The following is a 288,358-nucleotide window of genomic DNA, read 5'->3' as shown; positions in this document are numbered from 1 at the left end:
GTTGTGTGCTTTCTTGTGTTTTGTGGTGGTCTGTCAACGTGGTGCACGATGCAGGATGCAGGCAGGGCTCTGGCACACACCATCAAAGCAGAAGTCAGATGCTTGTGTGCGTTGGTAGTGTCACCCTTCAGCCTATCACATGAGCATTTTCAAGAGCCGTGTAGCTGGCTGATTTTTGAGGTGCGTTCAATGCTCAAAGACCTCCAGCAGATCTCCACCTGCACACGTAGGAGGAAGGATCTGTTTTCCTTCATGTGGGGAGTGTCACTTAGGATAATCGGGAGATTCTTTTTTTTTTTAATACCTCCCATGCCGTTTGCACACATTGTTACATTCCTTCATCTCCTGCTGTTCAGTTTAGTACCAAGTGAATCTGTCCCAGATTTGGAAGTGCACGATGAAATAATGACAGTGGCAAGCTGTTGCTTCTGAAGGCCCTCATGCGAAGAAGCAAAACAAATATCGAAGCAAGAATGGCTTTATGACCTCTTTATACTATTACGTGACTTGAGGCGAGCCATGAGATGCAAATATATTCATCGCAAGCTAATTCAGAAGCGCAGAAAGACTTTCATGTTGATTTATGATGTAAAGTGATGCAGAAATGTTATATATGTATCTCAGACTAAATAACATGTTGTATTAAACAACACATATACCATATCCATACACCTACATGCATATACAATAATGTACACATGCATATTTATTAGTTTACTGGGAACTAATATAAAACCTGATTTTTCCACCATGTCAACGTCTATGTATTTAGAGTATGTTTCCTCTGTGATACATGCTATATTATTAGTGACAATATACACGATAAATATAGTCAATGGGTTTCAATTTCTTTTCCTTATATTTCCTATTTGCTACATCACAAATCAATACCGAAGACACTTAAGTTATTAAGTAACACATTTAGATTTATGTGGCAATCAAAGTAAGTGGTTTTAAGTGTAATTAAAGAAAACTGTGTCCTACATCTTTTGCTTTGACAAGAATCTTCACACACTGCGACCGACGTTTCCTCAGCCAGCCACAGAAGATTGTTTCCTAGAATCTAAGGTTTCCGCCTATGCTGAGCACTTCGCCCTAAACCATCTCAGTAGGGTTTAGGCAAAGTGAACGGTAAGTGGTGCAAACCAGATGGGATGACAATTTGCTGCAGGATGTTACAGGCCATTATGGTTAAGTGTTGCCGTAAAATTTACGATGAAAGTCCTGAATAAATAGACATGAGGACTGTTTTGACTTTGGGTTACCGAAGAGCATATTCTCCTTTCCACCTCTGGACAAGCGGCCTTGGAAAGTGAACCAGCGTAAGGAAAACAAAAAATGGAGCAGAGTTGAAAAGACTTAAACTGAAACGTTCTTGACACGGACCGAGCTATACACAACAAAATAAGGAACACATTTACCAGTAAGTGACCAGGTCAAAAACACCAGCAAAAACACGTACATTACACCTGCAGTTATGTATCCAATGTTCATGGTCCATTTCACTGGTCTGTGTAGATGTGTTTATTTCTGCTCTGTTTGCTTTATGGACCCCTGTGAATGAACACTGTAATCTAAAAGTTTGTGTAGAGCATAGAGCACCCTTCACCCTAGCACCGTAGCTTGACATGCACTTCCCCAGAAGTGGGTGGCAGTAGCTCGGGAGTGGTCGTCCAATAACCGTAAGGTGGGTATCTGTTCCGCCTTATCCTTAATCTGTCCGTTGTGTCCTTGGACAAATTATTACTATTATTATTATCATTAATATTGATTGGTCTGCTTGATAGAAGCATATTTCCACTTCTCCACCCCAATTTTCAAATTTAGCTGCCATTGCTGAAAGTGAAGCAGGAAGTAGAAACGAGAATTAACCTGACCAAAAAAAAGAAGAAGAAGAAAAAAAAAGACAGACACATCTCAGTACCGTTTTTACAGAGCAAGCCAGACTGACGAGCGCACAAGTATAAATAGGTATAGGTGTTGGTGAAGGTTCCACAGTACTTTTAATGAACCCCAGGAAACATGGAGGAAGCTTCGGTCATGTATTTCATACTGTGTTAAACCACACTAACATGTGAATATGTATCTAATGTGTGACACACACATTTCTATATGAAGTATATATTTCTTGTTGCAACCATTCATCAGTGCTTATTTATAATTTCACATGTAACGTAATTCCTGTGTTTATTACGGTGCCTGTGACTAATCTGGTGCCTGTGATTCACAGCATGTTTGCCTAATGTTCACATTATGTGTCGGTGCCAATTGAAAGGGGAAAAAAAAAGAAACGTAAAGGTAAAGTGGCTTCCATTATTCATCATTGCGTCGCTCACCGGTAGATAAAGCCGCTGTTATTGAGTTTATCGCTCTCATAGTTACAGATTTTTACCTGCCGCTCAAGCTGCAGCTGGGATAAGGGGGACAGGAAGAGAGGAGGGGGTTCAGGTCAATTGGCCTTGAAATAGAGGCAGATTTCACCTCGGGTTAAAAGGGGCTCCTTTTCTCCTCAAAATATTCATGAAGCAATTATAATTCATATGCTTAGCGGGGAGGAACACAGAGGAACTGTGATGAGCATTGTAATTATGGGATTTGTGCAATACTTGAGAGATAAGGATGTTTATTTTTAATTTTATTATTATTATATTTTTTGGTTTTTGCTTGTGTGTGCGCGTGCGTGTGCGCTTTGACGGGAATGCAAAGTGCCGCTGACTTGATAGGCTGAGCCAAACCTGAATATATCCTTGAGTTCTTGCTCCCGGAGAACCTGTGTATCAATATTAATGAAGAGGATCGGTGGCAGGCCTGCGTTCGACCACAAAGGTGTGTTTCTATCATAACAATCTGCGCTCCCCGTTTAGGGATCATTACTGAGGATTCTTTGGTGTCCTTGTCAGTGGTAGGATTAATATCAGAGAGCGGAAGTGCAAACACACGTTCCACAGATGCAGATGGCGTTGTTTGTTTCTGCCCAAATCTCAGCCATTGGCTCATGTTATGCTGTTTTATCATGAGATGTCTATCTCGGTCTCCCACGGGCGCTGTTGCGGGACGTACACCGCATCTCTCTGTCTCTGTCTGTGTCATGTTGCCATTTCAAGAGGAATGCTCTGGTGACTGGTCAGCCTGGTCTTCCTGCTGAGCCTGGAGTCTGCGTCAACGGTGCGTATGCGGATTATGCGTATGTGAAGAAACTAAAAGGAAAAATAAGTGTGTTTGTGTGAGTTGGCACACAGGGGTTTTTGCAATCCATCACAGTGCTAAGTGTCGCTAGGAACACTTTCCCTCAGCCGCACAACTTCTGACACCAGGTTACATTTAATCTATCTATTTTCATCTTCCTACATTCGGATGCTAAATTGAGATGTTTGATGGCTCAGCGAGCTGTTCTGACTTATTCCGATGGCGAAATCAAACACTCCTCTGTGCTTGCTGCAATTTCCTATCATTTACCTATTCAGGGATGTAAACGGAGGCGGTTCACTGGAAATTAAAAACAGAGGCAGATGTGTGCGCGCAGCTTAGGCCAAATGCGGACGTTCCCTTTTCTCTGCAAATGTTTCTTTTTCTTCATTCAAAGCTGAAAGAAAATCATTTCTGCGACGCGCCACAAGCGGAGAGCACATCACACAAACATAAAACCTCAAGCTGTAGGCAGATGTTCTTTTTTTTTTTGTCTCTCTTGCACACCGTGCAGTAAAGCAGGAACGCTCTCCAGATAACTTTCAATGGGAATGACTCAAATTGCATGTTATTAAAAAATTCTCTCCACACAAACTTGCCCGTCTTGATAAATGAGGCAGTCTCTAAGCAACGTGAGCCAATGCTCCAGCTACGTTCAATACCTCAGACTTCATCTGTTGTCTCACCGGCTCCATGGGAACAGGTAATCAAGTTTGGTGAGCTATTGTCTTGGAACGACAGCTACCTGCCTGGTAATTGGAAATGAGTGAGTGTGATGCGGAAAGACTGTGGCAAGATTTTGCCTGGGCGAGGGAGACGGAAGGAGCGATGGGAGGGAGAGGGTGAGACAGGTTTATGAAGTGTGTGTGTTCATGTGTCTCCAGCCAGATTGTCAGCGAGAGAGAAGCTGGAATGGACAGCGTCGCTGAAAGCTGACTGTCCCTCAGGATTCCTCTGCGGTGATGGCTATTGGTGTCTGTCTTCCCTGGGGGACCGGTGCTCTGTCATCTCGCACACCTATACACACACATGCTCATGCTCACACACATACACACACACAATGCTAAGACTCAGCATCCTGCCTCCAAGGTATTACTGTGTTTTTTGGAAGGTACAGTACATGTCACAATCTTTCATGGTTGCAAACTTGTTCCTGTGTATATAGGCCCTTAGTGATAAATGAACACCATACGTACCCACACAGGCATTCACAGTGGCTTTTAAGGTTCAGTCACGGCTGCACTGTGGAATCCATTATTGCCCAGCACTATGACAACAAGACCGTGCCTCGAGGAGATCTGCATTTTGTCAAAAGTGACACGGTAATGCTGCCGCCGCCGCCGCTGCCCAGGATTTATGCATCACTCTCCGCTTGTTCATTCTTGACATTTTCAGCTCAGTAGGTGGCTGGAAATCTTTTCAGCATAACAATGTTGTTTGGAAAGCGCGACATCAACTCACGTTTTTCATGCGTTGCCGTGTATTAGTTACCTGCGTACGAAGAAGACCAGAAGACACATTTAAGAGCCCGGGGTCAGACTGCAGGAGTTGACGGGGCGAATTACCTCTGAAGTCACGCCTCCTGATAATCAGAGGGGAAACCCGGACTGGGCTTGGCTCTGTGCCGAGAGTATTGTTACCACACCTACTTTTGAACCCCCCCAAGCCCCATGCGAAATAAATGGGACCATCCCAAACAGTTAGGATTTAGAATCTGAATGATTAAATGAAAGAAACTTGTCTACAAGGAGCAGCTGACCGTGTTGTCGAGTCATGGTGAAAATACTAACCTTTGAATTTAACATTAACTAGCAAAGAAATACTGACCAACGACAGATATTAGAACTGTCAGTAATAATAACACCTTCATTTCCGAAGAGTACACGTCCAGTGCTGACTGCATCTCCTCATTTTCTCTTTTATCATTTTCTCATCCTGACTCGTTTAAGCCTCCTGCTGTTGTCAGTAGTAGCATCAGTAGTGTGTGTGGACAATATCATTTATTGCTGTTCATGTACCACTGTTCTCAATATGAACTAGTTCGATGACTATCACCACCACCACATCAGTTTGTAACTCTACAAATTCTTTTAAATAGCAAATGTAACCAAACTGGAAGAGAAATAGTCCTGGTTTCGGAACAATGACCTAGGTTTGATAGCACAACCACAGATCTGAAGCACTGCCACTGGGTTAGAAAATGGATTACATTTTCATAAACAAGAATAAATATTTAATGATGTTTCATGAAGTACTAAGAATTCATTAGTAACATACGCATGATCAGGAAATTAAAGGTCTAGGCCATAGGATTTAGTGGCGCCTAGTGGTGAGTTTGTAGATTGCAACCAACTGAAAATTCCTTTCCATCACTTCAAAGCATGAGATGCCTTCTCTTTAGGGGCCTTCACCTTTAAAAGTGCCCTTTTTTGTGGGGTTAGGGATTCTCAGTGGTCATATGGACTGAGATATTCCTCACTGCCCATTAACTATTATTAATACTAATTACTTTCTTCTGACTCACCATTGCATCTTTTTCCACTTTCTTCTTCTTTCATTTTTCACTGCCAGAGAGATAACTCCATTTTGAATTGGTCTCCGTTGTAATACTTATAACAAATTGTGCATACATGTAAAAGGATTACGTATGCAGAGATGTATCAGATCAGGGCCCCTTATGTAGAGAGGTCTCCTACTCTCACTGAAAATGCTCATTGTCACTGTTGTAGTTTAGTTTGTCAGCCCTTGGGGTTGCCCATAGTAGCCCAGGACCTAAAGCAGTTGCCTGCTTAAGAAATGCTTAAATAGGTATTGAAGTAAATTGTAGTAACAGTAACATTGGTAAAAGTTAACAGTTAAACCTGTAGATTACTAATTAATATGTGATGCTCATTCTAAACTTAGAAAGTGATGTGTATTTAATGACAATTCAACCACTGTATTATTCTTTTAATGACCTGCCACTAATCTACCCTGACATGTATGCCCCTGTCTAATAAGCTAACCAGAATTTGTTCTTTTAATATTGTAATGCTAATCCATAAAACATAGCACAATCGATTTTTATAGGAATGAAAAGCCTTTACTTATAACTAATTGAAACTGCATGCCTGACTGACTCTTTAATAATGACTTGCTTTGTTGTTTAAGCCCCATAGATTCACTGCGATTCACTGGTTCCCTTCATTTTGTTGCTACATCCTTTCTGGTTGTTAGTGGACCTAGGTAACCTGCTATACCCCAGTCTGCCATTAAATGCAAATAACATTGTCCATCTTGTGATAATACATTGTTCTGTTGGAAACTTTTGGAACTGACATGTACCACCCACCTATCCCAGACCAGACATCCCCTCCTCATGGCAATGGACAGTCCTTGATGGCAGCAGCCATCCCCAGCAGGATGCAACCTGACACAAGCACACACACAAAAATGGTTTAGGAAAAACTAAAAAAAAATAATTAATGTAAAAACCGGAACAAGGTGTTGACCTGACTTTCAATTCACTAGATCCCAAACTGATCAAGTATCTGTGGGATGATCCACAGAGTCCCCTCCCCTCAACACATAGGGAAACATATAGTTAGGAACTTTTTTTGCATTTTTGAAAAGAATGTACATCTTGAGGCTTTGGTGGTAGGAACCAAAGTCATACTCTATGTTTGTGTCAAATGTCAATTTACTGTTACAGCTTGACCTCGGTACCGACTAGTCGACTTGACTGCTGTGCTGTGACTAGTCACTGAAATACAACAAAAATACAACTGCAATTCACACTGATCTAAAAAGAGATCCACTAACACTAGCAGAGGAACGGTCCAGAGCCTCTCAGCAGCAGTCACTTCACAACCACACAGAGAGGAGGAGGCTGCAAATCAACCATTTTGATGATGAATTTCATTGTTTAAAGTTATTAGACCTTTTGCTGTTGACAAAGGAGATATGCCTTATCATCCTACCTATCTTGCAGCACCCTATGAAGTACTATTAAACATCACAGGCGATGCTGATTTATATAGGTTAAATATACTGTATGTGAGGTGAACAGATTTGAGAAGGTCATGTGTTTATGTTCAGTTCTGGCTCACTGTTCAGTGGAGTGCTAAGTGGATTAACTCTTTACTTGTAACACAGACCTGATAGCTTACCAAACTACAAGGCCCTTACTCATGGTTATTAGTATTACTCAGTATTTCTGTTACAAAACAACCAGAAAAGGTTTTCTCTCTATACAGACTCTCTATGACACTAACTTTTTAACAATCCCATCCCAGAATTGGTGGTTTATTTAAAGTAAAACAGGAAATGAGACACTTTAATGGCACTTTTTATCACCACAGAGTTGGCCTTATTAATTGCTAGTTAAAGCTAAAGTCTGAGCTATGGTTAGTGGTAAAATCCGTCATGTAAGGCCTAACAAAGGAAGCACTTGAGATGAGCAGAGAATAAAACCTACTTTAACCCTTTACAGGGCAAGAAACCGTATTTGATAACTTCAGCACACCTTTTAAATTGTCTCCTGGTGCCTCTCTGTGAGGTTTAGAAGCATGTGGTTTTCACCCAGCCAATCAGAGAAGATCAAGGAAACATCCTCAGGTCTAATCTGGGTCTAATGTGGTCTACAAGGTCCACCTCTGTGTGAATGCTGAGCGTAACTGCTTTATCGTCCTGAGACCTGGCGTCCTCATACGGGGACATTATATTTTAGGTTTGTGCCAGCTTATTCTTCTTCATTTAGTCCTAATGTTGTTGTCCTCATATGGAGACACTTGTGTCTGCCATGTACTGGTAGCAAAGGGTCAGTACACTTGTTTATTTATGATTATTAACTTTTCCAGTTTGATATGACATGCAAATTTAACAAATTCACAGGTACTCGTTTGAGGACATTAAGGTTTCAACGTTTCCAGTTCTACTTTTGCATTATAACAAACAGTTTTATATTTTGGTACACCTCAATTGTAATGTACAGTAAAATAATCCCTGTGTCCACCTAATTCATTTCAAAAACTACTTCCAGTTCAAAGATGATGCTTATTTATTTATTTATTTTTTAATCTTTTTTAGGTCGTACTAATCCCAGATACCTATAGATTTTAATCTTGTCTTAAATAAATTAAGATTGTCAGACGGTCAAAATACATGTTTCCATTTGTTTACCACTTAAGGACAGGGAACCATATATGGTAAATTCATTAATCTTGGTTTACACAATGAAAATGAAAAAAGGTAAAAACATTTCCTGCCCAGTCAATAATAAAAAATTGCTGAACTTTAGAATTTCTAAAAATTTCAATGAGTGCCCTATAAAGGTTAAAAAAAAAAAACTTTAAAAAGGCACAAAGAAAAAATACAATGGTGAAAATGAAGCAATTAATCCTGTGCTCTAAAAGGATGACAAAACATCAAGAAGGACTCCCGTTACCAGGCTGCAGCGCTGCCATGTCAGGAAGCAAGCGGGAGGAAGGGAAACATCCACTCTGGGCTAAAGCAACTCCTAGCAGTAACACAAGCACACACGAGCTCACATGACACAATTAATAAGGAGTGCAGTGTGAGACACAGCAAAGGGACTCAAGCGTGCACTGGAGAGAGCGCTCTGTTTGAGCAGCCACCCAAGCTTCCTCCCGCCGAGACTCTGCATTAAGACACCAGAAAGGGGTTGTGTGTTAGGGCTGCAGATGGGACTGAAACCACTCAGAAATACCCCTCAGAAGTTAATTAAATCAAATGTGTAATGAGAATAAGAGAAATATCCAAAGACCCACAAGTGCCTGCCACATAAGCCTTTTGTGAAGTGTATTTTATTAGAGAATGGTGCAACATAATACATCTCATACCCGGCAGTTCCCCCATTATGAAAAACTCAATGCTGAAAACCTTGTGTGCGGAAAGAAATGGCTCCTAATCAATGCCAAAATATTCAATCATTAAGCGTCACGTTGTGAGTTATGTACGTGAGGAGAGGGAAGATGACAGCTGGTGAGACTGCTCAGCAGAGGGATTTGGCGACTCGGCAGCGTCTTCCTCCTTCCCAGAGTGATTCGTCCAGCTGAGTCCCACAAACACAAAGAGCTGTGTTTTGGATCAGGGCGCCGCTTATTGCTGAGGCACAGAGAGAGGGAGGCGGATGGGGGGGGGCTTAAAAGGAGAGGAGGAGGAGGAGGAGGTGGAGGCAGAGATTGGGGGCAAAGAGAAGGCCAGGAAAGGATGAGTGCCAGCGCTGCCTCCAGAGTCCAGATCCCTCCATCCTTCTCTTCATCCTCTCCCTCCATCCTGTCCCTCCTCCTCCTCCTCCTCCTCCTCCTCCTCCTCCTCCTTCCCAGCAGCTGGCCAGTTTTCCGCCCCGGCAGAGAAAGGCCTCTTTGACGGCGCAAACTGAGACATCAGTGTGTTTGAGTCTCTCCTTCTATCACGTCATCGTCTCCGTCCTCACTTCCTCTCCTCCTCGCTCCGCGGTGTCCTCTCATCCTCCAATTTCCCTCCTCATCCCTCATAGCTTCCCTCGCTCCTTATCGCTCCTCCATATTTCTGACTCTTGCACCCCTTCCGCACAACTCTGACTCCAGCTGTCACCCCTGTCTGCGCCCTCCGCGGACCGGCTTCCCGGTCCCGTTTTAATTGACTCAGAGTGGCGTGCAGCTGAGACGGCAGGAGCGGCCCTCCTGGGGAGGTTGATACGTACAGATATGGAGCAACATCACCACACCACAGAGTCAACAGGGGCCGTCTGCAGGGTACTGGAAGCAGGGGATGTTTGTAAGTCCAGAAATGAGGCCACATACACCGTGTTTGATCTATATGAATTATCCTCCAGATTTAGTGGGGTTTAAATGAATCGCTGCTCCCTTTGAATGCAAAAACATCAATGAATTTTATTAATGGATCTTCATGGCGAAAGCTTTATTCATGCAGTTCAGTCGTTCAAATGAACCACCAAAAAATCTATTAAAACTGGATTCAATCTAAAAAGGGTAGAATACTTCAACAAATTAGATGATGAATTTCCTTAAATATCAGCGCAAAAACAGATTTATGATTAATAAACAAATAAATAAATAAAAGGAAAGCCTGTCAGTTTCACAAGGTCGAAAGTAGATTTTATTTGTTAAAAAATAATGTGAATATAAATGTGATCTTTTTTTCCGGTGCTTCTCTTTTCATTATTTTTTTCTGCACCTGCCCTAGCCATGATTTTGATCACCCTTCATGAGAGAAGACTGGAATCGTGGAAATGATTAAGGTCAAGCAGCCATTCCACGCTCTTTAATGCCTTCCCTCTGCCATTGACAGCGTTCACCGTGGGATCAAGCTGAAGAGGTCGTTCTATATGCGAAGTCAGACAGCAAGCAGACGCCGGATTTCAACGTTGTGCTGTTCTAATTTTTTGTTTTGGGTTAATAAGGTTTGATTAACTGTGTCTACTAGGTCCGCAGGATTTTCAAAGGGGTAAACCTTGTTGTTGCTTGTTTTTACTTGCGATACATTTTTAATTACGGAGCTTTCAATCAGAGGCCCACGGTGACCTCGGTGCACCAAGTGGATAAATAATGCACTGGAAGGTACTCACTGACATTTTAGCAGAAGAGTAAATCTCACTCAAGCCTCGCAATTAAAACTGAATTTAGCAATACTTAAAGTAATAGGCACCGATCCGCCAAAACATTAAAACCACTGGCGGGGTGAATGACGTTGACCATCTTGTTACAATGCAACCCTCTGCTGGGGAATCTTTGGTCCTGGTGTTCACCATGTGGATGTTACTCAGACACATAACTAAATGTAGCAGCAATGATATTCCTGAGGTGCAGACCAAATGTCTGTTTTTCTTTTCAGATGTAGCAACTCTAATTCTGCTGTGCTCCTACAATGACCAAACCTCTTTGTTGTAACAGGCATTATATGTATGTTCCCTCTATATACAGTTAGGAAAACTCTGCTACAAAGGGTTAAATAAAGGGATTACTTCCTTCTACAAACATGATTGTTTTCAGTGAAAACTTAACTGGTCATTTTCCTGCATTGAAAAATACATGTAAATGGTTTAATACTCCGGTGCTGCACCTAAAATTAAATTCAGAATCAGATGATTGTGAAGAGTACGTATATTTCTTATTAATACTGAAGTAGTGTTAGCGCCTGTGGATCGGTAGGTATAGCGGGTTGTCCACGAACCTGAGGGTTGCTCCCTACATAGAAATACACTATATAAAAACAAGACCCATAGTTGCAAAATGGCACCTGATGTGTTGATCACTAGATAGGTGTAGCAGTACACGCATACTGTAGTTGTGGGTGCTGGTAGCTGAACAATTAGCATTTTTACAGCCGTAGTCTGCACTTTGGGGCACATCTTTTGCTTCGATTTTGTTGACGTCAACCAAATTGTAATGGCCTTTTGTTTTACTAAACCACCTAACACGCATGCTCTACTTGCCAGTAGTCTTTTATTGTACTGGAATAATGTAAGTTAACATTGCTGTCTAACCAGCTGAATCAGAGCTGCCCTAGGGGGAAAATTATAGTTTGATATATTTGAGTATAATTCCTGTGACAAATATATTTGTGTTTTTTCAGCAGTTGTCATTGGTGTCCGATGTCTTTTACTCCTCACATTACGCTAAATTGTTGACAGGTTTGAAATGGTATTCAAACGTTGTTTGTTTTGTTTTTTTCCCAGCATGCAGAGGTGAGCGGGGAAGCCCAACAATTTTCCAACCATCTGCCCTGAGCCGTTGCGGAACATCGGCCCTAATAGCGCTCAGCATGGTGAAGGCCCGCACGGGCGACCCAGCAAAATGGTGGAAGACTATAAAAATAAATAAATAAATGGGAGGCTATGAGGAGGTTGAAGACCATATGACTTATACTTTACAGGTCAAGAAAGGCCTCTTTCAGATTAGCTGATGTTTGGAGACAGCAATGGATCTGTAGTGGATAAAAAACATCAGGGGGTTATGAGCAGCCACAGCTGAATTAAAAAAAATCGGTGGAAGTAGCAGCTGAGGAATGTGTATTCAGCAAAATATAGTGATTCAGAGGGCTAACGTGTTAATAAACACAGAACATCATTACATTAGTTGGTCCCTAAATATCTAGCTTGCAACCTGTTCATTGCTGCTTAGCTTGTTTTGAAACTTATTACACTGACTGAGGAGGTCTTAGAAAAAAGCGCATGCTGCAACACAGCTATTAAGATACCATGTCTGCTTTGGTTTTGGATTTTTTTTTAATTCTAACACAGTAGAGAGAGGCTCAGCAGCGGGGATTTGCAAGTTAAATTTATTATGAAAGTTTTGCATGATCAGAGGATTTAATTGACCCCTGAGAGTAAATCTGCCTGTTGTAGTGATTCAGTGGAGATGACGCACTGTTTTTGGTTTATGTACCCAGGGCAGCTCCTGGACCAGCACCCTGGACAGCGGTCATGATAATGATTTAGTGGCTGCGAGGAAACGTTTATTCATTCGGCATTGTTTGCAAACATCGAAGTCATTTTTCCCCCAGCCTGTGGGGCTAATTCCTTCACTCTCAAAGTGAATTAAAAGAAACACTCTGTATGAGACGCCATCAAACGTAAACATTTAAAGAGAGTCCACTTCCGACCAGAGGCAATAATGTCTAATGCTGATGGGAAATAATGTGGCACTCAGCTGCTTCCTAGTGGGGCATCAAGCTGAGTCAGTTTAATCATAAAGTACATTTAAAAACAACAAAAAAACATGAGTCATCAGATAAAACACGGGCATACGACAATCAGACATAACATTATGACCACCTACCTAATAATGTTGGGCCTCCAAAACAGTTGTGACTCATCAGAGAATGGACATGGGTCTTCTGAGTGCGTCCTGTGGTGTCTGGTAACAGGATGTTGTTAGTGGGGTCTTTGGGTTCCATGGGTTGAGGGAAGGGGCCTCTGTGGATCATCCCACAGATATTTGATTGGTTTGGGATCTAGTGAATTTTTGTGTGTGTGTCTGTCAGGCTGCATCCTGCTGAGGATGACTGCTGCCATCAAGGAGTGTCATTACGAAGGGATGGTGGGGAGGCCTGGTCTGGTCTAGGTGAGCGGTACATGTCTAAGTAACATTCAACAAAGGTTTAGTCTGCGTTAGTCCTGCGATAGACCTGTCCAGGGCGTACCCCGTCTCTTGCCCAGTGACAGTAGGGATAGGCTTCAGCCTCCCTGGGACCCACTAGCAGACAGGCAGTTACAGGAAATCCTTCATTCATTCATTTTCTGTTGCCAGGTTACCAGTGTAATGCAGGGTTAGCACAGAGAGACAGACAACTCACACTCACACCTACGACCACTTAAGATTCACCAATTAACCTAACGAGCATGTCTTTGGACGGTGGGAGAAAGCCCAGAGTACCCAGAGAGAACCCACGCAGACACAGGTAGATCATTCACACAGAAACGGCCAGTGGATTTGAACCCAAAACCTTCTTGCTGTGAGGGATTTGTTACAGGAAATGAATGAATATATTAATACAATAAATCAAGTGTGGTTTTAGAATCCGTTTATATGGCATGAACCAGGCCAGGTATGAGCAGTAAGGCGTGGTGATTTCATCTAATGATGAAAAGTGAGAAAAAATCAAATAAAATAAAACAAACTGATTTTTGTGTTAAAATACTTTCAAACGAAGGTCTTCTTTGACTGAAGTATCTCTTTTTAACAGGTGCTGCCTGGTGAGTACGCAGGATGGATCCCTAGTGATTTGATGAAATATGAATCAGTATGAATGCTAAGAAGCAGCAGCACTAGAGCAGGTTGGGAATATAGTGTGCTGCTATAACATTTCTAGTAATTGTACTGGCATAGGCATATACACACACGCTATAAGTCAGAAGTTTGAACGCAATTTCTCATTCAGTTCAATGAGAAAGTGAAAGTGTGTCCAAACTTTTTTCTCTTCACACACACACACACACACACACACACACACACACACACGTACGCACATACTGTATGTAGATGATATATACATATATATGCATACATACATATATATGGAGCTTGCACCATAACATTCATACTCTATAGGCGTATGTGCAAATGGGTGATACGGAAAGAAAAAGCGTAATGACTGTTTGAAGCTCAGTTTAATCAAAACATAAAAAGCATCTGCCTTTAGAGTGTAATTGTTTCCCACAGTCAACTGTTTGTGAAAATAATCTCATGCAGCAGAAGACGCAATGCTGCCTGCGGAAGACGCGGAGCTTAAAACGTCCGCCACCCTTCTGTTCATCTCTTTCTTCCTCTGCGCGCCCTTCTGTTTATTTATGCACGTCGAGAGCATCGCGATCTTCCACTCTGAATTAAAAGATGGCCACCTTTGCGAGACCCGTTGACGCCGGTAAAAAATATTGACGAATAAAACTAAAAAACATATATACGTGTGCGATGCTTCCTCAGAGAGACTCACTGATACGGCTCATCTCATTAGCCTCTGAATGGCTTTCCCTTATCAGAAGAGCTGCGCTCGTGAGCTGTCCCATAAATCGCATCCACGTGCAGTGATCTGTATGGAGCAACTCGACGAAAAGAATATCTAATTAAACAATCAGGTGGAGTTTCTTCCTGTACTTCATGCCTGGTGGTGCGTACGCGTGGTGCTGGAGGAGATGATTTTGAGTGCAGTATTAAGGAAAACGCATGTCTGTTTTTTTCTTAATTTGCTCCCATCTCTTTCTCTTTCTATCATTTTGATGATGCTGTTTAAATGGAAATTCCTTGTAGAGCGGAACAATGCCTGCTCAGCTGCTCGGCCATTGTAAGAAATATGGATACTTGACAGAATATCCACGAAGGCACATGTTCTGTCCCTATCACCTCTGATTATGGCAGAAAGAATTCACATGTCTGCTTTGCTGTTGGTGGTGGTTTGTGTCACACTACACGGAGAGCAAGAGCTGCTCTTTGATTTGACTGTAGAGAATTTTTTGTTTTGAATCACCCAAGCTGTAAAAAAAACAAAACGATGTCCGCTGTTGAAACTATTAAACAAAGGTTTCAGGGTGTAATGTTTTGTATTTTCTGTGAAATACATTCCCTGCCAGAGAAAGAGAGCGTGTGGGAGTATCTTTTTGCACAGCGGCAGGCCTGCGGTTTGCAACGTAATACAGCTTCAGCGTTGTGATGCTGGAAATCGTTTTGCTTATGCTATGAAGTGGCTCGGCCAACATATGGGTCAAGGGTTAATGGTTTGGTGTGTTTTTTTTTCTCAGGAAGTGATCGGTCATTTAAAAGAGGCGCATGTCAACGCCAGAACTCAAATGCAGTGTTATTTCATTTCCTAAAAATAACACTTTCTCCCCATGTGAGGGTGTAATGTGCACACTATGCTAAGAGGTGACAGGATCTGGGTTAGCAGACTAAAACCCAAATGAAAATGCATTACATTCGGATCATTTACTTCTTTCAGTTCGAGCTGTTAACATTAACAGTAGAATAAATTGCCCCCTCGGCCTTTATCCAAAGTGCTATGCAAACACTGCATGTAATCATGGCAAACTTTTATGAAGCAACAGAAGGAAAAATAGTTTATGTGACGGGCTTTGCCGGTTTTGTTCGAGATTTAAATATTATGAGAAGCAGAAGGAGAGGATTTTACCCATTCTGAAGGAAAAGAGCAATCTGATTATAGTCGGGATCCCAGAGAGGGATATTAATGTCAGGCCCAGAGGTAATCCAGATAAATCGCATCCAGACACAATCAAGATAAGAGGTGTATGTAAATACCAGGTATGTAGGGTGACGCGCCGGTCTCCCTGACAACCACACAGGACGGTCCATGGGGATGAACCGCCTCAGTCGCTGAACAACTGTAACAGCTTGATGAGTAAGCCGTGCTGAGCATTGGAAAATCTGTCTAGCATTCAGTAACCTTCGGTGGATATAACCCGTATACGGTAATGTGTCAACCTGACATTCAGGCACACCCTGTTGCTGCTGCTATGTCATTATCACTGTTGGATTATGTTGCCCTCTACATATTATCGAATGTGAGAGTGCAGTGTTTTCTCATGTAGTCTCTGAATCCTGCAATCTCATCGCAAAACCTGAAGGCTGCATTCAGGCCAACAGAAGAATTAGATTGGGTTAATTAAAAGAACTGGTTCATCAGTCCTGTCCTTGGATAGTCCATCTAGGTTAAGGTTTAGAGTAACAGTGATATTCTACAAACAAAAAATGTTCAAATCTTTGGCCAGATTTTTATAGCCAAAGCTCAGTGATTCTAGTTTTAGCAAAGTTGAGAACATCACAACATATCTAAAAGTGAACCCAGAGGGGGAAAACTGTAGGTCTCAGTAGATGAATGTCAACAAAAAACAAACAAAACAAAACAAATTTATCAAGAACTCTGTGAACAAGCTTTGAATGGTTTGAATGTGCTGGTGTATGTGGAGTACTTGTGGTTTCTGTGAACAAACGACATGACAGTCCATCTCCACCAACCACGTTGGTTTGTTCTTTGTTTATTGTGTAATTTTATTGCTTTTATAGGTGTTGTTTTTGCCACTGACCCTTCCTGAACATTTCTCTGTTTTGCTAGTCTGGCACAATGATTGGCATGAATACACATGACTATATGCCCTACCCACACTTTTAGATGTCTCCTGGTATATACACTTGCTATACCCACCTGCTAATTCTTGAATTGAGGTATTTCAATCAGACCCGTGGTCACAGGTGTATAAAATCAAGCTCCTAGCCATGCTGTCTCTGTTTGCAACCATTGGTGATACAAAATAGCTTGTTCTTAAGAGCTCAGTGACATCAGGCCTGATACTGTGATAGGATGTCGCCTTTGCAATAGGACGGTTTGTGAAATTTCATCTCTGCTGGATATTCCATGATCAATTGCACCATTTAGGAACAACAGCGGCTCAGCCATGAAGTGAAAGACCACGTAAAATCATAAAAAAATACTGGGATTAAGCATTAGAACTGGGGCTGTGCTTTTTGCATTATCTGAATCATCCCATCTGTAAAGTTTGGTGGAGGAGTGATAACGTTATAATGTTTGGGAGAGGCCCTTTATCTCTAATGAAGAGAAATCTCAATGCTTCGGTATACCAGGACATGTTGTACAATGCTATGCTTTAGGGGAAGGCCCTTTTCTATTCCAACATAACTGTGCCCTAGTGCTCTTAAAGCAAGGATTATAAAGACATGCTATGATGAGTTTAGTAAGGGAAAACTTGACTGGCCCCCACAGAGCCATGACCTGAACACCATCAACTGAAACGGACGTTGCGAGCCAGGCTTTCTCATCCCTCAGTGCCTGAGTTCATAAATGTTCTACAGAATGGATGAACACAAATACCCACAGACACACTCTTAAAACCTGTGGAAAGCCTTCCTAGATGAGTGGAAGTTGTTAAAAGGTGGACCAAGTTCATATTAAAGTGTTTTTATAATTGCAGTCCCCGTTGGTGCAATGATCAGGTGTTATCAAATACTGTTGTCCATTTAGTGCATGTATGTGTATGTACTGTATGTGACAAGCTGACCTGATGCCAAATGACCAAGGCCCCTGTGCAGGTGCCCCATACTGTGGCTCATTCTGTATGTATCCAATTAACTACTTTGTACCATTTTCCAAACGGTTTCTAAGGACAACTCCCAGAAGGCTCCTAATAACAAGCCATCAGACTTGTGGGGCGAATTGTTATTTAAACTTGTGCAAACGTCAGTTTGAGGCATTTCCTAGAAGAAGTGAAGATGTCACATTTATTGAAGTGACACCAAGACAGAAAATATGATTAATTAAGATGAACCAAGCCTCCCAGACATGATCTGAATATTATTGAGCGGTTAATTTGAGAAAACCTGGTTAATTACAAGGGCATATTATCAACTTCTGATGATGAAACATCTAGAAAGTTTTATTGCATCTCTAAGTATTTTCATTTTTAATTACTTTGGCCCACTGCTTGTAACATTTCAGTCTTTGATGGGCCCTTTCATGTAGATGTTACAATATATTATGTTACAGTCAGTCCATGCTGTATCTAAGGAATAATGTCTATATGAACCTTCTGTGGCTTCTAAAGTCTTGTTGGTGCGATTTCTCCAAGACTGTCTTGATCCCATCCGCCCTGGAGAAAGGGCTTGATGACCACAAACCACAGCTCCATTCATAAGGAACAAGCAATGTAACACTGGCCAGTGTCGAGGCCAATCAGCTATTCAAGTCCTCATGGGTGAGCGGTATGTATGCAATGCTGGATGAGTAGGAAAATCTCATGTAATACTCCATTAAACATAAATAAAAGTGCCTTGGGCAGAAATGGTAACAACATTGCAGGTTTGAGGACGGCCTGCTTTCACCGCTTGTCTCATCTGCATAAGAATCAGCGCTCTCCTCTCATCATCTTGTGTGGAAAACATGTTGTTGCCTCCAGCCATGCCCACAGATGAGGTGTAACATTAACGCACAGGGAGGCCAATCTCAGTCCCGTGTTCTCCTTCGCTCACACTGTGAAAGAAGGCGCAGAGGTGATTTGATTGCTACGTAAGGAGCGCAAAACACACAGTGGAGGTGAATTTTATCAATGTATATGAACCCGACCTGGAAATGAGACAAAAGAAGTAATTATTTTTATTCCAATATTCCGGAATATGTGAGGCTTGCGTTTTTTCTACCACATCTGCCAATTTATTTTTCTCTAGCACTTTCAAGGAGCTTGTTATGAGTCAGAAAATCTAATGTTCTTGCGTATGCCACAGATGCAGCTGTAGTGTTTCAGATGAGACCAGACGGTCCGTGATTGCAGGAATGAGTGAGTCAGGCTTTGGTGTATGTATCTTGCTTGACTTCATAATTAGAAAATATATACATGTTTTTTAATCACTCTTAAATTGTTTTAACTTCATTTTTTGGAGCTGCTCTACCTTAGACCCAATGTCAATGTATAAACATGAGTAATTCAATGCGGTTGTCTCCAAAGTATTAGAATTACCAAGTAATAATAATAATAATAATGAATGCCACTCACAATTCAGATCTGTGAACACATACATTGTTTGTCAGGCAAACCTGGAGGCACACGTTCTTCTCAGCATGGTTTAAAGTGGTGAGCGCAGATGATGACAGTTGGGTGCATTACACCGTGGCAAGAAGTGACAAGGCAACAGCCGACTGTAACATTTGTCCTCTGCAAATGTTACCGTCTTTTCTCTAAAGTAATCAACCGTCACTTTGCGCTGACCTGTAACTGCAGCACCGCTTGTTGGTCGAGAAGCGTCATTTTGAAACTGCCAAAAAAAAATCCACAAAGTTTCATCAAACTGCCTTCAGTGAGGTCTGACATACTGAGCCGGATTGAGGAAGAAAGGAGGTAGTGAGAAGGACTTGAGAACAAATACTGGATAGGACTGGATAATTTTCAGGAGATCAGTTGGAATGAATACTAAATGGTGCTGTGTTTGGACATGCAAAGAGCATTAGTGAAATGCAAACATAGCTGTTTGCAAATGACGAACGTGAGCCTCCTTAAGGCGCAGGGTGAATGTGAGTGGCTTCAATTTCTGGGATAACGGTCAACAATATGGCAAACGCAAAATATAATGGCTAATATAACGCTAGTGAGGACAGAATACATTGAACATATGCATGCACATGAGATAAGAAATACAGATGATTGACTTCTGTTTCTTTGGACTAAAACCATTCAACTTGTGAAACACAAGTGGAGTTATGTTGTGAAGTAGTTGCTGGAAAGGCAATATTTGTCACCACCAGTGAGTGTTACTTTTATGGTCATGATAGTTTAATGAATGAGCATTTTTAATTTTTACAAGGTAGTAATGCAGCAAGAAGTAGCAGCCTTAGTGAGCCCCCACCTTTCAGTAAACTTAGCAGCTCATCCAGCATCTTTGCATTTGAGGCTGCCAGAGGGCACTGAGGGGAGGATATAAGGTTTTAGAAGTTTTCCTGTCAAAAGTTAATAGTGATTAATGTGAAGTAGTTAATAAATAATGAACCTTGTCCCCAATGAAATGTCCACATTTGATTAACGCAGTTCACTCTATAGACACTTTTTGTAGTGTACTTGTGTGATGGCGAGATGACCCTGGCCTGCATGCATGAGTACAGTGCGCACTTCAGTTTAGGCGGTGGGGCCTGAAGTTCAGGGCCCCAGAATCCTTCTCATACGCTGAATTGAACAAAAGGATGGGGACTGTTCCACTGCACAGGTCTCGCTAGCTTCACTTTTCATCCAGTCATTGTTGATGACTTGATGATGAATTGAGTTGACTATCTGGCTAGTGTGAGATTTAGGACTTTACCACTTGAGTAGAAGTTGGAGATAAAAAGTTTGGGAGCACATCAACCAGAGGATTTAATCGTTTCTCAAGAGTGAAAAGACAAAACTGGTGGTTGGTTTACCGCAAGCTTGTCAAAAAGGCGCTCGTGAGACTAAGAATAATTTATTTTTAATCTAAATGGAACTGATAATGTAGGTTACATACTGTATTTTTTAAAATTATAATAGAATTAGTACCATGTGCAACTGGCAATACGTGTGAGGGTGGGTGTGGGGGAGGCAACTTCATGTAGGCTCCCTACCTAGTTGTTTACCTTTGTATATTGGTTGCTGTGTATTGGGTGTGCACCGTTTACGCCATAAGCCATGCATTGTATTTTTTATTGTCGTCATGTTATTGTTTCGATCTTGATTATTTGATATAGTCAGATCTTGACCACTGTCGTTGGTGCTATTGATATGACAATATATGTTGTCGGATTGGCATTGTTTATGTGATGGTATTATCCAGATGCAATTTTGCATTTGTTGTCACCTGTTTATTGTTAGGTGCTGTGGTCCCCTCTCTCACTTGCTGCTGTGTTTTTGTTGTAAGGGTATTGATCATGGTATTTCTGGATTGCATTGTAAGATTTCCTGCATGGCTCCACCAGAATTTCTAAGTAAAAATCGCCACTGAGCTCATGTAAGCAGTACTGATCTCTGCTTTTGTGCAGTAAATTATTTGAATCATTAAATCTTTCATGCAATTACACCAACTGACTTTTTGTGAAAACAATAGGTCTAAGTTTTTTCTTTAGTCTTTTTACACTGTAAACTGAGACGTCTGACACTCCTCTGCTACTCTTCTGACAAATATGTTCAGCACATTTGCTGTTACCAGTGGAGAATTATTATATTCTTCACAAACACAACGAAGTCCACCTCCATCTATTTAATGTGAGCTAAATAGATTGGAGGGATGAGAGGTCTGAAGGGGATGGATGAAAGGGGCCAAAGGAAAGGGATGAGAGGGGTGGAATGCGTAAATGGATGATCCTGTTTAGACATAGAGGAACCCGGGAGTTATACCCAGTGTGGGGGCACATCTCAGGAAGCTTTGGCTCTTGGTCTCCTGGTTCTTGAGATGAAAGATGGAAGGGGAAAAAAAGACAGGAATAAGAGGAGACTGAGGGTTGAGAACTGATACGCACAGACAGTTAGGACATGATTTTATAATAAGCTTTTATAGTAAGCAACGGAAATAGAAGGACATGGGCGTGGTGTTTTTTCTGAACGTTACAATAACCTTGTCCCAACTTTCAAGCACCTATTTGAAGAATTCTAATGGTAAGTTGAGGTTGAAGAAAACGTTTCCTGTGCATTCCAGTGCAGTGTGATATTGTGTCACTTTTGGTACTAACACCAGAAGTCCCTAAAACCAAACCAGACACCCTTTTGAAGAGCATGTGTGAAGGCTGCGAAGGAAAGCAGCTTTGACACTGTGCGAAGCGCCATTTAAAATTAACGGGTGGACCAGTTAAAGTAAGGTACAATGTGAGAAGTTGTTCATAAGCTGAGTCACATGTCTTCCTAGAAAAATGGGGGAAAAAAATTGCACAGATAGGATGCCTAGATAAACGGCGGTGTCATCCCTGCAAGGTCAGGTTTTGGTGTTGGTTTGTAATCCCCCGAACTGACTGACACCGCCCTTTGCCACAGAGTGCACAAATAATGCATTAGGAGAATGAGACGGGTTCCGTGTCTCCACGGGGACGGTGGACACGAGTGAGATTAATGGAAACCATTAATGAAATCTTACACAGAAACACGACCCTTGGATGGGCAGCTGCGACTGGCACCGAGCGGGGCCGGGTGTCACATTTCTGTTCTGGCACAAGCAGTTTTGTCTGTTGAGCACGACAAATACTTGTGCCACATTAAATGTCGCCTCTCGGCTTTGCCCGGATGACCTCTGTGGCCAATTATAGGAGAGGCTAATGCTTTGGCTGACATAACTATTTGAATGGATGAGATGTTTTTCTCATTCGCTGACACAGGAGATCACACGCCTATTATCATCACAATGGGCGTATACACAAGCTTATGTAAATGCCTCCTCACGCGGTAGTGACTGTCAGGCCCGCCGCATATTAGCTTTGTGTTTGGAAGAATGGCGAGTGTGGAGAGAATAGTGAGGATAAATTCAGGGTTGCTGGGATATCGCTCTATGAGCTGTGAGGCTCCGCCGCACCAACATAACAAAGCCTTTTTTTCTCCCACTGATGTGTAATAATATTTAATTAGTTTGTCTGAACTGATTTGGAGGCTGCATTAAGACTGCTGAGGGCATTACAGCTCTGTCAACTAAGACGTCAGCGAGAGCGAGAGCATCAAGCGATACAGAGGCTCCGAACTGATAATGAAGCGCCGCTAATGCATTGAATTTTACCTCCAATTCCCAAAGTCCAAAATGCTAAATTCGAACACACTCCCAATGTCATGCAAGACGAGAGACCCCTCCTCCCCATCGGTCCCTCGCGTCCTCCAGGTTTGCCCATCCACTTTCACCACAAACGAGAGCACCTTGTGGACTGAAGTGGGGCAAACGCATAGGCCCGAGGCACAGATAGAAATGGGAAAACAGCCGCCCGGCCGTCCCTACTTTTTGAGCAGTAGCAAATAATACAGCTGCTCTAACCGACTCCCCCCCCAACTCCTCCCTCCCGGGAAATGACCCTTAATTAGGCCCCTTCATGTTCATCTGTGCCAGCACCTGAAGAAAAGGCTCCTGTGGGGTTTTGGAGCGCTCTGGCAGAGATTTTATCTGTAGAGCCATTCTGCAACCCCGCTTGTGCTGGCTGCCGATATCCTGCCTGCTTCATTGTTTCTCTGGATGAAGTGGACTTCCTCATCAGGCTCCAATTAGCTGCATGCACGGTGAAGGACCAGACAGCGAGGAACTCATGCAAGCGCGCGAGTGTTTGTGAGCGGTGCTCGGAAAACATGCATTTGACCGTGTGCATGTGGCTCTTGTACAGCTATCTTTCTGAGGGCCAGTTTGAGTTTTTCATTGAGTGCGGACATTTGTATGTCCAGAAGTCCTCACTTCTTTACAAGGTTGTTTGAGGATTAAGACTTGGTTTGAGGGTAAATGGTACAATTGGGTTATGGTTATGATTGGGGTTAGGAACTTAGTTGAGATGCTTAGAGTTAGAGTAAGGGGCTAGTAAATGCATTATATCAATGATTGTCCTCACAAAGATGAACATACAAACATGTGTGTGTGTTCTTGTACAGATGTCTTTCTGAGGACCAGTTTGACTTTGACGCCATTGGAATGGGGACATTTGTGCAACGTGAGGACGTATTGGTTGGTCTTTGCTTCTTTACAAGGCTGCAAGGCCGTTTGAGGGTTAAGATTGCGTGTGTGTGGGTGCGTGTGGGTGCGTGTGTGTGGGTGGGTGGGTGGATGCGTGTGTGTGTTTGCAGCCAGGCTGGAAGCTGCTGTCAGTACTCATACCATCTGGGGGAAAAGTCAACTTATTTGCCTCTCGCTCTCCTCTGTTTGATCCCGTTACTTGCTCAGCCGTGAGCTTGTTTAGTAACATTTGACACGGTGATGATAGGACCATATTGATGAGAGCGTGCCCGTGACAGGTGTTTACTGAGCCTGAATGTAAACATAACACCCACACACCACCAAAGAGAAAGAAAGAAAGAAAGAAAAACTCATGTATATCACTTGTGATAAGCTTACTTGTGTCTTATTTTTGCCTCATTTATAGTGAAAGCTCAAGCTGTTCCTGAGTCTGTAAAGAGCTGAACACAGTGTCTTTGTGTTTAAATCATGCACGTGATCCTCTCCGGGCCGCCACCTTTATTAAAGAGCAGTCCAAAGCCTGGAGAGAGACAGAGGGAGAGTGGACATAGGGCAGCAGGGGGATGTCAAAAGAATGACTATGCTTGCATACTGAGAGTCTGTCTATCTGTCTGTCTGTCTCGTCCCGCGTGCCCCTAAAGAGCCCTACGTGTCCAAAGTGAACAAGCCCGGTCCTATTTGCCACCTTTCATTCCGTCAAGTGGCAGCCCCAGTTTTTAATGACCCTCACACTGTGCCTCCACTCCTTTGAAAAGTTCAATCTGGCTCCTCTTACACTGTCAGCCGCTCTCTGACTGTGATAATTGAAGCCCCTCATCTTTGGAGATGGGCTAATTTGCTGTCTTTGTACTGCTTTTGTTCTTGTCCCTTTTCATTGTATTATTCGCTCCACCTGCCATGCTTCAGGGTTCCTTGATGTTCCACAGCCCTCGCTGCCCCTTCATCTGGACACCGCTGATGGCTGATTGCACTACTGTCACCTACTGCCCTCCGCTGGCCTCGGAAGGCGTTGCATTGATTTGCAGCACATCCAATATGCAGTCTTGCAGTGAAAAGGAGATTAAATGTAATGGTTGGTTTAGTGGTAATGGTTTGGTTTTGGCTTGGTTGTAATCTTTAGTGCTGTCATCAGAGGTCCGTCAGCGCTAACTACGCTGTGAGCAACAAAAAAGAAATAATTTGATTCTCAAGGGGGCCAGTAGCCTTGTGATGTGCAGGTGTTCTCACACACTGTGGTGTGACTCAGTATCCTGGATTGCCACAGTCTTTCTTAAATGTAGTGATGAAGAGTCGTGACAGAACTCTCTGTGAGAACTGAGACTCTTTCAAATGTTAAGCCTTGACTCTATAACTAACATGCTTTAATATCAAAACAAAACCCTGTAATTAGCTTTCGCAGATTGTCCACTTTGTGTGTGGACGTCCACTGCCATGACGTCTGTGTTGCGTGTCACCATTTTGAAAACGAGTGGCTTAAAAATAGCTCCGTCCATTCTGGATGTGCTGCAGTTCGCAAAAAGGTTTCCGACTGTGACTATTGAGCCTCCCCGGATGCGTGTGTGCACACATACGCAGCTGCACACAAAGACAACACACAGACACACTCATCCCCGCAACTTGGCAGGCCTGCCCACAGAGCTGGCCAGGGAACGAGCACGGGCCAGAGGATGACTTTGCTTCTCTGTGTCAGCAGCGTCCCCTCAGCACAGAGGTGGGGGGATGAAGGAGGGACTGCTGCTATCCCTTGCCTGAGTGCTACTAATAAGAACAGGAAACCCAGATAAAGGGCTCTCTTTCATGCTGTACCCACAACCATAATGAGGCCTGGCATCTGATGGATTACCCTGACTTATTTCGCAAAGGCTGCCTCATTTTTCCAGTCGCCCTCCGCTACCCTCAGCTCTCCCAGTCTGTTGAACAAAGGCCGGTCTTTTTAGTGCCTTAATGCTTTCATCATGCAGCCATCACATGTGTCTGGACTTTGTATCTCCCGCTCATTAATCGTCCAGCGATAAGTCCGACATAATTTACTTGGAGCTACGGCAGAAGCTATGGGAGCACTCGGCGATGATACCCGACGGAACAGCCCCCTTCAGTCAAACTCATAATGGCCGCTATACATTTTCTGCGGACTCCATGTAAAGCAAAGGCTTTCAATTGCAAAACGCTTTAAATGACTGTCGGCCATAGCTGGGCTGACAGATCTTGTTGGCTTGGGGCCTTCACTTAACAGGGACGACTGTCAGACTCCACAGAGAGCAAAGAAGATGTTCCTTTAACTTATGTGACCTCAAATAATCTCTCATTGAGCATTGCTTTGATAAATCTTTCTAGGACAATGGAACTACACTCACCGGCCAATTCATTAGGCACACTAGTGAAAACCAGTGCATTGTAATATAATAGCCCGGCACTAAATCTTCACAAAGGTTATGGTATTCTGCATCTGTTTAAAATAACCGAGAGGCCGTGTGGTTCAGCTATGTTTACATTTTGGGGCTATTGAAATGTGCTGTACATATTCATATTTATATTCATTGTTAGCCTAATAGCATAATTGCCTAAGCCATATTTAAGCCATAAATAAGCCATATTAAAACTCAATTTTTAGCAAGCACATTGGTATTTCTATTGATATTGTAACAGTAAGTCAGCAGTTATACTATAAGGCTAACAACATGTAACGTCTGCTCCCATAATGATTTAAGGTCATCTTAAGTTTCTTAGGTTCAACACTTCTCTATTATGATCTCTCCAAGTTTGAAGGTGCTGCCTCTGATCTCTAACATTAGACTGCAATCGTGCACCCTGTCTGTCTTTCTGTTATTACAGCGAGACAGAGTGATATTATCATCACATACAGACATGTGATAACAGCATTTACGGTAGCAGAGCTGAGGTGGTCGAGGTGACAATATGAGAACCAATCATCAGTATTTGTCCGGTTTATCCGGTTCTGCCTTTAGATGATGAGATTTATAAACTGCACTGAGGCTAATTCATCAGGAGCTTCGTGTACAGCTTCCTTTGCGGATCTGTTCATCACAACCCTCCTCCTTAGTTCATTGTCCATTAACTGCTTCCAACACACAACTTCAAGATAATATCTCCCACGTTTTGGCCAAGCACCATTGCAACAGAATCATAAGTGTTTTTCACTTCATTCATTTATTGACCACCTGGCAAATCTTCCAATTTTCTTATAGTTCATACCAATCCCTGAGAGAAACAACTGGATCCTTTTTTTTGTACAACACTACCTAGTTAGGTGGACGGGTGTAGGACGGGTACACTATACAGCTTTTTTGTCACTTGAAAACAGTTGCTTGCTGTGGCCGCAAATGATGCTATGAGAGCAGTGAGAGTAAAACTAAGTACAGCTGTTGTCTGGATACCTGAACAATGGTGAAACTGGCTACAATGCCCAGTAAAGCCGAGGGGGAACCTAGCTTCTGTAAAAGGTCTGTCCCCTCACGACCTGTTTCCCTTTGTCTATGGTGAAGATTATTCCTGCTGAGAATGGTATCTTCTGCTTTCCCACACCGTCAAAACCACTTCCTAATCAATATCTGTGTTGCTACTTTTGTCCAATGATCTTTTTGCTCACATTCTCTAAACCATTTTATTCCTAGTCCCTCTAGGTCTCTAAATCTATTGTATGTCTGTGGCGTAACCATTGGCGTGTCATGGGGATTTTTTTTGAGGAAGCCAAGTGAGACAAAAACTCTGCTTTTTAGGAGACGGGGGACAGAAAAGAATATGTTGCAGCTTGTATGCTGCTATTTCATCTAACTTCAGCAGTCATTGGTCAGCAAAATACCTGCTGAAGTATAGCGCTACAGGCAACCGCTCAGTGCACATGTAATTCTGCACATAAAAAGTTGGAAAACCTTCTTTCCTCTCTGTACCAAGTTCAAGTCTGGGCGCTGGCCTACTGTCAGTTTTTATCTTAAGTCGTTGCTGTAGAGGTAGTTTTGAAATATTGTTTTTTACTAAATACTCCCTATGCCAATGCTAGTGGCTAATTTTTTTTATGTCAACATAAACTGGCTAATCTCACGTTATTTCATTTAGCGGTTTGATGATGACAACACTATGTTTTAATTGGCAAAGGCCATCTCCACCGCTTCCAGGTTGTCTCAGGAATCTTCATCACTGGTCTCCATCAGCTCTATCTTCTGCTCCACCACCTCTAGCTCGTCCTGTCCCTGTCTTCTTTCACAGTCTGGAACTTGGCTCCATTACACTGTTCCACTTTGGATACTTTACATGCTCATGCTACTTCAACAAATGTTCCTTCTGCGGTCCCACTTGATCTCTCCTTGATTGACTGATGTTAACATGCTAACCAGCCTTTCACCACACTACCACTTAGTACCACATATTTATGTCGAGTATAAGAGACCTGATCTCCACAGGAAGCCAAGATCACTCAGTTTGTTGATTGTTGGCTGTTGATTTCTACTGTATGTTACAGCAGTGCATGGACGATGACAGACCCAAACACCACTTAATTCCATTTGTCTTACATATCAAATGAAGTTGTCAGTATTTAAATGCATCCTGAACTTGAACAGAAACAAACAAAGCAGATACTGCATCTTTGACTTCACTCTCAAATCTTCTACCTAGAGAACAGCTTCGGCCCAACTGACCAATCTGAAGGTAAATGTCTTCCCGGTCCCTGATAAGGTTTAAACAAAAGTACGGTTAGTACGGCAGTGCTAAGGCAGTACTCGTGAGACACAATTTAACAGGACAAAGGTTTTGGAGCTGATAAAAATAAAGTGAGTATGAATCACCGCCATTACTTATTCACTTGAAAAGAGGCATTCAAAAAGAAACAGTCGTTTGAGATCCATTCGGTTGCATCCACAAAGAGACTACTTGATAGACAAAACCCTGTGAAGCACTGCTCACCTCTGAAAGCCTTATTTGATTAGCAGGAAGTAAAACACCAAGGACGGACCAGTTTTAGCATCCATGTGTATTCTCTGCGTTGGTAGATGAGCTTTTCTTTATGCATTTGTGCGTGTGGGCTATTGAAGACGCGTCTGTGTTCTCTCCCCGGTGCTTCCTGGGCCGCAGCCAAAGCCAGAGCTCTGTAACAGGAGATAAAGCTCGTCTGTTAGCGAGACAGGAGGAAATGGAGCTTGGCTCTTTGAAGGCCGCTCACAACTGTATTTACATCGTTTTGGAGCACGGCCACACTGAATTCGCATGTGCTCTCATCAGTGAAGTGTCGTGCATGCACGGAGAGCACTGGGGCTTTCTTCGGAGAGCTCTCGCAGTGGGTACAAACAGACAAAGAGAGGGGCTGCTTGTTAATTGCGGGCGTAATTTATCGCCTGACTTGCTAATTAAATTGTGTCTGTGACTGGACAATCTAACTCCATAACTGCACGCAGCCGGCTTCCGGGCCAGACTCAGAGGGGAAGACTTTGCCGCAGGCAAGAAGAGGCGGGGGTAGAGACAGGAGAGAGGACGAAGGGAAGAAGGGCTGAGGAGAGCAAGTCAGGTAGTGAGGTCAAAGGGATGGAAAGAGATGAAAGAGGGAACGAAACACCAAAAACAGGGAATGTCGCTGTTGTCGTGCCACAGGCTGAGGGTGTTCACATGTACGTGCAAGCTCCAATTAGTTGAGGAAGGCTAAAGAAAAGGCCACAGCAACGAGTCTGAAGTCCTTTAAAAAAAAAAAAAAAAAAAAAGGAGAAGCGTAATGAATCTCATTTTAGGTTGTTTTCCCTGTGTGTATATATTTTTAAAACATACTGATTGTTCAAGTGTGCAGTAATTACATTTGTTCTGGGGTTTCTAATAGCTAAAGCTGTTATTATCAGTGGTCTTACATTAAAAGTGGACTATAGTCATATCGTGTTGGAAGAACTGGAGATGTTGTTGTTGTGTGCAAACCTGAGTCCATGTTCCTTGCATTGAATGTACATCAAGCGGTGTCACGTGCCTCTCAGCGGGTTTGTTGTGTGACTACTTTCTGCCCCATGTCCATCATGTACATTAAAGGACCTGACAGGCACGTACAACTATTCCCCGAAGCCACAAATGTGTGTGCGTCTTTGCCAGAGTGGAGCAAATGCCTGTAATGCAGCAAAGTGCAGATACATGTATGACAAAAGTACACAGGCTGCTGGCCCCGCTGCCATCCCAGCCTGTCCATCACTGTCTGTCACCCAAGGGAGAGGAGTGAGTGACGACATCCACAAGCTACAACCTGCCTATTTGCTGCAGATTGCCACTGCGACAATTCCCCCGATGTGACTGTGCGCCTTCATGCACGAAAACCGCAACCGTACCGGCCACGTCATGGAAGGAGCATGTTAAACATACAAAATGCATTATAGGCGTAATCACGTCTCTGATTCAACATGACACCCGTGACTGGAAAGCGTCACAGTCACAACAAGCAGGTCGCTGTTTAATGCAATCTTTAAAAAAAAAAAGACTTCCTCCAGGAATGTCATGGAATGATTTCACGAAATCTGTTTCACGCTAGTCCATTTCCAAGAAATGCATAATTAAGATGAAATACAACTAACAAAGGCAGCACGCAGAGTAAATTTTAATCGTATCATGTCTCGCATTTGACCAGCTCTTTGTCCCTTTTATATTTTACAGTGACTCAAAAACAAAGTATAGTGGCACGATTTGTTCAGCTCTTTATTTTGTGCATACTCTCTTATAGAATAAAAAGGAGACCCACCACTGAGCTTTTCTCTCCTCTGTTGTCGTTATTGTCATCATTACAAATGAATGTGTTCTGCTGCCTCGTGCCCCATCAGATCTGAGTGCACTCCAGTGTTATAATTATCACTGGTGCAACTCTGTTTTTGTTGTAATCAATACTTTTGATTCACTTTGATACTTTTATTGCGCTGCCTGTGAAGATGACCTTGGATTTACTTGTCAAGCACATCTTCTATTATAAGTAAATGCTGCGTACTCTGTCTGCTCACACAGGGCCTGTTATTTGATATATACAAATACGTGTGTCTGTTTATTTCCATCTTCAACTTTCTGCACCTTGCGTGTGAAGACTCAGGACGCACAAGTAAAGAGTGTCGTTTTCTTTTGAACATCAGACATATTTTCTCTTTCCAACCCAATCCATACTGCTGAATGAAATGCTGTGAATAGCGCTCATGACCGTCTTCTATATAGTCCGTATACAGTATGCATGAGAAAGGAGTGCATTCGTGGCGCTCGTTGCTATCACCCCGTGGTTCATTCAGTAAGATTTTCTTACGTATTGATTTTCTTTTGTCCATTATCTGCCAGGCGGTGCAACAAAAATGATAAACGTGACATGGTTGGGGAGAAGCGCTGTCACTGTGCATGAATTTAGATAAGACTTTTAAAGCTCACGGCTGAAGCTTCATACATCAAGTTATTATCCGCTGTCACCTCCTCTCACCCCTTTTTAGCTCCTCACAAAGGGCAGTCTGGCTGCCTTTCGAGGCGTCGTTTGAATTCTGGGTTGCTTCACAGCGAAGGTCCTATGTGGTTTATCTAACCTGCCTCTGTGCCTTTCTGTAAACACATCCATCCATTAGCCGCAGCCGCTTTATCCTTGGTGAGCGCGTCTAAAATGTACACGGCTAAACACCCCGTAATTGTTTTCACATAAATAAAGGGCAGAAATCCTCTGTGTTCATTTTCATTTTCTATCTGTACAGTCATTCAACACGTGTAGGCTTCACATTTACATTTTTCTCCTCAGATGGCTTCTCTTCACATCTCCTTTGTTTCGACAAAATACCAATTAGGTTTTCTTTATTCGTGGCATTTCCTGTGGATTCTGAGAAGACTCTCCCTCTGTTCCTATGACCTGCTGCACGAGTATTGTAGCTCTCCCTGTGCTGCATCTGTGTGGAAGTTGTGCACCTGTTTCAAATGCTAATTTTATTCCTGCAGGGCGTCAGTCTTTAGCGAAGATTCACATTCAAAATGTATGAAGCATTGTTCATCGGGAAAAAAATCGGAAACAAAACACGGTTCAGAGGAGTGCATCATATTCAAATGTATGCACCAATCCGTCACATTATCATGGCGTTATAGCTCAGAGATCAGCCGATAGGGGCAGACTCACAGAAAACAAAAGGGCTGGCTTGCACTTGTGTAAAGCTTTTATTTAAGGTGAAGGGTTTTTCTGTGCAGGATTTGTTTTGTCAGCCTCATGTAGGGTCTTTAAGGAGCAGCTGAAAGGTGTCGATGTGAATGAGAAGCGTGAGATCCAGGGAAGAAGCAAAAAGAGCTGAAAATACCAGCGGACTGACCTGCTATACAAAATCCTACTTTTAAAGAAATGGCCCATCGCTCCAGGGAACACGTAGTCACATAGCAGTCATGAAGCAATTAGCATAATTTAAAATTTTTTTTTTTTTGGACAGATTTGTGGGGTGGTGTGGAAGGAATCACCTGCTGCTTAATGTGGACAAGACCAAAAAGATGGTGATTGACTTTAGGAGGAAGGGAGCACCTCCTCTGCCCCTCAGCGTCCTTGGTAGGTAGGGATGTGGAGGCAGTGGAGGAGCTCAAATACCTGGGAGTGAACCACAGACTGAACTGGAGGACCAACGGTACAGCTGTGTACAAGAAGGTCTGCGGCAAACTCTACTTCCTGAGGAAGCTGAGGTCCTTAAACGGAACCAAAGACTCTAAAGCTTGTCACTGGTGTTTGTGATTTTTCTGTGATGTGAACAAGCATGAAGAAAAAAGCTAAATTGTGGTTTGCAAGTCCCCTTTAATGGTTTGGCTAGCTATGTTGTGTTGTTGTGATGCTAGTGTTGTTGTAACACTTGCTAACCTCAAGATAAGAGTGCCCCCAAGCACAGGATGAGTTGTCAAATTCTTTAGTCAGTGTTGGCCCAGATGCTACCATACAGGTGACATTGAATTTGACTTTAAAACCCGTCCATGCTCATGTTAATGACCGTGAAATGTTTTCAGAAGTTATGAACGCTGTTCCACGAGGAGGAAGTAAACTTAATTTGCCATATCTTCATGAAGGCCAGAGTGCATGCGCTGAAAGAGGGACAAAAATGCTCTGATGAAAAAGGACTGGGGGATGATGATAATGACAGTTTTGAGATAATTTAGCTTTACCTTAGCCATCGCGATTGCTGGTCATGATTGCATATGATACAGTCTTGAACAGATCTGAGCCTTTTTCCAGGTTGTTTCACTGATTAGCTTCAACTAGAAAGAGAGGCGGTGCTAATCACTGAAATCACATGGTGTTTGATTGGTATTTAATCTTACATCTTGCTTGCTCACTCCTGCTCCAGGAGAGAGAGAGAGAGAGAGAGAGAGAGAGAGAGAGAGAAAACTCTGTGCTGTTTTCCCACAGTGAGGACAACGTGTGCTCACACCTGTCCATCTAAACCATACTTAAGCATCATGCTTTGTGTCTTAAAGTTAGCTGCCTACAGCTAATTACATGGTTGCATAGCAACCAGATGATGCAACAGTCCTCTTGTCCTATAAGCCCTTGTTTCCTGTTACAATAGCAAAGCTCACAGCTGTGCATTGTGTTTGTGTATGAGAAGCAAGAGGCACTTGAGCTGCCTAGTATCTTGCCATATCTGCCATCATACTCTGAACCATAACCAGTTATGCTAATGAGGTCATTAACTGAGCTAATTAATGCATTACTTAGCATTTGTCGACACACTTGTTTTCAAACAGCACGCAGTGGTGTCAATATTAACTGCCTGCCTGAAAGTGTGAAGCCATGAAGGAGCTGAGGAAAATTTAGTTTCACTTATGTCCTATTGTATGCAGCGAGCTGCTGAAAAATCAATTACTATTATCTGTCCTATGGGGGTGACTATCGCCTTTATGCCATGTAACGTTTGCGTTCACACAAATGGGCACTTCACACCATGATGGCACTGAAAATTAGGGCTCTTAACCTTGTTGTAGCTACTTATATTAATAATTACTAACAAATACAAATATAGAAACAAATAAAATACTACATCTCGTACATCAACGTTGTGTCTCTTTATAACTTTGCCTAAATTAATTAAAGGCTGTGTCGGGTAGCGTTGCCATAGAGTCTTAAATGAGGGGGGAGACTTGAAAGGCTAAGCTAAAGGTCCCATTGGTGGACATTTTATTTACAGTGCAACCAGGAATGTGCAAAAACAAGAAAAACGAAACAGGATAAATCAACTCATGATAAATCAGCTTAAAATAACAGCACAAGCCCTGGGAGCTGCTCTGCTCGCCCGTCTCTCCCTGACTACCTCCTCTGACTATATCCCTGACAAATGCACTATTCCACACTTTGTCACAGGCTGGTGGATAGCACACACACACACACACACACACACACACACACACACACATTTTTGTAAGCATACAAACAGATGTTTTCAATAATATGAGGTCCCAGGTTCCTACATTATTATAGGTGTTAATATCATCTACACTGGCATCAATGTCATCTAACTGGTATCAGTATCATCTAACTGGTATCAATGCGATCTACACTGGTAATGATGCCATCTACACTAGTATCAATGACATCTACGCTGGTATCAATGCCATCTATACTGGTGTCAGTGTCATCTACACTGGTATCAAGGCCACCTACATTGGTATCAACGCCATCTAACTGGTATCAGTGCCATCCACCCTGGTACCAATGTGATCTACGCAGATATCAAAGAGATTCACACAATGTGATATACATTGATTCAGAAAAGTTCCGTTTGCATTAGCAGCAATCTCTGAGCACGTCAGCTACCGTTTAATGATAATTTAGCATTCTGTATTAATAGTTTCCAGTTTACATTAGCAGTTACTTAATAGTTCTTCAAAACTGAGAAAACTAAAATAAAAATAAATAAATAAATAGAAATAGTTAGTCAGTCTTGAAGAATTTCACTAAAATAAATGTTACATCTCTATCTACTGCAGCATAACACAACGCAGTGGTGACTGATATCAGGATATGAAGCAGAATGCAGAATGATTGGAAAGTTTCTAAGAAGTAATTATCATCACTTTTTTTTATTCAAATGACAGTACTTTCCTTTGCTGCCCCCAGAATTCAGTGACCTGTAGTGTTAAACCCGATTTGCTGTAACTACCAAGGGGTTGGTAAATCAAACAGGACTAAAATGTTTGAGATTGATACTTTGAAGTAAAACCGCAGCAAAAAAACGCAAATGTGGAGATAATGGAATAAAAATGCTACATGTTAAGATTAAATGTCGTTACAATTCAGTAACGACTTCTAAGTTGCCTTACATTTAATAATGACAATAAAAACACAGTAAAACAAAGAAGTGGAATAGATATTTCCTTGCATTGTTTCTATAGCCACATCTTAATGGCTTAACATGAGTTATAAATAAAGGCTATGAAGGAGTTTGTCTTTTGCTGGTTAGGAACACTGCATACATTCAGAACTGCTTAAACAGGGCTTTTTAAAATGATGGTTATTTATAGTGCTTAATTCATACAGTGTTACATTTGTTCCATAGCAACCTTTTCAGAACCGCTTGTTCTCTAACTAACCCTGTTTTCACACTACTGACACATCATGTGTCACTACTGCTCTTGATAACCTGAGGCATAACGAGGGCTTGATGTATACAGTATGGGTGTCACCCTGTTGCCACTTCTCAGCCCACAAATGGACCGGTGCCTGCCAGCCTTTCCTCTTCACGCAACTTCTCAAGCTGAGACCAGATGATCTGGCGTGGTGCGACATGGCAGGTGGATAACAGTACAGAGGACAGCTGTGACGCTGTATCCCGAGGGCCCGCTGGCATCTGAGGAGTCTGCAGCTGAGAGCTGATTGAACCCGGCTCAGTGTCTTGCAGGCGATGTTTGTGCCGCTGCCTACAATGCAGCCACCACTCGTGCTTCAATGCAAAAAAAAAAAGAGAAGAAAACAAAAACATGATAAAAAAACAAAAAACAAAACTGAGACAGACATGCTACTGCTGGGAGCCGAGCAGTTGGCCTGCATCACTGCTGTGTTCCAAGTCATCCAATTAGTGACAAACATGATTCCACATCGCAATGCTGCTTGTTATTAATTCATGACTGCTGCAGAGCTAGAATGTGATTAGCATATTATCAACAGATGCCTTCTCCTGCTCACCTTAACCAAAGATGATCATCATCCAGTTTATTTAATTGCTGCTGCAGTTGTAATTGGTTTAAATCGTCTGCCTCGCATGCAACTTCTGGCGACTTTCATTTCTTCGAAAGCTTTGGTTTTGGGCGGACTTTGTGGACTTCTGCTTTTGCAGTGATGCTAAGCAATTTCACAGGGGTGAATATGACCGCAAGAAAGCCAAGGATGTCTGTTTTTCCACTCGCAACCGCATCTGAGTACACTTGAATGAGGTTAGTTTTCTTTTTAAAAGGCTGGAATTGCTGTGACCGGACTATTACCTCCAGCCCCTACAGGTGCAGTATGAAAAGACAACTTGAGGTGAGTTCTCAGGGACTTGCCTAAAAGACTTTCTTTGAAATTAGATCCGAGAGTTAGGACAAAAAAACAGATTCAAACCTCTTAAACGCTTTTGACCAGTAGCCGAGTCATAACAAATGAATACTGTAAAGAATGTTCTAGTGGAGTTCAAAGGACCAAGGATGCCAGATGTATGAGGCTACCAGTTAGATTATTGTCTATAAAACAAGTTAAAATACATTTTTAATATATTAGCAAGGCTGCAAAGTAACGCCATCACATCATAACAAAAAATGTATAAGATTTTATGCAGCTGTAAATTATACTGAGAATCGGTTGGAAAACATTCCCCATATCCACAGCAAATTATGGGATTACCTACAAGATATGAAAAACACAAAGAAACTAAAAAAAACTGAGAATCATTTCAAGCAAACCGTATTTATTTTGTGTGTGAATTTATTGTCTAAACTCCAAGAGGTGGCCTGATATAACCGACCTGCATGTAATGAGCCTGGGAACTGGGTTGGATTAACTCTGGATAATTGGAATGAGACTGCAATCAAAGTTTCAATTAGAATGCCTCCACTGTTCGGTTACTCCCGCCTGAGTGTTGATCTGCAATCTGGTAATTTGGAATCAGAGTTCTCTCTCTCACACACATGCACATGCAACACACATTTCATATTTCACATTTCATTTTGAGTATAGTTTTGGTTTTAATACTGTATTTTTAGAGTTTGTGTATTTTTCCATGTGCTTTTTCTTGGGTTCATTGTATGCTGGGTTTGATACCACTGTGATTTTGCTGGTCGCAGAGTATGTATTGTGCATGTACATGTGTGATACAGTGCTAAAACACACCTGAGTAATGGAATGAAGAGACAACGCTGCAATTAGGTATTTGTCAGTGACTGATTAAATATGAATCACACAAAGCTTGAGAGCTTGACGACACTGCTCATAGAATGGCCTTGCCTGAGCCCAAATCATAAGAAAGATTTCCTCATCTCATCTGGTTAATCCCCCTTACAAGCCCTGATATGTAGCCTACTTCCATGTTTGATTAATCAGGCTCGAAATTTCTCCTGGGAGTAATTTTCAGTAATGTAATACACAACAGTAACAATGGGTGGCACCAGCGTCCTAAAAGGCGCCGTGTAATGTGTGCACGAAGAAGACAGAGGCTAAGGAGGAACCATAGAATTAGACATAATAGAGTGGTGATTCTGATTCTGAAGCCAACTAATTTGACTTTCTTCCATTTCATCTCGTTTACTGTGGAAAGTATCCTGTTAAATTTTCCCTTGTAAAAATTGGGGTTCCGGTATGTGTCTCTTATGAGGTAAATCACATATCACCAGTAACAGTCATTTATTAGACTACAATTTGCTCTGTACCCCATAAACAAGAAATGTTGTGATACGATGAAATTGCTTGATTTATCTTGTTTCAGAAACCACGCGTGCAAATACATAATGGCATATTTAATCGTAGACGCGGAAAGGATGGCGTAGCAGTCGAGGTATAACATTAGCCGATGTCCTTTCTACGTGGTCTATTTCTATTAAGCGGTCTCGTATTGTTTTGATTAGGAAAATTATTTGGGAAGGCACAGCTACGGGTTGTGTTATATAAGGTTGGTTCTCACCGAGTGTATCCCATTGTGTGAATTTAAAATATGTAATTTGCTAGTCTTTCAAATGCCCGAGTCCGTCGTGAATTAGCGCAAACCAAAACCAAATGGTTTCTCCCATTCTGCTAGTCTACAGCTAAATGCTAACTAGCGACACGGCTAGCTATCAGCTAAACAGTTAAATATTTCAGTGTTTGGACAATTGTTCGTGCTAGTGGTTACTTCAGTGTGTGTGCTGTTAACAGTAGACGTCCATAATATTTGACATTGGGCGGACACGGAGACCGCGGTCCATCTGTCTGTGTGTTAGCTGGTGAAGTTGGCAGTGAACTGGTGTCTGACCGTTAGCTGAAGCTCTACGTGACGCTAGCCAATAACGACGTGCCTCGGTATCTGGTCTGTCGACACTTCAGCGTTTGGCACAAGCGTCTGAGGGAGTTTAAAAACGAAAGTTAAATATGTTTCGGACCATTAACCGACCAGCGTAGCTGCAGCCTTATTGACAGTCTTGCCTACATGAGCTAGCATAACGTTAACATTGTTATCTGATGTGTTGTTGTTGTTGTGCGTACGTGCCATACGTTTAAAAATATGACAACCAACAGAGAACATTTCATCCCACTCTGACATTTGATGCCGTTAGGTATTTGGTGTGGTAAAATGGTTCTCAGATTGTCTTGGTTCTGGGTTAGCTGTGTAGCTTAATCAGAATGTGTGGATTGTAATAATGCTGTTTTAAATTGGTGATAGTTCGGTTGAGTATGTTGCTTTAATGTGTAAAAAACAAATGTGTTGTAGAAGCCTGCAGTGTAAACTGAACCTTTGAAATATTAAATAATTGTGTTCACGTAAAATCCATGCAATGCACCTTTGAATCGTGCATTGTGTGCCGTTGTCCAGCAGGGGGTACTGCAACACAGCCGTAATGTTATGTCTGGAAGTAAATCATTTAGTGCCCTGTGAATATTTGTGTCGTCTTTGTTCTCTTGACAGAGTTTTGTTCATAGCTCATGCTCGGCGTCAAACAGCCATATGCGGAAGCCTTCAAACAAAGTTAGTTACTGTTAGGTTTGCTCTATCAAGCTTCAAACGCTTTTACTTAGGATCAGCGGTGAAGGCATTCGTTGGTGCTACTATCAGTATTTGTCTCTTATCCTTATTACTTCATCTGTTGTTGAAGGGCTGTAGGGATAAATTTTCCCTGCATGCCGTCTTCCTGTAAAGGCTTATTGTGGTAGACTGACTTATTCCTCTATGACTTTTCCCACAGCATTTAGTGGTAGTGGGGCAGAAACCACATCCAGGATGCAGAGGCTCACTTCCCACATTGTGATTTAGAAAGGTCAGAGATTAAAAAACACGATATTGCTCTTATTTTCAGCGTGCAACCTGGACTACAAGTACTCTTAAGTCTGCACGCTTTAGTTCAGTGCTCCCTCGATTTATTTGGTCCTTTGTACTTAAAGGTCTGAATGTTTTTTTTTAAGCGATATCAAGAGCCGATATCAGGCTATTCAGCGGTTTTTAACAGCTATGTTGTGACTACAGCATCAAGCGAGAAGTGAGACAATACATTTTTTTTCCTCCCGAGAATGTTTTAGCATGACTGCGTTCCCTTATCTCCAGGTTTGTGTCACGCTGCTCCTGCTGAAACTAGGCCACGCTCGTGTCAGAAAGGGGAAGGTGATGTGTTTTTTCATTCACTTGCTCAGTAGTGATTGATAGCAGTAAGACATTTCTATTAGAGGAAATGTGGCGGGCTAGGAGGAGGTTTCGAGCCAAGACTGGGAGGGGATTGAACTAAAAGCAGAAAGGACGATAGCGCTGCAGAAGGAACCGTCTGCTGTCCATTTCCTGGCTGGACAGCATCCCTGGTGACAATGGCTTCGTGCCTCAGACTGGCTGTTTCTTAAAATGCTGAACCCACGTTTCCCTATTTATATAACTGTCTGTCTCAGTTACACCAACCATACCACAACTAATTACTTGACTTTTTTTAGTCCATATTAACAGGGATTTCATAAGTATCTGTTATCTTACTGATAAGAAATGGTTTTCTATTCTAACATCTGTTACTAATTTTTTTTCTTCCTCCCTGTTACTCATAGACATCATGGATGAGCAGACAGCCTCTCCTGGAGCCACTGCTGACAACAACAGCCAGAGAAATGGAGATGAGGTAAGTGGTTAACACTCACGTCAAATGACACATTTCTCACTGTTTTCTGTTCGTATTCCGAGAAAGTCTGTTTTTGTTGTCTTTGCAGAAACCCCGGCGAGGCAGCTGGACCAAGGGGAGGAAGAGGAAGAAGCCGATGAAGGACAGCAACGCGCCCAAGGCCCCCCTGACGGGCTACGTTCGCTTCATGAACGACAGACGGGAGCAGCTACGGGCGGAACGTCCAGACGTTCCCTTTCCAGAGATCACAAGGATGCTGGGTAACGAGTGGAGCAAGCTGCCGCCTGAGGAGAAGCAGGTCAGTGAAGAAGTTCCAGGCGGACTTAAACGCGGCGCAAACAAATGCAGGGAGAATGACGTCAAAGCATTTCTTCCTCTTTGCATGTGACTCAGCTAACCTAAAAAAATACTTAAAATCCACAAAGAACAGCTTCAGTATTAAAACCTCCAACCAGTGAATAACAGCATGTTCTCATTATGATGGAATATTTATCTGGGAAACTGGGCCCTGACATTTATGTGGATGTTACTTTGACATGTATCACCACCTGAACATTGTTTCAGACCAAGCACGCCGCCATGGCAACGACAAGGAGGTGTTTCTTGCATCCTGGTGCCTGTGTTTCCCTGATAAGAGTCGCACACACCCGACCATCCACGTGATATAAAAGAAAACAATATACATTAGACCAGGGCACCTTCTTCTATCGCTCCGTGTACCAGTTCTGATGGTCACTTGTCCACTGTAGACACTTCAAGCAAGAGACAGGGATCATCAAGGACACTGGTCCACAGCTATGCAGCCTTAAACAAAAAAAACCTGTGTTCTTAACTTTTTCTGTATTTTTAGCTTGACTGTTGGATGGGACCACACGAGTCAGCTCCCCATGTGCATCAGTATGCCATGGCTGCGTATTACTTAAATACTCACTGCATATCTAATATTTGCCACCCACTGGCAGGTCAAATAATAACCAGTTATTTGCTTAATAACCAGTGTTATTCATTTGACCATGGTCAGCTAGTCAGAAAGTGTATTCAGAATCGTTAGTACAGCAGAAGTAAATAATTAGAGCAATGCAGCTTTTGAGAAGAAAACAGCCAGCAGCAAAATCTACTTAGGTATCTGATTAAGAAGGTAGTGTTGCTATTGGCTTTCAGTTATTGCACGAACGGCGCCCCAAAGGACTAGAGTGAGATATTCTCCTGCAGCTACGCCAACACTTAAAAACTATCCCCAGCTAGATTTAACCGTGTCTGAAAGCAGCAGAGACTTCTTCTCATTTGTTCACTGAAACAGCGTTTTGGAGCTGGTTAAACGAGTGCGTTTACATGCACTGATTTACACGTGGCTGTGTTTATAGCACTGTGCCATCCTTCCAGACTGGATTGCAATAGTATGATGGCATCTTGGACTGTGTCCTAGTTACATCCTTTGACTGTATGTAAAAATGGTCAAAGCGTCTCTGAAGTAACTGGTAGTTTTACAGTTTTACGGAGGAGTTGTTTTGATCTGCCGTCATAGCATTTCCTGACTCCTGAGTAACTTGAGTGGAGCTGAGGCAGACAGGTACTGCCTAAGAAAGCTATCAACCTGCGAGGACACCCGCCTGTCTCTCCATTATGCTTAACTTTAAGCCTGGATAGAATTTAAATGCGTTTAACAGTTGTGTCGAGTATATAAATTATCGGTAGAGACCAGAGCTGTTTTTTGCTCCAGGCTGTAAACATGTTTATTTCTGCTGTAAAGTAGATATTTTAACGTGTGGGGGTTGAAATGCTTTTGGATTCAGCCTCAAGAGGTCCCAGAAGTTGCCCCTTGGCAATATCCTCGACTGTGATGCAGGAATAGCAGAAAGAGACTGATAAATTAGCCTCCGTTTAATGATAAGACCATTAATGCTGTTGTGCTCAAATAGTTTTCAAACAGAATCCACCCCTCCCTCGCGAACACGCATTGGGAAGAGTCCGTATTGTCCTCACGTTTATACGTTTGGAAATTGTAAGCGCAGCAGACAGAACATGGATCAGCAAAATCATAATCATTGCCTTTAAGGTGCCCATTTGATTTAAGGGCAGCCTTGATGCTTAATTCAACAGAAATCCTAAGCAGTGCCAGAGAGAAAATACCTCGTACTTACTGAAGTGTTTATATTTTTCAAAGTCGGAATGTGGGAGTTTTTCTTGGATGTCTTTCCAGAGAAGATTTAAAAAGTCTGGACATGTTTTGTTTTCGGGTCCAAATATGTGATGAAGCTTTGGTAACTTCACCGCTGTAATAGATGCACATTGTTGTCCCACACAGAGTTTGAAGTGTGTGTTTGAAATGTGTTTGAATTTGAGTGGTTTCTCTAATTATTTTACGAACATTTTTTTGTTGCTTAATAACATAGGTTATTAATACTGGAAATGATGAATTTCTGCCAAATGAAAGGAACTAATCCTGATTAGGAGTAATTAGTCGCGTGCATCGTTGCCATATCACCCACGGTCCTCCAGCATGCCGCTTCGCCAAATCTCCCTTTTGTCCTTTTTTTTTTAGCTGAGGTCTACCCAGATTTCCTCACCTTTCTTTCTGGTCTCTACAGCGGTACTTGGACGAGGCCGAGCGAGATAAGGAGCGCTACATGCGAGAGCTGGAGAAGTACCAGAAGACCGAGGCCTACAAGCATTTCACCAGGAAGGTGCAGGAGAAGCAGAAGGGCAAGAGGCACAGGGGAGGTGAGATCTGGTTAGAAAAACTACGCGGTGAGCAGCTGACGACACGGAAAGTCTGGCCTTGAGCCCAAAGTCATTCAGAGTGCCTGCTGTTTGAGAAGTAGTCCCTGTGTCTCATGATATTTGGATAAACCCGTCATTGTTTGGTGGACAAATCCTGTGCAGACAGAATGGCTCACATGAACTTGGACCTGTAATAAATGCCGTGCGGTGCAGTAAGCAGTCAGAATGTTGTTTTAGTTAATGACCTTCTGTGGACACCATTCCTTAATGTGGACAATGAAACTGAATTGGATGTGGAAGTTTAAAATCTATGCTCTGGCTGGTAAATTCTCCTTTCACCATGAATGTCTTTATACTTAATATTTGGTGATTATTATCTGAAAATGATGTGTTATACTGTATATTTTAACCTTTGGTTAAAATGAGTCATAACCTGATGTGCTTAGCTAATGGAAATTGAAAGGATACTTGGTTTACGTCATTTCATTTTTTTGTATTACTTTTGAGGTAAAGGCACATTACACTGAAGAAACTCACCCCCCTGAATAATTTGCTGTCTCATTTCTTTATTCATCAGATGTTGGACACCAGGCAGCCAACGAAGCTCTTCATGAGGTCAGTACCTAACTGCGCTGCTGTCTAACTTTTACGTTCTCCACAAATGTGTTTAAGGATGGGAGGGACAGCATTTTACAGAATGACTCAACTCCTTCACTTCTAAAGAAGCTAGGGCCGTTAACATTTGGACAGAATAGTTTTTGAGCTGTTTATCAAAACACGCCCAAGTTACAGTTATACCATGGAAACTAAAGTGATACTAACTAAAATGTAGGATTTCCAACCATTTTTCAACAGCCCCCAACTTTCAATTTTCAAGTGATTAGATATTTGACTGCGGGTGTTTTGACACTCGGCCGAGCTGAGACCAATAAGACTAGCTGATCGCTGACCGTAACACATGTCACCCATGTGCCAAGACACTTACAGATCACAGGCGGAAATGGTATCATATAATAATGAAGGTGTGTCACAGATTAGCCTTGATTGCTCGGTGAACACAAACGGAATCGAGGTTAACTGCAACATATTAACACATCAACTTCAGTTACTTCCTGAATCAGTACAACCTATAGGTGTGAAAACATCGTAAAAACTGTTTCATGGATTGGTGTGTGATAGTCCTTCATTATTGCTGTTGTATCAATGACTTATTTAGCCACACAATATCACCTTAAGCGTTAGGTTGTAGTGTTCCCTGGAACTACGTCCTTGTGTTCAGTGTCATAAAAAAGTCCTAATCTTAAGGAGTCATAACATGTCTCCTGTTTGAAAAATACAATGTGAGGAGGTGATCTGTTGTTCTGCCATAAGCAAATCACATTTTCCCTCCTGTTGAACACCGAAAAACAACTTAGGAACAGTTGGCTTCAATTATAGACCAAAAATCTACATTATTATTCATATTAGAAGAACAAAAGCTCTGAAAAAGGGAACAATTTTGTTTAACCAGTTTGTGTGATCATAGTTTTTGTTAATTTCCCACCTATGAGTCTAAATCCGCTTTCCCTCCTCTTGTGCTGCACATTAAGTGCTTATTGTTGCATCGCTAAAGCTGGGTTAATCCTTCGCTTCTTCGCTTGTGTGTACTTCTTTTTGTTTTATCGCGTTCTGCAATTAATTAAGAGCTTTTCTTCGTAGGTCTTCTTAGTGCACTTTGAAAGGTTACAGCCAAGGTGACTTCAATGAATTCAGCGTCCGTGTGGGAATACCAGTGCATCCTCTCTTGATTTCACAGGGCGCTAATGTCATTACGTTAAGATATGAGAAGGGATGATGCACTTTCAGAGGAGAGAGAATGAAACCGGAGTTGGATCTTATGCTTCTGTTATGAAACACATTTTTATTGCGAACCATTTCGGAGCCTTTGTTACTGTTCGAGCTCTGGTGATGAAATTACTTCTACCTTCTCATTTCTTACACTTGATCACTGTATTTCCCCTGTGGCCAGGTGTGAAATCAATTACCCACCCACAGCCAAGCTAGATAAATGGCCACCTCTCACTGTCAGTCTGTGGGGCCAAATGTTTTCACTCTTCATCTTATCGCTTCCTTTCCACTGTCTCTACCCATCAACAGAAGGATGCAGAGGGAAAGGACAGAACTGTGTTTGACATACCGATCTTCACAGAGGAGTTTCTTAACCACAGCAAAGGTAAAGTGCCTAAGCACAGCCAGCTGTCTTTTTGAGAAGTACTTAATACTTTGTGTGCTTTGACTTTCTAAATGCTCCATTTGTCTAAGTGTTTCCAAACACAGTCCTCAAGAGAACTTTAACTTTAATAGTGCTCCAGAATCCCAGAATAGTTCCTCAGTCCGCTAAACTCTCTGGCGCGCTAAGGTCTTGGAGCAAATTAAAAATTAAAATTGGCACCAACTGCTGTGTCTAGCTACGCCATCTCCCCAGTGCTCCCCTCTGATCTACCGTCGTGTCTCTTTCTCTGTGGGCGCCTGTGTTTTTCTCGACAGCCCGTGAAGCCGAGATGCGGCAGCTGCGAAAAACCAACATGGAGTACGAGGAGCGGAACGCGGCTCTCCAGAAGCACGTGGAGAGCATGCGCGGGGCCGTGGAGCGGCTGGAGGGCGACGTGATGCAAGAGAGGGGGCGCAACGGGCTCCTCCACCAACACCTGGAGACCCTCCGCCAGGCGCTCGCCTCCAGCTTCTCCACTGTGCCTCTGCCAGGTGAGAGCAGCCGTTTATCGCTTCAGCCAATCGTAGCCCAGTTACAAATGTGCAACAAAAAAAAAGTCATATAAAACATTCCTTACAACTATGTCCTCACAAGGTATAGAAAATAAAAATACAATAAATCCTTCCTGGATGGCTTTAGTATTTACATTGATCAGGCATAACATTATGACCATCTTCCTAATATTGTCTAGGTCTCCCTTGGGCCTCCAGAACAGTTGTGACTGATCAGAGAATGGACATGGGTCCTGTGGTGTCTGGCAACAGGATTTTGTTAGTGGGGGCCTTTAGGTCTTATGGGTTGAGGGGAGGGGCCTCTGTGGATCATCCCACAGATACTTGATCAGTTTGGGATCTACTGAATTTAGAGGCCAGGTCAAAAGGTGTTTTTGTGTGTGTGTGTGTCTGTATCAGACTACACCCTGATGGGGATCAAGGAGGGTCATTGCTTTGGTTGGGGGTGTCTGGTCTGGTCTAGGTCTAACATTCACATGAATGCTAGGTCCAATAGTTACCCAGGAGAACATTGTGTTGGCACAAATGGTCAGTGTTATTCACTTCTCCTGTCAGTGGTCATAATGTTACGATCAGTGTATGTCATTTCTGCAGCCTCCTGAGTGTGTCAAATGTTTGCTGATAAGGAATGTTTGTCTCATCCATTACACGCCTACAATTGGGAGATGTAGTTCTGTGAGTCATTTTGAGATAAGAAAAAAAATCAGCATTCTGTGTGTGAGCACTAGACATAATATGGCTTTACCTTTCTTCCTGAAGATGTTGTGTGTGTATATTGACTCGGTGTCGCTAACGCTAATTTGTCCCCAAATGCAAAGCACTTACTGCAGCGAAGCATTAATGGCAGAGTCACAGTTTAAGTTGGCGAAACGTGAATAATAATGTCGGCATAAACCCCGAGTGTGTTCACTGTGCTTTGATCCAGATATTTAAATGGGGCCACCTGCTGTTCTTTTATATTGGACGTGCACTGTATGCCAGCCTGTGGGTCCTTAATTTCACCCTGTTCATCATTTAAATGTGAGGAATGTGTTCCCTCTATGTTTGTACTTGTTTTATGCACGTACAGAACACACCATGAGTTCACACCCACAGTATTTCTCTTGAAATCGTCTTCCACACCTATTTGAATTTCTGCCACTGTCTGAAATAAGACATAACATCGCTGGAGCTGTTCCAGAAGAGCCTCACAACGAAAGTCAGTCGCTGAACCCGCTTAGGTCTGACCTCTGGGAAGCTTCTCAGAGTAGTTTCTCTTCAGGATAAAGTGTAAATTACTAACCAGTAACATCAAAGCTTAGATATACCCTTATAGTTCAGGGTATTTTTGTAGACAACAGCATGAACTGTCATTGCTGGCATTTATTTTTTAGACCAATCAATGTCAAATTAGTCATGTTTCTCACTAACAGTTACTGTAACTGAAAAGACAACCAGGTCAGCAATGCTCGGCTGTTAAGATTTGACTGGTAAGCACATAAATTAAATAAACTATGACACATTCCCTGTAAATTTAACTGAACCGTTAAGCCAACAGTGCAGTTTCAGTTCGAGAACAGTACATAGTAATGCTGCGTCTGTCAATTTCAAGCCATCTTGTGTGAATAAACTGGTTTTCATGTCTTGGTTCACTGTCAGCTCCACATGGTGGCCACTGGAGTGACAGAGAAAGCTAAGATTTTATGGCAACTGACCCACTTTAAAAAGCTATCTAACATGCTGAAAACTATTTCCTAAACTTCATGTTTAGTCATCACCCATTTGAGAACCACATTTGGTGACTAACGGTTTGTGCTTTGCTTTGAACTCATTTGACCCTAAAGACAAGTACTTAAGAAATCATGACGCCCTGACATCATTTATTTGTTGACCTGCAGGCAGTGGAGAGACACCAAGTCTTGAAACCATTGACTCCTACATGAAGAAGCTCCATAGCATCATTGTCAGTAACCCCCAAGAACATGAGAATCTCATCAGCACTGTGAGAGATGTGGTCAACCGTCTGGACAGGTAAGAGCTGCTTCATATCAATAGAGAAGGAGTTTGAATACTTCAGTAGATACTGATGAGTTTTAATTATTGCTTTAAGACTTTTTGATTAATTGTCATTAACATAATGTATTTCTCAGTCAGACTGACATTCCAAAACTTTATTGATTAGTATAATTGACACAACAATGGCATCTCATGGTTCATTTATTAGAAGTTCCTGTCTAAATGTTTCAGGTTTCTCAGATTTCCTGCTTTCCCTGCTGTATATGAACTTTGATCACATCTTTTTGCTGTTGTTTGATTTAGATAATTGGACCAAGTTCAACTGATGCGGTGGACTGCGTTCACACTTTCAGGTCGATGCCTTGACCCATGACGTGGCGTCTTCTTGTCAATCTCTCATCCCATTTGAGTTCAAGACATCTTTTATTACTCTGCTAAGGTGATATAGGTGAAGGTGATATAGCGTCTCATATTTATTTATTATTTTTTACATTTTTTAAAAAGTAACTCTGTTCACATTTTATTACTGTAGCTGTAGTTGGTTTTATAAAGCAATGAGACTATGGGACATGAAACATTTCTTTGTTATGATTGCTCTGTTCTGTCTTAACCATCTATTTATAGCAAATTCTTCCACAACAATATCTAATCCTTTATTAAACATGTTGTCGGTGGGTGTTCATTTACCATATCCAAGAAATATTGTTGAGCATTTTAGTTTTTTTTTAAGCTCTGTTGGAGAAAAAGGTGCCATTCATTATTTTTTTCTGTGTGAAAAAGTGTTTGTGTTGTCAATAAATGTATTTACATCAAGCAAGCTTTATGTTTTTTTGGACATGTTCATGACATGATATTTCTCACTTTCTCAAATCTTCTGAGGTCAACATGTTTGTAGTTTATATAGCAGATCCAGTCAGTATTCACACAGCAGCTATTATTTTAAATGGGTACTAGCGGTCACATCAGCAACCACACCCATCAGTTTGTTGACATACACAAGCATAGGTACTCTGAAACCATTCTGCCGTTGTTTAGACTGTATGCTTCGGGTCTTTGCCATGCTAATATCAGAGCCATTTCCACAACCTCAGGTGTCCGGAGAACAGGTTTGCCTTTCTCGGAGGCAGCTCTCTGTTTTGGCTGAATTTATCCTTCCATAAAATCTTCCATAGAATCTTTCCCAAATCTCATCCATGCTGCACAGAGCCACACAGCATGATGCTGCCACCACCATGCGTTGCCAGAGGGATGCTGTTGGCCAGATAATGAGCAGCTCTGGTGCCTGGAGTTCGGCCCAACCATTTCAGTTTTCACCTCAAACTAAAGAACCGTCGTCTGCATGTGCTCTGCCCTGGACACTTCCCTGACCAGTGCTCTTTTTATTTGGATACTTGGGTTGGTGGAGCAGCCAAGTCCAGGCTCCAAACTCCATCCATTTCAGAATTGGGTTACTGTTGCTCCTGGATATACTCCAAGCTCTAAAAACCAGTGCAGTCATTTATTTTCCACACCTGCTCAACTATCGGAAACACATTAAGAATAATTCAAGCAAAGGGCCTTGAATTCATTTGATAGGAGGCATTTTGAAATGTGAAAACAATGACATGAATGTACAGTGAAAACACAAAAAGAGCAGCTAGATTTATTTGAATTAAATCACTTTTCGGTTATCATTTAAGAAGCTCTCAGAAGTCCACCAGAATCTGTAGCAAGAGATAAAAAATTACATTTCATTTCGGTCACAGCCGCGTTGCATTTGAGAGTTCCACCACCAATTACCATATTAATCAAAAGGAGAAGAATGAGGAACAAAATGTCTATTGAAGTCTCGGCCATGGATTCGTTCAGTCAAAACACTTCAGTTGGACATTTACAATGAATGTTCCCATTTGTTTGACTGGGAGCAGGCCAGTTGGCTTGGATATCAGCTATCAAGTTGCTAAGATAGCCCCCTATTTGTTTTTTGTTTTTTTGACTGGACATTATAAGCCCTATTATAAGCCCTTCCTGTTTCCATTCGCTGATACCCATTTCCTTTTTTGCCAGCTGAGACTTCCTGTCCACAATGGCCACATGTGTCATAGCATTATATCCAGCATTGTTCCTAACACATGTTCTCTTCCCACAGGAGTCAGCTTGTGCAGTCAACTAATTGCTGCCTGCTGTGATACTGCGGTATGTGCAGACGTGAACTTAAGACTTAGACTTAAGACTTGACTTTAGACTTAAGTTGTCCCAGACGGGAAATTTGTTTCCACTTGACTGTGCACACATTCATCACAACAGAAGATTGGACAATACTGCTTAACTATATAATTAATATAATATTGCAAAGGTTCACAACGTTAGCCGTTCATATGCAATGTGTTGAGAATTTTTACCATTTCAAGGTATTTACAGAAGTTTGAAATATTGCAACCAATCAAATGCAACCTTGTTTTGGGACTAATACTATTCTATTTGTGCTGTTTGTTCTTTAACATACTTATGTACATATTTATGCACAGTGATGCTTCATGTGCACAGTGTTAGCGTGCAGGTTGCTAACTTATGTATAGTACTGTCCTAGCAACTTGACAGCTGATATGCAAATTAGAACCATACACAAAGTTCCAAGTACACCTGAAGATGATGAAATATCTCTGTTTTGTTTTTTGTTTTTGTTTTTTTAGTTATAAACCGAATTCATTAACTTTGCTGATGGCGTACATATGTCAAGTTGAACTATCTCTAAATTCATCCTAAGTAAAATATGAACCCATATTCATCAGCATTTTATTTAAAAACCTGCAGTCAGGGTGGTCTTTTAAATCAGTAGAATAAGGCTTCATCTACAACATTTTTATGCCAGTCAAGTTCATTTAGTAAATTCTCTGTTTCCAGGTAACAATTCTGACCTGCTGGTGGAGCTAGATAAAAAGTTTGAGGCGACCAAAGTTATTTTGAGTTGAGCCTGCGGACACCATCGATATCCATTCACTCACGCATCCATTTTCTGCCACTTACCCTCGGGTGGGTTCTTTTCCCCAACCAGGTCATCCTAGACATCCTGCATGATGCCAGATGAGATTTATAACCTCCAGGGTTTTTCCCTGTATTCCCTCAAGTCATACCAAATGGACGTGCCCAGAAAACCTCCAGGAGGCATCCTAAAGAGATTGCTGAATCACCTCCCCGGCTCCAGCTACCACCCTCTAAGCCCACTGCATGTATTGAGGGCCTAGCTCTGCCTGTAAGGACAGGCACTGCAATCAAGGAAAGCCACGCTACATGCCCTCTAGGGACCGTCCCAGATATTTTAGATAGTGAAAGTTTTGTACCAACTTACAAACAACGGTTGTAATCACTTTCATGGATTATCGGTTTGCTTTATTTAAAAAGGGACAGCTCAAACCAAATTATAGCTTTAAGATAATTCACATTTGCAGTCCCTTAGAGGTCACAAAATGCAATAACAAGACAATTAAAAACAATACAGGAAGATACAAAGACAAAATTTGCCACGGCAGCATACTGTAGCTACTCAGAACCACACACACACACACACACACACACACACACAGGTTGCCCAGTTACAGTACAGCAAAAATGGTATGGTACAATCTCTCGTAGATGATATTCTCAGGGATCTAATAGAATTAAAGAGCGAGCGCACACAAAATCAGACAAAAGGGGAGGGGCCAAGCCATTTAAAATTTTAGAAACAACACACGAATTAGAAATGAACCCATTTTTTTCAAAGCTCAGTAACTTGTATTTTTCCAGTATCCTACTGTGATGGCGATGCACTGGCTGTTTGTCCAGGGACTCGAGAGGTTCTAAAACAGCGTCACCAGCCTGCCCCCAGCAGGCGACACAAGAAGACATATGGGACGAGATCATGGCATGCATAAATGCCTTAGCTGCATCCAATGCGAGACGTTGTCTAATGTGTTTAAAGTTTGTGAGGTTTTATATTTAACCATATTTTTAAACATGGTTCTTAAAGGTCAAACTGGGATCCAGGGTCATGGCAAGATATTTAAATTTGGGAACTATCAATCTTTCACCTTTAACCTTTGTGAGACATCACTCTGAAAAGCAAAAAACACCAGTCTCATGTTGAGACATTTGAGAAACTGTCAAGAGAATCATCCAATTTCATCCCCTTAGAGACATAAGTATAAACATGTACCTTTCCAAAGTCTTCTGACAGTTGTTACTCTAGACAACTGTGGTTGACTTTCTGACACCTCCAGAGTCATCTAAAAGAAAAATAGAAAAAAAAAGAAAGATAATATATGAAGGAACCCAGTTTTTGTGTGTGCTGGATGCAGTACGGCGCATAAAGCGCATCCCGTGTAAACAAGTGAGACGGTACCTGCGTTATTAGAGTTGTTTACCTTTTACCTTCTGGGATCATCTTTTCACTTTCATGCGCTGCTCCGTGTGTGTGCAGGAGGACCCAAAGCTCATTTGTATAATGAGCTTAACCACAGTCATCTTTTGCTTTGATGTTGGTCCAGAGCTATAAAAATAACACAGAAGGAGGAGGGGGGACGGGGGGGAATAAATGTTGAGCAGTAATGATTCACACCTTGTTGCTGCCTCGACTTCAGATGCTGACCTGTCTCGCCCCATTCCAAGCGCCCACTCTTTCCTCTGCGATGGACCTCTTTCAGGACATGACAGATTTGTCGGAGCAGCGTGGCCGCGCTCCAGTCCGTCATGACGTCCCCCCCCTGTCTCGCCACAGCGCCACCACCACACCCGGTGTTGTCTTAACAGAAAAAACGCCCAACTTAATAGGAAACGCCTTCTTCCTCATGAGCAGGGGGTCATGTCAGCATCGTTGGCCTGCTTCCTGACCGGGGGGAGTGGCGGGTGGACGTTGGGAGAAAGGTGCCAGCTCCAGCAGAGAGCCACACATCCTGGAGGACGGAGGGGAGGGAGGGGAGGGAGGGAGGGAGTGACTCAGAGGAGAGAGGATGAGTCAGGCGTCATGTGCTGAATTGGCACTCCTGAATGGTCTCTGTTACCAGAATAGCACGGACTTTTATGGTGAAACTGGGCTACCTTTTGTCAGCCGGCTGTGGCGCGATCACATGGACACGTGAACATTTAGGAAAAATAATTGAAATCATCTACAGAGAGAGGAGACAGTGATGATGGATACTAGCAGTTGGCTTTTAAGTGTCTCTACTGATGATGACTTAAATTGGAATAAGAAGTGACTATTTACTATAATCGAATCATTCAAATCCTATTCAGATGACTTTAAGTACTTAAAATGGTGACATCTGGGGCTCTTCTGCAAGCTCATGGGAGAATCTGGTTCACTTTTTACAATGCACTGATGATTTTCCTAACGGGACATCAAGCCGCTTATTACAGTCAGAGGCAGAGAGAACAGCTTGTCTGCAGCTGGTGCCTTGGTCATCCGCTGGTCTGTTTCTCAGCTGCTGATGCTGCAGTTGCAGATTCTCATTATGTCTGGAGGAGATTGGCTCTTATGAAAGTAAAGAGATTTACCAGGAGACAGAAGCGACGGCAGCTCGGAAACAAACGCTAACAGAAACACAATTCGAGTCGGCGCTAGAGCTTCCCATTTAAGGAGTCTGAGATATTCTCAAGTGCGTTGCTGATGTGAGTCAAACTTTACTGCATCTGTTCCAGCCGACCCTTACTCATTCCTTCCTGCCTCTCCCTCACTCTCTCTTATCTTTGTGACTCGGCTCCAAGTGGTGATGAATGTCAGTATCTGTAGATGATATCGCAAAATACGTATTGAAAAACATTTAGAGTGGCGCATGGGACTCAACCTGTACAAGACCCTCAGCAACCAAGCTCGTAACAATAGACTTCCTGCTAATTTATTCAGCCGGAGGGGGAGAAATTTTCTCTAGGCAAGGCAAAAGAGGAAAATGAGAGTCATCCTTCCTCTTCCTTAATCCGTCATCGACTCCTTCTCCCCCAGCTCTGGAAAATCCTTGGCCTCAGTGCCCTCGACCTGGGCAACGAGTAGGAGGAAATAATGTCTGGAATGTGTAAAGAAAAAAAAAAAATCTTGAGTCATGTCAACCTCTGGCTCAGCTCCTTCTCCTCCTTCTCTTCTCAAAGTGTGTTGCCTTCACGTTCCCCTCAAAAAACAAACAATGTTTATACGTAGATGTACCTGTTGCGCCATCTGAAATGTTTCTACACATTTTGCAGCTCTCACCAGAGTGACCAGTGTTACAGCTTTCACAAACTGCTCTCACATTTACGTAGAAAAATACCAAACCAATTTGACAATAATTTATCCAGTCACAGGTTTATGCCCTAATAACACTTGGGTGCTATGTGGGCAAAGATGTTAATTCACGTTTACCACTTAAACTTGTTTCCATGTGCTCTTAACTTTTAATTCTGACTTGGATGTTTCCTAAAGGAACCCGAATGCAGCTGGAGGAGGGGATTTCCTCTTTTTTTCCATTGGTCATTATCCCTTATTGGAAGCATTATGTCAGTGAAGGACTCAATGACTGCTCTCAACGCTTTTTAATAACCGCCACACGAGCAGTCACCGTGGCTTTGTACTGCGTACTGTAGTACTACTACTACTCAGTTTGCTTTTTTAAATATCTCCTGATATTTGTAGTGTTGTCTTTTTCAGACAAATGCAATTTGAATTCTAATTAGAAGCACTTGAAATGAATTTGTGCTTTGAAGTGTGACACTGAAATGTGAAGGGAGATTTATAGCAGTTAGCGGAAGGAACACTGTAATATACTAATGCCACAGCAACATTACAAGATTATTATTGTTATTAACATTTTGCTGTCGATGTTTATGGCTTTTAATATACAAAATTGCAATAGCTGTCAAATAAATTAGCTAATAAGTAAAGGATTTCCCTCTGATATGTAAACAGGATGAACATTGTTCTCATTGACACCTCTTCCACAATATGTTAATAAAAACGTATAAAATGACACTGTGCTGCATTTATGAATCGCACAGACAATAACTACTTCTACTACTATTACAACTAGTACCACAGTACTTTTACTACTGGAACTACTTGTGCTACAATATATCGTGTCACTGAAAACACCGAAGTTATAACACCAAAATTCAAAATTATTATCCTTATATAATTAGAGACTTTCTTGCATTAGCATTATTATATAGTGCATATATTATTAAATAGTTATGCTGAAAGTTTTACTATTATTATTATTATTATTTTGTTGTTATTTAGCTCAATGTACTGACTTCAATGGGGTTGCCAAAACACAAACACAAGCCATTTTAATACTTTAAATTTAATAAAATGAAAACAGAACTATTTTAAACAAATGCTGACTATGATACGCCAGGATCTAGTGCAGGGCTGTTATATTAAAATGTACATGCTGTATATCACGCAACTAGCAACTTTTCCCAGTCAATCGCAGTTTGGCGTCCCTTGTAAATTGCGCGTTCACGCGGCGCTCTGGCCAGCCCAGGATCCCAGTGCGCTCGCTCCCGCACCAGCCTGGTGAAAAAAAAAAAAAACTGCAGCGGCTGTAGCCGGAGCCACGCAGAGAAGAGAAGAGAAGAAGAGGGGAGAAGAGAAGAGGAGCCGTGTGCGGAAAAAAAAAAATCACTGACACTCGCAAGAGTTGCGCTACGCACGCTCGGATATTTCGTTTTCCCTGCCGGGGACGACGTTGTCAAACTCGGGATTTATGGCTGCAGAGAAGCCGTAGAGTCGACGGGGAGACACTCGGCGCCTGAAAGGTACGGAAAAGTTAGCTAAAGGTTTTCCCAAATTGAAAGTGTCTCTCACTCAGCCACAGGTCTCGTCAGTTTCCCCCTCGGCCGCCGAGTTGTGCGGTTCGTGTAGCGGGGGAATGTCGCGCCTTTTGTGGAGGAGCTGGCGGCACCGTGTCGTTACGGCTTCATGTCAAAGTTAACGCAGCTCTTAACGGGGTCCGGGGATGTGGAGACAGTGGAGAAGTTTGCTGTCCGCTGTCAGGCTCCGCCGGGGGACGGGGAGGGAGGGGAGGGGGGTGGGCTGGCTGACTGACTGGGAGCTAGTCCCGGGCTGCGTGCTGACTCCGGAACGCTACAACGCCACCGCTGCCGCTGTCACAACTTGAAGGAGTGAGGTGTAATAAACACAGCGCCGAAGCTGCGGCGCAGTTTTGTGCGCTAAATTGATGCCGAAACTTAACTTTTCGCGCACACCTGGTCTGGAGGCGAGCCCGCAACGCGACGCGACGCGACGCAACGCGACTCGTCTGTGTTTACAAAACGGGTGAGGCGGCTCTGCTGGCTGAACGTGCGGCGGCTCGGGACCACCGGGGGTCTTCGAGGGGGAGGAGGTGGCTTCGTTTCAGAGACATTGATATCATGCGTTAATAAACGGGGCTGAGTGGAGAGAGGGTGTCGCGCCGTCCCCAGCATCGATCCTCCCGTGCCTGCAGACATTGATTTGAAATATATTGTGTGCACCCTATTGTCACCAAGGGACAGACGCTTTTAGGGTCCTGTAGCGTTTCACTAAAATGACTAGTTTCAGTATTTGTTTGGAGTTGTAATTGTCAGTGGGCTAGTTTAACTAACAGAAAGCACCACAAACACCACGCTCCAAAATGATCATCCAGCTGAATGACCACCTTTGTGATGCCGTTTCAACATGAACTGAACAATATAACAACAGTCATGAAGTCTTGACCGTTGCAGCTGTTTTCAGTCCCGTATCTAATGAACAATGGAAAAGTGAGTGTATTATCCCTATGGCAAGACATTAACACAGAACCCCTCTTCTGTTCTACTTACATTGGCTGCTGTTGTCTTTGTTGCACTAATTTCATTGTAATGTGAGCTGCAACGTGTGAATACGGCCTCTGTCTTCCCCTGTAAATCAAAAGCCCTAAATCACAGTCCCTGGCAGCGAATGTCACACAGAACGCACCAGAAGCACAATGTTTGATTTTCAAAGAAAAAAACAAAAAACAAAACAAAACAAAAAAAAAACAACCTTGCCAGGAATCGCCCCCATAACCAGAGATTGAGCATCAAGCCTGCAACTAACGCGTGCCTGCAAAAAATGAGCAAATATGAGGTTGCACGAGAGTCGTTATCATATTTTAACTGTGGTATTTGTGCCTGTAGACATCTGTCGTCTCAGGTGCCTTCTCAACTGCTGATCCTTTCCCCCCCCCCCACTACAAAACGCCCACGGATCAGATCCAAATCTGTCCGTGGACGTGAAGAATTCCAAAATAGTAATTGCAGTTTTTCTGCAAATGTAAATACGGAGCGTGTTGGTTTATTAGAACAATGTATTTGAGAAAGTGAAACATTCTTTGGCTTCGGTGTCGCAAGTTCAGGCCAGTGAAAGTTGAAGCACGTTACTGCTTCGGATGAACGAGCTCTTCTTTGTGCATTCGCGTGGGACTGTTGTTGTCGGTTCTTGTTTTTACTTGCTCCTTCCTCTTGTTTTCATTACAGCCGGTGAGTTGACAGTGTCAACAGAGGTGGGCGTCTGCCATAGTTATTTCTTCACCTGCTTTAAGTGGTCGAGGGGGCAGGCCGAGGCTTCAGATTTGCCTCCTGATAAGCGACCTGCGGATGCACGTCCTTGAAAATGTGTGACACAAATATTTTCGGATAGTTTCCTGCGTCCCTGAATTGTGAACATACCTGACATTCTTTGTGGTGAGCAACAGGAAGATAGTGTTTTGCGTTAAATTTGGTGTTTCTGCTTCACGGCGAGGTTTTGTGATGCAAATCCTCGTGCATTTCACTGATAAGGTCTGAGAGTTTGTGTTGTTGTATGGTGAAATAAACAGAATGTCTCGTGCCATTTCTTATATTATTTGCCTTACACTGTTCTATTTGACTGTTGCGTTGGTCTAAGCTACCGCAGTCAGTGCGTTTACATGCACAACTTAATCGAGCTATGCTCAAAATTTGACCTTCTGAATGTGCTCCTTGTCCCAGTTTACATGCAACGGAAAATAACAAAATCTGGGGACACGTCCTCCTCCTCTACACTAGGTGGCCATATGTGTCTTGCCAGCAGGTTTATGCTGCCTTCTTTCCGGTTGACCTACTACGTCATAAAACATACAAGAGTCATTCATGCGGCAGACCGGCATTTCAAACAACAAGATGGATAATAGTACAGCTTTTTTAATGACGTATGTAATGTCCACGCTACTTATGGTGCACGCTGTCCCTCAGGTGGTTCTTGGATGTTTTTTGTTCCGGAGTCATACGACAGCGCAGTGGTTGTGGCGCATGCGCACACACATTGTCTAGTTAAAGTCCAATTGTGTCTTAAAACACATTAATTCTAAAAAACACAAAGTCACTATTTTGAATAAATATGCCTGTATGATGGAAGGCATCACTGAGGGACTGTTGCTTTTTGGATGGAAGTCATATCTGCTCGGCTCTCCTGCCGAGTGCAGCAGTGTTAGAAGTATGTAGGTCACGTGTTTAAAACAATGCTTCCATATATGCATGGAATATATGACATATATACACTACCAGGCCAAAAAAATAAAAATAAATCACTACCTGGCAAATAGGTACGAGCACTCCGATTGGATAATTAGTGCATGGGTGATTATCTTTCAGCTGGCAACAAATTATTTAACCCCAACTGATGCAATGAGTGACTTCTTATTTCTTCAACAACCGTGTCTGAAGACACATCCCATGGTCGTGGAAAAGATGTTGGTCTGTTTGAGAAGGGTCAAATCATTGGCATGCATCAAGCAGAGAAAACAAATAAGGAGATTGAAGGAGAAACTACTAAAATTGGGTTAAGAACGGTCCAACACATTATTAAAAACTGGAAGGAGACTGGGGAACAATGTGGTTGGAAAAAAATTCTGATTGATCGTGATCGGTGATCACTTAAACATGTGGTGAAATCAAGAAAAACAACAGAAGAGCTCAGGGCTATGTTTAATAGTGAAAGTAAAAGCGTTTCCAAATGTATAATGTGAAGGTAACTCAATGGATTGGGACTGAACAGCTGTGTAGCCTTAAGAAAACCACCAATCAGTGAGGCTAACTGGGAAAAAGGCTTCAGTTTGCTGTGGAGCATAAAGATTAAAGCAATGGAAAAAGGTCATGTGGTCAGATGAGTCCAGATTTACCCTGTTCAGAGTGATGGGGCAACAGGGTAAGAAGAGAGGCAGATGAAGTGATGCACCCATCATGCCTAGTATCTACTGTACCAGCCTGAGGAGACAGTTCTATGATCTGGGTTTGCTGCAGTTGCTCAGGTCTAGATTCAACAACATTATGCCCAAAGAACGAGGTCAGCTGACTACCTGAATATACTGAATGACCAGGTTATTCCATCAATTTTCTGATTTTCTTCCCTGATGACATGGACATATTCCAAGATGACAGTGCCAGGATTCATCAGGCTCAATTAGTGAAAAAGTCGTTAATTTTCACACATGGATTGGTCACTACAGAGTCCAGACCTTAACCCTATTGAGAATCTTTGGGATGTGCTGGAGGAGACTTTGCTCAGTGGTCAGACTCTGCCATCATCAATACAAGATCTTGGTGAAAAATGAATGCAACACTGGATGGAAATAAATCTTGTGACATTGTAGAAGCTTATTGAAACTACGCCACAGTGAATGCTGCTGTAATCAAAGCTAAAGGCCGTCCAATGAAATATTAGAGTGCGCAGACATTTTTTGATGGCGACTTGTTTTCTGTTCCGTGAAGTGCCAAATACATTTTGTCACACACACACACGCTGTGAGGTTTTAGTGCACCGTACCTGTTAAAGATAAGACAAACGCGTTGAAAATCTCAGCTGTGTGAGAACCCTTTAAAATGCAGGGTCAAAGGCAGCGTGCCGAATATGCAGTTTGAAACTGGAACACCGTCCTGCAGCAGCACGCATGAAAAGGCCCCCGAATGCTGTAAATCATTCTCTCTCGCATTATTTGACAGTGTAGGAAACTGAGACCAACAGCAAGCACACTCGGCTAATGTCTGTTGTCCGGTCGTCATGGATTACATGCGTCTGTCGGTGACACGGTAATTATGCACACTGTACAAATGTGCACCTGCACATTAGTAGAATCCTTACGAGTAATTAATAAACCCCAAAGACATGTGTTGCAGTTCTGTGTTATCCATCTCAGCCAGAACTCGCAAAATTGTATTTGGCACGGCCCTCTTTAAATATTATTACTCTACATAGCGCCCTGAAAGCATTGAAGACGTTACAGTTGTAATTTTGGCAACAAAGTAGAACATGATAGATGTTTTAGATTTTTGTGTACACCAAGGCTTTTGGCTTTAACTCCTTTGTGTATCTTTGCATGGATTTTAAGTAACATTATCTTTGACTGAGGTGTCCTTTTGAATACATTTATTTCATTAAAGTGTGACTGCACGCTTTAATCCACTCCAGGGTTGTGAAATTTATGCTGCGTCCTTCTACATTTAATTCTGCAAATCCTTTTCTGAATTTAAAGTGGGAGGAAAAATAAACACATTTTTAGAGGTTTCCTCTCTCGACCTGAGACTGTCATTGCAGTGTACCGTATCTCACTGTATTATTTTTGTTTATGTTTTCATCCAGTAAAGCCAAATAAGATTTAGTCTGATTATTTGTGTGACTAAAAGCAGCGTGTGCTCGTTGGAATCCGCTCCTGTAGTTGGGATTAATCAAAGCAGAAGACTCAACATAAATAATGGGTAATTTCCCAGCTGACAGAATGTATGCGTATGTGCTTGGACTCCGAAAGAGATCTGAGAAGGAAGTGTTATGTGACACTGTGACCCATGGCCTCTCCCCCTTTGCCCTGAACTGAGGCTTGAGCTCGGTAACAGGTGTGACCTGGAGGTTAGGGGCGTAAGAAGGAGTTTCCAGTTGTTAGACAGTTGCATTTAAACCAGATTCAAATCCTATTACTGCACTTTTTAATATAGATTTATTTTTATCGTGCGCTAAATATTTTGGCCTTTTCTCTGACTGACAAATTTATGACCGAAACCATGAAATGCAGTTTGCAGATCACTGGAGTGTCCCGTTTATATTCCTTTTTCTGATATCTTAGTGAAGCTGGGGGCAGTGGGCTGTAGTGGGATGTATCAAATATTCTCACAGCGCTTTTCACCTTGGTCTCTCTGGCCTCTCTATAGCAAAATCGTCATTTCATGCACAGTGAATCTTACAAAAGTAACCACACACAGTAGTTAAAAATGAGCTTTATTTACAGGAAAGCATCGGTAATATTAAATAAATATTAGTAATTAATCTCGTAAGCTTATTTTACAAATGGTCATGTTTTTTGTCAACAAAAGACAAAAGCTACAGGTAGATTCAGTAAAACTAGTTTGTCAGTGGATAAAATGGCAGCAATGCTTCCATCTCCTTTTATCACATTTAACGAACAGCTCATACCTGTATGGAGTGAAGCAAAACTTTACGTATGTCAAGTTTTCTGTCATTTGATTCAAATTTCAGCCCTTCCTAAGCAACAGGTTTGTAAAAAAATGTCATTTTTTGTGTCCAAGTATTAGTTTTGTTTCTCCAAGTTCAGGACTTCAAGTGCACAAAGTTCAATCCCACTGCATTATTTCCAAATGTCACACTCTTTGTGCTCATGTTGTCGTCCCCAAAACACACACAGGTTTTAGAAGGTCAGCGGAGACCGATAAAGTGCAGTTTGGGCTGGGAGCCATCTCCAAAGCATCAGCTCCGCCTGTAATCATGGTAGAACAGGTGCCTAGTTGTGTTTTGTTTTAGGACCTGATATAATGTGTGTTGGCAGCTTCGGGTCGTGGCTTATACCAAGCACATTTTACAGCTATCAGGGAATAACATTGCACCTACAAAAAGTCACTGTAATGTCATCTGAGTCATGCAGGTGGGTAGATGTCAGAACACATTAAAGCAGTCCACTGGACTAGAAGGAGTCCAGTGGACTGCAAAAACATCCTGTGGATTCGTATGACTGACAAAACATATTTATGTATATTCCTTCATCAAGCACTTTTTCTTTAAGCAACACTTCGATCTTGTGTCAGGCCGTGAGGCAGCGTCTCCTGTCTAAGAATTTGATCTGTGCGATTGAATTTCTCGGTTTGTGAGTGGGCACGCTCATACCCTAGTTGTGCTTAATGACAAACATGGAATACAGGCTCTTATAAATCTGGCAAATATTTGCTCCTATACCATGCATGTTCCAAGGAACCAGCTAAATGTGATTTAGTCAGTAGTCAAACAATCATTTAGAAGCTTTTTGTGTGTCTAATCCTAACTGTGTTTGCTTGTTGTTTGTGTTGCCATTCCATTTATTCATTGTTAAATATTCCTGCTTAACCTTTAAAGGCATGTTGACTTTGTAAACATCAGTGATTATGGGAGAAACTGTAGGCTACAGCTTGGTGGATAAGTAGTAAGCTGGGTGCTCACCTTAAAAATGTAAGTCTAATGAGCTATTACCTGAGTTGAAGTTGTTATTTAGCAGCAGTGCATGAGAATCTATAAATAAATATATGGGCTACTTTATTCAGCTAACTAATGCATGACAGGTGCTTAAGTTTGTTCCAGTTTTTCTAGTTAGCCTCTGTGCCACGGTTGTTTTGCTATGCATACAAATGAGGAGCAGGGCCATGGGTTATGACTCTAATGACTTTACTGTGTCTAAGAGCAGACAAACTTTGTCCTTTCACCAAAGCGTGTAATTTAGAAGTATGTCTCCTACTCACAGGCCAGGCAGAGTTCAGCTATTCAGCGTGTCGCAAACTGACTTAATGGGCTAAAGCCGTTGAACGCTGTGAATTAATGATGTCAGATATTCTCCTTGCGAACTCGGCGGTGGGTGGAGGGACAGACTCCTAACAGCGTCGTCATCCTGTGGGGTCCATAAAACAAAAAGGCCAAACCAGGACCCTGACGTAAGGCCCTTTTTATTGTTGATGTCTTCCAGACCTCTCACCTGTCCCTGCGCTTGTAAAAAGAGCCGCCATGCCTTGTTAATGTCTGCTTAATAGCTGATTGATGTGAGTCAAGTCAGAGATTACATTAGCTGTTGCTTTTGGTCAGTGGAAAGCCTCGGGGAAGATAACACGGCAGCATGGAGCACGAGCGCTACACCAGTTTTCACATCGAATGACCAGAAGTTGAACTTCTGATTCAAGCTGCCCCCAGGATTTCACGCTGGCTTGGAGACCATCCTCGAGACTCACCCCGACGCTCATTCTGCCTGAATATTTCTGATGCGAATATAGTGCGTTTTTTAGCCAAAGACAAAGTCGGCGCGCTCATTTTACTGAGACGTCTCATGCAGTATTAAATACCAGAGCCTTGACAAATTTGCGTTGCTTGTGTTTGACTGTTCACGCACTGTGCGTGCACTCTGCCCCCAAGTAGACTCTCTGACCCTGAAACCAAAAGCTGCATCCGAAGGGTCTTTTCCAGCTGCATTGCATTCCGAGCTCGATACGTTCTGTTATTTCTCAGGCTCCCGCTAACTAACAGGGCAGCAGACTGAATAATAAGTGATGTTGTGGCTGTAGCCTTTAACAGGCTTTAGGTTTCCCAAGGGCATTTTGCTTTTAACGGCACTAAAGAGTGAGGCAATGGGGGGGCTCGACTGGCTTTTTATAAATATGTCTGCTACAGAGCGTAACATGCAGAGAGATTTGCTTTTGAGTTTAGGTGACATTAACAAGTTGTGTCAATCAGACATTTTCGTAGACATCGTAGACATCGTTAGTCTCATGATCCCTGAGAGATTACTGACCACTCTGATAAACACTAAACTGCATGTATCCATACAAAACATTCATTATGCTCAGTGGCTCTAAAGAGTTGTAGCAGGGCTAATTGTTACTAATAAGTTTGTAACAATTAGTCTGTCCAGGCAGTTTGTTTGCCTCTGTCTGATAATACAATTAGTCACTGGCGAGGTTGAACTAATGAAAGCTCCTTTGAATGCCCTTGTACACTTTGTTCAGGACATACTCTTTCAGCAAAAAGTACTTGCATCAACAACACGTATGCTAAGTGTCATGTTTCCCTTTAATAGGTCAGTTTGAAGTTACATCGTTGTGGGGCGGGGGCTGAAGCAGCTTTTCTGTAGACTGAAACTGGGAAGACGAATGGACTGGTGACAAAAATCCACCGGTCCAGTACATCAGTTCATTAATCTGATCACCAGAACACCCTATAATTACACAGTCACCTCACCCTGGGTTCTAAATCGTATTCTTCCACATTTAAACTAGTTGCCGGTTATTGTTACATGGAGTTTGCCCGCAGTCAAAAAGTGTGTCAAAGTGGTTGCCATCTTGTATTATGTTATGGTCATTGTATAAAGAGGAAACGGCGATAAATTCTCAAACTTGTAAAAATGTCAGTGGAAGAAGGCCAAAGAAAGTTTCACTTTACAGTTGTGGGACAGGAGTCATTATGTTGTTGTTTATTGGGTTCATTTGGCAGTGTGTGATAGATGGGTAGGATGTTGTTAGGATTAGGATTAGCCTGGTAGATAAGCTGGTCAAAAGTTGCTATAGTCATTTCCAGTAAATGAAACAACACTTCCATGTTGAGAACTATGTAGGTACTTACTCAGTGTACTACATGTTTGTATCTAAAATGAGAAACTCGGTCCCGTTATCCTAATATTTTCATGCACTGGCAGACAACAAGGCAATCACAATGTAGCTTTTTTCTTTTTTCCATTTCTGACATTTTAAAAAAACTGACTTTTCAAGATCATCTATTCTTCCTTTGTCACCGTGACATTGGGGAAAAGTGTCTAAATACATGTAAAATCTGAGTACAAAATCTCCTTTGGACTTTGGAAATCCTACCTCTTAAAACCTCATCACGAGAACAAACACAGCTCTCAGCCTGAGGCAGGAATAGAAGATGGCCAAAAAAGAGCTAACAATATGCGGTGTGAGATCAAAATCCCCCAGATGAATCCAGTCTCCGGTTTCATTTAGGAGCATGCTGCCTTCAGGCACCGTCCCACACTTCTGCATTTCTGGTGATTAAATCTGGGTGTGGGTGGACATTAGGGCCGGGAATTCTGGGCAATCTTAACGATTCGATTACGATTCTTGGAGTCACGATTCAATTCAGACATCATTTTGAATTCATAGTGGATCTTCCTTGACTAAATTGAAAGAAAGAGGGCCTCTAAATATTTTGGCTGCGTGCTCCATTCACTATGTGCCAAACCGACTCCTCTCCTTATCTTACTAAGCTGCAAATTAACCGTAACAGTTAAGGGGACTGCTTTTGATGTGTCATATTGCAATTTGTTCCTAATTTAGATTATTTTTGGAATTTAAATCATCTTCCTGTTTTAGAAGAGAGTAATTTAACTTCTAGCATTGTGCTGCAGTAAAAGTTGTTGCCTTGCAAAACCATCATCGGCTCATTGAAATTACAATTTACACAATTTGTTATGTTGTATATCCACATGAGATGAAAAAGTAAAGTATGCAGTTTGTGCTGCACTGTGCCCTCTCTGCAGAGCTCCACCTTTCTCCTTTGGTCAGCATAACATTAGTAAGTAATATATCATAAAAATCCATTCTTGGCCTTTTTGAATTGATTCAAAAGAAGATAAAGGCGGTAATTCTTAAACCTCTTTTTTTTTCTTCCACGCAAACATAATGGGGAAGAGCAAATAACCATTAATTAATTACACATACAGTACATAACATGTACTTTTGACATGACAAAGAGAGCGACATGCAGTCATGTGCTTGTGAGCGCACACCTGCACGAACATCTGCAAAATATCCCAGCGCATCGTCAGTGTTTCTCAGCTTTGCTTTTGATCTAGGAGAGCGTTGGCATCAGTCCGGCCTTGTGACTGCGGCTCTCGGGGATTTTCTCTGACAGATTCTGACTTTTACACGGGACAAATGTTCCCGGACGGAGAAGCAGAAACTCTCCTCACGAGGCCTGCCGAGAGACAACACGCATCTCTCTCCGTTTCTATCCTTGCGCCCCACATTTTTCTGTCTTTGAAAGTGTTACACGATCTCTAATTTTAACTGCCTTGATGCTGAACTCCATATAAGGAAGGCTAATCGCCTCTTGCAGGATCAATCTGTGGTGATGTATCTGCACAAGTATTTGTTTGTGTTAGGACAAAGCCTCCCTGAGTGGCTGTAGCTACAGTGATGCCAAAACAATTCTGGCCAACTGAAATGTGTTGAGAGCACTCTTGGCTAAGTTTTAACCTCGCTAACTCTCCTGGACTCACCCTGCATCTTAAAATAACTTGCTGCGTGTTGTGCTGAAATCTCTCAGACATACCTTGCTGCTGTTGGACTTGTTTACCATAGCGGTGAACATGAGCTGTGCCTGCTGTTGGACATTACAAGGCTGAATAAGGGCTACTTACTTACGTGCCTCAGGACTATTGTCCACATTAAATGGATGAACCAGTTCTCTGGATGAGGTAGGATTTTGGAGCGTGTAGGTTCGCTAGGTGTCAGAGAGGCTGTAGGTTACGTGACTTCCTGCAGAAATGTCTTTGATTTTGCAGAACTTTCTTAATGCATGAAGGTACTCTTTAAACTCTAGTCTCATAAATTACTAATGAGACGGGTGGATGCAGTGGGTGCGGTGCCTCGCTGCAAATCCGCACTTAATAATGACTCTTCCTGACATTGCACAAACAATTAAAAAAACAAGTTCTCCACTGTTCTGGATCCTTAACTAGGTCACCATGACTCACTTATTTCCATTCAAATGTGAGTTTTTTATTTTTTCTTACAGTAAGACCTCTTGTCTTTTTTCTAATCTAGTCCTAATTCAGTGATGAACAAGGACAATTGCAATACTTATGTAGCTTTAGTTACTTTGCTTTCAGCCAATTTGAACAATGAGGGACATTGTATTAGTTTAACTGTCTGTATAACAAGTTTATTGTGGCAGTTCAGTGTGGCCATCTAGTATCTAATCACAGTTTTTGTACCATGTGATGCAATTTAAGCCACAAACCTTAGGGCAACCAATGAACCAATTTGTTCATTATATACAGAATAATACATAGATCAAGCCTAACATCCAAATTAGTATTCCTAATATTGTGTGGGTCTCCTTTGTGCCTCCAAAACAGTCGTGACTCATCAGAGAGTGGACAGGGTCCTTTTGAGGGTGTCCTGAGGTGTCTGGTAACAGAATGTTGTTATTGGGGTTCGATGGGTTGAGGGGAGGGGCCTCTTTAAATCATCCCACTGATACTTCAGTTTGGAGGCCAGGTCAACAACTTGTGCTGTTTTTCATGTTTTTTGAGTTGTTCCTAAACCGTCTGTGTGTGTTTGTGCCTGTGTCAGGCTGCATCCTGCTGTCATGGCTGTGGGGTGGGGGTGCCTGGTCTGGTTTAGGTGGGTGATAAATGTCTTAGTAACCTCCACTCAAATTCCAGGTGCAAAAGTTTCCCAGCGGAACATTAAATTGACACAAGATGGTCAATGTTATTTACCTTTCCTGTCTCTGGTCATAATGTTGCGGCTGATCGGCATATACTGAAGTGTTGGAAACCCCTTGTTAAGGTTCTTATTGTCAGAAACTGTGTTGATGTTTTCAGTGTTATGAAAATTGTATTCACTGTTGCATTAATCTGAAGTTACTAGTTCTGGTGGTTCCTGTCTGTTGTTATGTCTCACTCCCGGCAGATGGATGTCTTGTACTTGATTAGGCTCTGTAAAGTTTTCCCACACTATTCACTTTGTGGTGTACAATAACACATTCTCTCTTCCCTAAATACTGTCTTCATTGTTGACAATCTCCATGAGAAGCATGAAGCACCAAAAAACGGAAACATTTTTCACCCATTTCACAGTGTCCATAGTCCCTTAATGTAAAGGCCTATTCAACAGGCCAAACAGTCTATGTTTCCAATGTTTGGCCCTCCATGGGCTTTTACTCACTACTTTTTAGCTCTAGTCAGACCCTCGCAGATTCAGCATGTTGAATCGGCGGTGTACCAAGTTGGTGAGTGACAACTCTCTGATTGGCTGTTAAGATCAGAGAACCACTGCATGAGAAGAAAACTGCAAGTAAACCAAACAAGTTAAAAGGGCACACGCAGATGTCTTTTCTGGGTTCACGTCTTTGATCTAAACTGAACGTTCAAAAACACAAATATTTTAACAATTACTTCATTTCGAACAAATAAACTGTTGACCTACTGCATGACGAACTCATACAATACTTTGTAGCCTCCCATTTGTTCCCAAGTGCAACTTTCTGGTGACCCTTAAAAGTGACCTGATTTCAGATCTTAAACATTAACTATGGTGTTAAATTCAGCTCTATAAGGACAATTTGTTGACAACAGAGTCACATAAAGCATCACAGTATACACAGTTGACATATTAATGGACACATTTAGTTGGAACTAATGCCGTCTAATACAACAATCCTGCGATATGGTATGTTCATGAAGGTCATAGTGCTGTTTTTTTGCGAGTGGTGTTAATTTTAGATGTGGGAGTTTGTGGTGCAGTTAAATTATATTGCATTGTACTCACTAGGCTATTATTTTGCCCAGCCCATTTGTATTAATGAGAGTAGGCTAAGCAGAATGACCTCTCTGTCTGTATAATAATTCCAATTGAATAACATTTAAAGCATCGCAGGACTCTGTGGGTTAAATATCATGCAATAATTAGAGAAACTTTGGGCATGAAAGCTAGAAATAAAACTAAGAAAACAGTTTCCAAAGTTGAGTTTGAAAGACTTGAAGGCCATTTCAGTCTTCCCTGTTCTCACGTGTGTCACTCTGCTTCTAACCTCTTAATTACTTCTAATAATTTTTATATATATAATATCGAATTTTCAAAACAACCCTTGAAACCCTTCACAACTTAGTTGCTGTCTTGCAAAACTATCAGTTTTAGACTTGAAGCTTTCAAACTGTGCTTTGAAACATCTTTCCCACTTTTGAGTTATAGAATGAACATTAATCCAAGAGGAATGCTGTATGTGACTGCATTAGATTTGGCCTAGTGTGCCGAATAAAATGGCAACAGACTAAAGCTGGGCTCAGACTGCAGGAGTTTTTAAACCCTGCCTGATTTTGGAATCAGGTTGCAACACAAGTCAGTTCAGGAAAGAATAATATATTCTCTCTCTCTCTCTCTCTCTCTCTCTCTCTCTCTATATATATATATGTATATATATATATATATATATATATATATATATATATATATATATGTATATATATATTATATATATATATATATATATATATATATATATATATCTCAAATGTGCACATGCTACAGGACTTAAAATAATGGTGAAACACACACTGTGTGCTTTTGTTGTGTTTTGTTGTGTTGTTGTTTAAATTGCTTCGCTATGTCTGGGAGCATTTAATGCACCACCCCATGTGATTTCACAGGAAGCGGATATAAACAAAACACTACGTGGTGCAAGAACTTTCTGCTTTGCTCTACTGATACACACTCCAGGCTGGTGGGCGGCAGTGCTGCACCTGCAAACTGAACCTGCAAGCTTCACTAGAGGAAGAAGCTTATTGTAGAGAAACTTAATGTAAACAACGGCTAAATGACTGTGCTGGAGAAAATGGGGAGTCAATTTTAATATCTAATGTGTCCAGTAGCAGGCTAGCTAAGGTTAGCTAAGGTTAGCTACACCATGGTGCATCATATCCTTAGAGACTCAGTTGTCTGACTTGTTATTGCAAGAGCAGGACAGTCCCGATTGTAAATCCATAAAATCAAACGACTTTAATTTTAATTAGGACAATGACCAAGGTTTTTTAGAGTGGATTTATAAACACCTCACGCTACCAATTAATCAGGCCAGAACGTTTGTACTGGTCGAGACCCACACTGGATTTCTTTGGGAGAGTTGAATTCGGGGATAAATCTGCCCAAACTCCTGTAGCCTCAGTCCGGTTTTAGTGTAATTCCAGTGGGAGGTCAATTGCAATAGTAAATAATTGCTCACTTACAAATCTGATATGTTTCCATTTTTAAATTAGTGTCAGTCTCAGTGATAGAGCTGTGCCTTCCCACAGAATACTAACCTGTCCTTGGGTTCTCTAACAGTGAGAAGATACAAAACATCTGGAGTGAATAGAATTTAAAGCAACTCACAAGCTGCAGCGGGGACAATCACATCTTATAGCACGTTGCCCTTGGCATTCCAAGGTGGTTAAGACATTATGTGTCGTTCCTATTGAAAATGCCCCCGAGCATTCAGCACCTCACCGCTTGTAAACAAACATCCTCAGATTGACCTTCCCTGACACAGCAGCACTCCTTTTCCACAAATAATCCTGTTGGCGCTGCTCAAATTAAATTTGCAGACTCACCCCATTTTCTTGTCACCCAGCTGAGCGAGACCACATCTCAAATTACCTGTTTAACACACAGGCCCTCCTTTCACTCCGTGCGACACACACGCTGTGATCTCATTAGCAATAATAGTGCCGTGCTTGTTGTTCGGTGCGGTGACACGATCTGGATCACATGAAGATCGAAATGGCAAGAAAACAAACACTCCCATTCCTCCAGACCCTGGCCCGCACCCTGGCCCATACCACAGCTATATCAGTGTTGGCAGGCTCACGGGGGCTCCGGGCTAAATGTCCGTCAGAGGTTAGACGAGTGTGACGTGTCCGTCTGAGAATGGTGTGAAAGCAGAGCACGTAGCATTTTCAGGAAAGAAGGAATGGTAGTCCTTGTGTAGATCTAAGGAGCACATTTGTGGAGTTTGTGCTTGACTACTTCCTTGTGTGACTTGAGCGTGTGACAGCAGGTGGGTGTCCTGCCCAGATATTGGCATTCAGCCACTAGATTTGAGCCATGGAAGGAAGAAGAAGAAGAGGAGGAGTTAGGAGGGGCTGTGATCCAGAGGACTGTTGACTGACAGGCACAGAGGCTGGTGCACAAGCTAGCCAATGAGCACGAGGCTGGCAAAGAAGACGCAGCACAACCGGCTCCATTATTTGGACTATTTAATATGTGGGACAGCTGGGGATGAGAGATATGTGCTAAAAAAAATTATCCTGATAAATTTTAACGTTGTGGCGATAATGCTAGAAATAAAAAAACGTGATAAAAAATATTATAATTCCAATCCCTGTTTTTATTTTTTGTGCTAAAATCAGGGACATTTTCTGGGACAACTTTAGCTGGGGGAGAGGTCGTCCAAGACGGGGACTGTGCCCAGAAATCGGGGACGTCTGGTCACCCTCATTTACTGGAGGACTAGCTGGATCTCGTCGTACTCCGGCTTGTACTTCAGGTGGTGAAATAAATTTGTGTTGCTGTCCTTAGCCATTGTCTTTTTTTGCAAACCTTGCACATGGGACAGGTTTGCTCTACATCCACCTTATGATATCCAACCAGTTCCATGTTATTGATGAGGAGCCTCTTTTAGGCACAGGTGAGCTACAGCTGTGAAGACGATCAGTACGTCGCAGGTGCCTGTGTCATCACCTTGCGTTTATCACATTGATCGCCATGTGGCAAATTGTTATCGTGGGGATAGTTTTTGGCAGTATATCATGTAGATAAGTTGTCGCCTATTCCAAGGGACAGCATATTATAAGATGTGTGTGAAGATAGGACCTTCAGACATAAGGGGTGGACTCTCCTCAGATCTCTCCTGTTTTAATCTACATTAATTCCAGATGAAATGTTCAAAGTGCTTGTTTTCTTTGCAGAAGTTGAAATAAGCTATTAATATAGAACATACACACACTCTGGCGTGCGTATTCCTCCCTTGTGCCAGCTCATCGTTTTCCCAGAGGTCGAGTATTAGAGTAACAGCTGCAATGGCGCGTGATGGGGACGCTGAAGACATCACAGGAAACCCTTTCTCTGTTTCATTGTTTTCTTTTCTTTTTTTCTTTTTTAGCAACAGGACAAGCTAAGTGTCTCCTTTGAGGTGAGGAGAGCGCTCAAGAGGACTATACACCCTCAGCCTATGTAATCATTTCAGCCTAATGTGCCATTGAAAATGGGAAATGGGCTCAGTTGTCGGGAAGAGAGTGATCTAAGAGGTTATAGAGTAAAGAGATGTCACTTCCTTGTTTCTTGTTCAGGCTCATTGTGAAACTTTCCTGCTTGTTTATACTTATCAAGACAAATGTTTGAGGTTCAGATTTGTCGCTCTCATCAGTTTCTGTTACCCCATGTTTTTTAGCCTACCGATTTTCTGAATCGATGACATTCTGATTTACAAGACCACTATGCGATTTGATTCAATTCAGCGTTGATTCATTGAGATATTTCAGTTTACAAGAAATTTGCTTAGTTATGAAAGATTGTTGTAATTGGTTTTTGAGATTTGTGATATTTCACCATCATTTTACCTCTAGTTGGCATGTCTTACATATCACGTGGTCATACTTCTTACATACAGTCTGTCACTGTGAGACTGCTTTTGTATGACATGTCTTGCTGCAGTGACAATTCTAATCATGGGCTAAAAAAGTCTAAGTATTTTATGAGTTGATTAATTTTTTTTTTCAAACCTTGTCTGTCAACCTGCCTGTCTTACACTAAGTGATAGATTGATAGATTTTGGTCTATAGAATTATTTGTTTAAATAATTATTATTTCTTCAAAACCTGCGTGTTAACTTACTGTATACTAGGGATGTCCCAATACACACCTTTTAATATTATCGCCCAAGCCAAGTCTTGATCTGAATAAACTAAATGTCCTCCCCTTGACTTTTGTAAAGGCTTTTCATATCTTTGTATTCTCCTATGCACTGTGCAACTGTATTAACTACAATAAACAGCACTGTCAAAGCTAATGTAGCAACGAGAGGGAAGCTCGCACCTTAGTTCTAGAAAACCTGTGCTCCATAAAGGGCCCGGTCTAAGGCTGCAACCATCTCTCATCAGCGTAAAGTGTTTTCTGTTGTTTCAGTGCAGCCTTTGCTTAAGTATACCGGGCGTATTCCATTTATTTAGGTTGCGAATCAAGTTGATGGTGCTGAATGACGATTTACAAATTTCTGTCTGCCTGACTTCATCTTTCAGTGTAAAGTACTTCTACACATCAGACATGTTTAGTTACGTGATCTGAGTTCTTCTTCTTCTTCCTATCGACAGATTTGACCTTAGGCAGCGAAGAGGAATAAGATGTTTTGGTGCTGCAGGGAAAGGGCTTTACTTGATGGCAGGCCTAAAATAAATAACTACAAAAGACTGGGATTGGCGGAAGCCCGATTCCTATCGTGTGAAGATCGGTATCGGTACCGGTCCGATACCAATCTCACGATAGTGATGGGGGCATCCCTACTTTGTATTGATGCGAGTACGCTCCAGTAAGGTCAATTGTGCATGAAGGGAAAAGATATCAGAAAGTATTTCCCTTCTACCCAATAGCCTTCATTCTCCAACATTCTCCTTTTAATAGAAACCCAACTCAGCTCGTTAAGTAAGACATGTTCATTTACTTTCACTGTATAAGCAGGAATTAGGCTGAGTGTGGAAGGAGCGTGACAGACAGGAGAACATGTGTATTCATCTAACCCTCATCGTGAAGAACTTTAATTAAACAGATTAGTCATAGTTCACAGCTTCAAGGGACATAAAGACTAATAACAGGCAGAGCAAAGCTATCAAGGATAGAATGAGGTCAGCACATGTACTGTAAGTCTCAGGCTGTGAATATGTAGTGTGTGTGTTGTATTACCAAAACCTTTTTAGTTGCACAGTCAGTGTTTATTGTCGCCCTACATGAGGAACCGCCGTACTGCATATACATACAAAGGGATCACACTCATCTGCAAAAACATAACTAATAGTAACAGAATCTAGTGGATTCAATTTAAAATCTAAATATTACTGGTAGGATGTTTTCATTGAATAAAACAAGGGATTTTAACCAGCGTGAGTGATACATGAAAGAGTAACATACTTGAGTGTTTAATCGCTCAGCAGTGGGCCGCTCTGTTTGGACTAGACATTCCTTTGCAGTGCACATTTCAAAGTGTCGCCGTATTCACCCGATGCTCTGTTTGATTTGCTCACTTTCACAAAGCGTTCTCGTAGTCGGCTCCAATCCCCAAGAAGCTGCTCCTTGCCACTTGGCACGATCCTTGGCATTTATAGTGATTCCATGCACTGTGCATCTGCATCTTTTTTTGTATGGAATACAAAATGCATCCACAGAGTTGTCAGGATGTTGTGAAATGGTGGCGTGTGAGTAGCTCATGTTTGAAATATGTTTTTGTAAATCCTTACGAAACTGGAGCACATTCTTTTATCAGCATGATTCCTCTCATCCCTCTGGACTGTGTTGCTTGGTCTGTTTTGCTGAAGGGAAACCAGCTGATAGGAGTTGTGTGATGCTGCGGTGCGGTTCCAACATGGCTGGAGTATTTGAAAAACCATTACTAACTCAAAATCACTTACACGGCCCTTTCACAGGCCTTTTATTTCACAAAAAATCTGATTCTGGGGTTTACTGCAAAGGTTATGAAGCTCGGTGCAACATTATGCTCTTTCGCTGCCATCGTAATGAGTGTAAAGTGAAACACGAAGCTTGCAACAAAAGAGATAATCTTCACAATTTGGTTTGCAGCCCCCTGTAGATTCAATTCAATTTCATACAAGTACACTCTGACTACAACACACTTCAGGGTAGAAATGAAGTAAAAAAAAAAAAAAAACTTGCATTTTTCCAGAAGTTAATTGGCTTCCCCACGGGTTTCCAGCTTGATCCTGAACGATGTCTTTAAGCCGCCCTACTGAGTTTAAATCTCTTTATGTTTTATCTGGCTCGCTGCAAGTGGAGACAGTTTTAATGGTCACTCTGTGTTTTTCTGTCAAAACCAGCTCTGTTTTCTTTGTACCAGCTGAAGTTTCTCGAGCTTGGTGAGTCTGCCGATCTGTAATTAGTGCCAACCATAAACAACTGGAATCCCGCTGAGCGCTGCCACGGGTGGCTGCCCTCACCACGACAATCTGGAGTTTCCCTTTTGTCCTCGGCGGTGTCAGATGTAGAGCCAGCTGCCCACCCTGGGAGCCGAACAGAGAGCCTCCAGTACGGAGCGAGGAGAAAAGAAAGTTAGTGAGTTAGAGGAACATAAATGGTGAAGATTATAAATACCACTGAAGGAAGAAATAGGAAACACATCTTGTAAAGACTTGATTTTAAAAAGGGCTCTTGTTAAGTAACATGCTTCCAGGAGATGTCAGACTCCTTTTCGGTTTGAAATATATTTAGATATAATGTCTGGTGCCATCTAAATGTGATGCAAGACTTTGGCTCTTGGATCAGATCTGATGCTTTTTCTGCCCTGGCTCCAACGTGCACAGTAGTGACATCATGGTTAATGTACTACTGGATAGCTCTTCATTCCAGTCCTTTGTTTAGTAGTTTGGATTTTATGCGTTGTCTTTCTCATATATCTACTCAGTCACTTGTCAGAATCTGAAAGATGCTTTGACTCGTGACATAGTCCTTTTATCACAGAAACCGAGTGGCCTGCTGTCGCCGGTTTAAGTGGGAGTATGAGGTGGTTCAGGTTTTGAACTTAAAACTACTTTAAATGCTCATGTATTAACAGAGTATTGGTAGACTCATGCTTGGATATTATAGAGAGTAGACTTTTCCCTCTTTGTCTGAAATAGCCAACTTTCCAGACTCTTACAAAGGTCATGGTGAACTTGTCATTGTCGTCTTGGGAACAGCGTCTTGGCCTGAAGACATGCTCCATGGACCATTGCAAACAGTCAGCAGCCCCTCCTGTGGCTTCCCAGTCTACTTAGCCTGGACACACAACCAATCTCGGCTCATGCCTGAGAGGGACAAACATCTGTGCGCTTTATGGAGACAGCCGAATGTTTTTGTGAACGTGAAGGACTGCGCTGGTTCTATTCTGATGTTAATGTGATTTGTAGTCTGCAAAGTTCATTTGTGTCATGTCCAAAAAGCACTTTTTAACCGTTATATGTTTAGAAGCAGGAATAGCTGTACAGTACGTTCCCTCAAATCAGGAATACTTTACCATGGCTCGTCTCGCCTGAACTGGACTGTAGGAAGCTAGCATGTCAGTGTCTTTGAAATGTAACATGTTTCTAGCCAAGTATGATAATGTCACATGTGGTTTGGGGGCTAGTATCATGCAAAGCCTTTGATTCAGGTTCTGTTGAGCTTGGCACGTTCCCTTCCCAGAGGGATCTGTGCTTCTCGGCTTGAGTTGAAGATCAAAGGCCCATTGCACATGCATGTAGTCCAACATTCACGTCAGAACCTTTCAAATCTGACACTCTCAGCTGCGGCGTCTCGACAGGTCGGCTTAGACTTTTGGTTTTGGTTTCAGGATGATTGCTTCCCTAACTTTATGCATGATAGACATCCATCACGGCGTCGTAATGGGAGCTTGTAAATCAGGAATGCCTGTGGAGCCACTATTATATAGGCACGGCCCAAGGAGTGGGTGCACACTGCAACGGTGCTGTTGGGATGCAATAAAACATGCTGCTTCACAGTAGCAGTAGCTCAGTGCTTAGTGTTCCGCTCTGTATCTGTCCTGATTATCATTGCTTAACTGCCATAAAGAGACACATGGAGCTGTTTAGCTATCTGCCTACATAAATATACTGCCCTGCACTGCCAATTAGAGCTAGAGGAAGGAAGTGGTCAAGGCTAAATCTGGAGGTACAGGGAAGCCCAGGGGAAAACTGTCTGGCCTGACTATGCTCATATTTATTAAACCTAAAAAAAATAAATAAATAAATAAAAAATTCACGATGTGTGGAGCATTTTAGACTTTCAGTTAAACTCACTTTGGTGTCTCAGTCTCTTGGTTTCTCTTGTAAATGATCTTAACTGCCTTCCTTAGCAAGAATAAACCACTACTCTTACACTAATAATTACAATTCTCTACAGAAAAGTTGGATGAGCTTATTAACCTTTGGACTAAAATATACAGGCACATAACATTAAGCTTGTTAGATTTTGGATTTCCAAAGATGGGATAATTTCCCGTTTTTCAGTTTGACATCTTTGTTACCGTACAAATGTTGTATAAATCTGAGAAAATACTCGCTAATTGAAATGATAGTCTACATCCTGCTATACATATTTACCAAATACATGTGGGTACACACTCAAATATTGACCTGTGCACAACAGTCACACCTGCATGTGTTCTCACAGCCGGACCCCGCTCACCTCCCCCCGTCCTCCCCCCCGCTGGGAGCCAATATTAGTGTTGGATTAAACATTAAAAGCCGAGTCATGTTTAGCAAGTGGACCCTCTTGAAACAAAAAATAAAAAAGCCTACAGTGTAAACAGACTCTCCGCCTCTAAGCCCTTGGCTCTAATAGTTTAGAGGCACTAGTTGTGCTCAACACTAACAATTCCATATATAGCTTGGTTTCTTGCCTGAGCGGACTACAGTATAAGAGGGTGAAGCCAGAATGCCATGCCTGCAGGGATGAATTTAGGGCAGGGGAGTGGTTCATGTCTGATTTCTGTTGACTCATGGCTTTTAAGGACATTGGGACGCGACAGTGTTGAGGAGAATGGGTTTGGAATGGCTCGCCAGGCTGTCGGTATTATCGATGCACACTGGATTTGAGGCTGGGCGATGCGAATGTCTGTGAAGATTATTTTCGTCCCATCAATAAGGAGCTCTGTTTTTGTCAGACTTGTATATGACAAAGAAATCCTTTTATTAATTAAGAAGGAGTTGTTTTCTTGGATCTTGGATTATGGGCTCATGCAGTTTATTGTATTGATCTGTGTGCTGGATTAAGTCTTACCTCCTCCTAAATGTCAGTTCCTGGTTTCCGTGTCATCGGCCCATGTGACGATGGATGTACTTTACGCACTCCCTTACATGAAACTCAAAGGGCGGTTTTAGTTCCTCACAGCAGAATATAGCAGCCAGTTACAGACTGGTCTGCAACACAGCTCCAATTGTTGAGCTCTGTGAAGTCACTTGTCCCCCTGTTTCGAGCACGGTGGGCATAGATGGCACAGGATTTCTGGACAATTTACGACAATTTTCCACTAAGAGATTAACGTTTATTATTATAAAGGCTCTTGTCTCTTCAAAAACAAGCTGTTTTCTAGCACATATCTAGTTGCTTCACTTAGAGTTTGTACATTGTGTTCAGTCACAAATGTTGGGATGTACTCAGACATCGTCACAAACGCTATTTTGAGGAAAGAATTTAGGACCTGGTGACTTTTAGTTTCATTTGTCAAGTTCCTGATCCCATAATTAAGTTGTTATTCCTACTTTTTCTTTCTAAAGCTGCACCCAACCCTTTAAACACAGCAAATCATGTCATCTGGAATTGGTTTCCAACAGTCTGGATAGAGTTCCCAGAGATGTTGAGCCCGTGTTGGCTGCTTTGCCTTCTTTCGGAAACTCACCCCAAACCATCCAAGTTTTTTGGTTTAGGTCAGGTGATCGCATAGGCCAGGTCATCTGACGCAGCACTTTACGACCTTCTCGGTCCACCAGCCCTTAGGTAGCCTTAAGGTGTGTTTGAATCAACCTATGATGTAAAAAATAATAAATCTGAAGACAAACCTTTTCATGAGGAGGCGTGTCCAAAACGTCTGACTGCTACCGCATGTGGACTGAAAATACTCTTTATGTTGACATTGTACGGGTTTATTTGTACAACCTCTGAAGTGGTAACTCATTGGAATATGTTTCAGTGGCATTAAGTTGACATAATCTCTCTTGTCTCCTGCTTTCTTTGTCTGAAGGAAAATTAGCTGCAGCCTTAGGATGCCCAGTGGCTTCGGATGAATCAACGAGTGGAGGTGCTCACAGCCTAAGAATACCTGAAGGCGACAGGGCACCACATAGCCTAGCAGGTAAGTCAAGATTTCTGTCTCCTGTTATTGCCTACCCGGGTTGCACAATTAATCATAATAAAACTGTTGTTTCAGTCTACTTTGTCTGCGTGACAATGGTTGTCAGTTAGCTGTTAAAGCCACTGCGCTTAAAGAAGTTTATATGCTGAGGTTTTCTTTATAGAGTTTTTCCTCATTTTCAGTTTAAGTGTTTGGGCAGGGTTTGGGAACTATTACTGTTGTGGGAATGTGAAGGCTATTGAGACACGTGTAATGTTGGGATGCACAAATTGCAGCACCACAGAGTAACATAATGGCAAGATACAAGTACCTGAAGCATCCCCACAACAAGGCTGTTAAAAAAGCAGTTCACACTTGACCAAAACAAGCATCATCTTCCGACTGACTCTCCAGAGAGGGACTAGTTTTCATATGTTTTCATTTGGATACCTCTGACTTGACATAATGTTTGGAGTAGCCTTAGTTGGTTACACAAAGGGTTAGTCATGCTTGCATAGGGAGAGTGAAGGCCATATTGTGTGTCTCAGTTTCTCCTCAGGCTGATGTTTGATAGCTCTTTGTGCCTGCCCATCCATAAACCACCCTGCCTGGAACCAGCATTCTCATGCTTTGGCAAAGAGGTGCAATTATAAAGAAACCAGATTTGTCAAACTAGAACCTCGCCCTGTTAAATCAGCTCTTGTGGGTGTGTGTATATCTCAGTGTAAGTCTGTACCAAACACAGATGTATTTGATGGAAGTCTGAAGAGGACCAACATTCATCACATAGTGACAGCACACATGACCGAGGGCAAGGTCAAGAACACATCAAAGTATGCGTTTGTAGGGTTGCAAACGTGTGCTCATTATTTCCAAAGATTCGTCTTTTTCACTCAGTAGACTAATCTCACAGTTATTGTTTTGTTTTTACTTTGTGGGCAGTGAGTTAACTCACCACCTAATAAGCATAACTAAGAAACATATTTTCCACCATCGGACATATTTTACCGTGAAATCTCTGAATGAAGAAACAGTTCAAACTAATAACCAGTGCTAATCATTACAGAAGCTTAGATTTATTCAGTGAAAACCTAATTAGGAAAAGTCTTGTTTGCTCCATTGTGCCATTAATTATCAGCATAGACTGTTGAACACGGTTTAACTTCAGTGGCTTGTGCTTATTTTAATTGGAATGCACTTACTTTTGTTTTCTGCAAAGTTTGTTTACACCATATTTGAGCTCAAGATTAGTGGAAATCTATGTTGTTTTTGGCCTAGAAATGCTTTGGAAAGCGGTGTCGGTACGCTAGCCATGCACATCTGCTCTGGGTCTAATGTTTGAGCGATTCTCAATATCTGTTTGTTTTCTATAGTTTTGTTTTTTGAGAACGACATCACTTGCTGCCAATTCCAAGTATGCACCTGGCCAGCTAAAATTCAAATACCCACATGTGTCCAAGTTGGTGAACTTGGTATTGATAAGTAATAAAGTTCTGTTTCAAATATAGCAGGAGAGGAAGCAATGGTAACTCCCAGGCGTTGGCAACCAACCCACAATCGGACAAAACCCATTACAATAGTCCAAATAGTTATACTGTTGTCATTCTGAGGCCAGAAAGTGTGAGAAAGTTCTCATTTGAGGTGCTTGTAGTGGCTTTGCTGATCTTAACAGGCTGTTTAATTTTTACTAACTAACAGGTCTGTTCAGAGGTAGAGGGTTGTACATGAATGGAGGGTTAGTGGTACGCGGACTGCATGCTGTAGTGTCCTTGAGCAAGACACTGAACCCCAAGTTACTCCCAGTGCTCGGTGCAGGCGTGTGAATGTGTGGGTGCTTGTGTGAATGAATGGGTAGAAGAAATGCACTGTAAATACAAGACCATTGATCATTTAAACATTGACGACTACTCACTCAGACTTTAATTCAAGTTCTGTTCAACAGATGCAATTGATACTGTTCCCTTTAGTATATTCATCTTCTCTTTCTGGGAAATGATTTCATCCTCACTGACTTCATGACTTCATACGTGTTGGTATTTCAAAGTTGCAACTTCATATCACCTTGGAAGCAGACCAACTATTACTGGACATGTTTTGTTTTTGTTCTGCTTTTACTTTGATGACCGGGGCTGCTGTGATGTGTTGTCTCAGTAAGTCATTTTGCATGTAATGACAAGATTATTGTCACCATTCTATAATTTCATGTTCACCACGCATTTCCATTCCCATTATCTTCTTCTGTCTGACACATTTGATCTGATTTGTCGGTTGTTGTGTCTTGTAAACATCCTGTCTGCAACAATCCAGTTTCAGAAATAGATTTTCTCTATTTCAATGCTGTAAATGTTCAGCCCTTGCAATCAAATATCATGCCTCTACAAATATATCATTTGACATCATAAATATTTAAACAGATCAAATTATATTTAACCGTCAAGATGCAAATATTCATGGTATGAGGTTAATCTTTCTCAATCATTATGTGGCATGTCATGCCATGATGACCAACTTTATGAAGCGCCACAGCAAAATCTCACATTTGTTTCTGCCTACTCTTTGAAGTGGCTTGAGTTTAATTGGATTTGCCAGCTTTTAGCTGAGCCCAGACCAGTCATGCGATGCATACAGTAGGTCTGTGCTCACAGGCTCTCACCAATAAACCCCACACCCAATATATGACAGCGTCTTTGGGGAGATGATTTGCGACGCTTTTTATTTGGTATAATTTTCTTCTGAATGCTGATTCACTGATAGTGAAGTCATTAACTGGGATGAAGTATGCAGCAACCTCATTTTCCTCTGTGGAACTTCATAAGTGACTTTGTGTAGATGGTTGGTGTCCTGTAGGAAAACAGCCAAAAAACGCAGAAGTATTTATTGAGCTCAGGTAAAACACCAATCAACTGATTTTTACTCCAGCCTGCTGCTCCACTCCTACACTATTGTTTCAATCCTTCATCCCTAACAGTTTTCTGTGTACATGCAGGTACAGTAAAAACAAAAAGCTTAGCAAACAACAAATGAAAAGTCGATGCCCAACAATTCCTCATTTTGAGCTAATCTTTTGATTATTATTGAGAGACAAATACAACACTTAACCGTAACCTTTTCTTACCTTTAACAGTTTTGTCATTTTAGGCTATTAGTTCTATTTAGCACAAACTTATATTTGATATTCAAGACCATCTTGTTGGTTCACCAGGCAGATTCAACCTTGGTAACTGTAGCTGCAACATGAATGGACTTATACAGATTCATTATTTTTACGATAATTTTTGGGTTTTTTTCCACGTGCACAAAGAGTCAATACTGATTAGGAGCTCCGTTTATTGTAAGGACCTAGCGTTATTAACTTGCTTATTAAATTGCATCTAAACTATCTTCCTTATCTGTATTTTCTCATGCAATATTAGAGAACACCTCTCTCTGTGTAGCAGAATGAACAGGTACAGGATGAGCAGAGCAACAGTTAAATGAATGCTGGTTGTCGAATTGGTTGCCAAATATACTCTGATGGTTTGTGTGGGAAACACTGCAGGTCTTTTTTAATGGGCTCTGGATGCTGGTTCCAAAAAATGTCAACTCCCAAGTTGTCTACGGTTTCACAAAGGAACAGACTCTGTAGGGGTAATGTCTTTTCTTCTGGCAGCAGTTTAAACAAGGATTGTTTCATTAAAAACATTTTAAGGCTTTAAGACCGATGTGTGTTTGATTAACTGCAGATCATATGTCCAACCTGTCCTGTTTTATTTCAGTTTTTTGACTATACCCAAAGAATTCAAACTGCCCTTTCAGATACCCCTGTGTTAATGTGAAAAGGTTGGACAACAAGGACTTTATTAAAACTCAAGTGTAACTTAACCTCAAATTACTTACAGCATTAACAGCACATCTACTTGTGTGTGTCCAATAATTTGTTACTGAAGATGTATGGTAGTCTGGAAGCCAGCCCACACTTTTCCTGGACATTATGTTTTGTGAGGAAATTTAATTCGAGACTCAACTTTATTGATCCCTTTGGGTCGACTCTCTCAGGGAAATTGTATTTCCAGCAGCTATATACAAATAAAAAGAAATAAGAGAAATAAACAATGTACAATAAATGATAAACTCTTGACAGGTTAAACTACAAACATTGCACAGTGGGTGGTTGACTACCACTCCTTCCCTTCTGTCTTCTGTGGCCTATTTCCTCCTCTCCCCGAGTGAGGAGTTGTAGAGCCTGATGGTTTGAGGGATGAAGGAGTTCCTGATGGGTCTGTTAGTCCTGCACTTGGAAAGGAGCAGTCTCACTGAACAGGTTCCTCTGGTTGCTGATGACACTGTACAGAGGTTGGCTGGTATTGTACATAATCCAGCAGTTCGTCCAGTCTCCTCATTTCTGCCACCGTCACTACAGAGTCCAGCTTCGTGCCGACTACCGAGCCAGCCCGTCTGATGAGTTTATCCAGTCTGGATGTGGATTCATGCGGCGTCACCCTGTAGAGACTTGATTTTGCCCTGCGAAGATCTGGTCAGTAAAATAATTTTGGTGGCATTTATGCTGTGGTGGACCGAAGAACAACAAAGTGTCATTTTGGTGCCATTGATTTGATTTAGTTCTCTACAATTGTGTGCAGATTGTTTTCTTCTTTTCTCCGTATCGGTTGAAACATGCCTCATGACGAAATCTAAATGGAGTATAGAGCCCTTTGCCGTACATATTTGAAGTGGAAAATAAATTAGTTGGAAAGTAAGTTCATTATTTAAGGTAGTCATTGAAGATCTCTTATAATAATCTCTCATGTAACTGTATCTGCAAGAAAACTGCAAAATTGCACAGCTTATCTCTATCAGATATATGGTAGATGGTATCTGTATCAGCTTTGACGTGAAATAAAAAAGAAAAGGAGGAAATTGGTTCAGCCTTAGGTTTTACTTCAGTATTTAATGTTCTAGTTAGGTGTTTATAGCACACAAAGGCCAAGTCTAATTTATGAGTCTCTATGGAGTTCCTGAGCACTCTGGAAATTGGTGTATATTGACTGGCGCTATATGTATGTATAGATCCATTAAGATTGCACACTGTTGACTCATGGAGGCTCTTTAAGTTGCTCTGCCTATTGATTGATGCATTTCCCCACTGTGTTTGTCCTTGATAAATGGATTAGAATGGGTCCTGTGCTTTTTGCCTCTAGAGTTTAAACTTCAACTGTGTACACAAGAAGTGCCCTTGCTATCTAGTAGTTTCCACAGTAAACAATGTAAAGTTTTCCTATTAGGGTCCCATTGATAAGGCTGGAATCAGTTAAGGCATAGAATGTGTCTAACTTGTAGGGGATGTAGTGTGAAAGTAGCAAAATGTCGACTGGGTCCGTCCTTGAATCCCATCGTGTCAATGGAGACAAGGTCAGTGGAGATCAATAAATTACTAGGCTTCTGGAACGTGAATTCCCATCACACCCGTGCTCACTCTCTCTCAATCCCTGACTTTACCCCACTTAGTGGACTGTGGAAACAAGCAGCTGTTGGAGTTCCCATCAGTGTGCATTAGAGAGCAGAAATGAATTTCACAAAGGGAGTCACAGACCCCTGAAACGTCAATATGAATTGATGTATGGGTCAGCTATCTACTCCATTTCTTTTAGTCTGAACTTAAGAAACAACGGATCACCCTGAAACATATCCAATCGAGCTGTGCAATTTATTATTGCCCTATTATTTGGAAATGATGTATCTAAAAGTTTTCCAAGTCTGACAAATGCAAAATCTGTCACAAATATACAATTCATATATTACTATACCAACATTGAGGGAACCTCTTGGAAAAGTGTTTAATGAATCTCTAGATTATTTGGCCATCAGTTGCTGGTGGAACAAAGGTCAAGTGGTGTAACGGTGTCAGTGTGAACCTTTAAGGTCCAATAACACTCTCAGTAGATTTAGGCCATTCTGAACAGTTGGAGAGGGATGGGTTGCAGTTTTCCCTATTCCACCAAGCTGTGACTCCATGCTGCCTGCTATAGTTATCCCAGGCCTGTTTCAACTTAGTTATGGCAGGAATGTGCCATTGCATGAGAAGAGGTCATCATTCCTCATGGCCTGCCATGGCTCTCCCTAGTCCTTAGTCAAGGCTGCCAAGATATAGACATGCTTTCCCACGCATGCAGACATGCTCCCTTTCATGAAGGAAGAATGCAGATATTTATTAGGCTTGGAGCTTAGTTTTGCTTTATCTTTGCTATTTTGCGCCTTCTCACGTCTTCTTTGAAGGTCTACTCACTCATTCAATATAGTTTCAGAATAAACCGATACTCCGGTTTAATAACTCATTTAAACCATTTGACCTTTACCATTAAATCTTTTTTAAATTATTATTTTTTCCTTCTTAATCTTTTGACTCACACAGCCTTCATAATACCACAGAGTTATCCCCGATATATTACACATCAGCCACAACAACGTCACTTCAGCGACTTTCCCACATACTAAATAACCCATAAATGGCCTGGCAAATTTCTGTGTCCCCATCCATGTGGGATTAGAAGCTGGAGTCAATTAACTGTGCTCTGACTAATTAGCCAGCTCGAGGCATTCACCGAAAGTGTTTCATTATGATCCCAGGTGGAACACGAGTAGGGAGATTCAAAGAGGAAACATGTCAGTGACATTTTTGTGTAAGTGATACACAAAGTGTTTGAGGGTGTTATATTGTAGACAGGAATAATAGTTGTAGTGTAATGAACCCAATAATTGCATTTGGCTTTGATGGCTGAGTAATTGAATCCATTCCATTACAAAGCAATTTGGTATACCCTCAAAAACCATGTTTTGTTGTGTTTAAGTTTTTTGTGTAATATTAATTGGCTAAAAGTGAATAAAATTAAACAATTGACGATCACAGTAATGCTAATAATGTGAAAAGTCAGAGCCAGCTATAGTTCAGGACTTCTAGAAGCTGGCCATTTGAAGGCTGGTCTTTCAAACCAATCTAGTCATTAGACTATGCTGTCGGGCTAGATTCATTGATAAGCTTTCATGTCTAGTGAAGTGTAGTCATAAAGTAACATATAAATTACACTGATAAACATTCACAGTGAAGATCAAGATCTACCAGACTCCAGTTAGGGCGTTGTACCATGGGGGAATTGTCCGACTTTTGAATGCAGATCTGGTTACTTCACTTGCTGCCACGTAATCTGTGTTGGAGATTTATTGGCCACCAGTCTGCCCGGAGACTTTCAACTTGATCTGTGCCAAGCCCTTTAGTCCAGCCACATATTGTTCCACTGTTTAATCAACCTTGTCTTTACGGGATCTTTAAACTGGCTGAAGTTTCAGCTGTTCAGCCTCTTCTCCTGTTGCTGTGGCTGGTCCTTTGAAGATGGAATGAGAAATGGCTCTTCATGCCGGGGAAGTTAAACTGAAGAAGAAAAAAAATGTGTAAGAAGTATCTATACATTCCAACTGAATAATCCATCTGGCTTTCTTATCAAATAGCAGCATTGAGCTCTTGTTTTATTTCAGTAGCGAATTCACAGCTCAAAACTCTATTCTAGAACTTATTTATTACACAACTTATTTTGGTAGATTTAAACAAGAGGCGACATCATTAATAGTGGTGAACTACAGTAGATTTGGGCTTTTCCTTGTTCGCAGCATCTCAGAGGTGAAGGTATATACTTATTTAGTATTAAGTCTTTTGGACTCAAGCTAATGTCTCATTCTCACTTTTGGGCTGTCATATTCATATTTCAATCCTTTGGCAGAAAAAAGTTTAGAGTTTAGAAAAAAAATACCAATAAAATTGTATAGAAACTTGAGACAAAACAAGTAATAAAAAATGGCTTGGAACATTTTGCCATCTCCATTTTGTGTTTCACACGTTTCATCCTGCTCTTACATAAAGAGAGGTTGACAGGGCTTACTTTTAGCACAGGACTGACGAGCACACACAAACTAATACATTATTGATGTCACTAAGTATTGGAGTTGATGTGCAAGGATAGATAATGTCTAGACTGATGATTGCCTGCAAGAGATTTATCATCCTGTCAGTTTGATGGGATTTACCTGCTGTTAGGATCAGATTAGCACTAAAAGTACGACCTTAACACACATTACATCACACCAAGTTTATTGACAATCTAGGAGCAATCCTGCTGAATGGAATTGCTGAAAGCATCGGGTTTCATTTTACAGGAAGGAGCTTTTGAATTGCTCGGGGCTTTGCAAAAATGAATGTGTGGTTGCATATAAACACGTCTTCCCAGAAGAAAACTTTGCCTGTAGCCTATGAAAATACAAGTTCAAGCCAGCGTGACTTCTGACCACTGTCATCAGGGCATCTGCTTGGTACTCTTGCCTTGTTGTGACTGCTCTCCACGCGGCCAGACCCTGGTCATCCCACCCTCTATTGCATGTTTTCTCAGCTGTGTTTGCAAGCCAGCTCTGTGAAACTTAAAAGGTGGGGTGAATGCCCTCCTCTGTACTACACTTCAGACATCTGTCAAGACTTAACATCGTTCATCTACCTTCTATATGGAGGCAGATCTATAGTGAGCTCGTATGCACATTAAAACATGTTTATGTTGAAGAAAGGCAACATTATTTTCTTTCATTTATTTGACGTTTCATAAATCCCTGTGTTGCCTAAAATAAAATATAATTATTTAGAATGATACATGTCTTCATAAAGAATCTGTTGATAAAAGCTTTTATGTAATAGTGCTTACAACAAGTTGTAAAGATTTCCTTTATGCAGAATTCATGACTGAACTGGTTTCTCAATAATCTGCTTCATCAGTCTAGCTCATTGTGAAAAGGTACTTTTGAAGTTTGTCGTATTAGTCGTGTTTCCCTAACGACATCTAAATTACACCTTATCATGCTCTGAACATAAAAGCTAAACATGTGGATGCCAGTACCCCCTCCCACCCGCCAAGTCCTGAAATGAACTTTCTAGAGGGGATATAAAATGTGAAATTGTGGGGTTCTTAATGCTGACCTTCCACTTTTCATGTATTAAATAACTCGTTCATGTTGTGGAAGTCCATTGTTCAGCCACCAGGGAAGGAAAGCAGCTATACTGCTTGCATTATTGATGAATATGGAAATGGATCCTCTGAGCTAATAAGTAATCTTTCATCTGTGGTACACACCATATGTGGCGTGCTCAGATTAGGAGAGCCCACTCCTTGGTACCCACCCCACTCTCCTGCTCTGTCATTGACCATTTGTAGCCTAATCTGGACCATTTAATGTGGAATAATGTGTGGTCTGTTTAAAGCAGTCCACCCAAAGCTTGGGAGGGAGAAATTTTACGAGAGAGCTCTGTGTTGTGATGGAATGCCTCAAAGTGTTAGTCTGCCCTCAAGGTGATTCCTGTATGATCACTATCTGTCTTTTGTTCATCAAACAATATCTATTCCCTTAAGAAAATTTAACAAGGACTGATCATCGGGAGCTTAAGAACTTGACAAACCACTTCTTTATGTGAGCCAGTACTTCTCTGTTTTACCCCCTGGTGTACTGGACGTCCTCACAAGCAGTTCATTTTCATTTGGAGGACTCATAATGGCATTTAAACTGCATTACTCAGGGAGGACAATGTGTTGCTCACCTCTTTCGGTTCTCGCTGGTTAATACACAAGACTCAATTGTAGGTTCTTATGAAAATGTAACATAGAATTGTTTTGGGTGAACAGGGAAAGCAGAAGAACGAGAACACCTCAGTAATGTTGGCCTGGCTTTGAAAAAGAGGTGGACGGTCTTTGTAAAAGACGTCCACTGGAAACACAGTTGGACCACATAAATAGCTGTGATCTAATGCAGAATATTGATGTGAGCTGCTCTTTTTGCCTTGAGGTCCCAGATAACCCTCTTGACTCGTCCTCGCATTGTGATCACGCTGAAGAAAATTGGAAGCCACTGAGTAGATTTATTATTGATAACCCTACTATTAATTATCCTCCCTCAGTGCCAGCACTTATTTTTATTCCTCTTAAAGCACTGCCATAAACAAAGTCTGATGTTTGCTGTTCCCCAGTGTCAGTCCTGGTAATTCAAGGGTTTGAATTTGACAGATTTCACAGGAGTTAACCTCAGCACATAAAGTTAAACGTAACATTGTTAAAATCAGTTTGAATTGTGTTGTTATTTGTGTTGTAAGCGTGAAGGGGTGTAGCTCACCAAAGGCTTACCAGGTTCCTCTGGTAATGCAGTAATGAGAGAATCGCATGGGTCTTTGCTGGATATGAAATGAGCCTTGACAAGGGTGTTTGTACGGATGGAAATGTGAAAATAAATAATCATTTAATAGAATTTATTCCCATCACAATATTTACAAGTTTCTGCAGTGTGTGAATTGTTTTGGGAGAAAGGTAATTGACTGTTACAGAGCAACAGTGACTAGTCAGTCAGTGTTTCATTTGACTTTCAATCTGAGCTCTGTGTGCGTTCACAGAACAGCCTTTGTGAATATTAACTGTACTCTGATCCATTGTTTGACAACTTGTTGTTGCAGTGTATAAAGTATCAACATTATTATTTGAAACAAATGCTGAACACCAAAACCTTTGTGAAAATGAGATTTAACGAAGGATTTTTATATTAGAATTCATTCATTGTCACTAGTTTGCCTAATGAGCTGGCAAGTGAGTGCGCAATTAGCCTATAAAAGAACATCACCTCAAGTAAAACCTGTTCATCAATCACAGTTTCATGCAGCCGTGTGGTTTATGCAATCATAACATGACTGCTTATTTCTATAATGAAGATGGACAGCTGTGGAAAACGAGTGTCTGTGACAAAGGCAGAAACCAGACGGGTATTGCTCTGTTAATGTCGTCAAGGTGTTAACAGTCGAGCCGTGTCACCGGGAAAGAATGAGCGATGATTAGACGTAATGATTACCCAGGGGATTTTCGGAGGAGACGTGAACTTTCAGTAGAGGAGTTTACACAGTGTCATTAGTTTGCAGCTCATTCATTCTACCTACAAAGGTGACTGTGTCTGCAGGCCACACCAGCAGGCTCACGTTAATTGTCATGTAAAAGTGCACGGCCAGAGGCAGACTGAAATATTAAAGCTCACGTGAAATGTATTTTTAACTCGCGTCAGGTTGAGACTACAAACAGCGCAGAGAAGCATCACACACTCTTTCAGATCTTTGAGGGGAAGCTGGATTCAAGAAATGCTTTTGATTTTTAGAAGGGATGAGGACTTATTCGTGAAAAAGTCACGCAAACTCCTTGGTTGCTCCTCATAAATGCTGATCTTATGATCGTTTCCTTCTACTGTCACAAAGTAATAACCTTCCATCGGGGGATTGATCGTCTTTGCCTTTTCTTTTGAAATGTTGTGTGTTCCCTCTTGCCAGAAGCGCCTCTGAGCCGTACCTTTCTCCCGATGCCAAATGGCCAAAATGAAATTAGATTTTAGAGAGCTTGGCAGAGAGACAGAGGCGTAAGTATTTCAGGGAAGAAAAGTGGGACAGGGTTAAAAAATTGACCAGAAATATGATATTTCATCCAGGGTTCCATCAAAGTGAAAAAGAAACTGAGAGCAGAATCGGGTGGACGGAAGATTGGTTGTTTATTCAGCGGAAGAGCTTTTTGGTTTTGCGGAAACACTTAAAAAAACTAGAATTTTTGGATCTGAACCATCAGATATATGACCTCATTAGCTATAATCTATACCCTAATACCTTTAGACACATAGCTGAACAAACCAAGAAGCTTCTTCTTGTGAAGGTACAGTTATATAACCCCTTCACCTCTGTGCCCCCCCTCCCCATAAGTCTTTGCAAACTCGCTGCAGTAAAAAGTCAAGAATGATTTCACGATGAAGAAGAACAGCAGATACCAAGAAGGTGTTTGTCCCCTAGAGCTATTAAACTTATACACACATAGTCAGATTGAAATGTTGCTGATATTTTAATCTGCTGAACATCCCTGCCTACATGTATGATTAAAAATGTGGGAAGCACTTTTGGCAGGCGTCGTGGGTATCTTGAGTTTCTCCCTCAGTATATTTTCTCTACTTTTGTCTGCCCCTCGCTGATGAATGTTGATATGTTGGATCACGTCACTTGGCTTCCAAAAGGCTCCGCCACCGTACTCACTCGTGACTGGAGCAGCACTCACCTCATCCTTAAACCTCTTCCCTGCATTAAAAGCAGTTTGTTAACATTCCAGTGGATGCTGGTCATGTGACAATGTGCGGCGCTTTTAGCTCTTCATGTCAGTTGAAAAGGTAAAATTCACAGGAGTCCGTCGCCACATTGTTATGAATCCCAAAAAGCCCGTCAGGTTGCAACGTGATATGGCTCTTAAAGCCTCCTTTGCCTGATCCGCGGTCGTGCCCGTGTCGTGGCGTCCTGTTGCTGCATGTCTCTCGCAAGCTCAGCTGTTAATGGAATGCAAGGCTGGTAGAGTTCAAATAATTCTTGGAAGGCTGGCATAGATTGGAGTTCAGAGAGCAACAAGCATGTCTACGGTGGCTTTTGCAGGTTTCACAAAGCGTAATGTGATGTGTGTGCAATGCTTGAGATCTACTACGATCAACCACAACATTAAAACCAGTGACAGGTGAAGTAAATAACATCGACCGTCTTGCAACAATTCTTCTGGGAAACCTTTGACCTGGTATTCGTGTGGATGTTACTTAGACTTGTGCCACCCACCTAGACCAGACCAGACACCCGCACCCCATAGCAATGACACTCCTTGATGGTAGCAGCAGGATGCAGCCTGACACAGACACAAGAACACTTTAGGAACAACTCAAAAAAACACAAAGAACAGCACAAGGTGTTGACCTGGCCTCCAAATTCACTAGATCCCAAACTGATTAAGTATCTGTGGGATGATCCACAGAGGCTCCTCCCCTCAACCCATAGGACCCAAAGGCCCCCACTAACAACATGACAAATTTTTTTTTTTTTTTGGTATTAATTTGTTGAAATGAATCAATAAAGGCCACTTGTAGCACTTTCATTTCCCCTCCTTTGTTAGACCATCTTCAAGAAGGAAAAATATCTTATAGCATCTGTTCTCCGTAAAAACTTTTAGCTTTATTCTCTGTACAGTGCAGCTCAGTTCACGATCCTGCTTTCCCATTCCCACAGCCCCCTCTCCATCATTATTTTGTACCTGGTGAATATTACGTATTGCACTTCAAAGGGCTAATTCAGACCTGGCATCCTAAAAATAGAACTGAAACACACAAGGCTGTAAAACACTGCAAGGATTGCCTTTGCTCACTGCCTCACTGCTCTAATGACTTCATTTCTATGCATCGGGAGCAGCGCTGAAGGATTTTGGCGTCTTGCCGCTTCAGTCATCTCATCCATAGCACATATAATAAGGATAGAGGTATTCTTGTTGAAGACAGCCATGTGACAACAAGTAACAAGTATTCTCAAAGTGCCATTTTTTCCCATCACTTGTCGTGATACTTTTCCCACTAATAGAATAACAGTCCGTTAATATTTGGATGTCAGAGGCAGACCAAGCTTCATGAGATTTGATTTGCACCGTAAAACATGTCAATACTTTGGCCTGTGAGATGACTCAAAAACTGGTGGTACATAGTTGACACATGCGGTGAAGCCTTGGTCAATGCTGGCGTCTCAAAATTGACAATGTTATAGACAAGCAGTGATTCTTCTGCTTTTGCTTCCCAGGCACTTTGTTTATAATTACTGAAGCACTGAACCATATCACTTCCTACAGAAAAAATGGGGTAAAAAGAAAATCTGATTAAAGGCAATATGAAGACAGATTTACTAATGGTCAATGGATATGCCATTATGCTGTTTTAAGGGATATAACCTTACTTAAATCTTAACCTAACCCACCTACGTTTCTGAGTAATTGGTATTAAAATTACAGACTGGCCATTATACCTAATCCTCAGAGGTAGAAGGGAGGGGCATCGGTTAGCAGACCTAGGAACGTCTGTCCTCTGTAAATTCATTTTTTGATGAGTTTTCAAATAACTTCAGTGTGAACATGTAACTGCCAGGGCCCATATACTGCAGCAGCCTCACTCTCTGTCTTCTTCTAGCCTCCTCAAAATGAACTATTTATATCCTACATGGAGTTACATACAGTGTTATGTTGAATAATACATAGGGCTATGCAAATGTCGTTCAGATGGGCTGCGTATGGGATTAATACCAACATCTGAAATGACGTTTTTTTTCTCCCCCAAAAGCTTGAAATGCACAAAAAGACTGAAAGGCTGAAAAATAACTTTTGCAGCCCTGCACAAAGTTTTAAAAGCCAAATATAATAAGTTCTGCAAATATTTTATGTATATTTTAATCGCTCTCTCTATCTGTGCCTGAACACTATTAAATATGCACTTGATTAATTGTGCTGGGTGTTACATAGAATGTAAGACTAACCAAAGTTTGCTCATTTTTAAGTGGGTCATGAAGCACACGAGGATTTGCACCGAAGCGTGCGCGCAGACAGTTATATAAATCTGATTAGAATCTGGCACACACCAGTTTTGTCTTGACAGTGCACAAGTAAACTTTAATTAGGGACCGTGAAAACAGTTTTATGATTTATGCCCAAGATCTGCCCATCGCTGGCATTGTAACTTTTAATGTTTATCTACAAAATATGGGGCAAAAGAACGAATCCTACGCAATACAACCTGACAAATAGTCACTGTGTTTATTCTCTTATTACTTTCTTTTCTTATTGGTGCCTGGCTGCCTCTGCCTGTTTGTTTTCGCCTTTTTCTGCCTCTCGCTGTGAGTGTATTCGTTTCTCTCGGAGGGTCATTCACTCGTTGTTATCACGTATTTGGTCTAACACAGGCCCTCAGAGACCTGCTGCAATCAGCCCAGAGCAGGAAGCCAACGTGAGCAGCCCAGGCAGAGGGCATTATTCTACACTAAACAATCGTGACCCTATTCTCTCTTTCCTGTCATCCCTCCCTCTCCTTCCTCTTGTGCACCTCTCCCACCTGTTGTTAAAAAGAACCCATTGTCTTTGCTTCTGGTATTCATTTCTCTCTGAAATATGCCCGCGTGCTGAAAGTTGATCCCGACAAAAGGATGCGTTTCCAGTGAACGCAACAGAAATTTCTCTGAAATGTTTACAGCTTAGAGAAGAACAGAAGGTTCTGCTGAACTGCAAAAATTACAAATTCTTAGGGAAGTGCAAAACCTGAGCAAATACGGACATACAGACAACTGATGATAGTTTTTCATTCTTTTTAACAGCACCCTGAGTACGTTCTATATATCTATATACCCTGCCTGACGTCTAACTAATGGCTTATAGTACTGACATTGGCATGTGCTGCTGTTCCCATAATCAATATTAGTTTAGATAAATTGAGAAATGTAGTGTGACCAAGAATCCAAGAGTATAGACCATTATTGTTAGTCATTTACTGGCAATTTAACCCCATTTACACACCCAAGACGGTTAACTGACACTAACTACCTCACAGAGCCTTTATGGGATGGATGGGTTAAAAAATAGAATCTGCACACTGAGAGGAGTTCCCTTAGTGTTTGTCGAGGATATGATTTCTCATTAGGAGGTTCGAAGCCACAAAAGGCATTAATCTAGTTCCAGCTCTTCAGGTTTCCCCTGTTTGGAAAAAAAAAAAAATACAGATGGATGTTCAATGTAGCGTAGAATGCACAGACCTACACGCTGGGGAAACAAAGCAGCTGTTTCACAAGCTCTTGGCTCAGCTCAGGAGTTCCAGCTCCTCAGGTCAGGACTGCGCAGTCCTCCTACATCGGAAAGGCAGGGGACATTCTTTTGAGGACAACACATACAGCACATATTTTGGCCGGAGAAGACCAATTGTCCAAATACGGGATGAAAGAAGCCATCTATGTCGAACTGAAACAATAATCTATCATACTGACTATCAGTTACCTACAGTACAGTGAATTATGGTAAACAAAGTCATGCACACTTAACTCAACAAGAAGTTTACAAGCCAGGATCATCCTGTTTAGAACTAAAGAAGTCAAATTTAGTTTTTTAACTGCTTACATGTCTTAGAATTCGACCCTGCTTCTGTCTTTAGTGATCATTCAAGTCAATGTCTTCACTTACTTGAAGCTCTATGGTGGTGCATGTGGAGGTGTAATGATCACACATTTGCAAGTGGTGCAATTGTTTTATAATAATTGCAAAACATGGAAGTGGTACACCATGCCTCAGACATTGGTTAGTCAAAGTAACGTTGCACTGCCCGGGAATCGAACCCGGATCGCAAGAATGGGAATCTTGCATGATACCACTACACCAACAGTGCTTGTGTGCTTATAGTGTGAGTGGTTGGATGGTTGTTGTGTGACTGAGTTGAGACAATGCAAAGTTACATACAAAGATGGTTACTAATGTAACTCCTGTTAAAGTCCCCTTCCACTCAAACATGAGTTTTTCTGTTGTTGTATTGTTCAGTGTGGGAGTTGTATGAAGATGTCAGACCAAATACCAATCTGCCTGTTGCGGATCCTTAAGTTTAAATAAGTTTTCTTATTTAAGTGCATAATGTACCTGAATGTATCTGAAGTTAGGTCATTTGATCAAATATGGGAGAGAGGAGACGGCCTTCGTAATGTCCCTCATCTGTTTTGATCTCTGTGAACTTGCGCTGGACGAATTTGGAGCGCTCTCATTTCTCATGAGGCAGCCATACGCATTTGCTGTATTAGATAATGGGTTTTTGAGCCCTTCTCCATGTGTGCATACTTCAACCGTGACTCTGTATTTTACGGTCACAGATTGATATTGCACCATTTCATCATGTTATGTTGAGAACTCGGGGTTAGGCCGTCAAATATGTCTCCTCTTGAATATTTTATGACCCGATGTCTTCATCTAACTCAGTGAGATGTGACGAATCTGCTCTGTAGTCGTTGCTTTCTTCTGTGGTCCTTTGCCCCTAAAGCACGGGGGACAATTTCTGTCGCTGTGACTATTTAATGGGATCAAATGACCATGTGAAATATTAATTTTAAATCATTGCCACACTCTGGAGAAGTGCAAGCACTGTGGTTCATGTAGAGTTAGATTAGCTTGTAGTTTAATGTAATGCAGTATAATATTTATCTCAAGATCAGGAAAGATTACCAGTAACCAGTCTTCATCATATCCTAAGAGGAAAAAAAAAAGAAAAACTTTAAGGAAGCCATTTTTGTCAAATTGGTAGGAGTTCAACCCCATTTACAGCATTTACAGATTAAAGCATACACGTTTGTTCTGCCTTTGTTTGGGTTACAACAAAATAAAGCTATTAGTTGGTACAGCAATATTCATAAGCACCTTCTTCAGTAATACAAGCGTGTCCAGGCCCGTCTCTGAAGCCCCTCACTGATGCCGTCTCCATCTGCTTGATTGAATCAAAGCCTGTCCGAATGTCACTCACGCGCTGGGCTCTTAAATCCTGCCACTCATTCCATCAACGTTCCCTCGGTTTCAAAAAACAAGCTACTGTAGGTGGGTAAGCGGTGGTGTTGCATGTCACCAACCTTTTAGCTTGATTGCAAGACCCTGAGCCCTCGGGAACAAAAAGAAAGGAAATGAGTGTGCGTTGCATTTATCTTGAAACACCCACTCATACACACACACAAGCTGTGCTAGCCCAACTTGGTGATGGAAGCTTCTTTTAAACTACGCCAGAAGGCAATTAAACATTACAAAGTGCACTTCCGCAGCGGCATACATTGTGTGCTACATTCACTGGCGAGGATTTGATAGGGAGAAGATGTATTCAGTGTGATGTGTAGTGAGCAGGTCTCAATAAAAAAAAAAAGAAGATGGGTGTGTTACTACAGTACGTAGTGCTGCTGATTACAAATTAACTGGCCACCAATATTTGACTGTATTCATTTGAATTATTAATTAATTGTTATGTTGCATCTCCAAAATGATATTTCAGGTTTCACATGTATCTGAAATGTCCTTGGTCTGAGACGTCAGCTGCTTATGCTTTAGAATCGTGGATAATCTGGAAAAATAACTTTTATTTTTCCATAAAATCATAAGCAGGAATTTATTCACCCAATTTAGACCGTTTCTCGGTTCCAGCAGCATTTATTGCCGAGCCCGTATTTTCCAGCGCTGCATATACAGTAGAGACATAAACAATTCAGTGCCGTGCCATTATCACTCTCAGTCACCCGGCTCCCCGAGCTCAACCTCACTGATGCAGAAGCCCTTTCATTTGCTTTGATCCTGTTAATAATTATTTGCCATGCAGCTGGAGAAGAAGGCCGGAATGAAAAAGCAGACGAATGCTGTGAACTGATAGGCACACTGAGACCGGGGGGGTGGGAGGGGGTTGGGGGGGGGGGGGGGGGGACTTGGAATGTTTTGTGGTGTGGGAGTCGCAACCCTGTCCTTCTCAAGCATTACTGAATTTGAAAAAGCAGAGGATGGCCTGAGTGCTTTGTTGGAAGTTATAATGCCAAGGACAACATTCCTACCGCGGATGAAGAGTAGATGAGATTGAAGCACTTTTTCTCCATTTTCATCTAAAACATGTCTAAATGAAAATAGAATACATCATCCACTAAGTGCACCCTACTACATATATTCTATTGCTGGTGTTTCCTTGATGAACTATAGGTGGCTTTGCCTTATCTAGCCTAAGCCGTCCTCTGCTGTTGGAAGACGTTTCCCTTCTGGACCGGCTCCTGGAGTGTCTCTGGATGGACACAGAACAGAAGTGGAATGAACATCCCTACTGGCCCTCTGGCAAATGAAGAAAAAAAATAAAAAAGAAAGACAGAAAGCCCTGGCTTGGGACAAGAGAAAGCCAAGAGTTTGCTCATCCTCCTCTCTCCGTTGGGGTTGGAGATGGATTACAGTTACATTCTCACATTTCCTCCTACTTACTGGAGCCCTACTGGTCTGCTGTTAAGTTATTTTTTACTGGAGTCCTGATTAAAAAGCTAAAAGTTTGACATGTTTTCACAGAGACTCGGGGACATAGTGCACGGATGCGGGTACAAGTAGGAGCTCAACTGTCAGCTGTGTCCTGATATTTGAAGCTTTTCACCCGGAGTGTCAGCCTCCCACAAATCCTCCTAACTGCCACTGCTGCCTTGATTGACACGACTGTAACGCATAAGGGCAAAGTAATCTGCAGCAGCATCTCCCACCTCATTGGTTTATAGAAATGCTCGGCAGCGCTGGGATTCATGACCGGCTCTAAAAACCCCATCAAATCAAATCGAATCATGACTCAGGAATGTCAGAAGTTATCCAGAATAAATAGGAGTGTTTGTGAGTGCCTTCTTCACTCTCTCAGCTGGGATTGCTGCACACGAGCACCGAAGCCAACCTCCACGGTGGGAAAGCTGTGAACTCCTTACATCACGGCACAGGCGCAGCTTAACTCCCTCTCTCTTTCGTGTCCTGAGTGACTGAGATCACAGATTTCACATCCTGCTCATCTTTCCACTATAATGCCATTAGAATAGACCTTTATGATCCCAGAGCTCAATAGGAGAATTGATTTGTTGAGGTGCGAGGTAAATGGCCGGCGAGAAAGAAGAATGGGTCGAGGCTCTCATCCCTCACTCACTTTATTGCGAGACACAACATGTAAAAGGAAGTCATTACAGTGATAAATCTGCTTTTGCCCGAGTCTTACCATCTGCAGCCAGGACAGCTGATAGTAAAGGACAAAGGGATGGATGATGCTGTTATGTTCCCTGTCACTCACCGTTGCGGAAATAAAGAATGGGAGTACGGCATCGTCCGTCTGATCATCGGGGGGAGAGACGAGGGCGACGGAGCAGAGGATGTGCAAACACGTGAGGGTGGTGATGAAAAACAGCTGTTAGCTGAGGATTCATCGGTGTTTGTGTGTGAACGCGCACATGACAGCAATATTTATGCAAGGAGTAGCTGCTCCACATACAGTCGCCAAGCCAACATTCACAGATTAGAAGGGGGTAAGCTTTAATAGCAGGTTGGCCACACATAATGGTGTCTAACCACAGGCGTGTTTGTCAAAGCCATCTCTCAATAAGTGTGGTAAGAGACTGTGTGTAACCGCTGACTCATGGGATTTAAAAGGCACTGAAGATTTAGAGCTCACAGGTAAACCTGAAGTAAAAAGAAAATCTTAATTATTTTTTATTTATTATTATTCATTTTCTTAATTTCTTTGTAATTTCTTCTTCTGTTATTGGTTTGGGGTCTATAAAATAAACCATGAACAGGTGGCACTCAGTGACATTTAACACCAAATCTCATTTAAAACCAGTTGTGCTCCCTACTGAATGAACGGTACCTTTAAAAAAAAATAAAAAAAACATGTTTTCTTTCCGCTATCCTTAAAGAGCCGCACTCTATTTACATAATGTTGACCTATTTCACACTGAGCAGCATGTTCCCTTAAAAGGAGCATCATTCAATATCTTTAAGTCGCCGTCCACAGTGTAGTGTAAGGGAAATACAATCTCATCACTCGCAGTCACGTGGAGCGATTAGATCAGTAATATTTTCATGGAGCTTTCCTTAATCTGATCAGTGAGATAGAGCAGTGTCAGTGACTACAAAGGCCCTCTGTGTTATTTTAGTCCATCTCCCAGGAGACCCCTGCTTGGATCAGGCTGTATCTCTTTTTTGGGAGGACGGTTAATTACCGACGACCTCCGAGCTTGTCTTCACTCCACCTTCCCTGTTTTGCTTTTATCCTACTAGCTTCCGATTCCTTACTCCATCCCGTTTCTCGTCCCCGCGTTTCCTACGCAGCCTTCCCCCCGGAGGTTATCATTAGAAGCCAAGAGTCAAATAAGAAATGTTGGATTTCCCTGGTTCCCAGTTTATTAATGGCGTAGTGTAATTGATGCCATAATGTGCATATATCATTGATAACTCGTGCACGTTTATTCAGTGAACTACCTCCCGCCCTCACCTCTCTTTATCAACAATGTCATTGTGACATCCTTGGACTTACCCCACCTCGAGTGCCCTTATTTTATTCCGAGTATGGATCCCGGCCCCTCAGCGCCTCAAACATATGGTCCAGATGTCAGCGCAGATGATGGGGCCACATATACTTCACCACATAATCTGCCAACTGCTCTGACATCTGCGCGGATAATACCTTTGTGGTCAATAGGAAATGGCCTCTTTAAGCTAATTTAGTACCAAAGTGCCATAGAGACTAAACACTGGAAAAAGCTGGTAGTCATCAACTGTCTCCGACTTCGAAATGCCATATAAGTGCTGAGGACCGTTAAGCTGGAATGCCTCAGATTTGTTTTGGTTGTAAAAAAGTCACTCGTAGCGCCCGCTTTATTTTAACAAATGTCCTGCGAAAGTGAGTCACCGCGGAGGCCTCCCTGGAAACTAGGCGTATCGGCCGTGGAAACACTGATGGGTTCTGCTTAGGTTGGGCTGTTTGGGACTGGCTCATGATTCGCACACATGTTGACGATCATTCTGAAGACACCCCATCCTCTGGAAGGTATTTGAGTTGGCAGGAGGTGCTGCAGTGAGGGCCGCTGATTGCCTTGACGTCGATGTCACTCACACGTACAAGAAGACATGCTAAGGCACAGTCAGACTTCAGAAACCTCAGACACAGCTTACGCACAACCTCCGATCATCAAGCTTTGATTTATGAATCATGTATACAGTCCCTTTTTTTTACAGCTCACTGAATATCAATATGAAACATTTTATTGGACTTACAGGCCCTGGAATGGTAAGACAGACCCAAACACTGTTGGCTACAAAGATCCTAGAAAAAACAAAATCATTGCTTCTGGATTAATGATTTCCATCGCTGCTCTGCCTTTCACATTTGATAATACTTGTTTGTAGGGGTCACTTTCTCCGTCTAGACTCGTTCGCTTTAGGATTCGGCTACTGAAAAATCTATTTAATTTGTTGGCAGCGCACCAGAAATTGCCTGTGCCTGAATTCTTACCGATAGGATGCTGACAGCTGCTCCCCTCCGCTCCTTCCTGCGCGACGTGGGGTTAAAAGGCGTCGTGAAACTGATAGGTCTCTGTGGGAGTTCAGTTGTACTGGGAGCACTGGGCTCAACCACATTCTCTCATGTCTGCTTTTTCTGCATTGTCTCTTAACAGCATGAGGAGTTCTTAATGGGTCTGGATGACGTGACTGTTGTAGGAGCAGACACACGGGGACTGAGCATGAATTACTACTACTAAAGAGACGGGTTGGGGGGTGGGGTGGGGGCTTTAGCCATCATCCTCTTCTTCCTTTCACCTTCGGGATTTTTTTGTTCCTTCCCTCTTTCTTCTTTAAATGCGAGAAGTCAAGTTCATTTGATTCTCATCAGCATGCACTATCCGTAGCTGTCCCCTTACTTCCCTCATCTGTCTTCTGTTATGTTTTGGTTCCCTCATCATAAACCACTCTCATCCTCGTTCCCTCCCTCCTCTCTCACGTAGCACTCAAGCGCTTCCTCCCCCCCCCCCTCCGTACCTATCATTCACCCGCCAGCCTCGTCTCGACTCCGTTTGTCATGTGGCTCCGCTCCTCGTTCGCCTGCCGCTGACTGGACGCGCACCGCTGCTCTGTGAGTAGTCGGCCACTTCTTTTCTCCTCGTCGCCTCCCTCTTCTGCCCGCTCCTCAGAGCTTCTTCAAACTGTTGCTGCTGTCTGCTCGGCACGGCAGAGGCTCACTGCTAGCATGCCGATGGGCTCGAAGACGTAGATGGACAGGATAATCACTCAGAACTTAGGAGATCCGCAGAGTAAAAGGTTTGCCGCGGCATAGATTAGATGAAGTGAAGTCAGAGGAGAGGGAGTCACAAGCCAGTGGATGCATCATTACCACGTCCTGCGTGTCAAGTGTTTTGAGAAGGGGACTTTCTGCTCTGACAGGACGCCCTCTAATTAAGCAGGATGTGTGGCTTTGGACAAGCTGGCTCACATTTTAATGAGAGCTCCTTATGCACTGCACCGGCTGCATCTAACTTAGTTGAACAGTTCGGTAATTTGGAAGAGCGGTTCATTACTCAAAAATACTTTTGCTTCTTGCCCATCTCTGGCACATTTACCACAGTGTTTATTAATGAGCGCTGTCCCTGCTAAAAATAAACTTATAAAAATAAACCCCCCCCCCCCCCCCCATTCCCCCCGAGTCAGAGATTGAAATTAATGTTTTGTCGTCCTGTTTAGTTCTTTCGTACAATAGTCTTGCGGCCGGTGCTTATTTTTTGTCATCGCTGTGAATATTGTTCACTATTGTTCAGTATTGTATGTTGGCTGATGCTGTGAGCTTTGGACACAGACAGGCTGTTTGACGATATGCGTTAAGTTCTTGTTTGTAATTCACTCCATGTCTCCCTGCAGGGTGTTAGCTGTGAGTCAGCAGGGTCTTCGTTTCTTTACATATATTTTTGTTGGCAGGTGGTTTGGCTTCATGAGTGATTGAGACTGAGATCATTCAGCTTGCAGATGACCTAAAAGCATGGCGTTCAACCAAGAAAGATTAGAGTTTTTTTTTTTTTTATTGAGATTATCTTCACATGCCTCGACTTTGTTTCGTAACATGATGACACCACTTCTCGCACCAGAGATGAGAAATCTCTGGGAAAATCCTTTTTGTCACAGTCAAAAAGACTAAAGAGAAAACAACACCTGAAGAAGTTGGAGTTTTCCTGGTTTTATCAATGACCTTTTACCTCACTGTGATTTTTTAATTTCTGCCATTCAATTGTTTTGATCTACTCAAATAATAATAATAATAATAATAATAATAATAGTAATAATGATAATCCATTCCAACCTTCAAGCGTGTCTGTTTAAAACACAGTACTGTGGCCCACTACAGTTTAACCATAGTGTTACCATAGTCATGTAGTACAATCAAAGCATGAACTGGGTAAAAAGATGATCAACCCCTACATGACATCAGCCAAAGGCTTCCTGTAGAAACTTCTTGAAGCTTAGTGTGGTAGCTCTGTCGTTTGTCTTTTTAACAGAACCTGACTCCACCTTAATTCCAAGATAAAACCGGAATCAAAGTGCCACAGGACTGGATCCAAACAGCTAGCGACCTGTGATGAATTTGAATTGAGTGAGTGGTCTATAAAGGGTTAACTCTGACACAGGGCCTTTTATTTTGGTGTGTGTTAAAATAACCTCCCTAACTTATCTGCACAGTGAATTGTAATGGTAAGGCTGCTGAATCGCCACAGGCTTGTTGTGATAAAAGGGTGTTGCCAAAATGTAGTTTTAAATATGGATAATGTGAGAAATCTTTCTCTATAGCCACAATTAATCTAGATGACTCCCAGGCGTGATTTGTGCCTAGCACAGCTTTGTATTGTTGGAACTGATTGTAAAAGTAAAGTGATGAAGAGTCACCAGAGGTTGTGGGTTGGATACATATATTATGTGTATTGTTTTCTGGTTTGAGGCTATTAATGTGTCTCTTTTTACTTTGGTTAAAATAATATGCTCAAATGTAGCCTAAATAAACTTAAGAAAACCAGACAGAACGGCCTTGGACTGAAGGCTGCCAGTCATTATAGTCACACTAAAAGTCCTATCTTGAGCATTTCAAGAGCTGTGTAAATGTTGCTCACACTGGGCTCAGACTACAGGAGTTTTAAAGTCACGCCTGATTTTCAAACCAAGTTGCATCACACTTCAGGGGAAACTTTACAAATATTCTGCTCTCTAATCTCTCACAGAGGGATTTTTTTAAAAAAATAGTTGTGCAGTAGTTCAGTCCAGTAGAGGATATTATTTAGACGATACTTTGAATGCACCACGCCTGGTGATGTCCAGGAAACACATGTGGGCTTTTCTGTTAACCACCAGTCAAACCAAAAGGAGAAGCAGCAGTAGGGTAAGAAGAGACACTTGCTGTAACTTTGGACGACTTCTCACTGAGAGAAAAAAATAACGCAAGAGGCTTAAGACAAAAGGCTTCATTCAGAACTGGAGGTCAGATTTAACATATGTCGAGAAAACTGACAAGCTAATGTTAGCGTTGAGAGCTAGTATGTTCAGTGTTGCTTGCCAACACCATCAGCTACTCTGACTTCATGTAGACGTAGATGTCAGTAGCCACTGATCTTTATTTGAGACACCCAATATCATCTCATATAATCCTTTGTGGGCGGCAGTAGGTCAGTCGGCCCAAAGGTCGTTGGTTCAAGCCCGACCTAGTCTGTGCGGAAACAAGCCGCCCTAACCACACACACACACACACGCATATATATACACACATGCCAAGTTAAAACGTTGTGGAAATACCAAATTAAACTGAACCATCGCTAACTGAACCTTGAATACTGGGGAATAGATTGATCAGTAGTGATACCCATCCCTATATCGACTGGTGTTCTACTGTATCAAATCCTATTGTACTTATGTGTGAAGACTTTTGACCACAAATGAGAGATTCATCCAAGTGTAACCTCCTGTATATGTTGCCTTTCCCTGAAATGTGGAGCAGCAGTGGCAGTCCTGCTCACCACCTCTAGCACCAAGTCTGTCCCTAAAAATCCAGAGTAGTTTGAAGATGGTTGTTATGGAGACAATGGAAAGATAGATCAGGATGACACGTTAAAGATGTCACAGGGGACGGTACAGACCTATCTGCTCATTGAGATGGACTGCCAGTAGGCCTGAGCTGTGTGCGCATGTTAGTCACAGTTACCTTGTCTGTGTGGAGTTGCCACTAAGCTCAGGATTTTAAGTGACGATTTGTCTGTGGTCTTCTGCTGAGCCGTGTTGTTGTGTAAACGCTTCCTGTGTGTTTTTTTCCTCTACCGCAGACTCATGCTATATTGAACACATCATATTTAAGAAAAATACAGGCTTCGCGTTTGAAGACGCTGCGATCCCGTCTGTTAGTGGAGGATAGCAGTCAAACCTGTCGAGATAAATAGCTGTTTAGTACTCTGACTTCAGTGTTGTTTTGCTGAAATGCTGTTGAGCAAGACAGGAAGGGTGACAGCCGTCATCCCATGTCCAGCATGGTGCATGTGGCTACTTGGTATGGTGACAAGTATTTGTGTAACTAATAAATTGTTGGATTTCAGAGTCATTAAACGTTGATCCCGATTTCAAGTAGGTGTCACTTTGTTGTTTGAACTTGAAGCTGTGGGCTCAGCCTCACTGCGGTGGTTGTTAACGAGATGGAGCATAGTATGCTTCAGGGTGTTGGTCATTGTGAAGGAAGGAAGGTGAAGGTGATCTGGGAGGACAGGTGACAATCTTTCAAAACAACGTCAAAGATCCAAAATCCGTGCTAATTATTCCAAGATTGAGACAAAGACCAAACTACACTCAGAAACATGTTAATATTTCCAAACATATTCCAGTCTAATTGACTGAGCATGTTTTGATCATCAATCTGAGTGAAATGACCAGCTTGAAACTTAAATCCCTCACATGCACACGAGATATTGAATATGTTTTTCAGACTAGGGCCATAGCAGTAATCACTGCATTTATTTTCAATATCCAGTCATGCTTTGGAAAAAAAAAAAAAACACTCAGGCAGCCAGTTTAAAACCTGTTTACTGCCGCGTGTGTCAGTCAAAAATTCAAACTGTTATTATGGCGTAAAAGCAGCAACACAAGCTCATGGTGTCACTGGAAGAGGAGACAAACCAATAGTATGTTTGAGCTGTGAGCGCCGTGGAAGGGAATTTACTGGTGGCAGATGGACTCCTGAAACCAGCTGTTGTTTACGAGGTGAGAGGGAGGAATTGTGGTCAACGGAGTTCACAAGGCGGGAACGTGCGTGCGACGGCACCTGCAAACAACTGTGGCTTTAATTTGCAGAGATATGAAAGACAGACACTGTACCACTGACATGTAGCAGCTTTTGAAGAGGAATGCCTCACCGTAGAGTGGTGGTAAAATAAAAAGTTATTCAGGAGTTGTAGTATGAGACGTTTAGCTAGTCATCTTTCTAGGTAAGCTGTAGGGCCTCACATGGGTCTGTTGAACAGTTGTGGGGATGATTTTATCTTTAATTGGCCGATTAAAAACTGTTGTCTGAGGTCTCACCAATATTTTCTAAAATGCTTGTTTTGTGTGGGGGTTGTAGTAAATGCAAGTAGCAATCACATAGTACCTCCGTAAACTCCAGTGGACCTGAGCAACAGTTTGGGTCGTTGCTTTTGCTTTTATTTTTGATTACAAGTTAAAAGTCGAAGGTAATTCACCATGCAAGAGACATTTGCCCTGCAGGACTCTGACGCTGCAGCAGAACCATATCCTTAGATCTCGGTCGAGAAAACTATAATCATATCCCCACCAAGACCGACGCGAAGCTTGCACACAAAGGTATGATTTTGAAAGCAAGACGTGTTTATTCAAATCCCAAAAAACAAAAACAAAGCTAAAACAAAGGCAACTGGACTTGATGGATTTTAGGGGTTTGTTGGGAACATCTGTGGGTGGTGCCCACACATTTATTCAGAATGTAAGCTCCTTATTGTGCCAACAGTTTTATCACAACACAATTTCCAAGGATTTTCTCTCCATATTCCCACTTTGACAGATAGTTTTTTTCATTCTTAAGTGAATAAATAGGCTCTTAAAAAAAACCCAAGGCTCCTGAAATGGCTTTGGTTATTTTTATCCGTCCTCGGTCTCATTAATGCGGAGCTGTTTTTAAGATGGGATCCTTGATGTAGGTAGATGGTTTTGCATCATTTTCTTCGGTTTTCCTCGGTCGCATAGCAACACTCAACGGATCCACCCTATTAATGTCCAACACAACACATTTAACAGATCCTTCAGCAAAAAGAGGATTGAATCCAGAAATGAGCCGAGCAATTTCATTTCACTGACAGAGAATATGTCTTCCTTTCACAGTTGGCATTAAATCCACCAAATGGATTAGCACAGCAGTTTGTGTCCAGTTTATTTTGGGCACATTGGACACCAGGACCAGATAGACCCTTACATCCTTCCCATTTCTGTACTGTGTACATATTTAACCATGTAAAATGTGACAGTGTGTTGCGCGTTCTAAAAAAAAAAAAAAAAAAAATGGGTTTCAGCTTAACAACAAAGTATTTTATAATGTGTTTCATTGTGTCTATGTTACATTTTGATGCAACAACAGCCGCTCTGAACGTATCATGAAGTGCTAACACTAACACTGAATCCCGTTGCTGTGTAATGATGCAACCTCGCTCACCCTGGAAACGGCCAAACTCACACAATGACAAACATCTGTCCACATTTGAACAGTGCTATATCCGAGCGCTGGCATGCATCCACTAAACAACATAAACCAGCTATATTTATTACCCACAGCAAAGATTCCGGATGTTCATCCTGTACTGTTTGCAAAGATGACTCATTTTGTTATTCAAAATAGTGCACGGGTGGATGAGAAAAAAAAGGTTGCTGCTAAGAAGAAGGCCTCGGGGCTACTTAAAACCAAAATAAGTTTAAATGCTTCAAGTCGTGTTTGTTTGTGTAATAAAGCGTCTGTGGCTTGTGGATGACTTTGCCTGGGTGATCAGTTTCCCAGCAAATGCGATATCTGTTCCGTAATGCCGTGTCACAACAATGGCTCGAATCTGAAAATGAGCGACGACGTTCCTGGATCTGCCTCAGGCGAAGTAACGAAATGCTCAATCCCTTTCTCCCCCTCCGTCTTTCTCTGCCTCCCTCTCTGTCGCTCCTTCCTCTTTCCTCGCTGCCTTCTCGTCCTCCTGTCTCCGTCATCTCTAGGGTCTGGCGGTAGGTGCTCCGTGCTTCCCCAGCTGGGACCCCATGGCTGCTGCTGCTCCTGCTTGATTCATTACACTGTGAGTTCACTTCTGTTTAGCGTGTTTGTGACCGTTTGTCCGTCTGTGTTTTTGTCGTGCCTTTTTCTTGGCTGTTAGGTTGTCAGGTTACCCGTTGCAGGATGCACACTCCAATAAGTAAACTAGCGGGTCCTCAGTTTGACGTCTGCAATATCTGTCTCCATTCTAGAGTTATGTTATTTATTTTTTTATTTTTTTGCCACTCTAAAAAGTTGTTACCAGCGAAGTCTGTTTACTCCCTGAGGCCCAAGTCATGGTGTTAGTCTCTCACATTGTCTTCATTACTTCGCTGTTGCAGCTCTCTACACCTTCCCACCTTATTCAGGCATTAGCATCACAATACTGTTTTTTAAAAAACAAAACCTTATGTTTTTCTTTAGTGTCTCCAACATATAACTCGATAATGATTCCTGCTGCATTCATTGCAGAGCTACCCACAGAGGCAGGTTAGTGCACGGTGACCCACTTTAGATTCACAATTTAAGATATGAATAACAGCTGCTGTAGTATTTGGAGAGTTTATTGAAAAATTGATTTTTAACTGCCTTTTGGCATAATGTCCAAAGGTGCTGAGGAGCTGCGCTGTAGCTAATGCATGCTGGGGTACATAATGTAAATAACAGTTGCAGTATCGTGTGTTGGTAAGTATCCCCTCCAGGCGTATAAATATCTAATCTCACCTTCTACTACTGCTTATCCTAAGGCTAATTACTCTGAGCTGTACATGTTCCAAGAGTGATTTCATTTACCCAGTTAGAAGGGACATCCCACCATCCAAAATGGATAACAAAGTGCACCACTACACCTCCGTCTTGGCTACCCACGACCCCGTTGGCAGTTTGACACTTTTCCTTCCCTGGACCACTTTAATACTGACAACTGCAGCCAGGGAACAACTTCATAAGAGCTGGACTCGTGGAGATGCTCTGACCCAGTTGTCCAGCCATTTCTATTTGGTCCCTTTCAGAGTCACTCAAGTCCATTCACTCGCCTGTTTTTCTGCTTCTAACACATCAAGTTTGAGAACAAAATGTTCACCTGCTGCCTTATATGTCCTACCTGCTGACAGGTGCCTGGTAACCAGATAAGTGTTATTTACTTAACTAGTGACTGTGACCAGTCAGTCACAATATTATGGCTGGTCGGTGTATGTGCACATTACTCTTTATGTAGATACAACTGAAAACAATTTCAATTGTGTCACTATCAGAATCAGAAAAACTTTATTTATCCCCAGGGGGCAATTAGGAGGGCAAAGGGCAGTACATAAAATTAAAGAGCAAGAAATACACGAAGGTGGGTGGGCAAAAGCAGCATATTGTGTGCGATGGCAGGCCTGCTGCCAGTAACTCTGTGAATGGTTGCTGTGGAGGTAATAAGGCAGAAGTATCAATAAAGAGTCGAGATGAATAGTAGTAAATATGAAATAAATATAAAAAAAAATGTGAAATAGCAGATTCAGTACAGCAGTAAATACCGTAAAGCATGGATTACATTTAAGAGTGACATTGTAATATTGCACATGAGACAATATTGCACAAAGTGTAAATCTTAAGTTATTGTAAACAAAGGTGTCCAAAGGTCTCAGACTCCAAACATTCATCATATCGTCATCTGTTTAGTTAAAACCATGTGTTCACTGAAAATCACACTGTTCCATCTCCACAATAACTTAAGATTTACACTTTGTGCAATATTGTCTCATGTGCAATATTACAATGTCACTCTTAAATGTAATCCATGCTTTACGGTATTTACTGCTGTACTGAATCTGCTATTCCACATTTTTTTTTTATATTTATTTCATAAATATATAGTATTCACCATCTGTATATATAAAAAATATACCAATATATTTATTTGATTATATAGTAATATAACCTTAACTTGTGCTCTGATAAGAGTTGAGTCAGGCTGCATCAGGCCGTGTTTCTGCCCACATGATGAATTTTAATTCAACATCCTCCTTTTGGTTCTGTTCTGGTCTCCACAGACGCTGGTCCTTGAGTAGCTAAATGCTCCATTATGTTTGCCATCTGGTTGCTGTGTGTTTCTGATGTTTGGCACTGGGCAGTTATAGTTGGTTAATTGGAGCTTTTTCAACAAAGCACCGATGAGAGCAGTGAGCCTGAGACTTTCAGTTCTATAAAATCAGAAATTAGCACTAAAACCCAGCCCAGAGGAGTTCAGCAAGTATCCTCTAGTTATTTGGTTACATTACAAATTACCTTTTGATCCAATGTCAGGACCCAACTTTGTCCCATCAGTTTGTTCAGTTCTTCAACATTTCTTTGTCAAGTTGACATCTCTTCTTCTTCTTCTTTTTCTTTTTTTTTTTTGAGTAATTATAAAGATTTGTTGATCACTTACCTTGGCTAACATTGTCATGCACTTATTATCCCACTAATGATCTCTGTTTCCTTATGTCTCAGTGCCAGCTGGGTAAAAAGCAGCCATCTGTGTTGTTGTGTCTCAGCAGGTTTGGGTCCTGCTCTATTTGCATGTGCTCAGTCTCCCTCCACAGATGTTACTGTGTGCGTATAACAACAACACTTCATGTGCTGTACTTGACCTTTTACAAAGAAATACCAGAAAGCAGTCTTCCCTTTAGTTTTGTCTGTAACATTTGCTGTCCTTTCGTGTTTCTGTTCGAGACCTAGAAGATACACGTACTCCGCGTTGGGGAAAATGACATGATAATGGGTTTGGCAATATGAATCTGTGGAGCGTTGGAAGGAGGTGAAGTCTAATCAATTTTTTGAGTTAAAAATTAGGTTTTGGATGTACATAGATTTCCAAATCTTGCAGATGGGATGAATTTATAACAAGGAACTGATGATTACGCATTTGGAAATTGCAATATTAAGGCAGAGGTGACTTTTTTGAACTACCTTTCATGCAGTGAGCAGCAAACACTGGTTAGAAGCAAAACTCCTCACAACCAGGAAGTGTGTAAAATCTTATTTTTGTTTCTTTCTCTTTTTAATGAGACCCGTCAGGCTGCATTTCACACACTTACAGTAACTCAGACCGTTTGGGTCTGATAGGAGGAGGCACAGGGAATGAAATGCTTGTTCAGGCAAAGGCAGAGGTGCTGTGCAAAGCATATATACGCTCCCTCTTTCTAAGCATTTGAGCCACAGGCTGCTATTCGCCCTCGTCCCCAGCGCATTTCACCTTCAAGCCGTAGTGGCGTAGGTTGGCATTAGCACTCCCTGGCTGCCTCTGCCTTCTCCAGTGTCCATTACTTTCTGCTGCTGCTGGTTTGTTTTGCACTTGGCAGTAAAGAGCAGGGATGGTGTTGTGTTCACTGTAATTGGATGATGCAGTATTAGCTTCCAAGCTCACGATGCCAGCAGTTGTTTCTGAGGGCCCACTTCCTCACATCACCTTCCTCAAAGCTGCAGACAGAAAGTTTAAATTACTTAATCATCGATTTTAAATGGAAACTCATTAAGGAGTACAGGGATTTTATCAACTCTTTTGCCTTCTCAAATTGAATTCTTTTCACCGTAGTCTGTCGCATTTTGGAATAAACCCCATGAAATCACATAACACAGCTGTGAATTCTTTCCAAACTGGAGCCAGATATTTGGATTAGCATAGCCGTTCTCCAGAGAGCACAGATAGTAGGAGAGAAACAGACAAAGCCATAGTTAAGTCATTAGTGGAATAAGCCTGTCCCCTATTACCATCAACCAAACACAGCCCAAAACCACCATGGGAAAGGGAAAAGAATTTCTTCACTCACAGAAACTGTTTCTTTTTATTGGTGGTAATTGGGAACTGTTATCAAATCTGTTCCCTCTTTCTCTTTTCTTCCAGAGTTGAGCGCTATAGCAGAAACAGACAATTGTTCTTTGAAGAAAGTAGGCCAGGTTCTTCTTTTTCCAGCAGCTTCGTTCATGTCTTGGGGCTGTTTCCTCGTTTTAGTCGCTTCCTATACACATACCCTATATGTTCCTATTCCTGTATCTCGGAAAGAAAAATGAATTAAAGTGTGGATAGGCTGGTGTTGAGTGCTGAGTATCCAGCTAAATCATTTTCAGACATATTTCATCCTACTATGTCAGGTTGTAGTATGCTACTGTATATTTGTATTCTGAAATATTACAAATTTTCAATTAAAATTTAAAATTTGGAGGTACTGTTTTAAAATGAACTACTTTGTTTCTTTTGAACGAGCAGTGCACCTGTTCAATGCATATAGCCAACGGCACTGTTTCTGGTTGGGCTTTTAAAAGCAGTTTAGTGTATTATCTATACAGCATTTTTTAAACATGTTACAAAGTGGAAAAAAACAGTGTTTTGAAAATGTTTTTGAAAATGAGAAGCAAATTATAAACAAAACATCCAATAGTAGACAGTTTAGAGGAAAGACAAAATAAAGAAATACAATACGGGCATGGTGGTCGAAGAAAAGCCTGGTTTAAGTAAACTAATTAAAAAGCTGCTTAAAACCTTCCAGAGAAACAGCTGTTCCAATGTTTTTAAGAAGTCAGTTCCACATGTTAGGGGCCGGCACGCCAAAGGTATAATCACGTTTGGTGAATTTCTTTACATTGTTTTCCTAAAGAAAGATGAGGAGTTAAAAGCTACATAGCAGAACTCGTGTCCCATTCTCTGGTAGTGAGAGTATTTTCCAATTATTGCCTTCAGATCTAAATATTTAAAGCCACATCAATGGTAATCTGTGCTTGCCCTCTCTTATGTGAATCTAATCCTTCTCTCATCATCAGAAACTTTTCTCGGACACTTCTTAGGTTCTGTCTCATTCTTCCTGACTGACAGAGACTGAATTCATAGAACCCTGGTTACAGTCATAACTGTAAATTCTCGCTGTATCTTACTCCTTCACTGTTGCTACAATACCAGCGTTCCAGCTTGTTAATGTGGCCTTAAAGCACCTGTTATTATCATCATCATTGTGCATTGTGTGAACTTGTTGACTGGACAATATGAAGTGTAAACATTATATCCAATATGGAAGTTACTAACGCACTACTATCAATGACAGGAAGTTAACCCGGTTCCTGTCTTGCCTTGAGAGACTACCTGCGCTAGTGCAAGTGTTTTACAAGTGGGACGTCAAAGCTTGCGGAACAGAATTTTCTTTGACCCCAACTGATTGGCGCTCACTGCACACCCCTGGAAAATCCAGCTCTCGCTACGATGCTACCCTCCATATTTCCTGGTGCCAAATGAGCCTTTGTCCTGCAGGGGAGAGGGAGAGGAGGCAGAACAGTGGTATGTTTTCCAGAGCTCTCCACAGTCATCACCAACCTGCCCCTGCCGAAACACGGTGTCAGTTTTACACCAGAGTGCGGAGAGTGTGAGTGAAGACGAGAGTGAATGAGAATGCGTATGCTGTTCGGCAGTGTGGGTGTGTTGTTGGAAGACGGAGAGAAGAGAAGACTGTGAGAGAGAGAGAAGAAAATGCACTGACATGCTTGTTATTTATAGCCCTACAATCAGATTGTGCATTGATATAAACCTTCTGCAATATTGTGCAAGTTATTTGGAATGTGGACTTTCCAGTTTTTGTGTGTATATTTGTAGATGTGCTATGTGCGTATTCCCTCTTTTTCCCATGATCTTACAATTATTTTCTGCCTTTTCAATTGCTTGTTGAAAGTTATCGTGTTTGACCCACGATTGAGAAACGTCCCGATACCAGTGTCCTTCCATCTGTTTTCTCTGTGGTTTAGGTTAAATGCTTCTTCTTCTTCTTTCTTTTTTTGTTCTCTATAATTCTGCTCCCGCTGAGAATTTCTAGAGCAGTGTTATATTTGCACAAGGCTTGGGACAGTTGAGTTTTTTTTTTCCTTTCCAAACGTGAAGACGTACATTGCAGAATCGCTCATGTGGGGGGAGATCGTGTTGCACATTTTTACCTGCTCCAGTGACAAGTACCTTGTGAAACCTGAGGCAGCACACACTCAGATTTTCCTGGCGTACAAGGAACATTTTACCCGTGTTCAGAATTCATGTGATCAGGTAGAAGTTACACAAATACAAATGTGTGTAAGCAGTCGCAGCGGTAGAGCCATAAGAGGAGCCTTGTATTTGTGTGGAACATGATCTTATAGGTCTTTTCAAATAACCAGACATATAGTGTAGATGGTATGTAGGAATACAGTGACAGTATATGCTCAGATTTGATTTATTCTTTTAATCTTAGCACCATTAAAAATAAGAGATCAACTTCAGGGCTGTTACGACCTCACTGATATTACATAATGAATCTCACTTTTAGCAGTTATCCCATTTTCCAAATGTCCAATATGGAATTTTGGAAAGAAACTGTATTTCTTTGCAGCGCTGCCGTTACACGTGTGTGTTCTTTTTGTGCACATTATGCACGTCCACACATCTGGCTATGTCTGCTCTGCCTTTTTTTTTTTTTTTTTTTTTTTTTTTTTGCTGGTGTTTGTCTGGAGGCCAGCGGGTCGGCCTCCCCGGGGACCTGCTTTGGCTCTTTCCCAGGCCCAGGCTTCAACAACTCTCCCAGAGTTGCACAACACCAAACACTGCACTGGAATGTTTTTGCTTTCCCTTTTCCCCTCCTCCTTTTTTTTTTTTTTTTTTTTTCTGGGGCTTTGCTCTCTCCCACTCTTTGTCATTGAGTTTCTTCTGCTGACTCTCTCCCTCTTGGTTTGTCTCACTTGAATACCTGAATGTGCTCCCTCTTACCACAACAGACCTCTGCTTCTTTAACCCTAACTTGTGCGTTTTCAGAATAAAATAATACAGCATTACAAGTCAGTAACTCGCATTTCACCCACAAGTATTATATAGTCAGCTTTTAAAGATTGTAATCAGTGTGTCTTCTGATAGTTGTTTAATATCTTTAACTTAGCTTAAAGGTTAAAAATGGGTAAAGAAAGTATGTTCCACACATGTTGCTGTGTGTTCGGATGTGCAGTCACTAAAGCTTAGGAATTGTAACCTGTCTTTTCACAGGTAACTTGTAAAACTGTTTTATTCCTAGTCCATTTTTGTCTTTACTGTTTTCGAAGGCGTTGTGTCAGACATCTCTTACTTAAAAATACAAAATTGCTGAAGCCAAATAACGTACAGCTTGAATCTCCACTCGTTGTTCTGCAGCTAAACTGCTGTAACAGAGACTGTGGCAGCTGGAACTTCCAGAGGATACTGACCGAGCCACATGACTGCAGTGAGGACATTTTTTTTTTTTAGCAACATCGGACATTTTTTTTTTACATTGGCTGTTCCAAGTCAGCTCTGTCGGTGCATCAGCTGTGGGAGGTGAGCTTATAACGAGGTGATTTGGTTGTCTCGTTACTCTGCGCTGTCTGTCAACACGTGTGCTAAAGTGGCTTGTGCAGCCTATGTTTTCCAGTTTGGTTACTGTGAGAAGACTCGAGATCGAGACTCAAAGATGAGTCCTGATTACCCTGCTCTGATTTTGTCTCGACTCATGAACCCATTTTACCGTTCTGCACACAGGCTGGCTGCTGCACACTCTCACACACGCACATAATGCCAGCCACAAAACGCACACGAGCGAGCGGACCCCGCTACCTTTCAGCCAGACAGAAAGCCAGCCGTCTAACCACTTAGTGCATCATAGTGGATTCAGTCCATTTCGCTCAGTCCGTCCAGTTTTTCATAAATATGAATGAACCTTTGATGCAGCATGAATGCTCTAAAGACAAATCCACAATGAACACCATGTCTCGAGCTTTTCAAGTCCATGTTATATGTCATGGCATGGTACTCATTTTTTTATATCATTCGATTCACAGATGTTTTTCTAAATTACATCTGCAAAAGTGTTTTTTTTTTATATATGTATATATTTAAAGCTATACTGCAGGACTCCCTTATATACAAATGAACATCCATCACATCAAAGCCCTTGGCACATGTGTCCATACATGGTCAACCTCATCTGTGCCAGGTTACCCAGTCTGTGTTTCATAGCACACTGGAGGGGTCACATTCTTGCACTGGCACAGCAGTAGCGATGGGTGTTACTTTGGTGAGTTAGCCAATTAAGAGAAGGAACTGTACAGCAACTAGGAGTGTGACAGAGAAACAAGAGTTACAGATGTAACGCTGGTTCTGTGAATTCACACTCTCTCACTCGCTGGAATAATGAAATAGACATGATCCGAATTGTTGCCGTTTCACACATTTAACACGCAACATTTAACACACAACGGGAGTGTTCTGTGCACACATGAGCAGAGTTGTACATAACACAGACTTTTTTTAGGGAGGTGGTAGGGTAACGTCTGTTTAATGTCCGCTAATGCCTGGATTGGTTCATTGCTGCGGTGCATATCTGACAATATGTAACATTCAAGAAAGGTTTCTAAAACTGTGAGGATAAATACGTATGGCTGCTGGTGTGTGTGTGTGTCTTTTCTCTGTTAAAGAGCACTGAAAGAATAGATGGATGGAGGGACTGTAGGGTTTGTTACTCTCGCTGCCAGGATGGGGAGACAAAAGAGCTACACAGTAGCTTTAATTTGAAAACAACACAATAACACCATTCTACCCCTTTGTGCACTGTATCTCTCCTGCCATGCAGGAGTTAGACCAATGGCTATGGCACGTAACTAACTAAACATTTATTTCTTGGAAAGTTATTTCTCCTGTTTCTAATATACAAGAATGTTCTCTTTTTATGGGATTTTATGTTAAGAGCTTCAAGATATGTTGTTCACTGTGGTAAGATAACAGTGTTACCTGTGTTTCTTTCTGGCACATTTATCAACTATCAGAGATAAATATTGTGCATCAGTAAGAAAGGTATTAAAATTCCTTTTAGTATTCCCAACTGACTATGAAAATGCAGCAGCCGAAGTGATGACGACAAACTGAGGCCCCTCCCACTGTCCTTCTTTCTTTTGTCTGGCTCTGCTGGTGGTCTGCACGTTGTCGTCTCAGTCTTGTTTGGATAGTAAAAGCAGTTCCTTGGGAATTCTGTAGATTACACACCATGCCACTCGCTACTAGCTCATTTATTGGTACATAACTCCAGAGACAAGTCTGTAGTCAGACTTTTTTATTATTTTTTTTGCTTTGTTGCGTATGAGTTGCGTGTGTTTTCTTCTTGATTGTTTTTCCATCTGCAGTCTTCCGTACAGGTCACATGAACTTCAATATGATGATTTACTGCTTTATCGGTATGTAACCAAATTAGTGTCGTCAAGACACATGAGTCTCTTAAGCTAATAAATCTTAAATGAAAACTGTCTGCTTGTAATGGTTCTCCATTTATCTGCTATACGAAACATATCGTTTTAATGGGATTCACCACACACTGTGAGAATCCATCTTTTTATTCTGCTGGCCCATCTTTAATCAATGCTGGTCACCATAGACATCTTTCTCATGAAGACTGAAAAGACCTGGTCTAATAATCAATGCCACTCTGTTAATCTTATGAATTTATTAGTTCATAACAAACAGAGTACGATTTATTGACACTTTCATTTCCAGAAGAAATCGACTTTATGGTAGACTGGAGCTGAATCAACAGTTTAAATTGTTAATACTTCAGTCTGGTTTCTATAATCTGTCTCACGAAGTTGGCTGAGGGGACCTTTTACTTTCAAAGCTAATGTTCAGTCCGTGAACTCAACATAAACACAAGAACACATTTTTGCTGAATATTTGGTTCTTCTCAAACACATGTTGAACTGAGCAGCGAGTGAGAGTCATGCTGGCAGAAAAGCTCCTTGAATGTGGAGTGACACACGGTGGAGTCGTCTTGACTGCGTCCCTCTGTAGACACTAGCTCAAATGTGGTAGAAATTGGGAATTATGTGGAACCAGTCAGCCATGACTCTGAGAGGGGTTTGCATCTGAAATTGAAAGCTGGTTTGCGTGTGTGCCAACACTTATGTGTGCATACGCCTGCAATTTCACACTCGCGCAAGTCTCTAGCCAAACTCGTCAGTGTCACATGCAGCGACGCAAGTCCACGTTACTGGACCTGCGCTGCTTTCTATTTGTTTTGAAAGCAGAGGCTGTCACAGCGAGACAGACTTGTCACGTTCCGGCAGCACCCATGACTAAGCGAACAGATTAGCCGCTGGCACCGCTAACTGTACTTTAGGGAGTCGGCGCTTGAATAGCCGGGGGAGATGCTTGAAGGTCATCACTCCAAATCCCCGGATGAGCTTACAAAAATTGAGGAATGACAGCGAGTGCGGCGTGCACATCATTTACTGCTGTCAGGGTGCCCTTCACTGAAGTGCTGAGATGTTACTCGGAGCCTTTACTTATACTAGTCGTACTCCCAGCTGCAGCCGCGTTAATATCTCCTGGGATGATGCGTCAAAATGATTTAAACAAAGGCAAAGAAAACAGATCAGTCTGTGGTCCCTAATTGCAGACATGGCTGTGTCTGTGTATACAGCAGTTGAACAGGAAGAAGAAATTGGAGTACATTGCACGGCTGCCTGGATAAACCATAACCTGGACGGCTGAGAACCTTCACAGGCTTTTTGTACCTTACATTATATAATCTACCGTGACATTTTCCGTCCAGGAGTTGTCATGGACCAAATTGCCAATGTTAGGTCTAATTAAGTGTTGATATTGAGTAATCTTTTGCGTTTTATTATGATGTTTCTCACTGTTATTTTCCTTTTATCTTTCATAGGACATTTGTGCACAAAGTAACTGAAAAGAAAAGCGGGTGTTTTCTTCTTTCAGATAAAATCTGCTTTTCTGAACTGTGTATCATTGCAGTTCAGCTGCTCGATGGAAGCTACATAGAGCCGAGGCAAAAAGTGATCCGGTGAAGTGTGGCATCACCAGCGTTAAACTGGGCCCATTTTGCTTCTACGCCAGACAACACTGGCCTCTTCTTTGCTGAATTTATGGTGGCAGACACTAGCTTACTGTTGCCTTAACAAACAAACTGCCTCCACGGTTTTTCTCCGACTTCCCAGCGTCTTGCTCCGCAGTCCCGTTACTATTTCAGATCTATTCTGTTCCTGCCACGGCTGTCTTGGCTGTCTTATCATTCAAACTCTGCGCTATAAAGCGGGAGAAAATCCCATATCCCATCTCCTCATAGCCTCGGCTTTCAGCCTCACTTATTCCACTATTATGTACCGGGCTCAGTGCGCTCCCACTCCTTCTCAATGAACGTGCTCTGCGTGGGAAATGAGCTCCAGTCCTCGACATACTGTCTTTTCTCGGGGGGGAAAACATTGCCTCTCTTTGAAGAGGTGAAAGTAGTAGAACCTGATTTGAAATATGAATTTTGCTTCGCTTCTTTACATCTCAATCTCTCCATGTCTCATTCGTTTCAGTGGTCACTATTGTCCCTTTTTGCTGTCTGTTCTCTCAGCGTTTCCTATAGTCTTCCCTCATTCATTGGTGCTGTAGGCCTCAGTATCCTCAGAGTAATTGTTTTGTCTACTGTACAAATGTTGTCCCTTTAAGGAATTTACATGCCTTGCATGTGGAATATATAAGTGTGTGAGACCCTTAGATTTGTGTTGATGACGACTTCTGTTCTCCTGTTGTTTCAGTCATTAGTGAACCCACTGATGCACAAGCAAGAGCATAAGTAAAGAGGGTAAAATCAGTGAGTGCGTCGTGTTTCCGAATGTTTGTACAGATTCTCCCCTCGTTTCTGGTGTCTTCATTGCCTCAGTGGCAGCAGGTGAGCCTTCAGATTTATTGTCGTTGCAGAGTAAAGCAGCTGTTTTTACACAAAGGTTTAATTTGGACAAATCATTACAGGAAGTTATAAAACGGATGATATCCCATCAGAAGCTAAAACCCCACTGCCCTTGCACCACCTGGAGAAAGGTGTAGGATCAGTTAGCGCAGATTGACTGGTTTTCCCAAACAATTAGATGAAATTACTTCAAATCCAATCCAATCCAAAATATGTATGATAAATGAAGATCTTCAAAGACATTTGGAAAGTAATGTGGCTACAGTACATGTCAGTCAATATTTGGTGGTTGGAGTTAATAAAACACTGAGTGTAACTGTCAACGTGCAGCTGCTTTGGATCTGTGCCAGATGTGGTTGCCACGAGTAACAGCATGTTAAATGGAGACTAGGCGCTGGTGGCAGAATGATAATCCTTTGGCGACGGGTGAGTTTGTCCTTCGCTTTAGTGCAAAGCTGTTGTACAAACAAATCCTCTGTTGTTTTCAAGGTGTGGTACTGAAATGTCAGTGTGTCGGCTTTGGAAAAGCTCTGACTAGTAACAGTGTCACAGACCAACAAACAACCGTAGTCTATGAATGTCCAAAAAGATTGTTTTGCAGAGCAGACTGCAGCATTATATCTCTAATTATGCACACTTGGATAAATAAATAAAGCGGAAAATATTTTTTTCTGCAGACGAAAGCAGTTTCATAATCTGACACTTCATTATAATATCAGTGGATTGTGGAAACGTGCATTGTCTGCTTCTGCACATCCTTAAATTCATTCCCAATTCTCATCTTGTCCAAAAAACTACAGGAGCCATGCGTGAGCAAAGTTTAGATTTCAGGATATTCCTTTTACAGCAGAACCACAGGTCCTACTGGCTGGACTGTGTTTCTGTGAACCATTTGGATTTTGAAGGGGACGTGTTGAACCTAAAATTGATCCAGAGAAGTAACTTTCCTCTTAGTGTCTCACATACTCACGCGGTCACATGGATACAGCACTCGCTTATATTCTCAGCTTGTCTCCCGCAGTCACATGTTTCCACCGCTCACACACTCTTGACATGCACATTATCGAATGCCCTTCTCTCCGCCGAGCCAGACACCAGTCTCCCACAGCCGGGGATCAATTTAACCAGGTGGAAGTGGGAGTAGGGAGGAGGTTGGGGGGGAGGGGGTGGTGGTGCTCCACTCTGTCTGAGACGTACAGGTTGCTAAACACACAGTGACATCTTTGCAATCTTTCGCAGACAGGTCCCAAATGCTTTATCTTTATCTCAAAAAGAGTTCTCCTCGGGCGTGTTGGTTCACTGAGCCTTGACTGATGGGGGTTGATGAGGGAGGCCTCAGGTGTACAGGGTGAATGGGAAAGATGAAAAGATGATGTTGTATCAAAGCTAAAAAAAAAAAAAAAAAAAATGATTTCAAGAACTTGCCTATGTGTTAAAGGATAGAAGTAGAAAAAACAACTCTTTATTGTAAGAGACATAGTCCCGTGGTTAGAATACAGCTAAAAGATCTTGTGAGTAATACTCAACCATTTTTTTTCTTTTCTTTTCTATGTTGGGGTTAAACATAAAAGAAGAAGTCACACTGACCTAATCTGTTCTGCTATTGCACAGTGGTTGCGTCCACCTTCTTGCTAAGAACAGGGCCGGTTCTCCGCATACTAAAACCGGTGAACTATTTCTTCATATTTTCATTCTTTTTTTAAACACTCGCACACTGAGGCCAATGTTTTATGCATTAGCCTCGCTAGTGTAGCGCTGAGTAAATAAAGTTCTGTCCCACCAGTGGCTGCTCTGAAGTTATTCTTATCCCGGTACAAATCTGGGGCTCACTCGGCCCGTCCCATGGGGCTTGTGTCTTGGTGGTAGTGGCACCAAGCAGCAGGTGTCGTGTGATATCTCGCCTGGCACGAAACCAGACAGTGTTTGCTGCTATCAGATCGGGAGCAGATGGTCACAAATCGCGGGCCAGCTCTGCGTCTCGCACGAACGGCTAACTCGCCACCAGCAGCTACTGTCGCAGGAAGAGAAGGAACTGAAACAGAAAGCTGCCCTCGAACCAACCCCCCCCCCCTCATTTCATTTCACTGTTTTTAATGAGGCAACACTTTGTTGGTTTGTGTGGTGTTTGTCATCTGTGTGAGTAGTTTGTTGTTTTCACATTTTTGTCATTGAGAGAATACCGCAAGTGGCACCACTGAAGTTTCGTCATTTTTGTGGGTACATGAGATTGAACCGTGCATGACTCCGTGTGCGTGTTTTCTAGCTGCCACGGTTGTCGTCGTATAGCTGTGAGATTTCTTTATATCTTTCTGTGGCCTCGCCCACAAATCATAATCGCTGACAGCACATATGGAAATAGTTGTTCCGCTGAAGACATAGATAAAAACAAGAAAAGAAAACGTTTTTGTGGAAAAAATAACTAAATGATGATTTTTATGTGTAGAAACAATTATTAGACTGAAAGAAAATTAATCATCAACTATTTTTGTGCACACAGAAGTGCTACTTATTCGTAATCCAGGACAGTTTAATTGCCTTGGGTTTTTAGATGGTCAATTTTCACCTTTTCTGACAGTTTTGAGAAAACTACTAACTTAAAAGAAAGAAAACTAGAAATGAATTAATAATGAAAACGTTTATTCTAGATTGCACTGCAATTCCTCCCCCCAACAAGAATTTATTGTTGGACTGCATATGTAATGTTATTTGAAACCACTGGCTGAATACCATAACCTTCATATATACCTTCCTATATACAGTCCAGTTGGTTCCTCACAGGAAGGCGTTTTAGAGTCTAATGTCCTGAGGGACAAACAACCTCCTCAACCTCCGGAGCAGGACAGAGACAGCAGCCTGTCACTGAACGAGCTCCTCTGTCTGACTGTGGTGTTTTGTAGAGGGTGGTGGATATTGTTCATGAAGGACCAGAGTTTCTTCTAGGTCCTTACATCTGCCGCTGATGTCAGGGACTCCAGCTCTGCCCATCCCCAGAGGCCGCCTTATGTTCCTCCCAGCACACCGCAGTGCAACGGAAGTCTGGTAGAACATGTCCAGCAGCTTCTGGCAGATATTTAACGATCTTAGTCTCCTAAGGAAATAGAGACGTCTCTATTTCTATTTCTATTTCTATTTACATCTCTATTATAGAGTCTATGTTAGTTGAGCGGTCCAGTTTGTGATCGGCCCAGGTACTTGTAAGTCTGAACCAACTGTACACACTCCCCGTTGATGGTTATCATCTAAGATAGATCAAATGAAAAAAAAATATTTGTGCAGTTTTTGTTTTTATCTACGTAAAATAATGTTAGGGAATCTTGAATGCGTTGAGCTTGTGTTAACACAGGAAAGGATATACATACCCTCACCGGCACAGCTCTGCTGAGACTTAGTGGCAGCTGCACTTGTTGACCGGAGACTGTCAAACACATGGCGCTCTCTGTATTTAATATGTGCGTCGTCGACAAATGCTTCAGTATTTCGGTGGTGTTGCAGCCTTTGCTTGAAATCAAAGTGTACGTTGCACCGTTACAGTCCTCTCTGGTGAAGTGAAGCCACACTTTCAACTGTTTCAGTCTCTCCGCCATCGCGTCTCACTTTTTGTCATTTGAGCATCACGTGATGTGAATGACGCGCTTCAATGTAAAGATTTGGCACAAAAAGGATCGATGGTTGGGAACGGGAGTCGATGGTTTGCGTAATGTAGGTCTGACAGTGTTTTCTTGTAGTAATGTTTGAAGTGAAGGGCGGCTGGAAAAAGACAGATTTACATACCTCAGAGGGGAAAGCAAAAATGATAAAACGCCTGCAGGAGAATGGCCTGAACAAAAAAGTGAGTGGTTAGGGACGAGGAGATACAAAGAGAGGAGAGTGAGAAATATTTGAGCCGGAGGGGCAAAAGATAAACAACAAAGCACAACTATGAAAGAAAGCGAGTGAGGGGGGAGGAACAATGACAAGGATGAGCTTTAGCAAATGGATGAATGGGAGAAGAGGAGAGGTAGGTGAGGAGGTTAACTGCAGAGATAATGAGTACATGCTCAGCACTGAGGCATCCCGGCCTGACCTTTCATCTTTCACAGCTACTTTCTCCAGATGGAAATGTGTGCATGTTTAGGAAGTGGAACACGGAGATCATTATCTGAGCATTACTTAAAACTGTTGGGCTCAAACTCACAGACACACAATATATACTTCAGATGTAGCAATGGTTCATTAAAATGCTTCTGAAGGGAAGCTCCTGCCATTAGAACGTCTACGCTCAGACGTAGATACCAGCAGTCCACTCCCTGTGTGGTTCTTACAGTTACAGCGTCACCGTGGGTGTGTTCCAAAACCTAAAACCCAATTATTGCTTGAGTGACTCATCCTGCAGTGACCTGTTGACCAAAGAGTGCTGCAATCTCTCTCAGAGTATAGAAAATGCACCTAAAATGCAATCATGTAATGACTACACATAGACACAAAGGCCGTCATTTGGTTCAAAAAAAGCCAGGACCTAAGTTCTGGATCCTCGTAAATGTAATGAAGTCTCTTTGGTACATCATTTTCTTTTCCCATTTGGCTCACATTCTAATCACATTTCATTCCCAAATCAGATCACAGTTATCACCACTAGCAGCAGACTATCACAGTTTCCCAGCTTATTAATTTCTCATCAATTTCTCTTCTTTGGTGGTGATTAAATTACCCTCTTCTATTCATTTGTTAAATTTTAGATTTAGTAAGACTTTAAATATTGGAGAAGAAGGCGACACACATGCTTCACTGCCTACTCCAACGTGCAGCGCACACCAAAGTTGTTTTTACAGTAACTGACAGAGATGAGGCGTGTGGCACATCAGTGATTGAAGCAGCTTCCCACTCATTTGTGGGATGTTGATATGTTAATAACCGCCGAGTGCTGTTCATGTCAAGACAAATATCTTTTCAACGTGTTTTCAGCCATTAGTAATGATAAGGAAAGCAGGTTTAACCAAGTCATGCTGTATAATACTTTTAATGTGTATTTTCAAGCTGTAAACTCCACAAAACTGTGTCATGATTATGTTTCTGATCTTCACTGGAACCAGCAGTCAGTAGATACATTACCATCATATGGATAGGAGCTGTAATATGGGGTTATCAGATGGTTTCAGCCGGGCCCTCTGCAAAGAAGAGAACAGTATGTAACTGACAATTTACAAAACAAAATGTGTGTAACACAGAGGTCAAAGCCTTAAATAGAGTGAACAAATCAACTAGGATTTCTTCTATGGCAGCCGCGATCTCTAGCTCCAGTCAAGATTCTTACTTCTAGTCAAATATATGGTTCTTTTTAACAGCTTTAGTGATGAAACTAACATTTTTATTACCGTGTGTTATTACTTTATTAAATTACATGTAAAGCCCAACCGTTTAAGGGTGCTTTCACACCTAGTTTGTTGTTAAGGAAACCAGCAAACTCTAGATCTAGGGCTTTGCATTTGTGCAGCTCTTCTCTGTCGACACTTTTTAAGTAAAATGAGACTTCAGGCTTGAAAAGGTTCTCAGGCTTATAACTTCTGTCAGGTTTTGGATCACCCTACATGAGACCACAGTGAGATTTCAAATGAGAGGATGCATGTAATGGCTTGAATTAAATGAATAGATCCACAGATGAGGTTAGAATCGAACTTAAGATCAGTTTGAATCAGAAAAAAATATTATAACCCACACATATTTATAAGGTTATAATTATTTAACCAATCTGTTTAACCGTTGTCAAATAGAATAAGAATCATTGTGTTCCTTCAAAGTGTGTCTTCTCCTTCTCAGCACATACACCAATCAGCCACAATGGCTGGCATTAATGTGGATGATACTTAGACATGTGCCACACATCCACCCCAGAGCAATGACACTCCTTGATGGCAACAGTCATCACCAGCAGGATCCAGCCTGACACAGACACACACACAAAAATGGTTAGGAACAACTCAAAAACAAACAAAAAAAAAACACTCGCCATCACTACATCCCAATCTGATCAAGTATCTGTGGGATGATCCACAGAAGCCCCTCCCCTCATTCAAAGTCCCCCAACATCCTGTTTCCAAACAGCTCAGGACCCTCAGAAGGCCCATGTCCATTCTCTGATGAGTCACGACTGTTTTGGAGGCACAAACCTACATGATATCAGGAGGTTGGTCATAATGTTATGCCTGATCAGTGTAGATGTTTTTTCAGACTAAACCTATAGTTCATGTACAGAACACTGGTTCATGAGTCACAAAATAGCTATTAATGGCAGTGGCCACGCTCACTGTTGCTGATCCATATTCAGTTTCATTATTCCTTGATTTCCTGAAATCCAAATTTTCTGCAAATAAAACACCATCATAATACAATTAGAGTGAACACAAAATAGCTAAAGCTAAAGGTACTGCGCCCTGTTCAACCCTTCAGACGTCTCTGCTGTGTGTCGATCATGTCCTTTTCATCTCTCTGAGCACAAATCCATCTTGCATGGAGATCAGCCATCGCTTTACCTCCCACAGTCATCAGTCTCCATTCGGTTTGTGGGTTCAGTTTATATTGTTGACGTTAATGCCTTAGCCCCATCAAATATGCATGGAAGGCACATAGGCGGGGGGAAAGAAAACATCACTGATTAGAGTAACTAAGCAGACAGCAAGAGTCATGTTTTTCATGTGTGCCTATGTGCTGTCAAAGTAAAATCAGTGTTTGTGTTTAGTGTCAAAGCTGGTTATCCTTTGTTTAATCGTTTACGCTGATTTTATGTCGGATAAAGCAGAGAGAAAGAACCAGACAGAAATAGAAGAGAGAAAATATGTATGGCTGCATCCGGTTTTCCAATAATCTGTGGCGGCTGCCGCCTTAGTGCTGCTTCATATCACTCTAATCACCGTCAGAGATGTGGCAGAGACGCACTGTGGACACATGCAGGGACTGGATCGATAAAACAATGTGTGCATTATAGAATCCCAGACACCTAGGGAAGAAAAACTAAGCTTTCCCACTGTAAAATGTCTTGTGTTCACAGGCGTCTTGTATTAAAACTGATTTGCTGTATCGTAATTCATCACATTTCAGTTGCGTTGCGTAATATCTGTTATATAATGAAAGTCACACAAAAATAGCCGACTATTATTTGGCTGATGGCCACGGGTAGGAACACTAGTATCGCATAAATCCTAACCACAGATAGAATATGCTGAAACAAAGACACTTACATAAGCAAGCCCCCCCCCCCCCCTCCCGTATGGCTTTAACATATTTTAATGATGTGTGGAAATGTGAGCTGCGTGAAAAATAGTGAACTGCATGATTAGGGAAAGGGTTGTTGGACACATTAAATTGCTGTCCCCAAGTCACACATGACTGTCATGTCATAATAGATGATGTAGAGACTTGTCAGTTACAACATGGCACTAATTTTGGCCCTCGGCTGAGTGAGAAACTAGAACAGAACTAAGATTTGCTCGCTGGCGGATCCAGAGTCGTATCAGTCGTTGAAGGGTAAGAAAATTAAATCAAACAACACGAGAATTTTAATGAGTGCGGAGAAAAAAGTAAAACGTGTTGTCACATCCACCACTGGGGATTTCGGCTGGTTGAATAATGGATGTGGCTCATGAACTTTGGATTGAGCTGGTACTCTGAAGTGAGATCACAAACACAAGCCCCAAAAAAATGAATTGTCCTATTAGGAGGCACCCTGGGGTGGGCTTTTTATAATTCCATCTAGCTGTTATGAAGAAAATAAAAACAAAGTTTTTCTTGATTTCCAAAGAAAACTGTTCCGTGTGCCACGCCGTCTGCTGTCTGTCGGGGCAGAAAAGAAATCATGTTCAAAAGAAAGTCCGTCTGGTGGTGAGCTCATGACAAAAATAAATATGCTTTTTCTCAATGTGCAAAAACTTACTGGTCCATGTTAATGCCCCTTGGTTTATGCTGTTCTCTGATGTCCGTGTTTACTTGTGCACAGCTGCATTACAGCAATTAGGTTTTGCTTTATTCAAAGAAGCGTGACGGTCAGGAGTTGACACAATGAATCTGGACGCTGGATTGGAAAAGAGACAAATACTATTACAGACATTTCACATATCAGACTTTTCTTGGGCTGTGCTTTTGCAGTTTTGAAATTGCACAGCGCTTACGTGTCACGGCGCTGACAGGTTCTGAAAAAATATTGTTTGAATTACAACCACCATTTCCTGTGAGGATGCGGCCAGTGCAGCGTAACAGGATAAATCTTTTCCCGCCCATTGCAACTTGGTAAGCAAAGTTTGATTCAGGAGTTCCTGCTTTATTGTGTTTGGGTCTGGGTAGGGTGTCGTCATGGAAACATCCTTCCTCACAGGATCTGACATTCATGACTCCAAGACAGATTCACCCGTCCCTGTTGATGTCAGCCCTACAATGAGTCATAGCTCCAGCTTTATTTGATCAAATTCAGGTTTGGTTCATCCATTAATAATCATCACATGTGTAGTTGCTTAAATACCCATGCTGAGCTTATGGTTGAGTCATTGCGAATTGTCTGCATGGTCATTAATTGGTTATTTTGATTTATAGTCATAGAAAGCAGTGCAAACAGTACGTCAGAGTTTGCTTTCTCATTCAGAGATATCTCACACTGTCTTAGGGATTTCTTCCTCAGACCTACACCATATCCAATGGCAAATGTAGGCCAAGTAGTTCATAATAATCCTTTGGTCTCCTTTACATGTTAAACGGAGCGGAATGAGCTATCCACCACCAGCCAATAGATCGAATATTGCTTTGGCAAAGAACGCTTAAATAGCTTTTGCTGGCTCAAGGAGAGAGCTTCAAACTATTGATCGGTCTCCATGGAAGAAAACCAGATTTCTGATTATCATCCAAGTGCATAGCCAAGAGCAGATGTAGACCTGGAAACGATTGCTGTTTTTTCAGTTATTTAGAAATGAGGGCTGGGTTGTTTGACTTGTTTTGGTTGAGACAATAGATGATGTCTTGAGGCTCCCTGTTCATTTGACTGTTTGATTCCAGTAATGCGGTCAAATGAGGATGGTAGCGAGAACTGGCAACCAATGAATACAAATCTGAAAAAAATTTATTCATTCATCTTTCATTTATTCAGCTGTACATTTCAGATGCATCAGCAAATGTTTTGCATGAATTTCATTTAATTCATTTCATGATGTGAACCAAAAAGAAAAGAAAGAAAAAGAAAAAGAAAATCAAACTAGTCTCCTGGTCTCTGTGCATTAGCAATTTCTGTGGTGAGTTCAGTCCCTTTTTGAATTTTCTGCCTTGATTATCAGAGTAAATAGTAAGACTTTATGCACTTAGAGTCAAGGGGGAGGCGAAAAGTGTTTGTTTTATTGTTTTGTTATTGGTATTTGATTTTCCTGTGTCACTGAAGGACCTGTTCAACAATGTAAAAATGGTACCGGGTTATGTAACATGCCAATTCCTGTGTGAGTCAAAAAAACAAGGTTTTGTGCAACAGCTCCATTTTAATTGGTTATTTGAGCAATTACTATTATTACTTATCCATGCATTTGAAGTTAATGTGGTCTATGAGAGCTGGTTATAATTAGTTGTTAAAAATTTAGACATGTCAATTGGGACAAAGCACATTTAAATATTAATGGGTTTCCCTTTGTGTCAGTCAGATTCATGTTGTACATTGAAGTGAGGCTTATACCAATTTAACAAAGGTTCCACATTTCCCCTTTTCAACATACCGTGTTTAGCAAATCATTTTTATATATTTGGCAAATTTGTATGGGTTGACGTGAGGGGTCTTTGTGGATCATCCGTGATCAGTTTGGGATCTAGTGATTTTGGCTGATGAGCTTGTGGTCTTACACTGACCTTCTATAGATGTAAGCACCTGCAAACACTTTGTTTGTTTTTTGTTTAATTTCAGTTATTGTCGAATGGAATAAAGAGCATCACTTTTCATGTACTTTCAGACTTACTTAACCTGTATAACCTTCAAAATCTGTATGCCATTTGTCAGATTTCGCTATATGTAAACTGCAGAACATGTAAACTCAGCTTTTTGATTCTGTTTTTCCATGTAACTGCTGTTGTTCACTGGATTTTGATGAAGTGACAATGTCAGTACTTTTATCTCACCTCACCACACGGCCAATAACACATAAGACAGTCATTCAGAATATAAGCTTGTTTAATCCTCTAAACTTGAGGTTTGAAGATCACTGCCCCATAGAATGGACTGGCTTCTGCATAGAGGAAGTTTGCCACCTAATGGAGACAATGTAGCACTGCCTTCTGAAGTCATTATTTCTTCCAAAGATTATTTTCCCACTCTCCTCTTTTTGACCTACTTCCACCTTTTAAATATAGCGGTGTGTTAGGTGTAAATGTATAATGCGGTTTGATCTGTGTGTCAAGGTGAAATATTTCTGGGAAATAAGTCAAGTTTGATTGAAATAAAATTGAAATTTGGTTTAATGTATGCCTTCCCCCCTTTTTGTCTTTTACAGGTCCAGTGCCCCCCACATTTGAGGTTTGAAAGGCGTTCTACAGTCACATCCTGAAGCCTGTAGTTTCATGGAGGGGTTTCCTGTCCACTGACCCAAGAGGCTGCCTCACCCACCAGCAGCCATGTCAGCCTGCAGCACCTTCACCGAACACGTGTGGAAACCAGGGGAGTGCAAGAACTGCTTTAAACCTAAGAGTCTGCACTGCCTGGCTCAGAGCAGTGGAGGGAAGCAACCCTCTGAGCAGAGGCGTCCAACAACTCAGCTACAGAATCCACCCCCTGCTGGGGCCAGAGCCAACCCTAACGTTACCAGCAACTCCCAGAAGGCTGGCAGTGGGTCCTCTCGCTCAGGAAACTTTCGGCCACCGGTGGCCAAGAAACCAACCATTGCTGTTAAGCCCACAATGATGCTACCCTGCTCCTCTTCAGGACTAGATTCAGATGGCAACATACAGCAACCACCAAATCTAATAGAACAAGGCAAAACATCAGCCTTCACAGTCTGGAATCGCAATGGACTGAACCGTAAGAGGCCCGGCGGGCCCAGCAACAACAACGAAGGAGAGGATGGTAGTGAGGAGATTGAAGGTTATGGGCAACTTAGCCCAAGAACGCATAGTGGAAATAACAACAACAGTGGTTTGACTGATGTCCTGAAGGAGATCGCTGGTTTGGGCCCTGCCTCCAGTCCCCCACCCCTTTCCGCCTCTAAAGACTTATTTTGGGGGCGAATCAGCAGTTCATATAGAAGGTCTTTAGAAAGAGGCCTCCCAGCCTCAAGCTGTCTCGCCATGGGAAGCTACAGTAGTAGCGGTGGTGGAGGCAGCACTGCACAAAAACGGGTATCACTTAGTGATAGCGCCAAGGTCATCAGCACAGAGGGTGGTCGCTTTTGCTACCCTGACTTCTCGAGTGAGGGTGAAGATGATGAGGAAGAGGACGATGAGGAGGAAGAGACAGAAAGGGATGAGGATGACGAACATGAGAGTTGGGATGAAAGTGATGAAGAGCTTCTAGCTATGGAGATCCGTATGCGAGGCCAACCTCGATTTGCAAATTTTCGTGCTGCCACATTGTCTCCAGTGCCCTTTGCTGCAGGGAAAAAGTGGAATACTGTCCCACTTCGAAACCGCTCACTACAGCGTATTTGTGCAGTTGACTATGATGATAGCTACGATGAAATTTTGAATGGTTACCCCTCAGTGGATTCCAATGGACATCTTCTTTCCTATGGGCCTTGTGACATGCAAGGCAGTGATTTCTTATCAAATTCAGAGGCTACTACTTCTCCAGAATCATCATCATCACTACCCGAAGACTCTCGTACAACTTCTAGTAGTGGGAGCAGTGCCCACTGTGCCCCTCGAAATGGCTTGCATTCTCCCACATCCCCTTGTAAGGCACCCATTTCCTGCACTTCTCCTCTGAAAAAGGAGCCTGTCAACAAAGCACTGAGTCCACTCAAGGTTACCGAAACACACAAGGCTGTCCTGGCCATTAGATTAGAAGATCAGGATGGCAGAGAAGGCATGCCAATGCCCCAGGCTCTTCCTGGTCAACCAGTCACTATAAGTTTTAGTCCCACAGAGGAGCAAGCTAAACCGTACCGTGTAGTAAATTTGGAAAAATCATTGATCTGTAAGCCTTACACTGTAGTGGATGTGTCAGCATCCATGGCCAATAAAGATGAACATTTTCCAGACTTATCGCCAAAACCCAAAAATCTGTCCATGCCCTCCAGCCCTACATCATACTGTAACCCACCTGTAGTCCAGCCCCTGTCTCCACTGTCCCCTATTTCCACATCTTCTTCTGCAATGCCAACATCACCTACGTCTGTTGCGCTGTCTGGTAACTCGCGAAAGAAATCAAGCAGCATACGTTACCAAGAAGTGTGGACATCAAGTACAAGTCCTCGGCAAAAAATACCTAAAGTGGATCTGGGGAATAATCCTGGTCCCTCCATCACTACACAGCACTGCAGTCACAAGTCAGCTCCCACTTCTCCCATTGCTGGGTTGTCGTCCTCTCGAACTGTACCTGTGAAATCCCCCAATTTATCAGAGATCAAGTTCAACAGTTTCAATAATGCAGGTATGCCTCCTTTTCCTATCATTATTCGAGATGAACCAGCCTATGCCCGAAGTTCCAAAAATGCTGTCAAGGTACCCATTGTTATCAATCCAAGTGCATATGACAACCTAGCTGTGTACAAGAGCTTCTTGGGACTCAGTGGAGAACTGCCACAGACAAAAGGGGTTAGTAATAGGGTAGCCAGCCACACTTATGAAGAGATTGGGTCGTCTGAGAGTGTCCAGTCCTCCTCAACAGAGAAAACACTCTCTGGTAGAGGCACATCAGAGCGAGCCTCCTCCGAAGAGACTAAATTTCCACTTGAAGCAGTGTCAAAAGCACCAAATTTACAACCAAGAACCACTACAGACCCTAGCACTGTTACAAGCACTGTGATTAGCTCCACAGGTGGGGCGTTCTCTCCCACTACATCAGCAAATTCTCCTGCCAATCTTGCCATTACTGCAAACCGACCTAAAAATAGCCCATCTGGGAGGGTTGTTTCACATACTTGTAAGACAAGTGGAGATGCTTCTAGCAGTAAAGATAATGATTCAGGCTCAGCTTTGGCTTCTGTCACAGTGGTAAGCCATAGAGAGGAGGCCAGTACCGTGCTTTCTCAGATTGTGGCCTCCATCCAACCTCCTCAGTCTCCTCCAGAGTCGCCCTCAGCACAAACCAAAACTTTAAGTACTGAGGAGCTCTATGCGCTCCCACCTGATGCCATGAAGGACACCCTTACTCGACCTAAGTCCCTGTTTTCCACAGCTGACGGCGGTCTTTCCAAACCAAAGAAGGACACGCCCTCAAAGGTTTTGTCAAAATCCCAGAGTGCCTCTGCTGCTGTCCCACTCTCTAGCCCCAGGTCAGAGCCCAATGCCCCCTTCCCCCCTCCGAGATCTACATCTTCCCCTTACCACGCTTCTAACATACTCCAGAGACATTTTGGCAACTGGACCAAGAGCTCTGCCTCCAGCTCTCCTATACGACCAAGTGAGGGTGAAACAAGTCCTGGTGGAGAAGGGAGACGTATTTCAGCAGAAAGCTCCAAACCTAAACGCTGGATCTCCTTCAAGAGCTTTTTCCGTCGACGAAAAGACGAGGATGAGCAGAGAGAGAAGGTGGAGAGAGAGAAAGAGAAGGGCAAGCTGGTTGGGCTTGATGGAACGGTCATTCACATTCTTCCACCGCCGCCTGCCCAAAATCAACACTGGTTCACTGAGGCTAAGCCAGAGGATCCCAACCAGAAGCCAACCATTATATTCACCTACAAACCAGACAACAGCAGTAGTCCTGGCGATGGCGAGGGAGAACTTCGAGTAGAGGAGTGCAGAGAAACTGTGCTGACCGATGAAAGCAAGGAAGCCGCACCTTTGAGTCCGGGGCAAACACCTTCCTCACTCATCACAGGAGGAGATCCCATCAGCAAGGACTCAAGGTATTTGTCCAACTTTTATTTACTCTTCTGACATCAGTACATTAAAAAATGCCCCAAAACAGGGTTATAATCAAGTGATGGAAAGGTGGTTTCAGAATTTTATAGAAAACAAACCTTAAACAGCTGAACTAAACCTACATTGCAGAGGACTTTGCAATAACATCTTTAAAACCGGAAAATGGGTTAATATGGTTTTGACATTGTGTTGTTAGTCAAGTTTAATGAGCATAAAACAAATCATAAATAATTAAAAATAATAATAATTTGCTAGATATGCAAGAGTAGATACAAGACCTACAGGACTGTGTAGACAGAATCCAATACTGGTAAAGTAAAGCTTAGGAAAGCTTTCATCCCACCAAAAACCTGATTTAAACCCATGAACAGAGATCAGAAGGTGTGAATGATACTGCTGCATGATAAATATTGTTTTACATAAGTAATCTGTCAAATCAATCCGCACAGCATATGCCTACATCAGCTCTCGTCATTGTAATGAATCATTTTGCACGCCATATCGCTTTTACCATGACCCACATGCATTCCCTTTAGGCCACTCACCACTACTTCATTTGTAGCCAGCTGCTGCTCCGCACTGTCAGGATTACTTCTCTCCCTGTCATACAAATAAGATACCTTATACCAGATTTGAGACGTGTTAGATCATAATTTTGCATGCCTGCTTGTCTACTTGTCTAAGGCACTGCAGGAACTGTACAGCCGATGTAGTCTCTTCTGTAATGTTGCCTGTTAACTAAACAGCAGGCCCTCCACTCCGTGATTTACATGAATTTGTTTGTTTCTTTTATTAAACTGTGCTTCAGTTTCGTGTTGCTACTCAATTTACATACATACATACATACACATGTGCTCGCTTATAAGACTGGGTTGAAACAATAAATTCAATAAATTTCTGATTCAAATCTATCTAAATTTGAAAGATCCAGTATTGATTCATAAGACCAATCAAGGAAACTTAATCTAATCCATTGGGGAAATCAGTAGATGGGCAGCCCTAGTCCCACTAATCAATGATGCCAAATGCTTTTGTGTAATAATTTCATCATTTGTCTTTGACCTGACGTTTTGTATTTCTTGGGGTAAGTTTCTTGAGGTCAGACTAACAGTGATAGATAAACATAACCCACATGGTGGCAAATAAATAGACAAACTTCAGTCGCACCAAATGCATGGATAAAACCATGGTCTGATCTAGATATTTTTAATCAACCTTGGCCCCTAAGGCCACCCAAGGCCTTGAAAGCCAGTATACATTTCATGTTCCCCGCCCACTTAAAATAATCCACTGTGTGATTTTCTCAATGTCATGTCTGGGCACAGAAAGTAAGTGTTTAGACTTTAGCTGTTTCTTTACTTGAGTTGAGTATTGTCTTACTGACCCTTTCTACCCTTTCCAACCTATTATCTAAGTGAAAAAATTCACATTCCCATTCATGTAGTTTTATGATTACGTTTATCGGTTTTGGAAAACTAACTGAAAGAAAATGCTGTGTAGCATCTGGTCCTAGGTATTTCTTTTATACAATTGATTATCATTTTGTGTTTTAGATATTGCATCACACGTTTGATATGTCTGATAATAGCCCCCTGGAATTATTTACTGACCGGACACAGCTGCAATCACAGCTCTTGTTCGTCTTGTCACCTGATCTCTCAGATTTTGACTTTTTATATAAATTCCACCCTCACCCTGTCACCTCAACTTCCAGGTTGTTTTCAAGTTGCTCGGTTTTCCATCATCTCTTTCTGTGTATCTTGTAATTTTGCACTCCTCTTCCGCGATTTCCTTACACATATTTCTCCTTTGAGCCCGGAGCACTGTGAACTCTTAAATATTTTACTCCTCCATCCTGTCAAGAGCTCGGCCCCATTCTGTCTCTTTGCTAAGTTCCGTGCTTTTTCTGTCATCCTCAAGCCTTTAGCTCCAGTGATCTTTCCTTTCTTCCAGAAGTTCCCGTGTCCTCTCTCACTTTAAAATTAGTGGCACAAGAATTGAATGACTGCTGGTTTCGCTATTAATATCGGACATCTGACAAATGCTGTACTAAAATAGCCGATATTAGGTTGGATCATGTGTACTGCCTTGTATATGTAACCCAAAAGTTTGTGTCAAAATCTAAAAACTTATTAGTCAGAGCAAAGTTTGCATAAAAAAATGATATATTGCTCAAATGAATGTTTTTTCCTCAGCAAACCCCCCAAACTAAGATTTTAATGGTAAGGGAGAAAAATGGATTTGCAATATAGGCCAGGTTACTAAGTTTAGTCTTCAGAGCTGCTGCCATGTTCTTCATACAGGATGTTTCTCTGCTTTACTGAGTATTGAACAGCTGTGTCATCATGAGAATATTCAACAGCTGCTGGCAATAAAATAATTTGTTCTCTTTGATTGTAAAAATAACTTTAAGTAATGCACATGCTGGCAAATAAAATCCACATGTTGAATCATGCTTGAAGCTAACAGAATATAGTCCTGCATACTAAACACTTTCAAAAGCATCTTACTTTTGGTTTGGCTGGACAGTTTTCTTTACACCAGTAGTTTACGAGCCTTCTTTTGGGCCTCTGCTCTTTGAATGCATTAGGTAATCTTTTTTTGGTCACCTTGGTACCAAGGGTTTATTTGATGTGTGCCTCTAATGTTGACACTTGGTTGTAAACTGAAAATAGCTTTCACTTGTCTGGATTTGTTTTGGTTAAAGTCCACTGACCAGTGATTTCCATATTATGAACTCGAGAGGTCACTCTACATAGCATTTGTTTTGGTTGGCAGATGAAGAGTTAACTCTTCTGGGTCATGGAAGCACTTTTATTGGCTAACAGTGGGCGTGCGCTTGTGCGCTGGCAAACACACAGTACCTTAGACAGGTAAGAACATTCAGAGAGGGATCAGGGGAGGAATACCTACAGGAGAGGACTTTTTCATTCTTCACAACAGGCCAGCTTTCCTTGCGTAGCCACTGCTCTATCTAGGATGTGATTTTTACCTTTGCCTCGTATTCAACTTTTCCAGATGGGAAACTGTGTGAGCCAATACAGTGGGTAAGAACTAAACCGCTACTCTTTGGTACATTTCCGAAAGATGTGAGCACCTGGGTCATTTGAAGTCATGTTGACTTAACAGGGAGGAGAGGTTTAAGATTAAGTGAGTTGTGTTTAAGACGAGATTGTTTCTTTCAGCAAAAGTGTGAGAATCAGTGAAATGCACTCAGGCAGCTTTGTGCTGTCTGAACAAGTCAGGTCCTGACACTGAAATGTGTAGCAGCCATAAAGGTATTTATTGTGACAAGAGCTTCTAAAGGTGTGTAAGGCACTGATTTGTTCTGGCTGGATTTTGCAGCAGAGGTTGTCTCTGTGATTCAGTGGTCTTTTGGGCAGTTTATGGCTAACTGTAAACCAAGCGCCAATGTTAGTTGTATCTTGTTGTAAAGTACAGAAGAAGGAAGGACATTGGGGGAACCTGAGTTAATAAGTACATGTCAGACAAACAGCAGGTTTCTGTGCCAAGGCTTATGCATCCCATTGTAACACAGTGAACCACATTCCATTTTGTTTTAATCATAAATAACTCAGTTGTATGCTTCTCTTTATCTACATTTGACTTACTCACTGTTTTCTAGTTGACTCACAACATTTTGATGGTCCTTTTAGTTTAACTGTCCACTGCTGGCAAGTGCTAAAGTAATGCACTATGGCAACAAGAAGCTATCGATTGCCTCCCTTTAAAAGAGACATAGAGAAGTTATGGTGGACAGAGACAGATCATAAACATGTCAGATCTGATGTCTTCCGTAGACTATTGCCCCAGGGTACAGACAAGGTCTTTCTTCGAGTGCTCACTTTTCAATCACATCACAGTCAAAATATTGCATTAATGTTCTTTATTGAGAACATCCTTGAGAACTACAGTGTCCTAAAATGTGTAATAGTAATTTCTGACAACCAGATTAAGTCCACAGTATTTGGATGAAGTGACGTTCCATGTGCAGTACGATACAACAGATGAAATATGCTGAAAAACCAAAACGGAGCTAAGCTTAATATAATATTTGTGTTGGACATGAGCCTAAAACAGTACTTTAATCTTTTATAACTTTGATTTGGTCACAGGGGAAGGCTTCTGAGCTTGATTTTTTGTGACTGGCTGTGACTGGCAGAAGCATTTCAGCTTGTTTTACTCCTGTTCTTTGATAGGAACAAAGTGTACTACAGTATATTAACTTTAAACTGGACGGTGTCCTCTGAGTTAAAATGAGGGGAAATGTTTCTTGAGCTGTACTTCGAGGGAATTTTGCTGACAATCACACGAACCATTAGTCACATTGAAAGCCTGTGTAATCAACATTACTGTACAGAGGAAGTGACACATCTGTGTCAGGAAAATACAAACATTTTAATGAGCCCCACCCAAGACGAAACCTGAGGCTACGCAACCAACTGTGAACTTTTAGTGACCTTTTTGTTTTGACCTGAAGTGTAACACATGATGACGTTTCTCTCAGAATGCCAGCACTGAAGCGCTATGTACACGTAGGTAGAAGGTATTTTGTGAATGAGGGTTCACATTTGCAGTAGATTAGAATGTCACCCGACCTGGGTGGCCACAACGTAGGTGGCCTGAGGCCGTCTAATATCTCAGGCAGGTCACAGTGGACGACTGAGGCCCAACTGTAATCAGATCAGGGGTCAGTCACCAGGAGTGTCTTATTTACTCTGAGACACGCTGATCCCTGTTGACTTGAGTTAGGTTCAGCGTGGAGTGAGAAACACAGATACCCACGTCACTGAAAACATCTTTTAATGTCCTTTTAACACATTTGAGTTAACTCTGCAGTTATATTCTGGATAGAAAGGTGTTGTTGTTTTCTTTTTTGTAACTGGGTTACATCTTTTGCAACATTTCACAGGTAGTCATGAATGTATGTTGCGTCACTGACCAGTTAACGAGGTCAGCCTCATCAAAAACTGATCCATAGATCCAGAACAGATCAAATAATCCAAACGGTACATTGAAGTTAGACAATTCAGTCAGAAAAAAAAGTTGCAACAATATTTTGATGTGCAGGCTCCCTGTGGGGGGAATAAGGTGTTCACATACAGTATGTGACATCTTGCATGTGTGACTTGCATCTCTGCAAGCAATTAGCTACAGTTTACAACAAGTCTCTCCATAGCATCCCCAGGGCTTTCACACTGTGAATGGAGTCACAATGTGAGTTCTCACAGTGATAACACACTATGACTATCTGTAAGATATGACCCACATTTCTGGCACACTCAACCCATCTGGGCCGGCGTCAGTACATTGTTGCGATGGGAGCATTATATATTCACCAGATGTAAGTCCTTCTGAAAAGCAGTGTTATAGCAGACATAAAAGACATTACAAGGACAGACACTGACAGCTTGTATCAGTGTCGCTGCCTTGTCAGTGTACAAGGACACATGATTTGTTGTTTGTTTTCTTTTTTTTTTAATCCTTATAATTTATTAGCTTATTGTTTGTGAGAACTGGGATGTTTTGACATGATAATAAATGAACAAAAATGAATTTTTGTTAAGTTGGAAAAGCTGAAAGTAGCAATCACATTTAAGTCTGCCACCTTGTCATCACACCCATCAGGTTTAGATTCAAAGCATCTCACCTCTTTAAACACCTCAAGTCACGGCCACCTACTGTCATAGAGCCCTTCAAAACATATCATCACACTCCATTGTGACCTGCTCTGCCTTGTTTTTCCCCTCATGCACCGTGTGTGCAGTTGTATATAAAACACATCAGGCTTCAAAAGCCTCCCACTTACCACTACACCGTCTCCAATTCATCATTTGCTCGGGCAGATGAAGTGCACTGATACGGTGGAGCAGAGACTGAGAAACTGAGCAGATAAAAACATTGTTGGATGCGTTTTCTTCATATCCTGAGTTAGATATAGCCGTCGTAGACGAAATGAATGATGGCAGATTAAAGCTCTCATCAAAAGCAGCTCTTTTATTATCACACAACACTGTTAGCTCTGCAGTAGCGCTCTCTAACATCATACCTCTTCTTTTCTGACTCGGTTTGCAGATAAGCCTTTGTACAATGAAACCTTCTCATGAAAAAAAAATATATTTACCCTCAGAAAGAAAGTTAAACCTCAAGTAAACACACCGCCGATGTATTTTTTTTTCCACATTTTCATAACTAAATGAGTCATTCCTCTGTCTGTCATGTGCAGCCAGGTACCAGCGAGTGCCAGCAGTGCCAGGGATCGGGAGCCGCCCCCTGCCACCTCCCTGCTTGCCAGAGTGAATCTGGGTCTGGTGCTTGGGGAGGGCGAGGAGGGCCACGCCAACCAGGTTTTCACCGCGGCTTCTGCCAGCGAGGGCAGCGCCAGCCTCGGAGAGCCTGAGGACGACGGGAGCCACTCTCATCACTCCCACTCTCCCGCCTCCAGCCAATGCAGTGCCACCTACAGCAACCTGGGTAAGAGCTGCACACGGCTCGTCGAATGCGTCTGTTTAGAGTCGTCGTGAGGGTTTTAAGTAGATGAATGTTCCCACAAATGTTCACTCGTGTTTTCGTGCAGTTCATTCACTCCCAGCCAGTTTGACTTTTCTCCTGCATCAGCACACTTCCTCATGTGACAAGACATAATTTATTCCCTGTTAAAATAGCTGGAGCTCGCATCTTGTCACCGACAGTCTCAACCTAGAATACCTTTGAGAAGATTTCAGCTTGAGGTGGGAAATGTTTTCCCCCTGTTTATGAAGCTAGTCCTTTCCGTGCTTGGAACGTGATCAAAACTCAAGGCCCTGCTTCTTCAGATCCCTCAAAATAGATCCTATTTTTATCTTTTTTTGTCTTCTTGAATTTCTGCAAACCGTATTTGAAATAATTGATGGGTTTGGAATGAGGTTACACTGTGAACCACAGTGCTTCCTTACCACAGTGTAAGACTCTTCTGTATGATTGACCACAGTTCTGCTATTAATGTCATAAAAGCTTTTATCCCCAGTATAATCTCAACATAATTATATGCTTTCTGTTTTTTTCTCTCTGAATGATCCTAATTGTCTGGTGTGAAATTAATAAAGTTCCGTGTGAGAAAGACGTGGAGTAGAAAAGACAACCTGAATTACTCACTTAAAGGTTTATGACTCACTTCTGTAGAAACTCCTAAGCTCCAAAGCTGATGCACGGCAGCATTTTGGATTTAAAAAGCATGACAACAGAAAAGAGCTGGACAAAAGCAAAGCCATATGACATTTGGTCAGGGTTGCATTTGTGCAAAATTTGCTACATTATTTTTGTGAAAATCTCTTTCATAAACAAGCACAATAGTTTCAAAAACCAAATGTCTCTCAATAAATCAATAATAAATTTAATCAAATATAATTCATAGGAATCAAATTTGAGTCTGTTCATGAATCTGTATCTGGACCCGCCCCTAGTACACAAGTTTATTTCTGCTGCTTTACATCAGAGTCTATCGTGACTGAACCAGCCTCATGGACCTCTTGCACTGCCACATTGGCTTCAGGGGTTTCCCCTTGAATAGAACACAGATCTTGTGTTTTCTTGAAAATAAAAACATCTTCCACTGGGGAGAACAGCACAGACAGTTTGTGTAACCTTACATATCCAGTGCAAAGGGACTCGGACACAAGGGAGTCAAAAGAGCAGAGGAATCAATAAAAAAAGAAAACTTGCTTCTGCTTTTGCTATCTCCTTCTCGAAGTCTGCGACATTATTAAAAGCCAAAGAATGAAATCTGAAATCTGTTTTATTTACTGTAAGGTGACCTATTTGCAGCAAAAGCAAGAAATCTGTTAAAAAAAAAAAAAAAAATAAATAGGACAACTATTTGCTGGGAGTTATTCCCAGTTCTTTAGTTATTTTTTTGCATGAACACAACACCATTATGAGGAGCAGTCAGCAAATACCATGATAATGATGTTCCTCTGTAACACTACATTTTGTAGAGCCTGTTTGTGAGTTGTTGACAGTGGACATTTCACCCGCAGACTTTATCAGCTGCTCAGTATTACAGGTGCATAACAAAGAGCATATAAGATCAGGCTGTAGCAGAGATGAGGGGAGGTAGGCACAGCTGCCGTGCGTTGCCGTCCACTTAAATATGAATCTGTGTGCATGTGCGTGCGTGTGTGTATGTGTGAACGCGAGTCTCTGTGATCAAGAGAAATAGAAACACAAAGTGATAGGGTGCAGAGTGTGGGTTTGTGGAGCAGAAGAGCTATCGAGATGCTTCACTGTCAGGTGTCTACACACGTGGACATGTGATAGTTGAAAGATGTGTTTTTTCTTACTGTCAGCGGCCAATATATTTGTGTTTTGTGTTGTGCTAATTGGCCTTTTTTCTCCTTTTATTTCACTGGGTTTGTATAAACTGATTATGCAGTTTTGTGCGTGTTTATTTGGCCCTGTGGATAGATGTGTTGCGATTGTGTTAAAAGGTCCCTGGATGACGCGCGGTGAGCTGCCTGCAGCCTAATTTTACTTTGCTTCACGCTGCTAATGAGGGACAAAAAAGGAGTGCGTGCTTCCGTCTTTATGTGCTGTGTTGCGCAGCACGTCATTTTTGTTTAGGAGGGCACGTGTGGCCCTTAATACACACGCCCCTGCTGCTTTAAGACACACAGACACCGGGCGAGGAGCTTATTTTAACTTTCCACATCTGTCTCGTCTCTCGTGCTCGTCAGGATTTTAGAAAAAGAATTGTTTTCCTCAATTCGGCCGCAGTATCATTTTCACTCATTTTCATGAAGAGCCGCGTTCATTTTCCAAACAAGTGTCTCTCTCTCTCTCTCTCACTCACTCACTCGCTCACTGTCATACAGTATACACTCGCTTTTTTAATCAGAGCATCAGGCAGTAGGAGGCAGAGCGCTCAGCCTCGCTCACAGAGAAATCGCCAGTATTGGTGGGAGCGTTGAGCCAGCCTGTTGGCACCTGAGGCTCCTCTCAGACTCTCAGGGATGGAAGCAGAGAAAAGCCTTTCATTCTGCCTCCGCTGTACCGCCTTCAAATAAAAACTTTGAGGCATTAGTGGAATTGAGGTAGGCTTGTTTTTCTTGTTTTTTTACTCTTTATCTCTCAGTATTCATCTGCGAGTGTCTCCTGCTCGCCCCCTCACCTCTTTGTGTTCTTGTTTCTCTCTCATTCCCCCCACTTTCTCCTCCATTAGCCACCCACTCCGCCGCTCTCTCTTCATTCCTCCCCTCTGCTCTTCTTTATTCTAACCACCTCCGTGGCTTCCTCTTGTTGCAGTGTCAGACTTAGTTTTGTTACAGCACAATGGCTAAGCGGTAATCATTCTGCTGCAGCAACAAGTATCTTCACCCACCTTTTAAAGAAATCTAATAGAAGAATAGCCGTCTCTGAATGTTGAAGTGAAGCGCTTTAATACACTAGAATTCATCTACAGTATGTTTATAGTATAGTGTCAAAACAATATCTTTTTCACTGTGTGGAACGTCATTCTTTAAATTAGTATTATTCCCTGTCTCTGAAATGATTTTCGACCATTGCTTTCAGTGCGATTCTGAATTTCTAAACAGAGGAAATCCTTCACTCAACCCAGCTGGAGAACAAATGTGCTTCACTACAACTGTAATTTCTGTGCCTGCATGCATTTGTCAGATTGTTTCTCCTCCAGTGTTTGTGATGGGATATGATAACGTGGAGGAGAGGTAATGTGATAGCTCTGAATTTGCATGTTTTGGTACCCGGTATTTGGATGAAAACAGTAACAAAACTGTTGTCTGAGACACATGAGGTTTTACAGTGACAGAAAATGCGATAAGTGTTTTAATCCTCAGCAGATTTTCAAGGGACTGCTGCTTTATCTCCTTCTGACAGACTCACATCAGAAGAAGTCACATTTAACAGCTGAGGGTTTGAAACATTAAACAAAACAATGCCATAGTCGGGGTTATCACTTTCAGCTATTTGCAGTAAAAAATATATAAACCACCATATAAACAGTGATACTTTCAGTAATTTCTTTAGCAAAGATTTCTAAAATTTAAATGTCTCAATTACTCAAATCAAATTAAAATAGTCAGTTCTTTTCTTTGTTTTATGTCTTTGTACATTGCTTATATTTGGATTTCAGACTGCTTTCTAGCAATATAAAAAGTCATAAATGGTTATTTTGGTTTCTGAGACCTTAGGAGTTTTTAACGACATTATTTAGACATTTTACAAATGATTGCAAAAAAAAAAGTATCTTATGTAATTCAGTTAAGTCGCAAAGACAGCGCTGCAATAAACCATCCTCACAACTGGTCAAGGGAGATGCCTGCTCTCTTGGATGGATTATTGCAGATTGGTGGAGGAACACACTAAATAATATATTCGTTCCAGGGAGGATTACCAAGACTCATTTACTTTATCCTGACTGCCCTGTCTTAAGACTTCTTCTGCATTCTTAAGAACAAGGGGGCGTGACTTACACGTGGCAAGTCACTCACATTTTTACCAATCAGTAGAAAGTAGAAAGAGAAATTGTATGTTCAAGCAGAAGTCTGTCGTCTTCGAACACTAAGTATTGTCTTCTAAGACATACGTGTGTTCCCTGGAGAGTAAAAGCTGCACAGTAGAGCTTTCTGAGACCTCGTCCTCCCACTTATTTAAAACTACCTGGCTGTTTCATTCCCATCATGCTTAGACACTTTTCATTTCGTCAGACACTTGTCCCTGACCCACCTGCCTCTCTGGTCCTCAACTCTGGAGACCGTAGACAGAGTCTCATCGACCCCTCAAACCTCCGGTTCCCTTCCACGAGCCTCACAGAAAAATAAGGTCATGTCAAGCCACTGATAAATTTGCTCTCCGCGCCGCCTCTTTAAGCCTCACTGCAGAACAGAACTGCAGATTGAGTCGGGCAGCTGGATGGTTGCAGCAGTGCCTGGTGCCCAGCTGTCCTGCTCCTTGGCTTGAATACTCCTACACCAGCTCCCTCACGTGCCGCAGCACACAACCTTATGTCAGCCTCTCATCTTCATCGGAGGCAACCAGCCAGTGGGCGACCCGAAACAGCGTGGCAGAGAACTAAGTAGATTCGAAAAAACTGTACAAGTGTGTGGAAGTGCAAAATTATCTTTGTGTCATGTGAAATTTTATCTCTCTATCTGAAAACTGGTATCACAGTTTTTTTATATAGATAGATCTTTACTAACTGTTGTAGAAAATACATAACCCAAAGGCTTAGACCATAAGTTGTCATGAGAGGTCACAAAAAAAAGCATCATTTATCATTTTCGGCGGCAGGCTGGCGCAGCCATTTGGATTTTCAACCAGTACAGAGATAAAATACCTGAATTGGATATTCCCACAAACAATCAGATCCATTGTAGGACTATATCTAAATGTAGACCAAATGTACAACAATTCCTTGTGAAATGTTATAGAGTGGTAAATTGTATGCTAGATTTCCTGCTCTTAAATTTAATTGAATCTTACTCCTACGTTATGTTTCTTTCTTGCTCCTCCAGGTCAGTCTCGAGCCAACATGATCCCACTGAAACAGCCACGGAACATGAAAGCGTCCAATGACACCTTGGCCTCCATTGACCTGGACGTCCTTGCCGACCAGCCAGCGCCTAAAGCTACACCACCACCACTACCCAAGAAGGCAGTTCCTCGCTCCAGTACTGAACCCAGCCTGGTTGGCAAAGAGCCAATCCCAATCCAGGGAGCTTTTAGACCTCGAGCTGAAGCTAAACCCGGGGGCACCAACCTAAGCGTGGCCAATCCTCTCTATGACTTGGACTCCACCTGGGAAACAGCAAGTCAGAGCTCCTCTCTCAGCTCTGAGCCTCATCGAGGTCACGACCACGAAAGCGGTGACTCCTTGGAGAGATCGTCGGCCTCCACAGCTACCAACAAGGCCCGCCTGGCTAACAACGCGTCCTCTCTTGCCCCCCAGTCTGCACCTGCTGCACCCAGTGCAGCCACCAGCAGAGAGAGGAGGGTCTACCCAAGCACAGAGTCACTGATTGGAAGGGGTCGGGCGACAGGTCGAGTTGCTTCCGGAGGAGGAGGAGGAGGAGGAGGTGGGTCCAAACCCCAGAGGCCGGCTCTTTACAGGGGTTTAGACAGCTGGGATGAGGTGGTGGGGAGGATCCGGGGGCTCCACACGGACACTCTGCGGAAGCTGGCTTCGAAGTGCGAGGACCGTTTCATGGCCGGCCAGAAGGATCATTTGAGATTCGGCACCGACAGCTGGTCCCACTTCAGGCTGACCACTGGGAAGCCCTGCTGTGAGGCTGGGGATGCTGTGTACTACACCGCCTCTTACGCCAAGGACCCACTGGTCAACTATGCCATCAAGGTGAGAGGTTTCTGTTTATAGAATAAATGACAAACTCAGATTGACTGCTTCTGTTTTGATACACAGAAGTATAATCCTGTTTGCCTTTAACCAGAAGCAGAGCACTGGCATTGAAACATGCTGCGGTTTATAGTCGCATTTACTGAAAGTCGTTTTTATTAAACGTCAGTCAGTCTCATTAGTTATCCTGTCATTTATACTCTAGTAAAAGTCACGACTCAGAACCTGCTTTGGTAATGTCTTAAATTAGAGCAGCTATTGGGAACTTACAAGTATCTGCTCAGTGTTGGGTTCAATTATATCTAATACTAACTGCACTGATGTGCAATCAAAAAAGCCACAGTTTGTGCTTCACAGTCTCAGCAAAATGTTTCCACGGCTTATTTTTCAACTTGCTCTTGCTTTGATTTAATAAGTGCCTTTTAGGGAGAGTCGTTGTTTTGCATTCTCATTGCATCAGGAGGGATTTTAGATAAATGTGATTTCTGGTGGTTTGCAGTGGATTTATAATAAAAGTTTTGTCAGCGTTAAGGGATCGCTTCCCTCCTCCTCTGCTGAGGCTGCGGAAGGTGTTTATGCTGAAATATTGCCGGTTAAACTTTGAGCCCTCAGGCCACGACATTGTGCAATAAAACCTGTGTGTGCATGCGTTTGTTTTTCTCCCGGTGTGTAATTGTGTTGAGGGCAGCCATGAGCTGTGTGAGTCAGAGAAAAAGCGGCGGTGGGGTCGGGGGCAGAGCCTGCTGGAAGAGTTCTGAAGAAGAAATGGATGAAGGTTGCATTATTCACAGGAAATGAAACTCTGCGCTCCGTGGTACTTCAAAGCTTTGCCTTCATATTAGCAGCAGGCTCAAGAGAAACTCTTGTTTTTTCATGATGCTCATCCATAAATAACCAGCAACCAGGAGCAGCAGAAGCAGCTGAACACAAACCGGCCCCAACTTCCCAATTAAACTTTCCTCAGCTCCGCATTTAAATGTGGCCTCGTGTGCTCTGCCCCCTCCTCTACGCCGTACGCGTAGTTGATCCTGCTGCAAATGAGATTTTGAATGCTGTGATATTTTTAATGCTGTACTCATTATTCATAACCCACCTTTAGCATGTTTATGCCAATTCTCAACTTTCCAAGCAGGTCGGTGAGAGTGCTTTAAAGCTTTTGGTATCTCTGAAATGTCAGTATTAAGGAAACAAGAAGGGACAATAAATGGAACTGTTGTTAACCTGGAGCTCTGTCTACAATGTGCAATCTATAAAAAGTGAAAAACCTACAGATGTCCTCTAAGAACGATCAGTAGGCAGCAGTAGTCTGGAGCAGCAAGTCCAAACAAACATCCAGTGAACCTGCGCATTCCAGAGCTCCACAGTGCGTCTGAGAGGAGCTCCGTGCTGCAGCCATTCACGCTGCATCACATCTCCATCAATCACATCACAGGCAGTTTAGCAAAGCTCAAAGTCAGGAGTCATAAAGTAAAATGATTGAGGCTGTTGTTGTAGTAACGAAATGTCATCCGAGAAGGTTTATGGCTTCATTGTTGGTGTTATTCAAAGCCCGAGGTCAAAAAGAGGTTGTATAAATGACTGACAAAGAGCAGAGGAATCTTTTAGTGTGTGGCAGCTTATTGTACAATCCTGGAATAGTCGTCGTCCCAAATAATAGGTCCAAGTGAGTTGTAGTAAACCGTGACTTTTCAGAATAACCACAGTCGTTCATGTCAAGCCGTTGTGGTTCACTTGTTAATCTGTTAGCTTGTTAGTCAGTTTGTACAGAGTTTATATTATAAATATTCTTCAGCACCATGCTACAAATCTGCTGGAGGTTTACCCTCCAGCAACTCTCAAGTCTGCATAATTTGTTCAAATTGTGAATATATCATGTTGTATTTAGATTTTTTATTCTAAACTAATAAACATTAATTGCCAGTGTCAGTCATGTGGTTCAATTTAACCACGGCATTGAGTTTGGAGCATTTTGAAAGCCAGTAGTGGGCAGGAATTCATATTTTTTGAGTTCTTCCTACCAGTCACTCAGTATCTTGAAGCTGTCCTCACAGACTCTGGCTCGTAATCTTAACATTATTACTGGAGACATTTTGAGTGAAAATATTTGTTAAAGTTGGTCTTGTTGGCAGGTAATTACAGCATTACTAATAAACTCACGCCATTAATTTGAGTGAAAAGCAAACAACTGATGTTGGACTCAAAATATCTCAGGACTGCGTCGTGACTTCTCTCCCTCTGTTGGTATTTTAGTGAATGTTGTCACGTCTGCAGAGAGTGAGCCTGTCCCCGACTCTGCTTCACCTCTGTGCTGTGATCAAAGAGCAGAGGGAGGGAGAGAGAGAGCTAGAAAAGGCTGTCACTGTGGTTTAAAAGACGGAGATATGCTCTCAGTGCTGTCAGTGACAGACTGCTCTTGGCTTCTTTCACTTCTGTATGTCATTAACGGCATGAGCTGCAGTCTTTCTGAAAACACTGTTCCATAGGTAAAATCCCACAACAAGGTCAAAACTAACAAGGGTTTTTGTTATGTCAAAGCTGTACCCAAGCCTGTCTATGGCAAATATATCAAGTTTCTAGTTAAAAAGGCTGACCTATTTCCCACAGCAGCCTAGCGCATTGTATTTTTTTTCTGAAATGTGACAGGAGAAGGAGTGCATCTGCTGTGGATTTTTTTTTTTGCACATATCAATACGCAATAGAAATGCTCCAGACAGCAGGGTGATGTCAGAACTAAGTACGCTCAAAATTAAGTACAGTGGTAGAAGTGTGTTTCTGAACAACAGGCTCAACAAGTTACATCACATAATTCTTTTTAGAATCAGTTTCTTTGAGAACTAAAATAATCTATAATATGATCAGAATTGTCCTCCTTACTTTTCCTAACTGCTTCATCATGAGAGAGGTCCCATGTCACGTTCAGACATCGCATTGACGTTAATGTTCTCTTTCTTCATCTTCTCCAGATCTGTCGGAGCCAGGTGAAGGAGACCCAGCAGCAGTTTTTCCACAGCCTTGCAGTGAGACAAAGCCTGGCGCTGCACTTCAACATCCAGCAGGACTGTGGACACTTCCTGGCTGATGTCCCCACACGCCTGCTCCCCTGGGAAGAGGAGGACGAGGAGGAAGAGGAAGAGGAGGAAGATAAAAAGGAAGAAGGACCTACAGACAAAGAGAAGGAGGTTAAGACGGACGCAAACACGACAGAGCCCAAAGCCCCTAACGGTAAAGCAGACGAAACGTCAGCAGCAGCAGGTCACATGAACACCACCGGCCGATTGAGGAGCCGAGTGGTGGTCATCACGCGTGAGGTGCCGTTCCAGACGGTGGCTGACTTTGTCAGAGAAGGCCTAACCAGACACGCCCACAACCCGGAGCTGTACGAGCGGCAGGTCTGTCTCCTGCTGCTGCAGCTGTGCTCCGGCCTGGAACACATGAAGCCTTATCACGTGACCCACTGTGATCTGCGCCTGGAGAACCTGCTGCTGGTCCAGTGCCAACCCGGCAACCCCTGGAATCTGGACTTACTTGAGCCCAACAACAACAGCAACAGCAGCGCCGGCTCCGGTGGGGCCGGTGCCGCGGCCGCCGCCGCAGCCAACGCCACCTGCCCCGCCCGCCTCATCATCAGCAACTTCTCTCAAGCCAAGCAGAAGAGCACCCTGGCCACCGACCCTGGCACGCTGCGCGACCAGTCGAGGCTGGCACCCGAAATCGTCACGGCCACGCAGTACCGCAAGTGTGACGAGTTCCAGACTGGGATTCTCATCTACGAGATGCTGCACCGCCCCAACCCCTTTGAGGAGACGCCCGAGCTGAAGGAGCGGGAGTACACCTGGGCCGACCTGCCGCCGCTCCCGGTCAGATCGCTGTACTCGCAGGGCCTGCAGCAGCTGGCCAGATTACTGCTCACCGTCAACCCCTCCGAGAGGATCCGAATGTCCGAAGCGCGGGCCTGCCTGCAGTGTCTCCTCTGGGGGCCCCGGGAGGACTTGTTTCAGGCGCTGGGCTGCAGCACCACCGGCCCCATGTCAGGGGCCACAGCGAGCCAGCGCGAGGCCACCCTCCAGAACTGGTTGGACCTGAAGCGGACGCTCATGATGATCAAGTTCGCGGAGCGTTCGCTGGACACCGCTTGCGGTGTGAGTCTGGAGGACTGGCTGTGCTGCCAGTATCTGGCGTTTGCCACCACAGAAAGCCTGAGCCGGGTGGTGCACATCCTGCAGCAGCCACAGCAACACCCGCACCCGCAGCCGCAGCCGCAGCAGCAGCAGCAACCCCCACCTCAGAACCAGAACCAGCCAGCACACCCGGCACAGAACCAAACCCAAACACATCTAGCACACCCCTTCCACTTGACTCAGTCGCAGCCGCTCTAAGTTCCTCTGCCTAACTGTTACTATGGCAACAGACCCAACTTCCCCCGTGTGGTCCCTCTGCTGATGCTGGAGTGTGATGTGAGCTAATAGTCGGCTTTGTTGTTGCAGCAGCCACAGTGTTCACCTCAAACTAAACAGCTGGCTGTGCAGTGTCTGTGTTTTCGGCACAGAGTGAGAGTTTTCCTTTGAACAGCTAAGCTTCACGTTCAGGGTTAATAAAAGTTAACTTTCACATTTCAAGTCCAAAACAAAGGAAACATTAGAGCCAGTCGGTGGAATCGTTTTGGCTCTTGTGTTTTGACACTCCGGCAGAGTTAAAGCGGAGAATTCACCATTATTTCATGGCTTCATGGAGTTTTTCAGCCTGCAGGGCTGTGAGGGCTCTGCATTTGATATGACGGAGTCAGATTTGTTTACACGTAAATATTCTCACTTTCATCAGATTCACCACAGTTAAACAGAATCCAGATGGAAATTGGAGAATATCTTCACAGTTGTTTGACTGATTATTACATTTTTTTTTAGATGGAAAAGACGAAAAAAGTGAAATGAAGGGAGACTATTTTAAATGAAGGGATTAAAAAAAAAAAAAAAAATGACGCCAAAATGATTTTGTGATGGATGTGTCATCTTCGAAATTGAATCTAACCAGAGTGTTTTTCCAGTCTGGACTGATGCAAAAGTGAAATATATTTTAGTGGTGAAGCCCCAAATTGTCCATCTAAAGATTCTTTGACAAGTTTTAACCCTGCTGGACTTAAGTGGGTTTATTCTAGCTGAGACTGTCTGGAGCAGTCCGGAGTAGAGGAGAGGTGAGGTGATGCTGTTGTATCATGTCGTACTTTACACTCCTGCACAGAGCTTTGTAGAGGGAGGTGACGAACACTGAGCTAATTCTGGCTTTACAGTTTTTGACGCTATGAAAACGGGACACAACGGCCCTGGCTTCTTGTCTGAGTATGTGCAATTAATATATTTTGTTGTTTCTTTTGGAGGTAAAAGCGTATGAACATTTCATAGCACACGCAGTCTTTTACTCATCCTCCCGTTCATTAGTTTTGTGGCACATAAACCGATTCTTTTCTTTTCACTCCTGCAAGTTAAATGAAACAAACTTCTTACAGCGGATGAGATGTTTCAGGGACTGCAAAAAAAAAAAAAAAAAAAAGTGATTCGTTGTCTACTGTGTTGTTTTTGTCAAGTTGTTTTCGGACGGTTCTGGGTCATGGATGACATTTGCACACTCAGTCTGAACGCTCCTCGATGGAGAATGGAGGACTGAACGGGACTGAGGACAGGAGGAGACTGAGAAAAGTTCCTGTGAATTAGAGGAACTGTTTTTTGCAGCGTGTGGAATGTAAAAGGACTGAAACGGACATTTGGACCTGGTCTCATCTGCTTCTGAAACACACTCGCCTTCCAACCGAACCACTTTGTTTCACATATAGAGTCTTGACTGGCCTTGTAGAGGAACTACTCAACCACTGAGACTTGCTTCCATTCCGCCTGCCTTGTTTCCCGTCCTCCGGGGGTTTCCTGACCAATAGGACGGCACATCTTGCATTGATGCTCCCTCCCTGTCACTCAGCAGATATATTCTGCTTTAATTAAATGAGCTCTGTGCTATTGATCAGTACCTTCCTGCCTGGAGTCACATTCACACAAGCCCCAGCTTCCACGTAGAATGATTGGAACCATATTTATTTTTTATTTTTTGGTTCCTGAAATATATTTTTAACTAAAGTGGACAATGCTTCGGAACTGGCTCTGAAAAATGCTTTGCATGCACATGTTTACTCATTTGCTCTCATTTCATATCCAAAAACGGCAGCAGTTCAGCTGTCGCTGAGGGGAAAGCACCGCTCTGTTCTACTGCAGATGTAGAGCAGAAAAACTTCATGGTCCACGGAGCGAAAATGAGACGGAGCAGGTTTGAGTTTGTGGCTGCGTTAAAGGGTTTGTGTACTGAGGAATGTGTGTGGGACAGCACTGGTGGCTGTCCTTGTATTCAGAGAAGCCTTTATATAGTTTAAATATATATAACCTGTATCTATTTTAATCCACACACTATTTTGTCGAGTACGGAGCACCTCTATTTCTGTCCTTAGAGTCTAACAATCATTTATCCATGAAAGCTTTACTTGACTTCTTCAAAGTGGCATGTTTTAGGAGAAGAGAAGGGTGAGTAGTTATCACTGTCCTACGCAGAGGATCAAAGAAGAGAGATCTTACTAATCATCAGCAGCATTAACACACACAACAATGTACAGGATTTCTACCCCTCTTGTAAATTTGACCTGCTTAGGAAGAAGAACCACTTTGGCTGAGGGATTTTGAGACGTTCATCAACTGTGCGGACGACGTTTTCCTCTTTCTGCTCGGGTTTCCTCTTCGCATTGTTAATTGCCACTGAACCTAACAACAGAAGCTCTCTGAGGCTTTCTAAATATGTGTACAGTATATGTGTCCTGGCCTGCCGCCATTCATTGTTGACAAGTTAACCGACAGTAACAGAACAATAAATATATGTTTTTATAGATACACTTGGTGCCATTGTGTTATTACCTGCTGGGATGTTTGGTTTGAAGTATGGTGTTATCATTATTACTAGAGGCTGGACCGATTAGAAAAGAGGTTCAGTCAGTGAAGATAAAGTGACGAGTTAATCTGCGATTAAAGTATTTACATGAGTTTTTTTTATCACATGATCTGCACTTGTGGAGATAATAATAGTTGATGCGGTTACACTCCTTTTTCAATCATTTTGGACCTGATCTGATTGCACCACAACAAAATAAGAACTGCTGTTAATGAGACCTGAGACCTTCCTGCCCCAAAGCTCTGAAACCTCTAACCACTATTTAACTCGTCCCCCTTTTATAGGCAGGTATCTTAAAGATACAAACAACTACAGTCCCAAAGCACAATATTATTTTAATAACATGTCTCAGACTGTGTGAAGAGGCATTACGTGTGGTGCTTTCACTGGACCTGGAATTATGTCTCTGCCAGCGTCCACCACCAGATGGAGACATGTAAAAGGCAGAGACGAGTCAGAATGCAGAGCCTCCTCCCCTGCTGTTAAGCCTCCGACTGACTATTACAGTGTTTACTCTTTAACACCACTCGGTTCTGTGTGTAGGCAAATAGTGAACGGGAAAGCTGTGAAAAGACGCTCGATGCATTTAGGTGGACGAACGCGTAAGCAGATTTATTTATGGCACATTTTGGAGATTTGCCGTTGATGAAACTTCAGTCGTAGCATGAAGAAAAAAAAAAAAAAGCAGAGATTATCCTGTCTGAGGCTGAGATTATACTCTTATCCAGTATTCTATGTCTCACACTTAAACTGTTGTTCCAGATTTAGTGTGTTGCATTTCAGGGAAGTACGGGTTTCTTCCCACAGTCAGAACACGTGCATGTTAGGTTAGGTTAGCTGGAGCTTCAGAGTGAATGGTTTCTCTTGTCTGTTGGGTCACCCTGGCCCTCCTCTTATCCCGTGTCAGCTGAGATAGGCTCCGTGACAAGGACCGTTGGCAAAACAAAAAAATAAAATAAAAAAATAATCAGATCCATCATATGGCCAAAAGAGGGCTTTACCACATGACTTCTTGTTACTAGCATCTCCACCTTTGGACTGATGTTTGAGGATGGTTCCTAAGTTTTTAGTATTTAAATCAAGCAGCACCAACAGAGCTTTCCCATTCTTGCTGGGGGTGAGAGTTGTTCCTATGATGCCAATAAAGACACTGTGTGCACACCTTTTCCATTAGGCCACATGGTCACACATCTGGGGCCATTCATGTGAGAACAGATCCAGTTGTTGGTTTCATTGTTGAACATGTGTTCCAAATGTGAATTTCTGGCCACTATGGAATTCGTACCAATGACCTAACAATCTGTGCTGACTGGCCCTTAATTGCAGCTCTCTCCCTGGTTGGTTTCTCAGTTGGTTTATTCCATCTCAGAAGTTACAGTCAAGGGCAGTCACAAAAGGAGGGAAGAAGAAGATAAATTCTCTCAGTACAACACACAATGCAAGGTACAAACACAGTGATTGCAGGTTCTTTTTTCACACATTTTCCAGGAATCTGTGCTCATCGTTGTACACACCATTTCCAAATGCAGGTCCTCCTTTACATTGCTAAACTGCTGGAGAGGAGTGTTTTTCCAATAAAGTCCAATAAAGACATTGAGTTTCAACCACGAAGGGACTCGAACCCTCAATCTTCTGATCCGAAGTCAGACGCCTTATCCATTAGGCCACGTGGTCACATGTGATTAACAGTGGAGCAGGAAGTCAGAACCACATGGTGTCATCATATTTATGAGGAAGCGGTCGAGGTGATTGTGATGTTCAACTAGAATGACTCCAAGCATGGATTACATTTAGGTGACATTTAAAACTCCTGAGGATCCTTAGAGTGTGCATATGAAAATAGCTGGTTTCTCTAATTCTGGGCTGCATATACCAATCAGGCATAACATTATGACCACCCATAGCAACGACACCCCTTGATGGCAGCAGTCATCCCCAGCTGAACGTGTCCCACACAGGTCTTAAATGATGTACAATTAAAAACGCATTGCTCGGGCTAACTGCCTAAATTAAGTGAATATAATTTGTGAATTTTGTGATGGGGAAAAACAGTAAGTCCCTCTCGTGATGTCTAAACTGTTACACCATTAGAAGCCTCATTTGAGTGGCTGCTTAACATTCAGTGCAGCCGTCGCATCATTTCATTAAGACAGAGGCAGTGGAACGTCTGACTGGGCAGATGTTCACACAGAGAGCGCTCTCATATCATTACTGTTTGGCGAAAAGAATTTAGGAAGATTACCAAAAATGAAGAATAATCTCTAAAGTGGAAGAAAAAAAAATGTGCCCGCTCTGTGGGCAATGAAATGGAAACGGCCATGAGTGATGCTCCGGTAGGTTTATTACCTGTAATATGAACCACTGCTTAATCAATAACCTCGAGAAAGAGGTCGAAGCAGGCCAGTCTGGGGGTCAGCGGATCCAGCTGCAGGGCATTAATTCATCGAAGGCGGTGAAGAACAAAGATGTGAACGTTCTCTAATTAAAAAAGACGCAACATGGCTCCTTGTGCGGTGTGGGGGTTTGCGTTTATTTGTCTGTCCAACATTTCTGATAAAGGGGGAATTATTAAGCACATTTTCAAATGGTGCTGCACCTATGGAGTTGTCGGATAATGGAATCATCGCAGAAGAATGAGAAAGTGATTCTAGTGCAACTGCTCATCTGTCAGTCTGGTGACACCACCAATAAGTCAAATAAAACACTTTCCATTAGGCTTTCACATTTCTAACAGGAATAATGTCTTCATTAATATCTAATGTGCCTTAGAGATTGGGCAAACATATGACAACCATAGAGTGATAATAATAATAATATGTGATTATATAGTCACGTGTTTAATTAGACAGTGGCACCTCGGCATTTGATTTATTTACCTCTAACTATCTGGGGACTGCCTCCATAATAAGGGGCATAAAGACGTGTGTTTATCTATCAGAGGTGTCACTTCTGCACCTTCCCACCTCCAGTATAGACAGTTACGTAATTTCACACTGAATCATCCGTAACAGCTCATACTTCAGATGAAGCAGGTGAGAGGAGGGGGAGGAAGAGGTGATAGAATTAGATCAGTTTGGTGGCCAGGAGCGTTTGTGTGTGTGTGTGTGTGTGTGTGTGTGTGTGTGTGTGTAGGGATACTGGGGATGACCTAAAAAGTTTGGGTGTCCCTGGAACACGCTCACACGCGCCTCCCATCCCGGTTTCCCCCCCCGCGCACCCGTTGCGTAACACAAGGGTGTGTGTGTGTATACGTGTGCGTGTCAGGCAGGTCCTCTCCTCTCCAGTGCTGCTGCTGTTACTGCTGCTGTTGTTGTTGCTGCTGTTGCTGCTGCTGCTGCTGTGAAGCCTTGCAGGAGGAGGAGGCGGTGGTCGTGTTATTGAGCGACCCGGCGCTAGAAGTTGCGCTGCAGGGGAGGGACTTTCTCCCTGCAGTCGGTCGGTCAGTCGGGGATCTGCGGCGCACTCAGAGATGCCTCTGGCTGCAGCCGCCCAGACTCCAGCGAGCGGCAGAAACAGGCGGACACCCCTGAGGTGAAGACAGACCCTCCTTCTCCTCCTCTTTCTCCTCTTTCTTTTGCTCCCTCTCTCTCCCTCTCTCTCTCTCTGCGCGCCCCTTCCTCCCCCAGCTGGCGTCCCCTCAATGTTTCTAGATGCGCTGAAACGGCAGGAGTGTGAACGCCGCTTCCCTCCCCTCCTCCTCCTCCTCTGCCTCCTCCTCCACCTCATCCTCCTCCTCCCCCTGGACAGAAAAACCCGACCGGCACCAGTGTCCTTGGATGGAGAGAGGCGCCTGAAACAAGGGAGAGCAGTGGAGTTGGTCTACCCCCGTCCCCCTCCACCTCCTCCTCCTTCTCCTCCTCCTCCTTCCTCCCTACTGCACCAAAAGAAAACTCCGGGTAAGAAATGCGTGCTCACTCAGGCCGTTTGGCCACGTCGACCACCTGCTCCTCTGTGCACATGCATCACAAACAGACTTGGGACTTGCATGCGTCTCTTCTCTGCTCGGGCGCTCTGTTGACAGGGATGGGGTTGGTTTAAAGCGTGCGAGGCATTAGCCGAGCCGGCGAACGCGTCTCTACAAACGGGATGGCAGGGTTTTTCTGGCACGGCGTTCCGCTCTTTTCTCTCTCCCCAAATATTGATTCACGTTTGCAAGTCGACCTGAACGAGAGCAGGCTACCGGCTGTGGGGCTGTGCAGCCTTCAGTGGCTTCAGAGGGTGAAAGGAGGGATAACAAATGGCACCGCGGGCAGCGGGAGCTGTCCATGCAGCACTTTGCTGAACTCCAGCTGAGGGAGTGGGGGGGTGGGGGAGGGGGGGATAAACAATACTCAGGCCAGGGAGATGTTGTGGAAAATGGAGACAGGTTTTTGTTTTGTTGCTTTTGTTTGTTTCTGTGCACTTCACTTTAAACGTCTGCCCATGGGAGGTATGAATCAGGATTATGGCCATATGAAAAATCTAAGCCTGCGTTTGGTGAAAGAATGTTGTCACCATAATCTCGGTTGGTGCTGTGAGAACACTTGTTGTGTACCAAACAGTGTTCTTCGTTTCGTGCTTGTTTGTGCTTTGCTTTAAAGGCTCAGAATCCAGAAAGGAACCAGACGTCTCTCATGGAGAGAACAGTGATTCCCTCCAAGCTTTTGATGTAGTTGTTTTCTCAGGGGAAAGGAACAAGTAAAGCAGACGCTGAGCCCCTTAATGCAGCATCATTGGCAAAATGCTCATTCCCGTTTAGTCCTAAAGCCCATCTGGTGTTTTCTGCACAGGCTGAATCAACTTGCGCACCTCCAAGGCTCAGAAACGGAGCAGAAACTTGCATTCCCATGTCCTCAAATGGCCACTTGATGCTGGCCTTAAAAAAAAAAAAATCAAATGTCTGTATGGCAACTTTCTCGATTCATGACATATAATTAAGCGGTTTAAAATAATACACAATTAAGGGAGTGGTTGTTTTGACTGACAGGTTGACAGGTGGGTGTCCTCGCAGGTTGCTAGCTGCTGGGCTTAACCCCCAAAGATGGCAACAGCCGGTGTCGCCACCTTGAACTTCAGAAACCTCTTTTCATAATTCCGTTAGGTGATGTTACAGAGGTTCTGTGCACCTGGATTGAAAGGATGTTTGACTTGTCTTTGTTTGTTTTTATTATTGTCAAAGATTGTGACCTGCAAAGTTGATGAATCCCACTCCCACAGAATCTAAAAAAAGGACTGAAAAGAACTTTTGTCTGGGCTGGAAGAATAATTCAACCTTATAAGTCCCCTCCCTCTCTCTGAGTGTGTTCCCCGCAGCCTTGTAACGACGCCGGATGTCTGTGCGCCTTGGCAGCAGAGGTGAAATAGCCAGGTGTGTGTGTGTGTGTGTGTGTGTGTGTGTGTGTTGCTGGGAATTTTGCGCCCTCGCCGAGCTGAAATACGACATGCTCAGAATTCAATTCCTCCACCAGCATTCGCAATCATCTCAGCCATTCCTTTAACACCTACTCTCACTCTCTGTCATGGGCCTCCCCTGCCTCACACACACACACACACACACACACACACACACACTCCTCCCCGTGTCCCCAGTGAACTCCTCAGACGAAAAGTGTTATTACATTAAGAAGAGCACTCACGTGAACACTGGAGGCCCGGGGAGTCTACTGCAACACCTACTGTAAGGCCCGCTGCCATTATGAGGATGCTCTCTCCTAACGGCGAGCTCACGCCTTTAATGCATCACGGCTAATACTTCCAGAATAGGTCACGTAATGGATTGCCTCGTTTTACGGGGGATGCCTGTGGTCTGGGCAGTCTGCTGCCAAATGTACAGTAGCTACAGCTCACTTCTGTCAGAGATGCCTTGAAACGCAGCAGGCCGGAAAGAGAACCGTAAAGAACAGAAACATGAATCACATTTTACGAGGTTCCCACTCCACAGAAATAATCAGGCATTAAACAGTGCTGACATCACATAAAACCAGTTGCTTTACCGAGTGTTACCTCAAAGCAATAGTTGAACATTTCTTATATGCTTATTTGCTTTCTTGCTTGAAGTCGGTGTAGTTTAGTCGGAATTCATCTGTCTCGCCATTGAACGTTGTCAAAATCTGCTCATGTGAGGGTTTACAGATCCATTTTTAAACATCCCAAACTGCTCATACATGCATGATGAATATCTATCATGTTTCTTGGGCTTTGTAGTCTGTAACAATTCTAACAATTCTTTCACAGTAACTAAAGAGAGAAATGAGTCTAGAAGGACACGGTGCAGCGATTGGTGTTGTCAAGAAACAGTTAACATACCAGCCTAACAGCAGCTAGGACACCAGTGGAGATGGATATTAAAACCGACAGTTAAGCTCTCACCTTCCCTTTCTCGCTAAAGAAAACACCCCATGATTAGTTTCACTCTACCAATCGGATGAGGTCTGGAAGGAAGGATAGAGCAGCATGCAGACATTTCATTTACAGGAATAAAACATTTGTTCAGGACTGGAAAAATACATAACTCTCATTTAGTGGGACAGACTAGCATCAAGTATCTGTAGGGTGATCCATAGGCCTACCCCCCCTACCAGCCAATAAATAGGCCAACACAAGACAAGGATGGCCTACCTATACTCTAACCACGAAGGGACTCAGATCCTCAATCTTCTGATCCAAAGTCAGACGCCTTATCCATTAGGCCACAGCCCAGCGCCGTTCTCTGATGAGTCACAACTGGAGACATCTACAAGGGAGATCTACTCAATGTTAGTAGCTTCTTCAGTTCTGAGAGACTAATGGGAAGTTGAGGTTAAATAGGAAAACTCTTGAGTAAAACCCATCAGAAACTGGTCTGGTCAACCAGAAACTTCATCGTTAATAGGGTTGTATGAATGTTGTTATGTTGTTTTAAAGTCTGCTTTGTCTGTGTCATCTGTCACTGATGACTTACGCATCAATGTTAATTAATATGCATTGTCCCAATTCAGTAAACTAATAATAATAATAAGTAGCCTAGGCGAAACGTCTTCAAGAAATTCTACAATCCCGGTTGCCCTTATTCAGCGCCTTTTGGATTACCATGACCTGGATGACTGAGAACCTTCCCAGACACGAAGGAGTTAATCAATAAAGCTATTCTCCACTTAGGAGAATTTAGGATCCTGCCTGTTTTCACCGAAAGTGAATGAACCTTTTCCCAAAGCATTAAGTCAGGTCTAACAGGACGTTTTTACATAATTAAGTTCTTTACCGTCCCACAGTATTAGTCTAATTGCCAGGTTGTTAATCTCTTATATAGTAGCTACAATTAGTCAGCAGGATAGCGGGCAAGACATCGCACATGATCTAGCTTTGGTGATTTGCATTTTATAAATTGATAAAAATAAACATTATTTATATTTTTATATTCTTAATTTCTTCTTCGTCTCCCCCGTGTTTGTGTTGTGATGCACCCATGCGTGTGCGCCTCTCATTGTGTAGAAACATGTGCTTTGCCATGCTTAATCGGGTTAAGCGATGGAGAAAACATTATTATGCAGTCAATTCAACTGAATGAGAGTTTGTCCTCCGGTTGCACTTCTGCAGTTTTATCCACTCTGCGCTGTATACTGGCTTTGCGATGTTTAATGTGATTTAGAGGAAAGCCAGCAGGCCTTTTCTCCTAAACTCACCGCAAAATATACACAAAGCTTTTCTCTGTCGTTGGCAAAGAATTAAAGAAAATATTTAACCTCTGGATTTCTGGAGGCACATGAAATTCTTGTTGTGGGGCTTGTTTATGTAGCTGCTCGCTGAATAACCACGCCAGACAGAGTGCAAACAATTCCCCTGCACGCTGCTCAGAGACGCGTTTTCAGTTCCACTGGGAATTAAACTTATTAGATTTTCTTTTTATTGCAAAGTGAAGTCAAGCCGGTTGGATTCACGGCCGCGGCGAAAAGATGGATTGAATGCGGTGATGTGTTTTATCATCAGTCACGTTAGCGGCCTCAATCATTCCTGTTGCCCAACAACGTCAATTATCCTCTAACTTTTCTTCTTATGGTGCAACCAGCATTTTCACTAATCTAATAAAATCCACCTGAAGCATTGAAACTGAAGCGTTGAAACTGTTTGCCTCTGTGGCTTCCCACAAGCCACAGAGGCAAACAGTTTATCAAGCTAACGACCGGGTTTCATTCCTGACACCATCAACAAACCCGTAACAGTCTGAGAACTCCGACCTTAATCAAAGTAAAGCAACCAATCGGAAGGCTTCATATGACTTTTTGCCTTTGCCACATCTTCAACAGTCAAAGTTTGACTTCCGCATCTGTTGCTTTGGCCCTGAGTGATGGAGTGACGAGGTAGTTCGGCCGCACCAGTCACATTCTCCCTGCCTCCGCTGGCGCCGACGCTGACATTTAAAAACCAGCGCCGGCTGGTACGATGCTACTTTTACTTAACCCTGCACCAAATGAGCTGTCTGAACCAGAAAGCGTAGCCGGCGTGGAAACGTGGCTGATGAGTGAGGAGGCAGGGCAGGGAACGAGAGAGGGAAAGTGAGAGAGGCAGAGAGACATATTACTGTGCTGGCTGCACCCAGGCCGCTCTGTCGTGTCATATCAGACTGTTTACCCGGAGCAAGGCAGCGAGGCAGCTCATTTGATTATGAGTCATTGAGTGAGATTAAAAGCAGAATTGATTGACCAGTTGTTGGGAGAGGAGGACAAGGAGACCAACTGACAGGCTCGTCCCTCCCTCCACCATCCCTCTTCCATCACTCCCGTCCTCTGTTTCGTATTGCTTTTTCAGCACAACGCACTCACCGTTTTCTTTCTGTTCGCCCATCCTCCTCTCACTTCTCTCCTCGTCCAAACTCTCCTGTGTTCTGACTTTTATCAGTGTGTGTGAGAGAACGAGAGAGAGTCCATGAATCAGTATGTCTGTTCTCATTGATCATACCTGGTTTAATATGCAGCTCCAACACAAGGCTTTTCTTCTTTTGTTTTGTTTTTTCTTCCTCTTCTTCATTATTAGCAGCAAACAGCAGCAGCTGTGGCATATTTACAGCCAGTCTGCTCTCTGAGCTGGGCTGTTGTTTTCGCTCATTGTGTCTGGTCTGAACACAGCTTAGGTTCACATGGAGACAGAGGTTGTCGACCTGGTTTGCACGTGGCAGCCACATTATCTTTCCTCCCTGGTCACGTTAGGCTTTGTAGAGGTGCTGTTCAGTGAGAGACCACAGCAGACCCTCTCTGTGTCTCTGGCGTCAGTGTTATTATTTAATTGGTTTTCTGTATGTGAGTTAAAGGGAACTTAAAATCACTGCGTGCATTCGACTCTGCAAGTTGTGACATGACTTTCTGAAGCTTTCGGAAGATGAGAAAAAAAAACTTCCCATTTTATTTGTGCTTTCTGAGGAAAACAACCAGAGAAGACACAGGACAGACTTGAACAAAAGATGGGCCTTCACTAATCTGTTGGCACAAAGAGAGGCAGGCGGATGAAGACATCATTTTAAAAGATACCAGGAGGTGTGTATTAGCGGAGTTTATTGATTAATTTGCCAAAGAGAAAATAATCTGCAGTTAGTAGCATGGTGTCATTTTTAATTTCTGTTGGTTGTGTTCCTTGCCCAAGGACCAAAGCCCAAGGACAGTCTGACCAGCTTTTGCTAGGGATTGAACCACCATCCCTAAGTTAAATGGACTCCACCATCTAGCACCTAAGACACAGCTACCCACTGTGCCACATGGTTTTAACTTGAAAACTAGACTTTTTATGTTAAATTCAAATTCCCTTGACTCAGATTCATCATGACTCAAAGCCTGGAAACATCTATCATATCATCTATCAAACATAAAGAACAACACAAGGTGTTGACCTCACCTCCAAATTCACTAAATCCTAAACTGAGCAAGTATCACCTCAGGACACCCCCAGAAGGACCATGTCCATTCTCTGATGAGCCAACTGTTTTGGAGGCACAATGGAGACCTACATGATATTAGGAAGGTGGTCATAATGTTATGCCATATATGTGTTTATTTGAGAACAGATCCAGTTGATGGTTTTGTTGTTGAACATGTGCTCTCTCTGGTTGGTTTCTCACTTTACTCCATCTTAGAAACTGCAGCCAATGACAGTCATAAAAGGAGAGAAGAAGTCCATCAGTGCGATATTTACGCAGTGCAGAGTAGTACATAATGGTTGCAGAACGTTGTGTTCTAACCACGAAGGGACTCGAACCCTCAATCTTCTGATCCGAAGTCAGACGCCTTATCCATTAGGCCACGTGGTCACAGGTACAAGCAACAGAGCAGGAAGTCAGAATCACATGGTGTAATCATGTTAATGAGGAAGCGACTGAGATGATTGTGATGTTAAACTAGACGGAATGACTCTAATGACTCCGCATGGATTACTATTTAGGTGACATTTAACAGTCCTGAGGATCCTTTACGTGTGCATAAGAAAATAGCTGGTTTCTCTAATTCTGATCAGGCATAACATTATGACCACTGACAGAGAAGTACATAACATTGACCATCTCGTGACAAATCAATGTTCTGCTGGGAAACTACTGGACCTGGCATTCATTCATGAGGATGTTACTTAGACATGTAGCACCCACCTAGAGCAGACCAGACACCCCCACCCCATAGCAATGCCACTCCTTGATGACCGCAGCCATCCCCAGTGTCCCGTACAAGTTTTAAATGATGTACAAGTAAAAATGCACTACACATGCTTGCTGCCTAAATGAAGTGAATATACTTAATTGCACCTTAATTGCCGTTCTCTCCCTGCTTGGTTTCTCAGTTTATTTCATCTTATAAGTTGTAGCCAAGGACAGTCTTGTGTCCAGGAGTCTCTACTAACATTTGCAACAGCAGTTCAAAATGCACCTGCTTCTTTGCATTATGTTCAAGGAATAACACCAGTCCCATGAAGCCAATTTGTCCAACCACAAAGGGACTCACGCGGTCTCACATCCCATGCTCATTCTCTGATGGCTCACAACAGTAGACACCTACAAGGGCGACCTACGCGATATTAGGACGGTGGACATAATGTTATACGTGAACGGTATATTTTCAGATTCTGACTGCAAGCGTGTGCAAGTTTGAGCTGTGGGTGAAGAATATCTGACAAGTGTCTTCTTAAGTGTGTGATGCAACCTAATTTTTTTGGTTCTTTGGTCAGGTTTTAAATCTCCTGTGGTCTAAGCTCAGCTTAATAAAGCAAGAATGCAAAGTGGAAGAATGACGGCAGTGATACTGTCCAAATACATGTGTATGTGGCTGCAGTTACTGAAGACTTAATCAATAAAGCTATTCTCCACTTAGGAGAATTTAGGATCCTGCCCATTTTCACCGAAAGTGAATGGACCTTTTCCCAAAACATTAAGTCAGGTCTAACAGGACGTTTTTACATAATTAAGTTCTTTGCCATCTCCCAGTATTAGCTTAATTGCCAGGTTGTTAATCTCTTATATAGCAGACATCACTTATGATTAATCTTTTGTGATGTTATTTTATATTCATATAATCTTTTAGCAGCCTGAAGCCAATATGCACCACACTCTTCCACAGCGAGCAGAGGGAGGACACTAGTGTTCTGTGCTATTTAAAAGCCTCTGGGTCTGTAGCCGTGAAATATTGATAGATGTGATACGTCAGTCTGGTTCACACACACTGAGCTGTCCTTCTCTTCACAGAGCATGCGGGGCGGTATATGTGGCTCTGATGGGAGTCTCAGTCGCATTCAGGTTCAACAATAATGTGACCACATGAGACAAACACCCACGCAGGCGCACTATACATTCTGACAACTATGCAGGAGACTTGAGGCAACAGACACAGATGATCAGGTTCCAGTCAGGGCTGCTGTTTTCCAAAGTTTCCCAACAGGTGTGTCATACTCATTTTAATTTAGGGGCCACACACAGTCCGATTTGATGACGAGCGGGCTGGAACAGTAGCATAATAACCTTTAAATAAATGAAAATTTAGCTTCGGCTGCTTCAGTGCAAAGAAGAATAAGATTATTGTTGAAATGTTCCCATATAATGAACTGTCCTTTAACAAAACAGTTTGTCAACAACCTAAAATTTAAGGGGAAAAAAGTACAATTTCGGCTCATTGCTGCCATCTGTTGTTCAGTTCTGGATATTGTGTCGTGTGAACCCTAGTGGACTAATTAGGAATGGCGGTTACTTTTGTTGAAAAATTTTTGCTTCTCGCAATTTTTGCATCCCACGAGCCAGACTGGATCCTCCCCTGAACTAGAATCAACAACCAGGAGATATGAAGCCTAATTTTCTTTTTCTTTTTAGTTGATATTGTTTTTGTCTTGTTTAAGTGTCAGGAATAACATGCACTTTTTTCTTTGTTTTGATTCCTCCTCTGACAGCCTCATTACGCTTCTGGAAAATTAAACGTAGATAATTTCACCAGCGCTGTTGCATTCGCATCATTCGCATGCCACTTAACGCTTCTCGCTTTGCAAGCTGACATTGCGACAAGATATTCATTTCATGCATATCGTGGGAATTCAAACGTTCTTTCAGCATCTGTGCCTTGTCCCCGCACGCAGAATCTCTGCAGCGGGTGTAGGGATAGATCTAAACACAGCGCCGAAACGGTGTGGGCTTGAAGATGACACTTGAGACTCATGCTAATCTTCACCTTTCCCCGCCCCGTGCGTTAACGAGCTGCCAGTGGAAGGCAAGTCTCATATATATAAGGGAGGATATAAGTCTGATGACTGATGGTGGTTCAGATAAAAATATTTCTCTTCTGTTTTTCCATTTTCTGCCTGAATCAGTTTGACACACAAATTATTTTCATCCAGATCACACTTTCTTCATGTTTATCACATTCTCTGAATTTGAATGGAGACACGCAAATAAGGAATGCGAGAGGTTTGCAAATTCTATATAGTAAATGTCACAAACTGGATTATATTTGTAATCCCGCAATGAATCCAATGGGGAAATCAATTCTCTGCATTTAACCCGTCAATTCGTACGAGCAGTAGTGAGAACGATGCGCACCACCTAGGGAGCAGTTTTGTGGCTTGCTAAGGCAAGGCTAAAGCACTTCATCTCGTCAGTACGTCAACTGCACAGATGTAGTCTTTCATACTTCCTAGACATGGGTTCAAACCTACCTTCTAACAGAATGTTCGATACTGGCATCTCTGCAATTATCATGAGTAAGTAAAGATTAGAGAACATTGTAAAAATAGCTATATCCACATATTGGTCTGTAGGAGAAAAATGAAGAAATATGATTACATATGGCTGAGTTTGGCAAAAAAAAAAGGGGGGGGGGGGAGGTCTGGAACTGTGTTAGAAGACTATTTCACTTTTATGAATTCCTCAACTCCGCTGGCCACATCTTCTTGTTCTCAAGTGTTCTTCTATTTCTGGCCAGTTGGGCTTCACTGTTAGTATTCCACCGCCTTAAACCCACGAGACACCGGAACGCCCACTCTGCCTCATTGTCATTCACTGAATCCGTCTGAAACATTGCTTTTGCTCTCCCTCTTATTCTTTGCCCCCCGTCCTCTTCCTCCTCTATTAACCTTATCCTGAACCTCTCCCGTACGTTACCATAATCCAAGCCGAGCTGATGCGGACGATGCTGGGACGAGAATCGGGGGGCGGTTCTCGGAGCTTCCCTCTCTGCCAGAGATTCCCCCATGCCTCACTAATGGAACATCAGCAGCTGTCAGTGGGCCCTGCACTGCGTCAGCCACTTTAATTGGCCTGTATGGTTGTGGTCTATAAAGCGCTCAGTAGAACTGACACACACACCTCACGGCCCCCCTCCCTTCTTCTATATCATTAGTGTAATGCTTCCGCTTCCCCCAAGAGGCTGACATACGGGGAGATTCCAACAGGCGGGGGAGGAGGAGGGGAGGAATGAGTCACGCACCAACGACCATCTTTTTTTTTTTTTTTTTGCAGAGGAAGACAGAGAAGCAGAGAACTATGTTTCATACAACAGGTTGGGGATGGGAGTGATTTAATTGAGTCCCTCTTGTAAATTAAACAAACCTGAAGGCTGTGATCACATACTCCAAATGTGCACTGAGATCATCCAGAAGCTGTCCACTGTAAACAGGATCAGGGGTTGAGGTCTTTTACATGTGCAGTAAATGGAAGTCGGTAATTGAGTGTTTGATTTTTAAATTGAATTTAGTGCAATAACGATCTAAGTACCGGATTTCAAAGGCCCCAAATTCTGTCGTTGCTTTTTTTTTTTTTGGTTTGTTTGTCCCATAATATTCACTTAACTCATTCTACAGTACATGTTTCTTTAAAGTGGAACTCTGTCTTACACATCGAAGTATCTCTAATGTGAACATCTGCGGTTGCTGCAAGATTTGTCAGCAGAGGCAATTTTTACAATTTTTTTTTTGTGCATGATCAGTGGCGCACGTCCTCCCAGAACCATTCGGGTGATTCGCAGCCACATTCCAGTTATCCTGAAGAGGCCGTTCAATGTGCCGAGTACTGCTGTTTATGTGGAGAGAGCTGCGCCCCGTGTCACACCAGACAGTGGTGTGGAGTCACATGGAAGTTCCTAGGAGGTTCCTACACTTCAGCAGACTGCTCCTCATCGTTGCGCGTGGTTGGCAGCCTGAGGCTACATTAACTGCTGCTAGCGTGACTGCAAACTAATCTCTGGTCCAACTGCCATTCCTGTTAAGTTGCACTGAAGGTTTTGTAGTTGCCATATAAAAGAACCCACAATATTTCTTTTCTAAGGCTTTAATTTTTTGTTTTTCTAAACCGACCAATAAAGTGCAGTGTTACAGCAGTGATGCATTCTTTTAAACCTCAGTCTCCACCTTTACCTTGACAAAATCCCTTTAATTCAAGCATTGCTAAAGCATCCTGCAGATGAAAACAACAACGTGTTGTATAGCTTGGGGTCTTTATAGCCTGGCCTAGTCAGAAGGTTTTCACTCAAACTGAGTTTTTCTCCTCGATTTCACCTGATCACTGATGGAGTCTTTGTTGGAGTAAGAAAAAATGCACACGCCAGCGCTGGGTAGAAATGTTGCCTTAATCTAGAAACCTTGCTAAGCATGCATTTTCTTGTGCATGCACCCATCTTATACACCAACCTTGAAGCAGCGGTGGATGTCAGGAGTTATTATGGTGCCACGGTACATTCTGTCTTCTGGCCCAAGGCAGGTTAGCACGGCCTCGCTGACTCTGATTCACACTGAAGTAAAGAGATACGATGACTGATTTTGCTGATACGTGCGTCGAGGTGATTCAAATTACACTTGTGACGTTATTTTATTGGGATCGTTAAAATCCATTTGAACGGGTTGTTGTCTGGATGTGTTTTTTGCAGGCTGGCTGCAGCACCATGTCCTCGGCTCAAAGTGAGGATATCTCAGGCTACCATCTGAGCGGTGAGTAGAAACACTGCATGTCACACACCGTTTCCAGCCTATTTACTTAAGTTCCTGCATGATTATCTTTTGCGGATGAGTCCTTGACAGCTTCGCTTTTGTCCACACCGCTGTAAATGCGCTTCACTGTGTGGGTACAAGCGACGAGGCTGTGGCGTTCCATTCGGCTGTTTAGCGCATTTCTGCTCTGAAGCCCGCGTGAAAGCAGCTGACTCTCCTCTCGCCTCATTTGTTGCTGGAGGTCATCATTGTTGAGTTAAAAAGAAGCAGTAAAGCTGTCAAAGTCTTCTCGCAGATGCTGCTCTTGACGCTCCTGATCCCTCTCCAAAAAGCAATGCATGGGCTGCACTGAAATTTAATTCAGAGTGGCGTTTGAGTTCCTCTGTCACTTTTTATCAGATTTTGCCTCCAACAATCTGATTTATGTGTCCTGACTGTCTCCCAAAGTCACCGCTCTCTGTTAAACAGTCAAACACTGACTGACGGTCGTCAATGACTATGAGATTGTTGAGAGTCTTAAAATAAAGCGACTATTGCCCGGATTCTCCAGTCTGTTCACCTCCACCAGTGATCAAACTCGCCATGTTAAATATACAATACTAAAGTTGTGAGGCCAAACACTCTATGCTGTCGTATAATGGAGGGAGTTCATGTTGTTTTGTGTGTCTGTTTCAGTGGTGCTTAACCCGCCAGCCTGGGAGGTGGGGATCTACCTGGTGGGCTTCTTCGTGCTGTTGGCCGTGGCTGGACTCAACATCTGGAAACTGTGGAAATCTGGAACCTTCCCTGCGCCATCCCCCTTTCCCAATTTTGATTATCGGTATCTACAAGAAAAATATGGAACCTCCTTCTCAGAAGTCAGACAAAAGGTACATTTACGCCCTTTTTGTTGTTTTTTCAACAATAATGACAACCGTACACATATTTTGTTCAAGCTGATTTAACATAGCTGTGCAGATGATTCATTCAGGAGTTGGTAGAGACCAAACTCAAAGCTAAAAGAGCAGGAGAGTGTATGTTGACCTGTGAAGGAATGCCAGTGTTTCTTGTTAACCGTAAACATTTGTGAAGATTTCAAATTATGCTATAAAATCCCATATTTCCCTGCATTTTTGCTTGACACTAGTTTTAATGCGTTGTATTGCTTTGTCACAAAATGCTCTGTATGACAAACGTGGAAGGACATCAGTATACGTGACTGGTGTCTCTTGAGGTTCAATAAAACCAGTTCACTTTTAGTTTCTTGTTTTTCCATCTCTGATAATAATTTATTGTTTCCCTCCCTGAAGAGGGTGGCAGCCAACAACCACCGGAGGACCTCCACCACCTCCAGCCGCAAGCCCAGCCTGGCCTTTGGTGACGCCACGGACGGCTTCAGGGACCTGGGCCACCTGGAGCTGATGAGCAGGGAGCTGGACCCGACGGGAGTAGCTCAGCTCAACCGGTCCATCTCTACCGACTCGCTCAGCTCCATCTCCTCCATCGCCAACAACTTCGGCCACGACTTCACGGTCGGCCAGCTGGAGGTGACCCTGGAGTTTGAGCCGTCCAGACATCCGGGTCAGAGGGTGGGACTGCTCCACATCACCCTGCACCAGGGAAAAGACCTGCTGGAGAGGGAAGAGGGGGACTTCCCCGGCTGCTTCATCAGAGTCTCACTGGTGCCAGAGGAGCTTAATGTGGGAGTCACAAGGGTAAGAAAGCCTTTGTCTCATTTTATTGTGTGGATTGCATGAGAAACACTGAACAGCTGACGCATGGTCAGAACATGGACAAACACATGGTCCTTTTCAAAGGAGTTCTTGTTTCTCTAAAGATCTTAGAAGTTATTTATGCAGGAGAATGGATAACTCACAAGTGCCTGATGGAGATTTTGGTTGCATGTAGAGCTGTGGAGCCATGTTCCTGTGAGTGGATCCCTACACTCACTAGGACATATAGAGTATGCTTGTGTCAGCGGGTGGTGCATGAAATACACCTCGGTGGTTTCACACTATTCCACTGAGGTGTAGACAGTGCACCAGGAAACACAGCACAGTAATGAGGCAAAGCATGAGGCAGAAGAGAGAATAATGTTAGCAGGTTATCGTTCCTGAAAAAAACACAGGCTTCAAGGTGGCTAGCTGAATGGATTTTTTTTTTTTTTTAAATGATTAGGAATACCTATTTCAATGAGTGTAAATACAAATTCTCTGCATGACACGTAGAGCTCCTCATAGCTGTAATACCGCTTTATAGAGATGTGGGTGTATTGGCTATTAGAGCGACAGCATACAATTATTTAGCTTATTGCTTAATCTGCTCATTTTCTGTCTATAAAATTTCCATTGTCTATTAACCAACAACCAATTCACAGGGTAGTTCAATTACAATAATTATAATCATTGCAGCATTGCATATGCTGATAGTTATTCCGTTTTTCAAGACCTGCAGATGTTGTTGCTTCTTGGAGAGCCCCTGTCTTCCTCGCTGTTTGAACACTTGATAATTGGCTCTAATAAACGTAAACAACGCACGAAGCCAGTGAGGGTTTCATTAGATCTGCAGATATTGGAAAAATTAAATGTGGGGACTTGATGATGATGTAACAACAAAGGAGCCAACAAGCCTACTCAGACTGACAGGTTTGAATTACAGGACTCAAAGACACAAAAACCTGTGTGCGGAAGTAGAAACTAATAAAAGTTTTTTATACAAGTGGTCAAAAGCAGGCAGAATGCAAACATGTAATGGTGTAATGTGTAACTGCCAGACTGGTTGTATATGTATACGTATATATACTGTATATGTAAACTGAGAGACTATATGCAGGAAGGGAACAGGTGATGCAGGAGGCAGGAAAGCAGGGCAGATGAGAGTGGCTGGTCTGAGCTGACAGAAGAGTTAAAGCAGAGACGACAGATGACCTGGGAGGCTGGAATGAGAGAGGCAAAGCCGTGACAAGGTGTTGAGATATTTCAGACTGGATCAAAACGACGAACCGACAACATCATCCCAAGAGTTAGCCTGGTGCCACGGCTGAAAAAAATGACCAGACAAACATGGATGTATGGTCAGACTGCTTTATTTGTCCCCGTAGGTGGATTTGTTTGTGTTAACATAGTCTTTCTTTCATGTTTCATGTTCTATTGCCACTTATCCTAAAGAGTCAAGGGGATGTTAATAGATTTTAATGTGAAATGTTCCAGGTATAGACATTAAGATGAAGGATGAAGCACAGATCCAGGACTGGGTGGGGGAGGGGAGGGGTTCGCTCCGACGATCATTAGCAGTTGAGTCGAGACGGCTGAACGTGGGCTAAGGGTTTGAGATAAAAGTGGCCCCTGACGGTGTGAAAGACAAGTAACGAGTCTGGAGCGCTCTCGCAGTTTTGCCTCCTTTGAAACGTGTTTAAGACTTCTGCCCCGGCTGAATTTTAGACTGACACAGTGATGCGTCCCACTGGGAGGGAAGCTCCATGCCACAGCCTGACAAGTCAGTCGTTGCCTGTCCGAGTGAAGAGTTCATTTCATTTGCTCGACTGGTGAGCCCCCTGGGAGCAGCGGAAGGTTGATTTTACATCCTTTGCTGCGACGAGGAGTCGATGTGATTGGCTTGCGGTTCAATCGAGAATCCTCACGGGAATGTGTGATCCATTTCCAGAGCATTCAGTTAAAATTCAGTTTGATGCTACAAATCCCATTATGACAAAGGTTGGTTTAGATTAGATTATAGAGTTGGCCTTAACATAGGACAATGTTACTGAGTGCATCAGCTATTCTGCTATATGTAATTGTCCAGATTAGCATTTTGGGGTTTATTCATTTAATTTGTGTTCCCAGTAAGGCCAGAAAATGGACGTTTGATCACATTATAAATAAATAAGTAGAGGATTTCCAGAATGTTTAAACAGCATGATTTTTTACCACGAAGACAAGAAGAGAGTCGTGAATAATCACATTTTCCAACTCACTTCTACTTTCTAGTAGTTTTTAAATGGTTTTGCTGTGCTATTCCCGTTAGCTGTTTCATTATTTGTTTCGCCGCGTACGTAGCACGTCTTGCTGTGCTGTGCGACTCTCTTCACCGATATTGCCCCACTAAAACAATGGCATGGAAGTCAAATGTTGAGATGAGAAAAGAAGGAGCCCACATTCCTCCATCTGCTACACCTGCCACTTGCCTTCTGCTCTTAGCACAGCGTTGCCAGATTACTCACAGATTCTTCTTGGCTGCCTGTGAGTCATCGCTCCCCCGTGGGGCTGTGGTTTTGAACAGTTTGTTCATGGACGACACAGAGATTCATCAGTGACGAGCTTGTTTTTGTTTTGTTTGTTTTTTTTCTACTCCCCCCCACCCCACCCCCCCTTCGGTGTTGTGTTGTATTAGCTCATCCACGTCGAGTGCACTAATAATGGAGGAAGCCACTGATGCCGCAGCTTTAGTGGCTCCCTCTTTAATGTCGAGGAAAACCAAAGGAAACGCTGACATCAGCTCCACTTGCTCTAATGATCACGCGGGCTCCTTCTCTCTCTCCTTTCGTTCTCCTGCTTTTGTTTTGCCCGTCTATCAACCCCTCTTTCTCCCTCGCCCGTCCCTCTTGGCTCATGCGCACATTTTCTCCCTTCTTTTATTGCCTCGCACACAACGCCATTGTTATCCCCATGTGATAAGCCCGGCAATGCAGACAGCCTCATATTGTGGACGGAGGGAACACTGGCACACAGCACGCCGCTCGCTCTGGAACCTTTTTACCTTCACAAAGCAGCAGCAACAGCAGCACAAGGCCTTTGTGTGTCTGATTATGATGCCATACGGCTGTTTGATATGAAACACAATCCCGGGTCAGCCTCTCATGTGCTCTGAATTCACAATTGCTTTTATCATACACCAAGTTGTTGTTTAAGTATTTATCAGCAGCAGCTCCAGCTGACCTTGCACAGCACAGAATGAAGCCGTAAAGGGGGGGCTTCTTGGTTTTGTTCTGCATTTGTGTGAAAAGCTGCGGCGTTCAGTCCAGATACATTCAGCAGAAATGTCCCTGGCTGCGGTTCACACTTGGAGAGCAAGCGCTGGTGTGAAAAGGGGCTATTATTAAATCTGCTCATCTCTTCACATTAGCAGTTGCCTGGTAACTTCTGACCGCTTCTCCGCGTGCTTCAGTATCCTCAGTATCTTGTGGCGGCGTCTTTAATCTTGTGCTTCTTGGTGATGGTGTGCTCTGCTGGTCAGACCAAAGTGCCTTCAGAATGTATCTTCTGGTGTAAATATTGTTTTGGTTGCCAAGACAAAAAATAAGAATTGATGTTAATCTAGGTTTTGTTGCTAGCAGACCAAAATCTATTTATGTTCATGGAATGTTGTTGGTGTTTTTTTCCAGGATGACACCCTTAAAAGAATCTGGTAGCTTCAGGGCTAAGTTACGTGTCTGTATAGATAACAATTTGGAGGAAATGTGGTGGCTTGTGAACTTTGAAGATACCAGGTAACCTGATGAAGCTAAAATGTGTCATTTCTCACATTTTGGATTTGCTGTTCCTCCTGGAGTTGCCTTTCCTGTCAGTGGCGTGACTCACCCATAATTACAAAACATAACCCCAGCCTCTCATCTTCTACTTCCCACAGGTCCAGACGAATGCATTCACCGTGATCTTTGATGAGCGCTTCTCCGTCCCCATGGACCCGTCCAGCCTGGAGGAGTACAGCCTACGCTTTGCCGCTTTCGGCATTGACACCGACGAGAGAAACATCAGCGCAGGCGTTGCAGAGCTCAAGTTGTCAGACCTGGATCTGACCATCAGACCCTTCAACGCCTGGCTCTACCTTCAAGACGTCAACAAGGTGTGTTGGGATAGAGTAATGTGTAAGTGGAGAACGAGAAACAAAAGTAAATCTGTCAATCGCCCAGTTTTGGAATTCCAGCACTCTTCTAATCTGTCCTGCCTCCTCCAGTGAACTGAAACCGTTTTGTGTGTGTAAGAAAGCATGGTGATGTCTGAGGCCCCCTGCTGGACATTAAGATAAACTACATGTCAGATTCAATGAGCAAGAAGGGAAGTTGAGACTGCACATAGAAGATGATGGTTAAAATAAAAACTAATTGGCATTCCTCTTACTTCCACTGAAAGTATGTTTCTGATGGACTGGCACTGCATATTAGAGTTTAATTTTACATTATCACTTGCTGTAATTCAAAGCACCGGGTAGATCAGATTGAATGGCAGCATTGGGGAAGTTTCATACATATATGAAAGAGGATTTTTTTTAAAAAATACTAAGAGTGAATGGAGAGAGAATAGATTCAGACATTCTCACGTCACCTTATTGTTACTTAAGTTGACTGAATTTGAATAACTTGTTGACATTTACTGTGTTTTATGATTATTAGGTGAGGCACTTGGTATTTATGCTTGAGTTCGCATATAAGGATTTGCAATGAAAGTCAAAATCAATACACTTATTATAAAATAATCAATTAACTGTTTAATATTAAAACAGAAAACCAATGTTTCAAACCAGTCTCACATTGAACTGCTTTAATATGATTTTACATTCACCAATATATAGGTTCAATTTCATAACTTGCTTCATTTTTAATTAAATCAAAAATACTTTTAATTCAAAGATCTAGAAACTGCTTCAGTTAAATCCAGTACAAAAAGGACTAGTAAGCAGATACTCACATCGAAAGTATGAAAGTTCTCCGAACATGATCACGCTGACACATGTTGACTCGCAGTGTGATCAGCGGGGAGATCTTGTTGTCTCTCAGCTATTTGCCGACAGCAGAGCGCCTCACTGTGGTTGTAGCCAAGTGCAAGAACCTGGTGTGGACCAACAGCAAGAACACTGCAGGTCAGGGACAATCAACTGTTGTTCGATCATTTTTTTATTTTTTTATTTTATTGGCAAAAGTGATCTACTTCAGAGTGTGCGTGTTTCTTTTTATTTGAATTACGCGCTGTATTTATACATTTGTCTTCTCGAATCTCCGCAAATATTTATTGATGCATTAATAACAGGGTTTTAATGTCAACTCAAAGAAGCTACATTTATCTTCACTGAGAAAGGCAGATGAGGCTTAAGTGAGTTGTCACACTAACATTCTACTGATAAAGGTCACCCACGGAAACACTGGCATTATCGTTATTGCGCGTACAGGGCTGTGATTTGCATTGATTTCTCTGTAATGGGGGTTGCACTGCAGGCTAAACAAACTGTGTGAGGAAATGTGTATATTTGCATATGTCCAGAATGGGTTGCAGGAGGCCTGCAATGCAGTCCCAATCTCACCTGCTCCTTGTCATCATCAGATCCATTTGTCAAAGTATATCTCCTGCAAGATGGCAGGAAGATCAGCAAGAAGAAGACCTCCACCAAAAGGGACGACACAAACCCCATCTTCAATGAAGCCATGATCTTCTCCGTACCATCCATTGTCCTGCAGGTGACTCTTCAGACTTAGCCCCAAACATTTCCAGAGTGTGGAAATGTTGAGAAGAAACTAATTCATCTGTAATGTTCATAGCAAATAGGGACGCGTTTTCTTGCGTCCGACGGCTTATTTTATTATTGCTCAATCTATCTCACAAAGATCTGGAAAAAGCTTCCAAGTCATTCTTACAGAGCAGGTTGTGTAACCATGTTGTGCTGTCTGTAGGAGCTCTCCCTGAGGGTGACGGTGGCAGAGGCCACAGACGACGGCCGGGGCGAGAACCTGGGTCACGTGATCATCGGGCCCGAGGCCAGCGGGATGGGGATCACCCACTGGAACCAGATGCTGGCCACTCTGAGGAAGCCAGTGTCCATGTGGCACCCTCTGCGCAGGATCTAGTCTACTCAGCACATCCACATACCTGACCATGTTTCAAGTAAAACACTCACTTCGCCTTGTTCAGTACCATTATCAGAATCGTTACAGCGTTTTAGCAAGAACGTTTGTGACCAACAGAAAGTCACAGACCAGAGTTAAGTCTTCATCTTCATCTTCAGCGTCTGAAATGTCAAAATTGAAGTGGGTGATCTGTGAATTATTATATGCTCAAATCCTATATTTGTTAGTCAACTTCAACTTGGTTCAAGTGCATTATGGATGAGGGTGGTATTTATAGGGGAGTCTGAAATTTCCCGCTGTGTGTATCCCTCATGCTTTCCTTGCTGCCTTGGCTTGAGACAGAATGGGTCTGAATCATGATTCTCCATTCCAGCAACAGCAGAAAGGACGTAAACATGTGGATGGTTTTCCCATCTCTAAAGTCTTTATCAGAAACGTCAGTTTGAACTTTGAAGTGAGTTTTAATTAAGGACAGGAGCCCAGCCTGGGTGACCTCAACCCCTCCCCCTGTTGCATGGTGTCTACTGGTTGTAGCCTATTATAGTTGTCTAGGGAATGACCGACTGGATGGAGGGGTGGAGTCGCTTCTCTTTCAGGAAAACACTCACTTGTCTTTTCAAGCCAGTCATTGTTTGCGCCTGCTTGATTTATTTTGTAGTGGTTTCAGAGCCGAGTCGAATTAGCTCTATTGGATTTGCTGGTGTCGTTTGTCATTAACAGTGAGACTGGCAGAAAAAAATAAATAAATAAAGGTTTTGGTAGGAAATTTATTTGATGTGCTTTTGGGGAAAAAAAATCCAGGTACTCTTATCCAGGTGAAATAATTGTAATTTGTAGCAGTTGTTACAGGGTGGCCAAATCAGATGTAATCAGCATATAGATATAATGTTACGTTGTTCTATTTTTACCATGACTGATGCAATACGAGTTGCATATAAGCATATTTGAGAGTGTAAATACAGCAGTTTTCTCATTTCTTTCTCTAAATTCTGATTTCAAATCCTGTTTTTCATTGTATGATGATTATTATTATTATGAACACTAAACTCCATTCACACAAACGTATTCAACACCATTGCTGATTAATTAATTGTTATTAAACCACCTCTGGGACTTTAACTTGTGATGTAAAGTGTACTAACACCATTAAATAGGTTTACATGTTCTTTTGTATTAGAGGAAACACCTTGATGTTCTGGTTTAAATTGTGGTTGCTCTCGACCAGATATTTGTCACACTCATTTTAGCTTTTATCACAAAGCTGACTGCACACTTCCTGTTAGCTCCGAGCTAACACTTTGCAGCTTGAATGGCCGAATGGTAATACCGCTAAAATGTTTTTGAAAATGTACTCAGTGTGACAAGAGTCTTCAAGAAGACCAGAATGTCAAGGTGGCGTTTTATCTGTCTGAGATTTCTCAACAACATTGTGCAATAGTGCTGTTTTGTTGTAACTTTTTGAATGTGAATTATCATGTGAAATACCTGCTAAACCCTAAAAACACAATGCATTGTTGTGACTTTCGTTTCTCAAGCCAAAGCCACTTCACATTGTTTGGTTCCAAATGCATATCTCATCTCACTTTGAAAATCAGTTCAAAAATAACACACCTGCGCTCACACTATAACAAACAATATTTCCTACCGTGCCAAATAATGAAGCAATATTTTCATTTACAATCAGCATCTGCATTCAACAAAAGCTGTAGCCTACATTCAACCATGCATGAAGTTATTTAGCACTTGATGTGAATGTGCCTCAAGAATACAGTGTATTGTGTGAATGCTGTTTGAAATAAAAAGCAATTCAACAGTAACATGTTGACCTCTTGTGTGTCTTATGGGGATGGCTTGCTGGAATCAGAGAAAATGAAAAACAAAGGTGTCTCTGCCTGCTCATATTGTAAAACATCTTTAAGCGTTGCTGCAGGCAACAACTGATCACAAAATGACTGGGTTGTTTTTGATTATTTATTCCTCCCTCAGTGGAACCTGAAGTAGAGGGAGAGACTTGTGTAGGTAGGTTGTGCGTATTATCTGATAAATGTGTTGCATCCAAAAAAGAACTGGGAAAACAATGAGTCATCGCTTGATATAAATAATTAGAATGAGCTGAAATGTGAGGTTAATTCTTCTCATTGGAAACAGTAGTTAACCAAAAATATATTAGCGGCTTTTCTTAAGCTTTGAGCTTGAGCGTTGTCACTGTGGAAACTCAAACATTTGAATCAATGTTTGTATACCTAAGGACAGTGTTTAATAGTCTGACTGTGATGGTTGTATATTAACGCTGTTAAATGCTGATTTAGCATTTTGGCAAAACTCAGGTACTACACGGACTATATGAGGTATGGATTTTCTTATACTGAGGGCAAAGGAGGACAAAAACCTCAGTGTGTTTGTGTTTGGAGCAACGTGATGGCCTTCAAAGCACAGTATTTTTTAGAGTTTACCTATTGATAAGGTGATCAGAAGAAAGGTTGATTTTGTGCACTTGAGTCCTTTTCAATTGCACTTTTTGTTTAATTTACTTTGTTTGTGGATAAAAACTACGTCAGAAACTGCTTTTTCCCCTTATAGTTGCAGTGTTGGTTGTCATAGATTAAGTAAGTGAAGATTCTCAGCTAAAGCTACGTAATAAGGTTATTTTTTTACACACACATATATATATATCTCAGTAGTTGCACTTTTTTATTTCATGTATTTTGCATGAAAACACCAACTGAGTCTTTTCAAATGACAATTCCTGAAACGTTCTCATTGTCATGTCATTATTAATGCTTCAATAAGTGACTGAAGTGAGTGAATATTTGTAATAGAACATTGTTATGTCTTCAATGAGTGGGTACTCAGCCAAATCTACATACAGTATGAGTCTTTATGAAACTACTTCTCAGTAGTTGGACTTTTCTATTTCGAGTTTGTGCATGAAAGCTCTGTTCAGTTTGTTAAAACTTAAAGAATAAGTTTTAACAAACTGAGAATAATCAAACTTAAAGAATTTTAATTCAAATGCATCTAACTAAGTGTAATACTTCCCTCTCTAGCGTCGCCACTTGCTGGTCGTTTTGGTTCATCATTCAAACTGCAGAATATTTCCATTCAATAAGTCTGAGAAGTTGAAAGTCTTCTTTGATTTGGGTCACAGTTTATCATTGTGGGGTGATGGTGGGTCCAGAAGGCAGACCGGTTAAGAAGAACCACTCGTTCAGGGTATGCGCACTTTGGTTCCTGGAAAAAGTAGGTCAGGGTTGCTCTGTCAACCAATCAGAAGACAGAGTAGCAGGGGGCGGGGCCACATCGAGCGAAGTCCAGGAAGAATATCTTGGCCTCAGGCCATTGATATTGCAGATAGCGTTTTCCTTTCGCTGCAGCTCCTGCACCGTGTGTTGTTTAAACGTCTGTAGGCGCTGACCTGTCGAGATGGCTGACAACAGAGACAAATGCACCGACCAAATGAAGATGTGGAAGGAAAACAGAGGCTCTCAGGTCCGTATATACACCGCGTCTGAACAAGTGTGTTGTTGCGCCGCGCTGAATAAATGGGGGAGAGGTCGTTCAGGGTACCAAGCTAAAGCTAACAAGGGGCTGCTGTGTAGTGCATACGCCTGGTATTTTCAGACTTGTGTTAAGGAATGCACACTGTTAATGAATCCTTCAAACGTAGTTAAGCATTAAATGTTTGTTTTGTGGTCGGTTTAAACAAGTATTACTGTTTTAATAAGAGCGTGTTTGCTAACCTTATGACGTTAGTTGAATAAAGCAAATAACGTTAAGGAGGAAGGAGCTACTTATCTTTAAAAAAAGGCAATTTAGTCACAAAATAAACATGCTAACAGCTGAAATTGAGAAATTCAGTGCAATGACATGGCAGTAGATCAGTGTCCAGAGGCGTGAAGTTTAAACTTTCAACCCTGTCGGTTACACAACGAGGGCATTAGAGTAAACAGCCAGTGTTATCCAGGCTAACTTGGCCCACGTCCCTGCAGACAGTACATGTTCATTTAGGTGATATACATGTCTTAGTGTTTCATTTAAGGTGTTGGAGCTACAACAGTGAGTTGGCACACGCACGCTGAGCAGAGTGCACCACTGTTTACACTTTCAACAAGAGAGAAGCTGATTGGTGCTTTGTGTAATGTCAGTATTTTCACTGCAACAGAGACATATCTGCTTCCAGATTACTACGTTTTACCACATTTTTATTTATTTTTTTACATTTATTTTAACCGTTATGTACTCTATTTGTCCCAGCACTTGCACATTAACCTAAAATTTTGCTTCATTAAACCGAAAGTAGATTGCCCTTTTGCTTCATGTATTTATTTTCATGTGCATTCTGTTCGCACCAGAGGCCAGATGTCCTGACCACAGGTGCTGGTCATCCGGTCGGAGACAAGCTGAACTCACAGACTGCCGGACCCAGAGGCCCTCTGCTGGTCCAAGATGTGGTCTTCACAGATGAGATGGCCCACTTTGACCGTGAACGCATCCCAGAGAGAGTGGTGCATGCCAAGGGGGCAGGTTAGTGTTGGGCACCTATCACTCGGTTTCATGTGTCTGATCATGTGTCTCCACTGAGTTGGTTATATTAGGGCAACGTTACACATTTTAGGTATTACATTTTTATTATTATTGTTATTTGTTATTATTATTGTTATTATTATTTAGAATTGCAAAAATAATACCCTTTTGTTCCAAATACACCCTGACTAAATTGTATTTTTTCAGAAAGGTAAATAATTAAATCCGTTTTGAGTAGTGAAATAGGATCAAAAGGCTGAGTTTCGGTAATAATACCAAACGATACCAATCAAACCATTACCAGGTTCTAACTTCATTTAATTCGTGATCCGTCATACCATAAAATAGCTCAACAAGACTACAAGCAGTGTAATAAAGTATACATTTTATATCAATAGTTGAGGAGAAGTGCCCAATATGTTTGAAGAATAAAAGATAGCTTATGTGAGCATTGCAACTGGATCTAATATTAAAATTTTTTGCATTAAAAATACCTCCTACTTGCTAAAAATGAAAATACATTTAAAATTAAAAGTTCATGTCATTGATCTTTTGATCTTTCACTATCCACTAAAATAAACAAACAAAAAAGTAGACTAAAGGCACCCAAGGCCTCTTCTTGTTTGTGGCTTACTTCTAGACAAATGCTAATCAGTGCAAGTTTTTCAGATCAAGGTCCAGACTTTGAAAAGCTACTGAATAAATAATCTTGCTTGGTCTACTCTGGAATGTATTACATCCCTCTCAGGGCTGATTTATGAAAACACCCAGCAGTTAAGCATAAATGTAAAAACCCAACATGCCAAAACTGATATAACGATGTCCTATTATTCTTCATTCTTGATGCAGGGGCGTTTGGCTACTTTGAGGTGACCCACGACATCACTCGGTACTGCAAGGCCAAGGTGTTTGAGCATGTCGGCAAGACCACGCCCATTGCTGTCCGCTTCTCCACTGTGGGTAAGAATAACTGTGTAATGCATTTATGTGAGATTCATGCTTAGTCACAGATTTTCTCCTCAAATATAGATATTTTCCCCCAGGATTGTGTAGATGTATTGTTTTCTGCTGTTAATATTTACTGAAGACAGGTAAGCTTGGACAAAACAAACAAAAAAAGGCAAAAATACAAATCAGCTAAACAGTTAGATGAACACATGCATGACCACATTGACTGAACACTATTATAAAATAAGATTTGGGTATGGGAGTTTTTATAGAAAGATAGTTACAAGTGTGGCTTGTAAATCATGTTTTCAAAGAAAAAAAAGGATTGTTGGTTGTAGCAGGCACCATTTTGGTTATGTTTTTTCAGGGGGGGGGGGGGGTGCTCTTATCAATCTAGTTCACAGACTCACTGGCTGGAGTGGTTTATAAGAGATATACACCACAGACCAAAGGTTTGGAAGCAAGGTCACATTTGTACATAAAAGATCATAGTTTCATTGGTATACTTCATATAACAGGTAACTTAGCAGAAGAAATTTTTACTATAATTATCACTTATTGGAGTTTTTCTTGCTTTCTTCAAAATAACCTCTTCTGGCTTTAACAACATCATGGCATATACGAGGGATTCGTTCCACAACAGATATTTGTACGCAGACTCTCAAAAGACAAAGAGTTGAAAAAATAGAATAATGCAAACTGTGATTTGTGTTTTTTTTTCTCCTTTTTTAAAATTTTTTTTATTTACTTTTCCACTGAAGTTGTGACTCTTGCAAATCCTCTCGACCCTAAACCGAAGCCCTTCTTTTCTGACATTCATTCAGGAATGCTCTGGTGACATCACTGTACACCTAAAGGTAGATTGAGGTTAAAAAAAAAAAGGTTATTGTCAATTAAAGCAAAGTCTGATCATGCAGAAAATACATCCCAGAATACACAGAACTCATGCTCTTTTTTAAGAAGGGCAGTGCAAACAGAAAGAAGTTGCTTCCAAAGCTTTGGCCTGTAGTATATGAGCAGACGTGGACCGTACGACATGCCAGTCAGTCGTGCAACAGACTTGTGGAAAGGTGCCTTCTATCTGCTACAGCCACATACCCTTATCTTCTAAACCAGACTAAAGTAAGCGAAAGTTATAAGTGCGAGTGAAATGTACAATCTCTCCAATACAATCTCTTATTTTTATTTTAATTCAGCTGGGGAGTCTGGGTCAGCAGACACGGTGAGAGACCCTCGAGGCTTTGCGGTAAAGTTTTACACTGAAGAGGGCAACTGGGACCTGACAGGCAACAACACCCCCATATTCTTCATCAAGGACGCTCTGCTGGTGAGTGGCTAGAAAGGAGGTACTGTATTAACTAGAACTGACAATGCATTCACTCACTTGTTGATAACCATGATGCTACAGCAATCTACAAGTTTCTCTCAAACATGCAAATAATATTAGTAACATCCAAAAATGTTAAAGAAAGGCAACTGGACTTAAACATTTCTTGTTTATCTGTGACCTGGATGATAGAGGAACTTCACAGACAATATTAGGAACAGATTGTAGATGTAGAGTGAATGGAAAGAAAAGACTTGCGTAAACCATGCCTAGAATTTTTAAAATGAGTGTGATTAAAAGAAAACATATTTCTGACAACTTAAATCTAACACATGACGTTGACCTTTCACCCCATGCAGTTCCCGTCCTTCATCCATTCCCAGAAGCGTAATCCCCAAACCCACATGAAGGACCCTGACATGGTGTGGGACTTCTGGAGTCTGAGGCCGGAGAGTCTGCACCAGGTAGCTGCTGCAGATGTTGATTGATCTTGAAGAGGGTAGTCTTGTATATGGGGGAATATTTCATGACTACATTAACTAAATATGTGTTGCTCACTGCGATTATACTTGTGTATATGAAATGTCTAACACCAGAAAACCATGCAGGACTTGTCATTGTGTTTTGTCTCATATCTGTACAGGTGTCTTTCCTGTTCAGTGACAGAGGTCTGCCTGATGGCCACCGTCACATGAACGGCTACGGCTCTCACACCTTCAAACTGGTCAACGCTGACGGAGAGCGTGTCTACTGCAAGTTCCACTACAAGGTCTGTTTGAACGCGGGTCCACTGGTTATTGCTTTGTTACATGTAATGTCACGTCTGATGTCATGTTTTTTGTTTTGTTTGTTTTTAGACCGATCAAGGCATAAAGAATCTGTCAGTGGAGGAGGCTGACCGCCTGGCGGCAACTAACCCAGATTATGCAATCGGAGACCTTTTCAATGCAATTGCCAATGGCAACTACCCGTCCTGGACCTTTTACATCCAGGTCATGACCTTTGAACAGGCTGAGAAGTTCAAGTTCAACCCCTTTGATCTCACAAAGGTACTGTACCCCCCCACCCCAACGCGAAAGTAAGGTTATAAATCTGCTGTGGGACCTTTAAAAAGTGTAACTTTATGCTGTTATTTGTGTTGAAGGTGTGGTCACATAAAGAATACCCGTTGATCCCCGTGGGCAAATTGGTCCTCAACAGGAACCCAGTCAACTACTTCGCAGAGGTGGAGCAGCTGGCCTTCGACCCAAGCAACATGCCACCAGGCATCGAGCCCAGCCCTGACAAGATGCTGCAGGTAACCTCCGAACATTTTCTTCAGCTGTGTCTCGCTTCAATATAAAAGGTACTGTGCTGCCATTACAGTGTGTGCCGTCATGTCATGTCTTTCTCCCTTATCTTTGTCTAGGGCCGACTCTTCTCCTACCCTGACACACATCGACACAGGCTTGGAGCCAACTACCTGCAGATCCCTGTCAACTGCCCCTTCAGAGCCCGTGTGGCCAACTACCAGCGTGACGGTCCAATGTGCATGTTTGACAACCAAGGTAGGTCAGAATCCAGGCGCAGAAAATCTGGCTGATCTTGTATAATAATGTAAGTAGGGCTACATCGACCGTCTCTGTGTAAACATGTCCGTTTGCATAAAACACATCTACACTTCAGTGTTTACATCACTGAAAGGTTGCTTTCTACACTGAGCAGGAAGCCATCCCCTCTGTTGCAGCACTCAACAAAGACTCTTTAAAGCAGATGCTAATGGCTAGTGTGACGGTGCTGATTTTCCATAGAATTTGCAAGTTACGAGCTGTTACTGTTTGTTTTTCTCAAAATAGACTTCCATTAATGTTATGCTTGAAGCAGGTGTAAGCTTTTCAGAATCAGAATCCGCTTTGTTGGACAAGTATGTGGCACATGCAAGGAAATAGACAAGAAAAGCACTAAATAAGCATAAAAATAAAAGCGTAAAAAGATGGAAAACCTGTACAGCATAGACTTTCAGATTAAAATAATAATAGAAGCAGATAAATGGTCCGGTTGTGTGTTTACAATCGGCATAGAAGTTAGATCATCTCCCTTTTCTATATTCTTACATTACAAGTAATGTAAGATTTACATTTAATTTGCATTAATTAGCAGGGGTTACACATTTTACTTTGTAAGTGTTAATCCACCTTTTCCACTCAATTACATTATTGGACTCCATGAGCCATTCACCACCATTTATAGTAAATTAACTGTAGAACATTTATAAAGATTAACCACAATCACTTACACTAACAAAAACTCAAATCTTAACCATATTATTATTATTATTATTATTATTAATATTATCATTATTATTATCATCATTATTATTATTATTATTATCATCACATTTAAATTTCATCAGCATTTATTTCTTCCTCCCTGGCTCACCAGTGTTTGGTATGTCTGACCTCTAGGTGGAGCTCCAAACTACTACCCGAACAGCTTCAGTGCCCCAGAGACTCAGCCACATTTTGTGGAGTCCAAGTTCAAGGTGTCTCCTGATGTGGCCCGTTACAACAGCGACGATGAAGATAATGTCACACAGGTAATGACAGTGTCTCAGCCTTCACCTGTGTCTTTATTGTGCCTGCTGATAACGTGTGCTTACTCATTCATTCACACAAGAAGTCTGTTGTGATATTTTTTTTTATAAATGATAACTTACGCTGCTCACAAAACTGGTCAGACCATCTTGGTCCTTATGCAAACAAAAGCAAACAAAGCCTTTGCTAAAATACTAAATAAATCCAGGACCACTATAGCTCCGTCTAAAATCTATGGCTGTGCATCGTTCTGGTTACTTTAGTAACCCCAAAACTAAGTGAAACTTAAATGTGCCCTACTTTTCTAAATAATCATTTATTTCTGCTTATTATTTTATGGGAATTAGTTAAAAGGTAAATGTATTCAACGTTATTGTTATTTGAAGTTTGTTTCTTTGCTGTGGGTTAAATATGAATTTTTCAGAAGCCACAACATTGAGCATTGTTTTGTCCTTGCAGTCTTACTGTGTCTTTGTGTCATGCATTCCACTCATTGTTGTGCTGGTGTGAAACCACTTTTCATAGATTATTGTCTCTACTTTTAATATTAAGGTGAAACAAAGCCATTTTTCTTAGTAAACCTGCACTAAAGCTCTGCAGCTTCTTTTACGCCTGTTCTTTTATCTGGACCACAGCTTCCGCCTTTGTTTCCCCTCTACCTTCTGTGCTGTTCTAGCAAACAACAAAATGTGACTTTAAATGTAAACTCTAAACAGATAACTGCCATGAAAAGTGTATGTTCTGTTATGTTTCGTGGAAATAGTAGCAAGGCAGTAAATATAAACTACTTAGTATATACAGTTTGTTCTAAACAATATACTATAGTTTGTTGAAACAGAGTCATCAGCTTTTTGTTTGTAACCTAATTTTGATTTGATCCGTTTCCATCAGAGGGTCAGCTTGTCTGTGTTTGGTTGCAGGTGCGTGCCTTCTACACTCAGGTTCTGAATGAAGATGAACGCCAGAGACTTTGCCAGAACATGGCAGGAGCCCTAAAGGGAGCCCAGCTCTTCATCCAGAAACGCGTGGTGAGTCCACATCATGTTCATACTATATAACCAGCGGGACTGCAGTCCGTCTCAACTCGTTCGATCTGTCGCAGCTTTTTAAAATAAAAAATGTCCTACTTTAAGTGAAAGGACAGTGATTGTTGTTTTCTGAAAATTGTCGACCCAGTTTTTAACAGCTCAGATTTAAATCTTACATGACTGCACAGAAGACAAACATAGTTTTCAAAAGGTGATCTTTAACTTTTGTTTGGCGTCACACTATATTAAAAAAAAAAGACTTGATCAACTGAAAGTGTACTAAAGAGCATTCACTGTCTGTGGTTATCTGTGTGGTCTACAGGTCCTTTACAAGGCATCATAGTATAGTGCTTTACAAAGAATTGAACAGGAAATAAAATGAAGTTGTGGGAGCCTACTTGCAAACCTGTAGGTTAATCTGACTCTGAATGCACCGATCTAGGACTTTACGTTTGGGCCTTTTGCATTGGAGTAAGTTATAATGAACTAAATCAATGTTTAATATTTGTAGAAGAAGGAGAACAGGTTGTCACTTTCCTTTCTGACATTTAGCTTTATTTTTATGTGTGCTCTTTTTGGCACCAGCAACAAATATCTACTGTTATAGAAACAACCTGTGGCTTTCTGTAGAAATGTGTCATGCTTGCTTTTGCAATTTATTTTCATATCACAGTGTGGTCCACCATGCTGCCCAATGTGAGAAACTCTGAAGCTTGTGTGTTCAGTGAACCCTTGAAAACGTTATTGTGCAGTTCACCAGTTGCCATCAGACTAGGGTTCAGATGTTGCAGAACTCTCACAGGGGCATGGAAGTATAGGAAAAGATATCTCGCCACGTTTACAAGTTTTGTTGTGTGATGTTTCTTGCAGGTGGAGAACTTGAAGGCTGTCCATCCAGACTATGGAAACAGGGTTCAGAACCTTCTGAATAAGTACAATGCAGAAGCCAAGAAGGTAAACACAGACTCCATCCACTCAGATATAAATATCGTTTTATTTGACTAGTACTATCAGCAGCATTAGGAATGTCACTGTGGTCAGTTCAGTCCATCCAACGCTATGGTTCAGAGTGTAATCTCTTTACTAAGATTATACAGATGAAAAAACAGGAATCATACAGATGGTCTATGATCTTGGTGATAACATGGAATAAAATGTAGGAATTTGTGATCACATCATGGACACCAGAGGCATTCCCCAAATCTAGTGTTTTGTGTATGGTGACAGTATTTCAGAATTACAGCAGCTGCATGTGATGGACATTAAAATATCTAATCTCTGTCTTCCATTTGTCTTTGGCAGAACACAACTCCTCATGTTTACAGCCGTCCAGGAGCCGTCGCTGCTTCGTCCAAGATGTGATGCCTAAATTTCCCCCGTGGGCAGCCCCCTCAATTATACCTGAGCAGATGCACTTACATGACTACCAACCGCTACTAACAGGAGCAAGATTAGCCTTAAGCACTGACAACTATCAGTGGATATACTAAAAAACAGATATTGGAGGGTTAATGCTGTGGATAGTTACGTTTAATTCCAAGAAGTCAGATTTCCTCAGAAATTCTAGCAGTAAATCTGTGATAATAGAGGCAAAAAAAAACAACCAACTGTTTTATTTTTTTGTTTTTTGTTTTTTTAAGTACTAAGGACATCATTGTGTCTAATTTGGTTAGTTACTGTTTGGTTGTGGCGCTTGGCTTTAATAGTTGCTCTTTAATTGAGTCTTTCCATTTCAATTATTAAAGCTAGCAGTATTCATGGGGCTTTAGATTATTCATTAGAAATTTCTTTAACCTTACTTGGTTAGTCCCTCTTTGGTTTCACCACCTGACTTTAACAACGTAAATGCCTTAAAAACTTGATAGCATTAAAATTATTTAACCACAAAGGTTAATCATTTCCAAAGATTCCTCAGACTGTCTGTACCATTACAATTAAACACTATTTCTTTCTCTAGTTTAAAGATAAAAAATATATATATCAATAGCCAAATAACATTTATGTAAGAAAACTATGCCGTGCCTGCATTGAATGTACTGAATGCACTGGTATCAGGCTTTAAGCTGGTGAAACACCTGGATTTGTTCTGCAGGAGTGACTCAATGCTTTGCTAATGGCAGAATTTATCATTTCCGTGTTGGCTAGTTTTACTGAAACCACTGAAAATCTCAGCATTAATTATGGAAACATTTCTGGGAATGAGAATCCCTTTCTCACACTGACTAATAATCATTATCAGCCATTTCCCTGTTGGTGTCTGGATGTCATGTAGCGAGTCTCAAGATGTGAGGTCAACTAACACAATCTGTGGTGCCTTTATTGTACAAAAACTACAATTTAATACGAAACTTCAACCTTTATCTGAAATAATCATGTATCATGTTTTATTTTAGTCGAAATGGCTGTAGTTTTCATTGGTTGCCATTAACAACCTAATTGTTAAAGATGATCTACTGGGATTGGGTTTTCCAGATATCCTGTTGTTAATCTGTGAAGAGACTCAAAAAAAATAAATAAATAACTGCTGAAAATATAATGTATTTTTGTTCATTCTGAATTGTCCATTTAACCTGCCGATGTGCGTTTGTTGATCTGAATGTAACTTGTGTTTCAGATGAGTTCTGTGATTAGTGCCTGCATTAATCAGTTTGTAATCAAAGCTTATCAGCATCTTTTTATTTGTCTCCAGTTCTTCCTGGAAGTGCAGAACAACAGACTTCATCTTTTAGTGTCAGTGATCCATAAGTATCACACTCTACATCATAAGAACTCCAGGTCTGAGTGATAACCATACTAGACACAACTCCACACATTTTGGCACATTTGTAGATGTTTGGACATAAACTACTGAAACTGACTTAATAGTAGAGCATTTACAAATTATCCTGGAAATCCATCCAAGGGATTAGAGATCTAACCATATGAAAATTTTATATCACTATCACTATTACTATTATTACTGAAATCGCTTAACCAAATTTTATTTTGAAAAACAAAAATTATAAATTAAAAAAACAAGCAGAATGACCTATGTGTTGGCAGAAAATATTCAAATATTAACATGTAAATATCAAACATCAAAATCTTATACCATAAGAAGTAGATGCCCTTTTTTTTTTTTCAGGATTAGAAACAAAAAATACCTTTCACTTTCACTGTGTAATATACTTCAGGTAGAAATTAAATGTACATATGAAAGCAACACTAACATTTTAAACAATATAAAACATTAACATGATACCTTGAATAAAAAATACATGTGCATTACAGATGGCATGTATGGCTGTGACAGCTGACTGCACTTTGTGTAAGTTGTAGATATAAAGGACACTTTCACTGTTGGGTGCAACGTGGGTAGAAAACAAATGTGCGCACAAGCATATTAAACGACACTGTATAGTTGTGAGTGGTAGTCACGGAGATGGTTCATCAAATTAGAAGTGTTACACATCTGGCTCATCCTATTCATTTTTATACATAAGGAAAATCAATCTGAAAGCTAACTAAAGCAAAACAAACAAACAACAAAAAAACACTCCACTATGATTACCTTGGTAGGTGTTGTTACGCTAATGCAGTTGGGCTCTTAGTGGGCTTGTTCTAACCCCAGCCCTGCTCCAGAAAACGTAAAAGGAAGTCAACATATGACAGCGCCTCTTAAGTTACTGTACGTCCGTCTTTCCTCTAAACTACATCTGAGCTCATTGCCATGAATCTTGAAGGGTACCCAACTGCTCCTGTCCCATCGCAGGAAAGAGGCAATGATGGGTTTTCTGGACAGCCTGCAGTCCAGTACACCGCAGTGAACATTACTGCTGAGCCCCCCAGTGACTACATCATCTGGTCACTCTGCTGCTTTGTCTACTGCAACCCGTTCTGCCTTGGACTGGCTGCTCTCATCCACTCTATCAAAGTAAGAAATGAATTTCTTAGTAATATATCTTAGAATGGAATGGAATTTTAAGTTCCCTTCATGTTAAATATAACTGTGAATCCACTTCCATCCAATGTGGTCCCTGCAGGCCAGAGACAGGAAGGTGGCTGGAGACCTGGAAGGTGCCAAACAGTATGGCTCCACTGCTCGAACCCTCAACATCTGGGCCACAGTCATCGCTTCAATCACATTCCTGATTCTCATTATTTTATTCACAACGAAACATTAGGGTTGTTGTGAGGGTAAATTCCAAGTTGCCTTCTGTGCTTTGATCATACTCCCTTCTGCTCATGCTTACACAATTCTCAAGCAAAAATGTTTTTGCATCCTTGCAACTTATATTTGCTATCAGTTTCCGTCGGTCATGACAATATCTGTCAATAAAGGCATCTATATCATAACTGTTTGGGACATTCCTGTGTTTTTTTTCTACATCTGGGATTTTTATGAGCTAAACAAAGGCATGTAGCAAGACTGTCCAAAATGCATTTAAAACAGGAAGAGGACTTGTAGAATTTCTTGTTGTTTGTTCATGTTTTGCCACTCATCTGAGTAGCTCCTTCAAGTTAAGGTTTAAATATGAAACTCTGTGGGCAAAACCCAGTAAGAACCAGTAACTGATGCCACGCCTCACAGATAGTGAGCAAAGAGACACCAAGGAAATGGTCAATTCTGCAGGTCAATTCAGGTCAAGTTTTCTCACTTTGTTGACTTTGACTTAAGTTCTGAGACACACGCACCTGGTAGTCTCTCTCTCTCTCTCTCTCTCTCTCTCTCTCTCTCTCTCTCTCTCTCTCTCTCTCTCTCTCTCTCTCTCCCTCTCTCTCAGAGACCTGCTCTCTGTAGCAGCATGGGTGGGCATGTAAACACTCATCCAGTCATGTGGTTAATGTAGTTTTACCATTCAGGCAAAATACAAAAATCTCTGAATTTATTCCTTTTAATAGCATTGTTATACTGAAGCAAACCAATAATAAAATAAAATCCTTCTTACTGTAAATGTGACTTCTGGTGCTGCATGGTTTTGGTAATTGCTTTGTAGTCTGGTTGATACGTGGTGAGGTTAAGCTTCATGCAGGCATCGAGGCTTTCATCCGTTGAACGTGATCGTAGATTGGCCTTGATGTTTTTTAAATGTGAGAAGGACTGCTCACATACATACATAGAGCCAAATATAGTCAATACAGCAATACTCACACGCTGCAGTGTGTGCTATGTGACAGGAAGCACTTTCCAAGACAATCAGCTGGTCTGCCGGTCTAAGTTTTTCATTTCCGTCCACTTGTATTTGCTCACCAGCTCTGCTTGCTGTCGTCTTTCCAAATCTTCATTCAATGACTTAAACGTATTCACCGACATGTCTGAGGCCTTCAGGTCAGCACCTTGTATCTCAAAATCTCCAAGAGAGACACCAGGGATGTAACTCAGGTCGACTTGGTCCAATGCACACTGGCGTGGATGAGTGATGACCTTAAAAAGACGAGCGCACTCACAAAATTCTACAAAGCGTGCTCTGAATGATTAGATGTGAAGCCAGCTAGCTGCTGGAGATCCAAATGTTGAGTGGGGTCACTTGCTGTGCACACATCTTTAAATTCTCTGTATTTCAAAGTGTAGCAAACGACCTGTGTTGCTTGTTGAAGGGATAAGTGCCTTGCATTTTCACATTGAGCTGATTCAGATGTTCAGTCATGTCCATGAGACAGTAAAATTTCAGGAGCCACTCAGTGTTAGTTAGCTTAGGATGCTCGACGTTTTCATTTCAAGAAAAGTCCGGATTTCGCTCTGGGTGGCCACGTAACAGCTGAGCACCTTCCCTCTTGACAACCAACGCACATTGCTGTACAAAAGCAGACCGGGATAATTATTCCCAACTTCATCCAGCAGTGTTTTAAACTGGCAATCCTTTAAAGCTCGACATAAAGTTGACCACCCGAATGACCAGTGACATCACCTCACCAAGCTGCCCGCCACACATTTGAGCACAAAGCGCCTCCTCGTGTAGAATGCAACGAAAACTTAGGATGGGTCTATTTTCATGTTCACAAATAAGCGCTACAAATCCTTTCCCCACCATACACGGAGCACCATTAGTAGATAAAATCCTCCCCTCTTGTTGACCCTTTCATTGGCAAAACAGCAAGACCTTTCTCATGCAGTGTGTCCCCAGCAGCATACCTTGCAATCACACTGAACTGGGATAAATGGCTTATGTCTGTTAGCTCATCCAAAGTGAGGGAAAAGTGAGTATTCGCTTGATTATCTTATCTTTATCTGAAAAGTCGTCAAAAAGGTTCATTCGCCGCATCAAACATGAAGGTTTTGGTGTACTCACCATCTGCGATTGGCTTTCCGTTCCTCACTATTGCCAAAGAACCAGCAAAGCTAGCTTGCACTTTGCATAGTAGCTCTTGGCATGCTTTCTTCCTGCCATCCCCCGCGGGATATTTCGATGCAAATGTAGCATGCCGTGTGTCGAAGTGTCACTTTATATTTGACCGTTTCATCTTTAAAATTTTATCATTGCATATTAGACACACCGCAACACCTGCTCTCCCCACAAAGGCGAAATCCTCTGTCCATTTGTGCTGAAATGTACGATACTCCTCATCTTTTTTTCTTTTTGCTATCTTCTTTGTCAAAAGGGTTTGCTCTGCATGAATTAGCTTGCTGACTATTTGATTGAAAGGAGGGAAGCTTACTTCCTGACCTCACAACGACTCGTGTAGGCTACCGCATTAGCCAATAAAAAATAGAGTTTTGGTGTCAGACCCTTCCATAAAGCTTGAAGGACAGCTGGGATTGGCTCCAGCCACCCGCAGCCCTGAATAGGTGCGGTACTGTGATTTCTGTAATGCTTTACTTTAAAACATAAGTGGAATTATTCATTAGTTATCGTGTTAAGAAATGTCAGCTAGGATTTATCTGTGAGCCAGTTATCAACAGACCCACATCTGGCTCGCAAGTCAGGTCAGCAAATGCCATGGCGGCTGGTGGTGAAATTTGGTGGGTGGGCTACCAAATGCTTAATACCAATTAAATAGATAATAAACGAATAAATTTACACCCTTTTTCAATGTTTTTGGACTCAAACTCAGAATTTACCTCAAAAATACCTTCAAATTTTTAGACCTCTCAAAGTCGTGATAAGACTTTTTTAAGGGTCTTAATTTCACCAAAACTTAATTATCAGATTTTAATACTTTTCAAGACCCCACAGATACCCTGGACAGTCATGTATTTTTAAAATTAAATGAAACATTTTAAATGTAATAGTGTTATATGCTTTATTGAGTATGTTATTTTAAATATTTATTCTTATCATTTATTATCTTTTATTTCGTCGAATCTGAAAGGTGATTCTAAATCCAAAGTATGGGGTTTAATTTACTTATTGACATAAAGAGAAATGCAATCAGGTTTTTTTATTATTATTATTATCATTATGCTAATAAGTAGCAGATGAAGAAACATCATCATCAGTAGCAGCAGCACAGACGATGCAGGAAATCAGTCCCTGGCCCTCTAGTTGTCAGGTGGTACTGGTGTCCACCAACATGACGATACAAGTTCAAATCCTGACCTGTCTGTAGGCGTCCCCCTCCTCCACTGGTCTCCGCCTAACGGAGTCCAGCAGAGGAAAAGTTTAACCCACAAACAGGCAGTGACCAGAACTGTCCCCACATTTAGGTAACCCCCTCCTCCACTACTGCCTGACTAATGACTAGCAATGAGTGGAGGGGAAGGGGAGGGGGAGTAGGTAACCTCCTCCTTGGAAAGCCTACAGTCGTTCTCTGATGAGATGTTGTGTGTAGATGTTGTTGCCTTTACAGTGAGATGTTCATATAACAATTTATTTTAACAAGGTGTTGATTTTATTAGGTCTCCTAATTTTCAGCATGCTTCACAGTGGGAGACAACGATTGAACAACAAACATAAGCTAACGAAGACCCATCTCTTTTTATCCTTATTAGTACCTCTGAGAGAACCACTTTTGTGTTTTCCCTCCCTTCTGTTTTTTCCCCCTGTAGATTTTTGAATAAACTCATATTATCAACTTTCATACAAGCCTCATAGTCTCTTGCAGTCTCTTGATGGACAGCCATCACCGCATTATTAAGACTGCAAATACTGCACCAATGCATAAGCGGCTAACAGCATGTGAGTACTGGTCTAAAAATGTACTCAAGTAAAAGTAAAAAGTAGCTTGTTTAAAATGTTCTCAGAGCAAAAGATACTTTTTGAACAGGGTTGGGGTTCTTTCTTCTGAAGTCTAAAAAGGACAAAGGGATACAAATATTAAAGTATTTGACTGCGTAACCCGATCCACAAATGTATAAAAAACAATCCGCAAATGTGTAAAATATCTGCGTACATGGACTTATGTGATTTATTGGGCCTCTAGATTGAACGTGTTCTTACACGTGACTTTTGCTACAGTCCTGCAGTGGAAGATCCACAAATGCATGCAGCGATTTGAAAATGTGCGCCGAGACTTGTGTGGATTCTGTAGCTTTACAGCTACTTACCACCAGGGGGTGCAAGCACCAATGATAGTGGCCCGCTACCTGGGCTGGTCGGATACACTTTATGGCTGGGATGAACCTCAAGGTTGCCTTTAGCCATCGGCTTCCAGGCCGATCCTCGGTCTGAGAGGCTACAGAAGCTACACGTAACCAGGCCACCCTGGCCTTCACCACACACGCATGTTCACACCCACACCTGCATGCACGGGCACACACGCACACATGCACGCACACACACACACACACACACAAAATAGTGTGTTTTTGGCTGATTCAAAACAAATATGCACTCCAATATAGGCATAATAGTTACTACAACACTCACCCTAATGTCACATGGATATTTTCAGGCCTTGACCCATCTGTGGAGGTTTTGACCCACCAAATATTTTGAAGCAAATCATTACCATGTAAAAATGTATATTATTCACACTATGGCAAATGGTCAATACAGTATATTCCTGTTTTCAGTCTTCAAACATACTGATGATCAAATGAAATAACACTGTAGACAGGTGAAGATCACATGAATAAATTGGTCAACTTGAGGCATTTGGCCGCGTCATCCTCCAGCATCTTCCTTTTTTTCTCCCTCTCCCTCTCAGCACCGCCTTTTCTCTTTTTTTTTTCTTTTTTTTTTTTTACCCGGGTTGGGGTCCATCATCTAATTGTCAAAGCCTCGACTCCTCTCCCTGTCCGCCAGCTACACACCACAGCAGGTACCAGACACACGTGACACACACTGTTAAGTGTATTGTGTATGTGTCTCTCTTGCTCTCTCTGTTGTAGTCCTGCAGGTGAGAGGTGGAAGGTTGGCTGCCAGCCTGTGTGAAGAGCTGTGGATTGGCCAATCAGGGAAGGAGGGACCTTTGAAAAGCTTCTCTTGTGGTGCTCTCTCACTCTCTCTGACTTCTTTGTTGGATAGGTAGGTTTGTGGTGGGGACTAGGGGCCAAGGTAAGACTGGGGTATCCTCATCTGCACACATAGACGGTCTATGTTATCACATTAGGTCATGGGTTGTTGCCACGACTGTATTTTTATTTTGTTCGGATGTTTTTGTAGCCAGGACAGTCAGGCCTTGTCTTTTCTTTTCTTTTCTTTTCTTTTCTTTTCTTTTCACATAGATAAAGTTGAGCTAGGCCCGTTTTGATTGTAATTTGTCCGTTATATTTGGCACAAGCCCCACCGGTCCCTCTCTCCTCCCACATTGTTTAAAACCTACATCTGTTGTGTACCTTTTCACTTAACTATTGTAAATAAATCTCCTTTCTTTAACTGCCTCCCATCATCTCTGAGTTTTTCTTTGTTGATTGTCAGTGTTACTGTTTCCAAATAAATGGAAACGTAACAAACACACACACACACACAAACACACACACACACACACACACACACACACACAAACACACACACACACACACACACACACACACACACCTTCCACATACTGTCTGTGTGGTTGATACGGACTGTTGGGGCGGGTCTCTGGGATGGGACCTTGTCACATGTTACTGGCCTGAGTGGCTTCTGATTGGTCTGGCCTGCCTCTCTGACTTAGAAAAAAAGTCACAGCCGCAACACTGCCGGCTGACTGGCAGCCTGTTTAAAAAAAAAAGAGAGAGAGAGAAGTAGGCCAATCATAGGCCAGCGCTTCGGGAATACTCCTGGTTCTCCCTATGGCCAGTCTGGGCCTGGTGAGTTACATCATTAAAGAAACTAGGAGTGGGGTGAAGTTATTTCATCTATTTGATAGCTGGCAGCCTGGTTAGAAGGCTGGGTAACTCACATTTGAGTTTAAAAACATAAGGAAAAGTGTTAGTCATGATTTGTGAAGGGTGTCAAATCACCAAATCAAAACCTTTCATATGAAAGTGAATTACAACACAAAGTGCTTCACGTATAAAACAACCAAATATAAATTGTTAAACACTTTGATTATGTGTGAACACTGCAAATGTGCACTACAGCATGAAAACATGTTATTCAACATTTCACTGCTCTCAGACAGGGTTACCACAAAACCACGCACACTTCAGTACAGGAAACCACACTGTTATCTGCAGTGAAGTTTACATCAAGAAGCACGTCAAGCAGCCCCCTTTCAGTTTTATCTTCATTTCACAAAGAAGTCAGGGTACGTCTTTTGCTTTGCACAAATGATCATCATAGTTCCCAACACATCTGGGTCAGACGCTGGATTGCACCCTGACTGAGGACTCCATTGTCCAGCTGGGGGAATTCAACGTTCACCTGGGCAATGACAGCATGACCTGGAGGGGCATGATGGGGAGGGACGGCCTGTTTGATCTGAACCCAAGCAGAGTTCAGTTATTGGACTTAGGTGCGGGTCGCAGTTTGTCCATAACTAACTCATGTTTGAACATAAGGTTGTTCATCAGTGCTCTTGGCACCATGATACCTCAGACTGAGCTTCAACCACATCCCGGGGGTGGTGGGGGACATTGAGTCCATTGCTGGTCGAGGTGTAGACACCCTAGGTGAGGGGAGTCTGCAGCCCCCCCTAAAATGGAATGCATGCAGCAATTTGAAAATGTGCACCGAGACTTGTGTGCAAGCACCAACGTTACTGGTGAGTGCGGACAGGCATTCTCCTGCCAAAGCTGAGTATGTCTTGAGAGTCGAAAAAAAAGAATTATTGCCTTAATCGGACTATAACAGGAGAACTTAAGTACATGTAAACACGTTACTCCGATTAAAATCTGAGTTCTCATTATCCGATAGAGATAAGAGACGGCCAGATAATGCAACTGAATCGGAGTTTTTAATCGGATAATGCGTGTGCGCATGCTCCACAACCACTGCGCTGGCGTGTGAACCCGGAACAAAAACGTCCAAAAAAGCCGATCGCAGAAGAAGAAGAGAAACGGAGACGTCTGAGGGACAGCGCAGATCTTACCTGCATCAGAAGTAGCGCGAATATTACGTATAAGATTATAAAAATGTACTAATAAATGCCGGTCCGCCGCATGAACGACTGTTGTTTATTATATCGCGTAATAGGTCAACCCTGGAAATCGGGCCGACTAGGGACATTTGTCAGCAAGTCCACAAAGCGCACTGTCACACCATGGTGAGGGTGTCTTGTCTTGGGTTTGTTTTGTCCTGTCATTTCCTGTTTTATTTTGAAAAGTAATTCTCCTCTCGTTTCAGGTCACTTGCCCTTCCTCATGTGTCTCTGTCTGATTGCCCCTAAGTGTTTCCACCTGTCTCCTATTTCCCTCCATGTGTTTAAGTAGTCTGTGTTCCCCTTGTCTTGTGCCAGAGTGTTATCATCCTCAACCTGCACCCGTGCCTTGTTTCATGTCTTCAACCATAGAAGTTTTCAAGTAAGCCTGTTATTCCTCTCGAAGAGAGAGTTTTTGTTTGTTAATTCTTTCCTTAGTTTAGATCCTTAGTCCTGAGGTTTTCCTCCATTTGGAGTGTTTTGTGTTTTTTCAATTAGTTTCTTTGATTTGAGTTTTGCCTCCTTCTGGGGAGTTTTTCATTTTCAGTAGTCAGATTAGCGTCTAGGTTTTTTTGTAGCCATTTGTTTGTCCCTCTGTGAGGGATCTCTGGAGAATCCAAATAAAGCCTTTTGTCATTTCTGCATTCTGAGTACTGCTTTGAGTCTCAGCCTGACACGCACTCACTTGTTGGATGATGTTGTCAAGCGGCGTTTACCCAGAGCAGCTCCTATAAGATGCTACTCTAACTCTAGGCTGCTGTAGACAATAAGTGTGCACGTATTTCATATCATTATGGAAAATCCTGATAGCTGGGATAATGACATGCTAATGATGGCAGCAGGATATGATCAGTGGCTGACAAAAGCATCGACATGCTTTCTCATTTCTGCATATGAGGGCATTTTCAATGAAACCGATGCACTTTTTAAAGTGCTGCAACACAAGGTGATGGACATTGAATACTGTATTGCATGCATCCGCGACACAGTTTCAGTTATCGAGCGCATATCGAGACTGGAGTTTAACAGTCTCTATGACAGATTTGAGCAGAAATGCGGCACACTTGGTTTGACAGTGTGGAGACAGTCAGTTATTGATGAACGGAGACGAGTGTTCTGTAACATCCTGGATGACATCAGCAATCGAATGGAGGCCAGGTTTAATGTGGGAGATTGTGGACCCTAGGACCTGAAGTGGACCTTCCACATTGACGCTGTTGGGAAGAAGGCCCAGCAGAGGTACTCAATCACTGCAGAAGACAATCAGGTCTGAAGAGAGAATTATTGGCACCGACCTTCCCTTCATCAAGGACCTGTACCGGTCCATTGTCAGGAAGCGGGCCGGTAAAATCTCCACTGACCACTCACACCCTGGACACTATCTATTCAGAATCCTCCCCTCAGGCCAGTGTTACAGAGCACTGTACGCCGAATCCACCTGGTTTCTTTCCCCGTCCTGGGTAGGTAGGTAGGTTACGAGGGTTCAACACATGGGGCTGGTGCTCTACTCAGTGAGCCAAGTACCACCCCAGTTTTTCTATTCTTTTTTTCATATGCAGAGGTAGTGAAACAACTCCTCGGCAGCGGAGAACATGAGATCCGCCCTGGGTATTTTAAGGCTCTGGATGTTGTAGGGCTATCTTGGCTGACACACCGCTGCAACATTGCGCGGACGTCAGGGGCAGCTCCTCTGGAGTGGCAGACCGGGGTGGTGGTCCCCATCTTTAAGAAAGGGGACCAGAGGGTGTGTTCCAACTACAAGGGGCTCACACTCCTGAGCCTCCCCAGGAAAGTCTTTGCCAGGGTGCTAGAAAAGAGGGTTCGATCAATAGTTAAAGCTCAGACCGTGAACCAGCTCTTTACCCTCACCCTCAAGTTGTTGGAGGGGAAATGGGAGTTTGCCCAACCAGTCCACGTGTGCTTTGTGAATTTGGCTTACAAGGCTTACAACTAGAGATGTCCGATATTGACTTTTTGCCAATATCAGATAGCCGATATTGTCCATATTCTTAATTTCCGATTCCGATATATACCGATATGGTATACCGATATATGCAGGTGTTTTTTTTTTGTTTGTTTTTTTTTTGCCCAGACTAATTTTAGGTAGCAAGCAACCCGTTAGCCACACTAGCTACACTCTGTTGTTGTTTTGGCTCTGGGTGCAGTTTGATAATGTCATCAATCGCGTACCAGTAAATGTCTCAGGACCCCACAAGCAGCAGCAGCACAACCCGTGCATTATGTTATCTGTTTTCATTATCGGTGGTAAAACCGATATGAACAGATATTACAAAAATAGGCTAATATCGGCCGACATTATCAGTTGGCCGATATTATCAGACATCCCTACTTACAACTGTATCCTGTAGGTGGTGCTCCGAGAGTATGGGATGGATGGCCCCTTGCTAAGGGCCATTCACTCCAAAAGGCGAAGCTGTCAATTTACCAGTTGATCTACGTTCCAGCCCTCACCTACGGTCATGAAATATGGGTAATGACTAAAAGAATTAGGGTGGCCGGGCTCAGTCTTAGAAATAGGGTTAGGAGCTCGGTCACACGGGAGGAGCTCTTCCACGTTGAGTCAGTTGAGGTGGTTGATTTGATGATTTTATTTCTTCTTAATTCTGTTTTATCACATTTGATGATTTTAATTCATCCTGTTTATATTTATTTATTTCAGTTGATTTACATGTTAGTGTTTTAGATGGCTTATTTTTAACTTGGCTCATTTATTTAATTTTATAACCTATTCTTACAAAACATGAATGCCCAACGAAACATATGTCACTTTACAGATCTTGGACACTAGGTGGTGTTTTTCCAAAATAACATCAGAAATATGTTCTGTGTGATCTACCTGGCCTGTTTTATATCCAGCATAATTTTCCTTTACAGAAAAATGGGTCTGGGTTCTAATGGGTTAAAAACACTGTATACAGTGAAACAGAGAGATAGCTGGTGGTGATTAATGCTTAATCGACATTGTGTGAACTTATTTGGCAAAGGCTTAAATGTAATAGACATCTAGTTATGTGAAAAAGTTACACACTAAGCTTTACGAAACTTCCAAAAGCAGGCAGAATGAAAATACCCTTTTCCCCTCACAATTACAAACACTGTAAAATGAAATGAAACCTTAGGTATGGATTTTTTCCTTCTAAAACATTTTTAAGTCTGTTGAACATTAACTGTGTCCACTCTTCAAACAGTTCAACATGCAGGACCAAAACTCTATTTTCTGCAAGAATCTGTCCTCCAAGTTTCCTGTGCACAACAGTTTGTTCTTTAGCACTTGGGCTAAGAGTTTGTTGCCATCTAGTTCTATCACAATTTGTTTGCAGAACCTCAAATGTGTACTTCTGCTTTGATGGATAGCTCACGTCCAGTGAGTACATGTGAGGTGAGGCCAAACAAAATGGATGATTCCAACATCTGCCAGGCCATCTGTGGCCTCTGCCCCTTCTATCTTTATGGCCAAGATCCCCAGGTCTGTCTGGTCCATAGCCTCCTGGTCGTCTTCAACATCCTCAACAACAGAACAAATAAACTTTCAGTTACAACAACAAAAAATACTCCATTTATTAGTTATTCAATGACCAATTTACTACTTTTCCAAGACTATGGTTAATAATATCTGGAAGGATGTAGCACCATCCATGAACAATAACTTGTGTGATTTCAATAAAGGGATTTTTATGATAGAAGAATGGCCTGAATCTTGTTGGTATGAACCAGGTCTCCAAAGCTCTTCTCATGACACACTTTCTCCGGGTCCCATAAGCGCACACCTGAACCTCCTTCTCCGCTCCTCCACCACCAACACCAGCCTGGCATCCCCAGCACTTCTGAAGTTTAAAAAGACAAAAACGAGCAAAAGCAATTTTGACAGGTTCAAGGAACAGAAAAAGGACTTGGGCCACATTAACAAAATAATGTTGTGGGACGTGGAGCATTTCGTGAAGTTGTAGGCCTACTTCAGATATCCCGCCAACTGTGTATTGTTGTTAATATTTACAGCTACACAGGATAACTAAGTTTAAGAGCTAGCTAGACAATGAATGGTGTTATTGGCAGATCAACAGACTAATTGCAGGTAAAATAAATTGCACGTCATTATTGTCATATATACACAATGAGCATTTATTAGAATGGATAATGATGACAGCGCTAAAGAGATGAATGTAGTGCTAAATATTATAAATATATTTATAAAAATTTATATTTATTTATAAAAAACTGTCCATATCCATTGAAAATGGCCTGTGCAACGTTTGACAGTTTGGGGTTTTACAGGAGTGTGTTGTGTGTGTGTTGATGTGACTGTGTGTCTAATGTGGTTGTCTGCTGCATGGGAGCCCTTCAGAAAACTGTTCTGTCTCCCTTCCTTTTCTTCCTCTTCTAGCTCGATGCGTGTAAAACCACAGAGATAGTGGTGGATTTCAGCGGGCACATGCACACACCACAAACACCTCCAACCTCCAGACAATGGACATAGATACTATGGATTCTTATAGTTCACCTGAACAAAAAATTGGACTGGTCTGACTATGCTGGTGCAATTTATAAGAAGTCAGAGCAGGCTTTACCTTTCTACTCTGTGGTCGCATCAGTTATATACGATGGTGTGGGCTGCTGATGTTTTTACAACCCCTTTACGAAGAAGTGACTTTTAAGTTCTCACTCATCTATTGGTTGACTACCAGTGAGATTGTGCCAACCCCCTCAAAAGAAAATTATAAAAGGAAATCATCACACACGACAGGGAGCTCTGAAATTCTCACCTATCTGTCTCTCCTCCAAACTACATCTGAGCTGAGAATCATGAATCTCCAAAATTACCCAACTGCACCTGCTCTGCCTGCACCGTCCACAGTTCAGTACACCACCGTGAATGTTACTGCTGAGCCCCCCAGGGACCACATCATCTGGTCCATCTGCTCCTTGTTCTACTCAAACCCGTTCTGCCTCGGTCTGGCTGCTCTCATCTTTTCTGTCAAGGTAAGTTTTTGTGGGACAGCTCTGAATCTCTTAGATTTAGATTATTAATACAAAATGTTTTTAAATAGAAAAAAGTCAGTCTTACTGTAAGATTGTTGTACACTAACTTTACCAAAATCACAACAAGAAACAAATACAAACTAATGTAACAATAAAGTACAAAACATCTACGAAGTAAATATTGGAAACAGGACAATTTATCTATATTTCAAATATGTTATGACATTTCCTGGTCAAAAGAAAGAAAGAGAGAAATGTGAAGAAAACTATGTAGAAAATGAAGAATGGGTTGAAAATTAAGAAAACAGCTGCAGTGGCACTTTTAAGATCCCTGTAAGTTGAAGATAATTAACCTTTCAGTATGATTTGGTCCTTTTCAGGCCAGAGACCGGAAGATGGCTGGAGATGTGGAAGGTGCTCGACACTACGGCTCCACTGCTCGCTGCCTCAACATCAGCGCCATGATCGTAACTTCAGTTGTGGTCCTGATTACCATTATTACAGTCGTTGTCGTATCCGTACATCATACTGCGTATTATAATGGTTACTATTCAGGCAAAAATTATAATCGGTACGGGTAAATGACACACTTGAGTGCTTCTGTGACTCTGTGATAATGTGTTTTCCTGAACCTATGTTCATGCTTGCTTACATCCTGAGATAAAAGCAAAAAAAAAAAAAAAGTCAAATGGCAAAATTTATTATAATAAAGATGTTTGTATCTAATGAGTTTGGAGTATTCCTGTTTTTATACATATCCTACATATGAAATGTATATGATAATATATAAAGGAGATAAAATCATCTCAGTGACCATAAACAAACTGGATCCTCTACAGTACTACTGTACTGTCTCTTCTGAGGGCCCATCAATGTATTTGTTGAATGGTGTGATGATAGCTTCCTCCACCTAAATATGTCTAAAACCAAGGAAATGATCATAGATTCCAGGAAATCTAGCACCGATGCCAAAACCAGCACTATTTATGGCTAAATAGTACAAACGTACAAGTACCTGAGCAAAATGAATTGCCTCTTTGGGACTAATAAAGTAATCTGAATCTGAACAATAAGAACAAGTAGCACATTGCATGAAATATAATGGCTACATTGTAAAATTGAAATTAATGTATCTTATTAACTTGGTAGTTTAGTTGTTTAAATCTCAAACCAGGCCAGGAATACACAACAGCATCTTCAGACTGTACTACTACACAGATTTTTGATTAATCAAAGTTGAGCCTGGAGTGCATCAAAGTGTTCGACTGTAAATGGAACATATGCATATAATAGCATGCAGGCCAATAGAGCCCAGACCGATTTTTCAATCAAGGAAAACTATTGAGAAAATAAAATGAACTAAATAGACGACAAGGAAAACATTTCAGACCTTTTATTTTTAAAAATGGCATTCTCATGTCTCAAGATCTGAAATATTAAATTACAAGGAAATTTGCAGAACACTGCAACACTGGCAGGAACAAAACAGTGCTAACTGCATAGATTACAAAAGTGCCTATGAACAGCCAGCACATATCACCTATCATATTATAGCAGGAACAACCAGTAGTAACATCCTACAGATGTTCTGGTGGCCTACGCCGAACGGCTCCACTATTTCCTTCACTTTGAAACCATTTTATAGTTTTCTATGGCCTCGAACAGGATGTTAATGGTCGGTCGTTCTCGTCCCTTTGAGGCTCCACAGCATCCAGTCATTCCAGGACTGAAGAGAGGTTGACTAAGGCAACCTCATTAACGTCTGAATCGATGACGGCAGAGTATGGAGCCAAGCTCTCAGACTCAGATATATTAGAATCCACCCGGGCAGCCGGTTCTAATAGTGTTTGCACAATCTCAGGTAGTGCCATGATGTGTGATGTGTCCATAAAGCAAGAGTGCACACCACCCCCTACCGTATTAGATGGGTAGCACGGTCAGCAGGGAGCTGAAGAAGAGTGGCCGACGTCACTCTCCTGCGCCGCTCAGATTTTTTTTTTCGTTTTCGAATTTTGGGCAGCATTTTGCGGGGCAGACCACGAAAACGAAAAAGCAACGTCCTCTGTTTTCTTTTTGATTATGGTATAAAATGAGCAGTCTTGAAGAAGAAAATGCAAATTGGATGATTTATTATTAATTTTATTAATGAGTCAAATAATCACAGATGGGGACTCGAGTCATTGTGACTTGGACCCGAGTCGACTCAACTTGCTGTTTTGATGACTTGTGACTTGAATTGACAAAGAATGAAAGACTTGAGACTCGGCTTGGACTTGGAGGTTAAAGACTCGGGACTTGACTTGAGACACGATGACTTGACTGTTGATGATTTCGTGTTTTCAGTTTTAATATAAATATTAAAACTAATATTAAACATCACCCGGTATGAGCGCAGGCTGAGAATGGCGGGGTCATGATTGGATCAATGCCCTGTCAGTCAGTCATGCCCCCTCTGCCTACCTTACGTGTGTATCAGAGAAACACGCCCTCTGATATCAGATCAGTATCACCATATCTGCCGGAGGGTCACCAAAGGTCGTCCAATATGTCCATGGCGCTTAACTGGCGGCAGACAACTGCCCAGATTTGATCGAGAATACTGCAACTAAAATATTTCAAATGAAGGCCCATGTATTTGACTAAATATAAGTAATTACAATGCAATTCAAGTTGGATAAATTGACCAATGAAGTTAAGTGAAAGTCACTAATATCTTGTCTTTTCACTTTATTAAGATCAGATTGTTCGGGTAAAATAAGGTGACTTGACTTGGACTTGACTTGCCATGACCTATGATTTGACTTGCCCAAGAAAAAATGACTTGAGACTTGAAAGTTGAGACTTGTGACTTACTTGAGACTTGCACATATGTAACTTGGTCCCATGTCTGCAAATAATTCAGCCACATTCTTAAAATGAAAAAGCATTTTTGCAGATGCGTTTGAATTTAAATTTTGGTCACGATTTGCTTCCATAGATTTTTGAATCATAATTGGTTAATTAATTGATGATTGGCTAGTTACATTCCATCCTCCCATAATAATCCAACACCAGATTTAAAAACTGTATACAGTGAAATACAGAGATATAGCTGGTGGTGATTAATGCTTAATCGACGTTGTGTGAACTTGTTTGGCAAAGGCTTGAATGTAATAGACATCTAATAATGTGTAAAAGTTACACACTAAAGTTTTGCGAAACTTCAAAAAGCAAGCAGAATTAATATACTTTTTTCTTTGCAATTACAAACACTGTAAAATGAAATGAACAAATATTTTTCTTCTAAAACGCTTAAGTCTGTTGAACATTAAGTGCATCCATTCTTCACAAACCGTTCAACATGCAGGTCCAAAAATCTGTTTTCTGCAAGAATCTGTCCTCCAAGTTTCCAGTGCACAACAGTTTGTTCTTTAGCACTTGGACTAAGAGTTTGTTGCCATCTAGTTCTATCACAATTTGTTTGCAGAACCTCAAATGTGTACTTCTGCTTTGATGGATAGCTCATGTCCAGTGAGGCCAAACAAAATGGATTATTCCGACAACTGCCAGGCCATCTGTGGGCTCTGCCCCTTCTATCTTTATGGCAAAGCTCTCCAGGTCTGTCTGGTCCATAGCGTCCTGGTCATCTTCAAGAGCAGAACAAATAAACTTTCAGTTACAACAACAACAAAAATATCTCCATTTATTAGTTATCCAATGACCAATTTACTATATTTCTAAGACTATGTTTGATAAACAACACCTTAAAACAGTAGTACATAGACTTCTATGTGTGTGATTTCAATAAAGGGATTTTTATGATGGAAGAATGGTCTGAATCTTTCTCTGAACTACAGTAAGCAGGGCTGTTTTAGTATGTCAGATAATCTGATCCATTTTTCATGTTGTCCACAAATCCCATGTTTGGATCCAAAACAATAAGGAACTGCTCTGCAAGTGTTGTGTGTACCCCAAGCCTGATATCTTATTCTTCTGTGGTATAGACTTGTCCAAAAATACTAAACTAACCATCATATTTTCAGTTTCTGGAGAGAACTTAGGTAGAAAGCGGAGGCAAAAATACTTGCCATATACTCTCAGAGGGAGTAGAGGTTTTCAGAGGTAAACCATTAGTGCTTTCAGTACGCAGGCTCTTGTTTCAACAGCATCGCTCTCCAGCAGAGAACAAGGAAAATGTGTGAGACAGAGTTATTTATTGCACTGCAGCAATTATCACTACAGATACATCACTGTTCAAACTGCTCAGTCTATTTTTTACGGTGCATTTTGTTTTGTTTTTTTGTTTTTTAATTTACAGGCAGTTTTAGGCATTTTTGCATGGTTGAATGTCCTTTTCAACCTATTAACAGAACTTTTTGTCCCCAACATGTAAACCACAGTTAACACAGTTTTAAGACTCCTTTGCCTTGCTACCCACACCATGTATTGTCACAAATAAAACTAAACCAAAGAAATGTTGCATTCGGTTACTAAACTACCTTTCCAGACTAGGTGACATTGCTATTTTAATGTATGTTATTGTATGTATGTTTAATGTACGTTTGTCGCTCATTGGTAAATGCAATTGGTAAATACAAACCCATAGTCTCGTTTTTTTTGTGTTGCTGGCAGTGGTCGGCCGGAAGGCGGGTGAAATGGCTAATATTAGTCAGACAGACACATTTATAGGGGCATTGCTGAACAACAGTGATGTTACATAGAAAAACTTGAAAAAAAAAAAACAAATGGGGCCATATTACCACAAGCCTACCAATGGAGAAATGGGTCAACTTGCCCACTCAGTGGCCGGAGGTGTCACACCAGACATTTACTCTCTAAACTCATTGACTCTCCAGGTAATAGTCTATATGACATCTGTCATCAATTCATAATCATTCCATTATGCTAAATTAATCATGACATAAATACCAACGTTAAACCTTTTATAAAAAGAAAAAAAAATCACAGAAGGTAACTATTCTAAAGCTACCTATCCTCTGTTGTCAATTCAGTTCAGGATCAACATTCACTACTTTGACTTTTTAACATGAATTTTTTTTTCCTTTTTAACATTATAACTACTATGACGACGGACATGAGCCAACATTAGCATCATAATTTAAAGTGATTAAGCGCTTGCACATGTACACATATTGACTATCAGGGTCTCATGGCTTTCCATCTTTGTCCACCTGTGTTATGGCTTAAAGCCATACATCTTTTCGGTTTTTGTGCCTCTCCCTTGAGTGGAGCAGAGAAAGTTTCAGTGTTTTATCTTTTAAATTGAACGATACAACTCAGCAACTCTCAGTATGTGCAATTGTTGTTTACTTATGTAACCGGTGCAGCTGTACACCCCTGTCAATGCAACAACACCACCACTCTTGGACTTTCACCCAGAGAATATAGGTTCTTATGTTTTAAGGAAAAAAGGAGCAGAAAGGTGAATGTCTACTTTTGAACAATTTTCAGTTTCATTTACAAGTAAATCTCACAGTAGTTAAATAGCAGGAGGACGGGAGCGTACCTATGTTCCCCGGGTCCCTAACCATTTTTTAAAAATATAGGGATGATCCCCAGGAGGACTTGCCTTAAAAATAAAGGTTATATTGTTACACAAATATCATCTCTATATACAAAAAAAAAAAAAGAAAAAGCCACACATTCACACATGACGTGTGCTGCACAGACAGGGGGAGGGAACACAATGACTAGTCCCCTTTAGTGCTCAGTCGTGAACCTATACAGATACAAGGGAAGTACTAAGTGCATTTAGTGTAGGTACATTTTTAAGATTCAACAACTCACAGAGTTCACTTTTTTGAGTGTATAATGACGTGAGTGTGGACGTGTGTGTGCTTGTGTATGTGTAACGTGTGTATGCGCGTGTGTGTATGTATGTGTGAATGTGTTTATATGTGTCTGTATGTTGGGGGGCAGGTTCTTGATTTTGTTTCTTGCTGTAATGTTTTATGTTTTTATTGGTATGAAGCACTTTGTGTTGCATTTTTGTATGTGTTGATTGATATGTCGACACAATATAAAAAGGTTATCATCTGGAACTCTGCTGTTGCTATATGCAAATATACACTAGATAAAAACTGTGCATTGTTGTTAATATTTACAGCTACACAGGATAACTAAGTTTAAGAGCTAGCTAGACAATGAATGAATGAATAGCGTTATTGGCAGATCAAGCGTTACAGACTAATTGTAGGTAAAATAAATTGCACATCATTATTGTCATATATATACGATGAGCATTTATTAGAATGGATAATGATGACAGCGCTAAAGAGATGAATGTAGTGCTAAATATTATAAATATATTTATAAAAACAAATAGAACTGTCCATATCTGTTGAAAGTGGCCTGTGCAACGTCAGTTTGGGGTTTGGGGTTTGGGGTTTTACAGGAGTGTGTTGTGTGTGTTGATGTGACTTTGTGTCTAATGTGGTTGTCTGCTGCATGGGAGCCCTTCAGACAACTGTTCTGTCTCCCTTCCTTTTCTTCCTCTTCTAGCTCGATGTGTGTAAAACCACAGAGATGGTGGTGGATTTCAGCAGGCACATGCACACACCACAAACACACCAGTGAACCTCCAGACAATGGACATAGATACTATGGATTCTTATAGTTCACCTGAAAAAAAAACTGGACTGGTCTGACTATGCTGGTGTCAGAGCAGGCTTTACCTGCAAAGGACACTTAGATCCATTGAAGTGCAGAGTGCACTCCTGAGGTCTTTCTACTCTGTGGTCGCATCAGTTATATACGATGGTGTGGGCTGCTGACGTTTTTACAACCCCTTCAAGAAGAAGTGACTTTTAAGTTCTCACTCATCTATTGGTTGACTACCAGTGAGATTGTGCCAACCCCCTCAAAAGAAAATTATAAAAAGAAATCCACGCACATGACAGGGAGCTCTGAAATTCTCGCCTATCTGTCTAACTACATCTGAGCTGAGAGTCATGAATCTCCAAAATTACCCAACTGCACCTGCCCTGCCTGCACCGTCCACAGTTCAGTACACCACCGTGAATGTTACTGCTGAGCCCCCCAGGGACCACATCATCTGGTCCATCTGCTCCTTGTTCTACTCAAACCCGTTCTGCCTCGGACTGGCTGCTCTCATCTTCTCTGTCAAGGTAAGTTGTTGTGGGACAGCTCTGAATCTCTTAGATATATATTATTAATACAAAATGTTTTTAAATAGAAAAAAGTCAGTCTTACTGCAAGTTTGTTGTACACTAAGTTCACCAAAATAACAACAAGAAACAAATACAAACTAATGAAACAATAAAGTACAAAACATCTACGAAGTAAATATTGGAAACAGGACAATTTATCTATATTTCAAATATGTTATGACATTTCCTGGTCAAAAGAAAGAAAGAGAGAGAAATGTGAAGAAAACTATATGTATAGGAAAAGAAGAATGAGTTGAAAATTAAGAAAACAACTGCAGTGGCACTTTTAAGATCCCTGTAAGTTGAAGTTAATTAACCTTTCAGTATGATTTGGTCCTTTTCAGGCCAGAGACCGGAAGATGGCTGGAGATGTGGAAGGTGCTCGGCACTACGGCTCCACTGCTCGCTGCCTCAACATCAGCGCCATGATCGTGACTTCAGTTGTGGTCCTGATTACCATCATTACAGTCGTTGTCATATCTGTACAGGAAGCTGCATATTATAATGGTTACTATTCAGGCAATAATTACAATCGGTACGGGTAATTGACACACTTGAGTGCTTCTGTGACTCTGTGATAATGTGTTTTCATGAACCTATGTTCATGCTTGCTTACACCCTGAGATAAAAGCAAAAAAAAAAAAAAAGTCAAATGGCAAAATTTATTATAATTTTCAAAGTTTGTATCAGTAAGTTCTGTATCTCAGGCAATAAAGATGTTTGTATCTAATGAGTTTGGAGTATTCCTGTTTTTATACATATCCTACATATGAAATGTATATGATAATATATAAAGGAGATAAAATCATCTCAGTGACCATAAACAAACTGGATCTCATCTACAGTACTACTGTACTGTCTCTTCTGAGGGCCCATCAATGTATTTGTTGAATGGTGTGATGATAGCTTCCTCCACCTAAATATGTCTAAAACCAAGGAAATGATCATAGATTCCAGGAAATCTAGCACCGATGCCAAAACCAGCACTATTTATGGCTAAATAGTATAAACGTACAAGTACCTGAGCAAAATGAATTGCCTCTTTGGGACTAATAAAGTAATCTGAATCTGAACAATAAGAACAAGTAGCACATTGCATGAAATACAATGGCTACATTGTAAAATTGAAATTAATGTATCTTATAAACTTGGTAGTTCAGTTGTTTAAATCTCAAACCAGGCCAGGAATACACAACAGCATCTTCAGACTGTACTACTACACAGATTTTTGATTAATCAAAGTAGAGCCTGGAGTGCATCAAAGTGTTCGACTGTAAATGGAACATATGCATATAATAGCATGCAGGCTACTAGAGCCCAGACCGATTTCTCAATCAAGGAAAACTATTGAGGAAATAAAATGAACTAAATAGACGACAAAGAAAACATTTCAGACCTTTTATTTTTAAAAATGGCATTCTCATGTCTCAAGATCTGAAATATTAAATTACAAGGAAATTTGCAGAACACTACAACACTGGCAGGAAAAGAACAGTGCTAAATGCATAGATTACAAAAGTGCCTATGAACAGCCAGCACATATCACCTATCATATTATGGCAGGAACAACCAGTAGTAACATCCTACAGATGGTCTGGTGGCCTACGCCGAACAGCTCCACTATTTCCTTCACTTTGAAACCATTTTATAGTTTTCTATGGCCTTGAACGGGATGTTAATGGTTGGTCGTTCTCGTCTCCTTTGAGGCTCCACAGCATCCAGTCGTTCCAGGACTGAAGAGAGGTTGACTAAGGCAACCTCATTAACGTCTGAATCGGTGCATTTTACGGGGCAGACCACGAAAACGAAAAAGCAACGTCCTCTGTTTTCTTTTTGATTATGGTATAAAATGAGCAGTCTTGAAGAAGAAAATGCACATTGGATGATTGATTATTAATTTTTTTAATGAGTCAAATAATCACAGATGGGGATTCGAGTCATTGTGACTTGGACCCGAGTCGACTCAACTTGCCGTTTTGATGACGTGTGACTTGAATTGACAAAAAATGAAAGACTTGAGACTCGACTTGGACTTGGAAGTTAAAGACTCGGGACTTGACTTGACTTGAGAAACGATGACTTGACTGTTGTTGATTTCGTGTTTTCAGTTTTAATATAAATATAAAACTAATATTAAACATCACCCGGTATGAGCGCAGGCTGAGAATGGCGGGGTCATGATTGGATCAATGCCCTGTCAGTCAGTGATGCCCCCTCTGCCTACCTTACGTGTGTATCAGAGAAACACGCCCTCTGATATCAGATCAGTATCACCATATCTGCCGGAGGGTCACCAAAGGTCGTCCAATATGTCCATGGGGCTTAACTCTTGAAACTGACAACTGCCCAGATTTGATCGAGAAACACTCCAACTAAAATATTTCAAATGAAGGCCCATGTATTTGACTAAATATAAGTAATTACAATGCAAATCAAGTTGGATAAATTGACCAGTGAAGTTAAGTGAAAGTTACTAATATCTTGTCTTTTCACTTTATTAAGATCAGATTGTGCGGGTAAAATAAGGTGACTTGACTTGGACTCGACATGACCTATGATTTGACTTGACTTGCCCAAGAAAAAATGACTTGAGACTTGAAAGTTGAGACTTGTGACTTACTTGAGACTTGCACATATGTAACTTGGTCCCATGTTTGTAAATAATGCAGCCACATTCTTAAAATGAAAAAGCATTTTTGCAGACGTGTTTGAATTTAAATTTTGGTCACGATTCGCTTCCATAGATTTTAAATCATAATTGGTTAATTAATTGATGATTGGCTAGTTACATTCCATCCTCCCATAATAATCCAACACCAGATTTAAAAAAACTGTATACAGTGAAATACAGAGATATAGCTGGTGATGATTAATGCTTAATCGACGTTGTATGAACTTGTTTGGCAAAGGCTTGAATGTAACAGACATCTAATAATGTGTAAAAGTTACACACTAAAGCTTTGCAAAACTTCCAAAAGCAAGCAGAATTAATATACTTTTTTCCTCGCAATTACAAACACTGTAAAACGAAATGAACAATTTTTTTTCTTCTAAAACATTTTTAAGTCTGTTGAACATTAAGTGCATCCACTCTTCACAAACCGTCCAACATGCAGGTCCAAAAATCTGTTTTCTGCAAGAATCTGTCCTCCACGTTTCCAGTGCACAACAGTTTGTTCTTTAGCACTTGGGCTAAGAGTTTGTTGCCATCTAGTTCTATCACAATTTGTTTGCAGAACCCTTAAATATGTACTCCTGCTTTGATGGATAGCTCATGTCCAGTGAGGCCAAACAAAATGGATGATTCCAACATCTGCCAGGCCATCTGTGGACTCTGCCACTTGTATCTTTATGGCAAAGCTCTCCAGGTCTGTCTGGTCCATAGCGTCCTGTTCATCTTCAACATCCTCAACAACAGAACAAATAAACTTTCAGTTTCAACAACAACAAAAATATCTCCATTTATTAGTTATCCAACGACCAATTTACTATATTTCTAAGACTATGTTTGATAAACAACACCTTAAAACAGTAGTACATAGACTTCTATGTGTGTGATTTCAATAAAGGGATTTTTATGATGGAAAAATGGTCTGAATCTTTCTCTGAACTACAGTAAGCAGGGCTGTTTTAGTATGTCAGATAATCTGATCCATTTTTCATGTTGTCCACAAATCCCATGTTTGGATCCAAAACAATAAGGAGCTGCTCTGCAAGTGTTGTGTGTACCCCAAGCCTGATATCTTATTCTTCTGTGGTATAGACTTGTCCAAAAATACTAAAATCATATTTTCAGTTTCGGGAGAGAAATTAGGTAGAAGGCAGAGGCAAAAATACTTGCCATATACTCTCAGAGGGAGTAGAGGTTTTCAGAGGTAAACCATTAGTGCTTTCAACAGCATCTCTCTCCAGCAGAGAACAAGGAAAATGTGTGAGAAAGAATTATTTATTGCATTGCAGCAATTATCACTACAACCAAACTGCTCAGTGTACTATTTTTTATGATGCATTTTTTCCCCCAAATTTCAGGCAGTTTTAGGCATTTTTGGCATAGTTAAATGTGTTTTTACCTATTTAAACCTATTAACAGAACTTTTTGTGCCCAACATGTAAACCACAGTTAACACAAGTTTTAAGACTCCCTTGCCTTGCTACCCACACCTTTAATGCAGTTTTATATCCATATTGTCGCAAATAAAACTAAACTAATGTAGGTTGGTTACATTGCTATTTTAATGTATGTTTCGTCTCATTAGCTAGCTAACATGAGCTATATATAGGCCCTTACAAACCCACAGTCAGTGTTTATTTTGCGTTGCTAGCAGTGGTCAGCCGAAAGGGTAAAATGGCTAATATTAGTCATGCAGACACATATAGAGGCGTTGAACGTGTTGCATAGAAAAACTTGTGTCACACCGTGGTGAGGGTGTCTTGTCTTGGGGTTATTTTGTCCTGTCATTTCCTGTTTTATTTTGAAAAGTAACTCTCCTCTTGTTTCAGGTCACTTGCCCTTCCTCATGTGTCACCAGTCTGATTGTCTTCCCTGATTCCTGATTGTGTCCACCTGTCCCCTATTTCCCTCCATGTGTTTAAGTAGTCTGTGTTCCCCTTGTCTCGTGCCAGAGTGTGATCGTCGTCAACCTATTCTCGTGCTTTGCTTCATGTCTTCAACCTAGGTATTTTCAAGTAAGCCTGCGAATCCTCTCGGAGAGAAAGTTTTGGTTTGTTTAGTCTTTTCTTAGTTATATCCTCAGTCCTGAGGTTCCTCCATTCGGAGTGTTTTGTGTTAATTTTGTGATTTTTTTTTTTTTCTTCGATTCGAATTTCCTTCTTCTGGATAGATTTTTGTTTTCACTGATTAGATTACGTCTAGGTATTTTTGGCCATTTGTTTGTCCCTCTGTGAGGGATCTCTGAGCAATCCAATTAAAGCCTTTTTTGTCATCTCTGCATCCTGAGTCCTGCTTTGAGTCTCGGCCTGACAACTTGAAAAAAAAAATTGGGGCCACATGTCCATCAGGCCTACCGACGGTGTCAACGTGCCCACTCAGTGGCTGGTGGTTTCATACCAGACATTTACTCTTTAAACTCATCGACTCTCCAGGTAATAGTCTATATGACATCTGTCATCATTCATAATCATTCCATTATGTTAAATTAATCATGACATAAATACAGAAAGCTTGGCCAACGTTAAACCTTTTATTAAAAAAAAAAAATCCACAGAAGGTAACTATTCTAACGGTACCTGTTGTCTGTTGTCATTTCAGTTCAGGATCAACATTTACTACTTTGACTTTTTTTCCCTTTTTAACATTATAACTATTATGACGACGAACATGAGCCAACATTAGCATTATAATTTAAAGTGATTAAGCGCTTGCACATGTACACATACTGACTATCAGGGTCCCATGGCTTTCCATCTTCGTTCACCCATGTTATGGCTTAAAGCCATACATCTTTTCGGTTTTTGTGCCTCTCCCTTGAGGGGAGCAGAGTAAATTTCAGTGTTTTATCTTTTAAATTGAATAATACAACTTAACTCTCAGTATGTGCAATTGTTGTTTACTTATGTAACCAGGGCAGCTGTACACCCCTGTCAGTGCAACACCACCACTCTGGGACTTTTCCCCAGAGAATATAGGTTCTTATGTTTTAAGGAAAAAAGGATCAGAGAGGTGAATGTTTACTTTTGAACAATTTTCAGTTTCATTTACAAGTAAATCTCACAGTAGTTAAATAGCAGGAGGACGGGAGCGTACCTATGTTCCCCGGGTCCCTAACCATTTTTTAAAAATATAGGGATGATCCCCAGGAGGACTTGGCTTAAAAATAAAGGCTATATTGTTACACAAATATCATCTCTATATACACAATAATATATATATATATATACACAAAAAAAAAAAAAAAATTATGTCACTACACTGAAGTATTAACCAGCACAGGGTGACCGTTAGAGAGGCCTACAGGAGTGGGGGAGTGAAGGGGAGAGGGGCGCCCCACCACCTACCAGAAGGGAGATCGCACACTGCAAAGCAAAGGACACAAATTAGGACATGACAAACAAACAGGCAAATATAACTGAAATGAGGAAACCCTCCCTCTAGTGAGCCACCACCTGCACACCTATGACCAGCCCACCAGTACTGCCATTGAGAGAACCCCAGAATAGGATTAACTCAAAGTTTGTTTACAAAAACAAAGAAAACAAAAAAGAACAAAGAAACTAAACTAACTTGACTGGAAAGAAAACAAAGATCACTTAACACAGTTTATAATCAAAATACTAAATGAAACGAGGTAACCATAACTACACAAAATATATTTTCAAAGGGGCAAAAACAGCAGTGACTTGAGCTCAGCTACAGCACCAGGAACCGACATCACTTCCTCGTTCCTGGGAGTTGCACATTATACAGCGACACTTCCACACATGATGAGTGCTGCACAGATAGGGGGAGGGAGCGGGGTGACTAGTCCCTTTTAGTGCTCAGTCGTGAACCTATACCAACAAAAGGGAAGTACTAAGTGCATGTGCCAGAAATAAAGAGAGAAAGACAAAGAGCATATCTTGACTAGACACGTAATTCATGGAGCAAGTGCAGGATCGGGAGAGCACAAGGCAAAATCTACCACTGCCTGCAGCTACATTTAAATAGAAGCAGGAGGTGATAGCCTCACCTGTTGTGAATCACTGATTTGAGGGGGCGTGGCCAAACAGGTGGAGGAGGGAGGGGGAGCTCTACCCATCAAATTTAGATGGCTTCTTTTGCTTGAACAAGTTTTCATTTTAAAGTACACTTAATTAAGTGGACAATGTTTTAAAACCAAGCACAGAAATGTACATTTAGTGTAGGTACATTCTTAAGATTCAACAACTCACAGAGTTCACTTTTTTGAGTGTATCATGACGTGAGTGTGGAGGTGTGTGTGCTTGTGTATGTGTAACGTGTATGCATGTGTGTATGTATGCGTGTACATGTATGTGTGAAGGTAACACTTTCTATGAAGGTTGTATTTATAATGCCCTATGAATGCACTCATAATGTTTTATAAGGTGCCTATAAGCATTATAATACACAGACGGACAGATAGACAGATGGATAGAAAGATAGAGATGTGGCTCTGGTGCCTTTGGGTTGGTGAGGTGATTCAGGGTCAAAGGTCAGGAGATGGTTTGACAGCAACTACAAGAAGAACAGAGGCAAATCTTTAGTGCTCTAGCTGGGTTTGTTTTTTATGCAGAAAGGTTTGATTGAAAACAAACAAACAGATCACGTTTTTTTCTATGCAATACAGAAGGTTTAAAGCAACCTAATGAGACATTATGTTATCATGCAGGCAGCGCAGATTACCCGTAGGTGGCTTAAGCTAGCTAGACGAAAGTTACAAAACACGGCTAGTTTTCCCTCACAAGTTAGATCGTTTTCATGTTCTTGCGTTTAATGATTGAAACCATTCAAAATCATTGCTTTAATACGTAAACCATGTGCTTCATGTAGGCAAAATAAGGTATTAGCTCTCAAAACACTAGCAGGACAGAGACACATCCTACCTGTCCTGGAGAGGGCTCAGCGGAGAAAGGGAAGAAAGGCCGCTTTATGACTAGTATACAGTCAATGTATTGGGTTTTAGAGGAGTGTGTTGTGCGTGTGTGTCTTGATGTGACTGTGTGTCTAATGTGGTTGTTTGCTGCATGGGAGCTCTTCAGAGAACTGTTCTGTCTCCCTTCCTCTTCTTCCTCTACACTGCAGTCCTCAGACACCTCTCTAGCTATCATCTGCAGAAATACTCTGACTGGTGACTCTGCAGTCATCAGCCTCATCTAAGATGGGAAAGGTGGACAATATAGGGGACTCATCCAAGACTTTGTAATCTGGTGTTGGGAAAACAGCCTCCAGCTCGTTGTGTGTAAAACCACAGAGATGGTGGTGGATTTCAGCAGGCACATGCACACACCACAAACACACCAGTGAACCTCCAGACAATGGACATAGATACTATGGATTCTTATAGTTCACCTGAACAAAAAACTGGACTGGTCTGACTATGCTGGTGCCTTTTATAAGAAGTGAGAGCAGGCTTTACCTGCGAAGGACACTTAGATCCTTTGAAGTGCAGAGTGCACTCCTGAGGTCTTTCTGCTCTGTGGTCGCATCAGTTATATACGATGGTGTGAGCTGCTGGGGCAGCATCTTAGCATCCCATACCCTAAAAAAAAAAAAAAACAAATCTTTAAAGTTCTCACTCATCTATTGGTTGACTTCCACTGAGATTGTGCCAACCCCCTCAAAAGAAAATTATAAAAAGAAATCCACACACACGACAGGAAGCTCTGAAATTCTCGCCTATCTGTCTCTCCTCCAAACTACATCTGAGCTGAGAGTCATGAATCTCCAAAATTACCCAACTGCACCTGTTCTGCCTGCACCGTCCACAGTTCAGTACACCACCGTGAATGTTATTGCTGAGCCCCCTAGGGACCACATCATCTGGTCCATCTTCTCCTTGGTCTACTCAAACCCGTTCTGCCTCGGACTGGCTGCTCTCATCTTCTCTGTCAAGGTAAGTTTTTGTGGGACAGCTCTGAATCTCTTAGATTTAGATTACTAATACAAGATTTTTTTTAAATAGAAAAAAGTCAGTCTTACTGTAAGATTGTTGTACACTAACTTCACCAAAATCACAACAAGAAACAAATACAAACTAATGTAACAATAAAGTTCAAAACATCTACGAAATAAATAGTGGAACAAGGACAATTTATCTATATTTCAAATATGTTATGACATTTCCTGGTCAAAAGAAAGAAAGAGAGAGAAATGTGAAGAAAACTATATGTATAGGAAAAGAAGAATGAGTTCAAAATAAAGAAAACAGCTGCAGTGGCACTTTAAAGATCCCTGTAAGTTGAAGTTAATTAACCTTTCAGTATAATTTGGTCCTTCTCAGGCAAGAGACCGGAAGATGGCTGGAGATGTGGAAGGTGCCCGACACTACGGCTCCACTGCTCGCTGCCTCAACATCAGCGCCATGATCATAACTTCCCTTATGGTCCTGATTACCATTATTACAGTGGTCATATCTGTACAGCGTGTTGCGTATTATAATGGTAACTATAACTATAAAGGCAATACTCGTTATAATTGGTACGGGTAATTGCCACACTGCTGTGCTTCTGTGACTCTTCGATATTGTGTTTTCCTTCCCTATGTTCATGCTTGCTTACACCCTGAGATAAAAGCAAAATAAAAAGTAATAACAATAATAATAATCAAAAATGTAAACATTTGTTCTGATGTTCTGTATCTCAGTCAATAAAGATGTCTGTAGCAAATAAGTTTAGAGTATTTCTGTTTTTATACCTATCCTGGATCTGAAAAGTATATAATATATATATAAAGGAGATGAAATCATGTCAGTGACCAAAAACAAACCATGTCCATTACAGTACTACCCTACTACGCCTATCAGGCATGCAATGGCGTGGAGGATGCTTACCTCTTCAGAATTTGCTTTCCCCAGGACCATGCCCTTTCTTCCCTGCAAACAGCTGCAGATCCTCTCAAGAAAACAGCTTGTCTTGTCTTGCCAAGTTTTCGGATGACACAGTCCTACTGTCTCTTCTTCGGGGCTATCAATTAAATCATGTAGTGGGTGATAGATTGTGTTGAATGCCAAGGTCAAGGAGGATGGTTAGAAGTCCAGAGTCAGCTGCATGGAGGCGATTTTGACGAGGGCTGTTTCGGTGATATATATGGCAGAGGAAATTTCTTACATGGATTAATTTAGTTCTTGTTGATATGTTTACACCACCTGTATGAGGCAGACTGTGTTTGTGTTGTGTTGCAGTTAAAAGGACCGTGATAAAGATGTCTGTGTAGAAGTAAGTAAGTATAATGAAAGGATACTGATTATTTTGTTGAAACAGGAACTTGTGTCTTTTTTTTGCAATTTGTGTATGAAATGCAATTCAATGGATCAAATTATAATTACAGGTCAACCTGTTTGTGTTTAATCGTGAGTGTGGGTATACCTAGACTGTGTGAGAGATGTTTTCAGGCATCCTGAAGGAAGCCCACATCTTCATGCAGAAACACATGGTGAGTCCACATCTTGTTTATGCATTTACAGTGGCGAGTACATACACTTCCTGATTTCTCTCTCTCTCTCTCTCTCTCTCTTGCATGTTTGTCATACCTAAATGTTTCAGATCATCAAAAAAAAATATATATGTATATTTTTTTTGTCAAAGATAACACAAGTAAACACAAACTGCAGTTTTAAATAAAGATTTTAATTATCAAGGGAAGACAAAATCCAAACCTACACTAACCTACTTGTGTGAAAAGGTGCACACCATCACAAAGTGCACCCTGACCACGAACGCGTAGCAGAAAACTTTTTCCACTTCTACAGAAACCCACAGGGTGGTTAGAGTGATCGTGTGTGTAAACAGCTTCTCGTGCTTGCACACACTCTTAAAATTACCAGGTTTCTGTAAACATATTTCTGGGTTGTTTTGCTTTCAATGGGGTAGAAATGGGTCCATATCTGGTTGGGTTAAATTGACCCAACTCCTGGTTCGTTAATTTTCACGCTCATTTATTGTTGAAATCTAGTTTTGTCTGGATCCAAGTGACTGGACAGAATGAGAGTGAAGAGCACCACAGACACAAGATTTTTCTGGTACGTTAAATTGAATACTTTCATGGTTCAAGTGGGTTTCATTCTTTGACATTTATCAACAAAGTTAAGTTAGCGACTGTTTTACTCACTAAAGTAAGCTAACGTTCTCTAGCTAATTATAGTGATAGCCCTTTGAATTTCACAATTTAATGTTTGGTGGTTCAGGGGATAGTCATCATTTGCTTTACTATTCCATTGCTCATAATCACATACTTATCTGTAAACTTTAACATAGCATAATAAACAGTACAGTTTATATTAGCTATTGCTAGCTATTTTATTACATTCATCATATAATTTCAATAGAAACCATGGATAAGAAAAGACAAGTAAGATGCTTCAGTGGAGGAGGAGAACCAAGGAAGAGAAGAAGAAGGAGAAGAAGATGGAGGAGAATTGCAAATCATTAAAACAAAAGAAGAATTTTGTGTATCTTATTATGCAATTGTGTTACCAGTCTGACCCCTTGAGACTAAAATGAGTTTGACCCACCTGGTCTAGAGAGTGTGTGAGAGTGAGTTTTCATTTAGAAATGTTGTTTTGATCTAAACTATATTTGTGTTTTATTTATTTATATTTACTCTTTATTTTATTTAGTTTATTTACATGTTTTAATTCTTCTTTGGTTCTGAATGTGATTTTATACTATATTTGTTTCCAAATTGTCATTAAAAGTGCCATTAAATGAAACATAGCAGTAGCTTTTATTTTAGTTTGATTGTACAAATAACAATAAATTAAACATAATTTTTTATAAGAGGTAATGAATTTATTTATTTTTTTTAATTTATTTTTAGTAGTAGTAGACCAGCTGGTGACTTGGTGTAACCGTAACAACCTGGAGCTGAACACTTCCAAGACAGTGGCGATAATCATGGACTAGAGGAAGAACACAGCCCCACTCCTCCCCCATCATCCTGTGTGACTCTACAGTCAACACTGTGGAATCCTTCTGTTTTGTGGGCACCCTCATCTTTCAGGACCTCAAATGGGAGCTGATCATCATCTTCAGCACCTCAAATCAAGAAATTCCACCTGCCAAAGATGCCAATGATGGTGCAGTTGCCATTGAGTCCATCCTCACCAACTCCATCACCACCTGGTGCTGAAGCCTCTGCTAAGGACAAAAGCAGACTGCAATGTGTCATTCACTCTGCTCTCAACGAGCTGTACGCCTCCAGGATTCTGAAGAGTGCAGCTAAGATTGTGGCTGATCCCTCTCAGCCTGGACACAGACTCCTCTCTGGCAGTCAGCTGCGTCTGTTAAACAAGAACAATGAAAGGGCCCCCCATGAACACGCTAACTCCACCACCATCCCATTTTTAATGTTACACCGTTTCACATACACTGTGGTGGAAAAACGTTTTCGGACACATGCATTCATGAACTATTGCATTAAGAATCACTCTTAGGTCTTCAAGTGCAATTTCGTTTAGTACAGTCACAGACAAAAATACTAAACATATTCGAAAACAGTCATTAAAAACTTAAAATTGATCGGTTCCATAAAAATACATAATACATTACAGTGTTGGGTCATTTTGGTACCAGTGATCCACTAATGAAGGCTGTGCTTTTTATTAAAAGACACATTTCTCTGTTACTGTGCTTCTTGTCTATATAAAACCAGTGCATTTGAAAATTCTTCAGAGACAAAACTGGCTAAAACAAGGAACCTAACATAGGAAACCTGCCTGAAGACACAGATTCTCAGCCTGGAAGATTACAATCGCCACCAGATCACCATGAAGTGCAGATGGATCCACTCTGGAGACGAGCCAAAAGCTTGGAAGACAAACCAGATCTTGGATCGAAGCATTTCCTCAGAAAAACTGAGGGAAAACTGCTGAATGAAATCACAGGAGCAGTGGTCAGACCAAAGTGGTGTCCAGTCTTGCACCGGCACTATACGAGGTCGAGTTTTAGATCATGGCTTAAGGTCCTACAAGGCTGCTCCTGATCAATGAGAGACAGAGGTTAGCCTGGCATCATTGGGCCCAAGCACACAAGAACTAGACAGTCAGGAACTGGAAGAAGATTCTGTGGTCAGATGAGTCCAGTTTCCAGCTTTATCTTCCTCCTGCTAATGTGAGGGTATGCAGAAGGCCAGACAAAGCTCCAGAACCTACTGTACAGAACCTACTGTACAGAACCTACTGTCAGACATGGTGGAGGCAATATCATGGATGAATGCGGCTGGCGTTGGTCATCAACTGTCTGTGATGGCACATTGAACTCTGCCAAATATTGAGCCATTCTCCAAATCCACATGCTCCCTTCTATAAATGCACTGTTCCATCGAGGTCGAAACTGGATGTTTCAACAGAATAATGCCCCTTGCCACACATCCAGGGCCAACAGGATTTGCCTGCAGGAGCCCAGTATCCAGAATTTACAGTGACCAGCTCAATCAAAGAGCAAACCAAAGAATTAAAAGTACTAATTCAAGAACAAAGGGACAAGTTTACCCCTCAACAGTGTGAAATGCTCATGGAGAACATGCAGCCAGGATTAGAGCTCTACTGTGTGCTAATGGCAGTAATACTGAAAAGCAATTTGATGTCGTGATGGTTTATTTATTTTTTGTTCAGTTTTGAACACATTCTCTGTTATTTGTTGACTGATATCGACAATGCTTAAAATTTTAAGGGTGTCTGAAAATGTACCTATATTTTTCTGTATATTTGAATGTCTATTTCTATGTTTATGATTTTATTCTATTTTGTCTTATTTTATTTTATTTTATGCAACAAAACACCAATGCAAACTATTTTAGTTTGTTACATACAACACAGTTTTATAACAAGAGCCATATTTCAGTTATATAGAATTTGTAGTGGCAAGGTGATAGATAGCTCAGAATCAACCCCTGTTTAATCTATCTAATCTACTCCATAATGCTGGTTAGTTTTAAGACGTGTTATTTGCTCTCACCATAAACAGCGGATGTTCACTCTAACTTGTCTGTGGTTTTCTGTAGAAGCGGAGTGTGTGGTCAGGTTTCACACACCATCGCACAAAGTTCATGTTGCACAAATAGATCCACCTGAAATGCACATGCGCACACACACACACACACACACACACATGCATACTCTGATGGCCAACTACAAAAGGAAATTTACACACAACAGTCACTCTTAAGTTGCTGCACATGTATCTCTCATCTAAACTACATCTGAGCTGAGAGCCATGAATGTTGAAGCTCATCTAACTGCACCTGTTCCACAGCAGCCAAGTGTTTTCTGGACATCCTGCACGGCCCGCAGTGGCTCAGTACACCACTGTGAATGTTACTGCTGAGCTCCCCAGGGACCACATCATCTGGTCCCCCTTGTCCTTGGTGTACTCAAACCTGTTCTGCCTCGGACTGGCTGAGGTGAGTTTTCAGTTCTGAACTTCTTAGAATTAAACCCATCATGTGCAAATCTTCTGTCATATGTGAAGATTGCTTGATGCAACAGTAATGTGAAGAAAATTCTAAATTGTAAAGGTAGAATGGAGTAAAAGTAGAAGTTGCACTGGCACTTTTAAGTAAGCTGTAAGCTGAAGATAACTACTCTCAGTATGATTTGGTCCTTTTCAGGCCAGAGACCAGAAGATGGTTGGAGATCTGGAAGGTTCCCGACAACGAAACCAGTTAGTGATATACATGTAGAAATACATAATAACAACAAAATAAAGTGAAATGTCCATTTTATTTGTGAGTCACTGGGACCTTTTCTTACTTCCTCAATTAGTGCTGTTTTTTTCATTACCCTTGAGTGAAAGAAACTGCTAAAATGATTCTGATTCAAATTCAGCTGTAACACAATAAAATATGTATTTTAATATGAGAGTGTGATTTGTTTTTATTGTTTCATGGTTTGAACTTCTTAACTGGGCTAATTTCTTATACAGACCTAAGCATGTAAGCAACATTTTGCACCATTGACAGGAAATAGTGAGGGGTGAAGAAATGAGCACACACTGTTTTCCTGTGCAATAAAAACCACACATTTGCCAACACATGAACACATTCTGTCAGTATCTTCTCATTATCAGATTTACACATTTGTCTTACCTTTATTAATTAGCATTATATTATGTGAAATTAATTCCATCATGGGGTTTTGTGGCGTAGTTTGACATGGGGGTTTAAAGCCTGCGTTAGTCATATTTAATTTATTTTATCTGTTCACACATGGAGCCTGCGGGACAATCTGGATCAGTTGTAATCTGTGGACAAGGAGATTACTTTTGTATACACCTCACAATTGTTCTCAATAATTTTAGCACTGGCAATATATCACATATTACAACGCAACCCTGGTAATTTCCTCCTGTAGTTCTTCCTTCTGCCCATGTGCAGTATAAAAGGCTTCATGTGGCTTCCACCTCTTGTTGGTCCCTAGTGACGATGACCTCTGAAGGTGGATCACCAGGTCCCTGGTTCAGAAAACAGGTTTAAGGGAAACTCTGATTTTGTGGTTTCACGAAGCCAGTTCAGCTTAAGACTGAGTCAGTTACCTGGGCAACTGCTCGCCTAACCCTGATTTTCCCCTTGCCGTGTCTGTTTCTTGAGGAGCTACTTCACATCAAAGCATTGATACTCCACAGAAGTCTCCATCAGGAGAGGATTTTTAGACCCCAGTTGGATGTTTTATATACAGTATTGCTACATCCTATGATCAATATGTTGTTTCCTTCTGTTGCTACTTGGACATTAAACTGTATCTTATATTATAATAGAAGAGTTTGATAGTTACCTACTGGGAGACAGAGAATACCCCTGCAAGTACCATCTGCTTTGATCTGCAGCTATAGGAACACAAATGACATTGAATTTTCACAGTGTCATGTCTACCTGGTGTCATAGAAAGTTGTGAGTCAGTGCTGAACAACATATTACTGAGGTGAGCTGTGCTGTGGAGGTTGATGGACCCTCTTCCTCATTGTAATTTCCAGCATCTTTCTCTCTTTGCAGAAAGAAGCTACAAGTTGTATGTTATTTTAAAAGGATGTAAACCTCAACTGGCCTCTCTGCATCTTCCCTCTCTATGTCGGCTGATCAGGTCTCTTCATCATCCTCCTGTAATGAAACAGAATTTTCGTGTTATATTCTACCCATTATGAAAACTCTGTGGATTATTCAGTACACAACAACAGCAGGTTCCGTTAGACGATTACAGCATCAGTAACTAGTAGATAAGCCAGTTGATGATTGCCCAGAAAAGTGCTCCACCTAGTGTACATTTTGTTTCTTTTATTTTTTTTTACAATAGTGTGCACAGTTTTTTAGACTCTGAATCACTTTAAAATAGACCGTTAAAGAGAACTGTAGCCTAGTGCTACAAGAAAAATCAGCGTGCCAAGTTGCGTCTACTATAAATGGATGCCCATTAGTGAGCTAACTAAAAAGGATGAACGTACGTACGCCATTCACCTGAATAACTTACCTCTTATGTGGGTCCTTGTGTCCTGGGGTGTGGCTGGGTCTGATGAGCTCCCCCAGAGATGCCCTCAGCCCTCGATCTCCTACTGTTCTTAGTGACCGCTGGTGGTGGTGATGGACTGCCACCTGTTGCCCATGCACCTATGACAGGCTTTAAGGTATGGTTTACATATACACAATATTGAATACTGGCAGTGGGGGGATGGCTGAACAGATGACTTTTTCTTTGTTTAGGAAATTTCCCTAATTACTTAAATATAACTGTGACATGTTGAATGCAACCACTGAATGCTGTTTAATGAGGGCAGGCTAGACAACACCACAATTGCTTGTAATAAAAATGTATTGTTTTCTCTCCAATTAATACTCATGCTTTCACTCGGCCAGCAATCTTCTGCCACATGAGTTCTCACTGTTTTGCTGCTGTATATGCCGTCATTAATATTTCCAGCTGCACTGGGGAGAAGAAGAAATATCAAGGCTTTTTGTCACCTGTTGCCATGATGAATTATGTTATCTGCGTTCCACTGATGAGGGCTTTTTAAAACCTCGTGCATGAGCTCTACTCAGGGTAATTTTCAGGTTCACTTGACAACTTGACAACCTAAAGTTCAGGTTTTGGCTCAGAGTTTGGTAAATGTGCTTTCTGAAATGGGCCCCAGGGGTGCAAGTGTTGTTGTTGGTCCCTCCTTAGTTATTTCTATTCTGTCCTTATTTAACACTGAAATCTCCACTCCTTGTCACACAGGCAGGAGTAGAACAGCATGAAAGTATAGTTTCTCATTGTAGAATGTTGTTGTTTTTTTTGTCCATGCACACTAACTAGTAAGAGAATGTGAACACGTACCAGCTCTGCAACAGTTCTACCAGTTCTTACTCTCATTTTAATACTTTTTGAGTAGTAGTAGAAGTGTTGAAGCCATACTGCTCTTTCATTATCAATGAGTCCCTTAAAAGTTTACATGCCACATACTGTGTTATGTGTTAAAGGTGTGTGTTTATATTAGTGAATGGTCTTGCTCTTATATAGTGCTTTTCTACCTACTCAAAGGCACTCTAAGTGCTCACACACGGACACACCAATGCCAGTTACACTGGGAGCAACTCCATCAGCCATCAATTAGTCTGATGGATGTTGTAAGGTTGCTGTTATAGAGAAGGGAAGAAAAAGAAAAGTCTTTCATCTGCAACTCTACTTGGATATGTGATTTCTTTAGTTTTACTTGGTGGGATGTTGAAACCTTTAAGAACAACACTGCTAAGTTAGATCTGGATATGAACAGTTTCCTACTCAACCCAAATGAGGATGTAGTCTTACAAGAGTTTCTCAAAAGGCATGTTGTGCAAAGTTGTGAAGTGGTGTGAGAAATCTGATGGTTGCGTAGACTCAGCAGGTTGCAGAGTGGGGCTGGTGTGGCAGTGTTCAGTGGGAAGGTAGACGCGGGTGGCAGGTTGAGCAGACTGGCTGGAAACTAGAGAGCTTGTTGAGGACTGGCTTGGCACAAAGAGGTAAGTGGACACAAAAAAAGTTCGAATAAAGGCTGATGATGAGAACAAGAACTGAGAAACCTGATGTGTTTTCTGCCACTGTGGTTTTGTCACAGCAAATAGAAAAACCTTTTTTTTTTTTTTTACCACGGTTACGTACAACGAAATGCGTTGACACCAGAGTTTGAGGAAGAAAATGTGCAATGTGTTGAGAAATGCATGAAGCCAAGGAAAACTTTAGCATGATAGCTTCATAATCTCAGTCAAAGATCTGTTGTTATTATAGGACTTGGACTTGGTTCTCAGACCACGTAGCTGTTGTTCTGATTCCACAATTTTCTGCTGCTTTTTGTTTCCTCTGGGCTCATATATTTAAGCTGACATTATTTTCTTTCCCATTTGTGTTTGTAAACAAGCAGTACGTTTCATAGATAATTCCTGTTTTGAATCTGCCTTGCTTTCTTATATTATCACTAGGTCAGCATTATTCATGCCCTATCAATCAGAGATATTTCAATAATTTTGTTTTGCAAGATGAAAACAGTTTATTACTGTATAAACTACTCCACATGGAGACTGTAAATATGGAAATGACCAATTATATTTTCTGTAGATTCTGCATTGAGAAGATGAATCTCTGTCTCCTGCTCTTCATCTTCTACCTCATGGTGCCTACTGGATACAATCAGGTTCCAGGTACTGCTGGTCCACCAGGACCAATAGGACCACCAGGACCACCAGGACCACCAGGACCACCAGGAGAACCAGGACGATCAGGACGACCAGGACTACCAGGACCACCAGGACCACCAGGACAACCAGGACAACCAGGACAACCAGGACAACCAGGAGAACCAGGACGACCAGGACGACCAGGAGATCTAGGACCACCAGGACAACCAGGACAACAGGGGTTTCCAGGTGAAGGAGGCAACTTCTATTACTTCTGTTCTTCTGACAGTTTTGTTGATTTGCATTATATTTTTGTTTCATAAAAATAACCAAGCCAAAACTTTGCAGTTCTTTACTTGATGAATTACATTGCCTGGAGTGTTTTTAACTAACACTTCCTAATTATCATCAATATATTTTTACCTGCTCTTTCTTGAACCCTGTGTATCTAGGGCAACCAGGAACACCTGGATCACCTGGACAATCTGGACCACCTGGACCAGTTGTAATGTGTGGACGAGGTTATTACATTTTTAGCACTTTAATGTAAATTTCCAATCAATAATTTGAATAATTGCCAAACAATGTATAAGTGTATGGTTTTTATTAGTGGAAGTTTTTTCCCTTTGTTGACATGCACTAATTGGTGGCGCAAACACATCCACAACTGGTGGACATTAAAAGTTGAAACCCTGTAGATTACATCCAGCTCCTTTGCAATTCTGTCTGTTAGTGATGGCTGTTGATGTGGTTCTGTCTTCTCATTTTAAATCCATCATTTGTAAACTACATACATCAGTTCAATGCTAAATGGTATTGGTCACAGACAGAACGAACCAAGTAATGATTTTTGTTCTGTTTTTTTGTAATAAACGTATAAAAATGCATCAACACTCCTAAAAAAAAAACATGTGTTAAGTTTGAACAAATAGGAATGCAGTTTTTAATAAGATTAATGTTTATTGTTGTGAATTAAAGCTGAATGCAATTTTGGTAACTTAACTTTCTTTGCATAATCCAGACTCCTGTGGTTCTAATAACTGTGACATTCAATCCTTACAGAAGACCATTGCTAATTTAGACCTTGGTAAGTATTTCGTTCATTGTTAGGAAAAAGTAAAAAAACAAATAATAATAATAATAATAATAATTTGCCTAGGGTGCCTTGTTTGGATGAAGATAAAACTTTGGTTTAGTGTAGACAACATTATTATGGGATAGTCAGTTTATGAACATCCAAAAAAGAATCCTAAATATTATTTATACTGGAACTTAGACTGACCGTAATGTAGCTCAATGCCAAGAATACGCAGCTTCAGTTTTAATCACTTATTTGTTTTAATACAACCTGTATTGCTTACTTAATGATGCATTGCTAATTTGCTGCATGCCTTTGTTACAGCTATAAACTTTGACTTTGTCCGGAAAGTCAATCAGAAATACTTTGTGTCCAACAAAGAGAGAGGCTCTTTCTCCAAGGCTGTAGAGTTCTGCTCCCAACAAGGCTTAGAGCTGGCTCTGCCCAAAAACGAAGAGGAGAACAGCATACTGACTCAAGTGTTTGACAATGTCAACAAAGTGGTCTGGATCAACGTCAACAATAAAAAGGCAGGGAAGGTTAAGGCTGATATGAAAAACCGACCTCTGACCTTCACCAAGTGGGAAGAAGGACAGCCAGACAAATCCATGGGGGATACAGGCTGCACCATGTTGACAGAAAACGGCCTCTGGAGACTGACACGTGAATGTTCCCTGGATGCTTACATCGTTTGTCAGTTCTAGAAAGGTCTTGTGTGCAATGCAGTGATTTTAATTGACCACAAAAGAAGCACATTCATTTTCTGTCTGCCTGTTTAACCGTGCCCTCCTGCTTTACTTTTGTGTCTTGTCGAAAGTGATGCAGGAATGAAACCAGGTCAAACTAAAGTCATACTAAGCCTTCATAAATAGTGGATATGAGTATTTATTAAGGGTTTTTATTATCCAACAATAAATAATACTTGGAACAAAATTACTTTCAGAACATAAAGCTTTTTTAAACGCATCTATGAAATGTAAGCATTGCTTAAGAAACATGTGATTGCATTATCAGCTTTGTACTATTGCACAGATATATTTGTATGTTAACAGAAATAATATTATGCTTGTGTTGAAAGTAAATAATGTATTCTGTAAGCTTGCCTCAATAAATTGTTTAGCAGTGACATTGTCTCAGTTTTTTTATTCAAGACTGCAAGAGGTCTTACTGTTTTTGTTTTTTATGGATTTTATATTATTATTTCAGCACTGCAAGATTTTGTTTTATAATTCCAATAAATAATTTGATACACCAACAGGCCACAACATTAAAACCACCTGCCAAATATTGTGTAGGTGTCTCCAAAGCACTTCTGACTCATGTGTAATTGGACACAAGCCTTCTGAGGATGTTCTGTAGTGTCAACAGGAGGTGGACTATAAGGGTTTTTGGGTAGGCAAGCCTCAGGAGCACCATTTAGGTGGGTGGTACATGACAAGGAACAAGGAATGCCATGATCTAGTCCTTTACACCTGACAACACCATTCCAGCCTTTCTTCAGAAAAACGCCTATTTAGGACATACCCAAAGTAAACTGAATGCTGTTCATGAACTTTAAGTGGTTCATCACTTTTAAGTGGTATTGTTCTTGAGGAATCAAAGTTGACACACAGTTAAAAATAAAAAGTTGTAGGGTTCGTATGAATTTTTATTTATTTATTTATTTATTTTTTGTTATCTGTTGCCTTCAGAGGAAACTGAGGACAGAGCTCGTCTGGATAACGCAAGAGTATCATAGAATAAAGTCTTGCCTACTTCCAGTTCAAATTGCATATAAAAATGACTAAAACTGAGTTTGTCAGAGTATTTTACTCTTTTGTATAACCAGACATTTCCAAACTGTGCCATTTGGACACATTTTGGATAAAAAGGCCATAACTTTTGAATGCTTCAGTGCACAATCATATTGTGCACTTCCAGGTCCTTTACACAGGGGTCTCTCTGCGGGTCAATCGAACTATACCGGGAATGACGCATACCTTTGTTTAGAGCAGCTCACTGGCTACACGAAACACCAGTCATCCACTAAATTGGCTGCAATTGGCTCAGTCTATGGATGGAAGAAGGGGGAAGGGGTTTCTTTCCAGCGATGATTCTCATTAGCTTTTGAAGACTGGTGAGGGCACATACTTGCTCGCAAATGGTTCATTCAGGTATCAATCAAAAGGCCAGAGTTCAGCGGCGATTTAAAAATAAGAAAAAAGAACTGTATTTTTTTTGATAAAATACAAAGATTGCAACGTATCTCATTCTTCATCCAAGATGTTGAAACAGCTATTCGTTGAGTTTTTATGGAACTTAAAGTAGTTTTGGACTGAAATACGACTGAAATGGACAGTTTGGACCCTTAGCGATACAAACGGAGCACTTTGATAGTTGGCGGACTCACTGGCTATTACAAGGCAGCTGTAGCAGAGTCCCAAGCGGCTGGACCAATTTACAGCCTACCTCATTAAGAGGTGGCAAGTGTCAACGAAAGTAGCCTACTATTTTGCCCCAAACGACCAAGCAAGCAGGACATGCATCCTGCTTCGACCGACCGGTGACGATCAGTCAGTGTGTGCAACTGCAATGTCAATGTGAGCTTGGAAACTCCCATGCATGCCTTTAACACACCATACATTTAACAGATACAAATATATGTTCAACAACATGGAATATTTAGTAACACAAACAGTCAGTCCCATCCTGGTGATCCTATAAGTCAATAAAGAAAATAATACCTGGGATTTTGTAACATATTGTTGGCATGTTGAGGCTCATTGAATCCTCATAAAAAGTATTTTCTCAGTACTCATTGATACTTGGAAACAGTTTCTTCAAACCGTGTGTGCTCAAAGGTTCATCTGAAGGACCTCTGCCCCCTTTGGAAAATACAAGTGGTTCAGAAAGCAGACAGAATAAATGTACTGTAGTGAATTGTAATGAATTTGTAATCATAGCCTCAGGTTGGAGGTATTATGTGCCAGTACAGGAAAAAAAAAATGCTACACAAATTCTTTTACGATTTCTAAATTCTAATACCCTTTATAAGGCTGCTAAATGCACATATTATATATATTGTTTAGTGAACTTTGAACTATTTATCTTGAATCTTACCCCGCTGTGTAATCACTACCTGGTCACTGTTGATGTAATGAATGACGATGCTTGATCATGGATGTTAATTCTGTGTATTATTTATCTTTTTTATAATGTATTGTATTTTGTTGTGGTCTGTTACGAGCAAGTTGACTGCAGAATGAATTGCCTGTCTGGGATTAATAAAGTAATCTGAATCTGAATAATAATAAGAACAAGTAGCACGTGGCATGAAATATAATGGCTACACTACAAACTGAAATTAAATGTATCTTATTAACTGGATAGTGTTGTCACGGCATGTTGCATTTATCCAACACAGACACACCCACACACACATCGCAAAAGGAAACTGACATGCAACAGTCACTCTTAAATTGCTACACATCTGTCTCTCCTCCAAACTACATCTGAGCTCAGAGTCATGAATTTCCAAAGTTACCCAAATGCACCTGTTCCGTTTCAGGAAAGAGGCTATGATGGGTTTTCTGTACAGCCTGCATATCCCCCAGTTTAGTACACCACCGTGAATGTTACTGCTGAGCCTCCCAGGGACCACATCATCTGGTCCATCTTCTCCTTGGTCTACTCAAACCCGTTATGCCTCTCAGTTCTGAATTTCTTAGAACATGTGCAAATATTCAGTTACTGTTATATGTGAAGATTGCTAGACACAAGAGTACATGAAGAAAACTATATATTGTAAAGGTAGCTCAACATCAGCGCCATCATGAAGTCGTTACTTCAGTTGTGGTCCTGATTACCATTATTATAGTCACTGACACATCTGTACAGGCAAATGTGTATGGAAGGGGTTAACCCTAACCCTATAAATGCCACACTTTTATCAAACCACTGCAGTAGCTCTGTCATGCTTGTGATTTCAAAATTCTAAATTCCCTCATCTGGCAAATGAATTTATTAAATGAAACGAGTTGGTGATATACATGTAGATAATAACATGTACATAATAACAACAAAATAAAGTGAAATGCCCATTTAATTTGTGAGTAACTAAGTAACCTTTTCTTACTTCATCAGTTAGTGTTTTTTAAATATTGAACACATTTTTAAATCCTCATCTTAACTGGAGTCACTACCCATAAGTGAAAGAAACTGATGCAAATTCAGCTCTAACACAATAAAATATATTTTTCAACAAGTGTTGAAGGAGGAAATTTTCTTTCAGCATCTTTCAGGATCTTTATACCTATTGGAAAGGATAGTCCAACTGAATACAGATCACACAAAAGCTTCTCTCATTTAAGTTATTCATTTGGCGCACAGAGAATTGTATTGATTCAGAGACTTTAACCTAACCACCTTAGGGTAGAAGAGGAAGAGGGGAAGCCTCGATGTAAGCATACACAGTGGTCTTGCTCTAGCTAGGCTCCGCCCGTAGACAAAAGGAGCAGCGTGGCCTTTTATGTATTCAGTAGTTTCCCATGTGTAGCCGAAACCAGCTTTAACTGGTGTCCAATGTGTGAAATATCAGGGGGAGGTGTATCCTAATCTCGTGAGCAAGCTGCAGCAAAGCGGTAAACCACTCCTTATATGATGAGGTAGCAGAAGTAACATTTTTCCGGTTTTTCACAGTGTCACATAACAGGCTGAAGGCCTAACTTAACCCCTTAAAACCCACAGAGTGGGATTTTTTTAATTTTATAGTTGGAAAAAAATAAAAATTGCGAGGTGAGAGAGATTCATTTTCCCAATGTCTCTGTCTCACCTTCCACTGCCTTAACACTGCCACACCAGCCCCACTCTGCAACCTACTGAGTCTACACAATCATCAGATTTCTCACACCACTTCACAACTTTGCACAACAAGCCTTCTGAGACTATGTCTACTTTCATGTTGAACAGGAAACTGTACATATCCAGATTTAACTTAGTGGTGTTATTTATGACTTCAACATCCCACCTAGTAAAATTGAAGAGATCATAAATCCAAGTACAGTTGCAGATGAAAGACTTGTCATTCTTGTCAAAGAGTTATCACTGCTCTTGCCCATTCTTCCATGTTAAATCTCAGTTGAGATCTCAGATGTCATTTTTACAAACTTAAAAGTCGGACAAAATTTTATGCCAAAAATGTTTATCAGATGATGCACACGTGTCCTGCTTAAGTTCAGCTATTAATCAGTTAATCTCAGTTAATAATTTAGCACGATGCTGGCAATTCTGCTATCCACTGGTGAAAACTCTGTTGTTACTTGTCCTACCCCAGTTACTGAAAGTTTGTGTCTGTAGGCTGTGATGCGTTTGTTGGGCACATAACAATTTCTTTTTTATTTCTGAGTGACCTTTCCTCTGACCTAACTGAATTAACGGCAGTAGTTTTCTTCTCCAAGGTAGTTTTTTCCCCCCATGTGTTGGTCACACCTGCACTTAGTGATCCAAACTGTATTTTTGGTTGGTTTCAAGTTCTCCTACTGGTACCGCAATTTCGGTGGCGGAGAAAGTCCTTCTTCACCCTCGGTAAAAAATATTGGAAAAAAATCCATTCACATATCGTTATAGGAATTGTTGCTGCTATACATGGTCAATTGGAGGTGTTTCTAAATGCAAATTGCCTGAACCATGCTATTAAAAAGCTCTACATCCACCTTTTTAAGATAGCACTCTGCTGCTGACATATAGGCAATACAACCATAGTCTATATTATACCTCATTTTGTAAACAATATGATGTTTTTTGAGGGGCGGTGCATAGCTGGAGTCATTCCAAGGTTAATATTTTAGTAGACTCCATCTCAAATACTACAGTCTGTAAACAGCAGTTACCATATTCCAATGCCCGTTTTGGCAAGAAAGGATGAGGAAAAAGCATATTTCAGAGAATATACTAATACACTCACTCCCGGAGACTGTGACTGTTATAAAAAACTGACTGATGGCACTACATTCACCGACCCCTACATTCTCACACACTGGATGGACGATGCGACCATAGGAGGATACAGAGGGGACGAAGTCTGGGCTTTCTTTATCAAGTGAAGCCTCTACAAAGATACAGTATTAGAGAAAGGGTAACATAGTAAATGCAACTTCTGCTTGGACACCCCTGAAACATAGAACTGACATTGTGATAGCTAGTGTTTAGCATTAACATGTAACAAGAATCCCCCAAATCAGTCACAATTTAGTCTAACCCATGACGTCATCCAGGCTGAAAGTGATGATGCATTACATATTAATCTGACCTGATATGAAGTGTGCACGTTTTTTTATTGTCTCACTCCAGTTCTTTCTTTTAATCACCAAAGCCAAACTAAAGTTGTCTATGACTGGCAGTGGCTGTTATGTGATAAAACCTCAAGTAAATGTTTTTTATTTTTTGTTTTTGGCCCCCAAAAATACAGCAAGACGACATTTTCACGGTTGACAGTCACAGTGTTCGCCTCAAGCTTCCCTCTGTTTTACCTTTAACACTGTGATGTCACAGTGACGTAAGCTATGAAGGGGTCTATACTTACCAATGTTGCTGTTGTTACTCCCAAATCTCTTCCTGACAGACATCTCAAAAGATTATTGTTTTTGCACTTGTTTTTAACTTTGTTAATGTATTGCTGTCTTTCATCAAACATTACTCGCAAGAATCTAATGACATCAACTTGCTCAAGCATTATATAGTATTTAGCATTATACAGTAGTTATAACAGTATAAAATATAGCTTGAGTTTATTTTTCCACTGTTCCTTCCGAATGCGAGTTCTCATTACAATTGTCGCTTTTCTTGCACTTTTGTCTATTTTTCTTCCTTCTCACAGTAAACCAACTTGAACCACCTTCAAATTCCCCGCCACCTTCCTCTATTCCTTCAAGTTCAGAGTGATCCGTCACTCCGGTTGTGCCAGCCGCCTCTGAACTGAGTCACATGAAAACCTTTTATATAGGCAGAACAAGGAGCTAAGGGAGGAGACTACCTGGGTTGTGTTCACAACAATACTTGTTTGGTGTCCTCAGAGAAAAACATAAAGGTTTATTCTTTAGTGAGTATGAACACATTCAGACTTGGATCTCCTTTAGCTTTTGGCTTGGAAAAGTATTAAGAAGGGCTGGTAAAATATTGACAATATTGTAACCTTTCAGACCTATGCCTGAACTATACCTGTTAGAAAGAACTCCTCCACTGCAGCTTTAAACCCCCATCTACACCATAACACCCCATGATGGAATGTGTTTCACATAAAATAATTCATATTCACAAGTATTCTCTGGAAATCGTTTGTGCTGGAATTGGAAAAAAACGCATCTGGCAATTCTTGTTTAATTTAAAAAATAGATTTTTTGTTACTTACATTAATTCATTACCAAATTATGTGTGTAGCGTAAAGGGAATTACTAATGGTATTACATTACATCAAGTGTTTATTATTTAAATAGCTTTATTTAAACCCTCATTTGACTGCTGCAAAAAAAGCATGGGTTTTGGACTCGAACATTTCATGTTCTCCAAAATTTCTTGAGTAGTGTTTCTCTATCTTGCTCTTGTTGAGCTTTCTAATTCTAAATCATTCTCATTATAGAGTCAGCTCTGGGTTGTTTACAATAGCTAGTATTGCAACATAACAAACACATCAGGGACACTTTAAGAAAGAGAGGGTTCAGGAAAGAGGTAGAAAAACATTCATCACTTTGGCCAGCGGCATCAGTCCAAAAAAGAGGGAGGTTCGTTGGATTTGTATCAACTTCTTCTCTGTGATAAAGCACACAAGGGACCTTTCATCTGTTGTTTACTTTGGTCCCTCACACGCTACATGAGTTCTACAAAGTATCTCGTCATTTTTGTTTGGAAGTAAGAGCAAGGCACATTCTGCGGATCACTCCTCGTTTATAAGGTGAGTCCTTTTCTGTGTGTTACAGTTTTGCCCTCGATTTAGGGTTATCAGTCCCTTACAGAAAACACTAGTGCTGTTAAATGTGTCATAAAATAAAGAACTGTAACTTTAATTTATAGCATCAATTTTAATGTCTTGTTTTTATGTGCACTAATCTGGAAGTGGAACCTACTGGTTGTTTGGAATATAAGCATAATCCATGTTCATAAATATGTGCTTGGACTCCATCAACATCAAATGCATTGATTACATGGTATATTATTGTCCTCCTGCGGTGAATTAACAACAATGATTTATCAGTGTGCACTTCTTAAATAGTTGAAGATCATGCTAAATCCATTTCTGTATATGGGAAACCCATGCTATATTTCATATGAATTTCAGACCTGCACTGAGAAGATGAAGCTGCTTCTCTTATCCTGCATCCTCTGCCTGATGGCTTCTATAAGCTACGGTCAGCCTACGTGTCTCCCTGGTCTCAGAGGAGAGAAAGGAGAGACGGGACCGCCTGGGTTTCCGGGTCCTCGTGGACCACCTGGACCTCCTGGTCTTACTGGAATGGAAGGACAAAAAGGTCAAAAAAATGGGTATTATCAACTTCACCAAAACAGTGTTTCAAGGAATATTATTTCTGACCAAGCTTCAGCTTTGTTTCTTGTTTTTTGTTTGTTTGTTTGTTTGTTTTTTGCACAACCCTTCAATTTTCAATAATTTGGTTCTTTGCTCTTCAGGGGAAAGGGGACTGATTGGACGGCCTGGACTACCTGGGATACCTGGACCAGCTGGATCTCATGTAGCATGCGATGGTAAGGTCCTTTCAATAATATGATATTAAGTCAAGACAACTGCATAAGTGTATCATGTGTCACACTGGATTCATTGCTTCTAATACAGTACTGAACGCACTATATTTCAATCTCTACCCCATATTTTATTTACAACCAGTGTTCTTAAAACTCCACAGGTGGGTTACTCTGAGCAAATTAATCTTATTACAGTTAAGTTTAAGGGTGTTAATAGTCAGATGTGTTTGGATGCGTTTGGTCTGGTGGACACCAGCCACAAATATTCCTGTTGAAAGGAATCCTTTACTCCTCACCAGTTATTTAGAACTGAAATTACCATATGGATGAGTGTGTTAATGTCAACAATCCAGTTCCTTTTGTTTAAATGTGAGTGTGTTTTGATGTGATCAGATGGTCATTAAAAGTCACTGTTGAAGTTGCATATCTATACATGTAACCTCCATGTTGTTGCAACAGTTGCTAACAAAACTGGCTCTGTTCCATCCAGGTTTGACTTCTTTAAGGTGTCCCGATCTCAAAGCCGTGAAGGACAGCCTTGTAAAGTTAGAGCTGGGTAAGAATCCTCATCAAGGCAGTACATATGAATGTCACAACAAAAAAACTGTGCTGCTTTATGATTCATTTCACACTACTACATAACATTAAATTGCCTTATTGAATATATACTGTGTGTATGTATATATATATATATATTCAATATACATTGGGGCATGCAGCAATACACTTGGGATATATTAAATTTCATTTGTCTCATTATGCTTCTTTTTCTTCAGCTATAAACTTTGACTTTGCCCGGAGAGTTGGTCAGAAATACTTTGTGTCCAAGAAAGAGAGAGGCTCTTTCGCCAAGGCTGTAGAGTTCTGCTCCCAACAAGGCTTAGAGCTGGCTCTGCCCCAGAGCGAAGAGGAGAACAGCATGCTGACTCAAGTGTTTGACGATGGCAACAAATTGATCTGGCTTAGCGTCAACGATAAAAAGGCAGAAGGGAACTTTGAGGTTGATATGAAAAACCGACCTCTGACCTTCACCAAGTGGGGAGAAGGACAGCCAGACAAATCCGTGGAGGATACAGGCTGCACCATGATGACAGAAAACGGCCTCTGGAGAGTGACACGTGAATGCTCAATGGATGCTTACATTGTTTGTCAGTTCTAGAAGGGTCTTGTATCCCATATTTCAAACGAAACATTTTCCCCACTGCTCTTTGCATGTATTGTCATATCATCAGCTCAGAAATTTGAATTTACATGATCACAATTTAACTGCAACCTGTCATTATTATTGCTGAATACATATATTCCTATACAAAGATTGCAGAATAAAAAGAATGCTGCAGGTGTGGTGTTTTTTGTGGAAAGATATCTATGACACAATAAATGGGTGCAGAAGTGAAAATGACAAATTTCTTTGGTTCCTTATTTGATTTTCACGTTAGACTGATTATCTGCACGTTTAGGTATAAACTCCAAGCAACATGATAACAAATGCAACTAATTACGACTTTCTGTCATTGATGAATAAAAATGCTCCAGTGTAGTGTGAATTTCCATCTGAACGTGCCACATTTTCAATGTTAACAATTTGTAATGATACGAAAACCCACCAGTCCTTTAGAAGTGAAGAAGCTATTCAATGAGTGCTGAAACGCCTTCAAGAAACGCTACAAGCACCGTTGTCTTTCTTTAATGTTTTTGGATATACAGCAGCATGACCGAGATTGCTCAGAACCACGATAGACAATATGAAAACAGTCGTGTTGTTTTTCAGAATTATTTAGAGTTGTTGATTTCTTCACATTGGTCACATCTGTGAAATACACTTCCTGTCCTCTGGATATCGCATCCCAGATGTTGTTCAAAACATTCCAAAACTGAAATATCTGTGTCTGGCCATAGTTTTCGTACACTTTTCAACACAAACCTTGGGAGACGATGTTAACAATGAGTTAAGCAATGTTTCTGGTCCCCTTGAGCAAACTTTCAAACTCTCCTTCCTCATTCTCACAGTGAGATCAGCTCTGGGTTGTCTACAACCAGTCATAGCCAGGGTTCAGGAAAGATGCTGGAAACCAATCAACATTTTAGATGATTTTTTTTGTCACAATCTTCAGGATCAGTCCAAAAAGAGAGGGAGTGTTTTGTTTCTGATAGAGCTCACATGAGGCTTTGCATCTGTTGCTTACTTTGGACCAAATCTCTCACACTGTGCATGAGTTCTACCTAATATCTCAGTCATTTTACTTTGGGGATAGTGAAGACACAGGACAACCAGCAGATTGCCCAAGCTTCACAGTGAGTTGCTTCCCATTTATATATGCTTTGTGTTATTGTGACATTTCAACATTCTGCTCCCGCTTTTTAAAGTAATGCATATTATGTACTTATTTTGAATTTTAGCTAATACAGCAGTCAATATGTCACTTAAATAATATTCCATTTCCAGTGTTCTACATTTTGAGATGCTGGAAACCAGTGGTTAACCATTCAGAAGTGAATATTTTCATTTAATTTCAGTATGTGAATTGTTGAGGTATGATGAAATATTTCTGTTGCAGAGAAGATGAGGCTGTTTCTCTTATTCTCCGTCCTCTGCCTGATGACTCCTACTGGCTACGGTCAGATCCATAGTCCTCCTGGTCCTAAGGGTGACATGGGAGATGTCGGATTCCCTGGGATTCCTGGGTCAGCTGGAATGGCTGGTTTCCCTGGAATTCCAGGTCAAAAAGGTCAGTGGTTACCCTTCTCATACAAAGAATTCAAGCAATGATGAAAATAATGATGTACGACTGGTGTGAATTGTTTTTTCTGGCTGCTATAGTGAAATGTCCATAGACAAATTGTCTTCTTCCATGCTCTGCTCAAAGGTATGCCAGGAGATGTTGGATATCCTGGACCACCTGGACGACGTGGAGAAATGGGAAACCACGGAGAATGTGAAAGATGTGAAGGTAATGTATTTTGTTGTACGCTTATGCTGCAATTGCACTATGAAAGACAAGAGCTACATCATCAGTATGCAACTGTAACGTAATTTCTTCAAATGTGTTTATTTTTATCGTTTAGCACAATGCCATTTCAGTTCACATTCACAAAATACTGAACACAGTATGTCTATGAAACTCATTTTATTATTATCCCATTGCTTTTGTGTAACGAGGAGCAAGTCAAAATATCATTTTAGAGCAGAGACGAAAACAAAAAGGATAATTTAAAAAAACTATATAAAGATTAAACCTTTTACCCAGATGTATTCTGTTTGATGCAGATGCCTTAAGCCGGGATCTCCAAACCTTGATGGAGAGGATGGCCAAAGTCGACCAGGGTAGGTATCCTGTGGGAACACTATATTGAATCCTTTTTGTTAAATCAAGAGTTAAGAGTCTTTATTGTCATTATGAGAACATAACAAACTTTGCAGAGACCCCAGCTTAAAGGCACACATAAATTGTGATTGTCTTAAGGACTGTTGGTCTGTTTGATTGTCAGCAGGGGTGAGTGTGCGTGTGAGAAGGTGTATGAGTGTATGTTCAGTGTTATGCTAAGACATAAACAAGTTTAAACACTATGCACCTTTAGAGCAGAGGTGTCATTTTAGTGTCGGGGCCAGATATACTCAGTTTGACATCTACATACATCTCCCCCATACACTGTGTAGTTGCTTAAAACCAGGGTTTTACCACTTAAAACCAGAGTTTAAAGTAGTCATGCCCTTAACTCCTTAAAAAACAGTGTGACACCTTGTGGACAAACAAGGAATAGGTGCCAATTTTATTGAAAAATTTGCAGTTAATGTCTTCTATGTATTTTTTGCACCATCTTCTTTTCACCCCTCCCTTTCCTCCTGCTATTGTCCTCACTTCACCTTTCCCTTTTTCCTTCTTTTTCTACTCTTTCTCCTTTTCCTCCTTCCCCATCTACTCATCCTTCTCCTCCTCCACTTCTCTTCCTTTCTTCTTCTCCTTCCTCCCATTTTCTTCTCCTCTTTCTTCTCATTCTCCTCCCACCCCAACTCCTACGCCTCCTCTTCCTTCTTCCTCTCCCCCTTCCACATCTACTTCACCTTCTCATCATTCCCTCTGCCCCTCTTTCTTCTTGTTCTTCTATTCTTCCTTCATCTCGTCCTGCTCCTCCATCCTTCTTTTTCTCTTCTTCCTGTGCAAATTCATACTGCGGGGCCATATTGGACCTTCTAAGGGGCCAGTTCCGGCCCCCGAGCCACATGTTTGACACCCCTGTGTTAGAACAAAGCAGAGTCAGTTTTATCACCGAGACCTCGCTGAGAGCCTTACCAAAAACATCCAACAGGCCATGTTAATCCTATCAACTACTATCACATCAGTGACATGTTGTGAATTAGGGTTTGTTGTCTTGTGTGGAGTGAGATTAATGCTCTCTTTGCAAAATATACAGTCAAAACTGAGTGTGACTGTAGCTCCACTAACTCCAACAGAGTGAAAACAAATTGAGATATCATACACTCACATACAAAAATCAAGGCAATTTAGTATTACAGTCCTGCAATAAATCTTAGCTTCATGGAGCTTAAGGTTTTCAGCATTTGTTTAAAATAACCAAGAGAGCTGCTGATATGATTGTGTGATTTGTAGTAGACTACTATTGAGTTCTGTTGTGTTCTGTTGTGTTTGGTTTTACATTTGCTGCACAATTACTCTGGGGATGCGTTTTCCAAGAACATTAGAGAATCTTTTTGACTTAACAAGTTAAACACATTAAATCACAAGTCTCACATCCCAGATGTGTTGTTCAAGCTTCTGCTCAAAGTAAGGCACAGCTCATTTCTCACCAGTAAACCAGACAACGAGGCAACAACAGAGGCTTTCTGAGTGGCCAGTTGATATTTGGTATAACATTTTCGTATAGTGGTGAGCATTGTAATGATAGATATTAATTAAGCGTTCTCAGCTATGTTCACCAGTCAGGAGAAGTGGTTATCCTTTTATGAGGTCCTAAGAGACTGAAAATATTCGTGGCTCATTCCAACATGCAAAATTGAAAACACTGTAACGTTTGAACTTTGTTACTTAAAGACTGAGTAATACGTAAATGTGTGAAAGTATAGTGTTGCTGAAATAATAATATTTTAATGTCAAAGGAGTAATAAACATGAACCTGGAGGCCAAGGTGACAAAACTAGTTTGTGTTTCTAAAAAACAAATGGTTTCATTTGCTTGTTTATTACTGATTTTCTGCCTTATATTTTCAGCTCTGAACTTTGACTTTGCCCGGAGAGTTGGTCAGAAATACTTCGTGTCCAAGAAAGAGAGAGGCTCTTTCTCCAAGGCTGTAGAGTTCTGCTCCCAACAAGGCTTAGAGCTGGCTCTGCCCAAAAACGAGGAAGAGAGCAGCATGCTGACTCAAGTGTTTGACGATGGCAACAAATTGATCTGGCTTAACGTCAACGATAAAAAATCAGAGGGGAACTTTGAGGTTGATATGAAAAACCGACCTCTGACCTTCACCGAGTGGGGAGAAGGACAGCCAGACAAATCCATGGAGGATACAGGCTGCACCATGATGACAGAAAACGGCCTCTGGAGAGTGACACGTGAATGTTCCCTGAATGCTTACATAGTTTGTCAGTTCTAGAAAGGTCTTGTATCCCATTCAGTTATTGTTGTGATGTAACTGTTCCTAAACATTTTCATATATTAAAAGATCTTTTTCCCACTTTCTGTTTTATACTATATTAACAACAATAAAAGAGCAAAGTTATAAAAATACATTCCTTTGAAAGGTTTACACGTAAAACGTACAATGTTTTCTTTCGTTTATGTTGGACTGAAGGTCAATTTTCCTCGATTTGCGGTTGAACTGTTGTATTCCTCTGCCGAAGAGTCGCCCTCTGCTGGACATTCAAAGGTATTTACGCTTAACCACTTTCACAATATCTCCACAGACCGCAGAGGCTACGTTCATCTATTATGTGCTGTGTTCCCACAGAGAACAAGAGTAAATTCGTAGGCACAACAAAGGGAGCATGGAACAAAAGACAAAGACTGAAATAACCCGACATATGATGTATTCCATAAAATGTTCTTTTCCGCCCTGTTTGCACCGTGTGAGCAGAGTGGCGCAGCGGAAGCGTGCTGGGCCCATAACCCAGAGGTCGATGGATCGAAACCATCCTCTGCTAGTTTTTTTTTTTTTTTTTTCATGGAAATATCTTGAAAATTAATGTGGATGTCGTGGTATGTGGTTGCCTGCTCATGTAAGCCAGTTATATTTGTTTTCGAGATAACAGTTCTCCTCATCCTATTCAAAAATATGTATATAGGTGTACACAGAAACAAGGGAGCAACCATTCACCATCCAATTCAACATGACAGCAGCAGCTGGGGGGCACCATCACCATGGTAATAACACAGTGTTGCTGGTGTTAGAAGACATAGGTGTCTAATAATTACAGTTTTTGTTTTGTTTTTTTTTTAAATATGTGATCAAGAAATAGTGAAATATTGATTCAAGAAAGAGCCTGATGTTGATACAGTCCATATTGTTAATAATTGTTAACAGCCAACCAGAAAAAAAAAAAAAAAAAAAAAAAAAAGCAGAGATAATATTAATGATAATAGGATTGCTCTGGACATCTTAGGCTGCTCTTTTTGTGAGACAAAAATTTCCCCAATCATTGCAATGTTTGGAGAAATCTGCAAGATTATGAGTAATCCTTATTGGTCACCCACAGCAAAGTTGGGGGCTGAACTTGGATTTTCCAGTGTGACTTAGAATGACTGGATTCCTAATACATTTGTTGAGTAAAGAACTAGTTTAAGCTTCAGATGTGTTCAGGCTGGATAATTTGATGGTGACTTGACTGAGCCCTGTGGAAATGCAGATCCATATATTTCGTGAATGTATCCAGTGACCTATGTTTAACCCACTCACTCTCCTGTGTGACCAAAAACCCAGACATCATTTCAAATGAACTCTTCTAAACCTCTTTCAAAGCCTTTGAACAGCATATAACTGTATATACAGTAACTCATCCATCTGATCCACACATACTGTTGAAATGAAATGATCTAAGAAAGCTGAGGCGTAGTAGAATTACTGACTACACTGCTCTCATGTATCTACAGTGCTTGCTGTGTCTTCTCTCTCATAGAACATTTGGTCCGTCTTCGTCTCTCTATCTCTATTTCGGTCTCTCTCAGGCCTGACCACATAATAACAGACCTGCTGTGTATTAAAGGACCCTGCCCATGCGTCCTCTCCCAGTCACCTCCCTCTCCACGGGCCTTTATAAGCCTACTCACGCAGGGGGGCACTACTTTTCAAAGAGGGACCAAGCATCTGGAAGGCAAGCCACTTCACGAAGCCACCTATTCACCCAAAAACCTTGGATCATCTTAAGAAAACAGGCTCACCATGGACAACCATTCGTACAACTTCCCTTCTGACTGCACCCCACTCACTAACTGCAAGTCTGCCCGTAAACCAGCTGGATCCACTGTGGTGAACATGGGCAACGCTGGCAAGAATCCTCCCCGGGACTATCTAATCTGGTCACTGTGCAACACCTTGTATGTTAACTTCTGCTGCCTGGGGTTCATGGCGCTCATCTACTCCATCAAGGTGAGGCCTTGTGCTCTTTTTTTAACTTTTGTGTGACACTTCTTACACATACATTTCAGTCTGGACCACTTTTATGAAGCGTGCAGGGTAACAGGGAAGAGTCGGTTTGATCGAAGGATCCTGACAATACAACGTTCAATCTGGGGAATCTGTTGTGTTTACATTTTAAGACTTTAATAGTGGTGATTGTAACTTCAAATTCGTTTTATGATTTTAGTGACATTTTCACCTTTAATTCATCAACTGACCAGACATAGTTGATAGTATGCAACATTAAAAAGATATTTAATCAGTGCCTGTCTTGGGCAACGTAGTATTGCTATAATAATTTTGTAGTTGCAGAGAAAAGGTCGACCAACTAAGCAAGAACAGCTATAAGACAATAGACATGATGTGGCATTGCCACATTGGGAAATGAAGGACAGATGAATAGTAGCATTACAATAGTACAATAGTTTTGAAAGAACAAGTAGAACCCAACCAAACATTACATTTTTTGTCTTAATTGAGCAAAAAAATAAAAAATAAAAAATGGATTAGAGGGACAAACAGTTTCAACAAAGTGATTGATTTTTCTTTCCTTTCACTAAGTAAATGCTCTGTTCAGAAAACTTTTGGCTGTCTTATGGATAGAAAATAAAGACTTGTCAAATAGATCAAAGCAATATATTTTGAATATTTTTTTCTCTAGTCCGACAACACACACAGCAGAGGGTTGGTGTACCACAGGAATGTAGTTTGAGAAAAAAAAAAAAAAAAAAAAAAAGGAACATGAACTTAAAACCAGCATAAAGGTCTTTGAAAATGCTGTGTGTGAAGTAGAACTGAAACACTGCACAACTACCTGAACAAAAAGGTTTCTGAAAAACTCACCGCAAAAGGGTGTGTACACCCTTCATTTAAGCATTTTCTTTCTGGGTGCAGCCTTGAATCACAGGCCCACCATTGGCTCAGCACTCAAAATTAAAGACGGTGACTGGCTGCTCGTCTGGGGAGTTAAAAATGGCGTAATTGGCATCTTTCTAATGGGCAACTACTTGTGGGAAATTAGAGAGCGCTAGGCAAAAACTCAGCTCGATCCAAAATGCATGGATACTCTTAGCAGGAGCTTAAGGATTCATGTCACTGTGGTCTGCCTTGAATCTGAATAGTGGGTCGAGATGTGTTGAACTGTTTGTAGTGGCAAAGACAGAGCCTTCATGTCTTCAGCTTTCTTAACAATTATGAAACCGAAGTGATTGTTATCCCTGTGAGGCTTCTCAGTCACATATCCAAAACCTAAGCTGAAACAAAGGCGAATGGACTGGTTGGGTTTTCTTGATTGCATTTCTCAACATTGCAGCTTCTCCCCACAAGTCATTAAGAAGTAGAAAAGCTACTTGGATGAGTTTTGAAACCTTTTCCAGAAAACAGGTCCAGTTTCCTTTGTTTCATTTTTTTTCCTGAATGAGGTGTCTCTTCTCCTGTGTTTTACTTAAGACTACCTTCAGCTGATGCGTGTCATTGTTTGTGTGTGCGTTCTTGTAGGCCAGGGATCAGAAGACTCAGGGCAACCTGCAGCTGGCCCAGGAGTGCTCAGACAAGGCCAAGTGGTACAACATCCTGGCAGCCGGCTGGAACCTGCTGATTCCGCTCCTGGCCGTCGTCCTGCTCGTCCTACTGCTCGTCCACCTGGGCTCCTCTCAAGGCTCCTTTGACTTTTTTGGAGAAGATGGCTTCCAAAACTTCATGAACCTGTTCAGCTGGTAGATAAGAAGCAAAAGGGGGGTAAATGAACAAGAACAGGCGTCAAATTCAACCCATTCACACTAACTGTCAGGAGAGGCCATTTGATTTGATTTGAAGTTGATTTGTTACCAGACTGTCCATGAAGATAAAAAGAGGAGATTGAACCAGTTACACCTAAAAGCAATTAATAACATATGCGATTTCTGAACAAGTGACCTAAAACCAATGATACATGCTTCTCTTGTTCTTTTGTTCTGTAAAAGCAATATATCACTACTTTGGGTCAGAGGTCAGCATTGGTGGAAAATGTACAGTACAGATGTGACCAAACACTGAGTATCAGCCCAAAATAGAACATCTGGGCCGACATGAAGAGGAGACTAGTAGGAGCTGAAACCAGTTTGAGCAAGCAGCCACCCTGTGTCTCTTTTTGTTATTTATTGTATTTATGTCGAGTGGAAATTTGAATGACATTATCTTTAGTCAGGGTAGAAAGACAAGCGAGAACAGGCGACTGTGGAGCCAAAATCTGAAAGAGAGCCTGAAATGACGACAAGCCACTTCACGAAGGACAATCAACACTCACCTCCCTCTGACTATCATTCATTTACATCTTTCAACATTTGTTGAATTTTATTACTGTTACAGAATACATCTATTTTTGTCCCTGTTTGTGTATTTGTATTACTATATTGTTGTTTTACATTATCTTATTCTCAAATTGTAGTATGTGAATTAAATAAACCAGATACTGTTAACTCAGTATGGCATTAGAAAACAAATCTTCCCAAATGTTCTCCTTCACAAAATCTACTAACAGTTCTTAGCTCTTTCCCAGATCTCCTCTTAGCTCATGAACACAGGCATGAAGAGAGACCTCGTTCTAATGGACCTCGCGGTTCCACTGCTGCACCTACACCCAGCTTTAAAGTGATCATTTTGGGCTTCATAGGTTTGATTCCTGGGGCGGGTCTGAGGGAACGGGGCTAGGCATGGTTGTTTTCATCCCAGCTGCGAGCCTGCTGCTCTGACGGCTATATACAGAACATCCCATTTCAGGAAACTGTATAAATATGCACTCCACTTTTGTGAGGCAGGGCTGCCCAGGCAGACCACTACAGAGGAGTCAGCAATGTGGAGGCCTGCAGTGGGCCGTCATGGCTCATTCCCACTCAGTCTGTATTTGTGAAAGACTTTAATGCTAGCCCTTTTCTGACTAGTAAGTGCCACCAACATGAGCCACCATGTGGATATATTCTCAAATCTCAAAGTATAGCGTCAGATATACGGTTAGCAGTCCCAAAATGTCCTCTACAGAGGACAAACAGTGCAAACAAACACAGTGCAAACAGTGTTTTTACTGGTGTTTTACAGATGCCATTACAGAGAATTAATTTTTAAATCATCCATCTTCTTCAGTTCCCTTGGAGGCTCCGTTTGCCCCCTTTCTCCTCACGTCTTGTCATCGTGACTTGTGTGTCCCACTCCTGCCGACCTCCCACCCTCGACACTAACTACCATCATATTAGCAGCTTCTTCTTCTTCGCTCGCAAATTTATTTATACGCACCCAAATCACAGCCTTCAGCTTCCAACTTTCTATTTTCCTCTTGTGGTCGGAGGGAAACGCTCACAGATGTCTGAGCCGAGGAGAGAATTACAGGACAGGAGCCGTGACAGCAGAGGGAGAGGACGCTAAGTTCTCCCTGCTCTCACTGGGAGATGTTCTGTACAGCTGAGGCCGGTGGAAGCAGAGGGAACACACACACTTCTATCAACAAACTCTTCTTACCCTCTCACCGCAGCTATGGCTGCCGTGCCTAGCATGTCTGACACACCTGTAGTGAAAGAGAGTTTTCTAAAGTTAATAATAGGCTCGTCGCTCAAATTTAGCAGTCACACCACCAGCCAAGCACAATGTCACATGTTCATGGCATGAGCAAAACATTATTTTTAATAAAAATAAGTCAAACAAATCTGAGAAAAATACCTTGCATTGTCCAGATTTTGAAACATCACAGCCAACAATGTGAGGAGCCTCCTCCCTTTTGTTTTTGTTTTTATTTTTTTAGATCGGTTATGAAAGTAGCTGCTCCTGTTATTGACAGAATGAACAATTTGTTATAATCTGATAAGCATTGCCTTCAGTGATTCAACAATCTTTTTTTCCCATCAACAAACCAGGTATGCGCAACTCCTTGGGGTAGAAATGATGAATTTCAAGCAAAGCTTTTGAGTGCCGTCAATTTCTGACATCAGTCGCCTCTGGGATCAACTGTGACTTTTGTTGAGTGTGTCTTTTCTCAGTTCTTATGTTAAACTGGAAATGGGGTTGAATTACTTAGTCATTTACCAAAACATGCTGACGAGTTCATGAACTGGTTTCCACACCCTTTGTTCTTGTAGCATTATCCTGGCTTCAAGGACAAGAGAAGTAATAACAGTAACACCTCAGAAAATGCACAACAGACACTAAGGACCTCAGTACAAATATCATATGATCTTTGCTCTCCTTTATTGTAGTTAAGTGAATCCAGGAGGATATTCATCATGTTCCACAACCTGTTAAACTTTAGACGTTGTACCACTACCACATCCATGAGCTTTTATTTTTCTAGTTAGACTTTGATTGACTTTATTCTCATTTATGTATAAAATGTGTATACACAGTGACATTTCGTTGCATTGGTTCAGCACAGTATTGAAGTATGCAACAGTAGAGTGGGCATTCACAAAAGTGGGTATGGTGATTACAAATATTCGTTCAGTCATTTTAATAGTCAGCAGAGTCCACTGTAACATACAGAGCAACACCAAAAGAAAAACATCAGCAGTGCAAGTGTGAAATACAGTATTGACAGAAATGTAAATAAAGTATTATTATTATTAGTAGTAGTAGTAGTAGTATAACAATGGTGCAAATAGTATCCATTGAGAGTTCTGTATAACAGACTGAGTGGGAATGAGCCATGTCGGCCCACTGCAGGCCTCCACATTGCTGACTCCTCTGTAGTGGTCTGCCTGGGCAGCCCTGCCTCACAAAAGTGGAGTGCATATTTATACAGTTTCCTGAAATGGGATGTTCTGTATATAGCCGTATAACAGTCTGATGACATGGAGGTAAAAAAGCCACTCTCCTCACCTTCTTCCAGCTGGAGGCGCTGCAGCCTCCACACCACACAGAAATGAGGCCGGTCAGAATGCTCTTCCGCTATTCCTCCCCCTTACTGCTCCCTACTCTCTCTCGCTCTCATTGATTAGTCGTTGTCTAATATGGCCTCTCTTCATCCTCCTGTGCTGGGAGTGTAGAAGCCCCTGTGCCCTCTTGACCTTTGACCCAGTACTCACAGAACATGTGAGGTCATCTGTGATGTGCACCCCCCGGAACGTAATGATGTTGACCACCACAAGGTCACCGGTGAGAAGGGGAGGGTGGCTGTGCTGGCTCTTCCTGAGGGTCGACAATGAGCTGTTTGGTTGACGATAGCACCACCTCATCTCTGTAGGCCAGGTCATTTTCTTCCCTGACTTATGTATATACAATGATACTGGTTGTAGAGATCTGGGAGTTGTAATTACCCATCACGGCAGTGCACTATGCAAACATACATAAAGCAGCCAACCTGTATTCTCAAGGAATCCAATTCATGAACAGACCCAGGCCGTAATAAATATTAAATATAGTGCACAAATTTAAAATAGTACGGTGGGTGTCATCCTCACTGAATGTGTGTATAAGGGACTGGTGGTCTGGTGGAACAAGGACCTGTATCACTTCCCAGAGGCCCCCCTTTCTGCCCACTCTCCATACTAAAGTATAATGGGATCTGAAAAGAAACAGACTCAAGTCCATCCCTAAACTGCACATCAGCCTCTTCAGCATCTTGTAACCATACAGCTCTGCTATTTAGATTTCAAATTTGATTCGAGGCTCTGTTTTGACACCCCTGCAGCTATTTTGCAGGAGGAAGGCATTCCTTCAGCTCGTTAGCATTATATTAGCAGGCAACACCCACATTCATCATTAAGAACAGACCTAAACCACCAGAGGGAGCAGCTCGTATTTGTCATCTCATAACCTACTTAGCTTAATGGTACAAGGTACACTGGTACAATTCACCTATACTTCTCCTGAAGAGTTTGTGTGTGACTGCATGAAGGACGCATAGCTACAAATGCAGTCCATCTCTTTATTAGAAGCGTTTTACTGTGTTGATTATTATTTATTTACGTACAAAACGTTAATTGGGAATGTGGAATGTGGGGATGACTGTACTGAAGGTAGTTTTGGGAGGGGGGAGGGGGGCTTATGCGCCACTGCAACGTGTGCTGTTTCTGCATCGTTTCATGTTTTACACCGGACCAGTAAAACGCAAAAGCGTCTGGGGCCCAGCGACCTCGAGTCGCGCCACAACAGGCCCGTGCGGATGCTGCGTGAGGCTCCTCCACCATTAAAACCTCTCCGCCGACACGCCCACCTGGATGCAGACAGACAGAATACCTGAAAGATTTGACAACAATGGGCGTTTCCAAACCCTGCTGTGCTTGAAGAGCAAGTTGGTGGACCGTCGACACGAGCAGAACACCCGGCACCGCCTGAGCCAAGAGCCACCAAGCTACAAACCCACTGACCCGCGGAGCAGCACAGAGCAGCACAGAGCAGGACAGAGCAAAACAGCCAACATGAGCAGGTAGGAGCCGGAGGGGTCCTCCAGTTAAAGCACGATTAACACTGAAAGCAGTTACACGACAAACTACTCAGACCAAATGCTTTGCTCGATAGCATGGATGTTTGCACTTTAGCTTCACAGTATTTCAGAAAGAAATGTTCTTTTACTCCTTTTATATTTATCTAAGGGCTGGTGTAATGCAGTTTACCAAGGATTATTAGACACCAAGCTCAACGTGACCTCAACACCATTCAAACTAATTATACAGGCACCATGACAAGCACTACAAAATAATTCAAAACTTTTTACTGCCTTCTCCCATTGTGGTATTTCTACTTCCATGTGGCCGGAGCCATTAGTTAGTATTTCTGTGACTGTGTTGAGATGTTTTGGTTTAACTTATTTATTTGCAGTTGGGCAAATTAATTTTACAAAGGCGAAGTAAGTGAGTTTAATACAAATATGTCTTTTTACTCTCACTTTGGAGAAGCATGTGTTCATTGATTCGTCCCCTCTGAACCGACTGAAATGTCTCTGACTGTCAGATTCACTGGCTCACTTTCTTAAAGAAAGAGGCATTCGGAAGGTTTTCTGTTAGACATTTGTTGTACTTTTAATGATGTGCCTTCATGGGCTCTATTTTGTTGTTGTTAAGCATAGCAGTGTCATATATTTTTTTCTAATTGATATGATTCTCCCTTGAGCTCATGTTTCATCCCATTGAAAATCAACTTTAAAAATTGCCCTTAAATTTTTTCTGTCTTTTTCTTTTGAGAACATGGCAAGCATTAGCAGCTATCCGTACACTATGTTAATCAGGAACAGTTGTGTCCAGCCCATAAACTAGTTGGTTTCCTTGTATACCTGTCTTAAGTGATTCCATATACCGGTAGTCCAATAAACACAGAATGGGGAGGCGCACATATAGACAGCGTCCTCATTAGGAAGGATTTTCAAAGTCAGTTCCTCCTTGACATATTTTATGATGCAACGTGTCTGTGAGCCTTAACCTATTCTTTGACTAACTCCTTCTCGGTCACATTGTACTTGCATGAATACAGCTATTGGTATTATTTCATCCCACTACCAGTCAAAAGTCTGGAGACACCTTCTCATTGTATTGAATGAGAAGGTGTGCCCAAGCTTTTGCAGCTATGATAAAGATGCTTCGTCATAACCCTAGGCCATGCTGAGAGAATTTTCGTCACACTTCCATTCGTCCCAGTCAAAGCTTTCCTTCATTTATTTATTTTTTTGTGTTTTCCACTCTTGCATAAATTCCCACTTGGATGTCCTCTCTACTGACGTCAATATTCAGTGTTCATTCGTCAGTGCAGCCAGTCCCCTGACCTGCAGACATCAATGCTCTACCTCCGTGAATGACACTGCTGACCCTGATACTGACGTATGCACACAACGTATGCAAAGAGGGGTGTCATAGATGGTAAAATGGCCACTAGACTCAAGGTCACTAGATATATTTGGTTTACTTGCTAAACAGGAGAGAAACTAACATTTAAACTAACACAAACCTTCCAGTTTTGTATGGAGACAGCGTGTCCTAACTCAACAGCATTTGTGAACTGCAATAGTTGAATATGAAGTTAAGTTGCTTCCATTATATTTGGTAGTGAGGTAAAATTATATGTTGGCTATTGCAATTGGAAACATCAAAACTTTCCTTTTGAATAGAACAGTCCTGCATTTTGGAAATTGTTTTCTTATCTCTGAAAGAGTTAGACAACCCTATGTCTGGCTCTCGAACATATTTGATCTCTACGATAACTAGAATGTAGTCATTAGTCATTATATAGTGCTGCACTGTTTCTTGATCAGTCTCCATACAACAAGAAACGCCTCTACTTTGTCTACACATTTCCCTTGTTTCCTGCATATATGCACCGGTGAAAAGCGGTGAGGGGTCTTAAAGTGCCGCAAGTCTCTTTAAATCATGGACGTGCCAGTTTACTGTATTCAAAGTAAAACAGATGGTGCCGCTGCTTGCAGTTTATGATGGGAGGCGACGGTGGTTGGGTCTGAAGGAGTACATTGTGTTCTTTTTGAGCCCTCGATTGTGTTACATCTTGATTTCTGCAGTTTATGCCAGGAACCGTTGAAGCGCGCGCTTTACAAATGTTTTTTTAGTGAGATGAGTGGACCTAAATATTTGACGTCCCAGACAAAGGGCAATAAAGGGCAATACAAATTCAAGGACGCTTCTCTCTGATCTTACAAAGCTCTCTTAGAAAGCTCTCTGAGTTGCAAAATTGATACATCAGTTAGAACACAATGTTATTTTGCCCAGTGCCCATATCTAGGTGCTCTTAGTTCATTCCAAAACTTCTGACATCTGTCTTCTCGTACTCTGACCACTGAATATCCTTTAAAGTACAATGTAGGAAATACGGGAAGTAGAATGAGACAACTGAAAAGGAAAAGGGGAAACAGGATTTCTTTAAATGGTTAGACCTTATCACCTTCTCAGTTGAGTTTTACACACAACCACTTTTCTTCTGGCTTGAGCAATTATATGCTCTTGATTTAGTTAAATGTAGCATACATGTAAAAGATTAAGGCTAAAAGCTAAGGAACTGTAGGAAACGAAAGTTTTCTCCTAAATTGTTGTACCTTAGACTTAAAATAATTACTAATCCATCATTTAAGCTGTTCCTGGATCATTATTAGTACCCGCACTAATGAATTGAAGACATACTCTTCACTCAGCACAAGTTCTCTCATGAGAAAGCAGCAGAAAGTCTGCAGGATCCCGTATGGCAGCTGTGCTATCAGGGGTTTTCTGCTCAAACTTGGTTTGCTGTTACAGGTTAACAAAATCCCAGCAAAGCCTTGGCCACTGAAGTGATTACAGGTTGTGAAATGACTGCAAAGATGAACTTTGAACTTTAAAGTGGTATCCTGTCCTTTTTGTCAAGACCTTCACCACGTGGGTCCTTTTTGGATGTGTACAATTTTGGTCCAGGTCATTATGCAGTAGTTTGTTTTGTTTTGAAAAAACACACACACACACACACACACACACACTTGAATGCTTTTAACCTTCCAGTTAAAAGCATTCTTATTTGATGATGATTCTTTTAAAGCAGTAAGATAAAGTATATTAATCTTATAGTAGTATCAGTATCAAGGTGACGTGGTTTAATCAGTTTAGACCATTTTGTGTGTATATTGCGATTGATGTCATGCATATAAACTGGACTAATTAACCTGGGCCTTTTAATTAGCTTTAGTGTAACTACAGCTGGAGCAATGGTGGCACAATTGTCTGTACTTTTAAAAACGTTGCTGATTAAACATCTCCTGTTCCCCTTCAGATGCCTGATTAGCCAGCTGGAGGTCCAAGGCTTCATTGAGAGGTGCATGATTGCGGTGGGAACCAAGCAGCATCATGCACGCAGCCTGGCAGAGGTGTTGGTGGAAGGAGACCACAGGGGCCACTACAGCCACGGACTCAATAGGATGGGTCAGTGGGAGGCTGGAAATGTATCAGTTTATGTGCGAGTCCACTCAAAAAATGTGTCTCGGTCAATGTTTTGCATGTTTTGCTCAAACGTTGAAGATGGTCCTTCATTGATGTAGGAGGCATCCAGTCCAGAGTAACTGGTTGATAAACATGGGCATTTCTCTGGATTTCTGCAGACATGTACGTAAAGGACATCCAGACAGGAATCTGTGCCAAGGACGGAGAGCCGGTGGTGGAGAAGGAGAGTGCAGCCACAGCGCTGGTAGATGGGAGGAACCTGCTGGGCCCTGTGGTGGGAAACTTCTGCATGAACCTGGCCATAAAGAAGGCTAAAGAATGCGGCATTGGCTGGGTGGTGGCGCACGGTGAGTCCCACTTTTCTTTGAGCCCTGAAGTAAAAGTTGAGGTAGATAGAGAACTGAACAGCCATGGGGTGTATATATACTGTTTGTCAATTTTGTAAAGTTGCTTCAAAATCCTAACGGAGATGCCACAGTTGAGGAAAATGGTTCTTCTTTCATTTTTATGGGAATATTTTAACAACTCAGTAGGCCAAAAAGGCATTTTGTCTTAGATGATGATTTATCATGGGATAACAGAGTGTACTCACTTTGTAAAAACTGATAATTGTGTTTGGGCATGTATTTGTCTGGACCAAATTCACTATATTGAAATAGGAATTGTTTCACTGATCAGTGGTGTGTTCAGCTCATATAATAGACAACTATTTAGAAGATATGTAGGTGAGCTGGACTACTTGTGGAATTCTCTTCATGTTGGACTGGAACAAGTGCAAATCAAATTACTTTTCAGTTTCATCAAATAAGCACAATGACAAGCACATTCACTACATAAAGGAATGATTGTCTATGACCTGTGCTGTTAAAACATTCCTTTTCTTTGGCGGTTTTCTATCTTAGGTTCCAACCACTATGGAATCGCTGGATACTATGCAATGCAAGCAGTGAAGAAAAACATGATTGTGAGTTGAGTCCCCATTTCAGTTCAGGTTCTTCCAGAAATGTTACACCTGTTAAAGCCAACTGTGCTTAATTTTGTATGCTACTGGAACACTGCAAATGGGACTGAATGTACTATGAGTGTTATTTTCTAACTTTTCTAACACTAACATTTGGTTTGATATCCACAGGGCATGTCATTCACCAACACTTCCCCTCTGGTGGTTCCTACACGTGGAAAAGAGGTAAATGTACAACAGTGTATTTCGAATGAATGTGTATTTAGCCAAGATGTTTTCTAAACCAGAATCAAGTAAAAGTCTTTGCCATCCTAATGTTGTGGACCTGCTGTTTGTAGTGCACTTTGGGCACCAACCCCCTGAGTGTGGCAGCTCCTGCTAAAGACGGGGACAGCTTTGTTCTGGACATGGCCACTTCAGCAGTGGCACTTGGAAAGGTGAGATCAAGAGTTTTTGTGTGCTTGTCTGTGACATCATCAAACTTGTAGGGGCTCTAAGTGTGCAAACACATTTTTGAGATGAGCCACACACTATTCTTCAGTCATCGTCCTGAATGGCAATACCAAATGTGTGTCAAGTCTTCTCACTTTATGCAATGTACATAGGTGGAACTCCACGAGCGGCGTGGAGACCCCATTCCCGAGGGCTGGGGCTGTGACCCTGAAGGAAAGCTGACAACCGACCCCAAGCGTGTCCTGTCTGGAGGAGGACTGGTGCCTATTGGTGGCAGTGAAGCCACAGGTGAGAAGCCAGTTTGTGGGCATTCAGCTCACAGAGCGATTGGTCCCGCTTAAGACATTTCCATTCTGCTAGCATATATGTACAACGTGTTATTTGTACAAGCAGATATTGTACAGTCTGATTTAAATACTGCTCTGACTGGCTTGCAAGTCTTTTACATGCAGTATATATTGGAAATAAAATGTTGGTTACATGGTGTTTTCACTTTTTAGACAAATGTTTCAAAGTTCTGCTTTCATTTACTCAAAAAAACGAATGACTTGATCTAATGACTTCACTAATCTGTGCAACATTTTTTTTGTGCATTCATAGAAGTTTTTGTGTCATGCACACCACGCACCGTATTCATCCACTCTGTCTGTCTTGTTGCCTTCAGGAGGGTACAAAGGCTACGGCCTGGGAATGATGGTGGAGGTGTTCTGTGGTATCTTGGCTGGCGCCCAGTACAGCAAACACGTACGCACTTGGAAAGTAACAGACCGTGTTGCCAACCTGGTATGTTTTGTTTTGTTTTGCTTTGTTTTGTTTTGTCGCTTGTGTTTGGATCCAGAGTTCATACTGGCCTCGTTTAAAGAGATGCAGCCCTAATGTAGCATAGTTCTTTGTACATCTTTGTCTGGTTCACTCTTGGGTCCAGACCTTGCATTTAAATCTGCCCTGGGCAATCACATCACAAGCCTGCTTTAGGTACTTGTGTTTTCACCGGGCATTCAGTGTGTCAGTCTCATATAATGTTGACACCATGTGGTGTTAAACTATGAGGACAAATGCTTGTATACAGCTGCTGCCTCTAATCCATCACTAACACTGTATGAGAACCACATAGAGCTATTTGTTGTGTGGAATCGAGACGTCGTGTGGTAGATTTCCAGGTCACAAGGAGGAGGATGACTGATACAACAGTGAAATGAGAAGAGTCCTAATTGTGAAATAAAACAGACGAGCATAAGTCTCGCATGCATTCAGAAACTGATTAAAGTCATTCACTGCAAAAAAAAATCCTTGTATCAAAGAAATACATCTTATATTTTTTTCAGAGACAAGAACTTTGTGTTGATTTTAAGCATTTCCCAAGCAAAAAAAGCTTAACCCATTGGCAGATTTTTTTTTCTTAATACAAGATGATTTGATTGAATATATGAATATTTTTCTTCTTTCTAGTGATGCTGTTTTTGTTGTATTTACTGTATTTACTCTTTTTAATCTGGACAGACCATTTGATGGATTGCTTTTTAAACTTGTTAAGTTCCTGTACCAGTGATACAATAAAATACCTGCGGTGACAGCTTTGATAAAGCACCACAGAGTTGCCTTTACGATGCGGTGATGATTAGCTGCTCAGGGACAAAGTTTATAAAATGATCAGGTCTCGCTCAACTACTGCAAAGAAACGAACCATGAGACAAGTTTGACATGTTTGGGAGCCGTTATCTGAAAGATAACAAGCGACTCTGATGTCAGACATGTGTCTAGAGCTCTCTTTTCTGTTTGTATTGGGTCAGATAACACCACCGACTTTTTTTGTGTGTTTTCAGGGTCAGTGTTTTGTTGCAATCAACCCAGAGAACTTTGCTCCTGGGTTCAATGAAAGGATGACAGATCTGCTCTCCATCCACAGAGACATGGACCCGGTGAGTAGATGCCTCTGATGGAGTGTTGAGATATACACAAATCCTGATGTCTGACAATTTTTTTGCATTGACTTTTAAAAACATGATAAGTTTAAAATCAAAAGAACGGCTTTGTTGTTTATTTATCGTTGTTGCTTTGCTGTTGCAGGCTGACCCCAACACTCCTGTTCTGGCTGCTGGAGATCCAGAGAGAATGAACATCAAGAAGTGTGAGGAGATGGGCGGGATCCCCTACCACATCAATGTCGTCAACTACATGGTAAGAACTCAGCAAAAGAAAAAGAAAAGAAAAGACGTGAGAAGTGGGTATATTGTCATGAATGCTCCACTAACACTGATACAGACAGTGACGTTTTTCTTGTAGGAAAGTCATGCGTTGCTTAGCAAATTAACAAAGGAGACTATGGTCAGGGTTTGCACTGCTACATTATCGAAAGACATAAGACCAAACGAAATCAAACTCATATCAGAATTGTTTTCATCTACAAGATGAAACAACCACGGCTCCTTTTCTAACAGGAATGCTTGCAGCCAGCACTCCTACTCATAGTGCATCTAAATATTTATATAGCACCTTTCAGAGCAAGTGAATGTCATGCAAAGTGCTTTACATTTTGATTGTCAAAAAACATTGGAACAAGCAACAACAACAAAAAAGGACATGGAGATGAATGCACACTGTAAAAAGGATACAAATAATAAATCAAAGGATAAATCTAAAAAAAGGAAAAGAAATAAGAATAAATATACAATTGCTAAAATAAAAAATAGAGATATAAGAACATTGAAAATAGAATGAAGTACAATGCAGGATAAAAACATAGAATAAAATATAGAAATATTCAGAATCAAGATAGCAATAAAAAATTAATAATAAAAAACAAGTAAATAAATAAGTACATGAAAATGGGAGAATATAAAAACTGTAAAACAGAATAAAGTAGCTATAAGACCGTGACATAAAAGCCAGATTAAAGAGGTGTGTTTTTAGGCTGCGTTTAAAACTGTCCTCTCAGATCCACCAGCAGGCTGTTGCACAGTTTTGGAGCGTAGTGGCTATAAGCAACATCGACAAATGTTTTTGTTCTACTCTGTGGAGCAATCAAAAGAGAGGAGCCAGAGGATCTGAGAGGCCTTTGTGGTTCTTACAGTAAAAACATTTCTGAGATATAATTCCATGAGTCCATGTAGTGCTTTAAAAGCTAATAAAAGAACCACGAAAACTAGCAAGCAGCCAATGTACTGGTCTGAGTGAGATAATACATTACATGTGCAAATGTGTAAGGTTAACTTTGACTGGCCCAGTTCTCAGTAAAATTACCCAAGTTTAGAGCAAGTACCTGCTGGAAATGAATAACCACCAGAAAGCAGAGACTGGAAAGATGCTGCTAGGAAGTGATTACAGAAACAAGCATCATGCAGTAGAGGTCAAATTAAACCACAGCTGTCACACTTGACAAATGAAGGTCTCTTGTAAAGCAGATGCAGAGGTTGCTGCAGCTTGATTAGAGCATTGGACTGGGCAGCGGTCCAGTCGGTCCTCATTACTGTAGGAGGGACCAGGACAGAAGCACAGGTCCAGTCAATCATGAGGGCGGATCAATATACGTTCTTGTGCACTTGTCGTCACAACATGTAAACATGAACCATTTCACTGTCCAAGTACTGTTACAGTTCAAAGTGCACATCTGACCCAGGGCACATCTGACCCAGGCCAGTCCTGATGTCTGGATCTGTTCCTGCCCTTGCTGTTTTGTTGAGGATGCAGCAGCAGGTAGCTTGTGTGGACTTGGGTCAGCCAGGTATCCCAGAATGCATTTTGCGAGTGTCATCAAGTACACTGCTGTTCCAGTTACAGAACGATCACACCGTGTCCTTCCATCTGTACTTCAGAGTTGAACTTCTAAAGTCCGACCTACCAAGTTTGCAAGTCTAAAGTTCCTATACTTGGTATAGATAAGGGCCCCCGGTTAGATGCTCACATATCAGAGGAGTATGTGAAGGCAGTATACAAACAGTTTGTCACACAACCCACTGTAAAACCATACCTTTTGAAATACTTTGTGGGAGTGGGAGACAACTTTAGTGTTTTATTTCAGCTTTGGAGTCGCAGGGGTTCTTTACAAATTTCAGTCTGAACATCAGTGGTTCTGGTTCTGAACTTTTCAGAAAGAAGGCAAGTAGACACTAAATTAAACTAAGTGTGCCTTTTTTTCTGCAGAACGAATGTGCCAAGAGAATCGGCGCCAGTCCGCTGCTGCCGTGCGACAAGCTCGTCTCCAACTAGTTGATCCAAACAGTTTCCTAAGCTCTGGAAGTCTGCCTCATCTGTTCTTCTTGAAGTTCACATTGAGCAACATATGGGGCAATTCTGTTTATGCACATTTTAGAATTTGAGGGTAACATTTTAACACACTCATCAAGGATTGGTGATGGCAATTAGGCAGTAATTTTTATTGTTATGTAAATTAGCACCATACTTTTTAAAGAGTTTAAAAATTATAATTTTTGGAGGGACTGATATAGGCTACTATATGTCCAGACAACCAAATTCAACTTTAAACATGTTTTCAGGATACTGTATCTTTGTCAGTAAAATGTGCACAGTCTGTGTCTAACTTATAGCTTCGTGGCTGATGGCTGGATGTTAGTGGTACCTGTGAAGATGAACTGAAGTGTTTTTGTTTTTCTTGTCATTAACTGAAGATGTCATTTCGTACCTCGCAGAAACTGTACAGTTAACTCAATGCACAACTCTTTTTTTTTTCTAATAGCTTACTGATATGCATTTTAAATTGACAATGCTTTGCTGATTTTATAATGTTCAAAACATGCTGTTAGTGTATGTCGTCATGACAACAAGCCCTATGTGCCTTAATCAATAAAAGCCAAATAAACTTGTTTTTAAGTCATTACTATATTTTTCTGTGGTGCCTGATTCAAAAAATCACTCCATTAAAACCCATTGAAAATCCATTGAAACTGCTGCTGCGAGCTGCACTTTAGCTTTTTTCACATTCAGACTCTTTCTCTCTGTCTTTAACAGGATAAAACATATAGTTGAAAACTCAGTTACACACGCACATGCATGCAAACACACACTCTCGCAGACACACAGGTCAATGCAGAGGCCGCTATGAACCCACTCATCCCCATGACCTAATAACATCATCTCTTTGTCATAACTAACCTAGGAGCTGCAAATCACAGTAGGGCAACAGTCACATGGGTTTTCAGTGGGTTTTAATGGTAGTGATTTTTCGAATCATTAATCACTGACATGTCCAAGGCTCTAATAATCCCCCCAAGACAAATCCCCTGTCAGTGTAGATCATTGAAAATATTTCAGAGCACAATTTCATACAACAAATAGGAAGATGAAGATGGATTTGGATTACCTGTGGATTTCATGAATGACCTGTGGATTCACTCATAACAGCTTGCATTTAAGATTTTCACCACTAGATGGAGACAAAGCATAAATTAACTCCTGGCCCAGGAACTCTGACATCTGTACAGCTGATACGTTAGCACACCAGACAATATGATAAATTAGACATTCATTGTTTATATTCAACAATGACCTCTCAAGACATATGCCCTTATGTTAGAACCAGAAATAAGACTGGCAACAGCGCATTTTTCGCAAAAGTAGCCAACTATTTAAAGGAAATTTAATGGAACATATATGGATATGTTTAAAAGTAACCTCAATATAGTCATTACTCTTTGAGCCAGGTAAGTTTGATTAAGTTTGGGGGTGTTAAGAAATCTATTAATTGGTTATTTATTTGTTATTTATTTTTATAGTATTTGTTGAGGCAAAGTGCCATACAGATCTGTTGGCAACTGCAAACCTTCATCAAGTTTAGTACAAGGCCCTGGTATAAAGTATAGAAATATCTGTCTTTGTAACTGGCAAATTATCATTACCACTTTTAAATTCAGACTCTATAGTGTGAGCAAAGCCTGGATCATTATTCTGACTTTTATGACGGTGTTTATGTGTCTACACTGAAATGAAGTAAGGCGTACGTGCATTAATATAATGCATGGATGTGTGCCCATGCATCATGAGCATCAAAGCCAGACTTGAATGCAGAACCAATTTACTGTAGACTTTTATTTGTAAAGCGCCCGTCGGCTCTTTTTGTATTGACTAGTTTTCTTTTCCTGCTAGATCACTTTACAGCTCCAACAGCTCCTTTATACTGAAAATGACTCCAGAAAAGGCCTCTCTCCGAGCCACAAGGGAAAAGGAGGACTGGACATTGACAGATGCCCCGATTAGAACCTTAATCTCCAATGCCAAAAGTCCTGGCACTGTGCTCTGGATCCTGGATGTCTCGTTAACACTCGGCCGGCCGCAGACAAAAGAGGAGAAATCAACAAATCAATGGGCTTTCAGCCCCACCAGGGTAAAGACAGGGGGGGTGGGGTGGGGTGTGAGGGGAGGTGGGGTAAGTGAGTGCTGGGCTGGGCCAGTTTTGCGAGTGAGCATGGGGGAAGGTGGGGGGGGGGGGGGGGGGGGGGGTCACTGTGTGCTGGGTGGAGCTCCCACTAGTCCGAGGATTAAGAGGCCGGTTCAAACTCTTGTTTTAGGGGGCAGACTCAGAGGTGTGTGTGCACGGGTGGAGAGATGGAGGGTGGGGGTCTAATCTGCCCTGGCCTTGGCCCGGTGCCCTTGTGCGGATTAGACAGGGCCCCTCAAGAGCCAGAGACCAGGGCCGCTGGCTAGGATTAAGCGGATTCTAACAGGTGTTTTCTTTTGTGGTGCTGAGGGGGGAGCGGTCCATCACTCACTGAACGAGCGAATCATGAAGTGATTGGCTATTACCGATGGGGCCACCGATGCCAAAAGGGCAGGACGTGTGTGTGTGTGTTGGCCAGTATTTGCTTTGGACTTGTACGTGCTATTTATTATACTGACACTGCTTGCTTTCTGCTTAGTGACAAGTGTGTGGTGGTGTGTTTCAATGAAGCAGAGTCATATCTGCGAGAAACGACTCAGATGAGGGGAGAAGGAATAAATAACTTAACAAAGTGATAAACTGGGAGATTCCTCACATGGACAAACATTTTGCAAATGCAAGTTGCAGCTCTGCAGGGGAGATTAACGTGAATTCTGCCGCACTTTCACGCTGTAGGAGGATCAGATCAGAAGAGCTTAGATGGCGTAAGCTTTTCACCCCACACTACAGGATGAGACACGCACACAATAGAGTGACTGCATTGTCTCTGCTGGAGATAGGACAGGTGTGAGCCTGGATAGATAACACGACATCGTAAGTTTTATTAGCACTATATTTTAATGATGGACTGTGTTCAGAGTGACGTCATAAAAAGAGTCCATCAGATGAGGAAAATCCATCAAACTCAATGTTGCCACTAATCATTGACATATATCCAAGACTGTAATAATCCTCCCAAGAAAAATCCACTTTGCATTTAGATTATTGAAAATATTTCAGTTTCTTTCTTTCTTTCTTTCTTTCTTTCTTTCTTTCTTTCTTTCTTTCTTTCTTTCTTTCTTTCTTTCTTTTAAGAACAAATTGCCATGACAAACACTGGTATGTAAAGGGCAGGGTTTCACAAAGTAATTTGGTATTTGTACCAGACACTTGGTATTTATGATTAGGACTGTAGCTGATTAAAAGATTTATGAAAAAAAAAACACTAAAGAACATATTGGCACATGCTATTTTAGGACTTTTTTTGAAGAGGGCACTTTTGCCTATTAATGGTAACAACATAACTATTTTTAATAGTCTGACACTACAAAAAAAAACACTTTGCATTATATTATTTAAAATATTTCAATTCTTGTGATGTCATCACAAACACTGAGATATAAAGGATAACAATTTTGAAATGAATCATGATAAAAAGAGGAAGCAGAAAACAATTTTTATATTTTTTTCCTTTTTTTTTTCCAAAGATGACTCTTTAGTCTCCTAATGGTAACAACATAAACAGGGTATGAGGGTTAATAGTTCAGAGTGATACCCGTAGAAAGAGTCAATCAGATGAAAACAAAGTGGCCGGAGAAAAGACTGCAAAGGAGTCAGTTAATATTTTCAGTTAATATCACCAACCAACACTGGTGATGGGAGGCGTGCATGTGTGTGCAACAACAGACAGGAGGGAGGAGCAGAGTGATTGGGAGACCGGGGAGAGCTAGAAAGGCTCTGCTGCTCTCCTGCCCCCCCCGCTGACTCTGTAATGAAGGGAAACGACTTCCTGGTCTGTTGCTCCCAGCTGTTGTCCCTGCAAAGCCAAGATATTTGGCCTTGGCTCTTTGTCCTGCTCAGGTCGCCATACCACCAAATGACAGAGCGAACACGTTTAAAAAAAATAAAAAAAAAATAAATAAAAGCAAAGCATCTGCTGCCCCGTTCGCTCCAACTGTTAGGGAATGCAAACATGTCTCCATCTGTTGTCTCCCTTATTAGGGTCTATGTTTGGTGTTGAAAAGGTGCCAACAAGATGCTGTACTGGATGCAGGATATTAGAATACTGATAATTTGCATAATTGCCAGTCTGACCCCTCCTGCTGTTCATCATCTATGTTTTGTTAAATACACCATCTAGAGTACTTCTGGTTAATTATTTCCATATATCTTCAGTGGTTTCACATTGTTTTTTTTGCTATTCAATTTATAGAGATGTATATTACATACATTAAGACTGTGAAGTCAAGTAACTGAAAACGGTCTTTTCTAGTATGTGCCTATTTTTGTGTTTTTAATGCTTTTCATCCAAAAGCTTCCATCATTTTTTTCATTTTCCATCAATAAAAAGTTACTTCAAATGACACTTTACTTCAAATAAGAAATAAAACCCTTTGTTGAAGTCTACATTTATTCTGAAATGGTGATGTGTTACCATGTTGGAGGTATCTCTGATGAGGTCCATTTAGAGGACTGCAAACTTTGATTAGATCAAAGCTTAACAGAAATCTTATGCTGTCTGCTGTCACTGCACCACCTGACCTGTCACTCAGGAACTATGGCACTGTCTGAAAAGTGTTGCGGGCGCGAAAGAAGTGTTTCTCAGTGCTGTGTGTGAAGCACTCGGTTCATGTGTTACTGCTTTGCTCACACCCGCTCTTTGCTGTGACTTTGCACTAGTTGACAGCATTTCATTTCTTTACACACCTCTGGATATGGTGACGCCAAGTTGTCACAGCCGCATGTCAACAGACAGTTGAGGTGCTGGGTAGCCTTTGTCTGTGTGTGAGGTCCTAATGACAGTATAATGAGCATTTAATTCTGTCACTCTCTTTAATTTCCTGTCATCACCTTCCTTCGCATATTTTAAAACTGATTCAGATTGAGTTTTGAAGAAGGGACTTCGTGTTTCAGGTTTTGTCATCATAAAGTAGATAAAAAGTATTTTATTTTCATGTGCATTGCCACTCAAAGGTTTGGGAACACCTTCTCATTCAATTCAATGAGAAACTTTTGGCTGGTAGTGTACACCGTCCTGATTGCACAATACATCTTTCACAAGATCATTCTACCATTTCAGAAAATAAACAATGCACTGAGATGATTGACATTTATGATAAAATACATTAAATAGAATTTATAAGATAAAATAGCCAAGGTAAAATACATTTCAAAGACCTTTATAATAATGTTACAAAATGAGTCAAGGACAGAAACACAGAAGGAAATCCAGCAGCAATGTTTTGTATGAACAAACTAAAAGTGCTGCCTGGCAGTTTGAAAAGTAACACATATATATATAGTTTGGCTTACACTTCACTTACACTTTGAATTCATGCTACCACTGAATGTACTTTTTTCTTTTTTATCATTTTACTACTTCTATTACTATCCTATTCTGGTTTCTTTTTTCAAGAACAATAACCACATCTCAGATACCTTCATACTTCTTTCATATATATATATATACCCTATTTACTGTTATAATTGTTTTCATATCTTATTCTGTTTATTATCTAATATATTTTTGCATTGTCTTGCCTTTTTACTGTGACAACTGAACTTCCTTTCTGGGAAATTTTATCTCTTATTTCTTACTGAGCATGAGTCTTTAGAAGCTTTATCTGCACACACATGCTCTGTTTAGTAAGTCACTCAAATAGTGAGTGACTAATTACACTCAACAAATGGTACAGCTTTCATGTTCTGTGGTAAAAGCTAAAACAGGTGGCCAGCTCCCCTCACCGTTCATGCTTTTTGTTGTCCGTACGTCTCACACACGTCATCCTCACAAGCTCCTGTAACACTCGGTTAAATGGCCCAACTGACGTTTCCTGTGAACGGTGAAGATTTTGTCACTTTCTGGTGCTAAGGCTAACTTCAGCCCCATCGCGAAGTGACATGTGCAACAGAGGCGTCTCAGAACAGCACAGCATTAGGGCTTCGCACTACATGTTGGGGATCTCCTTGAAGACAGTCATCAAGATCCTGCTGTGTCCTGTTAAGAGGTGACAGGTATAACACAGGTCAACAAATAACCACAATTTGTTCTCTCTGACTGAGCGGATTTCTCACCCTCAGCAGCGGCCTTGGCTGAGCTGAGGTCCACTGGTGGGAGAAGAGATCAGGTTCACATTAGCGAACCAGCTGGTGATCAATTGCTCTTGCTCTGACTCATGCATTAAATCAATATTTAGTTTAGGGGAAAATCATAGCTAATCTCAACTAATCTTTGCACAAACAGCAGTGGCGGATTACAGAGGTTTATGCCATTTAAGGCCTAACTTAAAGTTTGCACCTTTCCGTCGCTGTATCCAAAACACGAAGTGGGATGAAAGCAACAGAACGCTTGCGAGAAAGAATTTCTTCTTATTATTCTGCAACCAAAAAAGCAATACCGCAACAAAAACAAGTCCAAACTCTAGAACAGCTGCCTGCAAATACTCAGAGATATTTTAAAAAACGCTGCTAAGGAGGGCAGGTCAGTTCATACAGGAAAATAATGGTCAAACAAAAACAAAGACGCTTTGTGAGGTCTCATGGAGGAAGGTAACACACAAAGAAGTGGCCCATATTGTCTACATAAAATACTATAAAAAATATAGTGTACAGTGATTGATATCAGAATACTGCAGATGGTTGCTAATGATTCTAACTAAAGCTAGATTTCTGTTTACTGTTTATTTAAGAAAGGGACAGTGCAATTTCATAGAACACATGATTACCCATGGTTAAAAAAGCCAGAATTAGCCAGAAGGCTAGTTTTCATCTGTAGTCCCCTGGCCTTGATGTAAAAAAGGCAATAAGCATACAACACATGTACAATATAATACAGATACATAAACAACACTTACTGTATAATTAAAAAAAAAAAAAAAAAAAAAAAAAACAATCAAAATACAACACAACATTTTATCATAACATCAAAACATCAGAGCATCACAACATATTTTAGTGTTGGCAGCTATAGGTGTTGATAAGCCACGTTTTCAGTTTTTTTGTAAAGCCCTTGTATGTCGTGAGCAGTTTAATCTCCTCAGGTATTGAGTTCCACACACTTGCACTCCTTACTGACCAGGCCGACTTACTGAAAGTGCTCCTGCGCAAAGGAATATAACAGTCACCTCTGACAGAGCCTCGAGTGACACGCTCAAGGCTGTTTCTTTGGCTGATGAACTCTGCCAGAGGATCTGGAGCCAATTTATGGAGCACTTTGTAGGTCAGTTTTAGGTCTGCAAATGTGTGAAGACTGTCCCAATTTAAAATACTATACTTTTTTAAAATTTCACAGTGATGATAGTGCCTAGGTTTTTTATCCATAACTTTAATTGCTTGTTTGTACAAGATTTCCAATGGTTTTTTTGAGCTCTGACCAGCCTGGGACCAGCTAGTTAGGCAGTAGTTGAAATGACTGAAAATCATCGAATGCAAGTACATTTTTGCGGCTTCAGTAGACATTTCATTTCGAATTGCACGAAAATTAACGAGGTTTAACTTGATTTTTTTACACAATTTGCCAATATGGGCTTTAAAGGAAAGCTCAGAATCGATTGTTATCCCAAGATATTTATATTGGTTGACAATTTGTATTTTTTCTCCATTAACATGTATGTCGGGGTCAAGTGATACTTTGTTTGTTTTAGTGAAATACATGCCTACAGTTTTAGAAACATTTAGCTGTAGACAGCACTCCTGCAACCAACTTGTAACTCAGGACATTGCTTTGATGAGTTGAGCGGCAACAATGTCTTTGGTGTGACCATGAACAAAGAAAACCGTATCGTCTGCATACATTACGCATTCAGCTTCTGGACAGACAGTGGGCAAATCATTAATATAAAGACTAAATAAAAGGGGGCCTAATATTGATCCCTGAGGGACTCCAGAGGTTAGCCTAAGAGAGTCAGATATGCAGTTGTTAACAGATACAGATTGTGTTCGATCATGCAGATATGATTCAATCCATCCCACAGCGTTTTGAGAGAAGTTAAATTTTGAGAGTTTGGTTAGAAGAACAGAGTGATTTACTGTATCAAAGGCTTTCCTGAGGTCCAAAAACACCGCCCCTACAACTCCACCCTTATCGAGAAATTTTTTTATTTTCTCAATAAGGAAGCAAGTAGCCATCTCAGTGGAATGCTTGGATCTGAAACCAAACTGCATGGCATGGAGAGAGGGGGAGCTGCTGTTTAAATGATGGACAATCTGCTGTGACACCCATTTTTCTGCGATTTTGGAAATGGCTGGAAGAATGCTTATTGGGCGGTAGTTATGCAGAGATGTTGGGTCACCAGATTTAAAGACAGGGGTAACAATGGCAGATTTCCAGGCCTTTGGAAATTGACCCGATGAAGCTGAAAGATTGATGATTGAGGCAATCGGAGTGGCAAGAGCTGAACCTAGATCTTTGAGCATGTTTGAATCCATTCCAAAAACATCCTTTGCTTTTGATGGTTTGAGTGATCGAATTAAATCAATAACTTTAGTCTCAGTAATATTTGTAAAGGTTAAAGACTGCGTTGCAGACGATACAGGGTATTCCCTCCTTTGTTTTACTGTGAACTTATCAGAAATTTCTGACACAGACTCAATGAAGTAGTTGTTGAAAGCATCAGCCATCACTTGGGGTTCTGTCAAGACATTTCCATTTAATTTAATTTGCATTAGTTTTGTTTTGTTTTTTTGGGGATCACCCAATAGTTTTTTAATATAATTCCAGGTTATTTTAGAATTCCCCCTTGCACTATTCAAGGCAGTAATGAAAAAGTCAGCTTTAGACTTTCTTATTTCTTTCACTACCCTATTTCTCAACGAAACAAATTGGTGTCTGTTGTGCCCTAATTTGAGTGACAACTTCAAAGAGTTGTCTCGTTCTTTCATGAGTTTAAGAATAGATCTGTTTAACCAGGGAAGGCCGTTCTTTCTAGCTTTTAATTTAATTATCCGTGTAAATTGTGTAATTATTTGTTGTATTTTATTAGCCATATTAGAACAATCCATATCCAAGTTTTTGCCAGTGAACAATTCATCCCAGTTTACTTCTTTGATTGAGTCTTGAAAGTTTTGTTGTTCCTGTTTTGGTATCCTATAGAGTTCAGTGGCGGCCAAGGGTTTGAAGCGTTTTTTATTTAATTTTCTTGTGATCATTATAAGATTGTGATCAGACATTTATGCCTCTATATTTCCTCAATGAATTTCCCCAATGCGGATCAATAAAGTATTATCTTATCTTATCTTATCTTGATCTGGTCTTTTATTGTTTCAAGCACACAGAGAAATTCAACAGTTGATTAGCTGTCAGTCAGCGCGTTTACATGCAGAGCTTAATCAAGCTATGCTCAAAATTCAACTTTCTGAATAACAGTCCTTGTCCCAGTTTACATGCAGCGGAGAAAATCGAGTTACTGACGGGAAAATGTCCTCCTCCTCTACGCTAGGTGGCGTCTTTTCAGCGGGTTGATACTATGTTTATCCATCTCGCTTTCCAGTTGACCTATTACGTCATATAACAAACAGTCGTTCATGCAGCAGACCGGCGTTTCAAACAACAACCAGATGGATAATAGTACCGTACACTTTTTTAAATCTTGTACGTAATGTACGCGCTACTCCTCGTGCAGATAAGATGCGTGCTATCCCTCAGGTGGTTCTTGTAGCGGCTCTGTTTACCTTCTTCTTCTTCTGCAACCAGCTTTCTTGGAGGTTTTTGTTCCGGGGTCAAATGCCAGCAACGGTTGTGGAGCATGCGCACATGCGTTGTCCTGTTGTAGTCCAATTAAGCGTATACATGCTGGAGAAAACATGTAATGTACATTTAATGAGAGTTATTGGGAATGGTTACATGCTGTGTGACTGCTCAGAATTCGTCAGAGCGATAGCTGTGTAGCTTTAAGAAAACCACTAATCAGTGAGGCTAACTAATAAAAAATGGTTTAAATTTGCTAGGGAGTAAAAAGACTGAACTTTGGATCAATGGAAGAAGGTCATGTGGTCTGATGAGTTAAACTGTGAGTCACACATGGATTGGCCACCACAGAGTCCAGACCTTAACCCCACTGAGAATATTTGTGATGGACAAGATCTTGATGAAAAATTAATGTGAATGTGTGCTTTAATCAAAGCTTAAGGTAGTCCAACACAAAATGTTAGATAGGTCGTGTGTTATCAGAATTATCTCTAGCTCATCACGACTTAACTTTGGAGTAGAGTTAGAATGAACCAAAAGTTGCTTTTTTTCTTTGTTTTAACCTTTTACTTTTCTGGGTGGTGAATGTAGTGCACATTTTAGCAGACGGGGAGAATCTTGCTTCTGTTTGAGTTTCATGTTATTGACCCTTTGGGTTTTACTGATCTGTTTCTCACTAGATCTGCTTGGTACGTAAAAATACTTCAAGAAAATAACACACCAAGGGAATGTGTGAAACTAAAGAAGAAATGACTGATCAGTGGGATGACTTCAAAGCATGAGAAGCTTTTGATCACTGGCTCAGGACCAAAGAGTCATATTGCCGGCGCTTCCTGTTCAATGATAGCCATTTTGCTTTTTGCTTTGAGGCCCACAAGGCCCTTTCCCCGCCTTAGATAAAAGTGTTCCATGGTGATTTGGTGAATTTCTTTCCTCTGGGCAAATGAAGCCTCCATCTACAGTAGAGGGGATTAAAAACCAACCCCAAACACACTCACAGAGGCCACCCCCAACACACAGAAGATGTTCTGTTTAGGCCAGCTGCTGCCCTTGTTTTCTATTTGTAGCCAGAGGAGGCGAAGGGCTGCTGATGTGTGACAACAACAACAGGTGATGGAGGGAGGGACAGGGACAGGGGCTCACCTTTCTCTGTGGCCGGTCAGTCAGTCAGTGTTAGTTTAGGGGCTCCCAGTCCAGAGCCTGGGGCCTCTGTGATGGATGGGTACAGCTGAGGAGGTGCTGGTTGGGGGAAACTGATCTAAAGGTGACCTGACCCTGAGGACACTGTGACCCCCAACAGCCTTTCCCGAATTCTCCTTTTATTGTACTCACTCGGGATTAGAACAATGTATCGCTTTGCCGGACAGTTTATAGGCTTTTTATTAGATATCAAATAACAACAGGCAAGTGTTGAAGACTGGTTTTCTAACAGAGGCGCCTTCCTTCAACACAAACACAGCCTGTAAAAGAAGCTGTGAAATTTGATTTTCTAGACCGTGTTAATTACTTGAATCTTATGTTATATCTAGCAAAAGCTCTAGGCAGGTATAAAAAAAATGCTTTAAACAAAAATAGAAGCGTTAATAGATTATTTTCATCAGTTAATGAAATGCAGTGAATGAACAGAAGACAAATCTAATAATCAGTATTTGGTGTGACCACCCTTTGCCTTCAAGACAGCATTAATTCTACACTTGCACAGTTTTTGAAGGAACTCGGATGGTAGGTTTTTCCAAACATTTTGGAGAACTAACCACAGATGTTCTGTGGATCTTGTCTTCCTCAAACCCTTCTGTCTCCCAGACATACTCCCAGACACACTCCATGATGTTGAGATCAGGGCTCTGTGGGGGCTACGCCATCACTTCCAGGACTTCTTATTCTTCTTTATGCTGAAGATAGTTCTTAATTACTTTAGCTGTACTTTTGGGGTCTTTGTCCTGCTGAAGAATACATTTGGGGCCAATCATACACCTCCCAGATGGTATTGCACGATGGATAACTCCATTTGCAGAAATGCAGCCCCAAACTTGCCAGGAACCTCCACCATGCTTCAGTGTTGCCTGCAGACATCCATTATTATACCACTTTCCAGCCCTTCAGTGAACAATCTGCCTTCACATACAGCCAAATATTTTAAATTTAGACTCATCAGTCTAGACTCTAAAGCACCTGCTGCCATTTTTCTGCACCCCAGTTCCTATGTTTTCATGTGCAGTTGAGTCTCTTGGCCTTGTCATCTCAGAGGATGGATTTTTGGCTGAAACTCCTCCATGAAGACCACTTCTGGACAGACTTCTCCAGACAGTAGATGGGTGTACCTGGGTCTCACTGGTTTCTAACGGTTCTGAGCTGATGGCTCTGATGGACACCTTACAACTTTCAAGGGAAATGAGCTTGATGTGTTTTTCATTTGCTAAACTAACCTTCCTTGGCCGACCACTGCGTCTACGATCCTCAACGTTACCTGTTTCTTTGTTCTCTTTCAAAAGAACTTGAACAGCACATCTTGAAACACCAGTCTGTGGCTGACTTGTACCAATATGAATTTATGTTGGTTTGAAGGCAAAGGGTAGTAACACCGAATATTAGTGTGATTTAGAATTTTCCTTTGTTCACTCACTTTGCATTATGTAAATTGATTAAAAAACAACAACATTACAACAAGAATCATTATTTATGTTTTGAAAGTATTCCTAGGTTACAGCATTTTTTCATGCCTGCCTAATACTTTTGCACAGTACTGTGTATTATATTACTTAGTTAATCAAATGACAGTTGTTGTTTTTTTGTTTTTTGTCATTTCAGGCATTAATGTAGATAAATTCTAATTAGTCCTCATATTACTATTAATATAACTCACAAATTGTAATAAAGATCATCTATACTAAACACTACTGCAGATGTCTCATGCATGTACTTGCACACACAAGCATAATGTCATAAACAATTCTGAATAGACCTGTAAAAGTGTCTCTCTTTCCGATGCTTAAACGTCAGTTCAACAGTAGTTTAGTTTCAGGGAAACATATTAAACATTAAACATTAGGACCATTAAACATTGACTTTTTCCTCAGAAGACTGATTCTGAGGTTCATCAGAATCAGCACCATTAAGATATTATTAAGAATAGCAGTAGATTAGATTACCTGGTCAAATAGCCATTAGAAAGAGGTATAACTGTTAAATGTGTGTGTCTATGTACAGAAATTTTAAGAATCATGTGAGGTGAACAATAGCTAAAGTAAATCAAGCAGTGAGATATGAATCATGCCTTTGTGCCCTGATTTATTATTCTTGATAGTTAAGGTGTGTTTATCCAGCTGTGCTAATGGACTCATTAAATGAAACTCAAGTACGAATGACCATAGGCACGAACAAGCTGGGGAACGTGTCACTCCTTCTAATCCAATGTTCAGTCTTTTCATGTCCTAATATAACAAATCCAAGTACAGCAAGATAACCCGCAATCAGAAAGTCTACATTGGTAAAGATAGCCCTTATGGCTTTGTGGCACATCGGCACATTCATGTTCAGTATAGTAGTTTATAGTAGGGATAAAATTTGACAAACTTTAATATTTGCCCAAACGAATAACTGAGAATATTTAACAATGCTCAGTAAATCTCAGATTTCCTCTCACAGTTTATCCACACACAAGACATTTTATCATAAGTCACATTATTTGAGATCAAATGTGAAGGTTCTAGGGTTCAAATCCATCGGCCGAATGGGACCGTCCTGGGTGTCTGTCCATCTGTCTGTGTGGGTTCTCTCCTGGTTCTCCAGCTTCCTCTCACTGTCCAAAAACATGCTCACTAGGTTCACTGGTGATTCTAAACTGGCTGTAGGTTTGAGCGTGAATGTTGTCTGTCTCTGTGTTAGTCCTGTGATAGACTAGAAAATGGTCCAGGGTGTAGTTTTGTGTCAGGAACTGTTAAATTGCATAGGATAAATAAAACTATCACTAAGCAAAAGAAACTGTTACATACACAATGATCCATGCAAGAATGTAACAATGACAGTAATGTAGACTGTTCCAAAGCAAAAGCTGGGTCTCCCCCTGACGTCAGCATGGCCAGAAATTCTGCTTGATACTGTGTCCAAATTTTTGAGGATTTTATATTAAACACACATTTAAACACATACCCATCAACCAATGTTTCTACATGCAATATGTCTGTGAAGGCTCTCAGTCCTCCAGGTCATTGTAGAACATTTGAAGTCCAGCTGATACTTTGATACTTTGCCATATGTCCACATTGATAATAGAAGCAGGGGAAACAATATCATAGGTTCTGAATGAACTTGTTTCTGGTCATAAAACACAAACTGTGTTTGTTAACAAGGTCCAAACCAGTTCTCAGATGGTTGAAAAGCCCTATGTGTGTGTCAGCTAAAGTTAATGGAATATATGTGAACTTTAATTTCTGCTTTTCAAACTAGATTCCAGGTCTAGTCTATGCAAGTAGCTTATGTCATTATAAGCATTTCCAGTTTTGTGCTGGTGTGTTTGGATTGTTAAATGATGCTGCTAGGAAGCTATTCAGCAGCTAGAGAACAAGGCTGGGTTTCTTTATGTACTTCAAATAATGGAGACCAAGTACTGTAGATGAAGTGTAAGAAGCAGAAACAGTGGGAGGGGGATTTTACGTGTTTGTTGGGCCAATGAGAGATGTGCATTCTGCACCACTTTCACAATTTTTGTGGTGTGTCTGTGTGGTCACCAAGATACCAAGATGTGTAGTAGCATTTCTACTGAGGCGCATGTAAGCTCACAGTAGGCATGGGCCCAAAGCTATGACGTGTCCACGCTGTACAACCAGCACAGAGCCTACATCTAGCTTGAAGACACAAACAAAGTGGTTGTTGAATCATTAGATTTTTTTTTAAACAAACAACCCAACAAGCACACCAGCTGAATACTTTGCACAAATAGAGAAATGGCAGCACGGCTGTTTAATCACGGTGGCCAATGCCATTCATAACCCATGTAAACACCTGATTGGACAAGATGTTTAATTATCTGATTTGAAATGCAGTAAAGACTTTACTCTGGGTGTTTTATGCTAATTTGTGTATAAATAACTGTACGGGTCTCCTTATCAATACCTATTTTGCGCCTCATCACATTTACCATTGTCCCCATTGTTGTGTGCGAGCCAGCGGTCAAAGGTTAAAGGGGTAACATCGTACATTTCCGCACATGTTTTGTCTGGGATAGTTTTGGTCTGGAGCGGTGGTGAGGGGTGTACAGGCAGTGTCAGCTGGTCCGTACAGCGAGACCGCACTACTCCACCTGCAGCCCTTGCTCAGCCAACCTCCACACAGCGAGGAAGTCCCTGGTCTGTTTGATGCAATCATCAAGACAGCTGGTGCCTGAGCAGCTGCACGGCTGCGGGGTGGCTGGGAAAGAGCCGGTCCCCAACAAACCCAAGAGGGGCTACTGCATCTGCTCAGCTGTTACCCACCCACCCCCCACCCTTCCTCCTCCGTATCCTCCCAGTACCCCCATGCTCCATCAGCTGAAAGCAGCAGGAGAGACAGCTGGCCGGTGCTGCCAGAGAGAGGAGGGTGAGGGTGTGTTTATGTTTGTGTATTGCGCAGAGTGGGGGTGGACGGAGTTGCCATGACGTTACAACCTAAGTGATGAACGGGAAGCCGTTCTCATAAACTCTTTTAACGTGACATACATCCACTTTTTTATACCAGGCTTCGCTAGCTGCTACCTTGTGCTGCTGCAGTAAGCTTCAGTATTTTTAGTGCTGTCATAAAATGTCATGAGAAAACAACAAGTTTGCAGAGACAGGGAGAGTGTCATGTAACTTACATCATCAAACGAAGACTGTTCAAAATATGTGACATGTAGAAAATCAAACGGGACTAGCTTTTAATTTGCACAGTTGTCCCTCCCCTCTCTGGTTTTATGGTCTCGTGATTTTCTTCCAGTTGACACTATGCACGTACAAGTCTGCAACAGTTACGTCTGTGGAACAAGCCATAAAATATCTTGTTCCTCTGAATCGTAGACATCAGTGAACCGCAATGTTGAAGTAAATTATATGTTTCTCCACTGTTACAAGAAATGAAGTCCCATAATAGATCCAACTATTTATTCCTATTTAAGTCATTTTTGCTAAGGGCTGGAGTGCCCAGCTGTTTAGGATAATAATTTAACCTAATATTTACATATATATACATACATACATACATACATGCATACATACATACACACAGTATATTGCAGATTAGCCAGGGAGGTAAGAAAATATTAAGATGATGAACACAAAGTTCAGTTTCGGCCCTTTTTATCAGATACATACATTTTAAAATGACAAACTTATCTTTAACATGGTAAAGATGTTTTGACTACCACTACTACCACTACTACCACTACTACCACTACTACTACTGCTAGTACTACTACTACTACCATGCGTTTGCCTTCTTTACATCTCTGAGCTTCAGGCGCCTATAGCACCTGTAAAATGTAATGACTAAAACAAATGTTGCCAATTTGATATTGTCTGAGGTTACAATATAGCTCACAGTGATCTTATCAAGCGTCTCTACAGAGTATCTACAGCACCATGAGTTTTCACACTTCAGACTTTAGTGTCATAAAAACCTGACTTGGAACATAAAAAAAAAAAAAACTGAAGAACTGAAAAACTGAAACACGCGCAGTCATTTCTCACCTCTGATTTCACAGATAAACGTGAAAGTCCCAAAAACCAATGCCTTCTATGCGAAGGCTGATTTTTTTTTTTTCTGGTGTACGAAGACCAAAGTCTTCATACACATTTCCTTTTAGAATCAGCACAAACTCTAGTGGGGCGGCGGTGTGTGTTGTTGTTGTTGTGTGCGACTGGGGGATGGGGAGTCTGGGGAGTTTAAATGAGCAGAGTCGAAGTTGAGTAAGGGGTGGAGGAGGAGGACGACAACGAGAAGGAGGAGGAGGAGGAGGGAGGAGGGAGGTGGATGTACTAGAAAGCAGAGTTCCTTTGTCCTCAAAATGTCTGGCTGTACAGGGGTCAGAAGCAAAATGTGGTTCAGATGAGAGGTAAAGAAAAGAAAGAGAGGCCGATGTCATACTGGGTGCAGCTGCCCTGTCATTACCGAAAAAAAATCACGTTAAGTATACAAACAAACTTTTCTGATACCGTGTGGTACTGGCTGCATATTAGGAAATATTCTTTAAAAAAAAACTATTAAGAACTCAAGACTTAACACATATGAATGAGAATCAGCCACTAGGGAATAGTATCGTTCAAAGTGAAGAGTAATTTTCAGTGATGGATGAAGGCAACGAGTACATTCACATATAAATAGTCTGTTCTCTGCATTTAACCCGTCTGGACACACATGGAGCAGTGAGAAGCCATACAAGTCGCCAGAGAGCAGTTTTAGGGGATGGGCATTAAATTATGTCTTTGTGTCATTGCAATCTAGGTGGCTTTGGACAAACATTTTGAACTGAACAAAAACGTAAAATGTTCTTGCCGATTACTAGATCATGAAATGAGCTGCAACCATACACTCAGAAGAAGCAGTGAGTTTTTACTTGCCTTAGATCAGGAGAATCTTCGGCTTAAGTCCACTGTATCCTCAGGGTTAGAAAATAAAACCTTTGCTATGAGGGGGAGGGTGGTGGTGGTGAGGGGGAGGACGGGGGTAGGGGATGGAGGCTATACATATCCATCTGTCTGGGAAGTAATGCACGGTCAGTTCATCTGCACTGTCATCCAGTTACTGTTTCATCTAAGTGGCCACAGCCCATCTGCTGCGAGCATGAAAGGTCGCTGGTGACCATTGATCCCTTATTGATTCCGTGAATTGTTTAATGACCGCCGAGGTCAATTAATTAACCATTTGCTGGGTGTTTTAATTTAATTTAAGCCCACTGATTAATTCTGGGTCCCCAATGGTGGAAATGAACCTCACTGTCAATGGTGGGGATTAAGAGCACAACAATGGATGACAGATGACTGACAGAGCACTGAGTGGCTTTGGAAAGCTGTGCTGATGTTTGTGTTGTAGATTTTAATGAGTGCATTGTGTTAGTGGACTCCAGAGCTGAACTGACCATATTGCCGCAATTTATTCCAGACCGCCACTAAAACATATTGTGTCATTTTTTAGTGTGTTATTTTTGTGAGGTCAACCTCGCCTAAAAACAAAGGCTGAGTGGCTGTATATTTTAATATTTACATAACAGGGATTTGAAACCAAAACTATAAATAAAATGAGGTCATCCAGGCACAAAGCTTTAAGTGCATGGAGCAGATTAAAAAAAACTTCCAACTGTGTCTTGATGAACACATTACAAATTCAACAGGGAAATCAGGAAATACGGTTAACTCCAAGAGTAATTAAAAGAATCAGACTAAAAATATTCAAATGCAGACTAATAAAATAAAGAACACAGTTCCCAAAAGTCAGGTAAATCACGTCCTTCAGGGGCCGGTTTCAAACCTGACTTTGCAGAGCGCTGCACTGAGGAGGAAGAGGAGGAGGAGGAGGAGGAGGAGGGTGTTTTTGTCTTGTTTCAGGTGCCAGTTTTACCCATAAAGGCACGGTTGAGTTATAATATAAATACACATTTGACATAATTCTCAGACACTGTACAGTAGTTTACCCTGTTCTTTTCCTTTTGGCTCTTTCCTTTAGGGGTCGCAACAGCTAATCATCTGCTCCCATCTTGTCCATTGTCCTCCTTCACTACATCCATATACCTCAGATATCCTGTTTTTCTTCGGCTGAGAGGCTACTGCTTTCCCATCATGACGTGGTCTGTTATAAACCTGAATATAGTTGGATTTGATTGGCTACTGTTGCACCTTAAAGGACGAGCTGCATTTTTGTCCGGGGCTCTCGAGTGATTGGCCACCAGTGGAGGATATTTTCTCCAACCAAGACTGAAGTTGGTCTGAATGGGGTCGCTCAGTTTCGGGCAAGTAAGAGACAAGGGCCAAGTATTAACACAGTGTTAATTCTGAAAGAAATTCTTCTCTACCTGCATAGAAAGATGGATGAACCATGACGTCACCTCCAGGATTTCTGAAGAGTGCTTTTGAAGCTCAACATTTTTGAATTGGCTCCCAGCTAATTGAAAAATGGGCAAAGAGGTGGCATATGAGTGGAGCTGAGGTGGGTAGATTTGAGGCCCCATTGTGGAGGCCTCACTTTTGCAGTTTACCGTTTTTAGGTGTTGGCTGGCTTGGTTTTTCAGTCTCAGAGGATGCCACTCAGTTAGCCAAAAATACAAGACTAATCTTGCTAATATTAGATTTCTTGAAGCAAAACATCCATAAAGATAACATTACACACTTCTCTTGAGTATCTCATTGATTTTAGGAAATGTCCTTTATTATTTGTGTGTCTCAGCCTGGTAACCCATCTGATTATTTAGCCCTTGAGGGCAATACCAAGTGTTTTGGCGCTTCCGGTGTAGCCAGCAAATATCTGGATAAAAGCTACGGATATCAAGACTTCCTCCTTTCATGCACTTGTCATTGCTCATAATCTGACTTGCAAATTCAAATGCAAAGAGAATACAGTTGGAGTTGTGATACTATGACTGCCACCTAACATTTTGTAGGTATTTTCCTGACAAATCTAAGGAGATGGCTTGCTCGCTGTCAGGGCGGGAGATGACCCTGGCAAACATGACTGGTTAATGGCACGATTAAAATTCAGAATTCAGAAAGCTCCTTGTCCACAGATTCACAGTCTTCCCTTTTTAACCACATCTCACCCGATTTACATGAACCACTCTGTTTAAATTAATTTATTCAGTGGTGAGGAAGCAACCTCTCTAATTTTGTCTATTTTTCTCCTGCAAATATGGACACACTGCAAGTTCAACTAAAGTCCGTGTGATCATCTGACAAAGTGCAGGTGTTGTCGGTGTCAGTGGGATTCCTGTTTAATTCAAGCCTCTTCTGTAAAACACACTCACATGTTGCGTTCCACCCCTCCTTCACCTTTCTGTCCTTCAGGTGTCGGCTCTTTCCTGTCGACCGCTGCTTAATCTCCGTGTTTGGTGACATCTGTGTCACTTTGTGTTTGCCATCAAATACAGGCCTGCTACCCACTATCAGGCCTCCTGGCCTGCGAGAAAGTCTCACAGGCTACAAGTGCATGTGTGTGCACGAGATTGCGCTTGGGTGTGTGTTTTTGATTGGCCATGCCGAGATAAAATCAGTAAACTGTAAGTGGTGAACTTAATCTCTTTCTATCTTGAGGCACTGCTTATCGGTGTTTCCTGTATTTGATTAAACACAGACTCTGTCAGGCCTGTTTTCGGTCTAAAAACCGCAAACACTATACTGTGTCTATTTTGGAAATACCATGTCACGTCTCATTACGCTAATGATGTCCAACCAGTCTATGTTTAACAATAAATCATTGCTTCCTTTAGCAGATTTCTTATTTCAGAATGAAACGTGTCAGCAGAGAGCTGAGAGCGGGGTGAGTAACGTGCTGGAGCTGGATTTCAAGTCATTGTTTGTTTCGGAAACTTCGCGACTTGAGGAGTCACTCATTGTTTCTTAGAAAAGAGGTGATTAAGTTCAAAAGGGTTTCAACGAAAGCGTAAACAGTTACTGACCACAGATTGTTCTTAGTCATTCTGGTTTTTCTCACTATTGTTAACTTAGTCAACAGTGATCCACGTCTGTAATCTAACACCATCCGGATGACACCTGAATCTGTAGACCACTGGGTGCATCTGGTACAGACAGCTTGTAATTTCCTTTTCTACTGACATAAATGCAGTCTTAAAATATCAACTCATATGTTTTTTGTTGTATTTTGTATTTCATCTACATTTTAATTCATTGTAAAGTGACCTTGAGGTTTCGAAATGCACTTACAAATAAAATGTAAAACAATAACAATAATAATAGAAAATAGTCATTCTTGTGCTCTGAGTGGGCACATATTTTAGTCTTTTAATGTTAGCCTTTACTGTTTGCTGAAATAAATAATGGATAAATATCATTTAATAGCCCTTCCTCAATCAGAATTAGCTGCAAAATGCGTTTGGTTCAAATTTAGGGTTATTGCCATGTTCTTACCCGACTGCGATAAACACAGTTTGGCATTGACCATGCTCGCCAGCAGGAGGCAGTGTTAGCCCGTTGGAGCCTCTGAAATGAAACACTTCAGTCTCCCACCAGCGAGCAGCATGTCTGAACCACGAGTTATCACCTTCATCCGGTTTCAGCATATTATTTTATACTTACTTAGTCATCTGGCAGAAGAATATAGAGAAAGAAATCCTAGCGATAACATCTGCCTCATGCGTTTGTCTTCATTGAAAACCAAGACAGGTGAGTGCAGATAGCGCATTTTTTTTAATATATAGCATTTAAGCCCTTAGTGATACTGTGTGTATTTTTTCAGTCAAGTGCAGTACATATATGCACACACACACAGACTTACCTCTGTGTAGCAGCCCACCTCTGGTCAGCCACACCCCTTGTAATATAGAGCTGCCTCTTTGTTTGGATGTATGCGCCTGTGTATCTGTGTGTGCATGTAGGCCTGGATTGTGTGTGGAAGGCACTGCTGAAAGGCCACTCTGTGTAAAGTGGTGACCACACCGTTTTGGTAGCACTTTTCATGCTCAGTGTAAAGGTAATGGGGTTCATTTCCTGAAGTGTGCACACGTGAGGGCAAGCGTGTATGTGTGTGTCGGTCAGATTCAGGCATGTGTGTGCAATTACAAAGACCACCAAGCACTATACATACATACAGTCAGAAGTGAGGGGACAGTGTTGCCACAGTGAACGTTTTGACAGAAGCTGCCGCTTATAAGGTAAGCAGAGAGACAAGGGTCGTTGTGTGTTTGAGGGCAGAATACTGAGGTTGTGTGGCTATGTCGTCTGGAGTTGGGGTATTTTTCTGGCTAGGTAATGCATTATGTCAAGGAAAAGTCCCTTCAAAGGTAGAGTTTGCAATGTACGCTCTTATTTTACCTTCTTTTTGAGGTTCAGTGTGAAGTTTGATCTCAAGAATCAAGACATTTAGGAAACACTTTTATAAAACAATCGATCTGAGAGCCCATTCTTGATTTCAGGGCATCATTTTAAATCATGTTCAGGATTAATAACATTTCATATGAAAACTGATGATGTTTTCTCTTGAGTTAGAGAAAACTGTAGTTCTGGGACTACAGCAACCAAAACTTCAGATGTTTCAAATCACAGCTGGAGGATCTGAGTGAACAACCCTTAAAGTTTTATGCTCAACAGCTCCTGTAGTTTCGCATCCAACTGTCACGCTTCATGCCACGATCAAGCAACACTTATTTTCTATCTGGGCTCATAGTTATTGTGAGTTTCAAGAAACCGAAGAAATCCTGTCCGTAGTATTTCTGACACCATGAGGGGGCAGTAGAGCTCCATATCCTCTTTGCTCTGAGGAGAGAATCAGTTTCTCTCTCTCTATTACACACAGACACACACACACAAGGAATAATTGTGTTCAAAAAATCACACACATGTCATCACTTCTTACAGTACGTGCCCGGTGCATGAATGTGTGTCAGTACGACCTCAGAGGTCACAGGATGAGCTGTAACTGTTACCTGGGGTGAGTCGGGGTACTCTTGGGGTTGGCTCGCTCTTCCCTCTCCCCTTCCGCCTATTGTTCCCACCTAAGACAAGGCAAACAAATAAACAATGCATACCCACACCAAACCTCCAGCACGTGCACTGTTGCCATGGAAATGTCCAAAACCAACCGTACATTTAATACATGCATGATGTGTGTGTTTACCAGATGCAAATTCCTGGAGGAGCTGCCGCTCCACAGATATGTGCGCTTTCCTGTTAACGAGCTAAAGGTCAAACGCTTCCTCATATAGTGTCACAGCTGTGCTCATGGGAGGCTCGCATATAAACCAGTATTTACATATTTATATGTGCCAGCACATAAACCAGCTGCAGCGTGTGTGTGCATGCATGCGTGTGTGCGGTAACGAGCAGGCTTGGAAAGACATCAAGAAAGGAGAATGGGTGCAAAGAGGCAAAGAACGAGTAAAAGCTGAGAGTAAAAGTAGCCTTGAGGCAACCATTGCTTAACACTACAAGTATATGCACGGGGCGTGTTCTACGAGTGATTGACGAGACATGAGGCCCATAATGATAACCCACAGAGATAAGCCTGGACTGCATTTTACCTGTGGACAAGTGTTTAAAAAATGTCACTTAACCATGTTTCTAGGGAAACTGAGATCTGCTTGAAAACGTGAGAAATGTTCATATGATGTGACCTCTGCCATTTCATAGAACTTAACACCTGAACCTGCAGGTACTGAAGTTGGCTAGGTTTAAAGTGCTGCAAGGAGCCTCTTAAGTCAATTCAATAAGTCAAGTCAGTTTTATATTGCTGTTGACCAACATACAACACAATGCATGGACGGTGTGTGTGAGCAGTGTTTATAGCTGTAGCCCTGCTTATTCTCCTCAATGCCCACTACTTTCGTTTCCTTTTACTCTGGAAACTGTGAAGTGCTCTCTGGGTGTCATTTTTGTTGTTTTTTAATGTGATATGACCTCAGTAGCAGAGTGGCTGTCAAACAGCATAAAAAAAAAATAATAACAATAAAAAACACATCTGACAATTATTATCTCTGATGAATGTCTTCCAACTTAAATAATAAAATAAGTCAACCTCGGGAGGAGGTCAAGGTGCATGGATATCAACAAAACATTAGCCTCTTCATTTCCCGCATGCAACGAGACATAACATAACATTAACCACACGTTTTATAATTGTCACTATGATAACAAAGCTATATTGGGTTCTTAAGACAGTTAGCCATTTGTGCTTATCTTCATAAAGGTGGTGCTGGACTGAGCAACGTAGCCCAGACGTTCCAAATCCTCCAGCGTTTCCTGGAAAATACTGACATTTCCAGACCACAGATTTTCCTTCTCCAGGAGCCCCCAGGACGTTCTCCTAATTAAGCTTACTTCCCTGCCCTCGCCTTCCCCTACTTAAAAATGGTGCATTCACTTATACTTAATTCCAAGTGCCATTTGTGCGTTGCTTGCTGCAATGCACACACTATATGCGCAAGTGTGAAATATGCATGCAGTCTTTCCATGTCTGCTGCCACTGTGCGTGTCTGTGAGCGTCCTCGGTCCACCTGCGTTGGCATCGGACCGCAAGGCCGGTCCGTGGCTGCCACACGGCCTGGCAGGGCTCGCAGAGACCCCGCTGACTTCACGCCCTCCTGCCACATCCGCGCAGGCCTGGTGCCACTCTGCTCCTGCCCCTTTTTGCAGAACGGCCCGCTCTATGAGGGCTTTCATGTCTACTGGGCCATGTCATGGGTTTAGCTATGAGTTCATTTCCCAGGCTGGTGTCCAGGGGATGTTTAATTTGGCCCCAGGCTCTAATCATTTCACTGAAGTGAAGGTGATGGCGATGTGTTTATGCGCTGCTCATTTCGGAGGAAGTGTGCGTACCCTAAAAGCGCGTGCATTTGCCAGAGTGGCTAATGTGCATGTGATTGGAGGAGTGTGCCCACTTTTAAATACCTGCGGCGAAAGCTGTTATTAGTGTTTCTGTGTGTGAGACAGAGAGGAGAGATGCTCGTGTTTCTTTGAGTCAGGACCCCAGGTATTGGGTGTGTGTCTAATTAAAGACTTAAAGAGTGATGTAATGTGCACGTAGGCCTGTGTGCAGCAGGCCTCTGAATGGCGGGGGACAAAAGTTGTGTTTTTGTGCAGACACATGCACGGTCGTGTTTCGTCACTTTCAAGAGGACTCGCACACACCCCCTAATCACTACGTGCCTGAGTCTTTAAAGCTTATCTAACGCAACCACAAATGAAGAATGCCTAAAAATGATTCAGATTATGAGGATTATGGCATTAAATCCCCCACATTGTGACAGTGCAAACAATCTTATTCCCTGGCAAACACACACAGTGACATTAAAGCACACATACACTTAAACTTTCCCTCCAATTCCCCCCCACTCCCCGCCCTCTGTCCTATTTTGTTGAAATGGTTGAGAGAAGATTAGTCAGTGATTAGTGACATCAGGCTGGAAATGTGGACCTTGACCTCATGAGTCAACTTTACACACAAGCACGCATACACAACGTTGAGTCATGCCTATGTAGCACTAAGGCAAAGAAACATGACATCATTCTATAGTGTGTGTGCAACGAGGGGGGGCACTGCAAGGGGTTCAGCTATTGTTTGGTGTGTAGGCTGCAAAGGTGCGGGTGGGAGGGTGGACGGGGGGTTATATGTGGTGTGTGTGTGTGTGTGTGTGTTTGTGTGTGCATGCGCATGCCTTTACATCTGAGCTCTGCCTGTGTATGAGCATGTGAGTGTGATTCAGGCTGCGCAGCTGGGGCTGAGGCTGGAGCAGACTCTGACTCACCGTCTGTCTGCAAGAGGTGACTTTCCAGGTCTGTCTCGGGTTTTCCCGCCAAAATCCCCCCCTCCACCCCTTCCACCCCCCATTGTTTGTTCCTCCTCCTCCCCCACCGGTGTAGCGTCCTCCTCCTCCTTCTCCTCCTGCACTGCCCTCAAACTCCCGCCCTCCTTTCCTCTCTTTGGGCTTCATTCTATCACTTCTGACCTTCGACCTCCTGCCCCTGTTGACTCAAGGGGCCAGGAGAAGCCACTGAGAGCTCCTCGTGCCTCTGGCCTGAAACAGAACCAGCATAAAGTCTTTGTGTGTGTGTGCGCGTCCGTGTGTGACTCGGTTTGCAAAAGGTGAGGGTGTCAGCTATTAAAAAAAGTGTCGAAAATATTTCGTGTTTAACTTCTGACTGCTTTTCTGCCTTTCGCTGTTTTTTCTGGATTCTGGAAGATCATGTTAAACTGATTTGTGCCCCACAAACCTATGAAGGTTAGAGTTAATTTGTTGATCGCAGTGGAGTCAACTCATTTATGGAATGGGAACGCCCCAAAGAAGAAACCTGAAGTCGGAGAAGGAATGGAAATCTGACGGATCAAAAGGTGTCACACTTCTTTTATTGGCTGTGTTAAATGAAATAGTTTGGGTTGACTTTATGCTGTGATGGATCTCGGAGTAACAGCGACAGCTGAATGTGTCGACTGAGTGCCATAAAGTTGAATTTCTTTACAACAGATAGCCTATGATTGGTTGTATTACTATCTAAACGTGTCCTGAGGTTTTTTTCTCTGTACTGATTGAAACATTCCCGCCCTATAATAAAAATCTAAATGGAGTGTTACCAGACTTATATTATGATAAGAACTGAGTCTGCCTACACCGGTTAGGAAATAAACAAATTGCTTAATAGAGGATTACATATTTATTTAATTACACATATCGTAGATTCTTCCTCGCCGGATGATGATTCACTCAAACAGGCGAGAAGTGCAGGTGTGGTGGGACTTGAGCAATAGATTTGAAATAAAAGAAGAGGAAATGACAAGAACGGGAAGGTGACTTACTGCATCACTGACGTGTTCTCCTACAACACAACTGGTGTGTTCCTGCATGGGTTTTAGTTCACGCAGACTCATGTTCGGTAACAACAACAACAACAGTAGAGTGTCACGTTTCCAGGTCAGGAGTCATATTTCCAGCTCATCGATTTCATTTATGCAACACAACCGCAAGCAGACAAAAGCAGAGGTTTGGTTGGAGGGCTTGTTTGCTGCAGTGTTTCTCATCAGCTTGAAGACATAGTGGCTGTCAAAACATGTTATGTCAAAGGACGAACAGAAACTCACTTCATTCCTTGTCACTTTTCTAGTGTCTGTTGTCATAGAACAGAATCTGGCTTTGTCTTTATTAATTAATTTGCTTTATTGGACATGTAGAGCACTTTGCACTGCATTTTGTACAGGAACTGTGCCATGAAATAACGTGTATATTAATACGTTTATATTATAATTTAGGGTTCAGTGTAGAACAAGGAAATTGACACATCGACACAAAGTTTGGTATTCCTACTGTATAACCAAAAATAAACTGTACAAAGCCTATAAGAATGAAAAGCTGTTGAAAATCGAATAAATAACCTTATATTGATATTTGATGCAGCATTAGTTTAGGTAGTACACAAAAGAATTTGCAATAATAAAAATAAAAAATAAGGTTACCACACCTCTGACTAGTGGACAATATCCTGAAGAGGAGTTGAACTGCATTGTGGGTAATGCAGGCACTGGGTTTTTATAAGGATGTTGTAAATGTGTAATAAAAAAATAAAAGAAGATTCATTTTTTCCGCGTCTTGATCTTCTCTTTTGAAACGACACCGAGGTCATAGAGTGCAACGCTAAACCAGCTGAATTCTCTTTCAAAGTTTGAGCGTAAAACATGTTTTATAAGTTTAAGTATTTGTTTTGGCTTGAAACTCTCCTAAATTCAATAAACGGCATATATGGTAGTGATTGCAGCTTCATTTTATGGGTATTTTATTGGGTATGTTTCAAAAGGTTAAACATATAGAATGGTTTCAGAAGAAAAGAAAGGGGCTATAAATAGATAAAGTAACAAAAGGAGATGAACCATGGAGCAGATGGGAGCCAATCTGATAAGACATAAATGTAATAAACAGAGGGAAAAAAAAACCTTATCAAGTGATGCAGTGTACTTCATTTCGGGTTTCCCAAGAAAGGTGTTACCAAATGATGACATTGTTATCCACAAAAACAAACGGCATACACACTGATAATATGAATTTCTTTGTTTTTTGAGCACACTCAGTGCGTTTACATGCAGAGCTCAATCGAGCTATGCTCAAAATTCGACTTTCTGACTACAATCCTTGTCCCAGTTTACATGCAGCGCAAGAAAATCTATTTAACTATTCTCTTCCTCCACACTAGGTGGCGATACGTGTCTTTTCAGGGATAATACCACGTTAATACGGCCTGATTTCCGGGTTGACCTATTACGCGATATTATAAACAAGAGTCGTTCGTGTGGCAGACCGGCATTT

General features: G+C 41.6%; 12 protein-coding genes, 2 long non-coding RNA genes and 4 other non-coding genes across 25 annotated transcripts; 15 read left to right on the top strand and 3 right to left on the bottom strand.

Moving 5' to 3' along the window:
• Nucleotides 1–37,582: 37,582 nt before the first annotated feature.
• Nucleotides 37,583–48,392, top strand: hmg20a (high mobility group 20A). Of its 6 annotated transcripts, none has more exons than XM_047597371.1 (9): nucleotides 37,583–37,630; nucleotides 40,030–40,100; nucleotides 40,189–40,398; nucleotides 42,689–42,821; nucleotides 43,399–43,436; nucleotides 44,958–45,033; nucleotides 45,348–45,563; nucleotides 47,462–47,594; nucleotides 47,883–48,392. In XM_047597371.1, exons 2-9 carry the CDS (start codon nucleotides 40,035–40,037, stop codon nucleotides 47,884–47,886), a joined length of 876 nt encoding a protein of 291 aa, XP_047453327.1. In that variant the 5' UTR covers nucleotides 37,583–37,630; nucleotides 40,030–40,034; the 3' UTR covers nucleotides 47,887–48,392. The 6 variants fall into 6 exon arrangements, with proteins under 6 accessions (XP_047453327.1, XP_047453325.1, XP_047453324.1 ...); XM_047597368.1 differs by lacking the exon at nucleotides 37,583–37,630 and adding an exon at nucleotides 37,808–37,924; XM_047597373.1 differs by lacking the exon at nucleotides 37,583–37,630 and adding an exon at nucleotides 38,072–39,263.
• A 6,517-nt stretch (nucleotides 48,393–54,909) lies between these two features.
• peak1 (pseudopodium-enriched atypical kinase 1) lies at nucleotides 54,910–152,090 on the top strand. 3 transcript variants are annotated; one of them, XM_047595755.1, is made up of 7 exons: nucleotides 54,910–55,322; nucleotides 78,298–78,408; nucleotides 107,070–107,146; nucleotides 129,302–132,811; nucleotides 139,054–139,301; nucleotides 144,335–145,173; nucleotides 148,137–152,090. In XM_047595755.1, exons 4-7 carry the CDS (start codon nucleotides 129,423–129,425, stop codon nucleotides 149,547–149,549), a joined length of 5,889 nt encoding a protein of 1,962 aa, XP_047451711.1. In that variant the 5' UTR covers nucleotides 54,910–55,322; nucleotides 78,298–78,408; nucleotides 107,070–107,146; nucleotides 129,302–129,422; the 3' UTR covers nucleotides 149,550–152,090. The 3 variants fall into 3 exon arrangements, with proteins under 3 accessions (XP_047451711.1, XP_047451712.1, XP_047451713.1); XM_047595757.1 differs by lacking the exon at nucleotides 54,910–55,322 and adding an exon at nucleotides 65,892–66,013; XM_047595756.1 differs by lacking the exon at nucleotides 107,070–107,146.
• On the bottom strand, nucleotides 94,598–94,668 carry trnag-ccc. Its single transcript has one exon. It is a non-coding gene; the product is annotated as a tRNA-Gly (tRNA).
• A 1,659-nt stretch (nucleotides 152,091–153,749) lies between the features above and the next one.
• On the bottom strand, nucleotides 153,750–153,822 carry trnar-ucg. The gene has a single exon. It is a non-coding gene; the product is annotated as a tRNA-Arg (tRNA).
• Nucleotides 153,823–155,392: 1,570 nt separating this feature from the next.
• On the top strand, nucleotides 155,393–177,168 carry syt12 (synaptotagmin XII). The gene is made up of 8 exons (XM_047597315.1): nucleotides 155,393–156,044; nucleotides 167,478–167,538; nucleotides 168,214–168,407; nucleotides 168,828–169,232; nucleotides 173,143–173,360; nucleotides 174,257–174,372; nucleotides 174,831–174,964; nucleotides 175,178–177,168. Exons 2-8 carry the CDS (start codon nucleotides 167,493–167,495, stop codon nucleotides 175,349–175,351), a joined length of 1,287 nt encoding a protein of 428 aa, XP_047453271.1. The 5' UTR covers nucleotides 155,393–156,044; nucleotides 167,478–167,492; the 3' UTR covers nucleotides 175,352–177,168.
• trnar-ucg lies at nucleotides 162,328–162,400 on the bottom strand. Its single transcript has one exon. It is a non-coding gene; the product is annotated as a tRNA-Arg (tRNA).
• Nucleotides 177,169–178,663: 1,495 nt separating the features above from the next.
• cat (catalase) lies at nucleotides 178,664–188,415 on the top strand. The gene is made up of 13 exons (XM_047596423.1): nucleotides 178,664–178,840; nucleotides 179,704–179,875; nucleotides 180,725–180,835; nucleotides 182,020–182,150; nucleotides 182,510–182,614; nucleotides 182,794–182,919; nucleotides 183,008–183,199; nucleotides 183,295–183,447; nucleotides 183,559–183,697; nucleotides 184,595–184,725; nucleotides 185,644–185,751; nucleotides 186,622–186,705; nucleotides 187,054–188,415. The coding sequence occupies exons 1-13, from the start codon at nucleotides 178,775–178,777 to the stop codon at nucleotides 187,111–187,113; spliced, it is 1,578 nt and encodes a 525-aa protein (XP_047452379.1). The 5' UTR covers nucleotides 178,664–178,774; the 3' UTR covers nucleotides 187,114–188,415.
• Nucleotides 188,416–189,460: 1,045 nt separating this feature from the next.
• On the top strand, nucleotides 189,461–189,914 carry LOC125014635 (dispanin subfamily A member 2b-like). The gene is made up of 2 exons (XM_047595881.1): nucleotides 189,461–189,664; nucleotides 189,774–189,914. The coding sequence occupies exons 1-2, from the start codon at nucleotides 189,461–189,463 to the stop codon at nucleotides 189,912–189,914; spliced, it is 345 nt and encodes a 114-aa protein (XP_047451837.1).
• Nucleotides 189,915–209,095: 19,181 nt separating this feature from the next.
• Nucleotides 209,096–210,046, top strand: LOC125015115 (dispanin subfamily A member 2b-like). Its single transcript, XM_047596778.1, has 2 exons — nucleotides 209,096–209,303; nucleotides 209,690–210,046. Exons 1-2 carry the CDS (start codon nucleotides 209,127–209,129, stop codon nucleotides 209,888–209,890), a joined length of 378 nt encoding a protein of 125 aa, XP_047452734.1. The 5' UTR covers nucleotides 209,096–209,126; the 3' UTR covers nucleotides 209,891–210,046.
• A 7,229-nt stretch (nucleotides 210,047–217,275) lies between these two features.
• Nucleotides 217,276–218,820, top strand: LOC125015114. The gene is made up of 2 exons (XM_047596777.1): nucleotides 217,276–217,915; nucleotides 218,303–218,820. Exons 1-2 carry the CDS (start codon nucleotides 217,400–217,402, stop codon nucleotides 218,507–218,509), a joined length of 723 nt encoding a protein of 240 aa, XP_047452733.1. The 5' UTR covers nucleotides 217,276–217,399; the 3' UTR covers nucleotides 218,510–218,820.
• A 942-nt stretch (nucleotides 218,821–219,762) lies between these two features.
• Nucleotides 219,763–220,796, top strand: LOC125015258. Its single transcript, XR_007113575.1, has 2 exons — nucleotides 219,763–220,039; nucleotides 220,346–220,796. It is a non-coding gene; the product is annotated as an uncharacterized LOC125015258 (long non-coding RNA).
• Nucleotides 220,797–222,410: 1,614 nt separating this feature from the next.
• LOC125015192 lies at nucleotides 222,411–223,871 on the top strand. Its single transcript, XR_007113564.1, has 2 exons — nucleotides 222,411–223,419; nucleotides 223,627–223,871. It is a non-coding gene; the product is annotated as an uncharacterized LOC125015192 (long non-coding RNA).
• A 2,959-nt stretch (nucleotides 223,872–226,830) lies between these two features.
• On the top strand, nucleotides 226,831–229,838 carry LOC125015374 (mannose-binding protein C-like). The gene is made up of 5 exons (XM_047597187.1): nucleotides 226,831–226,983; nucleotides 227,576–227,883; nucleotides 228,087–228,155; nucleotides 228,656–228,721; nucleotides 229,037–229,838. Exons 2-5 carry the CDS (start codon nucleotides 227,592–227,594, stop codon nucleotides 229,414–229,416), a joined length of 807 nt encoding a protein of 268 aa, XP_047453143.1. The 5' UTR covers nucleotides 226,831–226,983; nucleotides 227,576–227,591; the 3' UTR covers nucleotides 229,417–229,838.
• Nucleotides 229,839–236,478: 6,640 nt separating this feature from the next.
• On the top strand, nucleotides 236,479–238,838 carry LOC125015375 (pulmonary surfactant-associated protein D-like). The gene is made up of 5 exons (XM_047597188.1): nucleotides 236,479–236,636; nucleotides 237,021–237,210; nucleotides 237,368–237,442; nucleotides 237,930–237,995; nucleotides 238,216–238,838. Exons 2-5 carry the CDS (start codon nucleotides 237,036–237,038, stop codon nucleotides 238,596–238,598), a joined length of 699 nt encoding a protein of 232 aa, XP_047453144.1. The 5' UTR covers nucleotides 236,479–236,636; nucleotides 237,021–237,035; the 3' UTR covers nucleotides 238,599–238,838.
• Nucleotides 238,839–239,487: 649 nt separating this feature from the next.
• LOC125015376 (mannose-binding protein C-like) lies at nucleotides 239,488–243,183 on the top strand. The gene is made up of 5 exons (XM_047597189.1): nucleotides 239,488–239,734; nucleotides 239,998–240,168; nucleotides 240,307–240,390; nucleotides 240,708–240,764; nucleotides 242,667–243,183. Exons 2-5 carry the CDS (start codon nucleotides 240,003–240,005, stop codon nucleotides 243,047–243,049), a joined length of 690 nt encoding a protein of 229 aa, XP_047453145.1. The 5' UTR covers nucleotides 239,488–239,734; nucleotides 239,998–240,002; the 3' UTR covers nucleotides 243,050–243,183.
• Nucleotides 243,184–243,524: 341 nt separating this feature from the next.
• On the top strand, nucleotides 243,525–243,596 carry trnam-cau. Its single transcript has one exon. It is a non-coding gene; the product is annotated as a tRNA-Met (tRNA).
• A 1,115-nt stretch (nucleotides 243,597–244,711) lies between these two features.
• On the top strand, nucleotides 244,712–247,529 carry LOC125015377 (interferon-induced transmembrane protein 5-like). Its single transcript, XM_047597190.1, has 2 exons — nucleotides 244,712–245,038; nucleotides 246,566–247,529. The coding sequence occupies exons 1-2, from the start codon at nucleotides 244,832–244,834 to the stop codon at nucleotides 246,785–246,787; spliced, it is 429 nt and encodes a 142-aa protein (XP_047453146.1). The 5' UTR covers nucleotides 244,712–244,831; the 3' UTR covers nucleotides 246,788–247,529.
• A 3,640-nt stretch (nucleotides 247,530–251,169) lies between these two features.
• On the top strand, nucleotides 251,170–261,168 carry LOC125014356 (uncharacterized oxidoreductase YjmC-like). The gene is made up of 11 exons (XM_047595344.1): nucleotides 251,170–251,456; nucleotides 254,768–254,916; nucleotides 255,093–255,281; nucleotides 255,837–255,898; nucleotides 256,067–256,120; nucleotides 256,234–256,332; nucleotides 256,501–256,636; nucleotides 257,013–257,131; nucleotides 258,172–258,267; nucleotides 258,416–258,526; nucleotides 260,489–261,168. The coding sequence occupies exons 1-11, from the start codon at nucleotides 251,248–251,250 to the stop codon at nucleotides 260,552–260,554; spliced, it is 1,290 nt and encodes a 429-aa protein (XP_047451300.1). The 5' UTR covers nucleotides 251,170–251,247; the 3' UTR covers nucleotides 260,555–261,168.
• Nucleotides 261,169–288,358: the final 27,190 nt, after the last annotated feature.

This window comes from Mugil cephalus, chromosome 10 (genome assembly GCF_022458985.1).
Source record: "Mugil cephalus isolate CIBA_MC_2020 chromosome 10, CIBA_Mcephalus_1.1, whole genome shotgun sequence".
Lineage (NCBI taxonomy): Eukaryota > Metazoa > Chordata > Actinopteri > Mugiliformes > Mugilidae > Mugil > Mugil cephalus.
This window is presented reverse-complemented; position numbering and strand designations above follow the sequence as displayed.

Coding starts and splice junctions, on each gene's coding strand:
- hmg20a (XM_047597371.1), top strand. CDS start 40,035: ATGGATGAGCAGACAGCCTCTCCTGGAGCCACTGCTGACAACAACAGC. Junction 43,437..44,957: donor CCAACGAAGCTCTTCATGAG/GTCAGTACCTAA, acceptor ACCCATCAACAG/AAGGATGCAGAGGGAAAGGA. Junction 45,034..45,347: donor GTTTCTTAACCACAGCAAAG/GTAAAGTGCCTA, acceptor TTTTCTCGACAG/CCCGTGAAGCCGAGATGCGG.
- peak1 (XM_047595756.1), top strand. CDS start 129,423: ATGTCAGCCTGCAGCACCTTCACCGAACACGTGTGGAAACCAGGGGAG. Junction 132,812..139,053: donor CCCATCAGCAAGGACTCAAG/GTATTTGTCCAA, acceptor TGTCATGTGCAG/CCAGGTACCAGCGAGTGCCA. Junction 145,174..148,136: donor TGGTCAACTATGCCATCAAG/GTGAGAGGTTTC, acceptor CATCTTCTCCAG/ATCTGTCGGAGCCAGGTGAA.
- syt12 (XM_047597315.1), top strand. CDS start 167,493: ATGTCCTCGGCTCAAAGTGAGGATATCTCAGGCTACCATCTGAGCG. Junction 174,373..174,830: donor CAACAGCAAGAACACTGCAG/GTCAGGGACAAT, acceptor TGTCATCATCAG/ATCCATTTGTCAAAGTATAT. Junction 174,965..175,177: donor TACCATCCATTGTCCTGCAG/GTGACTCTTCAG, acceptor TGCTGTCTGTAG/GAGCTCTCCCTGAGGGTGAC.
- cat (XM_047596423.1), top strand. CDS start 178,775: ATGGCTGACAACAGAGACAAATGCACCGACCAAATGAAGATGTGGAAG. Junction 180,836..182,019: donor TGTCCGCTTCTCCACTGTGG/GTAAGAATAACT, acceptor ATTTTAATTCAG/CTGGGGAGTCTGGGTCAGCA. Junction 182,151..182,509: donor TCATCAAGGACGCTCTGCTG/GTGAGTGGCTAG, acceptor CACCCCATGCAG/TTCCCGTCCTTCATCCATTC.
- LOC125014635 (XM_047595881.1), top strand. CDS start 189,461: ATGAATCTTGAAGGGTACCCAACTGCTCCTGTCCCATCGCAGGAAAGA. Junction 189,665..189,773: donor CTCTCATCCACTCTATCAAA/GTAAGAAATGAA, acceptor TGGTCCCTGCAG/GCCAGAGACAGGAAGGTGGC.
- LOC125015115 (XM_047596778.1), top strand. CDS start 209,127: ATGAATCTCCAAAATTACCCAACTGCACCTGCCCTGCCTGCACCGTCC. Junction 209,304..209,689: donor CTCTCATCTTCTCTGTCAAG/GTAAGTTGTTGT, acceptor GGTCCTTTTCAG/GCCAGAGACCGGAAGATGGC.
- LOC125015114 (XM_047596777.1), top strand. CDS start 217,400: ATGCTGGTGCCTTTTATAAGAAGTGAGAGCAGGCTTTACCTGCGAAGG. Junction 217,916..218,302: donor CTCTCATCTTCTCTGTCAAG/GTAAGTTTTTGT, acceptor GGTCCTTCTCAG/GCAAGAGACCGGAAGATGGC.
- LOC125015374 (XM_047597187.1), top strand. CDS start 227,592: ATGAATCTCTGTCTCCTGCTCTTCATCTTCTACCTCATGGTGCCTACT. Junction 227,884..228,086: donor AGGACAACAGGGGTTTCCAG/GTGAAGGAGGCA, acceptor CTGTGTATCTAG/GGCAACCAGGAACACCTGGA. Junction 228,156..228,655: donor AGTTGTAATGTGTGGACGAG/GTTATTACATTT, acceptor TGCATAATCCAG/ACTCCTGTGGTTCTAATAAC.
- LOC125015375 (XM_047597188.1), top strand. CDS start 237,036: ATGAAGCTGCTTCTCTTATCCTGCATCCTCTGCCTGATGGCTTCTATA. Junction 237,211..237,367: donor TGGAATGGAAGGACAAAAAG/GTCAAAAAAATG, acceptor TTTGCTCTTCAG/GGGAAAGGGGACTGATTGGA. Junction 237,996..238,215: donor CCTTGTAAAGTTAGAGCTGG/GTAAGAATCCTC, acceptor CTTTTTCTTCAG/CTATAAACTTTGACTTTGCC.
- LOC125015376 (XM_047597189.1), top strand. CDS start 240,003: ATGAGGCTGTTTCTCTTATTCTCCGTCCTCTGCCTGATGACTCCTACT. Junction 240,169..240,306: donor TGGAATTCCAGGTCAAAAAG/GTCAGTGGTTAC, acceptor CTCTGCTCAAAG/GTATGCCAGGAGATGTTGGA. Junction 240,391..240,707: donor AGAATGTGAAAGATGTGAAG/GTAATGTATTTT, acceptor TGTTTGATGCAG/ATGCCTTAAGCCGGGATCTC.
- LOC125015377 (XM_047597190.1), top strand. CDS start 244,832: ATGGACAACCATTCGTACAACTTCCCTTCTGACTGCACCCCACTCACT. Junction 245,039..246,565: donor CGCTCATCTACTCCATCAAG/GTGAGGCCTTGT, acceptor GCGTTCTTGTAG/GCCAGGGATCAGAAGACTCA.
- LOC125014356 (XM_047595344.1), top strand. CDS start 251,248: ATGCAGACAGACAGAATACCTGAAAGATTTGACAACAATGGGCGTTTC. Junction 255,282..255,836: donor TGGCTGGGTGGTGGCGCACG/GTGAGTCCCACT, acceptor TTTCTATCTTAG/GTTCCAACCACTATGGAATC. Junction 258,527..260,488: donor TCAATGTCGTCAACTACATG/GTAAGAACTCAG, acceptor TTTTTTCTGCAG/AACGAATGTGCCAAGAGAAT.